We start from the raw sequence: 288,358 nt of genomic DNA, 5'->3' as shown, positions 1-288,358 counted from the left end.
GGCAGACGGTCTAGTTTCAGGCATGGTGGAATTGCCAAGCAGACGGTCCAGTGTCAGACATGGTTGAATTGCAAGGCTGACGGTCCAGTGTCAGACATGGTGGAATTACAAGGCAGACGGTCCAGTGTCTGACATGGTGGAATTGCCAGGCAGACGTCCAGTGTCAGACATGGTACAATTGTCAGGCAGACAGTCCAGTGTCAGACATGGTACAATTGTCAGGCAGACAGTCCAGTTTCAGACATGGCGTAATTACGAGGCAGACGGTCCAGTTTCAGGCATGGTGGAATTGCCAAGCAGACGGTCCAGTGCCAGACATAGTGGTATATCCAGGCAGACGGTCCAGTTTCAGACATGGTGGAATTGCCAGGCAGATGGTCCAGTGTCAGACATAGTGGAATTTCCAGGCAGACGGTCCAGTTTCAGACATGGTGGAATTGCCAGGCAGACGGTCCAATGTCAGACATGGTGGAATTACTAGGCAGACGGTCCAGTCTCAGACATGGTGGAATTGACAGGCAGACGGTCCAGTGTCAGACATGGTGGAATTGCCAGGCAGACGGTCCAATGTCAGACATGGCGGAATTACCAGGCAGACGGTCCAGTCTCAGATATGGTGGAATTGACAGGCAGACGTGCCAGTGTCAGACATGGTGGAATTGCCAGGCAGACGGTCCAGTGTCAGACATTGTGGAATTGACAGGCAGACGCTCCAGTGTCAGACATGGTGGAACTGACAGGCAGACGGTCCAGTGTCAGTAATGATGGAATTACAAGGCAGACGGTCCAGTGTCTGACATGGTGGAATTGCCAGGCAGACGTCCAGTGTCAGACATGGTACAATTGTCAGGCAGACATTCCAGTGTCAGACATGGTACAATTGTCAGGCAGACAGTCCAGTTTCAGACATGGTGTAATTACGAGGCAGACGGTCCAGTTTCAGGCATGGTGGAATTGCCAAGCAGACGGTCCAGTGCCAGACATAGTGGTATATCCAGGCAGACGGTCCAGTTTCAGACATGGTGGAATTGCCAGGCAGATGGTCCAGTGTCAGACATAGTGGAATTTCCAGGCAGACGGTCCAGTTTCAGACATGGTGGAATTGCCAGGCAGACGGTCCAATGTCAGACATGGTGGAATTACTAGGCAGACGGTCCAGTCTCAGACATGGTGGAATTGACAGGCAGACGGTCCAGTGTCAGACATGGTGGAATTGCCAGGCAGACGGTCCAATGTCAGACATGGCGGAATTACCAGGCAGACGGTCCAGTCTCAGATATGGTGGAATTGACAGGCAGACGTGCCAGTGTCAGACATGGTGGAATTGCCAGGCAGACGGTCCAGTGTCAGACATTGTGGAATTGACAGGCAGACGCTCCAGTGTCAGACATGGTGGAACTGACAGGCAGACGGTCCAGTGTCAGTAATGATGGAATTACAAGGCAGACGGTCCAGTGTCTGACATGGTGGAATTGCCAGGCAGACGTCCAGTGTCAGACATGGTACAATTGTCAGGCAGACATTCCAGTGTCAGACATGGTACAATTGTCAGGCAGACAGTCCAGTTTCAGACATGGTGTAATTACGAGGCAGACGGTCTAGTTTCAGGCATGGTGGAACTGCCAGGCAGACAGTCCAGTGTCAGACATCGTGAAATTTCAGGACAGACGGTCCAGTGTCAGACATGGTGGAATTGCCAGGCAGACGGCCCAGTGTCAGACATGGTGGAATTACCAGACAGACGGTCCAGTGTCAGACATGGTGGAATTGCCAGGCAGATGGTCCACAGTCAGTCATGATGGAATTACAAGGCAGACGGTCCAGTGTCAGTCATTGTGGACTTGCCAGGCAGACGGTCCAGTCACAGACATGGTGGAATTGTCAGGCAGACGGTCCAGTGTCTGACATGGTACAATTGTCAGGCAGACAGTCCAGTTTCAGACATGGTGTAATTACGAGGCAGACGGTCTAGTTTCAGGCATGGTGGAATTGCCAAGCAGACGGTCCAGTGTCAGACATGGTGGAATTTCCAGGCAGACGGTCCAGTGTCTGACATGGTGCAATTACAAGGCAGGCGGTCCAGTGTCAGGCATGGTGGAATTACAAGGCAGGCGGTCCAGTGTCAGACATGGTGGAATTGCCAGGCAGGCTGTCCAGTGTTAGACATGCTGGAATTGCCAGACAGACAGTCCCGTGTCAGGCATCGTGGAATTGCCAGGCGGTCTGTCCAGTGTCAGACATGGTGGAATTGCCAGGCAGTCGGTCTCGTGTTAGACATCGTGGAATTGCCAGGCGGACGGTCCAGTGTCAGACATGCTGGAATTACAAGGCTGACGGTCCAGTGTCAGACCTGGTGGAATTGCCAGACAGACGGTCCAGTGTCAGACATGGTGGAATTGCCAGGCAGACGGTCCAGTGTCAGACATGGTGGAATTGCCAGGCAGACGGTCCAGTGTCAGACATGGTGGAATTGCCAGGCACACGGTCCAGTGTCAGACATGGTGGAATTGCCAGGCAGACGGTCCAGTGTCAGACATGGTGGAATTGCCAGGCAGACGGTCCAGTGTCAGACATGGTGGAATTGCCAGGCAGACGGTCCAGTGTCAGACATGGTGGAATTGCCAGGCACACGGTCCAGTGTCAGACATGGTGGGTTTGCCAGGCAGACGGTCCAGTGTCAGACATGGTGCCATTGCCAGGCAGACAGTCCAGTTTCAGACATGGTGGAATTTCCAGGCAGACGGTCCAGTGTCAGACATGGTGGAATTCCCACGCAGACGGTCCTGTGTCAGAAATGGTGGAATTGCCAGGCAGACGGTCCAGTGTCAGGCATGGTGTAATTTCCAGGCAGACGGTCCAGTGTCAGACATGATGGACTATCCACGCAGACGGTCCAGTGTCAGAAATGGTGGAATTGACAGGCAGACGGTCCAGTGTCAGACATGGTGGAATTGCCAAGCAGGCGGTCCAGTGTCAGACATGGCGGAATTACAAGGCAGGCGGTCCAGTGTCAGACATGGTGGAATTGCCAGTGTCCAGTGTCAGACATGGTGCAATTACAATGCAGACGGTCCAGTTTCAGACATGGTGGAATTGCCAGGCAGAGAGTACAGTGTTTGACATGGTGGAATTGCCAGGCGGACTGTCCAGTGTCAGACATGGTGGAATTGCCAGGCACATGGTCCAGTGTCAGACATGGTTGGATTGCCAGGCAGACGGTCCAATGTCAGACATGGTGGAATTACAAGGCAGACGGTCCAGTGTCAGACATGGTGGCATTGCCAGGCAGACGGTCCAGTTTCAGACATGGTGGAATTCCCACGCAGACGGTCCTGTGTCAGAAATGGTGGAATTACAAGGCAGACGGTCCAGTGTCAGGCATGGTGAAATTGCCAGGCAGACGGTCCAGTGTCAGACATGGTGGAATTGCCAGGCAGACGGTCCAGTGTCAGACATGGTGGAATTGACAGGCAGACGCTCCAGTGTCAGACATGGTGGAATTGACAGGCAGACGGTCCAGTGTCAGACATGGTGGAATTACAAGGCAGACGGTCCAGTGTCTGACATGGTGGAATTGCCAGGCAGACGTCCAGTCAGACATGGTACAATTGTCAGGCAGACAGTCCAGTGTCAGACATGGTGGAATTGCCAGGCAGAGGATCCAGTGTCAGACATGGTGAAATTAACAGGCGGACGGTGCAGTGTCAGACATGGTGGAATTGCCAGGCAGACGGTCCAGTGTCAGACATGGCGGAATTACAAGGCAGCCGGTCCAGTCTCAGACATGGTGGAATTGCCAGTGTCCAGTGTCAGACATGGTGCAATTACAATGCAGACGGTCCAGTTTCAGACATGGTGGAATTGCCAGGCAGAGAGTCCAGTGTTTGACATTGTGGAATTGCCAGGCGGACTGTCCAGTGTCAGACATGGTGGAATTGCCAGGCACATGGTCCAGTGTCAGACATGGTGGAATTGCCAGGCAGACGGTCCAATGTCAGACATGGTGGAATTACAAGGCAGACGGTCCAGTGTCAGACATGGTGGCATTGCCAGGCAGACGGTCCAGTTTCAGCCATGGTGGAATTTCCAGGCAGACGGTCCAGTGTCAGACATGGTGGAATTCCCACGCAGACGGTCCTGTTGTCAGAAATGGTGGAATTACAAGGCAGACGGTCCAGTGTCAGGCATCGTGGAATTGCCAGGCAGACGGGCCAGTGTCAGACATGGTGGATTGTCCACGCAGACGGTCCAGTGTCAGAAATGGTGGAATTGACAGGCAGACTGTCCAGTGTCAGACATGGTGGAATTGCCAGGCAGACGGTCCAGTGTCAGACATGGTGGAATTGACAGGCAGACGCTCCAGTGTCAGACATGGTGGAATTGACAGGCAGACGGTCCAGTGTCAGACATGGTGGAATTACAAGGCAGACGGTCCAGTGTCTGACATGGTGGAATTGCCAGGAAGACGTCCAGTCAGACATGGTACAATTGTCAGGCAGACAGTCCAGTGTCAGACCTGGTACAATTGTCAGGCAGACAGTCCAGTTTCAGACATGGTGTAATTACGAGGCAGACGGTCCAGTTTCAGGCATGGTGGTTGCCAAACAGCCGGTCCAGTGTCAGACATGGTGGAATTGCCAGACAGACGATCCAGTGTCAGACAGGGTGGAATTTCACGGCAGACGAGTGAGGAAGTACGTTGACCATTTAAGAAGCAGGGAGGTCACACAGCCAATGTCTGAACAGTTGTAGCCAGCTAGCATCAACACTGCCACACGGCAGAACCGGAACCGAGGGACCCAGAGAGTTCCGCAGAGAATACCAAGACGTCTTACAACACCAGGGTAAAGTCCACCAAGTTTCTTTTCGAGTCACTATCTTTCGGAGCGCAGTTCCTTCCTCAGCTCAATTCGTTGGAACTCAGCGTTGACTCCAATTGATCTGGAGACGGAGAGTCCCCGAAGTGGTGTAGAATCCTCGCGGCAACATCTTGCTGCTGACAACAACACCATCCCATTGGTGACGGGGCCGGATAGGGTCCAGGGTGATCCACCATGCCTCAGATTACCCCTGTGAAGGACTGTTCTAATCTGTCCCTTTTCAATGTCTCCAGCCTTTCTTGTGCACAGTTCACTGTAAATGACTCAAGTTGTTTATATGTTACTGAGGGACGGAAGGGGAGGAATCTGATGCCGCTGCATATTTCAGGGGTGATTCCATGTGGTCCACGTTACGCGCTCGGGGCCCATCGTGTGTGAGTGTGTCAACCCCGACTAATGGGGAATAATGCCTGGGAGCAGGAAACAGGCAGTGTGACCTCGGGAGCTCCCATTTAAAAAGCTGTTTCAGAGACCTCTGTGCTGCATATAGTTAACCATTTACTGCTCAATAATCCCTGGAAGCAGGGGACAGGCAGTGAGGCTCCGTAAGCCCCCAATTAAAAAGCTGTTTCAGAGACCTCTGTGCTGCATATAGTTAACCATTTACTGCTCAATAATCCCTGGAAGCAGGGGACAGGCAGTGAGGCTCCGTAAGCCCCCACTTAAAAAGCTGTTTCAGAGACCTCTGTGCTGTATATCGTTAACCATTTACTGCTCAATAATCCCTGGGAGGAGGGGACAGGCAGTGTGGCTCCGGGAGCCCCCAGTTAATAGCTGTTTCAGAGACCTCTGTGCTGTATATAGTTAACCATTTACTGCTCAATAATCCCTGGGAGCAGGGGACAGGCAGTGTGGCTCCGGGAGCCCCAGTTAAAAAGCTGTGCCAGAGACCTCTGTGCTGTATATCGTTAACCATTTACTGCTCAATAATCCCTGGGAGCAGGGGACAGGCAGTGTGGCCTCGGGAGCCCCCAATTAAAAAGCTGTTTCAGTGACCTCTGTGCTTTTATATAGTTAACCATTTACTTCTCTTTTTTTTAACCAGAGAGGATACAGCCAGAGTGAGACACCAAAGAGTGAGTTTGGGAATTTGAATCTAGATGGGAATTTGAAGCTGGGTGGGGAGGAGGTGCATTTTTCCCCTGGTAAGTGACTGGTACGTAGTTTTCTTTTTCATTGTCCAATTAATTGATTTGTTCTTTGGTTTTTTGGAATTGTAGTTGTGTACATTTACCTAAGGTTTAAGACATGGCACGAGATCTCAGACCCGTGGCATGCTCCTCGTGTGCGCTGTGGGAGCTCAGGGACACGTCCACTGTCCCTGGCTCCTTCACGTGCAAGACGTGTGTCCAGTTGCAGCTCCTGTTAGACCGCTTGACGGCTCTGGAGCTGCGGATGGACTCACGTTGGAGCACCCGCGATGCTGAGGACGTCGTGGATTATACGTTTAGTGAGTTGAACACACCGCAGGTGAAAGGTACTGAGGGAGACAGAGAATGGTTGACCAAGAGACAGCGCAAGAGTAGGAAGGCAGTGCAGGTGTCCCCTGCGGTCATCTCCCTGCAAAACAGATATACCACTTTGGATACTGTTGAGGGAGATGGCTCACCAGGGGAAGGCAGCAGCTGCTAGGTTCATGGCACCGTGGCTGGCTCTGCTGCGCAGCTGGGCAGGAAGAAGAATGGCAGGGCTATAGTGATAGGGGACTCAATCGTAAGGAGAATATACAGGCAGTTCTGCGGACGCAATCGAGACTCCAGGATGGTATGTTGCCTCCCTGGTGCAAGGTTCAAAGATGTCTCGGAGCGGCTGCAGGACACTCTGGGGGGGGGGGGGCGGTGAACAGCCACCTGTCGTGGTGCACATAGGCATAAAAGATAGAGGTAAAATGCGGGACGAGGTCCTACAAGCTGAATTCAGGGAGTTAGGAGTTAAACTAAAACGTAGGACCTCAAAGTTAGTAATTTCAGGAATAGCTACCACGAGCTAGTCAGAGTAGGACTGTCAAGATAGATAGGATGAATGCGTGGTTCGACAGTTGGTGCAAGATGGAGGGATTCAAATTCCTGGGGCATTGGAACCGGTTCTGGGGGAGGTGGGACCAGTACAAACCGGAAGTCTGCACCTGGACAGGACTGGAAGCGATGTCCTAGGGGGCGGGGTGGGAGGTGGGGGGGGGGGGGGGTTGCTAGAGCTGGTGGGGAGAGTTTAAACTAATGTGGCAGGGGGATGGGAACCAATGCCGGAAGTTGGAAAGTATTAAGACAGGGACAGAAACAAAAGGCAGTAAGGGGGAAAATGTGAGGCAGACAAGCCATAGTCAAAAATCAAAAAGGGCGACAGTACAAGGTACAGTGACTGAGGGGAGCTCAGTGAATAGGACCAGTAATACTAAAAGGAATAAAACGGTGAGTAAAAACATTAATGGTAAGCGACGCGGCAGGTTGTTACATGAAGTTATGGGTTCAACGACAAGGAAAATTAGGAGAAAAGTTAAGAGGAAATATAACTTAGGAGAGGTTACTGATCGAGGTATGAAGATTCAGAAGAGAGGTAAACAAGCCAACATAAGTGTACTTTACCTGAATGCTCGTAGTATTCGGAATCAGGTAAATGTGTTGATGGCGCAAATCATCGTGAATAACTATGATTTAGTGGCCATTACTGAAACATGGTTAAAGGATGGTCAAGACTAGGAGTTAAATATCCAAGGGAATCAAACTATTCGTAAGGACAGAGTGGATGGTATGGGGGGCGGTGTAGCTCTGTTCTTTAAGGATGACATCCGGGCAACAGTAAGGGCTGACATCGGTGCAATGCAAGATAAGGTTGAATCCATTTGGGTGGAAATCAGGAATAGTAAGGCGAAAAAGTCACATATAGGAGTAGTCTGTAGGCCACCAAGTAGTAACATTTTGGCGGGGCAGGCTATAAACAAAGAAATAACGGATGCATGTAGAAATGGTACAGCAGTTATCATGGGGGATTTTAATCTACATGACGATTGGTTTAACCAGGTCGGTCAAGGCAGCCTTGAGGAGGAGTTTATCGAAGATATCCGCGATTGTTTCCAAAACAGTATGTAATGGAACCTACGAGGGAACAAGCGGTCCTAGATCTGGTCCTGTGTAATGAGACAGGATTGATTGATGATCTCATAGTTAGGGATCCTCTCGGAAGAAGCGATGACAATATGGTGGAATTTAAAATACAGATGGAGGATGAGAAGGTAAAATCAAATCTTTTTGATTACGTGTTTTGTGCGTAAATACAGGAGATTACAATGGGATGAGAGAAGAACTAGCTAAGGTAGACTGGGAGCAAATACGTTCTGGTGAAACAGTTGAGGAACAGTGGATAAAATTCCAAGCGATTTTTCACACTGCTGAGAAAGATAGATTATGAGAGTAAACTTGCTCAGAATATGAAAACAGATAGTAAAAGATTCTACAAATAAATAAAACAAAAAAGAGTGACTAAGGTAAATACTGGTCCTTTCGAGGATGAGAAGGGAGATTTAATAATGGGAGATGAGGAAATGGCTGAGGAACTGAACAGGTTCTTTGGGTTGGTCTTCACAGTGGAAGACACCAATAACATGCCAGTGACTGATGGAAATGAGGCTATGACAGGTGAGGACATTGAGAGGATTACCATCACTAAGGAGGTCGTGATGGGCAAGCTAATGGGGCTAAAGGTAGACAAGTCTCCTGGCCCTGATGGAATGCATCCCAGAGTGCTAAAAGAGATGGCTAGGGAAATTGACAATGCACTAGTGATAATTTACCAAAATTCACTAGACTCTGGGCTGGTCCCGGCGAATTGGAAATTAGCAAACGTGACACCACCGTTTAAAAAAGGAGGTAAGCAGAAAGCGGGTAATTATAGGCCAGTGAGCTTAACTTCGGTAGTCGGGAAGATGCTGGAATCTATTATCAAGCAAGAAATAGCGAGGCATCTGGATGGAAATTGTCCCACTGCGCAGACGCGGCATAAAGGGCAGGTCGTGCCTAACTAATTTAGTGGAATTTTTTGAGGACATTACCAGTGCGTTAGATAAAGGGGAGCCAATGGATGTGGTATATTTCGATTTCCAGAAAGCCTTTCTCAAGGTGCCACACAAAAGGTTGCTGCATAAGATAAAGATGCATGGCATTAAGGGGAAAGTAGGAGCATGAATAGAGGATTGGTTAATTAATTGAAAGCAAAGAGTGGGGATTAATGGGTGTTTCTCTGGTTGGCAATCAGTAGCTAGTGGTCTCCCTCAGGGATCAGTGTTGGGCCCACAGTTGTTCACAATTTACACAGATGATTTGGAGTTGGGGACCAAGGGCAATGTGCCCAAGTGTGCAGACGACACTAAGATGAGTGGTAAAACAAAACGTGCAGAGGATACTGCAAATCTGCAGAGGGATTTGGATAGGTTCAGTGAATGGGCTGCAGTCTGGAAGATGGAATCCGATGTTGACAAATGTGAGGTTATCCATTTTGGGAGGAATAACAGCAAAAGGGATTATTATTTAAATGATGAAATATTAAAACATGCTGCTGTGCAGAGAGACCTGGGTGTGCTAATGCATAGGGGCAGCACGGTAGCCTTGTGGATAGCACAATTGCTTCTCAGCTCCAGGGTCCCAGGTTCGATTCCGGCTTGGGTCACTGTCTGTGCGGAGTCAGTCACCCTGTAAACCACGCACCCCTCACATACGCAATGTACTGCAGCACAGTCAGTCACCCAGTAAATCACACACCCCTCACAAATGCAATGTACCATCGCTCAGTTAGCCACACAATACACCACACACCATCCAGACATGCTATGTACCATAGATAAGGTCAGTCACCCAGTAAATCACACACCCCTCACATATGCAATGTACCATCGCTCAGTTAGCCACACAATCCCACACACCCGTCACATGCGCAATGTACCATATCCCAATCCGTCAGGCATTAAACTACACACTCTTCACAGACGCAATGCGCCATACCCCAGTCAGTCACCCAGTACACCACACACCCCTCACATACGCAATGGACGATAGCCCAGTCAGTCACCCAGCAATCCACACATCCCTCACATACGCAAAGTACCATAGCCCAGTCAGCCACCCAGTAAACCGCACACTCCTCATATAGACAATGTACCAAAGCCCAGTCAGTCACCCAGTAAACCACGCACCCCTCACATACACCGTCTACCATAGCCCAGTCAGTCACCCAGAAAACCACAAACCCCTCACATACGCAATGTACCTCAGCACAGTCAGTCACCTAGTACACCACACACCCCTCACATACGCAATGTGTAGGGCAGCACAGTAGCATTGTGTATAGCACAATTGCTTCACAGCACTAGGGTCCCAGGTTCGATTCCTGCTTGGGTCACTGTCTGTGCGGAGTCTGCACATCCTCCCCGTGTGTGCGTGGGTTTCGTCCGGGTGTTCCGGTTTCCTCCCACAGTCCAAAGATGTGCAGGTTAGGTGGATTGGCCATGATAAATTGCCCTTAGTTTCCAAAATTGCCCTTAGTGTTGGGTGGGGTGACTGGGTTATGGAGATAGGGTAGCGGTGTTGACATTGGGTAGGGTGCTCTTTCCAAGAGCCGGTGCAGACTCGATGGGCCGAATGGCCTCCTTCTGCACTGTAAATTCTATGATAATCTATGAGTCGCAAAATGTTGGTTTACAGGTGCAACAGGTGATTAAGAAGGCAAATGGAATGCTGTCCTTCATTGCTAGAGGGATGGAGTTTAAGACTAAAGAGGTTATGCTGCAATTGTATAAGGTGTTAGTGAGGCAACGCCTGGAGTATTGCGTTCAGTTTTGGTCTCCTTAGTTGAGAAAGGACGTACTGGCACTGGAGGGTGTGCAGAGGAGATTCACGAGGTTAATCCCAGAGTTGAAGGGGTTGGATTAAGAGGAGAAGTTGAGTAGACTGGGACTATCCTCGTTGGAATTTAGAAGGATGAGGTGGGATCTTATAGAAACATATAAAATTATGAAAGGAATAGATAGGATAGATGCGGGCAGATTGTTTCCACTGGCGGGTGACAGCAGAACTAGGGGGCATAGCCTCAAAATAAGGGGAAGGTGATTTAGGACTGAGTTGAGGAGGAACTTCTTCACCCAAAGGGTTGTGAATCTATGGAATTCCTTGCCCAGTGAAGCAGATGAGGCTCCTTCATTAAATGTTTTTAAGATCAAGATAGATAGTTTTTTGAAGAATAAAGGGATTAAGGGTGATGGTGTTCGGGCGGGACCGTGGAGCCGTTTCCACAAAAGATCAGCCATGACCTCATTGAATGGCGGAGCAGGCTTGAGGGGCCAGATGGCCTACTCCTGCTCCTAGTTCTTATGTTCTTATGTTCTCAATAATCCATGGGAGCAGAGGACAGGCAGTGTGGCCTCGGGAGCCTCCAATTAAAAAGCTGTTTCAGAGATTTATGTGCTGGACATAGTTAACCATTATCTTCTCAATAATCCCTGGGAGCAGGGGACAGGCTGTGTGGTCCGGGAGCCCCCAGTTAAAGTGCTGTTTCAGAGACCTCTGTAACTGTATATAGTTAACCATTTACTTCTTCTCAATTAACCCCATTCTTGTTATACAATAAGCCCCTGCAGTGTTGCCACAAACGACCACAGTTCTGTAACCAGCTCCTTGTTATATCAGATTTGACAGGACCATCCACACCCTGGTGTCAGGCTCCAGGCCGTGCTGAAGGAGGTGACACCGTTCTGTAACCAGCACCTTGTTATATCAGATTTGACAGGACCATCCACATCCTGGTGTGAGGCTCCAGGCCGTGCTGAAGGAGGCGACACCATTCTGTAAACAGCACCTTGTTATATCAGATTTGACAGGACCATCCACAGCCTGGTGTCAGGCTCCAAGCCGTGCTGAAGGAGGCGACACCGTTCTGTAACCAGCTCCTTGTTATATCAGATTTGACAGGACCATCCAGAGCCTGGCGTCAGGCTCCAGGCCGTGCTGAAGGAGGCGACACCGTTCTGTAACCAGCTCCTTGTTTATCAGAATTGACAGGACCATCCACAGCCTGGTGTCAGGCTCCAGGCCGTGCTGAAGGAGGCGACACCGTTCTGTAACCAGCTCCTTGTTATATCAGATATGACAAGACCATCCACAGCCTGGTGTCAGGCTCCAGGCCGCGCTGAAGGAGGCGACACCGTTCTGTAACCAGCTCCTTGTTATCTCAGATTTGACAGGACCATCCACAGCCTGGTGTCAGGCTCCAGGCCGTGCTGAAGGAGGCGACACCGTTCTGTAACCAGCTCCTTGTTATCTCAGATTTGACAGGACCATCCACAGCCTGGTGTCAGGCTCCAGGCCGTGCTGAAGGAGGCGACACCGTTCTGTAACCAGCACCTTGTTATATCAGATTTGACAGGACCATCCACAGCCTGGTATCAGGCTCCAGGCCGTGCTGAAGGAGGCGACACCGTTCTGTAACCAGCACCTTGTTATATCAGATTTGACAGGACCATCCACAGCCTGGTGTCAGGCTCCAAGCCGTGCTGAAGGAGGCGACACCGTTCTGTAACCAGCTCCTTGTTATATCAGATTTGACAGGACCATCCAGAGCCTGGCGTCAGGCTCCAGGCCGTGCTGAAGGAGGCGACACCGTTCTGTAACCAGCTCCTTGTTTATCAGATTTGACAGGACCATCCACAGCCTGGTGTCAGGCTCCAGGCCGTGCTGAAGGAGGCGACACCGTTCTGTAACCAGCTCCTTGTTATCTCAGATTTGACAGGACCATCCACAGCCTGGTGTCAGGCTCCAGGCCGTGCTGAAGGAGGCGACACCGTTCTGTAACCAGCACCTTGTTATATCAGATTTGACAGGACCATCCACAGCCTGGTATCAGGCTCCAGGCCGTGCTGAAGGAGGCGACACCGTTCTGTAACCAGCTCCTTGTTATATCAGATTGCCTCACACTTTGCTCCTGGGTTCGGAGTAGGTTGGTAAAGTGTTCTTGTAATTCCCCAAGATGCTGGTACAAAGACCATTCTCCTCTATCTGTTCGGCTCTTCCCTCTCTGCAGCCTTTGTTCCATTTGTTGGTCATGTTCCAGACCCAGATTCACGGTAACTACAGTCCCCAGACCTCGTTCAGAGCTGGGTGACCAAATTATCTGTTCTCCCTTAATGTCTGCAACAGCTCACAACACAACCTGCAGAAAACCATCCTCGGCATCTTCACTCACCTTCCAATAACACAACCTGCAGAAACCCATCCTCCGCATCTTCACTCACCTCCCAAAAACAGAACCTGCAGAAACCCATCCTCAGCATCTTCACTCTCCTCCCAATAACACAACCTGCAGAAACCAATCCTCAGCATCTCCACTAACCTCCCAATAACACAACCTGCAGAAACCCATCCTCAGCATCTTCACTCACCTCCCAATAACACAACCTGCAGAAACCCATCCTCAGCATCTCCACTCTCCTTCCCATAACACAACCTGCAGAAACCCATCCTCAGCATCTCCACTCACCTCCCAATAACACAACCTGCAGAAACCCATCCTGAACATCTCCACTCACATTCCAACAACAGAATTGTAAAAGTAATAGATATAACTCATTTCCACGTTCATTGAAAATAGACATGGGCTTGGTCTAATTTCATTGAGTGAGACTGTGGAGAATTCCAATCACTGAATGAGAATTCAGATAGTGAGATGCTGCCAGACTGGGAACCAATCTACATCAGTGAGCACAGGGATGACAGGTGACTGGGATTGGGTGAGGGTTAGGATCCAGACTGGGAACCAATCTACAGCAGTGAGCACAGGGATAATAGGTGACTGGGATTGGGTGAGGGTTAGAATATGGCAGCAGAGTTGGAGATCAGCTGCACTTCATTAAGATTTGTATCAGAAATTGTGTGACAGAATACCATTGGATTAGTCGAGTGTGGATTTAACAAAGACACAGATGATGATTTATTCTGCAGCTGAGATGAAGCAGAGTTGGTGATGGCAAGTGAACGGGATTGGGAATGGAGAGAGCGTCTGGCAATAATAATTTTACTGTCAAAGGGAGAGCAGGGATTGTGAACAGCTTCCGATATTAACCAGAGAGCGAGTGGAGCCACTGGATAAGGAATGACCTCAGTGACTGGAATCGATGTTGATATTTATAGCTAAAGGCACAGAGCTTCAAGGTAAGGAAGTGTTATTACAACTATTCCAGATGTTGGTCAGACCGCACCTGGAGCATTGCACAGTTCTGGCCCCTGATTTGAGGAAAGATGGAGTGGCGTTAGAGGCAGTTCACAGGAGGTTGAGTAGATTGATCGCAGAGATGAGGGCTTTGTCTTATCAAGAGAGTTGTAAAGAAGGATTAGAGATCAAATTGTGGTTTATAAAATGTTTAAAGGTGTGGGTAAAGTGGAAATGGAGCGAATGCTTTCTCTTGTGGGGCATTCTAGAACGAGAGGTCATCATCTCAGGATAACAGGAAGCAAATGTGAATCAGAGCTGAGGAGAATCTACTTCTCCTAATGGGATGTGCACCTGTGGAATTCGCTACCCCAGAGTGCGGTGCATGCTGGGACAGTGAGTAAATTTAAGGAGCAGTTAGGTAGATGTTGAATTGGCAATGGGTTGAGAATATTGGATAATAGGCAGGACGACGGCGTTAATCCGAGGATGAGATCAGCTAAGACCGAATGACGGAGCAGACGCGATGGACCACATGGCCTCATTCTGCTCCTGGACCTTATGAACTTACAAACTTCTGAACTGAAGAACGTGGAGTCAGTCTTTCCAAGATGTAAATGACCAGAGCAATATTACACTTAAAGTGGTTTATACAATAAATAACTGGACAGGGAGACTTACCAGGGACGCCTACAACAGCCAGGAGGGGATAGTAACCCACTTGCGTTATCATCAGTGCGCCGCGGATCCGCTCTGGTAAAGACTGGAGAGACATATAGTAAATACCCCAGGATAAACTCCTGTCCATTGCTGTAACGTTCCTGTGGATAGTTCCCAGATTCTGCTCCATTGCTGTAACGTTCCTGTGGGTAGTTCCCAGATTCTGCTCCATTGCTGTAACGTTCCTGTGGGTAGTTCCCAGATTCTGATCGTTTGCTGCAATGTTCCTGTGGTTTGTTCCCAGATTCTGATCCATTGCTGTAACGTTCCTGTGGCTAGTTCCCAGATTCTGATCCATTGCTGTAACGTTCCTGTGGATAGTTCCCAGATTCTGCTCCATTGCTGTAACGTTCCTGTGGGTAGTTCCCAGATTCTGATCGTTTGCTGCAATGTTCCTGTGGTTTGTTCCCAGATTCTGATCCATTGCTTTAACGTTCGTGTGGGTAGTTCCCAGATTCTGCTCCCTCCTCTCGGTCTCTCTGGAGCCGCTGATCTCTGGCACTGTTGGAGTCGACGGTCCCGCTGACAGTTTGGGATAACACAATGAAAGGAATCGCTTATTAATAGCAGAGACAAACCCTCCAGTGATACGGTTAGGATCCATAGAGACAGACATTAATCACAGTTACTAAACAAACAGGCTTAGTTAACCCCTTTCAATCCAATACTCTTTCTATCACAATGAAATAGAAGATTAGCCGGGTCTGGATTGGCTGTGTGACAGTGACTGAGGGATGGAGTGTGGAAATAGTGCAAACACTGACCCTGATATTCAATCCTCATTGATATCTGAGTGGTTCCAGGGGACTGGGGCATTTTCAATGTCCATTCTGTTTATAAAAGGAGAGAGAGGGATAAACCCTGGAGTGACAGAGCAGTCACTATAATGTTAGTCACCAGGACATTTCTAGAGGTCAGAATGGACAACAGGAATATTGCTCCTTCGCGAGGAAATGGTGTTATCTGACCAGAAACACGGCGACATTCGTGGGAAATCACATCGCATGTTGTTATTGCAGTTATATTTCAAAATAACTGGGGGATTAATGGGGGAACTGATATGAATTTATGTACTGGAAGAAATTGTGATCAAATGTCATTGATTAGAGTTGTTGTCGAGTCCCAAAGCCGTGGATTAAAGGGTCTATGACAGTGAGAATGTGATATTGGCTAAGAAACAGGAAGCACAGAGAAGCGGTGAATGATAGTTATTCAGGCAGGAGGGGGGAGACATTGATGTTCACTCGGGGTCCACATGAGGAAAATTGCTCTTCAAGATACAATTCACTGATATAGGCTTCAATGGAAAGAATTTCAACATTCACAAATGACAGACACTCAGCAATGACACAGTGAGCAGGGTAAGCAGCAATCTTCAGCAGGATGTTCCCTGATCTGTGAAAGGGAGAGTCACGGGGAAAGTAAATTTAAATCACTGTCGTGTATGTGATGCATGAGGGAGGAGGGCTGAGGACAGGAAATATAAACTAAACGGGACAATTTAAAATGTGTACAGGAAGGGAGCGGGGACATGTCCACACTTTGCACTGGAAGATCATGGTGATAAGATTGGAAAAACCTCAGAAGATATGTAACTTGATCAATAGAGGCGGAGACTCCTAAAAGAAGGGTTAGGATCATAGAGTCATCGACGTCCAGAGCACAGAAAGTCCATTCGGCCAATCTGGACTGGGCTGGTCAAAAACATCCACCTGAGTATTTGAACCCCACTTTCTAATACTTTGCCAATAGCCTATAGAGTTAGAACTAGGTTTATAGATAGGGCCATAGCTGAGGAATTGCTTCTTGTTCTGCCGCTAAATATACAAAAGGAGGTGAGGATCTTGGCGAGAAAACAAAGGATTTCATAGAATTTACAGGCCATCCGTCCCATCGGGTCTACATAGACTCTTCGAACGAGCACCCCACCCAAGGTCAACACCTCCACCCTATCTCCATTATCTAGTAACCCCATCCAACCTGAGGGCAATTTAGCATGTCCAATCCACCTAACCTGCACATCTTTGGGCTGTGGGAGGACACCGGAGTACCCGGAGGAAACCCACGCACACACGGGGAGAACGTGCAGACTCCGTACAGTCAGTGACCCGAGCCGGGAATCGAACCTCGAACCCTGGAATCCTGGGGCTGTGAAGCAACAGTGCTAACCACCATGCTATCGTGCTGGATACTTAATGGAGTGTTGTCGGGGATGGAGGATTTCAGTTCAATATGTGGATTAGTGAACTGGAATTGTAATCTGTAGATCAGTTTAAAGTAAAGAGCAATTTCACAGAGGACTCCAAATGAGGAAGGAGTGTAGAGAGAGTGAGCAGAAAGTGTTCCACTGGACCCAGCACCAGGAACAAGATTTACAATAATTCATCAAAGATGGTGTGAGCATATTGATAGGACATTTAATACAGAGCTGTTAGAATCTGGAATACACTGTCTGAAGACACGATGGGAGCAGCTTCTACTGAAAGTTTCACAATGGAGCTAGATACACACTGACAGGGGATGCTTATAATCTGGAATACACTGTCGGAAGAAACGATGGGAGCCCATTCAACAGTAAATTTCACAATCGAACTGGATAAATACTGCTAGGGGATTGTTATAATCGGGAATACACTGTCTGAAGACAGGCTGGGAGCAGTTTCAACAGTAAATTTCACAATGGAACTGGATAAATACTGACAGGGGATGGTTATAATCTGGAATACACTGTCTGAAGACAGGCTGGGAGCAGTTTCATAGAACATAGAACATTACAGCGCAGTACTGTTACAACAGTAAATTTCACAATGGAACTTGATAATCATCATACCGGGCTACAAAGCGAAGCTTAACAGAATGTCCAGCAGCAGCGGCCTTGTCCCTGATGAGCTCAATGCATTCTATGCTCGGTTCGTGCAGGACACCATCAAAGCGCTGCCGACTGTCCCAGCAGCCCCGGTCACACCAAACACAACGTCACACCTTCCTAAATCAGATCGGTGAACTTCGAAGTGAACCCTCGGAAGGCGACGGGCCCGGACGGGGTCCGTGGTCGTGCACTCAGATCCTGCGCGGAGCAGCTGGCAGATTAGTTCAAGGACATCTTCAACCTCTGCATACTCTGCTCTGATATCCCCACCTGCTTCAAGAAGACCACCATCATTCCGGTGCCAAAGAAGAGCCAGGTAACGTGCCTCAAGGACAATTGTCCACTGGCCCTGACTTCGAAAGTAATAAAGCGCTTCGAGAGGTTTGTCATGAAACACATGAACACCATACTCCCAAAATGCCTACATCCACTGCATTTCGCCCATCACAGCAGCCGGTCCACAGCAGACACCATCTCCATGGCCCGACACTCATCCCTGGAGCATCTTGACAACAGGGACTCCTACATCAGACTCCTGTTCATTGACTACAGCTCCGCATTCAACACCATAATCACAGCCAAGCTCCTATCAAAGCTCCAAAACCTAGGACTTGGCTCCTCTCTCTGCAACTGGATCCTCGGCTTTCTGACCCACAGACCGCACTCAGGAAGAATAAAGAACAACACCTCCTCCACAATGTTTTTCAATACCGGGGCCCACAAGGCTGTGTACTTAGCCCACTACTATACTCCCTGCTCATACACGACTGCGAGGCAAAATTTGGCTCCAACTACATCTGAGAGTTTGCTGACGACACGACCATAGTGGGCCGGATCTCGAACAACGATGAGTCAGAAAACAGGAGAGCTATAGAGAATTTAGTGGAGTGGTGTAGCGACAACAACCTATCCCTCAACACCAGCAAAACTAAAGAGCTGATCATTGACTTCAGGAAGCAAAGTACTGTACACACCCCTGTCAGCATCAACGGGGCCGAGGTGGAGATGGTTGACAGTTTCAAATTTCTAGCTGTGAAATCAGCAACAATCTGTCCTGGTTCACCCACGTCGACGAAATGTCCAAGAAAGAACAACAGCGCCTATACTTACTCAGGGAACTAAGGAAATTCGGAATGTCCACATTAACCCTGACCAACTTTTACAGATGCACCATAGAACGCATCCTATCGGGCTGCATCACAGCCTGGTATGGCAACTGCTCGGCCCAGGACCGCAAAAACTTGGGAGAGTCGTGAACACCGCCCAGTCCATCACACGAACCTGCCTGCCATCCGTTGACTCCATCTGCACGTCCCGTTGCCTGGGGAAAGCGGGCAGCATAATCAAAGATCCCTCCCACCCTGCTTACTCATTCCTACATATTCTTCCATTGGGCAGGAGATACAAGTCTGAGAACACTCACGAACAGGTCCAGCACCAGCTCCTTCCCCGTTGTTACCTGTCTCCTAAACGGCCCTCTTATGGACTGATGGGGTTATAGACTGATCTTATTTCTTCAGACATCTTCTCTCCTGAGCTGTACTGCACTCTGTATGCTTCAGCCGAGGCCTGTGTCTCTGTATTTGCATTGCGTACCTTCTGTTTGCCCTATTGTGTATTTTATTTTTATGTGCGGAATGATCTGCCTGAGTTACACGTCGAACAATCCTTTTCACAGCTTCTCGGTACCCGTGACAATGGCACAAACCAACAGGCCGCTGCCGAACTGCTGACCTTGCAGACAACAGAGATTGAGTTCCCCCTGTCACATTAACGAGGGAGCTCGCACTCTGCAAGGGTCTTGGGAAAGACAATCATTCCCACCGCTAAGTCCAGTGGGTGTTGGGACATTATTGACAGGGGATTGTTATATCGAAACATGGGACATGGGAGCAGGAGCAGGCCATTCGGCCCTTTCAGTCTGCTTCACATGCATTGTGTACATCGCTGATCATCCGACTCACTAACATGCTCCTGCTTTCCTCCCTATCCTTGGATCCCGTTAGCCCCAAGTCCCATAACCAACTGTTCCTTGAAAATATGCAATGTTTCAGCTTCAACTATTTTCTGTGGCGGAGACTTCCACAGGCTCGCAGCTCTCTGTGTGAGGAAATGTCTCCTTCTATCAGTTTTAAATGCCTGTCCGTATCCTCAGGCTGTGCCCCTAGTTCCGGTCTCCTGTGCCATCCGGAACATCATTCCTACATTCACCTTTTTCATAGGTTTCTATGGTCCAGCCCCTCTCATTATTCTGAACTGGAGCGAATATTGTTGCGACCTCCTGGGCGAGTGTGCGGCCAGTTCCGGTCCCACAGACCCCGGAGTCCCAGCAGGAGTGAATCAACCAATCATTAGCGTGTTTTCCAAAGGGTTTTAACCATTGACTGCTCCACTGAGCTACTGACACAAGATTGATAGTTAAAATATTAATACGCTATTTATCAGCGTCTGAAGGAAATAATCTCTATATTTGGGGAAAACCCCGTCCCACCCTCCACGCAGACACGCATCAGACAGCCACACGGTGAAGAGGTTGGGGAGGAATCAGAATAATTGGAATTAAAGGGGAGGGTTCGAGATGAATCTGCGCTGTTCCGGTTATGGCATTTTTAGGCACTGGTTTTCTCTGAATGGCTCTGGGGAATGGATTCACACAGGTCAGTACAATTCTCACCTTCCAACATCAGATGGAGCCTTTACACAAGAGATTCAGGTCGGTGCAATTTAAAGACAAAATGTTTATTTTGATGTTTCAAGGAACAGTTACAGAATAGAAAAGAAAAAGAGTTTCTCACATTGAATATTAAACAACGATCAAAAAGAAAGCTACATATCTCACAACCTCCTGCCCTGAGCCCCCGCTGTCACCATGGCCGTGACTGGTCTCTGATGCCGGATATTACTGACAGTTTCACATTGCTGTTTATTTGTTTACCCTGGTTTATAGGGTTCCACTGGGGCCCCTGCCGCTTGGCGATGAAGGTTGTCCCCAGTTTCCCCCTCCTGTGTCTTGGCGCTCAGCGTTCCTCCCCTTGTTTGTCTGCAGACTTCTTTCTTTAAAAATAAAATAAATGGAGAGAACCAAATTAATTTCTCCAACCCACCTAACCTGCACATCCTCGGGTTGTGGGAGCGAAACCCACGCTAACACGGTCAGAGTGTGCAAACTCCACACAGGCAGTGACCCAGAGCCGGGATTGAACCTGGAACCTCGGCGCCCTGAGGCAGCAGTGCTAACCACTGCGCCACCCTGCTGTCTTTGTCCATTTCTTTCTGATAGTGGGGGAGGGGGTGATGAGGTTCCATTCCTCTCTTGGTTCACAGGTCTTCCAGGGAGGGTGGGTCTGCTTGTTACCCCGGTTTGTCCCCGTGTAGGGACCAGGGAGGGTGGGTCTGCTTGTTACCCGGGTTTCTCCCCGTGTAGGGCCCAGGGAGGGTGGGTCTGCTTGTTACCCCGGTTTCTCCCCGTGTAGGGGAGGCCTGCCCTCCCTCCAATAAATGGCCTTCCCCCAGCCCCGACCCCGGTTGGCTGCTGGCTCCAAACAGGTCTGGGGATCGGCTTGTGAATTTGCCGCCTGTGCTGTGGAATCCCGGCTCAGACCCTCTTATTTCTAATGTTATTTTCTCCAGCCTCAGGAATTCGGCGAGATCTGAGAGTCATTCTGAGCCTCCGGGGGGGGGGGGGGGCGCTGCCGTCTCCCCCCCCCCCCCCACTCCTCCCGCAGGAGTCTCCGCCTGACGAACAGTGAGGCGAAGGCCAGGGCGTCTCCCTCTCCCCCTGACCAGAGCTCCGGCTGCTCTGACACCCCGAATGCCAGGGCGTCCCCCTCTCTCCCTGACCAGAGCTCCGGCTGCTATGACACCCCGAAGGCCAGGGCGTCCCCCTCTTTCCCTGACCAGAGCTCCGGCTGCTCTGACACCCCGAAGGCCAGGGCGTCTCCCTCTCTCCCTGACCAGAGCTCCGGCTGCTCTGACACCCCGAAGGCCAGGGCGTCTCCCTCTCTCCCTGACCAGAGCTCTCTCTGCTCTGACACACCGAAGGCCAGGGCGCTCCCCTCTCTCCCTGACCAGAGCTCCGGCTGCTCTGACAACCCGAAGACCAGGGCGTCTCCCTCTCTCCCTGACCAGAGCTCTCTCTGCTCTGACACCCCGAAGGCCATGGCCTCTCCCTCTCTCCCTGACCAGAGCTCTCTCTGCTCTGACACACCGAAGGCCAGGGCGCTCCCCTCTCTCCCTGACCAGAGCTCCGGCTGCTCTGACAACCCGAAGACCAGGGCGTCTCCCTCTCTCCCTGACCAGAGCTCTCTCTGCTCTGACATCCCGAAGGCCAGGGCGTCTCCCTCTCTCCCTGACCAGAGCTCCGGCTGCTCTGACATCCCGAAGGCCAGGGCGCCTCCCTCTCTCCCTGACCAGAGCTCCGGCTGCTCTGACACCCCGAAGGCCAGGGCGTCCCCCTCTTTCCCTTACCAGAGCTCCGGATGCTCTGACACCCCCCAAGTCCACCAGTGTCGGGTATAACTCCATCCCGACTCCCACCACCTTGGACACAGCCTCGAAGGTGGCCGTGCAGAATTCCCTGAGTCTGGGGCAGGACCAGAACATGCGGGTGTGGTTGGCCGCCCTCCTCCCCGGGAACCTCTCGCATTGTCCATCAGCTCCGGGAAGAACCCGCTCAGACGCGGCTTTGTGAGGTCGCTCTGTGCACCACCTTGAGCTGCATCAGGCTGAGCCCGGCGGAGGAGGAGGTGGAGTTGACTCTGTGCTGCGCCTCGATCCAGAGTCCTCTCCCTCTCTCTGTCCAGTCCCCCCCCCCCCAATTTTGTCCTGTCCCCTCCAGTGGAGTCCTGACGTTTTCTACCTGTCTCCTGTATATGTGGCCGCATTTGCCGTCCCCTAACCAATCCAGTCGTCCCACCGTGTCCAGAAATGTGTGTGTTTCTGGGGGAAGGGTTTCCTTCTCCTTGTGGGGGAGGTTACACAGCTGCAGCAATCTGAGGTTGTTTCCTCGAGAGTTGGAGCTTCTCTGTGAGATTCCCAGAATCGACAGCCTGTCGTGTGCGGACATGTATTCAACCGTCAGCATTCCTCTGTCACCCCCCCCCCCCCCCCCCCCCCCCGCACATCCAAAATGTACCGTCCATCCCTGCCGGCCCGAACCTGTACTGTGCAGAGAGAAGTGCCCGCGGGCCTCTCGCCCAGTTCAATAATAATAATCACTTATTGTCACAAGTCGGCTTCAATGAAGTTACTGTGAAAAGCCCCTAGTCACCACATTCTGGCGCCCCGCACAGGAATTGTTTCACGTCATAAGGTGGCTCCTACCACTGCGCTCCTGAGTGTGTGTGTGGGCTGGCCGGTAATGGGCTGGAGTGTGTGTGTGGGCTGGCCGGGAGTGGCCTGGAGTGTGTGTGTGGGCTGGCCGGGAGTGGCCGGGAGTGTGTGTGTGGGCTGGCCGGGAGTGGTCTGGAGTGTGTGTGCGGGCTGGCGGGGAGTGACCTGGAGTGTGTGTGGGGGCTGGCCGGGAGTGGCCGGGAGTGTGTGTGTGGGCTGGCCGGGAGTGGCCTGGAGTGTGTGTGTGGGCTGGCCGGGAGTGGCCAGGAGTGTGTGTGTGGGCTGGCCGGGAGTGGTCTGGAGTGTGTGTGCGGGCTGGCGGGGAGTGACCTGGAGTGTGTGTGGGGGCTGGCCGGGCGTGGACTGGAGTCTGTGTGTGGGCTGGCGGGGAGTGGCCTGGAGTGTGTGTTTGGGCTGGCCGGGAGTGGCCTGGAGTGTGTGTGTGGGCTGGCCGGGCGTGGCCTGGAGTGTGTGTGTGTGTTGGCCGGGAGTGGCCTGGAGTGTGTGTGTAGGCTGGCCGGGAGTGGCCTGGAATGTGTGTGTGGGCTGGCCGGGTGTGGCCTGGAGCGTGTGTGTGTGGGCTGGCCGGGAATGGCCTGGATGTGTGTGTGGGCTGGCCGGGAGTGGCCTGGAGTGTGTGTGTGGGCTGGCCGGGAGTGGCCTGGAGTGTGTGTGTGGACTGGCCGGGAGTGGCCTGGAGTGTGTGTGTGGGCTGGCCGGGAGTGGCCTGGAGTGTGTGTGTGGGCTAGCCGTGAGTGGCCTGGAGTGTGTGTGTGGGCTGGCCGGGGGTGGCCTGGAGTGTGTGTTTGGGCTGGCCTGGAGTGGCCTGGAGATTGTGTGTGGGCTGGCCGGGAGTGGCCGGGAGTGTGTGTGTGGGCTGGCCGGGAGTGGCCTGGAGTGTGTGGGCGGGCTGGCGGGGCGTGGCCTGGAGTGTGTGTGCGGGATTGCCGGGAGTGGCCTGGGGTGTGTGTGTGGGCTGGCGGGGAGTGGCCTGGAGTGTGTGTGGGGGCTGGCCGGGAGAGGCCTGGAGTGTGTGTGCGGGATTGCCGGGAGTGGCCTGGGGTGTGTGTGTGTGCTGGCTGGGAGTGGCCTGGAGTGTGTGTGTTGGGTGGCCGGGACTGGCCTGGAGTGTGTGTGTGTGCTGGCCGGGAGTGGCCTGGAGTGTGTGTGTGGGCTGGCCGGGACTGGCCTGGCCTGGAGAGTGTGTGTGGGCTGTCCGGGAGTGGCCTGGCCTGGAGTGTGTGTGTGGGCTGGCCGGGAGTGGCCTGCAGTGTGTGCGGGTTAGTCGGGAGTGGCCTGGCCTGGAGTGAGTGGCTGGCCGGGAGTGGACTTGCATCCAGCGCTCAGAGTGAGTTACCCGTGCAGGTGGCCTCCTCCATTCAGACCCAGTCCACCTCCAGCTCCCTTAAACATCCCTTCACCCTCTCTGCGCTCGCTGCCCAGTGATACAACAGAATACTACTGGAACCACTGTAGAAAATGATATACCACCCAGGGACCACTATATACACCATAGAAAAATAAAGCAGAGAAGAGGCCCTTCGACCCACAATGTTGTGCCAAACGTTTGTCCCAGATTAATCATAGATTATCATTGAATTCACAGAGCAGAAGGAGGCCATTCGGCCCATTGAGTCTGCATCAGCTCTTGGAAAGAGCACCCTACCCAAGGTCAACACCTCCACCCAACACTAAGGGTAATTTTAGACACTAAGGGCAATTTATCATGGCCAATCCACCTAACCTACACATCACTGGACTGTGGGAGGAAACCGGAGCACCCAGAGGAAACCCACGCACACACGGGGAGGATGTGCAGACTCCGCACAGACAGTGGCCCAAGCCGGAGTCGAACCTGGGACCCTGGAGCTGTGAAGCAATTGTGCTATCCACAATGCTACCGTGCTGACCTTAAGAACAAAGTAATCTACACTATATCATTCTACCGTAATCCATGTATCTATCCAATAGCTGCTTGAAGGTCCCTAATGTTTCCGACTCAACTACTTCCACAGGCAGTGCACTCCATGCCCCCACTACTCTCTGGGTAAATAACCTGCTTCTGACATCCCCCTTATATCTTCCACCATTCACTTTAAATTTATGTCACCTTGTAATGCTTTGTTACACCTGGGGAAAAAGTCTCTGACTGTCTACTCTATCTATTCCCCTGATATTCATATAAATCTCTATCAAGTCGCCCCTCATCCTTCTCCGTTCTAATGAGAAAAGGCCTAGCACCCTCAACCTTTCCTCGAAAGACCTACTCTCCATCACAGGCAACATCCTGGTAAATCTCCTTTGCATCTTTTCCAAAGCTTCCACATCCTTCCTAAAATGAGGCGACCTGAACTGTACACAGTACTCCAAATGTGGCCTTACCAAAGTTTTGTACAGCTGCATCATCACCTCACGGCTCTTAAATTCAATCCCTCTGTTAATGAACGCTAGCACACCATAGGCCTTCTTCACAGCTCTATCCACTTGAGTGGCAACTTTCAAAGATGTATGGACATAGACCCCAAGATCTCTCTGCTCCTCCACATTGCCAAGATATGCTACCCTGGGACAACTGTAAAAAATGATATAATACCAAGGGACCACTGTAAAAAATGAAATACTATAAAAGAACCACTGTATTCAAGGGACAGGCCTCCAATGTGACCCCTTCGTTGTAGAATGGATTTGCGTTTTCTAGACATTCTCCCCATTTATTACAGTAGTCCCAGGGAAGAATTTCATAATTTACAGTGGTCCCTGGGTAGAAGATCATTATTACAGTGGCTTCGAGTAGTATATCATTATTTACAGTAGTCCATGGGAAGTATATCATTATTTATAGTGACCTTGGCTAGGTAACATCATTTACAGTGGTCCCTGGGCAGTATATCACCATGTAAAGTGGTCCCTGTGCAGTATATCATTACTTACACTGGTCCCTGTGCAGTATATCATTACTTACAGTGGTCCCTGTGTAGTATATCATTCCTTACAGTGGTCCCTGTGTAGTATTCCGTTATTTACCCTGGTTCCTGTGTTGCATTTCATTATTTACAATAGTCCCTGGGTAGTATATCATTATTTATAATAGTCCCTGGGCAGGATTTCATTATTTACAGTGGTTCCTGTGTAGTATTTCATTATTTACAGTGGTCCCTGGATAATATCGCATTATTTACAGTGGTTGCTGGGTAGTATATCATTATTTCCAGAGTCCCCTAGGTAGTGTATAATCATTTACTGTGGGCCCTGGATAGTCCCTCATTATTAGTGCGTCACGATTTACAACGGTCCCAGGGTGGAATTTCATTATTTACAATGATCCCTGGATAGTATATCATAATGTACAGTGGTCCTTGGGTAGTATATCATTATTTACAGTAGAGTATCATTATTTGCAGTGGTCCCTGTGTCGTATTTCATTATTTACCGTGGGCCCTGGGTAGTAGATCATTATTTACAGTGGTTCCTGTATAGTATTTCATTATTTACAGTGGTCCCTGGGAAACACATCATTAATCACAGTGGTCTCTGGGTAGCATATCATTATTTACAGTTGTCCCTGGGGAATATGTCATTATGTACAGTGTTACTTGTATAGTACATCATTGTTTACAATGGACCCAGTGTGGGATTTCATTATTTACAGTGGTCCCTGGATAGTAGATCATTATTTACAGTGGTCCCTAGATATTATATCATCACTTACGGTGGCTCCTTGATAGTATATCATTATTTACAGTGGTCTCTGGATAGTACATCATAACTTACAACGGTCCCAGGCTGGAATTTCTTTTTTACAGTGGTCCCTGTGTAATACATCATTATTTACAACAGCCGCATGTTGGAATGTTGTTATTGACAGTGGTCCCTGGATTGTTTATCATTATTTACAGTTGTCCCTGGATATAACATCTTATTTGCAGTGGTCCCTGGACAATATGTGATTATTTGCAGTGGTCACTGTGTAGTAAATCATTGTTTACAACGGTCCCATGGAGGAATGTCATTACTTACAGTGATCCCTGGATAGTGTATCATGATTTACAGTGTTCCCTGGGTATAATATCATTATTGACAATGGTCCATGGGTAGTTCATCATTATTCACAGTCGTCCCTGGGCAGTATGTCATTATTTACATTATTTCCCTGTGCAGTACATCATCATTTACAACGGTCCCGGAGTGGAATTTCATCAATTACAGTGGTCCCTGGATAGTATCTCATCATTTACAGTGCTCCCTGAGTAGTACATACATATTTACAGTGGTCCCTGGGTAGTATATCCTTATTTACAGTGGTCCCTGTGTAGTATGTCATTATTTACAGTTCAAAGTCTTACAACACCAGGTTAAAGTCCAACAGGTTTGTTTCGATGTCACTAGCTTTCGGAGCGCTGCTCCTTCCTCAGGTGAATGAAGAGGTATGTTCCAGAAACACAGATATAGACAAATTCAAAGATGCCAAACCATGCTTAGAATGCGAGCATTAGCAGGTGATTAAATCTTTACAGATCCAGAGATGGGGTAACCCCAGGTTAAAGAGGTGTGAATTGTATCAAGCCAGGACAGTTGGTAGGATTTCGCAGGCCAGATGGTGAGGGATGAATGTAATGCGACATGAATCCCAGGTCCCGGAACTTGGCTATAAGTTTCTGCTCGGAGATTCTGCGTTGTCGCGCGTCCTGAAGGCCGCCTTGGAAACCGCTTACCCAGAGGCCAGAGGCTCAACCGGGTACTGTGAATATGATGTTATTGGTATTACTGAGACTTGGGGGGGGGGGGGAGATATGTGCTGATGCTCTTCGGGAGGGTTTAAACTGGTTCAGCAGGGGCTTGGGAACCTGAATTGTAGCTCCAGTATACAGGAGGTTGAGAGTAGTGAGGTCATGAGTAAGGTTTCAAAGTTGCAGGAGTATACCGGCAGGCAGAAAGGTGGTTTAAAGTGTGTCTTCTTCAATGCCAGGAGCATCCAGAATAAGGTGGGTGAACGTGCGGCATGGGTCGGTATCTGGGACTTCGATGTTGTGGCCATTTCGGAGACATGGATAGAGCAGGGATAGGAATGGTTGTTGCAGGTGGCGGTGTTTAGATATTTCAGTAAGCGCAGGGAAGGTGGTAAAAGAGGGGGAGGGGTGGTATTGTTAGTCAAGGGCAGTTGTACGGTGGCAGGAAGCACGTTTGATGAGGACACGTCTACTGAGATACTATGGGCTGAGGTTAGAAACAAGAAAGGAGAGGTCACCCTGTTCGGGGTCTTCTATAGGCCTCCGAAAAGTTCCAGAGATGTAGAGGAAAGGATTGCAAAGATGATTGTGAATAGGAGCGCAATCAACAGGGTAGTTGGGTTTTAACTTCCCAAACATTGAGTGGAAACGCTGTAGTTCGAGTACTTTAGATGGGTCCATTTTTGTGAAATGTGTGCAAGAGGGTTTCCTGTAGATAGGCCAACGAGAGGTGAGACCATATTGGATTTGGTACTGGGTAATGAACCAGGACAGGTGTTAGATTTGGAGGTAGGTGAACACGTTGGTGATAGTGAAGGGATAGGTATATACCGCAGGGCAAGAGTTGTATCTGGGGGAAAGGCAATTATGATGCGATGAGGCAAGACGTAGGATGCACCAGATGGAGAGGAAAACTGCAGGGGATGGGCACAATGGAAATGTGCAGCTTGTTCAAGGAACAGCTACTGCGTGTCCTTGATAAGTATGTACCTGTTAGGCAGGGAGGAAGTGATCGAGCAAGGGAACCGTGGTTTACTACGGCAGTCGAAACACTTGTCAAGAGGAATTAGGAGGCTTATGTAAAGATGAGACATGAAGGTTCAGTTAGGGCGCTCGAGAGTTAGAAGTTAGCTAGGAAGGACCTAAAGAGAGGGTTAAGAAGAGCCAGGAGGGGACATGAGAAGTCTTTGGCAGGTAGGATCAAGGATAACCATAAAGCTTTCTATATATATGTCAGGAATAAACGAATAACTAGGGTAAGAGTAGGGCCAGTCAAGGAAAGTAGTGGGGAGTTGTGTTTGGACTCCGAGGAGATAGGAGAGGTGTTAAATGAATATTTTTCGTCAGTATTCACACAGGAAAAAGACAATGTTGTCGAGGACAATACTGAGATTCAGGCTACTAGACTAGAAGTGCTTGAGGTTCATAAGGAGGAGGTGTTAGCAATTCTGGAAAGTGTGAAAACAGATAAGTCCCCTGGGCCGGATGGGATTTATCCGAGGATTCTTTGTGAAGCTACGGAGGAGATTGCTGAGCCTTTGGCTTTGACCTTTAAGTCATCTTTGTCGACAGGAATAGTGCCAGAAGACTGGAGGATAGCAAATATTGTCCCCTTGTTCAAGATTGGGAGTAGAGACAATCCCAGTAACTATGGACCAGTGAGCCTTACTTCTGTTGTGGTCAAAATCTTGGAAAGGTTTATAAGAGATAGGATGTATAATCATCTGTAAAGGAATAATTTGATTAGAGGTAGTCAACACGGTTTTGTGAAGGGTAGGTCGTGCCTCACAAACCTTATTGAGTTCTTTCAGAAGGTGACATAACAGGTGGATGAGGGTAAAGCAGTTTATGTGGTGTATATGGATTTCAGTAAAGCGTGTGATAAGGTTCCCCATGGTAGGCTATTGCAGAAAATACAGAGGCATGGGATTCAGTGCGATTTAGCAGTTTGGACCAGAAATTGGCTCGCTGGAAGGAGACAAAGGGTGGTGGTTGATGGGAAATGTTCAGACTGGAGTCCAGTTACTAGTGGTGTATCACAAGGATCTGTTTTGGGGCCACTGCTGTTTGTCATTTTTATAAATGACCTGGAGGTGGGTGTAGAATGATGGGTGAGTAAATTTGCAGATGACACTAAAGTCGGTGGAGTTGTGGAAAGTGCGGAAGTATGTTACAAGTTACAGAGGGACATAGATAAGCTGCAGCGCTGGGCTGAGAGGTGGCAAATGGAGTTTAATGCAGAAAAGTGTGAGGTGATTCATTTTGGAAGGAATAACTGGAAGACAGAGTACTGGCCTAATGGTAAGATTCTTGGCAGTGTGGATGAGCAGAGAGACCTCGGTTTCCATGCACATAGATACCTGAAAGCTGCCACCCAGGTTGAGAAGGTTGTTAAGAAGGCGTACGGTGTGTTAGCTTTTATTGGTCGAGGGATTGAGTTTCGGAGCCATGAGGTCATGTTGCAGTTGTACAAAACTCTGATGCGGCCGCATTTGGAGTATTGCATGCAATTCTGGTCACCGCATTATAGGAAGGATGTGGAAGCATTGGAAAGGGTGCAGAGGAGATTTACCAGAATGTTGCCTGGTATGGAGGGAAGATCTAATGAGGAAAGGCTGAGGGACTTGAGGCTGTTTTCGTTAGAGAGAAGAAGGTTAAGAGGTGACTTAATTGAGGCACACAAGATGATCAGAGGATTGGATAGGGTGGACAGTGAGAGCCTTTTTCCTTGGATGGTGATGTCTAGCATGAGGGGACATAGCTTTAAGTTGAGGGGAGATAGATATAAGACAGATGTCAGAGGTAGCATCTTTATTCAGAGAGTAGTAAGAGCGTGTAATGCCCTGCCTGCAACAGTAGTGGACTCGCCAACACTAAGGGCGTTCAAATGGTCATGCGATAGACATATGGACGATAAGGGAATAGTGTAAATGGGCTTCAGAGTGGTTTCACAGGTCGGTGCAACATTGAGGGCCGAAGGGGCTGTACTGCGCTGTAATGTTCTATCTTTATGTTCTATGTTCTATTGGTTGAGGGAACGGCAAGACTGGCAACTAAATATCCCAGGGTACAGATGCTTCAGGAGGGATAGAGAGGGAGGTAATGCATAATTGTTATACCACGCCTGGAGACGAAGCTGTGTGCTTCAAAAATAACAAAACATTAAAAGAAGACGTTGGTTGAGCTCCATGATACATTTTGAGGTTCTGAAAACGCCGCTCCCATCACACAGGCGGGAGAGAGAGGGAGGTAAAAGGGGTTGAGGAGTTGCACGCCTGGTCAGAGATGATCTTACCGCTGTGATTAAGGAGGGCGCTATAGCGGATTCGAGCACTGAGGCAATATGGGTCGAGCTAAGAAATAGGGAGGGGGCAGTAACATTGTTGGGATTTTACGACAGGCCTCCCAAAAGCGAGCGTGAAGTAGAGGTACAAATATGTAGACAGATTATAGAAAAATGTAGGAGAAATAGGATGATCGTACTGGGAGATTTTAACTTCCCCAACATTGAATGGGACTCATGTAGTGTTGGAGGCGTAGATGGAGCAGAATTTGTAAGGAGCATCCAGGAGTGTTTTTTTTAGAGCAGAATGTAAATTGTCCAACTCTGGAAGGGGCCATACTGGACCTGGTATTGGGGAATGATCCCGGACAGGTGGTTGAAGTTTCAGTCGGTGATTACTTTGGGAATAGCGATCACAATTCCATAAGTTTTAGAATATTCAGAGACAAAGACGAGAGTGTGAGGGGAGGGGGGTGGGCGGGGGGGGAGAGAGAAAGAGAAAAAGAGAGAGAGCGAGAGGGACAGAGAGCTTTCTGCCTCTTTCTCTTTCTGTCTCTCTCTGCCTCATTCTTTCTCTCTCTTTCTGTGGCTATGTCGATGTGTGTATGTGTGTGTGTGAGAGAGAAGGGGAGGGTGGTAGAGAGAGCGAGAGAGAGGCAGTCTGTGTCTCTATGTGTGTGCCTGAAACAGTGCAAGAGTGAAGCAGGAACAGTCTATAACTGAGAGGCTGAGCGAGACATACCTGTCCAGAAAGAGTATGTGGCTGTGTCTGAGAGAGAGAGAGAACGGGAAAGAGAGAGAGAGAGAGAGAGAACGAGAGAGAGGAGGGAGAGGCAGAGAGAAATAGTGGGAGAGAGAAAGTGAGAGTGCCTGTGTTTGTATGTGCGCGTCTGAAGAGTGAGTGAGGCAGAAAGAGTCTGTATGCGTGTCTGATAGAGGGTTAGAAAATGAGACAGAGATGGTATGTTTCTGCATGCGTGTGTCTCATCCAGAGCGTGTAAGAGAATAATACAGAGAAAATCTTTGTCAGATGTGTGTGTCTGATAGAAAGAGTGAATGTGAGACAGAAAGAGACTGTCAGTCTGTGTGTCTGATAGAACCAGAGTGAGACAGAGTCTGTGTCTGTGTGTGTGTGTCTGATAGAGAGTGTGGGTGAATCCTAGTTAGTCTTGTGTGTCATAATATTTGTGTGTGCGTGGCTGTTTGAGAGGAGCGAGTCAGAGAGAGAAAGAGAGAGAGATTAAGGCAGAGAGAGAACCAGGCCAGAAAGAGTCTGTGTGTGTGTCTGTGTCAGAGGGACAGGCAGAGTCTGTGTGTGTCTGTGTCAGAGAGACAAGCAGAGTCTGTGTGTGTGTCTGTGTCATAGAGACAGGCAGAGTCTGTGTGTGTCTGTGTCAGAGAGACAGGCAGAGTCTGTGTGTGTGTCTGTGTCAGAGACGCAGGCAGAGTCAACTGACTTACGGGAGTGCTTTGGGGGGAGCAACGCAGCTAGGGGGGTCGTATAGGCCAATCTCTCTCCTCAACATGGACGCGAAGCTGCTAGCGAAAGTGTTGGCTACCTGAATTGAGGACTGTGTCCCGAGGGTGATTCACGAGGACCAGACGGGTGTTGTTAAGGGCAGGCAGCTGAATCTCAATGTGCGGAGGCTCCTTAACGTAATCATGATCCCTACAGTGGAGGGGGAGGCGGAGATTGTGTCGGCGATGGACACGGAGAAGGCCTTCGATAGGGTGAAGAGGGGGTACCTCTGCAAGTGTTGAGGAGGTTTGGCTTTGGGGAGAGGTTCATTAGTTGGGTTAGGCTACTTTACAAAGCCCCAGTGGCGAGTATGGCCACGAATCGGAGGAGGTCGGAATACTTTCGGCTGTGCCGGGGGCCGAGGTAGGGGTGCCCCCTATCCCCCTTGCTATTTGCATTGGCAATTGAGCCTTTGGCTATGGCTCTTAGGGAGTGCAGGAACTGGAGGGGCTGGTCCGGGGGGGGGGGGGGGGACCGGGTATCGTTGTATGCCGATGACCTGTTACTGTATGTGGCGGACCCAGTGGGGGGGATACCGGAGGTAATGCGGTTCCTCAGGGAGTTTGGGGACTTTTCCGGATATAAGCTCAACGTGGGGAAGAGTGAGCTCTTCGTGATACACCCAGGGGACCAGGGAAGGGGATAGATGAGCTTCCACTGAAGAGGGCGGAAAGGAGTTTTCGGTACCTGGGGATCCAGGTGAAAGGTGCTGGGGGGCCCTACACAAGCTCAACTTGACGAGGCCGGTGGAGCAGATGGAGGAGGAATTTAAAAGGTGGGATATGCTGCCACTCTCCCTGGCGGGTAGGGTGCAGTCGGTGAAGGTGACGGTGCTCCCGAGGTTCCTTTTTATATTCCAGTGCCTCCCCATCCTGAACCCTCAGGCCTTTTTTAAGCGGGTCAGTAGGAGCATCATAGGATTCGTGTGGGCGAAAACAACCCCGAGGGTGAGAAGGGTGTTTCTGGAGCGGAGTAGGGACCGAGGAGGGTTAGCATTACCTAATCTGTGTGGGTATTACTGGGCTGCCAATGTGGCGATGATACACAAGTGGGTAATCGAGGGGGAGGGGACGGCGTGGAAGAGGCTGGAGATGGCATCCAGTGTGGGCACGAGTCTGGAAGCGCTGGTGACACACCGCTGCCTCTCCCACTGACTAGGTACACCATGAGTACGGTGTTGGCGGCGACTTTGAAAATTTGGGGGCAGTAGAGGCGCCACAGGCTTGAGGTTGAGGCTTTGGTTTGGTTCCCGATCCGGGAGAACCATCGTGTTTATCCCGGGGAGAATGGATGGAGGGTTGCTGAACTGGCACAGAGCAGGAATTAGAAGGATCGGGGACCTGTTTTTAGATGGGACGTTTGCGAGCCTTGGGGCGCTGGAGGAAACATTCGGGCTTGCCCCCGGAAATGCCTTCAGGTACTTGCAGGTAAGGGCGTTTGTAAGACGGCAGGTGAGGGAGTTCCCGCTGCTTCCAGCACGCTCGATCCAGGATGGGGTGCTCTCGAGGTTGTGGGTTGGAGAAGCCAAGGTCTCGGCGATCTACCAGGAGATGCAGGAGGAGGAGGAGACCTTGGTGGAGGAGCTAAAGGGTAAATGGGTGGAGGAGCTTGGGGAGGAGATAGATGAGGTGTAGCGCACAATGACTTACGAGAGAGACGAGTGGTGATGAAGTTGATGAGGCTTTATTAAGCGAGACTTGTCCCCAGCAGTTCAGCAACAGAATGAAGCGGCGGCGAGAAGCTTCGGTTCTTATCCTCCGCCTTCAGGGCGGAGCCAGGAGTCAACAGCCAACCAGGACCCGGGATCTGTCAGCCAATTGCATCACGGCTTCACAGCCCCACATGACCCCTAATACATACCACCACATTCACCCCTTGCTAAAAATGAACCCGGCGGGGTGGTGGTTCGTCTGGTGGTAGGGGTTTACAAGGCTGGTCCTGTGAAGAAAATTTCGGGCATGTTTTTACAGTTTTAGCCCTACACTGGGCTATGTACAAGGTTTGTGGAACTATTTACAATATTCGTAAGAGAATTTTTTTTTGTTACAGTCCAACAACATTCTTGGTTTCACGCCGATGCCACAAGTCGAGCGGGCGGTCTGGTCTTCCTCGTCGATCGCCTCAGCCCCGGTGATGGTGCAGGTGCTTGTCCCGGCGTTGTCGTCTCCGGGAGCGTTTCGGTGTTTGTTCCTGTTTTACTCCTGGGCGGGCACGGGAGGAGGACCGATCCTCCCGGGAAGGGGGCGGCCGCGGGGTGCGCCGGTGGCAGGGAGGGGACGATCGGTGTCGGGGACGTGTGTGTGTTGCCGGCGGGCGCCAGGTCCCGCAGGGAGACCGTGTCCTGTCAGCCGTCGGGGTACGCCACGTAGGCGTACTGCGGGTTCGCGTGGAGAAGGTGAACCCTCTCGACCAACGGGTCCGACTTGTGCGCCCGCACATGTTTCCACAGCAAGATGGGTCCTGGGGCCGCCAGCCAGGTCGGCAGCGACGTTCCGGAGGAGGACTTCCTGGGGAAGACAAGGAGGCGCTCGTGAGGCGTTTGGTGAGTGGTGGTACACAGCAGCGACCGGATGGAGTGGAGAGCGTCCGGGAGGACCTCCTGCCACCGGGAAACTGGGAGATCCCTGGACCGTAGGGCCAGTAGGACGGTCTTCCAGACCGTGCCGTTCTCCCTCTCTACTTGCCCGCTCCCCCGGGGGTTGTAGCTGGTCGTCCTGCTCGAGGCTATGCCCTTGCTGAGCAGGAACTGGCGCAGCTCGTCACTCATGAAGGAGGACCCCCTGTCGCTATGGATATATGCGGGGCAACCGAACAGTGTGAATATGGTGCCAAGGGCTTTAATAACTGTGGCCGCTGTCATGTCGGGGCAGGCGATGGCGAAGGGGAAATGGGAGTACTCGTCCACCATGTTCAGGAAGTATGTGTTGCGGTCGGTGGAGGGGAGGGGCCCTTTGAAATCCAGACTGAGGCGTTCAAAGGGAACGTGCGGGAAGCCTTGATCAGGTGCGCTCTATCCGGCCTGAAAAAGTGCGGTTTGCACTCCGCGCAGATGTGGCAGTTCCTGGTGACTGTACGGACCTCCTCCACAGAGTAGGGGAGGTTGCGGGACTTTATGAAATGGTAGAATCGAGTGACCCCCAGGTGGCAGAGGTCCTCGTGGAGGGCTTGATGATGGTCTATTTGTGCGTTGGCACATGTGCCGCGGGATAGGGCATTGGACGGCTCGTTCAGCTTTCCGGGACGGTACAAGATCTCGTAGTTGAAGGTGGAGAGCTCGATCCTCCACCTTAAGATCTTGTCATTTTTAATTTTGCCCCGCTGTGCATTATCGAACATGAAGGCTACCGACCGTTGGTCGGTGAGGAGAGTGAATCTCCTGCCGGCCAAGTAATGCCTCCAATGTCGCACAACTTCCACTATGGCTTGGGCTTCCTTTTCCACTGAGGAGTGGCGGATTTCGGAGGCGTGGAGGGTTCGGGAGAAAAAGGCCACGGGTCTGCCCGCTTGGTTAAGGGTGGCCGCCAGAGCTACGTCGGAGGCGTCGCTCTCGACCTGGAAGGGGAGGGACTCATCGATGGCGCGCATCGTGGCCTTTACGATATCCGCTTTGATGTGTCTGAAGGCCTGGCGAGCCTCTGTCGACAGGGGGAAGGTAGTGGTCTGTATTAGCGGGCGGGCCTTGTCTGCATACTGGGGGACCCACTGGGCGTAATATGAAAAGTACCCCAGGCAACGTTTCAGTGCTTTGGAGCAGTGGGGGAGGGGAAATTCCATAACGGGGCGCATGCGTTCGGGGTCGGGGCCTATTATCCCATTGCGCACTACGTATCCCAGGATGGACAACCGGTTTGTGCTAAAAATGCACTTTTCCTCGTTGTATGTGAGGTTCAAGGCGTTAGCGGTCTGGAGGAATTTTTGGAGGTTGGCGTCGTGGTCCTGCTGATCGTGGCCACAGATGGTTACGTTGTCGAGACACGGGAACGTGGCCTGCAACCCGTGCTGGTCAACCATTCAGTCCATCTCCCGTTGAAAGACCGATACCCCGTTCGTGACACCAAATGGGACCCTTAGGAAGTGGTATACATGCCCATCTGCCTCGAAGGCTGTGTACTTGCGGTCACCTGGGCGGATGGGGAGCTGGTGGTAGGCGGACATGAGGTCCACGGTGGAGAAAACCTTATACTGGGCAATCCGATTTACCATGTCGGATATGCGGGGGAGAGGGTATGCATCTAGCTGTGTGTACCTGTTGATGGACTGGCTTCTCCCCGGTCTTTACTACTACCACCTGTGCTCTCCAGGGACTATTACTGACCTGGATTATGCCTTCCTTCAGCAACCGCTGGACTTCAGACCGAATAAATATCCGATCCTGGGCGCTGTACCGTCTGCTCTTAGTGGCAACGAGTTTGCAGTCCGGGGTGAGGTTTGCAAACAAGGGCAGCGGTTCAACCTTGAGTGTTGCTAGTCCGCAGATAGTGAGTGGGGGTATTGCGCCGCCGAATTGAAATGTTAGGCTCTGCAGGTTACACTGGAAATCTAATCCCAGTAATGTGGGCGCGCAGAGTTGGGGAAGGACGTAGAGCCTGTAGTTTTCAAACTCCCTCCCTTGCACCGTTAGGTTCGCGATGCAGAACCCTTTGATCTCTAGGGAGTGGGATCCTGCAGCTAGGGAAGTCTTTTGCGTACTTGGATGGATGGTCAGAAAACAGCGTCTTACCGTGTCTGGGTGAATGAAACTTTCGGTGCTCCCGGAGTCGATCAGGCACTATGTCTCGTGTCCGTTGATCAGCACCGTTGTTGTCGTCGCCTGGAGCGTCCGAGGCCATGATTGATCCATCGTCACCGAAGCCAGTCGTGGTCGTAGTGTCTCGGCGTCTTCTTCGGACCCCGTGGAGCCGTCGATGCTGGGGACATTTGTTGTCATCCAAGATGGCGGCGTCCATGAATCGCACGCGGCCGGGGTTGGACAAAATGGCCGCCCCCATGGATAGCACGTGGTCGGGGGTGGACAAAATGGCCGCCCCCATGAATCGCACGTGGCTGGGGGGGTCACAAGATGGCGGCGCCCATCCTCCCCTCGTGGTGCCCGGGACCCAAAATGGCGGCGCCCGCGGGTCACACATGGGGCGCTGGGGGGGAGGGGGGGGGTTGGGGAGCGTTAGGGATGGGCTGGGCTCGTTCTTCTCCGGGGATTGCGGCGACCCCCCCGGGACCGGCACACAGCTATGTAATGGCCCTTCTTGCCGCAGCTTTTGCATATAGCTGCGCGAGCCGGGCAGCGCTGCCGGGGGTGTTTCACTTGCCCAGAGAACTAGCAGCGGGCCTCCCTGGGATAGTCTGGCGAATTAACCGCGCAAGCCTGTGAGGGAGGGGAGGGGGTTGTCGCGACGGGGGTCCATGGAGACCAACGGGCTGCCGCGCAGTCGGGGCCGTAGGCGCGGGCGTTTTGCGACTCTCTTTCAAAAGTCTTTGGCGGAGTTGGGGAGAGTTCATACCTGCCACAAACGCATCGCAAATTAGCATGTCCATGTATTCGATCGCGTTCACCGGAGGGCAGCTGCAGCCCCGTCCCAAAATTAGCAGCGCAGCGTAGAATTCTTCTAACGATTCTACTGGACGTTGCTGTCTCGTTGCGAGTTGGTAGCGTGCGTAGACCTGGTTCACGGGGCGAACGTAGATGCTCTTCAATGCTGCGAGCGCCGTCGGGAAATCCTCTGCGTCTTCTATGAGAGGGTAAATTTCCGGGCTTACCCTCGAATGCAGGACCTGCATTTTCTGGACTTCTGTGATCCGGCCGGGGGCCGTTCGGAGGTAGCCTCCAAAACAAGCTTGCCAGTGTTTAAAAACTGCTGCCGAGTTCGCTGCGTGGGGGCTGATCCGCAGGCATTCCGGGGCGATCCGGAGCTACATAGTCCTTTAAGCTCGCTTAATAAATTGTAGCGCACAATGATTTACGAGAGAGACGCGTAGTGATGAAGTCGATGAGGCTTTATTAAGCGAGACTTGTCCCCAGCAGTTCAGCAACAGAATGAAGCGGCGGGGAGAAGCTCGGGATCTTATACTCCACCTTCAGGGCGAAGCCAGGAGTCAACAGCCAACCAGGAACCGGGATCTGTCAGCCAATAGCATCCCGGCTTCACAGTCCCACATGACCCCTAATACATACCACCACAGAGGGTACGTGGGCGGACGCCCTGGGTAGGGTTAATTCTTCCTCCTCTTATGCCAGGCTTAGACTGATACTATTTATGGTTCTTCACAGAGCGCATATCACAGGGGCGAGGCTGAGCAGGTTCTTTGGGGTGGAAGACAGGTGTGGGAGGTGCTCGGGGAGCACAGCAAATCACACCCACATGTTCTGGGCGTGCCCGGCGCTGGATGGGTTCTGGAGGGGTATTGCGAGGACAATGTCTAAGGTGGTGAACACCCAGTTTAAGCCGAACTGGGGGTTAGAACTATTTGGGGTATCGGATGAGCCGGGAGTGCAGGAGGCGAAAGAGGCCGGCATTCTGGCCTTTGCATCCCTGGCAGCTCGGCGGAGGATTCTGCTACAGGGGAAAGATGCGAGGCCCCCGAGCGTGTAAGCCTGGATCAGCGACATTGCAGGGTTCATTAAATTGGTGAGGGTAAGATTTGCCTTGACAGGGTCTGTGCAAGGGTTCTTCAGGCGGTGACAACGGTTCCTAGACTTGCTAGCGGAGTGTTAGGAGGTGGTCAGCAGCAGCAAACCGGGGGGGGGTGAGGGTGAGGGGGAGGGGGGTAGGGTGGGGTACGAGGGGTGTAGGAGGGGGTAGGAGGGGGTAGGGGAGGGGGTAGGAGGGGGAAGTAGGAGGGGGTGGGAGGGGTTGTACTTTGAGTTTACTACTGTGTTTATTATTACTTAATGGGGGATTTGTATATTGGGGGAATTCGTGATGTAGTGGTAAGATGTTTATTTATGTGATCTTTGTTTTTCTTTTGTCTGTAGGGGGGGGGTTGTTGAAAATATGTAATCATTTGAATCAAAATATTTTAATAAATTTTACGGATGGAAATAATTTCCAATCATTTTTATTCCTCCTTCCTCAACAACACATTATTACTTCTCCTTCTATCTGCATATGCAATATACTTTGAATATTGACTCACTTTGATCCTCAATCATTAACACGCGAAGTGAGCACCGGTATGGAGCAATGTTCTTTTCGAAGAGGTTTCTTCCCATCTTGCTTCAATGTTATGTATTGAATATTATGCCGAACGAGCTTCGTTATGGAATCCTCATCCTGTTAATTCAATCGTCGGGGCTGGTTTAGCACACTGGGCTAAATCGTTGGCTTTGAAAGCAGACCAAGGCAGGCCAGAAGCACGGTTCACTTCCCGTACCAGCCTCCCCGAATAGGCGCCGGAATGTGGCGACTAGGGGCTTTTCACAGTAACTTCATTTGAAGCCGACTTGTGACAATAAGCCATTTTCATTTCTATCCAAAGTGACTCACCGCCGCAACGAATTAATAACATGTCCCAAGTGCCCTCTGGTCTTCGTGGGCTTGGCAACTTCATTTCAGATAAAGAATTCTCAAGTATACTGCAAAGGATTTGACCGACTGGGAGCTAATGAATGTTGTACATGAGTCTTCGGAGAAATGTTCAATGTCAAACACTAATATATCAGCTGTTAAATTTGCAATTCTCCAGAACGATTTTGAAAACAAAAGGATGCAAGCCATGAAATTATTCTATATTCTTTCAACGAACTCAGTGTGAATACACACTAAAATCCAACTGGAAGTTTCATTTTGCATTAATAATCAATTTCGAAGTTAGCAGTTTGTGTTCCATTCCTATGTCTGACACCAAGCCGGTGATGAGCATTTTAATTATTGTTCAACTAACTATGTGCGATCGTTTAATTCGTTTATGTTTTTATGCTGTGTTGCAGTTTTATAGGCGGCATTATGCGCACATAATGTAATCTAAATGTATTTGTAGGAAAATAATTCTGAAGGTCCAACATCCATCAGATCGTTCTTCAAACTCATCACCTCAACAAACGTTTCGATGCTAAATGCTATGTTGGAGGGTGGGGGAGGCAGTGATTTATTTAGTCCTTTTGTCGTTTATATTGATCGTGGTTCTGGTTGAATATCATAATTTTCTGTGACAATCACAACTCTATCCCATCGTGGTGCATCAGCATTGTCGCATGTTACTGAACGTCATAATATATTTTCAACGTCTGCAAAAGCTGCACCAGTTGTCCTCATTCGAAGTAATGTTATTTCACGCAAATGGAGGATTAATATTACATGGTTTTGCAATATTCTACAGTTGTATCCCATTGTTCATTCTGGGCCTATTTTTGATATCGTTTATTCGGTGAGAAATTCCGTGGCATTTCTCAAAATAAGATCGCACAGGACTAAAGATTATCATGCCCAGTGTTGACATACAATCGTGGGCCAATTTTGAATTAGGTTTTCCGAATTTGGATTAGGTCTACTTTGGGAATGGAGCATTCAGATTTTGCATCATCAGAATTGAGAAGGTATATCGCCTTTGGAGACGACATTAATCAGATTACACGTAAATATCTAAAGTCTAATGGAGGAATCTTAGCTTTTGTTCCCCTGATTATAGACGGTTGAAGCATGATTTATCAGAGTTACTTTAATTGTTCTGATCGTGCAACGTTTGGGGATTGGAAAACTCACCTTTCAGTGGGATACAGAAGAAGAAGGGCATGTCTTCAAAAGTAGAACAGGCCACGTGGGAACATATCGAAATACGGTAGCTTCTGCCCAGCCGCAGAAGATAATGACCTAACACAGACATCAATATCTTTTTTTGGAAAGGGCTTATCGGGATTTGGCAGAGGAGTGAGGAAATGGATTCGAACTGAAAATCAGCCACAAGCAAATTCAATGAATAACATGATTTCAAAGATGTAATGTCCAAAACCATCTTCATGTGCAGCAAACATCATCGACACTTCTGAACTGAGTGTTATATTAATCTCGTGCAAATTTATAATGTGGCATAATCGCATTAATAGTTGTTATCTAAAATCAGGGAAGTTCTTTGAAATTAAGTGAAAATTAGTGAAAATACAAAACCAGACTCTGGATATTCCTGGTATCCCCCTCTTTGTGCAACCCATGGCCGTGATCTGTATTACTTCCCTTGAAGTCCTCCCCAGGTCTCGTATAATAATCTTTATTATTGTCACAAGTAGGCATACCTTAACACTGTAATGAAGTTACTTTGAAAATCCTCTTGTCGCACACGACTCAAACTAACAATATCCGATCGCCAGACTAAAGTAAAATGCATGGCACAATGCAGAGACTATTTCAAGTTAATTGTGTTGGTTAACGATCCCTGCAATTTGCAGCGTCCATGGCAGCACTGTGGCACGGGGTTAGCACCGTTGGCTCACAGGAAAAGCGAACAGATTTTAGTTCCCGCCTTGGATGACTTTCCATGTGGAGTTTGCACGTTTTCTGTGTAGGTTAGGTGGATTGTCTGTGGCAAATTTCCATTTGGTGTACAGGTATGTGCAGGTTAGGTGGGGTTATGATGATGGGGCTGCGGATTGGAATAGGTAGGGTGCTCTTTCAAAAGATCGTTGCAGACTTGATTGGCCGAAGGGCCTCAGTCTGCAATGTTGGGATTCAGTGGGCATCTCAACATGCAGTAAGACCTGGATAACATTCAGGCTTGGGCTGAGAAGTGGCAACTGATGTTGACGTGTTTTCACACAAGTGCAAACTGTGACCAACTCCAAGAAGAGTGGATGATAGATCGACGCACACATACACACACACACACGACCCCCACCCCCTGGGAATTGTAGTACAGCTTTGAGTTTGCCGAGTGTATCCATGTTAAATCAGGTATGTTTCTGGGAGACAACAAGGCAGATAATGCATTTAATTAAGAAACTACGTCTGCAACGAACATGAATGGTAGCTGACAACAGTCAGTAGCTTCATTCGGCTGAAGGTCTCTCGGACATTACAGATTATTTTCCCCAACCACCTCTTCCCACCATCACCACCCTCAACCACAGCCCTGGGGGAAAGTATTAAACCTGTGAATCTGTTTTGCATCGAAAGTGTTGGTTTGTTTCTGTGGTGAGGAATCTGGTTGGGTTAAAGACTGTCACCCCAATGGGCTGATGGAAAGCGGAACTCGTTTACTTGGCAGGGCCATATTCGAAGGAAAGACAGGTTGACGGATAAGTGGTATTGGCGTGATGCCAGTTGATGAAGTTGGTTCCTGGCACAATCCTTTGTGTGTGTCAGGGGTAAAGGACAAGGGGAGAGACCAATGCGATGGGGTTGCGACACGCTGACCCAGTGGTTAGCACTGCTGCCTCTCAGCGTCAGGGAGCTGGATTACATTCCAGCCTTGGGTGACTGTGGAGCTTGCAAGTTCTCCCCGTGACTGGGTGAGTTCCCTGTTGGGTGACCCGGCTTCCTCTAACAGTCGAACGATATGTAGGTAAGGTGGATTTGTCAAGGAAAATTTACACTTTGAGTCTAAATATGTGGATGTTACGTGGATCTACCATGGCCAACGCATGGGGATACGGAGATAGGGTTTGGCTGTGGGCCTGGGTAGACTGCAGGCATGATAGGTCGATAATTCTCCTTCTGCACTGTATAAATTCCATGTTCAGTTATTGCAGGGGATTATCGCCTTTTCAAGCAGAGGGTGTATGGAACTGGCCAAGATTGGGAGTGGTATCAGGGGACGGAAAGGGATTGGTGTTTATTCTGTACGAGGTAGGGGGATGAGGGACAATCTGCACGGACGAGAGGGAGGGGAGCGCCCATGGGATGCAGAGGTGGAAAAATAATTCGAGGCAGTTCGCCTTTATTTTGAACCGATAAGTGAGACATGGTTCGGAGGCCGCAACACGCTCAAGGACTTTGAAGGTAAAGATAGGTTGAAATTCCAGGATATGGTGACTCCAAAACGAACACAGAAAACAATAAAAACAATCTGTAATAAGAAGGAATCCACATTAAAATATTGTCATCACGGCGAGCACGTTCTTTTCAGAAGAAGTTCGTCCATAGATCTCAGAAAATGAGGATCAAACAGCTGGGGAAATAGTGTGGCAGCTGTTTGAACACCTGTCCTCGTTCTTTCTCTCCTTCCCATTTATGGGGGATGCATCGGCTTTTTGCCTCAATAGTGCCCTGCTCTTGTTATTTGCTATTTGGGAGTCTGGCATCCATGTTCCATTATGGGACTGGAAACACTGCTCGCACATGTTTGGTTTATTCACAAGTTGAATAACTTATGTAACTAGGAAGCTCAAAGCGGCCTTGATTTTTCCTCTGAACTTGGACTGAGTCGCCGCATAAATAAACGTGTTCGTGCAGCAACTTAAGTTCCGCAGCATAATCCCAACTTGCTGGAATATATATTCAGCGTCGGTGTAATCATTGGGATCTATTCCTGCAAGGTTGTAATATAAGAATTCTATAACATTTACCAGCCACAGAATTATGAAGCTGCCGGATATGGAGAAGAGTAAAATCACAGACTTCCTTCTGCTCTCCATCTCTGGGTCACGGTGATTGTCTCCCTTGCTCTGACCCTTCAGTCCCTTTCGGACCCGACTGGCCACTAAAATGTGTCTGACCGTCAGGGCGTTGATCAACACAATTAAAGCAAATGGGAGCAAAGGGGTTAGAAATCTATCAAACCAATTGTACCTCACCCATCCGGTCTCAGAATAGAAGTCTGGCTTTTTATGACAGAACCACGGCACATTGTCAGTAATGCTTCCGGCTTCATAGGTGAAGTAGATGGGGATATTGGCGAAACACAGCAAAGTGCAGCATGTTGCTAGAACCACAGCCGCTGTTTTAGCTGTGCAATATTTGGCGTTAAGCTTCTGGCAACAAATAGCCACAAATCGATCAAAGGAGAAAGCGATAGTGAACCACACCGAGCAGTCTATGGCTGCCCCTCGCAGGACAGCATTACCGCTGCATATAGGGGTGATGTCTAGGAAACAGATTGGAAAATAGTAATGATTGATCTGCATAAGTATAACCTCAGTGATAATGACGAATAGATCTGACAGTGCCATGGCCAGCAGGTAACGAGTTGTACAGCTGGAGAGACCGCACTTTCCCCGGGACAGGATTAAAATGGCCAGCAAGTCAACTGTAAGAGAGAGAAGGGAAAATGCTGATAAAACATTCTCTGTGAGTGACACAGGAACGAAAGACTGGATCTTAACATGAAACAAGGTAGGACAGCGGTGATGAGAGGCAATAATTTAAAACAAATACCAGGACACTAACCTACCCCCAATCCAGACGAGCTCCAAGTTTAGTGGGCTAAGGATTGAGAAGAAACAACAACAAAGAATAAGACAGCTCAGGAACAGGTTTTTCGCTCCTCCAAGCAAGCTCCAATCACGTGCCTTATCTAGACCAACCGCCTGTATATTTCTGTACCCCGTCTCTTCATGTGCCTATCCAGATAATTCTTATAGGTCGCTAACGTATCTGCCACAACCACCTCAATTGGCAGTGCATTCCAGGCCACCACCATACTCTGTGTAAAAGAATTCCCCCGTACATCTCCACTGAACCTTTCCCCCCTCACCTTGAACTTGTGCGCCCTTATAAATTTTAATTCCGCCCTGAGAAAAAGCCTCCAATTGTTCACCCTATCTATACCGTTAATAATTTCCAAGTCGTTCTGGTAGTGCGGTGACCAGAATTCGACACAGCATGCCAGAAATGGCCTTAGAAAGGTTCTATGTAACTGCAACATAATTTTCGACCTTTTATAGTTGATACCCCGTCCTATGAAGGCAAGCATGCCATATGCTTTCTTTACTACCATTTCCACCTGTGTTGTCAATTTTAAGGCTGTGTGGTACTGCACGCTCAGATCTACCTGTGTCTCTATGCTTCTGATGGTTCTGCTAATTATTTTATAGATCCCACCTGAATTGGACCTACCAAAATGCATCACTTCGCATTCGTCCGGGATAAATTCCATCTACCATTTCTCCTCCCAATTTTGCAGTCTACCCCTCTCCTGTTGTATTCTCTGACAAGCTTCATCACTATCCGAAATGCCTGCAATCTATGTATCATCCGCACGCTTGCTAATCATACCCGCTAAGTTTTCTTCCAATCTATTTATATATATATTGCAAAGAGCAGAGGTCGAAGTACTGACCCCTGTGGAACACCAGTAGTTACAGACCTCAACTCGTAAAAATACCGACAATTACTCTGACGAGATTTCTTGGCATTGTATACCTGTCCTCAGACTGAAGCTATCTGATTTAAGCCGTTCCACACGTTTATTACTGGTAACCCCTAATTTCCATGAGACCACACACCCATACAGAGACAGGATGGGCAAGCGAATCCGTCTGTCATAAAACACGTCATTTGCTTCTTCTTCACGATGTGATGCTTCTCAAGATCGGAACGTGCTCTGTCTCTATGCTTCTGATGGTTCTGCTAAATTCTGCAACCCACTTGTTCACCCTCCCGGACGTCAGTCCCAGCTCCTTGCACTTTTTTCAAACTCAAGCTCCATGAAAATGAAAAAACGTTCTTGTGTTCGCGCCGCCTGCTACCAGCAGCTTTAGCCAAGCTGTGCGCATGGAGGAAATGCAGCTATTTATGATTTAAATATTCCCAGTTACTCTGCACAATGAAATCAACAAAGAGTGAGCACTCCCGCTCTTTACATCGGTCCCGGTTGTATCGAATCTATTGTCAGAATTTCAGTCCATGTGCTCGACGCCGTAATGCCATACCTGCCATTGCCATGGGGGTACGCAAAGGATTTGATCACGGATGCGATGTCACAGAGAATGACGCGACCTCTCTGACATCTGACCTCCTTCCCAAAAACACTTTACAGCAGGAACACACCCCAGAGGTCCGAAATATTATAAAATCAAAATAAAATATTGGTGCAGCGTAGACGTACAGGATAGAGTTACGAATAGAGGAAAGAAAATCATACTTGAATATATGTTTTGAAGTATTTTAATAATTACGATGAATTGTAGAACAGTTTTGTAGGACAGGTACAACATCATTTTACTACACAAAAGCCTTGGTTAAGGTGCCGCTTAGCAAACTCGGCACTAACTTTGGAGCAAGTAGAAGTTATGGGGAAAAGTTGCAGAATGGAATGCAACAGAAAATCACACAGAGAGTGGTCGACCTGATCAACTCGCAGCCCCAGAAATCAGTTGAAACCAAACACTATGTTTTCAAGGAGCAGTTAGATTTAGCACTTGGGGCGAAGAGGATGAAAGGCAACATCAGGCTATTGAGTTGCATGATCAGCCGTGATCATAAGATCATAATACCGGCGTTGGACTGGGGTGAGCACAGTAAGACGCCCTACAACACCAGGTTAAAGGCCACCAGGTAAGTTTCGAATCATAGCTTTCGGAGCACTGCTCCTTCCTCAGGTGAATGAAGAGGTGGGTTCCAGAAACATACATATCGACAAAGTCAATGATGGAAGACGATACGGGTATCGTCCTGCTCATACTCTCTATGTTTCTATAACACAAGGTGGAGACGTTGAAGCGATTTCTTCAGTTTATTGGAGCGTGGGAAGTGACATTCCACAAGAATGAGCGCCGGCATTTCAGCCCTTCATCAACAATGTGGAGTTGGGAAGCAGAATCACAAAGTCCAATTTTAATGGCAAATCCAACTTGAGAACGTATTAATCACACAGGAAACAGGAACAGAACACGTGAGTATATTAATAATAATCACAGAACGTGCACAAGTGACAGTCCAATGACAATTAATTCATTTCAACGTAGCGAAACGCCAGCTGATGTATTTTTGTTGAAGCAATACCTTTCCAAAACATTCCTCGTTTCACAAAATATTTGCAGCAGCATCAATCCTGAAGAAGAGTATATATATCAAAGGTGAATGGATTTTTTTAAAAATGGAGCTGGCACTAAACAGCTCACAGTTTGGTTTCGACTAGACTAAATTAGCTCTTTCTGTGCGTTCCCCCTCTTACATGAAATGCTGCTCTGTGTAGGGTGAAAATGATTATGATCAGAATGCTGATAGAACTGAGAGTTCTGAAATAAGATTTTCATCATCCAAAGCTGAACACATCCCTCCGACTAATCCCTGTGTTCGGAAAAAAATGTGGCGTATCTTCAGTTTCAGGTCCCCCTTCTCACTGGGGCACACGTCACAGATCTTGTACAGGTGACATATTTAAACTCTTTGAAACATTGATCAGAATTGATGATAAAAATAATAATCATTCCGAATTGAACGGTGAAATGCTCCCATTTGAATGGTGATCCCGAGTAATAGTCAGAAATTGGAATTGAGTACTCAAGGCCCACAGGTTCTCAGGAACCTTTGCCTGGGGAGGAGGGTATTTGAAATGAAAACAAATGGAATGTTTACAGAAACAATAGTCAGAGTTAGAATACGTTATTATCAAATGAATGTGGTTATGGTAACAGTGCCGCCGAACTGTTTAACTGCCGGTAACTAGAATATCCTTTATTATGGCTCGGAAAACAGAAAATAATGAAAGATCAGTGCAGAACGAGGAGATAATGCCATCGAGTGGCACGGTCCCTTCCAAGAAGTATGCGATCTAGACCAACTCCTCCACCCTATCCCCGTACCCGCACCGAACCTGCACAGTTTCTGACACCAAGGGGCAATTTAGCCAATGTACTCCACCTAAACTGCACATCTTTGGACTGTGGGAGCAAGCTGAAGCACCCGGAGGAAACCCACGCTGACCAAGCGAGGGTGTGCTAACTCTAAACAGTACCCCAAGGCGAGGATTGAACTCGAGTCCCTAGCACTGTGGGGCAACATTGCCAACCACTGTGCCACCGAATCGAAATAGACCATTGTACAGAACCATTCCAAAACGCCTTCAACCATTAGCGACATATATTCTATTGCCAATCTATTGGAAGTATGCCACACAAGGGCAGATTCAAACAACGGATCTTATTTCAATTAAATTCGTGATTCAGATTATACAGGCACAGATATGTGGCCACAGGAATAACATGCAACAAGCTGATTGGTAAGCGCCGGTCCATTAATTTTACACTGAAACATATTCCCAGTAACGGTTAGTCAGATAGTTTACTCTGGTCACTCACACACGTTCAATATAATTCACGTTGGGTAATTTTTCCAGGAGCATATTCTCACTCGAGTCATCTCACGCCCGGCGTTTAGCGATTCCCACTTCATTTAATTTAAGTATGTCTCCCACTCATACCTTACTGAAAGAGTTGTCCTTCACTGTGCTGTCATACAACAGAGCGTGATATTCCCCGCAATGCAAGGACATATTAACTTCGAGAAGCTGCGAGTTACAAACAATGATCTCCATGAGTGAGGTAACAAAACATTACCACAGCAATAAATCAAAACATTTGCATGTATCAATGGACATCACTATTCTGGTGCCTGTGGAGTGGTGACAAATATCCTGCTGGTGAAATTATAATTAGCAGAGTAAAATAAGTCTGATCACAATGCCTATTGCCAGGAACATAATTGCTATAATCACGTACCTGGAATACCAATGGCAGCCAGGAATGTGTAGAAGATTTTATCTACACTGCTAAATGCGACAAGCATTTTCGGTGCTCAGCTCTCTGCCCCTTCGTTTGGCGGTTCGTCACTTTGGTGATACACTTTCAATCATTCAATATATATTTTCTGTGATCTCCATGGGGATATTGAACTTGCGACATCTTTCAAGATCTTTTCTTTTCAAACAACTGAACAACGGATTACGACATCGAGTTGCGAAATAAATGTGGTTGGAAAGTCCAATGATCTGCAGGATGTCTGGATTGGCCATGTCAAATTACCCTTCGTGTGCAAAGAAAAGGATAGGTGGGGTTACTGTGTTGCATGGAGAGGGTGAAGGTGTGGGCTTGGGTAGGGTGCTCTTTCCAAGGGCCTGGGCAGTAACGAGGGGCCGAATGACCTCCTTCTGCACTGTAAATTCTATGATCTACGATAGATGAAAGCAGTGGACATTTCTGATCACAATTATTAACCCCGAAAATCCCTCGTCGTCTTTTTTTCTCCTTTTAATTTTTCCGGAATGTCGGCTTCGCTGGCGAGTCTGACATATGTTTCCCATCCCTAATTTCCCTTCAGATGCTGGTGGTGAGCTGCCTGCTTGAACCACTTCAGTCCCTGTGGTGTCAGAAAGTCCACTATGCTTTTAGAGAGCGAGGTTCAAATTTACCACAGACACAGTGAAGAAACGACAATATATTTATAAGGCAGGATGATCGGCGAAACCTCCAGATGGTGGCGATTCCAGTTATCTACTGTCATAAGAACACAAGAGCATAAGAACTAGGAGCAGCAGTAGGCCATCTGGCCCCTCGAGCCTGCTCCACCATTCAATGAGATCATGGCTGATCTTTTGTGGACTCAGCTCCACTTTCCGGCCCGAACACCATAACCCTTAATCCCTTTATTCTTCAAAAACTTTCTATCTTTATCTTAAAAACATTTAATGAAGGAGACTCTACTGCTTCACTGGGCAAGGAATTCCATAGATTCACAACCGTTTGGGTGAAGAGGTTCCTCCTAAACTCAGTCCTAAATCTACTTCCCCTTATTTTGAGGCTATGCCCCCTAGTTCTGCTTTCACCCGCCAGTGGAAACAACCTGCCCGCATCTATCCTATCTATTCCCTTCATAATCTTATATGTTTCTATAAGAACCCCCCTCATCCTTCTAAATTCCAACGTGTACAGCCCCAGTCTGCTCAACCTCTCCTCGTAATCCAACCACTTCAGCTCTGGGATTAACCTAGTGAATCTCCTCTGCACACCCTTCAGTGCCAGTACGTCCTTTCTCAAATAAGGAGACCAAAACTGAACACAATACTCCAGGTGTGGCCTCACTAACACCTTATACAATTGCAGCAGAACCTCCCTAGTCTTAAACTCCATCCCTCTAGCAATGAAGGACAAAATTCCATTTGCCTTCTTAATCACCTGTTGCACCTGAAAACCAACGTTTTGCGACTCATGCACTAGCACACCCAGGTCTCTCTGCACAGCAGCATGTTTCAATATTTTATCATTTAAATAATAGTCCCTTTTGCTGTTATTCCTACCAAAATGGATAACCTCACATTTGTCAACATTGTATTCCATCTGCCAGACCCTAGCCCATTCACTGAGCCGATCGAAATCCCTCTGCAGACTTCCAGTATCCTCTGCAGTTTTTGTTTTACCACTCATCTTAGTGTCGTCTGCAAACTTGGACACATTGCCCTTGGTCCCCAACTCCAAATCATCTATGTAAATTGTGAACAGTTGTGGGCCCAACACTGATCCCTGAGGGACAACACTAGCTACTGATTGCCAACCAGAGAAACACCCATTAACCCAGAGAAACACCCTGTCCTTCTAGATTATACTGGTCGTGGGTTTGGGCAGTGCTGTTGAAGGGGTTTTGGTGCGTTTCTGCAGTGCGTCTTGTAGATGGTACAGACGCCGCCCCTGTGTGTCGATGGTGGCGGTGCTGCTTGTTTGCGGAAGGAGTGCCAATCAGACAACCTGCTTTGTTGTGGATGGTTTCGAGATTCTTGAGTGTTGTTGGAGCTGTTCCCATTTAGGCCAGTCAGGGCTATGTTATCACACTGCTTCACTGTGCCTTATGGACATGCTTGGGGGCCGGGGTGTGTATGTGGGGTGGGGTGGGGCAGCAGTTCAGTTACTCTCCGCAGGATTCCCAGCCTTTGACCTTCTTTTGTAGCTACATAATTTACATGGCTAGTCCACTTAAGTTTTGGGCCAAATCCGGAGTGCTAAATTGAAACATAAAAGATATCTCCCAAATTCAGGGCTGCAAGTGAGTCGTCATTCCAATCCAAACGGTACCTCCAATTAATATACAACGTTTCGGTATATTGAACCTCCGATCGATAAGGACCCTTTAACTGATACAGAACACTCAATGGATACAATCGGCGGGATTATCCGTCGCCTGACGCCAGAATCGCGAAAAGCGATTGGGCGGAGAGTAGAATGCGTCGGGCGCCGATTTGATGCCAAATCGCAATTCACTGTCACCTCGACAGCGGCACCAATGCGGTCTGGAACGCGCGTACAGTATGCACCGTTTGCATGTTATCAGTTGGCCTGACCGGACATCATCCATGGCCTTCACGATTTGTTGCCTCTGATGAGCCGAGGTCACAAAGATGATTGATGCAGGTAGGGCAGCAGATGCTGTCTACATGGACTTCAGTAAGGCCTTTAACAAGGGCCCTCATGGCAGACTGGTACAAAAGGTGAAGTCACACGGGATCAGAGGTGAGCTGCAAGATGGATACAGAACTGGTTAGATCATAGAAGGCAGAGAGTAGCAATGGAAGGGTGCTTTTCTGATTGGAGGGCTGTGACCTGTGATGTTCTACAGTGGTCAGTCCTGGGACCTTTGCTGTTTGTAGTATATATAAATGATTTGTAGGAAAATGTAACTGGTCTGATTTGTAATTTTGTGGACGAAACAAAGGTTGGTGGAACTGTGGATAGCGATGAGAACTGTCAGACGATACAGCAGGATTTAGATCGTTTCGAGGGTTGGGCGACGAGATGGCAGATGGAGTTCAATCCGGAAAAATGTAAAGGAACTGCATTTTGGAAGGTCTGATACAGGTAGGGAATATACAGTGAATGGTAGAACTCTCAAGAGTATTGGAAGTCAGAGAGATCTAGATGTACAGGTCCACAGGTCACTGAAAGGGGCAACACAGGTGGAGATATTAGTCAAAAAGGCATACGGCATGCATGCCTGCATTGGCCGGGCCATTGAGTATAAAAATTGGCAAGTCATGTTGCAGCTGTATTGAAACTTATGTTAGGCCACACTTGGAGTATAGTGTTCAATTCTGGTCGCCACATTACCAGAAGAATGTGGAGGCTTTAGAGAGGGTGCAGAAGAGATTTACCAGTATGTTGTCTGGTATGGAGGGCATTAGCTATGAGGAGAGGTTGAATAAACTTGGTTTGTTCTCACTGGAACGACGGAGGTTGAGGGGCGACCTGAGAGCGGCCTACAAAATTATGAGGGGCATAGACAGATTGGATAGCCAGAGGCTTTTCCGCAGGGCAGAGGGGTCAATTACTGGGGGGCACAGCTTTAAGGTGCGAGGGGCAAGATTTAGACAAGATGTACGAGGCAACCTTTTTACACGGAGGGTAGTGGGTGCCTGGAACTCGCTGACGGAGGAGGTGGTGGAAGCAGGGACGATAGTGACATTTAAGGAGCATCTTGACAAATACATGAATAGGATGGGAATAGAGGCATTAGGACCCAGGAAGTGTAGAATATTGTAGTTTAGTCGGGCAGCCTGGTCGACGCAGGCTTGGAGAGCCGAAGGGCCTGTTCCTGTGCTGTACTTTTCTTTGTTCTTTGTTGGTTGTTCTTTGAATAACTGAGGGAGATCAATATTGGTAGAGAAATGGGGCTGGGAGAATTGATGACATTAAGTACCCAGGGCCTGAGAATCTGCATCCCAAAGTGCTTAAGGAGGCGTCTCTGGAAATAGTGGACGCATTGGTGGTCATCGTGCGGGATTCTATAGACTCTGGAATAGTCCCTGCCGATTGGAAGGTAGCTAATGTCACTCCAATATTCAAAAATGGACGTAGAGAGAAAACAGGGGATTATAGATCGGTAAGCCTAACATCGGCAGTGGGGAAAATTATTGAACCATTGTCAAGGATTTATAGCGGAAGTTTAGAAAAAAGTGACAGGATCACTCAGATTCATAATGGATTTATGAAGGGGAAGTCATGCTTGACAAATCTGTTGGAATTCTTTGAAGATGCAACTCCTGCAGTTGACAAGGGGGGCCCGGTTGTTGTGGTATATTTGGACTTTCAGAAGGCGTTTGACAAAGTCCCCCGTAAGAGATTATTGTGCAATGATAAAGCAAATGGGATTGGGGGAAGTGCATTGAGATGGATCGAATACTGGTTGGCAGAGAGGTAACATCAGTAATTAATTGTTCCTTTTCAAATTGGCAGGCAGTTACTAGTTTGGTGCCACAGGGATCAGTGCTGGGATCTCAGCTCTTCACAGAATATGTTAATGATTTGGATGAGGGAAAATCTCAACAATTTGCAGATGATACTAATTTGTATGGGAGGGTGAACGGTGAGAAGGATGCAAAGATCCTACATCATAATATGGACAGATGGGGCGAGTGGGCAAAGGATTGCCAGATGCAGTATAATCTGGATAAGTGTGAGGCTATTCACTTTGGCAGAAAAAACGGGAAGGCAAATTACTACCTGAACGGTTATAAATTGCGAGAGGGCAGTCCTTGTGCACCAGTCGCTGAAGGTAAGCATGTAGGTGCATCAGGTGGTAAAGAAGGCTAATGGTATGTTGACCTTCATTGCGAGAGGTTTCGAGTACAGGGGCAGGGATGTGGTGTTGTAATTATACAGGGCCTTGGTGAGGCATCAAATAGAATGTTGTGTGCAGTTCTGGTCTCTTTTTCTGAGGAAGAATGTTCTCGACCTAGAGGTAGTGCAGCTAAGGTATACCAGGCTGATCCAGGGATGGTGGGACTGTCATATGAGGAGAGATTGAATAGGTTAGGATTGGTCTCGCTGGAGTTCAGAAGAATGAGAGGGGCATCTCATAGAGACTTAATACATTCTAACAGGACTAGATAGGATAGTTACAGGGAAGATTTTACCAATGATGGGTGTGTCCAGAACCCGGGGTCACAGTCTGAGGTTTCATTTCGGACAGAAAGGAGGAGACATTTTTTCAACCAAAGAGTGGTGAGCCTGTGGAGTTCATTACTTTAGAAAGTAGTTGATGTTAAAACATTGAATACATTCAAGCGTCGGCTAGAGAGAGCACTTGGGGAGAATTGGATCAAATGTTATTGGGAGAAAGCAGAATTTGGCTATTGAGGTAGATGATCAGCCATGATCTTGATGAATGGAGGGACAGTAAAAGGCCTGTTCCTGCTCCTATCTTCTATGTATCTATGTATATATGCTAACCCCTCCACAGCAGTTGAATCGATTGAGGTTCGGCGCCTGTTTTGCCGTCGTGAAAATCCACCAATTCTGATCCGCGTCAACACTTCGCCTCAGGAAAAGAGAATCCATCGCCCTTCTGTATGACTTCGTCGTCCCATTACCACGCTTCCTGTTAAATTCACAGCCCAGGTACATAAACGCCATGGTACTTGCTTTCAGAAAAAAATAAACAATTTTAAAGTCAGAGAACTTGCTCATTCAACTATAATATTAATGTGTTGAAAACTCCATTCGTGTATTTTCAAATATAGTATTAATTTTCAATTTGGACAGATGATTTCAACGAACTGCGGAATTCCACTATTGCAATGACAGGTTTAATTCTTTGTCAGCACATACGGGGAACTGAGCATCACATGTTGATCATTGAACAACCCTCAAGCTAATCACGGCGCGCCTGGTGTCTCAAGATCAACTCCATGTTTTCTGCTGTTCAATCGATCAATGTTTAATAAACACATGAGTTGGAAACAGGGGGAAAATCAGCTGAACTCCTTTTAGTTGCCCTGTTTATTAATAACTGCATAACTAATGTAACTGGATATCTAAATGCCCTGTTGAACTGTTCGCGGAACTTGGCCTGAGTCACCACATAAATAAAAGTGTTGGTGCAGCCACTTAAACTCCTCAGCATGGATCCGACTTGTGGAAAATTAGATTCAGAATTATTGTAATTGGCAGGATCTTTTTCTGCAATTACATAATACAGGGACTCGAGAACAAATGTCAACCACAGAAGTATGACACGGACAGAAATGAAGAAGGGTAATACCACGGACAACTGCCGACTTTCTGTCTCTGGGTCACTGCGATTCTCTCCATTTCTTTGATGCATCAATTCCTTACGAACTCGGTTGTCTTATATAATGTACCTGACTGTTACAGCATCGAGCAACAGAATTAAAACGATGGTGTTAAGACAGTATCAAACCAATCAAAAGCCACCCATCCTGGCCCCATTAAGTAGCTTGGCTTCCCATAACAAAACCATGCTACGTTGTTGATTATATCTCCAGGTTCAAATATAAAGAAGAAAGGGACGTTCTGTAAACAGAGAAAATTCAGTTTGTTGCTACAACCACAGTTGCAGTGTTGTCCGGGCAATATTTTATTTTCAACTTCCGGCAACAAATGGCAACACATCGATCCAAAGTGAAAGTGACGGTGAACAATACAGAACAGTCTACGGCTGAGCGACTAATGATAAAAATGCCACTATGCACAGGAGCGATGTCCAGGGACGATCCAGAGAAATCAAGGGCAGCACGGTAGCACAAGTGGATCGCATTGTGGCTTCACAGCGCCACAGTCCCAGTTTCGGTTCACTGCTCGGTCGCTGTCTGTGCGGAGCCTGCGCGTTCTCCCCGTGTCTGCGTGGCTTTCCTCCGGGAGCTCCGGTTTCCTCCCACAGACTAAAGACGTGCAGGTTAGGTGCAGTGGCCACAGTAAATTGCTTTTAGTGACCAAAAGCTTTAGGAGGATGTATTGGGTTCCGGGGAAAGTGTAGAAGTGAGGGCTTAAGTGGGTTGGTGCAGTCTCGATGGGCCGAATGGCGTCCTTCTGCACTGTATGTTCTGAATGTTCTAACAGTAATCACTGATCCGATAGAGAATGACATCAGCGATAATTACAAGTAGATCTGCAGTCGCCATGGCCACCAGGTAGCGAGTCTTGAAGGCGGAAAGGCCGCATTTTTCCGAGACAGGATCGCAATCGCCACAGAATTAACTTAAATAGAGAAAAGGGCAGGCTGATGGACTCTGAAGTTAAATCAGATCTTCTAATTGGTGCACAAGGAGTTTCACTCCTTGACTCCTTTGCAGACTTAAGTAGGTGCTATTCAGGTCAAACCAGTGTTTCAAGTTATAAGGCATAACTTATATCTTCAAATAAACTTTTATCTAGTTACCACTTAATAGCTTCGATCCCGGGCCCCGCCTTGTTCTGAAAATATCGACACAGGAGATGTATCGATATTTTGTAAGAGCCACTGTTCAGGTTACGGTAAATTTAAAACTTGGTTTATTTTACTAAAAAAAAAATAACATCACTGTCTTTACAACAAGTAAAAAGGGGGCTTTTCACAGTAACTTCATTTGAAGCCTTCTTGTGAGAACAAGCGATTTTCATTTCATTTCATTTCAAGATCTTGCTTCTGAATTCTCTTTGCCGTTTGATCAGACCTTCCGGGCCTCCTTCACAATCATTCTTCTCTATCGGTTGGTTTTCTCCTAGTTTATTCGCTGTTCTGTTCGGCGCTCGTTTTCAATCTCTCCCATATACGGAAGCAGCTCTGTGATCTGAGAGCAGAAAGTCGGCTGCTAGTGATTCAGGATTTTGTATCCCCTTCTCACAGCCATGTTGGTTACATCTTATTACCTTTAAATAATATCGTCTGCTCATTTATCCAATTTTTGTTCGTCCATTGTACACATCTAGTTTCCATCATGTCTGACCAGAGGATGTTTCAATGATAAGCAATGTTCAAAATGCTTTAATGTTTTTCAAATCTTAGAGGAGTGATACCTCCTGTTCTCGTCATGTTTTACTGACTCCTTCTTGGTGTTAATTTATGCCTCAGTGAATTTGTTATCTACAAATTCCCACATCCAACTAGTGTCAGCAGGATTTTACTCATACACTTTATTGCCATTTAGTTCAAACATAAAATCATGGCCATTCTTATTCAACTGCTTACTAAAATAAGTCACTTCTATGTAAGTGTGAACTATTCTTCCCTTCATGTAACTAAAACTTAATTTGCGAGCATTTGTTTAACTTGAAAGGACGGCATCAGATGTCTCAAGTTGGTAAAGGTTATTTGCATCTCAAACCCTCTTTTCTGAATGCTGTTAACCCTTTGTGAGATTTTTGCATGCTTTTTCTCATCTTCCTTCGGGTTCTGTCACACCTTTATGATTCAAATATCATCTTTTCTCATTTCACTTTACAACTCGTGATCAAACTTTCTCTGTATCTAACAGTCTCTGTAGGGACAGGGTGAAAACAATTTAATTGGTTGGTTAGAAATGCCTCAGAGTTCAATTCTAAAATGTTAAACTTAACACAGTAGCTTATATATTGGCTTAATAACCACTGCTGATTTTGTGATTGCGAGACATTGCAAGACAGTCAGACTTCACATCTGCGAGTAACTCATTACCTCCTTTTAATACTACCCATCTGCTTTGCCAAAAACTCTATCAGTCAGTCACACAGATTACCGAATTGCGGAACACAACCTCAATAGAAGTGAGCAATTTAGGGAGTGAGCAAAATTGACATTGTGGGTCGAAGTGCTGCATTGGTGCTTTGCAATGAAACAACTTTCAGAGAGATGGCGAGACAGACAGCGGGACCTGATAGCTCCGGTCCAGTACATTTAGTCAGGTCTACAGGCAATTTCTATTTGTGACGTTTTCTTGTTCTTCTCCCCATATATTTGGAAAGCTGGCTAGAAAAAAAAGAGCGGGGAGACTTGCAAAATTCGGGAGCTGGATTAGTTACATTTTGCGATGTTAGTAAAATTGTTGGGAGCTGTATTTCTTTAATTGAAAACATAATCATTCAAATAAGTAGAATATCTACGACAGGGGAGGAGATGTTTGCAGATAGAACATTTGGTACCTGCTGGATGCCAAAGTGATTCATCGCAATTATACCTGCATTAAATATCTACAATGTCAGGAACTTGGGTATGAATTGATGAATTGGAGTCGGAGCTTTCGGCTCTGTCATATTTCAGACAGGGGTTTGTGAACTGGAAGCACTGTTTCAGGGAACAGTCATGCGGTTGATAATTGGGGTATAGTTTCTGCATTTTAAGGAAAGGTTGAGCAATTTGACACATACTCCAAAGCTTGGACGAATGGGAGCTGATTGCACTGCAACATGTGAAATTCTCGGGGACACTTACAACGAAAATGCGGATAGGTTATTGTCCTTTGTGATGGATCTAGATGTGGACGGATGAAGTCATATTAAGGCACTGCTTTCCAAACAATTTGATCCCAGTTCAATGCTTCGTAAACAATGTGAAACTGTCAATGGAAGAAATTTGATTGCTGCCGTTCAACATATAATTGTTACATTTTTATTATATATAAACAGAGAATGCGCCGGACAATAAAAACAAAATACCAAAAGTGCAGAAAATCTGGAAAAGGAACGAAAATGTTGAAAAACTCAACAGGGGTTGATTCCTGTAACTCAACAGGCAGCTTCCGTGGAGAGAAACGAATGAAGGTAACGTCACAAGTCCGTTATAATCTTCGACTGGACATTTGTACTGATAAAGCCGTTTCCTACTCCCATGCATTATATGTCAATCGTGACATTCGGAAAGTGGAGGTCTTCCGGCCATGTTTAGAAACTAATGCGCGACAGTTCATGGCCAGTGACGTACCGGCCAAGCTCCTCAAATTCCAAAATTATAATAAATAAATTTAGAGTTCCCAATTCTTCTTTTTCTAATTAAGGGGAAATGTAACGTGGCTAATTACCCTACCCTGCACATTCTTTTGGGGTGTGGGGGTGAGACCCATGCAGACAGGGGGTGATTGTCAACACGGATCGAACGCGGGTCCTCGGAGGCGTGAGGCAGCAGTGCGAACCACTGCACCACCATGCCGACCCTCAATTGCCAAGAAAACAGAAAACTCTATGAAGCTCGCTTCCCCACAGACATGACTGACGGGCACACGCCGCACTTACGCTTCAATACAATGGAATGAGCCATTACTAGCTCTCCTCCCGAAACATTCAGTCAAACCACCACTCTCCCCACCAGGAACTGACTACAAGCATAAACTATGCTCAAACATTTGCAAGCACCTCTACACAACACATGTTGTGATCCCTCCACCCACAGCGGAGACACTTTAGCTCCTAGATTCCCTCGCCCCACACACACACATACACACTCACAAACACACTCACATATACTCACACCCAGACTAACTCGGCCCCACACACACACACAAACACACTCACAAACACACTCACATATACGCACACCCAGACTAACTCGGCCCCACACACATACATACACACTCACAAACACACTCACATATACTCACACCCAGACTAACTCGGCCCCACACACACTCACAAACACACTCACGTATACTCACACCCAGACTAACTCTGCCCCACACACACACTCACAAACACACTCACATATACTCACACCCAGACTAACTCGGCCCCACACATACACACATACACACACTCACGAACACACTCACATATACTCACACCCAGACTAACTCGGCCCCACATACACACTCACAAACACACTCACATATACTCACACCCAGACTAACTCGGCCCCCCCCCACACACACACACACACTCACATATACTCACACCCAGACTAACTCGGCCTCACACACACTCACAAACACACTCACATATACTCACACCCAGACTAACTCGCCCCCCCCACACACACACACACACTCACATATACTCACACCCAGACTAACTCGGCCTCACACACACTCACAAACACACTCACATATACTCACACCCAGACTAACTCGGCCCGACACACACATACACACTCACAAACACACTCACATATACTCACACCCAGACTAACTCGGCCCCACACACACACACACATACACACTTGCAAACACACTCACACATACTCACACCAACAAATACACACACACAAAAGTAAAGATACATTCACATGCACAGAAACACACACGTACACACTTTCACACACCCAAACACACTCAGACTCTGAACCACAGACTCATACGCACACTCGCACCCACACAAGCACAAACAAAAATACACTGACCCCCCTCACATACTCAAACTTTCATACAAACAAGCGCAGTCACACACTCAAAGACTCAGACACACACACTTACACACATTCACACCCAAAGTCCACACACACACACACACACATTGAAAAGTCCACGCTCGCACACACACGCACACACCGGCGCTCGAACCATTCCCACACATTCCCACAGTTCAATAAATACATACACCTACTCACATAAAGTGTAATCAGACTGGTCTCAACATTGCCTCTGTGAGAGTAATCCCCATTAACCGCGGACACACTCACAGCATCCGCTTTCCTGGGACATATTTCCCGAAGGACACACGGTATGAGCAACTGATACAGCAACCCCTCCCCCCGCCCCCACCCACCACCCCGCTAAAAACAATCTTCTCTCCCACAATAACAATAACAGACCCAAACGCGCGCACAGACGCACAACATTCCCATTTGCTGTTTATTGGAAAACATCAATTTCACCAAGAGCAATCCTGCCAACGCACCCGGACAGATTGGAATTTGGATCTGCGACATACTGTGTTGTGTACGGCTCTTGTGAAGTGTCTGCAATACTCTATCACATTAAATGTGCAATATGAATCGTAACTATGTTGTAATCATTGGAAATCAGAATCTTTTTATCAAAGAATTTTCCACCTTTCCGGGGATTGTTACATCATGTTTTACGATACCCTCCAGAACAATGACGTATTATTCTGTAAAACACTGGATCAGATTAATCTTGGATTCAGGCTAATCGAAAGATCTCCCACATCAGAGGCGCGCTCATTAAGGACTAATTGGAACTGGCGTTTCAAGAGCAGCTCAAAAGCTAATGCAACATTCGGGGCTGACTCCAACTGTGCCTGATCCATATTGTCAATGTTCCTGCCTGAATTATTTCCTCCGCTCGCTCATTCCGCATACGTACCACCCCCTGTGTAAAAGAGTTGCTCCTCAAGTTACCATTAATTATATTGCCCCTTAAATTAAACATATGGTCTTTTGTTCTCGATTCGCAAAATCTGGGGAAAAGACGGAGTGCATTCATCCTGTCCATGCCTCTCATCATCTTACACACATCAATAAGATCACCACTCAATCTCCTACGCTCCAAAGACAAAGTCACTCGCCTGTCCTATCTCTCTCTATTACTCAGTCCTTTGGGTCCTGACAACATCCTTGTAAATCTCTTCTGCACTCCCTCCAGTTTCATAACATATTTCCAATAGCAAGGCGACTAAAACTGAACACAATACTCCAGGTGCGGCCTCACCAAAATCCTGTACAACTGCGACATACCTTCCCAACTTCTGTACTCAACGCCCTGACTGATTAAGGCCAACATGCCAAAAACTTTCTTCACTGCCCTATCTAACTGTGACTGCATCTTTAGATAACCGTGCACCTTAACCTCCGTTCCACGATACTCCCTTCCTACCATTTATCTTGAAAGTCCTACCTTGATTTGACGTTCCAAAATGCAACACGTCACACTTATATGTATCGAACTCCAATTGCCATTTATCGGCCACTTCCCCAGCTGAACAAGACCCTGCTGCAAAATGTGATAACCTTCCATACGGTCTACAATACCACCTACTTCAGTATCATCTGCAAACTTGCCGGTCATGCCTTGTACATTCTCATAAATATCGTTGTTATAGATAACAAACAGCAATGGGCCCATGTTGAAGAAAAAAAAAGTCAGCACGTCGAGTTTTCGCCGCGAAAGGTCCTTTATTTAACACGAAGTTCGTGGAGGGAATTAGAATGTCCACAGTCTTTCCAAATGCCCTGCCTTACAAAGGTTAGGCGAGTAATTTATATAATACAGTCAGAACTATCAAGGACAAAGAGGCATTCTTTAGATTAGCCAAGATGACAGAAACGCGAGCAAAGTTTAATAACAGGCCTTGAGTTCCTCCCTTAGAAAAATAATGTTCTGTGGTCAGCAAAACAATGTGCAGCTGTACGCCTGTTTACATTGTATGACCTTCTGACTGTTTCATACAGAACTTCGAACTTTTCGACTAAAAATAAGGCTCTCTATCCATCATGCTTTGCCAAGTGCCTGTTTCCATGAAATATAGTCAAGCAGCTGTTCAAATAATACAGGGTATTTAAGGCAGCTAATCCGCCAACTAAAGTCCCTTCAACAATTCCCTCCTTGTTGATCTTATGATCAACACATGTTAGTATATTACAGTGTCCTCAGCAGCAAAGGGTGGGATATAATGTAAGGGGAATGGACGTGTGATAGGTACCTGGTTGTTAAGTGTCTGGGACCATGGAGGCACCGCTGACATACTCGCCCCCCTGCCCTGACAACATCCCGAACAACATTTAAACAGTAAGCATACGACAATCAGGATTAGAACAATGATTGTAATCCAAATCACAATCCTCTGTCTTAATGTTCCCAACCACCCAAAGCCAAAATCCCATCCCCCATCCTCATGCAATCGTGCTACCTCTCTACGAATGTGATCCACCAGGTTATCAATTTTTGGAGTTATCAGGATGAATGTGCAGCAGTCACTGCCAATAAGGGCACAAGTACCTCCCTTCTCAGCTAACAAGAAATCAAGGGCCATCCTATTCTGTCAAGCAACCGCTCTTGTAGCAACCATCTCAGTTTATATTTGGTTAACAGCTTCTGCGGTGTCATTAGCGACCTGCTCAAGGATGCCCCGCAATTGACGTAGTCGTTGCAGTTTACCGGAAGCGAACCCCGAAAACGAATCTCTAAACAGGTCTCTCTCAGCTGAAAGGGAGAGATCTATAGCGCGACCCCAGCTGAAAGGGGGGTCTGCGGCTCGGCAGCCTTAATTACTGGCCGGTGACTCATGCTCGGAGAGTTAGCTTAGTGAATAAATTAATGATAGCTGAGTGAGAAGAGAAAAGGTGCCTTAGAAAAAAAAACCTGAACAATCAGCAGGCTTCGGGATTCGCACAAGGACTATCACCGGTGAGCGCTCCTTGTAGTTTTTGTTGGTAATTTACCGCGGCCCTTTTTATTATATGTGAATGCTCTAAAGTATTTTTCAGAAGCCATGATGGGCCAAAGACTCGGACGCCCCCTGACAGGCCACCCCGAAGCCACGTTACAGATGTCAGGGGCGATAAAGAAGGCGGACTCTGCAAAGCAGACGGATAAGGGAGTGAAAATGAGTAAGATAACGGAACAGCGGATAAAAACAATCGTAAGGTAACGGAGAAAGGTAGGAGATCCCCTTGTCCCGCCGGGATCACCAGCTGACATTGTGATAAGAGGAACCGGAGAACTTCAATATGCGGTAACATTCAGTCGCGATTTGTATGGGTGGTCCCAGGGGGCTTGGCCGTACGGGGGTAGTTTTAACATGCCGCTGATTGAAACGTGGGAAGCTTTGACAAGAAATGGGAGTGGAGACACTAATTGGGATTATAAATATATGCTGTTGTGCTTTCAGACATGGAAGGAATTGGCGAGGAGGCACCAGCCCCCAAAGATCAAATGTAAGAATGAGAACCCAAAAATCAAAAGTAAGAATAGCGAGAGTAAAGATACAGTAAAGAACGAAAATGGCAATAAACAGACAGAGACGGCAGCAGCAGGGTTATATCTGAAAGTTTTAACTGAGGCATCCTGTACAACCGCGACATAACTTCCCAACTTCTGGACTCAAAGCCCTGACTGATCAAGGCCAGCATGCCAAAAACTTTCTACACTGCCCTATCTAACTGTGACTCCACCTTTAGATAACCGTGCACTTTAACTCCAAGGTCTCTCTGTCCCACGATACTCCCTAATATCCTACCATTCACCTGGAAAGTCCTATCTTGATTTGACTTTCCAAAATGCAACACGTCACACTTATATGTATCGAACTCCACTTGCCATTTCTCGGCCACTTCCCAGCTGATCAAGATCCTGCTGCAAATTGTGATAATCTTCCATACGGTCTACAATACCACTTATTTCAGTACCATCTGCAAACTTGCCGATCATGCCTTGTACATTGTCATAAATATCGTTGAGATAGATAACAAACAGAAATAGGCCCAGCATTGACCCCGGAGGCACACCATTAGTCACAGTCCTCTAGTCCAGGTATTCTTCCACCATTGCCATTTTCTTCCAACCATCAAGTCAGTTGTACATCCAGTTTGCCAGCTCTCCCTGGATTTCAGATGATCTAACCTATGAGTGCAGCTTACCTCGTGCAACGTTATCAAAGGATTTACTGAAATCCATGTAGACTACGTCTACCGCCCTACCCTCATCAATAGCCCTGCTACATACAGCCGGGAATGGTGGTGGACAATGAAACAAGATAATGTGGAAGGTTCTACAAATATCCCCATGCCCACTTACGTTGGAGGCCACCACATTCGTGCATAAAGTACGGTTATATAGTTTGCAACAATCGCCAGACCGAAATTTCGAATGAATGGTGCTGGACCACAATTGCTCCCTCCCTGAAGAACCGTCCTCACTCATTTCTCTTCTCTCAATCACTCACATTCGGTCTCTCTCTTTTTGTCTCACTCGTCTCTTTCTGTCTCCCAAACACTGTGTCGCTCATTCCTCCCTTCTCAATCTCGCTCTCATACGATGCGTTTTTCTCCTCTTTTTTCTATCCCCTGGTTGTCTGGCTCCCATCGCCCTATCTCTCTTGGTTGCTCCTATTTTTCGCTCTTCGTGCAGGAGTCATGTTTGTAGGAAGTTCCAAGCTGAACAGAAGACCAATAAAAAAACAAATCCCGCATCAACAGCAAAATATCTAGAACGTGCAATGCATTCCAAATGTTAAACAGTAAATCCAGTTAGGGGAGCAATGTTTTTCCCCAAAATCTAAATAGAAAGTACGGAAAATACCCAACCTGTCTGGAAGCATCTTTGGAGAGCAAGAGAGACAGGGCTAATGTTCCGAGTCATTAACCTCTTCATCTAAGCTGTGGAGGGATAAACATGCAATGGATTCAATAGTGGGAGAGAGGTGCTGTCGCTGGAGCAGAACAATGGAAGCGGATTCTGTGTAAACTGGGTGACCACAATGAGGAAAAGTGTCGGCCAGCGGGCAAGCATAACGCTAAATTCCCTGCCGCAGTCCAATCAATTCACTCTCTTACTCCGTTGTCTACATGTCAAACATTGGCCGACTGCAATGTTCTGGTGAAACAAAACACATTGGAGCAACTGGACCTCATCTTCCAATTAGGCACCAAACATTGAATTGAACATTTAAATTAATTTATTCTCTCTTTCATTTAGATATTATGTTTACCAAGTCCCTTCCAAAATTGATTCCAAACTTCAGACCACACGTTCACCACGAACGAATGAGTACTGAAAGATCCAAATGTGATGGGTTCAAAAAAGTGCCGTCGAAGACTCAAAGTAATGAACCAATTACAGTGGCCGGATAATTTCGCTGCAACGTTCAAGGTCGCAATCATGTGAATTGGTTGTGGCTATGGGTGCGTCCCCATCGCGGGGAGATTTATCTTTCGGGCTGATTCAGATGGACTAAACCAGCATGAAAAGAGATTCACCACAGTATAAAATGATACCCGAGGATTTTTAGGAGTTCTGGAACAGTTTGAGGTAAATATCCACCATGGATTTAAACAAAGCTAATGTACATCAAACTTTCTGTAAAACAAAGACTCAGAATGGAATTTTGCCCGATGGAAGTGCTAAAAACAGTCACATAACAAAGACATATTTTACTGGAAAGGATTATTACATTTCTGATGGATTATTAGGAATTTATTTTCTTTCGCCATTTGTCTGGAAGAAATAGATATGTCATTTTGAACGGCATTAATTCTGGTGTTTAATTTTTGATCTTTATTATGCAAGAGTAATGTTTCGTTTTCTCAGTTGATCAGCGTCTTTAATCCTTTACATTAGCACACACCGATTATTTCACGCATTAGTTGCCAATGGATGGAATGGAAAATTTACCTTTGAAACCTTCTTTTAGCATTTCCTCCATTATTCCAGCTGCATTGTTGACTGGGCCTTGGTCTTGCTCCTCTGCAAAAACCCATTCTACTCTTATCTGCCTTCACATAATCACAAAATACTACAGTTTAGAACAGAACCTTCGGCATATCGGATGTGCACCGAGGCATGAAAAGCCATGACCTTCCAACCTAATGCCATTTGCCAACACTTGGCCGATAGCATTGAATGATAGGACGTGCCAAGTACTCACCCAAGTACTTTTTAAAGGACGTCAGGCATCCAACGCTACCACCCTCCCAGTCAGTGCATGCCAAACAGTTACCCCCCCCCCCCCAACTGGGTAGAACGTTTGTTCCTCAAATCCTCCCTGAACCTCCCACCCGTCACTTTGAACTTGTGTCTCCTTCAACTAAGGGGAACAGCTGCTCCACATCCACCCTGTCCATGCCCCTCATAATCGTGTACACTTCAATCAGGTCACCCCTCAGTCCTCTCTGCTCCAGAGAAAACTACATAAGCCTATCCATCCTCGCTATCTAACTTAAATGTTCCATCCCAGGCAACATTTTGTTCAATCATTTCTGACCCCCTCCAGTGCAATTACATCATTCTTATAATCCCGGGACTAGATTTGCACAGTGTACTCCAGATCAGGTGCTGGTTTAGCACAGGGGCTGGTTTAGCACACTGGGCTAAATCGCTGGCTTTTAAAGCAGTCCAAGGCAGGCTAGCAGCACGGTTCAATTCCCGTACCAGCCTCCCCGAACAGGCGCCGGAATGTGGCGACTAGGGACTTTTCACAGTAACCTCATTGAAGCCTACTCGTGACAATAAGCGATTTCCATTTCCATTCCATTTCATGTGGCCTCACCATGTCTATAATGCTCATAAAAGTTCTACTCATCACAGAATTGAGGCAAATCATTGAGTCTTAAACTCCAGTTGGGGTTCCAATTGGCTCTGGTAGAACTGGAGCAACAATTCCTCACTTATTAGTTGTAATCTCAGCACGTTGGTGAGAAATGTCACTCTTCCTTTTTACATTTTCCAATTATCCTTTTTTGCCAGAGGAATAGATTTCACTCATCTCTTGAGATGGGTGTATTTATTCGAAGGGACCTCTTTTAAATCGTTGTCTGCCCCCTTCTTTCCTTTTTAATATCTGGACTGCTGGCTGATTAAATACTGAAAACTGTAGTTTTAACTTGACACCCCCCTGATCTAAACTGTCATTTGAACTGGCCAAAGACTCCCCTTGGAACAGTGTGCTCTGTGGCAGGGTCCCGAGATTTACTTCCGTAGGACGCGGCTAGCAGCCATCCTATCCAATTCTCAAGTTTGTTGGGCAGGGCCATCGGCAGCTTATGGAAGAAGGGAGTAGCCTCCATTTTAATTCAGTTTTGTTTAGAACTCCAGAGCTGCAACACGCGGGTAAAACACTGTCTTATATCAGATCTCTGCCTGGCGATTTCAATGCTCCCAGCCAGCCGGTGAAAGTTCCACCCCTGAGCAACGGGCTGGCAAGCAATGCCAGCCCTCTCTCATTTGATGACTTGTGACAAAACACCTTCCATTTCTGCACAACCTGGGAGCGGTTTTCAACAGTCATTTATATTCGGACCAGTAAACTGTTAAGTCAGAGCTCTGAATTCCCTGGCACTTGTTGGATTCTTTTGGAATTTCCAGAATAATCTGAGGAGAATCCAATCCAGTTCCATAACGGTATTCAATTGTTTATTTTGTCACAGCTCCAAGATTCTAGACATCAAAACAATGCTGTGTTTTGTCTATCTCAGGTCCATCATGGATACCTGACGCATATTTGACTTGAGGTTACATAATTTGTGCTGTTCACTGAATCTGTACATTTCTCAGATTTCTAATCCGATTACCAAAAAGGAATTTGCCTCCTTTTGTTAACGCCATCGGCAAATTTGAGTGTACAGAACATTAGATCTATGTACAAGACATTAATGTGCACGGTAACATGTTTCTCCATTGCTCATGAATTGGTGAATTGTCGCAATGCTTCGTGATGGGAAAGTAGATAATTGCACAAATATTATGAGAGCTGCAAAGCAAACGCTTCTAATTTAACAGTGAAATGCAAACAATGCTAACGTGTGATCTGCAAATGTCTGAATCTCCCATGCCCTGGATTGTGGTACTTCAATTAAACCAACTTGACGGACACATAACAGTGCTGATCAGAATGTAAATGTTTGGTAAATGGCCGGGAATTGATGCCCGAACTCCCCAGCCATGTGTCCCAGTGGGAATATATATGTTATATAAATAGGGGGTGGCCTCTAAAAAAAAGCAGCACATCGTGTAAAACAGACAGGAAACGCCCACACAATGATAATAGAATGGAGAAAGAAATAATTCTTCAGATCGAAGATGTTTTCTTTCATGCTCTTGCAGTATAGGGTATACCAGGTAGGATGCTAAATATGTTCAAATCATTGTTAACTCCATTGGATATATCCTCTCTCCTGACCATTGGTATAGAACCACCTTTCTATCCTTATATTAATTTTAGTTCCTTTTCATTTTTTTGGCTGTAAATTTTAACTTCTCAGAAATCTGCTGCCGTGATTTCACCAGCCTCCTTTATGTTCTCCGACCAGCATTGCTTCCCGCGGCAGGAAAGTCTCCATTCTAAAATCCTGAAGTTAAAATAATCACTCTCGTGTTGTCAGTAACCAGTTCCTCAACCGTGACCACCCGAGGTCTCGATTTCCTCCAATTACTTTTTCCAAATCATGTACTCATGTTAATTCTCTTAGGTATTATGCTTTCAACGGCTTAGCCCTGGAGCTCCGTAATTCAATGTCTACATTTCAATATTTTCTTTTACAATAGAAACAGTAAATTTTATAAACACTCGGCCTCTCTGGCAGCACCTGTGGATAGCAAATATTTCGGTGTGACTCCGGACAATAATTGCGATTTGAGGATAGTTACGTAAGTGCAATTCTACGTGAAAATGCTGGACATTTTGTTTCTATTCATTGGATACGGGTGTACCAGATTCCGTTGCCTATCCCTAATTTAGCTGTGGGCCTGGGGTTAAATGTACCAAAAACAGTACATGTCTTCCCTGAAGGACAGAAGTGAAACGGGTGTTTTATTTGCAACAACGGTTTAATGGTCAAGCTTCGACATTTATTTCCAAATTTCTGTTGTTTTCAATTGTTACCATGTACTGGAAGTGTGACTCGAACTGGAATCGCAGAGCACTACCCTGGATTTAAACATCGCAAGCTCAGTGGCGGTGACAAACTTTCTCCCCAAACCCAAGCATACGGAAGTGATCATTAACTCTGTTCTTCTCCACAGCTGCTGCCTGATCTAAAGAGATTTTTCACCAGTATTTTAAGTCTTATTTAAGATAACTAACTTGCCATGCATTTTGAATTCATTTTCCTTTAACATTCTCCGCACAATTTATATCTTTCATCAAGCTATTTATCGTCTATTTGAAAATTCAAATTCTGTGGCAGAATGTCAATTGTTGTAATTTGACAGATTTTTGGATCATAATTGTTTTACTCTGTGAAATGCAAACTCCAGCTACAAGTATTAGTTACTGAAACGAGAACGTGCCTGTGGCACTAGAAAAAGGGTTTTATTTTGTTGAGGGTTGTTGCAGCAAACGAGTGTATCAAGGCATTTGGGTTGACAAGATCAATATGGGCCCCATCGCAAAAACAGACCATCACAGTTTGCTCGTTTAATGAGTTGATCTAATTTAGTCCATCAGCTTGAGTGTAAAGTGGGGAAGCAATTCGAAATCAGTTGAATTTAAAATTTATACTGCCAATACCCTTCTGGTTCCTGGACCGTCTCGACCTTTTCGGAAAGTGGAAGGAGGAAGTGAGTATTCTGAATCCAGTGCAAAGTCACTTTCCATGAAGACCTGGGGCGAAATTCTCCCCCAACGTCGCGATGTCCGCCGACTGGCGCCAAAGACGGCGCCAATCAGACGGGCATCGCGCCGGCCCAAAGGTGCGGAATGTTCCGCACCTCTGGCGGCCTAACCCCAACATTGAGGGGCTAGGCCGACGCCGGAGGGATTTCCGCCCCGCCAGCTGGCGGAAATGGTGTTTGTTGCCCCGCCAGCTGGGGCAGTAATGCGGCGCCTGCGCGTGATCGTCAGCGGCCGCTGTCGTTTTCCCGGCGCATGCGCGGGAGTGTCAGCGGCCGCTGGCAGTTTCCCGCGCATGCGCAGTGGGGAGAGTCTCTTCCGCATCCGCCATGGTGGAGGCCGTAGCGGAGGCAAAAGGGAAAGAGTGCCCCCATGGCACAGGCCCGCCCGCGGATTGGTGGGTCCCGATCGCGGGCCAGGCCACCGTGCGGGCACCCCCCTGGGTCAGATCGCCTGGTCCCGCCGGTAAATACCAGGTTTGATTTACGCCGGCGGGACAGGCAATTTCTGGGCGGGACTTCGGCCCATCCGGGCCGGAGAATCCAGCGGGGGGGTCCCGCCAATCGGCGCGGCCCGATTGCCGTCCCCACCCAATCTCTGGCACCGGAGTCTTCGGCGGGGGCGGGATTCACGGCGGCCAACGGCCATTCTCCGACCCGGCGGGGGGGGGGGGGGGGTCGGAGAATGACGCCCCTTGTTTCAGACAGACTCACTTCCTGCTAATTTAAGATCCATGACTCAGATTTTGGGGATAATAATTGACTGAGTCTATCTGTGCTGGCTGCAAACGCAGATTTTTTGAAAAGTTCTCATTGTTTTAAAAGAAAACAAAGATTTCTCTGGTAAAATGTTCTTTGCGTTACAGTCTTAAAATCGATATACTTTGTTGACAAACTACACAGCTGTTTACCAGAGACGTTACTATTGTTCCATGAAAAATTTAGGTTCATGTAGATATATATTTTTAAGTAACATTAAATGAGCCGAGATACCCTGAACAGCAACAGTCCAGGAACGACACGGTTTTGTCTATATCAAATCTCTTTCTGGCAGCGTCCTTTTTACTGGGTCAGCAATGGCTGTAGTGACGTTAAATAGAGAAAGTTTGTGCAAGCATATTCTGTCCTTTTAGGGTTTCTGTTTCAGCAGATTGTTTACATTAGTTAGCTTCTGGGATTCGCGTGCTTCAATAAAGTGTTCCTGTCTCCACAATGTGTAGTAGTTAATGGTTAACTAGATTGCATTGCAGTAGTTAATGGCTAATTGGACATTGGTTTGGAGTCAGTTATTAAACATTAACTAGCGTTGTGTGCTGTTTACATTCGCCAATTTCGGCTGCAGTATGTTAGTTATATAAACTCCAATTATCGTGGGTATCGATCTTTTAAACTCTATTTTAGTGTTCGGTTTATGTGGAGGCTACGGCTGGCGCAGTTTGAATATTCTCTCTTGTCGCATGTTGATGTTTAACTTACAAACGACCAAAGACGTGCAGGTTCGGTGGAATAGTCATGCTAAATTGCCCCTTAGTGACCAAAAGGTTAGCAGCTCGGGTTACTGAGTTACGGGGACTGGGTCAGAGGATAGGCATTGGTAGGGTGATCTTTCCAGACTTGTCGGTGCAGACTTGATGGGCCGAATGGCCTCGTTCAGCACTGTGGGAGTCTTTGATTCTATCATCTGAAATCAGAACAGAAATAGAACGCAGCATGTACACAACGGATCTGGAACCTTCGACAGAGAGCTCTCCAACTGAACGTTTCAGCTCCAAGGCATATTCTTCAGGAAGAGTGACGTGTGATGAGCACTGTGCAAGTGAAAGTGTTGAGAGTAGAAACAGCACAACCTGTAAATGTGTAATGGGGGAAGAGGTAAAATTACAAAAGTTGCCATGCTGCAAAATGTATTTGGAGCGGTAAATGTTGCAGTAAATGAACAAAGGTTTTACCCAGTGTGAAGAATGAACACCTTTGTCCAAAATAAAAGACATGCAAGTTGGAAGATGTTCGGGAGAACGACGGCATTTGGTAGCGGTTCATGAGTCAATCTGGTTTGACGTCTTGAACTGAATGATGAGTTCTGAAGGCTGCAAAGTTTGTAACTGACAGAGAACGTGATGACCAACCATTTTGCGTTTGCTTCATTTGAACAAAGCTGTAAGCGCTGGATATGGCTTAGAACAAAATTTGGCGATTGATACCCGGAATCTCTAAGTTATGCTTGAACACCAGGGGCGTCATTCTCCGACCCCCCGCCGGGTCGGAGAATGGCCGTTGGCCGCCGTGAATCCCGCCCCCGCCCCCGCCGAAGTCTCCGAAGGGAGAAAAGTCGGCGGGGCATTAATGGCGCCGCTGCCGCGGAGAATGTCACGGGTCTGCGCAAGGCAGCCGATTTTCGGCCTGCCGATATTCTCCCTTCCGGATGGGCCGTAGTCCCGTCGACGTGATGACCGTTCACGTCGACGTCAATCAAACCTCCTTTTCATCGGCGTGACCCGGTGCTCCAGGCTCACGCCGACCAGCGAGGACGTGAGTGACGGCCTGGGGGGTTGGCTCTGGGCAGGAAATGGCGTGGCCGCAGACTGATTGCGTGAGGAGAGGTGTGTCTCGGCTTGTGTGTGTGTGTGTGCGGCGGGGGGGGAGGGGGGGGTGGTTAGAGGAGGCTGGGCTCCGAGGGAGTGCCGGGAGGGGGTCCGTGCCGGGGTGGAGGTTGGGGGGGGGGGTCCGTGCCGGGGTGGAGGTTGGGGGTTGGGGAGGGGGTCCGTGCCGGGGTGGAGGTTGGGGAGGGGGTCCGTGCCGGGGTGGAGGTTGGGGATTGGGGGGGGTCCGTGCTGGGGTGGAGGTTGGGGAGGGGGCCCGTGCCGGGGTGAAGGTTGGGGAGGGGGTCCGTGCCGGGGTGGAGGTTGGGGGGGGGGTCCGTGCCGGGGTGGAGGTTGGGGGGGGGTCCGTGCCGGGGTGGAGGTTGGGGGTTGGGGAGGGGGTCCGTGCCGGGGTGGAGGTTGGGGGGGGTCCGTGCCGGGGTGGAGGTTGGGGAGAGGGGGTCCGTGCCGGGGTGGAGGTTGGGGGGTGGTCCGTGCCGCGGTGGAGGTTGGGGGGGTGTCCGTGCCGGGGTGGAGGTTGGGGGTTGGGGAGGGGGTCCGTGCCGGGGTGGAGGTTGGGGAGGGGGTCCATGCCGGGGTGGAGGTTCGGGGTTGGGGGGGTCCGTGCTGGGGTGGAGGTTGGGGAGGGGGTCCGTGCCGGGGTCGAGGTTGGGGAGGGGGTCCGTGCCGGGGTGGAGGTTGGGGGGGGGTCCGTGCCGGGGCGAAGATTGGGGGGGGGGTCCGTGCCGGGGTGGAGGTTGGGGGGGGGGGTCCGTGCCGGGGTGGAGGTTGGGGGTTGGGGAGGGGGTCCGTGCCGGGGTGGAGGTTGGGGAGGGGGTCCGTGCCGGGTTGGAGGTTGGGGGTTGGGGGGGGGGGTCCATGCTGGGGTGGAGGTTGGGGAGGGGGTCCGCGCCGGGGTGGAGGTTGGGGGGGGGGGTTCCGTGCCGGGGTGGAGGTTGCGGGGGGGGTCCGTGCCGGGGTGGAGGTTGGGGGGGGGGTCCGTGCCGGGGTGGGTGATGGGAGGACAAATGAGTTGGTCGAACTGCCCAGGTGCCAGCCTCCAACAGTTGGACCCATGCGGTCCATGCCACCTGGCTGGGGGGAGGAGGGAATATGGGCAATGATGACATGTCGTCGTTCCCCTCCTCCCCACCAGGCCGTCATGTTTTCAGACCATCCAGCGATGTTGGCCGCCGTGGTGGCAGCCGCTCATGTCTATGTTGCCCTGGATGAGGAGGAGGAGGAGGAGGAGCGTGCCAGAGAGGCGGCGCAGGCTGCCGCAGAGGGGCAGGCGGCAGCCGCCCAGGCTGGAGGGACACCTGACCGACAGGACGAGGAGGGGGAGGAGGACGTCGCGGCCCCACGGCAACGGAGGCACCCGAGGGCGCCCCGTGTGTACCGGCCCCGGCAGTCATACCAGGACCTCACGGACCGGGAATGCAGGAGGAGACTCCGGATGAGCCTGGAAACCGTGGCACACATCTGCCACCTGCTGGCACACCTGTCACCGCGTGGCACTGGCGGGGGACACCCTCTCCCCGTGTCCGTCAAGGTTAAGGTGGCCCTGAACTTTTATGCAACGGGGTCATTCCAGGCACCGAGTGGGGACCTGTCCGGCATATCGCAGACATCGGTGCATCGGTGCATCCGGGCAGTGACAGATGCCCTTTATGCCATGGCGCACCGCTACATCCGCTTCCCCGTGGACCGGGCCAGCCAAGATGCCCGGGCCGTGGGCTTCTCTGCCGTTGCCGGGTTCCCCATGGTCCAGGGCGCGATCAATGGGATGCACGTCGCCGTGCGGCCACCTGCAGAGAACAGGGCCGTGTTCACTAATAGGAAGGGGACCTATTCAATGAACGTACAGGTGGTCTGCGACCACCGCATGATGATCCTGCACGTCTGCACCCGTCACCCAGGCAGTGTACACGACTCATTCGTGTTGTCGCGGTCATCCATCCCCGGCATGTACGAGGGACGCCATCCCCGGCTGAGGGGCTGGTTGCTGGGCGACAGGGGCTACCCATTGCGATCGTGGCTGATGACGCCTATACGGAGGCCACGCAATGAGGCGGAGAACCGCTACAATGATGCCCATGTAGCGACAAGGGGAGTGATCGAGAGGTGCTTTGGCGTGCTGAAGATGCGTTTCAGGTGCCTGGACCTCTCTGGGGGCGCCCTCCAGTATCGGTCAGATAGGGTCTGCCGCATCATTGTGGTGTGCTGCGTCCTGCACAACATAGCCCAGCAGAGGGGCGATGTGCCGCAGGCAGAGGAGGGCAGAGTGGAGGAGCAGCAGGAAGAGGCCCAGTCCTCTCCAGATGAGGGGGATGGGGGCAATGGTCAGGGCAGACGGGGTAGACACAGGCGGGTGGCTGTCCACCGTTACCGGCTGGCCCAGCGGGCACGGGACAGACTGATAGACGCCCGCTTCACTGACTAGATGGGCGTGGGAATCGGGTAGTATGGCCACAGACCGCACACCATGACAACAGCCGACCACCCACACCCCCCACCCATCCACCCACCCAGCACCCTCACCCCCCTCCCCAACCCCACACACCCCACCCGCATGCACACCAACCCCCCACCCCCAATTGCTGATCCACCGGCGGCACAACGGGCCGGGCTCACCCAGTTGCGGGTGGAGGCGTGTCTATCGCAGGCCATGGAGGATGATGACAACCCGCCTCCGATGAGCTCCTGGCTCTACATCGTTGGACTATGTCTGACCCATGGCCACAGTACCACCATCCAGCCGGACCATCCCTGCATGCGGCTGTGACACTGCAGCGCACGGTCCCGTCCTCTGCCCGGGGGATGTTGATGGCGGCCCAGGGGGAAGGGGGCAGACTCACCTGGGGCTGAGGTAAGACCACCCCTCTCACACACACTTGCGCTCAACGTACATGACACCCCCGCACACTTTGGACAGAGCACAAAGGCAGCTTCAGTAGGTGTAACATTGACTTTAATAACCAAAGGAGTTCATGCACGTGCCCTAGCCCCTAAAACTCATCTGTGCCCTGCACCCGTGCCAACCTACTCAGTGTCTAATTGTTTGGCCTTACGGGCCCTTTGACTACGTCTACGAGGTTCCCCAGACGGTACAGCAGAACTGGAGGTGGACTCCTGTGATTCCTGCCCTCTGACACTGGATCCCTTTGGCGGCCGTTTCCTGGGGCGTCCTGGCCTAGATGGGCCAGGCTGCGGCCCGGGCGACTGGGATGGCGAGCTGCCAGCCTGTCCTGCCCGTTGCCCACACGATGCACCTGGGACGGAAGGGGGGGAGTCCGAGGTGTCGCGGTGTACCGGGACCTCCCCTACAGAGGGAGCCGGGACGGACCACACCACCTCCTCCTCCCTCGGGGTGCCCGATGGCCCCCAGGCCTCTACATGGGTGGGGGATGCGAACGGACTGGCCATCCGACGCGCCCCCGACATCTGGCGCTGCCAGTCCTGGAGGCCCGTGCTGGTATCGACAGGGGTCTGCAGGTTTGCAGCCATGGAGCCCAGGGGGTTGTCGAACCCTGTCTGCGACAGTGCGACGCCAGCTCGCACATGGCCACTGGCGACGATGCCCTCAGCGATGGCCTGCTGAGACTGGGCCATGGCCTGCAGATACTGGGCCATGGCCTGCAGAGACTGGGCTATGGCCTGCTGAGACTGGGCCATGGCCTGCTGAGACTGGGCCATGGCCTGCTGAGACTGGGCTATGGCGTTGAGCGCCTCTGCCATCTGGCGCTGGCACTGGCTCATGGCCTCCTGTGAGAGGGCAGCCATTTCCTGGGCCACAGATGCCACCTGCACGGAAGGCCCCAGGCCTCGCAAACCGTTCCCCATGTCCGACACCGTCGCACCCATTGCCTCCACCGCGGACGCCACCCGTGCGGTGTCAGCCTGGGTGGCACGCATGACCGGGACCACTCCCAGCTCCTGGACGCGGGTGGACTCCTCCACCTGCGACCGCAGCCGCCGCAAGCCACCCGTCACCCTATTCGCTCGTCTCCGTGTCGGTGGTTGCATCGGATCTATGTGTGGGTGTGGTAACTGCAGGAACCCGGGATCCATCTGGGCGGCAGATGTTCGCTTAGCCTGGGCTGCCCTCCGACCGCCCGGTCCCTCTGCTGCTCCTACCTCCACCTGCTGTACCGGGACGGCTGTGTTGTGCGCACCAGTGAGTGTACCAGACGCCTCATCACTAAAGTGCCCAACCGTGGTGAGTGTTTCTGCGATGGTGGAGGGTGTTGGTGACAGCAGTGGCGTTGTGTCGTGCTCTTCGTCCAACTCTGAGTCCATGGCACTTTGGGGTGGGGGTTCGTCTCCACCCATCCACTCTGAGTCACTGTCCGGTATTTCGTCTTCCTGGGTAGGGATGTCCTGGGTAGTGCTGTCCCGGGTAGTGCTGTCCCGGGTAGTGCTGTCCCGGGTAGTGCTGTCCCGGGTAGTGGTGTCCCGGGTAGGGATGTCCTGGGTAGTGGTGTCCCGGGTAGGGGTGTCCTGGATAGTGGTGTCCTGGGTAGTGGTGTCCTGGCTCGGATGTGACAGGGGCCTGTGGCTGTCCCCCTCATCGCTGGGTGGTCGCTCCCGCACGAGACGGGGGTGTCGTCTCCCTGTTGCTCCAGGTCTCTCCGTCTCCCGTGGTGTGCGAGGGGCATCCTGCGGGCGTCGCATGCTGGAGGGTCCGATTCTCTCCGTCTCCCGTGGTCTCCGAGGGGCATCCTGCGGATGTCGCATGCTGGAGGGTTCGGGTCTCTCCGTCTCCCGTGGTCTCTGAGGGGCATCCTGCGGGCGTCGCATGCTGGAGGGTACGGGTCTCTCCGTCTCCCGTGGTCTCCGAGGGGCATTCTGCGCGCGTCGCATGCTGGTGGGTGCGGGTCTCTCCGTCTCCTGTGGTCTCCGAGGGGCATCCTGCGGGCGGTCTGCATCTGCGGGGATGGGTGCCTGGACGTTTGGTCCTGCGATACACAATGAAGCATGCATGGTTAGACATCAGGCAGTGATCAGATGATACGGGGGAGGGGGATATAGGGGAGGGGGGATATGTGGACGGGCTGTTGGTGGCTCACTTGCTCGTGGGGCCCCGACCTCTGCATCAGCAACCTCCCGGTCCTCAGGTCCGCCAGCCAGTTCCAGGGCCCTTTCCTCGTGTACGGTCAGTGGCCTCTCATCAGCGGGCCCTCCTCCAGTCCTCACATGCTCCCTATCGTTGTGTGCGCGCTTCTCCTGGGGGGGGGGGGGAGGGGGTGGTGGCAGGGGTAAAAGGCAACAGTGTTAGGCAGGTATATGAATGCATGCCATCGGATGCGCGTGCATTGCAGAGGTTAAGGTTAGGGCTGGATTCACTTGGGGATATGGAGGATATGGGGGATATGGGGAGGGGGATATGGGGGAGGGGGGATATGGGGGAGGGGGGAATATGGGGGATATTGGGGAGGGGGGATATGGGGGAGGGGGGAATATGGGGGATATGGGGGAGGGGGGATATGGGGAGGGGGGATATGGGGGATATGAGGGAGGGGGGATATGGGGGATATGGGGAGGGGTGATATGGGGGAGGGGGGAATATGGGGGATATGGGGGAGGGGGGATATGGGGGAGGGGGGAATATGGGGGATATGGGGGAGGGGGGATATGGGGGATATGGGGGAGGGGGGATATGGGGGGGGATATGGGGAGGGGGGTATATGGGGGAGGGGGGATATGGGGGATATGGGGGAGGGGGGATATGGGGGAGGGGGGGATATGGGGGAGGGGGGATATGGGGTAGGGGGGATTTGGTGGAGGGGGGATATGGGGAGGCTCACCCTGCCTGCTCTGACGAGGTCGTTCACCTTCTTGTGGCACTGGGTGCCTGTCCGTGGTGTTAGGGCCACAGCGGTGACGGCCTCTGCCACCTCCCTCCACAGACGCCGGCTGTAGCGTGGGGCAACTCTGCGGCCGTGCCCTGGATGCAGGGCGTCCCTCCTCTGCTCCACCACGTCCAGGAGCGCCTCCACATCGCGTGACTCGAACCTCGGGGCTGAGCGACGGCCAGCCATCAAGTCGGGTGTTGCGGTCGGCTGTTCCGGTCGGGTGGGGGGGAGCTGCGCGGCCTTATGAGCCGTCACGCCGTGCAGCGCGTATGACGCTGCACGGCGTGAACCACTGCGCAAGCGCGGATCCCGTTACGTCGCTGCTAGCCCATTTCGGGCCGCAGGCTATCGGCCCATTTTTATGACGTGACACAAGTGGGATTTGCGCCGTTTTTTGCGCCGATCGGCGGACTTTCCACCGATAATGGAGAATTTCGCCCCAGGGGCGTCATTCTCCGACCCCCCGCCGGGTCGGAGAATGGCCGTTGGCCGCCGTGAATCCCGCCCCCGCCCCCGCCGAAGTCTCCGAAGGGAGAAAAGTCGGCGGGGCGTTAATGGTGCCGCTGCCGCGGAGAATGTCACGGGTCTGCGCAAGGCAGCCGATTTTCGGCCTGCCGATAGTCTCCCTTCTGGATGGGCCGTAGTCCCGTCGACGTGATGACCGTTCACGTCGACGTCAATCAAACCTCCTTTTCATCGGCGTGACCCGGTGCTCCAGGCTCACGCCGACCAGCGAGGAGGTGTGACGGCCTGGGGGGTTGGCTCTGGGCAGGAAATGGCGTGGCTGCAGACTGATTGCGTGAGGAGAGGTGTGTCTCGGCATGTGTGTGTGTGTGTGTGCGGCGGGGGGGGGAAGGGGGGGTGGTTAGAGGAGGCTGGGCTCCGGGGGAGTCCCGAGAGGGGGTCCGTGCCGGGGTGGAGGTTGGGGGTTGTGGAGGGGGTCCGTGCCGGGGTGGAGGTTGGGGGGGGGGTGGTCCGTGCTGGGGTGGAGGTTGGGGGGGGGAGTCCGTGCCGGGATGGAGGTTGGGGGGGGGGGTCCGTGCTGGGGTGGAGGTTGGGGGGGTGTCCGTGCCGGGGTGGAGGTTGGGGAGGGGGTCCGTGCCGGGGTGGAGGTTGGGGGGGGTCCGTGCTGGGGTGGAGGTTGTGGAGGGGGTCCGTGCCGGGGTGGAGGTTGGGGAGGGTCCGTGCTGGGGTCGAGGTTGGGGGGGGGGGTCCATGCTGGGGTGGAGGTTGGGGAGGGGGTCCGTGCCGGGGTGGAGGTTGGAGGGGGTCCGTGCTGGGGTGGAGGTTGGGGGTTGGGGAGTGGGTCCGTGCCGGGGTGGAGGTTGAGGGTTGGGGAGGGGGTCCGTGCCGGGGTGGAGGTTGGGGAGGGGGTCCGTGTCGGGGTGGAGGTTGGGGGGGGTCCGTGCTGGGGTGGAGGTTGGGGAGGGGGTCCGTGCCGGGGTGGAGGTTGGGGGGGGTCCGTGCTGGGGTGGAGGTTGGGGAGGGGGTCCGTGCCGGGGTGGAGGTTGGGGAGGGGGTCCGTTCCGGGGTGGAGGTTGGGGAGGGGGTCCGTGCCGGTCTGGAGGTTGTGTGGGGTCCGTTCTGGGGTGGAGGTTGGGGGTTGGGGAGGGGGTCCGTGCCGGGGTGGAGGTTGGGGGGGGGGTCCGTGCTGGGGTGGAGGTAGGGGGCTGGGGAGGGGGTCCGTGCCGGGGTGGAGGTTGCGGGGGGGTCCGTGCTGGGTTGGAGGTTGGGGGTTGGGGAGGGGATCCGTGCCGGGGTGGAGGTTGGGGGGGGGGGTCCGTGCTGGGGTGGAGGTTGGGGCTTGGGGAGGGGGTCCGTGCCGGGGTGGAGGTTGGGGGGGGTCCGTGCTGGGGTGGAGGTTGGGGGGGGGGTCCGTACTGTGGTGGAGGTTGGTGAGGGGGTCCATGCCGGGGTGGAGGTTGGGGAGGGGGTCCGTGCCGGGGTGGAGGTTGGGGGGGGTCCGTGCTGGGGTGGAGGTTGAGGAGGGGGTCCGTGCCGGGGTGGGTGATGGGAGGGCAAATGAGTTGGTCCACCTGTACACGACTCATTCGTGTTGTCGCGGTCATCCATCCCCGGCATGTACGAGCGACGCCATCCCCGGCTGAGGGGCTGGTTGCTGGGCGACAGGGGCTACCCATTGCGATCGTGGCTGATGACGCCTATACGGAGGCCACGCAATGAGGCGGAGAACCGCTACAATGATGCCCATGTAGCGACAAGGGGAGTGATCGAGAGGTGCTTTGGCGTGCTGAAGATGCGTTTCAGGTGCCTGGACCTCTCTGGGGGCGGCCTCCAGTATTGGTCAGATAGGGTCGGCCGCATCATTGTGGTGTGCTGCGTCCTGCACAACATAGCCCAGCAGAGGGGCGATGTGCCGCAGGCAGAGGAGGGCGGAGTGGAGGAGCAGCAGGAAGAGGCCCAGTCCTCCCCAGATGAGGGGGATGGGGGCAATGGTCAGGGCAGACGGGGTAGACACAGGCGGGTGGCTGTCCATCGTTACCGGCTGGCCCAGCGGTCACGGGACAGACTGATAGACGCCCGCTTCACTGACTAGATGGGCGTGGGAATCGGGTAGTATGGCCACAGACTGCACACCATGACAACAGCCGACCACCCACACCCCCCACCCATCCACCCACCCAGCACCCTCACCCCCCTCCCCAACACCACACACCCCACCCGCATGCACACCACCCCCCACCCCCAATTGCCGATCCACCGGCGGCACAACGGGCCGGGCTCACCCAGTTGCGGGTGGACTCGTGTCTATCGCAGGCCATGGAGGATGATGACAACCCGCCTCCGATGAGCTCCTGGCTCGACATCGTTGGACTATGTCTGACCCATGGCCACAGTACCACCATCCAGCCGGACCATCCCTGCATGCGGCTGTGACACTGCAGCGCACGGTCCCGTCCTCTGCCCGGGGGATGTTGATGGCGGCCCAGGGGGAAGGGGGCAGACTCACCTGGGGCTGAGGTAAGACCACCCGTCACACACACACTTGCGCTCAACGTACATCACATGCCCGCACACTTTGGACAGAGCACAAAGGCAGCTTCGGTAGGTGTAACATTGACTTTAATAACCAAAGGAGTTCATGCACGTGCCCTAGCCCCTAAAACTCATCTGTGCCCTGCACCGGTGCCAACTTACTCAGTGTCTAATTGTTTGGCCTCGCGGGCCCTTTGACTACGTCTACGTGGTTCCCCAGATGGTACAGCAGAACTGGAGGTGGACTCCTGTGATTCCTGCCCTCTGACACCGGATCCCTTTGGCGGCCGTTTCCTGAGGCGTCCTGGCCTAGATGGGCCAGGCTGCGGCCCGGGCGACTGGGATGGCGAGCTGCCAGCCTGTCCTGCCCGTTGCCCACACGATGCACCTGGGACGGAAGGGGGGGAGTCCGAGGTGTCGCGGTGTACCGGTACCTCCCCTACAGAGGGAGCTGGGACGGACCACACCACCTCCTCCTCCCTCGGGGTGCCCGATGGCCCCCAGGCCTCTACATGGGTGGGGAATGCGAACGGACTGGCCATCCGACGCGCCCCCGACATCTGGTCCTGCCAGTCCTGGAGGCCCGTGCTGGTATCGACAGGGGTCTGCAGGTTTGCAGCCATGGAGCCCAGGGGGTTGTCGAACCCTGTCTGCGACAGTGCGACGCCAGCTCGCACATGGCCACTGGCGCCGATGCCCTCAGCGATGGCCTGCTGAGACTGGGCCATGGCCTGCAGAGACTGTGCCATGGCCTGCAGAGACTGGGCTATGGCCTGCTGAGACTGGGCCATGGCCTGCTGAGAGTGGGCCATGGCCTGCTGAGACTGGGCTATGGCGTTGAGCGCCTCTGCCATCTGGCGCTGGCACTGGCTCATGGCCTCCTGTGAGAGGGCAGCCATTTCCTGGGCCACAGACGCCGCCTGCACGGAAGGCCCCAGGCCTCGCAAACCGTTCCCCATGTCTGACACCGTCGCACCCATTGCCTCCACCGCGGACGCCACCCGTGCGGTGTCAGCCTGGGTGGCACGCATGACCGGGACCACTCCCAGCTCCTGGACGCGGGTGGACTCCTCCACCTGCGACCGCAGCCGCCGCAAGCCACCCGTCACCCGATTCGCTCGTCTCCGTGTCGGTGGTTGCATCGGATCTATGTGTGGGTGTGGTAACTGCAGGAACCCGGGATCCATCTGGGCGGCAGATGTTCGCTTGGCCTGGGCTGCCCTCCGACCGCCCGGTCCCTCTGCTGCTCCTACCTCCACCTGCTGTACCGGGACGGCTGTGTTGTGCGCACCAGTGAGTGTACCAGACGCCTCATCACTAAAGTGCCCAACCGTGGTGAGTGTTTCTGCGATGGTGGAGGGTGTTGGTGACAGCAGTGGCGTTGTGTCGTGCTCTTCGTCCCACTCTGAGTCCATGGCACTTTGGGGTGGGGGTTCGTCTCCACCCATCCACTCTGAGTCTCTGTCCGGTATTTCGTCTTCCCGGGTAGGGGTGTCCTGGGTAGTGCTGTCCCGGGTAGTGCTGTCCCGGGTAGTGCTGTCCCGGGTAGGGATGTCCTGGGTAGTGGTGTCCCGGGTAGGGGTGTCCTGGATAGTGGTGTCCTGGGTAGTGGTGTCCTGGCTCGGATGTGACGGGGGCCTCTGGCTGCCCCCCTCATCGCTGGGTGGTCGCTCCCGCACGTGACGAGGGTGTCGTCTCCCTGTTGCTCCAGGTCTCTCCGTCTCCCGTGGTGTGCGAGGGGCATCCTGCGGGCGTCGCATGCTGGAGGGTGCGGGTCTCTCCGTCTCCCGTGGTCTCCGAGGGGCATCCTGCGGGCGTCGCATGCTGGAGGGTGCGGGTCTCTCCGTCTCCTGTGGTCTCCGAGGGGCATCCTGCGGGCGTCGCATGCTGGAGGGTGCGGGTCTCTCCGTCTCCCGTGGTCTCCGAGGGGCATCCTGCGGGCGTCGCATGCCGGAGGGTGCGGGTCTCTCCGTCTCCTGTGGCCTCCGAGGGGCATCCTGCGGGCGGTCTGCATCTGCGGGGATGGGTGCCTGGACGTTTGGTCCTGCGATACACAATGAAGCATGCATGGTTAGACATCAGGCAGTGATCAGGTGATACGGGGGAGGGGGATATAGGGGAGGGGGGATATGGGGACGGGCTGTTGGTGGCTCACTTGCTCGTGGGGCCCCGACCTCTGCATCAGCAACCTCCCGGTCCTCAGGTCCGCCAGCCAGTTCCAGGGCCCTTTCCTCGTGTACGGTCAGTGGCCTCTCATCAGCGGGCCCTCCTCCAGTCCTCACATGCTCCCTATTGTTGTGTGCGCACTTCTCCTGTGGGGGGGGGGTGGTGGCAGGGGTAAAAGGCAACAGTGTTAGGCAGGTATATGAATGCACGCCATCGGTTGCGCGTGCATTGCAGAGGTTAAGGTTAGGGTTGGATTCACTTGGGGATATGGGCGATATGGGGGAGGGGGGATATGGGGGAGGGGGGATATGGGGGAGGGGGGATATGGGGGAGGGGGGATATGGGGAGGGGGGGTATGGGGGAGGGGGGATATGGGGGATGGGGGATATGGGGGAGGGGGGATATGGGTGATATGGGGGAGGGGGGATATGGGGGAGGGGGGATATGGGGGAGGGGGATATGGGGGAGGGGGGATATGGGGGAGGGGGATATGGGGGATATGGGGAGGGGGATATGGGGGAGGGGGGATATGGGGATATGGGGAGGGGGGGATATGGGGAGGGGGATATGTGGGATATAGGGGAGGGGGATATGGGGGAGGGGGGATATGGGGGAGGGGGGATATGGGGGATATGGGGGAGGGGGGATATGGGGAGGGGGGATATGGGAGAGGGGGGTATAGGGGAGGGGGGATATGGGGGACGGGGGATATGGGGGATATGGGGGAGGGGGATATGGGGGAGGGGGGATATGGGGGAAAGGGGATATGGGGGATATGGGGAGGGGGGAAATGGGGGATATGGGGGAGGGGGGATATGGGGGAGGGGGGATATGGGGATATGGGGGAGGGGGATATGGGGGAGGGGGGATATGGGGGATATGGGGAGGGGGATATGGGGGATATGGGGAGGGGGATATGGGGGAGGGGGTATCTGGGGGATATGGGGGAGGGGGGATATAGGGAGGGGGGATATGGGGGATATGGGGGAGGGGGGATATGGGGGATATGGGGGAGGGGGGATATGGGGGAGGGGGGATATGGGGGAGGGGGGATATGGGGGAGGGGGGATATGGGGGAGGGGGATATGGGGGATATGGGGGAGGGGGGATATGGGGGAGGGGGATATGGGGGATATGGGGGAGGGGGGATATGGGGAGGGGGGATATGGGGGATATGGGGAGGGGGATATGGGGGATATGGGGGAGGGGGGATATGGTGAGGGGGATATGGGGGAGGGGGATATGGGGGAGGGGGGATATGGGGGAGGGGGGATATGGGGGATATGGGGGAGGGGGGATATGGGGAGGGGGGATATGGGGGAGGGGGGATATGGGGGAGGGGGATATGGGGAGGGGGAATATGGGGAAGGGGGGATATGGGGGAGGGGGATATAGGGGAGGGGGGTATGGGGGAGGGGGGATATGGGGGATATGGGGGAGGGGGGATATGGGGGATATGGGGGAGGGGGGATATGTGGAGGGGGGATATGGGGAGGGGGGATATGGGGGAGGGGGATATGGGGGAGGGGGGATTATGGGCGTTATGGGGGAGGGGGGATATGGGGGAGGGGGGATATGGGGGAGGGGGGATATGGGGGAGGGGGATATGGGGGAGGGGGGATATGGGGGAGGGGGGATATGGGGGAGGGGGGATATGGGTGATATGGGGGATATGGGGAGGGGGGATATGGGGAGGCTCACCCTGCCTGCTCTGACGAGGTCGTTCACCTTCTTGTGGCACTGGGTGCCTGTCCGTGGTGTTAGGGCCACAGCGGTGACGGCCTCTGCCACCTCCCTCCACAGACGCCGGCTGTGGCGTGGGGCAACTCTGCGGCCGTGCCCGGGATACAGGGCGTCCCTCCTCTGCTCCACCGCATCCAGGAGCGCCTCCACATCGCGTGACTCGAACCTCGGGGCTGAGCGACGGCCAGCCATCAAGTCGGGTGTTGCGGTCGGGTGTTCCGGTCGGGTGGGTGGGAGCTGCGCGGCCTTATGAGCCGTCACGCCATGCAGCGCGTATGACGCTGCACGGCGTGAACCACTGCGCAAGCGCGGATCCCGTTACGTCCCTGCTAGCCCATTTCGGGCCGCAGACTTTCGGCCCATTTTTATGACGTGACGCAAGTGGGATTTGCGCCGTTTTTTGCGCCGATCGGCGGAGTTTCCGCCGATAACGGAGAATTTCGCCGCAGGTGTGGTCCGCAAAGCAAATACCCAAGCTGTGCTCGGCCACCTACATTAGGGAAGGGAAGTTTCTGGACAGCGAATACAAGGTCTTAATTTAAGCGAAGCCCACGGGGCCAATGTTGTACCTGTTGTAGTGTTCCTGATTTTTATCATGTGCCAAGAGCTTCATCGCCCTCCTCCTATCACCATAAAGACATGGGGCAAAATTCTCCCCCAACGGCGGGATGTCCGCCGACTGGCGCCAAAGACGGCGCCAATCAGACGAGCATCGCGCCGGCCCAAAGGTGCGGAAGGCTCCGCATCTTTGGCGGCCTAGCCCCAACATTGAGGGGCTAGGCCGACGCCGGAGGGATTTCCGCCCTGCCAGCTGGCGGAAATGGCGTTTGTTGCCCCGCCAGCTGGCGCGGAAATGCGGCTCATGCGCGGGAGCGTCAGCGGCCGCTGTCAGTTTCCCGGCGCATGAGCGGGAGCGTCAGCGGCCGCTGTCAGTTTCTCGCGCATGAGCGGGAGCGTCAGCGACCGCTGTCAGTTTCCCGGCGCATGCGCAGTGGGGAGAGTCTCTTCCGCCTCCGCCATGGTGGAGGCCGTAGCGGAGGCGGAAGGGAAAGAGTGCCCCCACGGCACAGGCCCGCCCGCGGATCGGTGGGCCCCGATCGCCGGCCAGGCCACCGTGCGGGCACCCCCCGGGGTCAGATCGCACCGCGCCCCCCCAGGACCCCGGAGCCCGCCCACGCCGCCTGGTCCCGCCGGTAAATACCAGGTTTGATTTACGTCGGCGGGACAGGTAATTCCTGGGCGGGACTTCGGCACATCTGGGCCGGAGAATCCAGCGGGGGGTCCCGCCAACCGGCGCGGCCCGATTCCCGCCCCCGCCCAATCTCCGGTACCGGAGAGGTCGGCGGGGACGGGGGCGGGATTCACGGCGGCCAACGGCCATTCTCCGACTCGGCGGGGGGTCGGAGAATGACGCCCAAGATTCTGAAGATTTCTCATTCTGTCATGAAATGCATCTGAAACTGATTTCTCGTTAATTTACAGCTAGTACATCATGTAGTCCAAGGCGAACACTCCACTGACATTCTTATATGCTCCCTGAAAATACACGTTGACATTTTATTATATAATCATAGAATCTACGGCACGGAGACAGGCCCTTCGACCCAAACTGCTCCACGCCAAAGAAACAGCCGAGCTAAGTTAACTCCATTTGCCTGCATTTGGCCCACATCCCTCCAAAGCTTTCCTGTCCATGTACCTGTCCAAATGCCCTTTTAATGTTGCTAATGCCCCTGCCTCAACCACTTCCTCCGACAGCTCATTCCACGTACATACCAACCTCTGTCTAAAACGTTGCTCCTCAGGTTCCCATTAATATTTTCACCTCTTAATTTAATCCTATGCCCTTCAGTTCTCGATTCATCAACCCTGGGAATAGGACTGAGTGCATTCATCCTACCCATGCCTCTCGTGATGTTTACACTTCTATAAGATCACAACTCAGTTTCCTACGCTCCAAAGAAAAAAGTATTGGCCTGCCCAATCTGACCCCATAACTCAGTCCCTTGAGTCCTGACAAAATCCTTATAAATCTCTTCTGCACTTATCCCAGTATAATAATATATTTCCAATAGCAAGGCGATCAAAACTGAACACAATACTCGAGGTGCGGCCTCACCAATATCCTGTACAACTGCAACAGAACTTCCCTACTGCTATACTCAATGTCCTGACTGATCAAGGCCAGTATGGTAAAGGCGTTCGTCACTGCCCAACCTAGCTCTGTCTCCACCTTTCGAGAACCGTGCACCTGAACTCCAAGGTCCTTTTGTTCGACGATACTCCCTAAGGTCCTAATATTCACCTTGAAAGATCTTTGATTTGGATTTCCAAACTGTAACACCTCACACTTATCTGCATTGAACTCCATTGGTCATTTCTCGGCACAATTCCCCAGCTGACCAAGATCATGCTGCAATTTTGATAACCTTCCTCACTGCCTGCAGTTCCACCTATTTTAGTGTCATCTTCCGACATGCCTCTGTCTTGCTTCTTCCTTCAGTATATCCATCAAATAATATATTGTGATCTTGTTCTTACGAGTTTTTCGCACATTATGTTCGATCTGCCATTTATTTCGAACTCACGATCTATGGGCGTCATTCTCCGACCCCCCGCCTGGTCGGAGAATGGCCGTTGGCCGCCGTGAATCCCGCCCCCGCCCCCGCCGAAGTCTCCGAAGGGAGAAAAGTCGGCGGAGCGTTAATGGCGCCGCTGCCTCGGAGAATGTCACGGGTCTGCGCAAGGCAGCCGATTTTCGGCCTGCCGATAGTCTCCCTTCCGGATGGGCCGTAGTCCCGTCGACGTGATGACCCTTCACGTCGACGTCAATCAAACCTCCTTTTCATCAGCGTGACCCGGTGCTCCAGGCTCACGCCGACCAGCGAGGAGGTGAGTGACGGCCTGGGGGGTTGGCTCTGGGCAGGAAATGGCGTGGCCGCAGACTGATTGCGTGAGGAGAGGTGTGTTTTCGGCTTGTGTGTGTGTGTGTGCGGCGGGGGGGGGGGGGGGGGGAGGGGGGGGTGGTTAGAGTAGGCTGGGCTCCGGGGGAGTGCCGGGAGGGGGTCCGTGCCGGGGTGGAGGTTGGGGGGGGGTCCGTGCCGGGGTGGAGGTTGGGGAGGGGGTCCGTGCCGGGGTGGAGGTTGGGGGGGGGTCCGTGCCGGGGTGGAGGTTGGGGGATGGGGGGGGTCCGTGCTGGGGTGGAGGTTGGGGAGGGGGTCCGGGCCGGGGTGGAGGTTGGGGGGGGGGTCCGTGCCGGGGTGGAGGTTGGGGGGGGGGCTCCGTGCCGGGGTGGAGGTTGGGGAGGGGGTCCGTGCCGGGGTGGAGGTTGGGGAGGGGGGTCCGTGCCGGGGTGGAGGTGGGGGGGTGTCCGTGCCGGGGTGGAGGTTGGGGGATGGGGGGGTCCGTGCTGGGGTGGAGGTTGGGGAGGGGGTCCGTGCCGGGGTGGAGGTTGGGGGGGGGGTCCGTGCCGGGGTGGAGGTTGGGGGGGGTGGTTCCGTGCCGGGGTGGAGGTTGGGGAGGGGGTCCGCGCCGGGGTGGAGGTTGGGGAGGTAGGTCTCTGCCGGGGTGGAGGTTGGGGGGGGGGTCCGTGCCGGGGTGGAGGTTGGGGAGGGGGGTCCGTGCCGGGGTGGAGGTTGGGGGGGATCCATGCCGGGGTGGAGATTGGGGAGGGGTGTCCGTTCCGGGGTGGAGGTTTGGGGGGGGGCTCCGTGCCGGGGTGGAGGTTGGGGGGGGTCCGTGCCGGGGTGGAGGTTGGGGGTTTGGGTCCGTGCCGGGGTGGAGGTTGGGGGTTGGGGAGGGGGTCCGTGCCGGGGTGGAGGTTGGGGAGGGGGTCCGTGCCGGGGTGGAGGTTGGGGTGGGGGGTCCGTGCCGGGGTGGAGGTTGAGGGATGGGGGGGGGGGTCCGTGCTGGGGTGGAGGTTGGGGAGGGGGTCCGTGCCGGGGTGGAGGTTGGGGAGGGGGTCCGTGCCGGGGTGGGTGATGGGAGGGCAAATGAGTTGGTCCACCTGGCCAGGTGCCAGCCTCCAACAGTTGGACCCATGCATTCCATGCCACCTGGCTGGGGGGAGGAGGGAATATGGGCAATGATGACATGTCGTCGTTCCCCTCCCCCCCACCAGGCCGTCATGTTTTCAGACCATCCAGCGATGTTGGCCGCCGTGGTGGCAGCCGCTCATGTCTATGTTGCCCTGGATGAGGAGGAGGAGGAGGAGGAGGAGGAGGAGCGTGCCAGAGAGGCGGTGCAGGCTGCCGCAGAGGGGCAGGCGGCAGCCGCCCAGGCTGGAGGGACACCTGACCGACAGGATGAGGAGGGGGAGGAGGACGTCGCGGCCCCACGGCAACGGAGGCACCCGAGGGCGCCCCGTGTGTACCGGCCCCGGCATTCATACCAGGACCTCACGGACCGGGAATGCAGGAGGAGACTCAGGATGAGCCGGGAAACCGTGGCACACATCTGCCACCTGCTGGCACACCTGTCACCGCGTGGCACTGGCGGGGGACACCCTCTCCCCGTGTCCGTCAAGGTTACGGTGGCCTTGAACTTTTATGCAACGGGGTCATTCCAGGCACCGAGTGGGGACCTGTTCGGCATATCGCAGACATCGGTGCATCGGTGCATCCGGGCAGTGACAGATGCCCTTTATGCCATGGCGCACCGCTACATCCGCTTCCCCGTGGACCGGGCCAGCCAAGATGCCCGGGCCGTGGGCTTCTCTGCCGTTGCCGGGTTCCCCATGGTCCAGGGCGCGATCGATGGGATGCACGTCGCCGTGCGGCCACCTGCAGAGAACAGGGCCGTGTTCACTAATAGGAAGGGGACCTATTCAATGAACGTGCAGGTGGTCTGCGACCACCGCATGATGATCCTGCACATCTGCGCCCTTTCACCCAGGCAGTGTACATGACTCATTCGTGTTGTCGCGGTCATCCATCCCCGGCATGTACGAGGGACGCCATCCCCGGCTGAGGGGCTGGTTGCTGGGCGACAGGGGCTACCCATTGCGATCGTGGCTGATGACGCCTATACGGAGGCCACGCAATGAGGCGGAGAACCGCTACAATGATGCCCATGTAGCGACAAGGGGAGTGATCGAGAGGTGCTTTGCCGTGCTGAAGATGCGTTTCAGGTGCCTGGACCTCTCTGGGGGCGCCCTCCAGTATCGGTCAGATAGGGTCGGCCGCATCATTGTGGTGTGCTGCGTCCTGCACAACATAGCCCAGCAGAGGGGCGATGTGCCACAGGCAGAGGAGGGCGGAGTGGAGGAGCAGCAGGAAGAGGCCCAGTCCTCCCCAGATGAGGGGGATGGGGGCAATGGTCAGGGCAGACGGGGTAGACACAGGCGGGTGGCTGCCCACCGTTACCGGCTGGCCCAGCGGGCACGGGGCAGACTGATAGACGCCCGCTTCACTGACTAGATGGGCGTGGGAATCAGGTAGTATGGCCACAGACCGCACACCATGACAACAGCCGACCACCCAAACCCCCACCCATCCACCCACCCAGCACCCTCACCCCCCTCCCCAACCCCACACACCCCACGCGCATGCCCACCACCTCCCCACCCCCAATTGCCGATCCACCGGCGGCACAACGGGCCGGGCTCACCCAGTTGCGGGTGGATGCGTGTCTATCGCAGGCCATGGAGAATGATGACAACCCGCCTCCGATGAGCTCCTGGCTCTACATCGTTGGACTATGTCTGACCCATGGCCACAGTACCACCATCCACCCGGACCATCCCTGCATGCGGCTGTGACACTGCAGTGCACGGTCCCGTCCTCTGCCCGGGGGATGTTGATGGCGGCCCAGGGGGAAGGGGGCAGACTCACCTGGGGCTGAGGTAAGACCACCACACACACACACACTTGCGCTCAACGTACATGACACCCCCGCACACTTTGGACAGAGCACAAAGGCAGCTTCGGTAGGTGTAACATTGACTTTAATAACCAAAGGAGTTCATGCACGTGCCCTAGCCCCTAAAACTCATCTGTGCCCTGCACCCGTGCCAACTTACTCAGTGTCTAATTGTTTGGCCTTACGGGCCCTTTGACTACGTCTACGTGGTTCCCCAGACGGTACAGCAGAACTGGAGTTGGACTCCTGTGATTCCTGCCCTCTGACACTGGATCCCTTTGGCGGCCGTTTCCTGGGGCGTCCTGGCCTAGATGGGCCAGGCTGCGGCCCGGGCGACTGGGATGGTGAGCTGCCAGCCTGTCCTGCCCGTTGCCCACCCGATGCACCTGGGGCGGAAGGGGGGGGGGAGTCCGAGGTGTCGCGGTGTACCGGGACCTCCCCTACAGAGGGAGCCGGGACGGACCACACCACCTCCTCCTCCCTCGGGGTGCCCGATGGCCCCCAGGCCTCTACATGGGTGGGGGATGCGAACGGACTGGCCATCCGACGCGCCCCCGACATCTGGCGCTGCCAGTCCTGGAGGTCCGTGCTGGTATCGACAGGGGTCTGCAGGTTTGCAGCCATGGAGCCCAGGTGGTTGTCGATCCCTGTCTGCGACAGTGCGACGCCAGATCGCACATGGCCACTGGCGCCGATGCCCTCAGCGATGGCCTGCTGAGACTGGGCCATGGCCTGCAGAAACTGGGCTATGGCCTGCAGAGACTGGGCTATGGCCTGCTGAGACTGGGCCATGGCCTGCTGAGACTGGGCCATGGCCTACTGAGACTGGGCTATGGCGCTGAGCGCCTCTGCCATATGGCGCTGGCACTGGCTCATGGCCTCCTGTGAGAGGGCAGCCATTTCCTGGGCCACAGACGCCGCCTGCACGGAAGGCCTCAGGCCTCGCAAACCGTTCCCCATGTCTGACACCGTCGCCCCCATTGCCTCCACAGCGGACGCCACCCGTGCGGTGTCAGCCTGGGTGGCACGCATGACCGGGACCACTCCCAGCTCCTGGACGCGGGTGGACTCCTCCACCTGCGACCGCAGCCGCCGCAAGCCACCCGTCACCCTATTCGCTCGTCTCCGTGTCGGTGGTTGCATCGGATCTATGTGTGGGTGTGGTAACTGCAGGAACCCGGGATCCATCTGGGTGGCAGATGTTCGCTTGGCCTGGGCTGCCCTCCGACCGCCCGGTCCCTCTGCTGCTCCTACCTCCACCTGCTGTACCGGGACGGCTGTGTTGTGCGCACCAGTGAGTGTACCAGACGCCTCATCACTAAAGTGCCCAACCGTGGTGAGTGTTTCTGCGATGGTGGAGGGTGTTGGTGACAGCAGTGGCGTTGTGTCGTGCTCTTCGTCCCACTCTGAGTCCATGGCACTTTGGGGTGGGGGTTCATCTCCACCCATCCACTCTGAGTCACTGTCCGGTATTTCGTCTTCCCGGGTAGGGGTGTCCTGGGTAGTGCTGTCCCGGGTAGTGCTGTCCCGGGTAGTGCTGTCCCGGGTAGTGCTGTCCCGGGTAGTGGTGTCCCGGGTAGGGGTGTCCTGGGTAGTGGTGTCCTGGGTAGTGGTGTCCTGGCTCGGATGTGACGGGGGCCTGTGGCTGCCCCCCCTCATCGCTGGGTGGTCGCTCCCGCACGTGACGGGGGTGTCGTCTCCCTGTTGCTCCAGGTCTCTCCGTCTCCCGTGGTGTGCGAGGGGCATCCTGCGGGCGTCGCATGCTGGAGGGTCCGGGTCTCTCCGTCTCCCGTGGTCACCGAGGGGCATCCTGCGGGCGTCGCATGCTGGAGGGTGCGGGTCTCTCCGTCTCCTGTGGTCTCCGAGGGGCATCCTGCGGGCGTCGCATGCTGGAGGGTGCGGGTCTCTCCGTCTCCTGTGGTCTCCGAGGGCCATCCTGCGGGCGTCGCATGCTGGAGGGTGCAGGTCTCTCCGTCTCCTGTGGTCTCCGAGGGGCATCCTGCGGGCGTCGCATGCTGGAGGGTGCGGGTCTCTCCATCTCCTGTGGTCTCCGAGGGGCATCCTGCGGGCGGTCTGCATCTGCGGGGATGGGTGCCTGGACGTTTGGTCCTGCGATACACAATGAAGCATGCATGGTTAGACATCAGGCAGTGATCAGGTGATACGGGGGAGGGGGATATAGGGGAGGGGGGATATGGGGACGGGCTGTTGGTGGCTCACTTGCTCGTGGGGCCCCGACCTCTGCATCAGCAACCTCCCGGTCCTCAGGTCCGCCAGCCAGTTCCAGGGCCCTTTCCTCGTGTACGGTCAGTGGCCTCTCATCAGCGGGCCCTCCTCCAGTCCTCACATGCTCCCTATTGTTGTGTGCGCGCTTCTCCTGGGGGGGGGGGAGTGGTGGCAGGGGTAAAAGGCAACAGTGTTAGGTAGGTATATGAATGCACGCCATCGGTTGCGCGTGCATTGCAGAGGTTAAGGTTAGGGTTGGATTCACTTGGGGATATGGGGGATATGGGGGAGGGGGGATATGGGGGAGGGGGGATATGGGGAGGGGGGATATGGGGGAGGGGGGGACATGGGGGAGGGGGGATATGGGGAGGGGGGGATATGGGGGATATGGGGGAGGGAGGAATATGGGGATATGGGGAGGGGGATATGGGGGAGGGGGGAATATGGGGGACATGGGGAGGGGGGATATGGGGAGGGGGGAATATGGGGGATATGGGGAGGGGGGATATGGGGAGGGGGGAATATGGGGGATATGTGGGAGGGGGTATATGGGGGATATGGGGGAGGGGGGATATGTGGGAGGGGGGATATGGGGGAGGGGGGAATATGGGGAATATGGGGAGGGGGGATATGGGGGATATGGGGGAGGGGGGGCTCTGGGGGAGGGGGGATATGGGGGATATGGGGGAGGGGGGATATGGGGGATATGGGGGAGGGGGGATATGGGGGAGGGGGATATGGGGGAGGGGGGATTTGGGGGAGGGGGGATATGAGGGATATGGGGGAGGGGGGATATGGGGGATATGCGGGATATGGGGGAGGGGGGATATGGGGGAGGGGGTTATGGGGGAGGGGGGGATTTGGGGGAGGGGGCATATGGGGGATATGGGGGAGGCTCACCCTGCCTGCTCTGACGAGGTCGTTCACCTTCTTGTGGCACTGGGTGCCTGTCCGTGGTGTTAGGGCCACAGCGGTGACGGCCTCTGCCACCTCCCTCCACAGACGCCGGCTGTGGCGTGGGGCAACTCTGCGGCCGTGCCCGGGATACAGGGCGTCCCTCCTCTGCTCCACCGCATCCAGGAGCGCCTTCACATCGCGTGACTCGAACCTCGGGGCTGAGCGACGGCCAGCCATCAAGCCGGGTGTTGCGGTCGGCTGTTCCGGTCGGGTGGGTGGGAGCTGCGCGGTCTTATGAGCCGTCACGCCGTGCAGCGCGTATGACGCTGCACGGCGTGAACCACTGCGCAAGCGCGGATCACGTTACTTCGATGCTAGCCCATTTCGGGCCGCAGACTATCGGCCCATTTTTATGACGTGACGCAAGTGGGATTTGCGCCGATCGGCGGACTTTCCGCCGATAATGGAGAATTTCGCCCTATGTTCCTTTTTTGGAATCATTGTATCGCCGTCACACTGTGGTACGGAAAAAATATTTTGGGCATCAATAAATTTGAAACCACATTTGAGGTGGCCCTGTGGCACACTGGTTATCACTGCTGCCTCAAAGCGCCAGGGACCCGGGTTCGATTCCGATCACGGGTGACTGTCTGTGCGGAATCTGCATATTCTTGCCATGTCAGTTTCCCCTTGGTGCTGCGGTTTCCTCCCACAGTCCAAATATGTGCAGGTTATTTGGATTGTCTATGCTGAGTTGCACCTAGGTGGGATGCGGGGATAGGGCCGGGGAGTGGTTCTGTATAGATTGATCTTTCAGTGGGTCGGTGCAGACTCGTTGGGCCTCATGGCCTTCTTCTCCACTGTAGGAATTCTATTATTCCATGATAACGCCTGACACAAGCTATAATTCTTTAATTGCTATATGATTTGTCAACACTGACACCGATGTACCAGGACTGGTTGGTAATAGGGAAGCACTAACTTTACTGGTACTGGATTAAAAGGTGCAATATGCAAGGTTGATGGACAGGATCAAGATTTAGGGTGACAACTTAGAGATAATTGACTGAAAGACATGGGACGGAATGTACGCAGTGTGGGCCATTTTAACAGGCGGAAGGCTGAGATTGGTGGTTTAGCAGGAGAGGTGCGATGGTCAGCGCTTGTAATGAACTATACTGACAAATTTGTGAATTTGCAAAGAATGCCGTGACTAAGCTTGCTGATTTCCGTTCGTCTAACAGTAATTCCTTATCTCTTTATATCCTTATTTCTTCGTGTCCTGAAGCACTGATAACGCCACTCCGTCTTCAAACCGTGTGTCAAGCAATGATTTCCTGGCTAACTTCCAATTTCCCTCCTTCCACAAACATTAGTTTTTCGAAATTCAGGTGTTCATGTCCGACCGGGCACATTGACAACCCCTGTGCTCTCTGACCAGTATGCACCCCGTTAGAGAAACACATCAAAATCTATATTGTTTCTGCAAACTATTCCATGTCATGGCCCCGCTGTCCTCATTAATTAAATACAACGCCAGCACAATCAGTGATATCTGCATTCATCCGTTGAGGATCCGAGATTTACTCAGTCCATTCTCCGTTCAGTTTTTTCAGCTAACAAGTCCTCCCACTCGGGACATCTCTCCATAGAAATATCCGTCCCTTCCTCCCTCTTTACGTATTTGAGATACCCTCAAAGAGTTTAATTCAGCAGATTTACTCTGAATGCCAGAATAGTTCCTGATTCTTTCCGGATGCAGCTTAGTTTCGTTTATAGTTGCATAACTTTGCTGCAGAATATTTTTGTCCATTGTTCTAAGTGTATGTCTTTTCTCTGTGGATTAGTGCAACTAGTTGCAATTGTTCTTAACTTTCACGGCGAATATATATCGGAAGAAGAGCTTGATACATATTCGATAGCAAGAGAGTTGAACAGGAGAGCAAAACCAAAACGGCAAGGCATTTTAACGGGCATTTCGAAGGAGAAGAGAACCGTGCTGTTTCAGAAGGGAATTCAATAAATTATCGATGAATCAGTTGAAACATGGACACGGAATAAAACTAATGGAAGGGAAAGGCTGGAGTTCGTTGTCATCTATAGAATACAGTGTTGAAGGAGGCTTTTCGGACCACCGAGTCTGCACCAACCCTCTGGAAGTACACAAAACCCGCAACCACTATACTCCAATCCAGCATGGGCCAATCCACCTGAATGACACATCCTTGAACTGTAGGGCAGGGGCTATTACAAACATAAACAGGGGAATGAGACAGATCGCTAAAGAGGTTGGGCGCGATTCTCCATTCCCTCGCTGCTTGGGAGAATTGCCTGGGCCGCCAAAATTTCCCGCGACGCCGGTCCGACGCCCTCCCGCGATTCTCCTAAGCGACGGGAACGGCACGGTCGAGTTTCGCGGGCCGCAGGCCGGAGAATCGCCCGAGACACCCAAAACGGCCATTCTCCGACACCACTGCTATTCTCAGGCCCGGATGGGCCGAAGTCCCGACGGCGTGACCCCAGTTCACGCCGTCGCCGTTCACACCTGCGGGGGGGTGCGGGAGGGTGTGCAGGTGGGAGGGGGAGTGCGGGAGAGTGTGCAGGTGGGAGGGGGAATGAGGGAGAGTGTGGAGGTGGGGGAGGGGGAGGGAGAATGTGCAGGTGGGGGGGGTGAGGGAGAGTGTGCAGGTGAGGGGGGGGTGAGGGACAGTGTGCAGGTGGGAGGGGGAGGGAGGGAGAGTGTGCAGGTGGGGGGTTGAGGGAGAGTGTGCAGTTGGGGGGGAGGGAGAGTGAGCAGGTGGGGGGGATGAGGGAGAGTGTGCTGGTGGGGGGATGAGGGAGAGTGTGCAGGTGAGGGGGAGGGAGAGTGTGCAGGTGTGGGGGATGAGGGAGAGTGTGCAGGTGGGGGGGAGAGGGAGAGTGTGCAGGTGGGGGGGTGAGGGAGAGTGTGCAGGTGGGAGGGGGAGGGAGGGAGAGTGTGCAGGTGGGAGGGGGAGGGAGGGAGAGTGTGAAGGTGGGGGGTGAGGGAGAGTGTGCAGTTGGGGGGAGGGAGAGTGTGCAGGTGGGGGGGATTGAGGGAGAGTGTGCAGGTGGGGGGATGAGGGAGAGTGTGCTGGTGGGGGGAGGGAGAGTGTGCTGGTGGGGTGAGGGAGAGTGTGCAGGTGGGGGAGGGATAGTGTGCAGGTGGGGGAGGGAGAGTGTGCAGGTGGGGGGAGGGAGAGTGTGCAGGTTGTGGGGGGAGAGTGTGCAGGTTGGGAGGGATGAGGGAGAGTGTGCAGGTTGGGGGGGATGAGGGAGAGTGTGCAGGTTGGGGGGATGAGGGAGAGTGCGCAGGTTGGGGGGAGAGTGTGCAGGTTGGGGGGGGGGAGAGTGTGAAGGTGGGGGGAGGGAGAGTGTGCAGGTTGGGGGGGGAGAGTGTGCAGGTTGTGAGGGATGAGGGAGAGTGTGCAGGTTGGGGGGATGAGGGAGAGTGTGCAGGTTGGGGGGATGAGGGAGAGTGCGCAGGTGGGGGAATGAGGGAGAGTGTGCAGTTGGTGGGGAGGGAGAGTGTGCAGGTGGGGGGATTGAGGGAGAGTGTGCAGGTGGGGGGATTGAGGGAGAGTGTGCAGGTGGGGGGATGAGGGAGAGTGTACTGGTGGGGGGAGGGAGAGTATGCAGGTGGGGGGAGGGGTAGTGTGCAGGTGGGGGGAGGGAGAGTGTGCAGGTGGGGGAGGGAGAGTGTGCAGGTTGGGGGGGGAGAGTGTGCAGGTTGGGAGGGATGAGGGAGAGTGTGCAGGTGGGGGGGGGTGAGGGAGAGTGTGCAGGTGGGGGGTGAGGGAGAGTGTGCAGTTGGGGGGGGGAGGGAGAGTGTGCAGGTGGGGGGGGGATTGAGGGAGAGTGTGCAGGTGGGGGGATGAGGGAGAGTGTGCTGGTGGTGGGAGGGAGAGTGTGCAGGTGGGGGGGGAGGGATAGTGTGCAGGTGGTGGGAGGGAGAGTGTGCAGGTGGGGGAGGGAGAGTGTGCAGGTTGGGGGAGAGAGTGTGCAGGTTGGGAGGGATGAGGGAGAGTGTGCAGGTTCGGGGGGATGAGGGAGAGTTTGCAGGATGGGGGATGAGGGAGAGTGCCCAGGTGGGGGAATGAGGGAGAGTGTGGAGGTGGGAAGGGGTGAGGGAGAGTGTGGAGGTGGGAGGGGGGTTGAGGGAGAGTGTGGAGGTGGGAGAGGGGTGAGGGAGAGTGTGGAGATGGGAGGGGGTGAGGGAGAGTGTGGAGGTGGGTTGAGGGAGAGTGTAGAGGTGGGAGGGGGGTGAGGGAGAGTGTGGAGATGGGAGGGGGTGAGGGAGAGTGTGGAGGTGGGAGGGGGTGAGGGAGAGTTTGGAGGTGGGAGGGGGTGAGGGAGAGTGTAGAGGTGGGAGGGGGTGAGGGAGAGTGTGCAGGTGGGGGGAGGAGGGAGAGTGTGCAGGTGGGGGGATCTGGGAGAGTGTGCAGGTGGGGGGAGGAGGGAGAGTGTGCAGGTGGGGGGATGAGGGAGAGTGTGCAGGTGGGGGGAGGGAGAGTGTGCAGGTGGGGGGGTGAGGGAGAGTGTGGAGGTGGGGGGATGAGGGAGAGTGTGCAGGTGGGGGGGAGGGAGAGTGTGCAGGTGGGGGGATGAGGGAGAGTGTGCAGGTGGGGGGAGGGAGAGTGTGCAGGTGGGGGGTGAGGGAGAGTGTGGAGGTGGGGGGGATGAGGGAGAGTGTGCAGGTGAGGGGGATGAGGGAGAGTATGCATGTGGGGGGGGTGAGGGAGAGTGTGCAGGTGGGGGATGGACAGTGCGCAGGTGGGGGAGGGAGAGTGTGCAGGTGGGAGGGGGGATGAGGGAGAGTGTGCAGGTGGGAGGGGGGATGAGGGAGAGTGTGCAGGTGGGGGGATGAGGGAGAGTGTGCAGGTGGGGGGAGGGAGAGTGTGCAGGTGGGGGGGGGTGAGGGAGAGTGTGGAGGTGGGGGGGATGAGGGAGAGTGTGCAGGTGAGGGGGATGAGGGAGAGTATGCAGGTGGGGGGTGAGGGAGAGTGTGCAGGTGGGGGATGGACAGTGCGCAGGTGGGGGGAGGGAGAGTGTGCAGGTGGGAGGGCGGATGAGGGAGAGTGTGCAGGTGGGAGGGGGGATGAGGGAGAGTGTGCAGGTGGGGAGGAGGGAGAGTGTGCAGACGGGAGAGGGGGGTGAGGGAGAGTGTGGATGGTGTCGTCCATCCGCGGATGCCACATGTCAGCCGCCCTGATATGGCAGGACGGTGACCAGGACACGGCCGCAGGGTGCGTGTGGCTGATGGGCACAGGAGAGTGGCACACTGGTGAGGAGTACGGTGTGAACTGACCGTTGGGCGCAGACAGTGACCAGGTGTTATGCTGGCTGCGTATCTGCAGCGCGACCAGGCCACCGGGGCACACAGGTATCCCATGCAGCCCGGCTGACGAGGTGTGGAAGAACTTGGTGTAACATGTCGTTTCTCTGCCCCCCCACCACCCTCCTGCAGGTCATCATGTATGCCAACCAGACAGCGATGTTCACTGCCGTGGTTGGAGCCGCAGTTCTGGAGTTTGCCATCTGACAGCGTAGAGTCAGACGGCCCACAGTGGCTGCACATGCAGCGGTCGCCGGTGCAGCAGAGGGGATGGCCGCGGAGTGGCCTGTCGTCGCCGCGCAGGCCGCAGGCGCTCAGGACCCGAATGTACAGGGGAATGGCGAGGGGAACATTGACCGCCAGACGGCGAGGAATGCAGAAGAAGTGCTTGGGGAGCAGGAGGAGGAGGAGGAGCAGGTGGAGCAGGAGGATCCACTGATGGTGGTGCCAGGGCGCCACAGGCGTCCAGCAAGGCCGAGGGTAACCGTGACAGAATGTCGTTCGAGGCCCTAACGGACATCACATGCAGGAGGAGACGACGGTTCAGCAGGGAGACGGTCGCACATATATGCCAGCTCGTGGCGCACATCGCACCACGTGGAATGGGAGGAGGACACACGATACCAGTCTCCGTCAAGGTGACGGTGGCCCTAAACTTTTACGCTACCGGTTCCTTCCAGGCGCCGAGCGGGGACCTATCCGCGATATCACAGGCATCGGTCCACAGGTGCATCAGGGCCGTCACCGACGCCTTGTGCGCCATCGCGGACAGGTACATTCAATTCCCCGAGGACCGAGCACAGCAGGAAGCACGGGCACGTGGATTCTCCAAGGTGGCCGGGATACCGATGGTCCAGGGTGTCATCGATGGTGTGCACGTCCCCATGCGCCCGCCTGCAGACAACAGGGGCGTGTTCATGAACAGGAAGGGCGCGTACTCCATGAACATTCAGGTGGTGTGCGACCCCCACATGAAGATCATGCACGAGTGTGCAAAGTACTCCGGCAGTGTGCATGACGCCTACATTCTGGCACAGTCGTTCATCCCCGCAATGTTCGATGGATCCCCGCCCCCCAGCCCGCCTGAGGGGCTGGTTGCTGGGCGACAGGGGCTATCCATTGAGGTCGTGGCTGCTGACGCCAATACGGAGGCCTCAGACCAACGCGGAGAGCCTATACAACGAGGCACATGCAGCAACCAGGGGTGTGGTGGAGCGGAGCTTCGGGCTGCTGAAGATGCGATTCAGATGCCTGGACCGATCAGGAGGGGCCCTGCAGTACCGGCCCGACAGGGTCGGTCGCATAGTTGTGGTCTGCTGTGCGCTGCACAACATTGCCATGCAGAGGGGAGATGCCCTGGTGGCGGAGTCGGAGGGAGGACCCGACGGCACCGGAGCTAACGCGAACGAAGGGAAGGAGGAAGAGGAGGATGCGGAGGAGGAAGACGATGGCGCGCATCGGGGTGGGCGGGAGGGGCGCAGGACACAGACACTGCCCGGGTGCTGGTCATGTCCAGGAGGCTGCGTGACGGCACCTCCGGGGACAGCGGGCACGCGACATGTTGGTGGCCGCATGGTTCCGCACTACGGGGGTGGGATTCCCTGAACACTGCCACGTGCACCGTCAGTCCTGCACACGGGCACCACAAACCAACCCCCCCCTCCCGCACCCCCGCACCGCGTACACGGCACCAATTCCACATCACCTTACCATTGCGGCACCACGGGATTGCACAACTTTGATGATTGGGTAGGCGGGTGTGATGTGCCATAGAATTTACATAGAATTTACAGTGCAGAAGGAGGCCATTCGGCCCATCGAGTCTGCACCGCCTCTTGGAAAGAGCGCCCTACCCAAGGTCAACACCTCCACCCTCTCACCATAACCCAGTAACTCCACCCAACACTATGGGCAATTTTGGACACTAAGGGCAATTTATCATGGCCAATCCATCTAACCTGCACATCTTTGGACTGTGGGAGGAAACCGGAGCACCCGGAGGAAACCCACGCAGACACGGGGAGGATGTGCAGATTCCGCACAGACAGTGACCCAAGCCGGAATCGAACCTGGGACCCTGGAGCTGTGAAGCAATTGTGCTATCCATGTTGAATGATGACAGCCCCGCTCTGCGATGAGCTGTGTGCTCAGATTCGCCAGCAGAGGTCTGACTCACGGCTTTCGTTGAACCATGCACTCCGGTGGTCACGGCCTTCCTGACGGATATTTCACCACATGCCCGTGTGGGGTGGCTGGCGTCGGTGTACCGAGGACAACGGGGTCCGATTATGGGTATGCGGGGGGGGGGGGGGGGGAGAGGGTCACCACATCCGGAACAGACCTTGAACGGCTCGTATACCACTACGCCAATCGGGCACCCTCCCGAGCCCCCTAGCACCGGACATAGCACACAGTCTTACAAGTCAAATTTAACAGTGCGTTTATTTGTGTGGTGAACATAGGTGCCCTACCCACTACAACTAGACTGTGCCCTGCACCCGTGCTAACTTCTTATGTGCCTAACGACTTTGCCTTATGCGCCCTAACACTACGTCTAGGTGTGTTCCCAGATGGTACAGCAGGAGTGGAGACGGACTGCTGTGAATCACGCCCTTCGACATGGCTCCCCATCGGCACACGTTTCCTGGGGCGGCCCGGCTTCGATGGGCCAGGCTGCTCGGCGGGCGTCCTGGATGGCGTGGTTCCACCCTGTCCTGCCCGCTGCCCACCAGATGCGCCAGGGACGGAACGGGGGGATGCCGAATGTACAGGGACATCCCGTGGTGGAGCTACCGGGACGGGCCCCAGAACCTCCTCCTCCCTCGTGGAGCCCGGTGGCCCCCGGGCCTCACTGTGAGACGGAGATGCGCTCGGAGACTTGCCCCGTCGCACCCCCGACACCTGGCACTGCCAGTCCTGGAGGCCTGGAGCCGTATCGCCCATGGTCCTAATATTGACAACATTGTTGCTGGTTCAGGAGACAGCACGCCATGGCTTCGCTCCAGGGGCGTCCCGGGGCTCATGTGGGTCGAGTAGATAGTTGGGCACCGTGACACCCCCCAAAACCCCCCAACATCGCCCCTGATGCCGCAGTCCCCCCCAACACTCCCAACGCCCCCACCCCAGCTACCCCAACCCCAACCCCACTTCCCCCCCCCCCGCCCCCGTGCCGGGGGGGGGGAGCCTGGGGGCACCCTCATGGCACTTACCCTGGCAGCCCGGGTGAGGTCGTGCAGCTTCTTGCGGCACTGCTGGCCCGTCCGGGGTGTCTGCCCCACAGCACTGACTACGGTGCCCACCCCCCGCCAGCCGCGCCTCACCGTGCTGGATGGCTGGCGATGCCCACGTCTTGGGCAGAGGGTGTCCCTTCTCCACTCCACCTCATCCACCAGGATGTCCAGGTCCGTATCCCGGAACCTCGGTGCGGCTCTTCGGGGCTCAGCCATGTTCTCCTCCGGGACCTTGGTGCAATTTATGATGCAGCGGTGCGTCAATCGGGCATCGCACCGTGACGACGCGGCCTTCGCGGAACGCCCCCCCCCCCCCCCCCCCGAGGTCCTCGCGGTCCCGATCCTAGCCCTTTTTCGGGACCTGATTCGATCCTGATCGGCGCCGGTCTGCGCCGTTGTGAACCTCGACGATGTTCCCGGCGGCGCGGACTCTTCGGCGTAGCAGTGGAGAATCGCGCCCGTTGACTTTCCCTGCGAAACTCACAAATATTTCTTGGCTGTTATGTGTAATCCACGTTTTCCTGTCTTTATTCCAGCCAACATAGTCACTCTGCTGACCCTCCGATTCAGGGACTGCGGTCTGTGCAAGAGAACAATTATCTACCTGGAAGCCATGGTCTCATCCAACCTGATGGTCCTTATAATTCTTGTTCTGATCAACTATGTACTGGCGCCTCGTTTACCACAGGTGTTTTACCTTGACAGATTTGTATCTGGGGCGACATTCTCCGACCCCCCGCCGGGTCGGAGAATCGCCGGGGGATGGCGTGAATCTCGCCCCCGCCTGTTGCCGAAGTCTCCGGCACCGGAGATTCGACAGGGGCGGGAATCGCGCCGCGCCGGTTGGCGGGCCCCGTCCCCTCGATTCTCCGGCCCGGATGGGCCGAAGTCCCGCCGATAAATTGCCTGTCCCGCCGGCGTAAATGGAACCACCTACCTTAACGCCGGGACAAGGTGGCGCGGGCGGGCTCCGGGGTCCTGGGGGGGGCGCGGGGCGATCTAGCCCCGGGGGGTGACCGACCGTGGCCTGGCCCGCGTTCGGCGCCCCGGTACCGATCCGCGGGCGGGCCTGTGCCATGGGGGCACTCTTTATCTTCCGCCACCGCCACAGTCTCCACCATGGCAGAGGCGGAAGAGACTCCCTCCACTGTGCATGCGTGGGAAACTGTCAGTGGCCGCTGACGTCCCCCCGCATGCACCGCTCGGAGATGTCATTTCCGCGCCAGCTGGCGGGGCGGAAACTCCTCCGGCGCCGGCCTAGCCCCTCAATGTTGGGGCTCGGCCCCTAAAGATGCGGAGCATTCCGCACCTTTGTGGCGACGCGATGCCCGTCTGATTGAGGACATTTTGGGTGGCAGTCGGCGGACATCGCGCCGTTTCCGGAGAATTTCGCCCATAGTTGCAAAATGCAAAATTCACCAACTATCAAGGAGATGGAAAAAAACTGGCTCTAGAACCCTGCAGTGCGATGTCCACCGACCGGCGCCCAAAACGGCGCAAATCAGTTGGGCATCGTGCCGCCCCAAAGGTGCAGAATGCTCCGCACCTTGGGGGGCCGAGCCCCAACCTTAAGGGGCTAGGTCGGCGCCGGACTAATTTCCGCCCCGCCAGGTGGCGCGGAAATGACATCTCGGGGCGGCGCATGCGCGGGAGCATCAGCGGCCGCTGACAGTTTCCCACGCATGCGCAGTGGAGGGAAACTCTTCCGCCTCCGCCATGGTGAAGACTGTAGCGGAGGCGGAAGGTAAAGAGTGCCCCCATGGCACAGGCCCGCCCGCGGATCGGTGGGCCCCGATCACGGGCCAGGCCACCGTGGGGCCACCCCCAGGGCCCCCCAGAACCCCCAGCCCGCCCGCGCCGCCTTGTCCCTCCGGTAATGTAGGTGGTTTAATCTACGCCGGCGGGGCAAGCATTTTAGCGGCGGGACTTCGGCCCAATCCGGGCCGGAGAATCGCTGGGGGTGGCGGTCAACCGGCGCGGCGCGATTCCCGCCCCTGCCAGTGGTGGAGAATTTGGCAACCGTTCTGGGCGGGATTCACGCCAGCACCTGGCGATTCGCCGTTGGTCTTTGGGACATGTTGGGCGCGATTCTCCACTCCCACGACAGTTGGGAGAATCGCCTGGGCCGCCAGAATTTCCGGGGGCGTCGGTCCGACGCCCTACCGTGATTCTCGCAAGCGGCGGGAACGGCCCGGTCGAGTTTCGCAGGCCGGAGAAACGCCGGAGACAACGAAAATGGCGATTGTCCGGCTCCCCCGATATTCTGAGGCCCGGATGGGCCGAGCGGCCCAGCCAAAACGGCGGATTCCCCCCGGCGCCGTCCACACCTGGTCGCTGCAGTCGTGGGCGGTGCGTGAACGCTGGGGGGGGGGCGGCCTGTGGGGGGGGGGGCGAGGGCGGATCCTGCACCGGGCTTCACCTGCAATGTGGGGTGGCCCGCGATCGGTGCCCACCGATCGTCGGGCCATCCTCTCTGAAGGAGGACCTCCTTCCTTCCGCGGCCCCGCAAGATCCGTCCCCCACCTTCTTGCGGGGCGGACGTAGAGAGGACGGAAACCACGCATGCACGGATGACGTCCGTTATGCGGCGCCGGCCGCGTCATCTATGCAGCGCCGCATTTACGCGGGCGACAAGGCCTGCGCGGCCCGATGACGCGGCCCGATCCTGGCCCATTGTCAGGGCTTGAATCGGTCGCGACTGCGGCCGTTCCGCGCCATCGTGAACTGCGACGGCGTTCATGACGGCGCGGCCACTTTGGCGTGGGAGTGGAGAATCCCGCCCCATGTGTTCAACTATTAATATCAGGAATCCTGAAGAATCGGGAGAGTGTCGGTATCACGGAGAGCTGTGGATCTGCTGTGTAACACTGAGAAATAAATCACCAAGGCCATGGCAGGGTTTGATTCTCCTCCAATCCGCCAGCTCCAATCTTAACCATCCCATTAGACCCCGGCATTGATTAGCCCATTAAACCTGGGAAACAGGCTCTAATTGATGAATGATGAATGGTACAATGGTTGATCACTCTCTTATTGTGGAACAGTCAGTATTTTCCAGAGGAGAAACACTAGAGGATACAGAAGGGAACCAAAAGGACAAGTCTCCCCAACAACACCAGCGGGAGTTTATGGTTATCCAGTTGTAGCATCAGGTAGGCTCAATAATTTAAAGAAATATGTAACACAATATATAATAGTTTCTCAGCACATTACTTCCAGGATTCCATCATTCAAATTACTGAGATGTCTTCAGTCGAAACTGGCAGAGAGATCACATGGAATTCCACCACATAGCAGCGATATTTCTAGTAATTAATGGAATTAAAACGTGAAAGATAATTGCTGGTACTCAAAGACATTTCCAAATGCACATTATTGTGAAAAGTATAAAGATTTCTAGATATATTCATTAAACGTTGGACTGAAAATAATCAGATTCTTGTCATGGAGATTCGATTGAAATTTGATCAGTTTAGTTAATTGTGAGCCGAAATGTGCTGTTCAATTTATTGTGTTATTATTGGAAGGTCAGGAATTACTGACTCTGTTTGAAAGAAAAATCTTGTTATGATTACTGTCTGAACAATATTTAGATTACGCCTGTGACTATGGACTAAACAATCCTTTAATAATCACATTCAAAGTTGCAATTAAATGTTCTTCGTTATTTACTGTGTTTAATGGGCTGAAAGCTAACTTGCTGCTGTCTATCAATGTTGTATGAACACGATGGTGTAATATCTGTCATCCTGACTTCAATCATTGGAATGGCTCTGTTTTCATTGTTAGAAACAGGCAGGGAGAATTCTCAAACTATTCAGTCATGGCACAACTATGATTAATGGAATTAAATCCTAAGATATAATTGCTGGTATCATAGACATGGAAAATATTTCCCAATACATATCATTGTGGGTAGTTAAAAGATTTATACAATTCGTTAGTGATCAATGGATTAATCAGTATCTTGCCATGATAATTCTCTTGGAAAATGACCATCGGTTTAATGTCCTGTGCCCGGTTCTCCGTCCCGCCAGCCGCGTTATCCGGCGCTGTGCACCCACCGCCAAAACGGGATTCTCCATTCCCGCAGCCAGGCAATGAGGTTTCCCATTGTGTCCACCCCACGCCATCGAGAAACCCACCGACATGGGTGCGCTGCCGGCGGAATTGGAGGATGCTGCAGAGGGAGAATCCCATTGATTAGGATTGTGAGCTGAACAAATGCATTTTTAATTGATGCTATTATTGTTGCGTAGTCAGGAATTACAGATTCTATTCAGAATCCAAGCAGCATAAAATGTGTTGTCCCTCAGGACAATCGCAACGAAAGGACATTTGAAAAGGGACCTGCTGCAGTGACTGATGTTGTCTCCAAATCCCGTAGCCCACTCACCCCTCTCTGGGGTGGGGTGATATCTGGGGTTGTATGATCTCTGGGATTTGGTGATCTCTGGCATTGTGTGATATCTGGGGTTGGGTGCTATCTGGGGTTCGGTGCTATCTGGGGTTGGGTGACATCTGGGGTTGGGTGATCTCTGGGGTTGGGTGATATCTGGGATTGGGTGAGATCTGGGGTTGGGTGATCTCTGGGCTTGGGTGATATCTGGATTTGGGTGGTCTCTGGGGTTGGGTGATTTCTGGGGTTGGGTGATATCTGGCGTTGCGTGATCTCTGGGGTTGGGTGATCTCTGGGGTTGGGTGATATCCGGGGATGGGTGATATCTGCAGTTGGGTGATCACTAGGGTTGGGTGATCACTGGGGTTGGGTAATATATGGGGATGGGTGATAACTGGGGTAGGGCGATGTCTGGGGTTGGGTGATGTCTGGATTTGGCTGATCTCTGGGGTTTGCTGATCTCAGGGGTTGGGTGATATCTGGGGTCGGGTGATATCCGGGGTAGGGTGAAATCTGGGGTTGGGTGATATCTGGGGTTGGGTGATATCTGGGTTTGGGTGATCTCTGGCGTTGGGTGATCTCTGGGTTGGGTGGTATCTGGGGTTGGATGATCTCTGGAGTTGGGTGATCTCTGCGATTGGGTGATATACAGGGATGGGTGATATCTGCAGTTGCGTGATGTCTGGGGTTCGGTGATCTCTGTGGTTGGGTAATATTGGGGTTGGGTGATATCTGGGGTTGGGTGATTTCTGGGGCTGGGTGATATCTGGCGTTGCGTGATCTCTGGGGTTGGGTGATCTCTGGGGTTGGGTGATATCCGGGGATGGGTGATATCTGCAGTTGGGTGATCTCTCGGGTTGGGTGATCACTGGGGTTGGGTAATATATGGGGATGGGTGATAACTGCGGTAGGACGATGTCTGGGGTTGGGTGATGTCTGGATTTGGGTGATCTCTGGGGATTGGTGATCTCAGGGGTTGGGTGATATCTGGGGTTGGGTGATATCCGGGGTAGGGTGAAATCTGGGGTTGGGTGATATCTGGGGTTGGGTGATCTCTGGGGTTGGGTGATCTCTGGCGTTGGGTGATCTCTGGGTTGGGTGGTATCTGGGGTTGGGTGATCGCTGGGGTTGGGTGATCTCTGCGATTGGGTGATATACAGGGATGGGTGATATCTGCAGTTGGGTGATGTCTGGGGTTCGGTGATCTCTGTGGTTGGGTAATATTGGGGTTGGGTGATATCTGGGGGTGTGACATCTCTGGGGTTGGGAGATCTCTGGGGTTGGGTGATCTCAGGGGTTGGGTGATCTCTGGGGTTGGATGGTATCTGGTGTTGGGTGATATCCGGGGTAGGGTGATGTCTGGGGTTGAGTGATCTCTGGGGTTGGGTGATATCTTGGATTGGGTGATACCTGGGGTTGGGTGATCTCTGGGGTTGGGTTACATCTGGGGTTGAGTGATATCTGGGTTTGGATGATATCTGGGGATGAGTGATGTCTGGGGTAGGGTGATCTCTGGGATTGGTTGATCTCTGGGGTTTATTGCTCTCTGGGGTTGGGTGATATCTGGGGTTGGTTGATATCTTGGATTGGGTGATACGTGGGGTTGTGTGATCTCTGGGATTGGGTGATCTCTGGCGTTGGGTGATATCTGGCGTTAGTTGATATCCGGGGTAGGGTGATCTCTGGGGTTGGGTGATATCTGGGGTTGGGTGATATCTGGGATTGGGTGATATCTGGGGTTGGGTGATCTCTGGGGTTGGGTGATCTCTGAGGTTGGGTGATATCTGGGGATGAGTTATATCTGCAGTTGGGTGATCTCTGGTGTTGGGTGATCTCTGGGGTTGGGTGATATCTGGTGTTGGGTGATATCTGGGGTAGGGTGATGTCTGGGGCTGGGTGATATCTGGGGTTGGGTGATATCTGGGGTTTTGTGATATCTGTTCTTGGGTGATCATTGGGGTTGGCTGATCTCCGTGGTTGGGTGATGTCTGGGGTTGGGTGATCTCTGGTGTTGGGAGATCTCTGGGGTTGGGTGATATACGGGGATCGGTGATACCTGCAGTTGGGTGATCTCTGGGGTTGGGTGATCTCTGGGATTGTGTGATCTCTGGCGTTGGGTGACATCCATGTTAGGGTGATGTCTGGTGTTGGGTGATGCCTGGGGTTGGGTGATCTCTGGAGTTGGGCGATCTGTGGCGTTGGGTGATCTCTGGGGTTGGGTGCTCTCTGGGGTTGGATGATATCCGGGGTAGTGAGATATCTGGGTTGGGTTATATCTGGGATTGAGTGATATCTGTGTTTGGATGATATCTGTGATTGGGTGATCATTGGAGTTGGGTGATAGCTGGTATTGGGTGATCTCTGGGGTTGGGTGACCTCTGTGGTTGGGTGATATCCGGGGTAGGGTGACATCTGGGGTTGGGTTATATCTGGGGTTGGGTGATATCTGTGTTTGGATGATATCTGGGGATCGGTGTTCTCTGGGGTTATGTGATATCTGCGGTTGGGTGATCTCTGGGGTTGGGTGATCTCTGGTGTTGGATGATCTCTAGGGTTGTGTGCTCTCTGGGGTTGGGTGATATCCGGGGTAGTGTGATATCTGGGGTTGGGTTATATCTGGGATTGAGTGATATCTGTGTTTGGATGATATCTGTGATTGGGTGATCTTTGGAGTTGGGTGCTAGCTGGGATTGGGTGATCTCTGGGGTTGGGTACTCTCTGGGGATGGGTAATATCCGGGGTTGGGTGATATATCTGGTTGGGTGATCTCTGGGGTTGGGTGATTTCTGGGGTTGGGTGATCTCTGGCGTTGGGTGATATCCGGTGTAGGGTGATCTCTGGTGTCGGGTGAAATCTGCGGTTGGGTGATATCTGCGGTTGCGTGACATCCAGGCTAGGGTGATATCTGGGGATGGGTGATATCCGGGGTAGTGTGATATCTGGGGTTGGGTGATCTCTGGGGTTGGGTGATCTCTGGGGTTGGATGATCTCTGTGGTTGGGTGATATCCGGGGTAGGGTGACATCTGGGGTTGGGTTATATCTGGGGTTGGGTGATATCTGTGTTTGGATGATATCTGGGGATGGGTGTTCTCTGGGGTTATGTGATATCTGCGGTTGCGTGATCTCTGGTGTTGGATGATCTCTAGGGTTGGGTGCTCTCTGGTGTTGGGTGATATCCGGGGTAGTGTGATATCTGCGGTTGGGTTATATCTGGGATTGAGTGATATCTGTGTTTGGATGATATCTGTGATTGGGTGATCTTTGGAGTTGGGTGATAGCTGGGATTGGGTGATCTCTGGGGTTGGGTACTCTCTGGGGATGGGTAATATCCGGGGTTGGGTGATATATCTGGTTGGGTGATCTCTGGGGTTGGGTGATCTCTGGGGTTGGGTGATCTCTGGCGTTGGGTGATATCCGGGGTAGAGTGATCTCTGGTGTCGGGTGAAATCTGCGGTTGGGTGATATCTGCGGTTGGGTGACATCCGGGCTAGGGTGATATCTGGGGATGGGTGATATCCGGGGTAGGGTGATATCTGGGGTTGGGTGATCTCTGCGGTTGGGTGATATCTGGGGTTGCGTAATATCAGTGGTTGGGTGATATATGGGGTTTGGTTGATCTCTGGGGTTGGGTGATCTCTGCGGTTGGGTGTTATCTGGGGTTGCGTAATATCAGTGGTTGGGTGATATCTGGGGTTTGGTTGATCTCTGGGGTTTGGTTGAAATCTGGGGTTGGGTGATCTCTGGGGTTGGGTGATCTCTGACGTTGTGTGATCTCCGGGGTAGGGTGATGAATTGAGTTGGGTGATGTCTGGGGTTGGTTGTTATCTCGGGTTCGGTGATCTCTGGGGTTGGGTGATATCTGGCGTTGGGTGATATCTGGCATTGGGTGATATCCGGGATCGGGTGATGACTGGAGTTGGGTGATGTCAGGGATGGGTGATCTCTGGAGTTGGGTGATCTCTGGGTTTGTGTTATCTCTGGGGTTGGCTGATCTCTGGGGTTGGGTGATATCCGGGGAAGGGTGATATCTGGGGTTGGGTTATATCTGGGGTTTGGTGATATCTGGGTTTGGATGATATCTGGGGTTGGGTGTTCTCTGGTGTTGGGTGATATCTGGGGTTGGGTGATCTCTGGGTTTGGGTGATCTCTGGGGTTGGGTGATATCTGTGGTTGGGCGAACGCTGGCGTTGGGTGATGTCTGGGGTTGGGCGATTCTGTGGTTGGGTGATCTCTGGGGTTGGGTGATATCTGGGGTTGGGTGATCTCTGGGGTTGGGTGATATCTGGGGTTGGATGACATCTGGCGTTGGGTGATATTCGGGGTCGGGTGATATCTGGGGTTGGGTGATATCTGGGTTTGGGTGAACTCTGGAGTTGGGTGATCTCTGGTGTTGGGTGATCTCTGGGTTTGGATGATCTCTGGGGCTGGGTGATATCCGGGGTAGGGTAATACCTGGGGTTGGGATAAATCCGGGGTCGGGTGATATCTGGGGTTGGGTGATGTCTGGGGTTTGGTCATCTCTGGAGTTGGGTTATCTCTGGGGTTGGGTGCTATCTGGCGTTGGGAGATATCCGGGATCGGGTGATGTCTGGGTTGAGTGATGTCATGGTTGGGTGATCTCTGGAGTTGGGTGATCTCTGGGTTTGTGTTATCTCTGGGGCTAGGTGATATCCGGGGTAGGGTGATATCTGGGGTTGGGTTATATCTGGGGTTTGGTGATATCTGGGTTTGGATGATATCTGGGGTTGGGTGTTCTCTGGTTTTGGGTGATATCTGGGGTTGGGTGATCTCTGGGTTTGGGTGATCTCTGGGCTTGGGTGCTCTCTGAGGTTGGTTGATCTCTGGGGTTGGGTGATCTCTGGGGTTGGGTGATATCCGGGGTAGGGTGATATCTGGGGCTGGGTGATCTCTGGGGTTGGGTGATATCTGTGGTTGGATGAACTCTGGCGTTGGGTGATGTCTGGGGTTGGGTGATTCTGTGGTTGGGTGTTCTCTGGGGTTGGGTGATATCTGGGGTTGGGTGATCTCTGGGGTTGGGTGACATCTGGGGTTGGATGATATCTGGCGTTGGGTGATAACCGGGGTCGGGTGATGTCTGGGGTTGGGTGATGTCTGAGGTTGGGTGATCTCTGGAGTTGGGTGATCTCTGGTGTTGGGTGATCTCTGGGTTTGAATGATCTCTGGGGTTGGGTGATATCCGAGGTCGGGTAATATCTGGGGTTGGGTGAAATCTGGGGTCGGGTGATGTCTGGGGTTGGGTGATCTCTGGAGTTGGGTAATCTCTGGGGTTTGGTGATATCTGGGTTCGAATGATATCTGGGGTTGGGTGTTCTCTGGTGTTGGGTGATATCTGGGGTTGGGTGATCTCTGGGGTAGGGTGATCTCTGTGGTTGGGTGATATCTGGGGTTGGGTGATCCTTCGGTTTGGTGATCTCTGGGGCTGGATGATATCTCGGGTTGGGTGATATCTCCGGTTGGGTGAAATCTGGGGTTGGGTGTTATCTGGTGTTGGGTGATCTCTGCGGTTGGGTGATCTCTGTGATTGGGTGATCTCTGGGGTTGGGTGATATCCGGTGTAGGGTGATATCTGGGGTTGGGTGATATCTGGGGTTGGGTGATCTCTGGGGTTGGGTGATCTCTGGCGTTGGGTGATCTCTGGGTTGGGTGGTATCTGGGGTTGGGTGATCGCTGGGGTTGGGTGATCTCTGCGATTGGGTGATATACAGGGATGGGTGATATCTGCAGTTGGGTGATGTCTGGGGTTCGGTGATCAATGCGGTTGGGTAATATTGGGGTTGGGTGATATCTGGGGTTGGGAGATCTCTGGGGTTGGGTGATCTCAGGGGTTGGGTGATCTCTGGGGTTGGGTGGTATCTGGTGTTGGGTGATATCCGGGGTAGGGTGATGTCTGGGGTTGAGTGATCTCTGGGGTTGGGTGATATCTTGGATTGGGTGATACCTGGGGTAGGGTGATCTCCGGGATTGGGTTACATCTGGGGTTGAGTGATATCTGGGTTTGGATGATATCTGGGGATGAGTGATGTCTGGGGTAGGGTGATCTCTGGGATTGGTTGATCTCTGGGGTTGGGTGATCTCTGGGATTGTGTGTTCTCTGGCGTTGGGTGACACCCATGTTAGGGTGATGCCTGGTGTTGGGTGATGCCTGGGGTTGGGTGATCTCTGGAGTTGGGCGATCTATGGCGTTGGGTGATCTCTGGGGTTGGGTGCTCTCTGGGATTGGATGATATCCGGGGTAGTGAGATATCTGGGTTGGGTTATATCTGGGATTGAGTGATATCTGTGTTTGGATGATATCTGTGATTGGGTGATCATTGGAGTTGGGTGATAGCTGGTATTGGGTGATCTCTGGGGTTGGGTGACCTCTGTGGTTGGGTGATATCCGGGGTAGGGTGACATCTGGGGTTGGGTTATATCTGGGGTTGGGTGATATCAGTGTTTGGATGATATCTGGGGATGGGTGTTCTCTGGGGTTATGTGATATCTGCGGTTGGGTGATCTCTGGGGTTGGGTGATCTCTGGTGTTGGATGATCTCTAGGGTTGGGTGCTCTCTGGGGTTGGTTGATATCCGGGGTAGTGTGATATCTGGGGTTGGGTTATATCTGGGATTGAGTGATATCTGTGTTTGGATGATATCTGTGATTGGGTGATCTTTGGAGTTGGGTGATAACTGGGATTGGGTGATCTCTGGGGTTGGGTACTCTCTGGGGATGGGTAATATCCGGGGTTGGGTGATATATCTGGTTGGGTGATCTCTGGGGTTGGGTGATTTCTGGGGTTGGGTGATCTCTGGCGTTGGGTGATATCCGGTGTAGGGTGATCTCTGGTGTCGGGTGAAATCTGCGGTTGGGTGATATCTGCGGTTGCGTGACATCCAGGCTAGGGTGATATCTGGGGATGGGTGATATCCGGGGTAGTGTGATATCTGGGGTTGGGTGATCTCTGGGGTTGGGTGATCTCTGGGGTTGGGTGATCTCTGTGGTTGGGTGATATCCGGGGTAGGGTGACATATGGGGTTGGGTTATATCTGGGGTTGTGTGATATCTGTGTTTGGATGATATCTGGGGATGGGTGTTCTCTGGGGTTATGTGATATCTGCGGTTGCGTGATCTCTAGGGTTGGGTGATCTCTGGTGTTGGATGATCTCTAGGGTTGGGTGCTCTCTGGGGTTGGGTGATATCCGGGGTAGTGTGATATCTGCGGTTGGGTTATATCTGAGATTGAGTGATATCTGTGTTTGGATGATATCTGTGATTGGGTGATCTTTGGAGTTGGGTGATAGCTGGGATTGGGTGATCTCTGGGGTTGGGTACTCTCTGGGGATGGGTAATATCCGGGGTTGGGTGATATATCTGGTTGGGTGATCTCTGGGGTTGGGTGATCTCTGGGGTTGGGTGATCTCTGGCGTTGGGTGATATCCGGGGTAGAGTGATCTTTGGTGTCGGGTGAAATCTGCGGTTGGGTGATATCTGCGGTTGGGTGACATCCGGGGTAGGGTGATATCTGGGGTTGGGTGATCTCTGTGGTTGGGTGATCTCTGGGGTTGGGTGATATCTGGGGTTGGGTGATCTCTGCGGTTGGGTGATATCTGGGGTTGCGTAATATCAGTGGTTGGGTGACATCTGGGGTTTGGTTGATCTCTGGGGTTGGGTGATCTCTGCGGTTGGGTGTTATCTGGGGTTGCGTAATATCAGTGGTTGGGTGATATCTGGGGTTTGGTTGATCTCTGGGGTTGGGTGAAATCTGGGGTTGGGTGATCTCTGGGTTTGGGTGATCTCTGACGTTGTGTGATCTCCGGGGTAGGGTGATGAATTGAGTTGGGTGATTTCTGGGGTTGGTTGTTATCTCGGGTTCGGTGATCTCTGGGGTTGGGTGATATCTGGCGTTGGGTGATGTCTGGCATTGGGTGATATCCGGGATCGGGTGATGTCTGGGGTTGGGTGATGTCAGGGATGGGTGATCTCTGGAGTTGGGTGATCTCTGGGTTTGTGTTATCTCTGGGGTTGGCTGATCTCTGGGGTTGGGTGATATCCGGGGAAGGGTGATATCTGGGGTTGGGTTATATCTGGGGTTTGGTGATATCTGGGTTTGGATGATATCTGGGGTTGGGTGTTCTCTGGTGTTGGGTGATATCTGGGGTTGGGTGATCTCTGGGTTTAGATGATCTCTGGGGTTGGGTGCTCTCTGGGGTTCGTTGATCTCTGGGGTTGGGTGATCTCTGGGGTTGGGTGATATCTGTGGTTGGGCGAACACTGGCGTTGGGTGATGTCTGGGGTTGGGTGATTCTGTGGTTGGGTGATCTCTGGGGTTGGGTGATATCTAGGGTTGGGTGATCTCTGGGGTTGGGTGATATCTGGGGTTGGATGACATCTGGCGTTGGGTGATATTCGGGGTCGGGTGATATCTGGGGTTGGGTGATATCTGGGTTTCGGTGAACTCTGGAGTTGGGTGATATCCGGGGTAGGGTAATATCTGGGGTTGGGTTAAATCCGGGGTCGGGTGATATCTGGGGTTGGGTGATGTCTGGGGTTTGGTCATCTCTGGAGTTGGGTTATCTCTGGGGTTGGGTGATATCTGGCGTTGGGAGATATCCGGGATCGGGTGATGTCTGGGTTGAGTGATGTCATGGTTGGGTGATTTCTGGAGTTGGGTGATCTCTGGGTTTGTGTTATCTCTGGGGTTGGCTGATCTCTGGGGCTGGGTGATATCCGGGGTAGGGTGATATCTGGGGTTGGGTTATATCTGGGGTTTGGTGATATCTGGGTTTGGATGATATCTGGGGTTGGGTGTTCTCTGGTTTTGGGTGATATCTGGGGTTGGGTGATCTCTGGGTTTGGGTGATCTCTGGGCTTGGGTGCTCTCTGAGGTTTGTTGATCTCTGGGGTTGGGTGATCTCTGGGGTTGGGTGATATCCGGGGTAGGGTGATATCTGGGGCTGGGTGATCTCTGGGGTTGGGTGATATCTGTGGTTGGATGAACTCTGGCTATGGGTGATGTCTGGGGTTGGGTGATTCTGTGGTTGGGTGTTCTCTGGGGTTGGGTGATATCTGGGGTTGGGTGATCTCTGGGGTTGGGTGACATCTGGGGTTGGATGATATCTGGCGTTGGGTGATAACCGGGGTCGGGTGATGTCTGGGGTTGGGTGATGTCTGAGGTTGGGTGATCTCTGGAGTTGGGTGATCTCTGGTGTTGGGTGATCTCTGGGTTTGAATGATCTCTGGGGTTCGGTGATATCCGAGGTAGGGTAATATCTGGGGTTCGGTGAAATCTGGGGTCGGGTGATGTCTGGGGTTGGGTGATGTCTGGGGTTGGGTGATCTTTGGAGTTGGGTAATCTCTGGGGTTTGGTGATATCTGGGTTCGAATGATATCTGGGGTTGGGTGTTCTCTGGTGTTGGGTGATATCTGGGGTTGGGTGATCTCTGGGGTAGGGTGATCTCTGAGGTTGGGTGATATCTGGGGTTGGGTGATCCTTGGGTTTGGTGATCTCTGGGGCTGGATGATATCTCGGGTTGGGTGATATCTCCGGTTGGGTGAAATCTGGGGTTGGGTGTTATCTGGGGTTGGGTGATCTCTGCGGTTGGGTGATCTCTGTGATTGGGTGATCTCTGGGGTTGGGTGATATCTGGTGTAGGGTGATATCTGGGGCTGGGTGATCTTTGGGGTTGGGTGATATCTGTGGTTGGGTGAACTCTGGCGTTGGGTGATGTCTGGGGTTGCGTGATATCTGGGGTTGGGTGATCTCTGGGGGAGGGTGATATCTGGGATTGGATGACACCTGGCGTTGGGTGATAACCGGGGTCGGGTGATGTCTGGGGTTGGGTGATGTCTGGGGTTGGGTGATCTCTGGAGTTGGGTGATCTCTGGGGTTGGGTGATCTCTGGGTTTGGATGATCTATGGGATTGGGTGAAATCCGGGATCGGGTGATGTCTTGGGTTGGGTGTTGTCAGGGTTGGGAGTTCTCTGGAGTTGGTTGATCTCAGGGTCTGTGTTATCTCTGGGGTTGGCTGATCTCTGGGGTTGGGTGATATCCGGGGTAGGGTGATATCTGGGGTTGTGTTATATCTGGTGTTTGGTGATATCTGGGTTCGGGTGATCTCTGCGGTTGGGTGATCTCTGTGATTGGGTGATCTCTGTGGTTGGATCATATCTAAGGTTGGGTGATATCTGGGGTAGGGTGATATCTGGGGTTGGCTGATATCTGGCGTTGGGTGATATCTGGCGTTAGGTGATATCCGGGATCGGGTGATGTCTGGGTTTGGGTGATGTCAGGGTTGGGTGATCTCTGGAGTTGGGTGATCTCTGGGTTTGTGTTATCTCTGGGGATGGCTGATCTCTGGGGTTGGGTGATATCCGGGGTAGGGTGATATCTGGGTTTGGGTTATATCTGGGGTTTGGTGATATCTGGGTTTGGATGATACCTGGGGTTGGGTGTTCTCTGGTGTTGGGTGATATCTGGGGTTGGGTGATCTCTGGGTTTGTGTGATCTCTGGGGTTGGGTGCTCTCTGGGGTTGGTTGATCTCTGGGGTTGGATGATCTCTGGGGTTGGGTGATATCCGGGGTAGGGTGATATCTGGGGCTGGGTGATCTCTGGGGTTGGGCGATTCTGTGGTTGGGTGATCTCTGGGGTTGGGTGATATCTGGGGTTGGGTGATATCTGGGGTTGGATGACATCTGGCGTTGGGTGATAACCGGGGTCGGGTGATGTCTGGGGTTGGGTGATGTCTGGGGTTGGGTGATCTCTGGAGTTGGGTGATCTCTGGTGTTGGGTGATCTCTGGGTTTGAATGATCTCTGGGGTTGGGTGATATCCGGGGTAGGGTAATATCTGGTGTTGGGTGAAATCCGGTGATGGTTTATGTCTGGGGTTGGGTGATGTCTGGGATTTGGTCATCTCTGGAGTTGGGTTAACTCTGGGGTTGGGTGATATCTGGCGTTGGGTGACATCTGGCGTTGGGTGATATCCGGTCGGGTGATGTCTGGGGTTGGGTGATGTCAGGGTTGGGAGTTCTCTGGAGTTGGGTGATCTCTGGGTTTGTTTTATCTCTGGGGTTGGCTGATCTCTGGGGTTGGGTGATATCTGGGGTTGGGTGTTCTCTGGTGTTGGGTGATATCTGGGGTTGGGTGATCTCTGGGTTTGGGTGATCTCTGGCGTTGGGTGCTCTCTGGGTTTGGTTGATCTCTGGGATTGGGTAATCTCAGGGGTTGGGTGCTCTTTGGGGTTGGGTGATATCTGGGGTTGGGTAATATCTTGGATTGAGTGATCCCTGGGTTTGGGTGATCTCTGGGGTTGTTTGATATCTGGGGTTGGGTGATCTCTGGTGATGGGTGATCTCTGTGATTGGGTGATCACTGGGGTTGTGTGATCTCTGGGGTTGAGTGATTTCTGGGATTGGGTGATCTCTGGAGTTGGGTTATCTCTGGGGATTGGTGATATCTGGGTTTGGATGATATTTGGGGTTGGGTGTTCTCTGGTGTTGGGTAATATCTGGGGATGGGTGATATCTGGGGTTGGTGATATCCGGGGTACGGTGACGTCTGGGATTGGGTGAGATCCCGGTTGGGTGATCTCTGCGGTTGGGTGATCTCTGGGTTTGTGTTATCTCTGGGGTTGACTGATCTCTGGGGCTGGGTGATATCCGGGGTAGGGTGATATCTGGGGTTGGGTTATATCTGGGGTTTGGTGATATCTGGGTTTGGATGATATCTGGGGTTGGGTGTTCTCTGGTTTTGGGTGATATCTGGGGTTGGGTGATCTCTGGGTTTGGGTGATCTCTGGGCTTGGGTGCTCTCTGAGGTTGGTTGATCTCTGGGGTTGGGTGATCTCTGGGGTTGGGTGATATCCGGGGTAGGGCGATATCTGGGGCTGGGTGATCTCTGGGGTTGGGTGATATCTATGGTTGGATGAACTCTGGCGTTGGGTGATGTCTGGGGTTGGGTGAGTCTGTGGTTGGGTGTTCTCTGGGGTTGGGTGATATCTGGGGTTGGGTGATCTCTGGGGTTGGGTGACATCTGGGGTTGGATGATATCTGGCGTTGGGTGATAACCGGGGTCGGGTGATGTCTGGGGTTGGGTGATGTCTGAGGTTGGGTGATCTCTGGAGTTGGGTGATCTCTGGTGTTGGGTGATCTCTGGGTTTGAATGATCTCTGGGGTTGGGTGATATCCGAGGTAGGGTAATATCTGGGGTTCGGTGAAATCTGGTGTCGGGTGATGTCTGGGGTTGGGTGAGGTCTGGGGTTGGGTGATCTCTGGAGTTGGGTAATCTCTGGGGTTTGGTGATATCTGGGTTCGAAAGATATCTGGGGTTGGGTGTTCTCTGGTGTTGGGTGATATCTGGGGTTGGGTGATCTCTGGGGTAGGGTGATCTCTGTGGTTGGGTGATATCTGGGGTTGGGTGATCCTTGGGTTTGGTGATCTCTGGGGCTGGATGATATCTCGGGTTGGGTGATATCTCCGGTTGGGTGAAATCTGGGGTTGGGTGTTATCTGGGGTTGGGTGATCTCTGCGGTTGGGTGATCTCTGTGATTGGGTGATATCTGGGGCTGGGTGATCTTTGGGGTTGGGTAATATCTGTGGTTGGGTGAACTCTGGCGTTGGGTGATGTCTGGGGTTGGGTGATATCTGGGGTTGGGTGATCTCTGGGGTAGGGTGATATCTGGGATTGGATGACACCTGGCGTTGGGTGATAACCGGGGTCGGGTGATGTCTGGGGTTGGGTCATGTCTGGGGTTGGGTGATCTCTGGAGTTGGGTGATCTCTGGGGTTGGGTGATATCTGGGGTTGGGTGATCTCTGCGGTTGGGTGATATCTGGGGTTGCGTAATATCAGTGGTTGGGTGATATCTGGGGTTTGGTTGATCTCTGGGGTTGGGTGATCTCTGCGGTTGGGTGTTATATGGGGTTGCCTAATATCAGTGGTTGGGTGATATCTGGGGTTTGGTTGATCTCTGGGGTTGGGTGAAATCTGGGGTTGGGTGATCTCTGGGGTTGGGTGATCTTGACGTTGTGTGATCTCCGGGGTAGGGTGATGAATTGAGTTGGGTGATGTCTGGGGTTGGTTGTTATCTCGGGTTCGGTGATCTCTGGGGTTGGGTGATATCTGGCGTTGGGTGATATCTGGCATTGGGTGATATCCGGGATCGGGTGATGTCTGGGGTTGGGTGATGTCAGGGATGGGTGAACTCTGGAGTTGGGTGATCTCTGGGTTTGTGTTATCTCCGGGGTTGGCTGATCTCTGGGGTTGGGTGATATCCGGGGAAGGGTGATATCTGGGGTTGGGTTATATCTGGGGTTTGGTGATATCTGGGTTTGGATGATATCTGGGGTTGGGTGTTCTCTGGTGTTGGGTGATATCTGGGGTTGGGTGATCTCTGGGTTTAGGTGATCTCTGGGGTTGGGTGCTCTCTGGGGTTCGTTGATCTCTGGGGTTGGGTGATCTCTGGGGTTGGGTGATATCTGTTGTTGGGCGAACGCTGGCGTTGGGTGATGTCTGGGGTTGTGTGATATCTGGGGTTGGATGACATCTGGCGTTGGGTGATATTCGGGGTTGGGTGATCTCTGGGGTTGGGTTATATCTGGGGTTGGGTGATCTCTGGGGTTGGGTGATATCTGGGGTTGGATGACATCTGGCGTTGGGTGATATTCGGGGTCGGGTGATATCTGGGGTTGGGTGATATCTGGCTTTTGGGTGAACTCTGGAGTTGGGTGATCTCTGGTGTTGGGTGATCTCTGGGTTTGGATGATCTCTGGGGTTGGGTGATATCCGGGGTAGGGTAATATCTGGGGTTGGGATAAATCCGGGGTCGGGTGATATCTGGGGTTGGGTGATGTCTGGGGTTTGGTCATCTCTGGAGTTGGGTTATCTCTGGGGTTGGGTGATATCTGGTGTTGGGAGATATCCGGGATCGGGTGATGTCTGGGTTGAGTGATGTCATGGTTGGGTGATCTCTGGAGTTGGGTGATCTCTGGGTTTGTGTTATCTCTGGGGTTGGCTGATCTCTGGGGCTGGGTGATATCCGGGGTAGGGTGATATCTGGGGTTGGGTAATATCTTGGATTGAGTGATCCCTGGGTTTGGGTGATCTCTGGGGTTGTTTGATATCTGGGGTTGGGTGATCTCTGGTGATGGGTGATCTCTGTGATTGGGTGATCACTGGGGTTGTGTGATCTCTGGGGTTGAGTGATTTCTGGGATTGGGTGATCTCTGGAGTTGGGTTATCTCTGGGGATTGGTGATATCTGGCTTTGGATGATATTTGGGGTTGGGTGTTCTCTGGTGTTGGGTAATATCTGGGGATGGGTGATATCTGGGGTTGGTGATATCCGGGGTACGGTGACGTCTGGGATTGGGTGAGATCCCGGTTGGGTGATCTCTGCGGTTGGGTGATCTCTGGGTTTGTGTTATCTCTGGGGTTGGCTGATCTCTGGGGCTGGGTGATATCCGGGGTAGGGTGATATCTGGGGTTGGGTTATATCTGGGGTTTGGTGATATCTGGGTTTGGATGATATCTGGGGTTGGGTGTTCTCTGGTTTTGGGTGATATCTGGGGTTGGGTGATCTCTGGGTTTGGGTGATCTCTGGGCTTGGGTGCTCTCTGAGGTTGGTTGATCTCTGGGGTTGGGTGATCTCTGGGGTTGGGTGATATCCGGGGTAGGGCGATATCTGGGGCTGGGTGATCTCTGGGGTTGGGTGATATCTATGGTTGGATGAACTCTGGCGTTGGGTGATGTCTGGGGTTGGGTGATTCTGTGGTTGGGTGTTCTCTGGGGTTTGGTGATATCTGGGGTTGGGTGATCTCTGGGGTTGGGTGACATCTGGGGTTGGATGATATCTGGCGTTGGGTGATAACGGGGGTCGGGTGATGTCTGGGGTTGGGTGATGTCTGAGGTTGGGTGATCTCTGGAGTTGGGTGATCTCTGGTGTTGGGTGATCTCTGGGTTTGAATGATCTCTGGGGTTGGGTGATATCCGAGGTAGGGTAATATCTGGGGTTCGGTGAAATCTGGGGTCGGGTGATGTCTGGGGTTGGGTGATGTCTGGGGTTGGGTGATCTCTGGAGTTGGGTAATCTCTGTGGTTTGGTGATATCTGGTTTCGAATGATATCTGGGGTTGGGTGTTCTCTGGTGTTGGGTGATATCTGGGGTTGGGTGATCTCTGGGGTAGGGTGATCTCTGTGGTTGGGTGATATCTGGGATTGGGTGATCCTTGGGTTTGGTGATCTCTGGGGCTGGATGATATCTCGGGTTGGGTGATATCTCCGGTTGGGTGAAATCTGGGGTTGGGTGTTATCTGGGGTTAGGTGACCTCTGCGGTTGGGTGATCTCTGTGATTGGGTGATCTCTGGGGTTGGGTGATATCCGGTGTAAGGTGATATCTGGGGCTGGGTGATCTTTGTGGTTGGGTAATATCTGTGGTTGGGTGAACTCTGGCGTTGGGTGATGTCTGGGGTTGGGTGATATCTGGGGTTGGGTGATCTCTGGGATAGGGTGATATCTGGGATTGGATGACACCTGGCGTTGGGTGATAACCGGGATCGGGTGATGTCTGGGGTTGGGTGATGTCTGGGGTTGGGTGATCTCTGGAGTTGGGTGATCTCTGGGGTTGGGTGATCTCTGGGTTTGGATGATCTATGGGATTGGGTGAAATCCGGGATCGGGTGGGTGATATCTCCGGTTGGTTGATCTCAGGGTATGTGTTATCTCTGGGGTTGGCTGATCTCTGGGGTTGGGTGATATCCGGGGTAGGGTGATATCTGGGGTTGTGTTATATCTGGTGTTTGGTGATATCTGGGTTCGGGTGATGTCTGCGGTTGGGTGATCTCTGTGATTGGGTGATCTCTGTGGTTGGATCATATCTAAGGTTGGGTGATATCTGGGGTAGGGTGATATCTGGGGTTGGCTGATATCTGGCGTTGGGTGATATCTGGCGTTGGGTGATATCCGGGATCGGGTGATGTCTGGGTTTGGGTGATGTCAGGGTTGGGTGATCTCTGGAGTTGGGTGATCTCTGGGTTTGTGTTTTCTCTGGGGATGGCTGATCTCTGGGGTTGGGTGATATCCGGGGTAGGGTGATATCTGGGTTTGGGTTATATCTGGGGTTTGGTGATATCTGGGTTTGGATGATACCTGGGGTTGGGTGTTCTCTGGTGTTGGGTGATATCTGGGGTTGGGTGATCTCTGGGTTTGGGTGATCTCTGGGGTTGGGTGCTCTCTGGGGTTGGTTGATCTCTGGGGTTGGATGATCTCTGGGGTTGGGTGATATCCGGGGTAGGGTGTTATCTGGGGCTGGGTGATCTCTGGGGTTGGGTGATATCTGTGGTTGGGTGATCTCTGGGGTTGGGTGATCTCTGGGTTTGGATGATCTATGGGATTGGGTGAAATCCGGGATCGGGTGGGTGATATCTCCGGTTGGTTGATCTCAGGGTATGTGTTATCTCTGGGGTTGGCTGATCTCTGGGGTTGGGTGATATCCGGGGTAGGGTGATATCTGGGGTTGTGTTATATCTGGTGTTTGGTGATATCTGGGTTCGGGTGATGTCTGCGGTTGGGTGATCTCTGTGATTGGGTGATCTCTGTGGTTGGATCATATCTAAGGTTGGGTGATATCTGGGGTAGGGTGATATCTGGGGTTGGCTGATATCTGGCGTTGGGTGATATCTGGCGTTGGGTGATATCCGGGATCGGGTGATGTCTGGGTTTGGGTGATGTCAGGGTTGGGTGATCTCTGGAGTTGGGTGATCTCTGGGTTTGTGTTTTCTCTGGGGATGGCTGATCTCTGGGGTTGGGTGATATCCGGGGTAGGGTGATATCTGGGTTTGGGTTATATCTGGGGTTTGGTGATATCTGGGTTTGGATGATACCTGGGGTTGGGTGTTCTCTGGTGTTGGGTGATATCTGGGGTTGGGTGATCTCTGGGTTTGGGTGATCTCTGGGGTTGGGTGCTCTCTGGGGTTGGTTGATCTCTGGGGTTGGATGATCTCTGGGGTTGGGTGATATCCGGGGTAGGGTGTTATCTGGGGCTGGGTGATCTCTGGGGTTGGGTGATATCTGTGGTTGGGTGAACTCTGGCGTTGGGTGATGTCTGGGGTTGGGCGATTCTGTGGTTGGGTGATCTCTGGGGTTGGGTGATATCTGGGGTTGGCTGATCTCTGGGGTTGGGTGATATCTGGGTTTGGATGACATCTGGCGTTGGGTGATAACCGGGATCGGGTGATGTCTGGGGTTGGGTGATGTCTGGGGTTGGGTGATCTCTGGAGTTGGGTGATCTCTGGTGTTGGGTGATCTCTGGGTTTGAATGATCTCTGGGGTTGGGTGATATCCGGGGTAGGGTAATATCTGGTGTTGGGTGAAATCCGGTGATGGTTTATGTCTGGGGTTGGGTGATGTCTGGGATTTGGTCATCTCTGGAGTTGGGTTATCTCTGGGGTTGGGTGATATCTGGCGTTGGGTGACATCTGGCGTTGGGTCATATCCGGTCGGGTGATGTCTGGGGTTGGGTGATGTCAGGGTTGGGAGTTCTCTGGAGTTGGTTGATCTCTGGGTTTGTGTTATCTCTGGGGTTGGCTGATCTCTGGGGTTGGGTGATATCCGGGGTAGGGTGATATATGGGGTTGTGTTATATCTGGGGTTTGGTGATATCTGGGTTTGGATGATATCTGGGGTTGGGTGTTCTCTGGTGTTGGGTGATATCTGGGGTTGGGTGATCTCTGGGTTTGGGTGATCTCTGGCGTTGGGTGCTCTCTGGGTTTGGTTGATCTCTGGGATTGGGTGATCTCTGGGGTTGGGTGATCTCTGGGATTGGGTAATCTCAGGGGTTGGGTGCTCTTTGGGGTTGGGTGATATCTGGGGTTGGGTAATATCTTGGATTGAGTGATCCCTGGGTTTGGGTGATCTCTGGGGTTGAGTGATTTCTGGGATTGGGTGATCTCTGGAGTTGGGTTATCTCTGGGGATTGGTGATATCTGGGTTTGGATGATATTTGGGGTTGGGTGTTCTCTGGTGTTGGGTAATATCTGGGGTTGGGTGATATCTGGGGTTGGTGATATCCGGGGTACGGTGACGTCTGGGATTGGGTGAGATCCCGTTTGGGTGATCTCTGCGGTTGGTTGACATCTGGGGATGGGTGATCTCTGGGATTGGGTGATGTCTGGGGTTAGGTGATCTCTGGGGTTGGGTGATCACTGACGCTGGGTGATATCCGGGGTAGGGTGATGAAAGGGGTTGGGTGATCTCTGGGGTTGGGTGATCTCTGGGATTGGGAGATATCTGAGGTTGGGTGATATCCGGGTTCGGGTGATATCTGGGGTTGGGTGATATCTGGGGTTGGGTGATATCTGGGGTTGGGTGATCCTTGGGTTTGGTGATCACTGGGGCAGGATGATATATCGGTTTGTGTGATATCTCCGGTTGGGTGATCTCTGTGATTGGGTGATCTCTGGAGTTGGGTGATATCTGGGGTTGGATCATACCTATGGTTGGGTGATATCCGGGGTAGGGTGATATCTGGGGTTGGGTGATATATGGCGTTGGGTGATATCCGGGATCGGATGATGTCTGTGGTTGGGTGATGTCTGGGGTTGGGTGATCTCTGGGGTTGGGTGATATCCGGGGTAGGGTGATATCTGGGGTTGGGTTATATCTGGGGTTTGGTGATATCTGGGTTTGGATGATATCTGGGGTTGGGTGTTCTCTGGTGCGTGGTCATATCTGGGGTTGGGTGATCTCTGGGTTTGGGTGATCTCTGGGGTTGGGTGCTATCTGGGGTTGGTTGATCTCTTGGGTTGGGTGATCTCTGTGGTTGGGTGATATCCGGGGTTGGATGATATCTGGGGCTGGATGATATCTGGGGTTGGGTGAACTCTGGCGTTGGGTGATGTCTGGGGTTGGGTGATTCTGGGGTTCGGTGATCTCTGGGGTTGGGTGATATCTGGGGTTGGGTGATCTCTGGGGTTGGGTGATATCTGGGGTTGAATGATATCTGGCGTTGGGTGATAACCGGGTTCGGGTGATGTCTGGGGTTGGGTGATATCTGGGGTTGGGTGATTCTGGGGTTGGGTGATCTCTGCGGTTGGGTGATCTCTGTGATTGGGTGATCTCTGGGGTTGGATCATATCTATGGTTGGGTGATATCTGGGGTTGGGTGAAATCCGGTGATGGTTTATGTCTGGGGTTGGGTGATGTCTGGGGTTTGGTCATCTCTGGAGTTGGGTTATCTCTGGGGTTGGGTGATATCTGGCGTTGGGTGACATCTGGCGTTGGGTGATATCCGGGATCGGGTGATGTCTGGGGTTGGGTGATGTCAGGGTTGGGAGTTCTCTGGAGTTGGTTGATCTCTGGGTTTGTGTTATCTCTGGGGTTGGCTGATCTCTGGGGTTGGGTGATATCCGGGGTAGGGTGATATATGGGGTTGTGTTATATCTGGGGTTTGGTGATATCTGGGTTTGGATGATATCTGGGGTTGGGTGTTCTCTGGTGTTGGGTGATATCTGGGGTTGGGTAATCTCAGGGGTTGGGTGCTCTTTGGGGTTGGGTGATATCTGGGGTTGGGTAATATCTTGGATTGAGTGATCCCTGGGTTTGGGTGATCTCTGGGGTTGTTTGATATCTGGGGTTTGGTGATCTCTGGTGATGGGTGATCTCTGTGATTGGGTGATCACTGGGGTTGTGTGATCTCTGGGGTTGAGTGATTTCTGGGATTGGGTGATCTCTGGAGTTGGGTTATCTCTGGGGATTGGTGATATCTGGGTTTGGATGATATTTGGGGTTGGGTGATATCTGGGGTTGGGTGATCTCTGGAGTTGGGTTATCTCTCTGGTTGAGTGATATCCGTTGTTGGGTGATATCTGGGGTTGGGTGATCCTTGGGTTTGGTGATCACTGGGGCAGGATGATATATCGGTTTGTGTGATATCTCCGGTTGGGTGATCTCTGTGATTGGGTGATCTCTGGGGTTCGGTGATATCTGGGGTTGGATCATACCTATGGTTGGGTGATATCCGGGGTAGGGTGATATCTGGGGTTGGGTGATATATGGCGTTGGGTGATATCCGGGATCGGGTGATGTCTGGGGTTGGGTGATGTCTGGGGTTGGGTGATCTCTGGAGTTGGGTGATCACTGGGTATGTGTGATCTCAGGGGTTGGGTGATCTCTGGGGTTGGGTGATATCCGGGGTAGGGTGATATCTGGGGTTGGGTTATATCTGGGGTTTGGTGATATCTGGGTTTGGATGATATCTGGGGTTGGGTGTTCTCTGGTGCGTGGTCATATCTGGGGTTGGGTGATCTCTGGGTTTGGGTGATCTCTGGGGTTGGGTGCTATCTGGGGTTGGTTGATCTCTTGGGTTGGGTGATCTCTGTGGTTGGGTGATATCCGGGGTTGGATGATATCTGGGGCTGGATGATATCTGGGGTTGGGTGAACTCTGGCGTTGGGTGATGTCTGGGGTTGGGTGATTCTGGGGTTCGGTGATCTCTGGGGTTGGGTGATATCTGGGGTTGGGTGATCTCTGGGGTTGAGTGATATCTGGGGTTGGATGATATCTGGCGTTGGGTGATAACCGGGTTCGGGTGATGTCTGGGGTTGGGTGATATCTGGGGTTGGGTGATTCTGGGGTTGGGTGATCTCTGCGGTTGGGTGATCTCTGTGATTGGGTGATCTCTGGGGTTGGATCATATCTATGGTTGGGTGATATCTGGGGTTGGGTGAAATCCGGTGATGGTTTATGTCTGGGGTTGGGTGATGTCTGGGGTTTGGTCATCTCTGGAGTTGGGTTATCTCTGGGGTTGGGTGATATCTGGCGTTGGGTGACATCTGGCGTTGGGTGATATCCGGGATCGGGTGATGTCTGGGGTTGGGTGATGTCAGGGTTGGGAGTTCTCTGGAGTTGGTTGATCTCTGGGTGTGTGTTATCTCTGGGGTTGGCTGATCTCTGGGGTTGGGTGATATCCGGGGTAGGGTGATATATGGGGTTGTGTTATATCTGGGGTTTGGTGATATCTGGGTTTGGATGATATCTGGGGTTGGGTGTTCTCTGGTGTTGGGTGATATCTGGGGTTGGGTGATCTCTGGGTTTGGGTGATCTCTGGCGTTGGGTGCTCTCTGGGTTTGGTTGATCTCTGGGATTGGGTGATCTCTGGGGTTGGGTGATCTCTGGGATTGGGTAATCTCAGGGGTTGGGTGCTCTTTGGGGTTGGGTGATATCTGGGGTTGGGTAATATCTTGGATTGAGTGATCCCTGGGTTTGGGTGATCTCTGGGGTTGTTTGATATCTGGGGTTGGGTGATCTCTGGTGATGGGTGATCTCTGTGATTGGGTGATCACTGGGGTTGTGTGATCTCTGGGGTTGAGTGATTTCTGGGATTGGGTGATCTCTGGAGTTGGGTTATCTCTGGGGATTGGTGATATCTGGGTTTGGATGATATTTGGGGTTGGGTGTTCTCTGGTGTTGGGTAATATCTGGGGTTGGGTGATATCTGGGGTTGGTGATATCCGGGGTACGGTGACGTCTGGGATTGGGTGAGATCCCGGTTGGGTGATCTCTGCGGTTGGGTGATATCTGGGGATGGGTGATCTCTGGGGTTGGGTGATGTCTGGGGTTGGGTGATCTCTGGGGTTGGGTGATCACTGACGTTGGGTGATATCCGGGGTAGGGTGATGAATGGGGTTGGGTGATGTCTGGGCTTGGGTGTTAACTGGGGTTGGGTGATTTCTGGGGGATGGTGATATCTGGGGTTGGGTGATCTCTGGGGTTGGGTTATCTCTGGGGTTGGGTGATATCTGGGGAGGGTGATATCTGCAGTTGGGTGATCGCTGGGGTGGGTGATCTAAAGGGCTTGGGTGTTAACTGGGGTTGGGTGAATTCTGGGGGATGGTGATCTCTGGGGTTGGGTGATGTCTGGGGTTGAGTGATCTCTGGGGTTGGGTGATCTCTGACGTTGGGTGATATCCGGGGTAGGGTGATGAAAGGGGTTGGGTGATGTCTGGGGTTGGGTGTTTTCTGGGGTTGGGTGATTTCAGGGGTTGGGTGATATCTGGGTTTGGGTGAGCTCTGGGGTTGGGTGATCTCTGTGGTTGGGTAATATCTGGAGTTGGGTGGTATCTGGGGAAGGGTGATATCTGGGGAAGGGTGATGTATGGAGTTGGGTGATGTCTGGTGTTGGGTGATCTCTGGGGTTGGGTGATCTGTGGGATTGGGTGATATCTGAGGTTGGGTGATATCCGGGTTAGGGTGATATCTGGGGTTGGGTGATATCTGGGGTTGGGTGATATCTGGGGTTGGGTGATCTCTGGAGTTGGGTTATCTCTCTGGTTGGGTGATATCCGTTGTTGGGTGATATCTGGGGTTGGGTGATCCTTGGGTTTGGTGATCACTGGGGCTGGATGATATATCGGTTTGTGTGATATCTCCGGTTGGGTGATGTCTGTGATTGGGTGATCTCTGGGGTTGGGTGATATCTGGGGTTGGATCATATCTATGGTTGGGTGATATCCGGGGTAGGGTGATATCTGGGGTTGGGTGATATCTGGCGTTGGGTGATATCCGGGATCGAGTGATGTCTGGTGTTGGGTGATGTCTGTGGTTGGGTGATCTCTTGAGTTGGGTGATCTCTGGGTTTGTGTGATCTCAGGGGTTGGGTGATCTCTGGGGTTTGGTGATATCCGGGGTTTGGTGATATCTGGGTTTGGATGATATCTGGGGTTGGGTGTTCTCTGGTGTTGGGTGATATCTGGCGTTGGGTAATCTCTGGGTTCGGGTGATCTCTGGGGTTGGGTGCTCTCTGGGGTTGGTTGATCTCTTGGGTTGGGTGATCTCTGTGGTTGGGTAATAACCGGGGTCGGGTGATGTCTGGGGTTGGGTGATGTCTGGGGTTGGGTGATCTCTGGAGTTGGGTGATCTCTGGGGTTGGGTGATCTCTGGGTTTGGATGATCTCTGGGATTGGGTGAAATCCGGGATCGGGTGATGTCTTGGGTTGGGTGTTGTCAGGGTTGGGAGTTCTCTGGAGTTGGTTGATCTCAGGGTATGTGTTATCTCTGGGGTTGGCTGATCCCTGGGGTTGGGTGATATCCGGGGTAGGGTGATATCTGGGGTTGTGTTATATCTGGTGTTTGGTGATATCTGGGTTTGGGTGATCTCTGCGGTTGGGTGATCTCTGTGATTGGGTGATCTCTGTGGTTGGATCATATCTAAGGTTGGGTGATATCTGGGGTAGGGTGATATCTGGGGTTGGCTGATATCTGGCGTTGGGTGATATCTGGCGTTGGGTGATATCCGGGATCGGGTGATGTCTGGGGTTGGGTGATGTCAGGGTTGGGTGAACTCTGGAGTTGGGTGATCTCTGGGTTTGTGTTATCTCTGGGGTTGGCTGATCTCTGGGGTTGGGTGATATCCGGGGTAGGGTGATATCTGGGTTTGGGTTATATCTGGGGTTTGGTGATATCTGGGTTTGGATGATACCTGGGGTTGGGTGTTCTCTGGTGTTTGGTGATATCTGGGGTTGGGTGATCTCTGGGTTTGGGTGATCTCTGGGGTTGGGTGCTCTCTGGGGTTGGTTGATCTCTGGGATTGGATGATCTCTGGGGTTGGGTGATATTCAGGGTAGGGTGATATCTGGGGCTGGGTGATCTCTGGGGTTGGGTGATATCTGTGGTTGGGTGAACTCTGGCGTTGGGTGATGTCTGAGGTTGGGCGATTCTGTGGTTGGGTGATCTCTGGGGTTGGGTAATATCTGGGGTTGGGTGATCTCTGGGGTTGGGTGATAACCGTGGTCGGGTGATGTCTGGGGTTGGGTGATGTCTGGGGTTGGGTGATCTCTGGAGTTGGGTGATCTCTGGTGTTGGGTGATCTCTGGGTTTGAATGATCTCTGGGGTTGGGTGATATCCGGGGTAGGGTAATATCTGGGGTTGGGTGAAATCCGGTGATGGTTTATGTCTGGGGTTGGGTGATGTCTGGGATTTGGTCATCTCTGGAGTTGGGTTATCTCTGGGGTTGGGTGATATCTGGCGTTGGGTGACATCTGGCGTTGGGTGATATCCGGGATCGGGTGATGTCTGGGGTTGGGTGATGTCAGGGTTGGGAGTTCTCTGGAGTTGGTTGATCTCTGGGTTTGTGTTATCTCTGGGGTTGGCTGATCTCTGGGGTTCGGTGATATCCGGGGTAGGGTGATATATGGGGTTGTGTTATATCTGGGGTTTGGTGATATCTGGGTTTGGATGATATCTGGGGTTGGGTGTTCTCTGGTGTTGGGTGATATCTGGGGTTGGGTGATCTCTGGGTTTGGGTGATCTCTGGCGTTGGGTGCTCTCTGGGTTTTGTTGATCTCTGGGATTGGGTGATCTCTGGGGTTGGGTGATCTCTGGGATTGGGTAATCTCAGGGTTTGGGTGCTCTTTGGGGTTGGATGATATCTGGGGTTGGGTAATATCTTGGATTGAGTGATCCCTGGGTTTGGGTTATCTCTGGGGTTGTTTGATATCTGGGATTGGGTGATCTCTGGGGATGGGTGATCTCTGTGATTGGGTGATCACTGGGGTTGTGTGATCTCTGGGGTTGAGTGTTTTCTGGGATTGGGTGATCTCGGGAATTGGGTTATCTCTGGGGATTGGTGATATCTGGGTTTGGATGATATTTGGGGTTCGGTGTTCTCTGGTGTTGGGTAATATCTGGGGTTGGGTGATATCTGGGGTTGGTGATATCCGGGTTACGGTGACGTCTGGGATTGGGTGAGATCCCGGTTGGGTGATCTCTGCGGTTGGGTGATATCTGGGGATGGGTGATCTCTGGGGTAGGGTGATCTCTGGGGTTGGGTGATCTCTGGGGTTGGGTGATATCTGGGGTTGGATCATACCTATGGTTGGGTGATATCCGGGGTAGGGTGATATCTGGGCTTGGGTGATATATGGCGTTGGGTGATATCCGGGATCGGGTGATGTCTGGGGTCGGGTGATGTCTGGGGTTGGGTGATCTCTGGAGTTGGGTGATCTCTGGGGTTGGGTGATATCCGGGGTAGGGTGATATCTGGGGTTGGGTTATATCTGGGGTTTGGTGATATCTGGGTTTGGATGATATCTGGGGTTGGGTGTTCTCTGGTGCGTGGTGATATCTGGGGTTGGGTGATCTCTGGTTTTGGGTGATCTCTGGGGTTGGGTGCTATCTGGGGTTGGTTGATCTCTTGGGTTGGGTGATCTCTGTGGTTGGGTGATATCCGGGGTAGGATGATATCTGGGGCTGGGTGATATCTGGGGTTGGGTGAACTCTGGCGTTGGGTGATGCCTGGGGTTGGGTGATTCTGGGGTTGGGTGATCTCTGGGGTTGGGTGATATCTGGGGTTGGGTGATCTCTGGGGTTGGGTGATATCTGGGGTTGGATGATCTCTGGCGTTGGGTGATAACCGGGTTCGGGTGATGTCTGGGGTTGGGTGATATCTGGATTTGGGTGATTCTGGGGTTGGGTGATCTCTGCGGTTGTGTGATCTCTGTGATTGGGTGATCTCTGGGGTTGGATCATATCTATGGTTGGGTGATATCCGGGGTAGGGTGATATCTGAGGTTGGTTGATATCTGGCGTTGTGTGATTTCAGGGGTTGGGTGATATCCGGGATCGGGTGATATCTGGGGTTGGGTGATATTTGGGGTTGGGTGTTATCTGGGGTTGGGTGATTTCAGGGGTTGGGTAATATCTGGGGTTGGGTGATCTCTGGGGTTGGGTGATCTCTGGAGTTGGGTTATCTCTCTGGTTGGGTGATATCCGTTGTTGGGTGATATCTGGGGTTGGGTGATCCTTGGGTTTGGTGATCACTGGGGCTGGATGATATATCGGTTTTTGTGATATCTCCGGTTGGGAGATATCTGGGGTTGGGTGTTATCTGGGGTTGGGTGATCTCTGGGGTTGGGTGATCTCTGGGGTTGGGTGATCTCTGTGATTGGGTGATCTCTGGGGTTGTGTGATATCTGTGGTTGGATCATATCTATGGTTGGGTGATATCTGGGGTCGGGTGATATCTGGGGTTGGGTGATATCTGGCGTTGGGTGATATCCGGGATCGGGCGATGTCTGGGGTTGGGTGATGTCTGGGGTTGGGTGATCTCTGGAGTTGGGTGATCTCTGCGTTTGTGTGATCTCAGGGGTTGGGTGATCTCTGGGGTTGGGTGATATCCGGGATAGGGTGATATCTGGGGTTGGGTTATATCCGGGGTCGGGTGATGTCTGGGGTTGGGTGATGTCTGGGGTTTGGTCATCTCTTGAGTTGGGTGATATCTGGGGTTGGGTGATCTCTGGGTTTGGGTGATCTCTGGGGTTGGGTGCTCTCTGGGGTTGGTTGATCTATTGGGTTGGGTGATCTCAGTGGTTGGGTGATATCCGGGGTAGGGTGATCTCTGGGGTTGGGTGATAACTGTGGTTGGGTGAACTCTGGCGTTGAGTGATGTCTGGGGTTGGGTGATTCTGGGGTTGGGTGATCTCTGGGGTTGTTTGATATCTGGGGTTGGGTGATCTCTGGGGTTGGGTGATATCTGGGGTTGGATGATATCTGGCGTTGGGTGATATCCGGGTTCGGGTGATGTCAGGGGTTGGGTGATGTCTGGGGTTGGGTGATCTCTGGAGTTGGGTAATATCTGGTGTTGGGTGATCTCTGGGGTTGGGTGATCTCTGGGGTTGGATGATATCCGGGGTAGGTTGATACCTGGGGTTGGGTGATATCCGGGGTTGGGTGATCTCTGTGGTTGGGTAATATCTGGAGTTGGGTGATATCTGGGGAAGGGTGATGTATGGAGTTGGGTGATGTCTGGTGTTGGGTGATCTCTGGGGTTGGGTGATCTCTGGGGTTGGGTGATATCTGAGGTTGGGTGATATCCGGGTTAGGGTGATATCTGGGGTTGGGTGATATCTGGGGTTGGGTGATATCTGGAGTTGGGTGATCTCTGGAGTTGGGTTATCTCTCTGGTTGGGTGATATCCGTTGTTGGGTGATATCTGGGGTTGGGTGATCCTTGGGTTTGGTGATCACTGGGGCTGGATGATATATCGGTTTGGGTGATATCTCCGGTTGGGTGATCTCTGTGATTGGGTGATCTCTGGGGTTGGGTGATATCTGGGGTTGGATCATATCTATGGTTGGGTGATATCCGGGGTAGGGTGATATCTGGGATTGGGTGATATCTGGCGTTGGGTGATGTCTGTGGTTGGGTGATCTCTGGAGTTGGGTGATCTCTGGAGTTGGGTGATCTCTGGGTTTGTGTGATCTCAGGGGTTGGGTGATCTCTGGTGTTTGGTGATATCCGGGGTTTGGTGATATCTGGGTTTGGATGATATCTGGGGTTGGGTGTTCTCTGGTGTTGGGTGATATCTGGGGTTGGGTGATCTCTGGGTTTGGGTGATCTCTGGGGTTGGGTGCTCTCTGGGGTTGGATGATCTCTTGGGTTGGGTGATCTCTGTGGTTGGGTGATATCCGGGGTAGGGTGATATTTGGGGCTGGATGATCTCTGGGGTTGGGTGATATCTGTGGTTGGGTGAACTCTGGCGTTGGGTGATCTCTGGGGTTGGGAGATTCTGGGGTTGGGTGATCTCTGGGGTTGGGTGATATCTGGGGTTGGCTGATCTCTGGGGTTGGGTGATATCTGGGGTTGGATGATATCTGGCGTTGGGTGATAACCGGGTTCGGGTGATGTCTGGGGTTCGGTGATGTCTGGGGTTGGGTGATCTCTGGAGTTGGGTGATTTCTGGTGTTGGGTGATCTCTGGGTTTGGGTGATCTCTGGGGTTTGGTGATATCCGGGGAAGGTTGATATCTGGGGTTAGGTGATATCCGGGGTCGGGTGATGTCTGGGGTTGGGTGATGTCTGGGGTTTGGTCATCTCTTGAGTTGGGTTATCTCTGGGGTTTGGTGATATCTGGGTTCGGATGATATCTGGGGTTGGGTGTTCTCTGGTGTTGGGTGATATCTGGGGTTGGGTGATCTCTGGGGTTGGGTGATATCTGGGGTTGGGTGATCTCTGGGGTTGGGTGATCTCTGTGGTTGGGTGATATCTGGGGTTGGGAGATCCTTGGGTTTGGTGATCTCTGGGGCTGGATGATATCTCGGGTTCAGTGATATCTCCGGTTGGGTGAAATCTGGTGTTGGGTGTTATCTGGGGTTGGGTGATCTCTGGGGTTGGGTGATCTCTGCGGTTGGGTGATCTCTGTGATTGGGTGATCTCTGGGGTTGGATCATATCTATGGTTGGGTGATATCCGGGGCAGGGTGATATCTGGGGTTGGGTGATATCTGGCGTTGGGTGATATCTGGCATTGGGTGATATCCGGGATCGGGTGATGTCTGGGGTTGGGTGATGTCAGGGATGGGTGATCTCTGGAGATGGGTGATCTCTGGGTTTGTGTTATCTCTGGGTAGGCTGATCTCTGGGGTTGGGTGATATCCGGGGAAGGGTGATATCTGGGGTTGGGTTATATCTGGGGTTTGGTGATATCTGGGTTTGGATGATATCTGGGGTTGGGTGTTCTCTAGTGTTGGGTGATATCTGGGTTTGGGTGATCTCTGGGTTTGGGTGATCTCTGGGGTTGGGTGCTCTCTGGGGTTTGTTGATCTCTGGGGTTGGGTGATCTCTGGGGTTGGGTGATATCTGTGGTTGGGTGAACTCTGGCGTTGGGTGATGTCTGGGGTTGGGTGATTCTGTGGTTGGGTGATCTCTGGGGTTGGGTGATATCTGGGGTTGGGTGATCTCTGGGGTTGGGTGATATCTGGGGTTGGATGACATCTGGCGTTGGGTGATATTCGGGGTCGGGTGATATCTGGGGTTGGGTGATATCTGGGGTTGGGTGAACTTTGGAGTTGGGTGATCTCTGGTGTTGGGTGATCTCTGGGTTTGGATGATCTCTGGGGTTGGGTGATATCCGGGGTAGGGTTATATCTGGGGTTGGGTTAAATCCGGAGTCGGGTGATGTCTGGGGTTGGGTGATTTCTGGGGTTTGGTCATCTCTGGAGTTGGGTTATCTCTGGGGTTGGGTGATATCTGGCGTTGGGAGATTTCCGGGATCGGGTGATGTCTGGGTTGAGTGATGTCAGGGTTGGGTGATCTCTGGAGTTGGGTGATCTCTGGGTTTGTGTTATCTCTGGGGTTGGCTGATCTCTGGGGCTGGGTGATATCCGGGGTAGGGTGATATCTGGGGTTGGGTTATATCTGGGGTTTGGTGCTATCTGGGTTTGGATGATATCTGGGGTTGGGTGTTCTCTGGTTTTGGGTGATATCTGGGGTTGGGTGATCGCTGGGTTTGGGTGATCTCTGGGCTTGGGTGCTCTCTGAGGTTGGTTGTTCTCTGGGGTTGGGTGATCTCTGGGGTTGGGTGATATCCGGGGTAGGGTGATATCTGGGGCTGGGTGATCTCTGGGGTTGGGTGATATCTGTGGTTGGATAAACTCTGGCGTTGGGTGATGTCTGGGGTTGGGTGATTCTGTGGTTGGGTGTTCTCTGGGGTTGGGTGATATCTGGGGTTGGGTGATCTCTGGGGTTGGGTGATATCTGGGGTTGGGTGATCTCTGGGGTTGGGTGATATCTGGGGTTGGATGATATCTGGCGTTGGGTGATAACCGGGTTCGGGTGATGTCTGGGGGTGGGTGATGTCTGGGGTTTGGTGATCTCTGGAGTTGGGTGATTTCTGGTGTTGGGTGATCTCTGGGTTTGGGTGATCTCTGGGGTTGGGTGATATCCGGGGAAGGTTGATATCTGGGGTTAGGTGATATCCGGGGTCGGGTGATGTCTGGGGTTGGGTGATGTCTGGGGTTTGGTCATCTCTTGAGTTGGGTTATCTCTGGGGTTTGGTGATATCTGGGTTCGGATCATATCTGGGGTTGGGTGTTCTCTGGTGTTGGGTGATATCTGGGGTTGGGTGATCTCTGGGGTTGGGTGATCTCTGTGGTTGGGTGATATCTGGGGTTGGGAGATCCTTGGGTTTGGTGATCTCTGGGGCTGGATGATATCTCGGGTTCAGTGATATCTCCGGTTGGGTGAAATCTGGGGTTGAGTGTTATCTGGGGTTGGGTGATCTCTGGGGTTGGGTGATCTCTGCGGTTGGGTGATCTCTGTGATTGGGTGATCTCTGGGTTTGGATCATATCTATGGTTGGGTGATATCCGGGGCAGGGTGATATCTGGGGTTGGGTGATATCAGGCGTTGGGTGATATCTGGCATTGGGTGATATCCGGGATCGGGTGATGTCTGGGGTTGTGTGATGTCAGGGATGGGTGATCTCTGGAGTTGGGTGATCTCTGGGTTTGTGCTTTCTCTGGGGTAGGCTGATCTCTGGGGTTGGGTGATATCCGGGGAAGGGTGATATCTGGGGTTGGGTTATATCTGGGGTTTGGTGATTTCTGGGTTTGGATGATATCTGGGGTTGGGTGTTCTCTGGTGTTGGGTGATATCTGGGGTTGGGTGATCTCTGGGTTTGGGTGATCTCTGGGGTTGGGTGCTCTCCGGGGTTCGTTGATCTCTGGGGTTGGGTGATCTCTGGGGTTGGGTGATATCCGGGGTAGGGTGATATCTGGGGCTGGGTGATCTCTGGGGTTGGCTGATATCTGTGGTTGGGTGAACTCTGGCGTTGGGTGATGTCTGGGGTTGGGTGATTCTGTGGTTGGGTGATCTCTGGGGTTGGGTGATATCTGGGGTTGGGTGATCTCTGGGGTTGGGTGATATCTGGGGTTGGATGACATCTGGCGTTGGGTGATATTCGGGGTCGGGTGATATCTGGGGTTGGGTGATATCTGGGGTTGGGTGAACTCTGGAGTTGGGTGATCTCTGGTGTTGGGTGATCTCTGGGTTTGGATGATCTCTGGGGTTGGGTGATATCCGGGGTAGGGTAATATCTGGGGTTGGGTTAAATCCGGGGTCGGGTGATGTCTGGGGTTGGGTGATGTCTGGGGTTTGGTCATCTCTGGAGTTGGGTTATCTCTGGGGTTGGGTGATATCTGGCGTTGGGAGATATCCGGGATCGGGTGATGTCTGGGTTGAGTGATGTCAGGGTTGGGTGATCTCTCGAGTTGGGTGATCTCTGGGTTTGTGTTATCTCTGGGGTTGGCTGATCTCTGGGGCTGGGTGATATCCGGGGTAGGGTGATATCTGGGGTTGGGTTATATCTGGGGTTTGGTGCTATCTGGGTTTGGATGATATCTGGGGTTGGGAGTTCTCTGGTTTTGGGTGATATCTGGGGTTAGGTGATCTCTGGGTTTGGGTGATCTCTGGGCTTGGGTGCTCTCTGAGGTTGGTTGTTCTCTGGGGTTGGGTGATCTCTGGGGTTGGGTGATATCTGGGGTAGGGTGATATCTGGGGCTGGGTGATCTCTGGGGTGGGGTGATATCTGTGGTTGGATAAACTCTGGCGTTGGGTGATGTCTGGGGTTGGGTGATTCTGTGGTTGGGTGTTCTCTGGGGTTGGGTGATATCTGGGGTTGGGTGATCTCTGGGGTTGGGTGATATCTGGGGTTGGGTGATGTCTGGGGTTGGGTGATATCTGGGTTGGATGATATCTGGCGTTGGGTGATAACCGGGTTCGGGTGATGTCTGGGGGTGGGTGATGTCTGGGGTTGGGTGATCTCTGGAGTTGGGTGATTTCTGGTGTTGGGTGATCTCTGGGTTTGGGTAATCTCTGGGGTTGGGTGATATCCGGGGAAGATTGATATCTGGGGTTAGGTGATATCCGGGGTCGGGTGATGTCTGGGGTTGGGTGATGTCTGGGGTTTGGTCATCTCTTGAGTTGGGTTATCTCTGGGGTTTGGTGATATCTGGGTTCGGATCATATCTGGGGTTGGGTGTTCTCTGGTGTTGGGTGATATCTGGGGTTGGGTGATCTCTGGGGTTGGGTGATCTCTGTGGTTGGGTGATATCTGGGGTTGGGAGATCCATGGGTTTGGTGATCTCTGGGGCTGGATGATATCTCGGGTTCAGTGATATCACCGGTTGGGTGAAATCTGGGGTTGGGTGTTATCTGGGGTTGGGTGATCACTGGGGTTGGGTGATCTCTGCGGTTGGGTGATATCCGGGGAAGGGTGATATCTGGGGTTGGGTTATATCTGGGGTTTGGTGATTTCTGGGTTTGAATGATATCTGGGGTTGGGTGTTCTCTGGTGTTGGGTGATATCTGGGGTTGGGTGATCTCTGGGTTTGGGTGATCTCTGGGTTTGGGTGCTCTCTGGGGTTCGTTGATCTCTGGGGTTGGGTGATCTCTGGGGTTGGGTGATATCCGGGGTAGGGTGATATCTGGGGCTGGGTGATCTCTGGGGTTGGCTGATATCTGTGGTTGGGTGAACTCTGGCGTTGGGTGATGTCTGGGGTTGGGTGATTCTGTGGTTGGGTGATCTCTGGGGTTGGGTGATATCTGGGGTTGGGTGATCTCTGGGGTTGGGTGATATCTGGGGTTGGATGACATCTGGCGTTGGGTGATATTCGGGGTCGGGTGATATCTGGGGTTGGGTGATATCTGGGGTTGGGTGAACTCTGGAGTTGGGTGATCTCTGGTGTTGGGTGATCTCTGGGTTTGGATGATCTCTGGGGTTGGGTGATATCCGGGGTAGGGTAATATCTGGGGTTGGGTTAAATCCGGGGTCGGGTGATGTCTGGGGTTGGGTGATGTCTGGGGTTTGGTCATCTCTGGAGTTGGGTTATCTCTGGGGTTGGGTGATATCTGGCGTTGGGAGATATCCGGGATCGGGTGATGTCTGGGTTGAGTGATGTCAGGGTTGGGTGATCTCTCGAGTTGGGTGATCTCTGGGTTTGTGTTATCTCTGGGGTTGGCTGATCTCTGGGGCTGGGTGATATCCGGGGTAGGGTGATATCTGGGGTTGGGTTATATCTGGGGTTTGGTGCTATCTGGGTTTGGATGATATCTGGGGTTGGGAGTTCTCTGGTTTTGGGTGATATCTGGGGTTAGGTGATCTCTGGTTTTGGGTGATCTCTGGGCTTGGGTGCTCTCTGAGGTTGGTTGTTCTCTGGGGTTGGGTGATCTCTGGGCTTGGGTGATATCTGGGGTAGGGTGATATCTGGGGCTGGGTGATCTCTGGGGTTGGGTGATATCTGTGGTTGGATAAACTCTGGCGTTGGGTGATGTCTGGGGTTGGGTGATTCTGTGGTTGGGTGTTCTCTGGGGTTGGGTGATATCTGGGGTTGGGTGATCTCTGGGGTTGGGTGATATCTGGGGTTGGGTGATCTCTGGGGTTGGGTGATATCTGGGGTTGGATGATATCTGGCGTTGGGTGATAACCGGGTTCGGGTGATGTCTGGGGGTGGGTGATGTCTTGGGTTGGGTGATCTCTGGAGTTGGGTGATTTCTGGTGTTGGGTGATCTCTGGGTTTGGGTAATCTCTGGGGTTGGGTGATATCCGGGGAAGATTGATATCTGGGGTTAGGTGATATCCGGGGTCGGGTGATGTCTGGGGTTGGGTGATGTCTGGGGTTTGGTCATCTCTTGAGTTGGGTTATCTCTGGGGTTTGGTGATATCTGGGTTCGGATCATATCTGGGGTTGGGTGTTCTCTGGTGTTGGGTGATATCTGGGGTTGGGTGATCTCTGGGGTTGGGTGATCTCTGTGGTTGGGTGATATCTGGGGTTGGGAGATCCATGGGTTTGGTGATCTCTGGGGCTGGATGATATCTCGGGTTCAGTGATATCTCCGGTTGGGTGAAATCTGGGGTTGGGTGTTATCTGGGGTTGGGTGATCTCTGGGGTTGGGTGATCTCTGCGGTTGGGTGATCTCTGTGATTGGGTGATCTCTGGGGTTGGATCATATCTATGGTTGGGTGATATCCGGGGCAGGGTGATAACTGGGGTTGGGTGATATCTGGCGTTGGGTGATATCTGGCATTGGGTGATATCCGGGATCGGGTGATGTCTGGGGTTGGGTGATGTCAGGGATGGGTGATCTCTGGAGTTGGGTGATCTCTGGGTTTGTGTTATCTCTGGGGTAGGCTGATCTCTGGGGTTGGGTGATATCCGGGGAAGGGTGATATCTGGGGTTGGGTTATATCTGGGGTTTGGTGATTTCTGGGTTTGGATGATATCTGGGGTTGGGTGTTCTCTGGTGTTGGGTGATATCTGGGGTTGGGTGATCTCTGGGTTTGGGTGATCTCTGGGGTTGGGTGCTCTCTGGGGTTCGTTGATCTCTGGGGTTGGGTGATCTCTGGTGTTGGGTGATATCCGGGGTAGGGTGATATCTGGGGCTGGGTGATCTCTGGGGTTGGGTGATATCTGTGGTTGGGTGAACTCTGGCGTTGGGTGATGTCTGGGGTTGGGTGATTCTGTGGTTGGGTGACCTCTGGGGTTGGGTGATATCTGGTGTTGGGTGATCTCTGGGGTTGGGTGATATCTGGGGTTGGATGACATCTGGCGTTGGGTGATATTCGGGGTCGGGTGATATCTGGGGTTGGGTGATATCTGGGGTTGGGTGAACTCTGGAGTTGGGTGATCTCTTGTGTTGGGTGATCTCTGGGTTTGGATGTTCTCTGGGGTTGGGTGATATCCGGGGTAGGGTAATATCTGGGGTTGGGTTAAATCCGGGGTCGGGTGATGTCTGGGGTTGAGTGATGTCTGGGCTTTGGTCATCTCTGGAGTTGGGTTATCTCTGGGGTTGGGTGATATCTGGCGTTGGGAGATATCCGGGATCGGGTGATGTCTGGGTTGAGTGATGTCAGGGTTGGGTGATCTCTGGAGTTGGGTGATCTCTGGGTTTGTGTTATCTCTGGGGTTGGCTGATCTCTGGGGCTGGGTGATATCCGGGGTAGGGTGATATCTGGGGTTGGGTTATATCTGGGGTTTGGTGCTATCTGGGTTTGGATGATATCTGGGGTTGGGTGTTCTCTGGTTTTGGGTGATATCTGGGGTTGGGTGCTCTCTGGGTTTGGATGATCTCTGGGCTTGGGTGCTCTCTGAGGTTGGTTGTTCTCTGGGGTTGGGTGATCTCTGGGGTTGGGTGATATCCGGGGTAGGGTGCTATCTGGGGCTGGGTGATCTCTGGGGTTGGGTGATATCTGTGGTTGGATGAACTCAGGCGTTGGGTGATGTCTGGGGTTGGGTGATTCTGTGGTTGGGTGTTCTCTGGGGTTGGGTGATATCTGTGGTTGGATGAACTCTGGCGTTGGGTGATGTCTGGGGTTGGGTGATTCTGTGGTTGGGTGTTCTCTGGGGTTGGGTGATATCTGGGGTTGGGTGATCTCTGGGGTTGGGTGACATCTGGGGTTGGATGATATCTGGCGTTTGGTGATAACCGGGGTCGGGTGATGTCTGGGGTTGTGTGATGTCTGGGGTTGGGTGATCTCTGGTGTTGGGTGATCTCTGGGTTTGAATGATCTCTGGGGTTGGGTGATATCCGAGGTAGGGTAATATCTGGGGTTGGGTGAAATCTGGGGACGGGTGATGTCTGGGGTTGGGTGATGTCTGGGGTTTGGTGATATCTGGGTTCGAATGATATCTGGGGTTGGGTGTTCTCTGGTGTTGGGTGATATCTGGTGTTGGGTGATCTCTGGGGTAGGGTGATCTCTGTGGTTGGGTGATATATGGGGTTGGGTGATCCTTGGGTTTGGTGATCTCTGGGGCTGGATGATATCTCGGGTTGGGTGATATCTCCGGTTGGGTGAAAACTGGGGTTTTGTGTTATCTGGGGTTGGGTGATCTCTGCGGTTGGGTGATCTCTGTGATTGGGTGATCTCTGGGGTTGGGTGATATCCGGGGTAGGGTGATATCTGGGGCTGGGTGATCTTTGGGGTTGGGTGATATCTGTGGTTGGGTGAACTCTGGCGTTGGGTGATGTCTGGGGTTGGGTGATATCTGGGGTTGGGTGATCTCTGGGGTAGGGTGATATCTGGGGTTGGATGACATCTCGCGTTGGGTGATAACCGGGGTCGGGTGATGTCTGGGGTTGGGTGATGTCTGGGGTTGGGTGATCTCTGGAGTTGGGTGATCTCTGGGGTTGGTTGATCTCTGGGTTTGGATGATCTCTGGGATTGGGTGAAATCCGGGATCGGGTGATGTCTTGGGTTGGGTGTTGTCAGGGTTGGGAGTTCTCTGGAGTTGGTTGATCTCAGGGTATGTGTTATCTCTGGGGTTGGCTGATCTCTGGGGTTGGGTGATATCCGGGGTAGAGTGATATCTGGGGTTGTGTTATATCTGGTGTTTGGTGATATCTGGGTTTGGGTGATCTCTGCGGTTGGGTGATCTCTGTGATTGGGTGATCTCTGGGGTTGGATCATATCTAAGGTTGGGTGATATCTGGGGTAGGGTGATATCTGGGGTTGGCTGATATCTGGCGTTGGGTGATATCTGGCGTTGGGTGATATCCGGGATCGGGTGATGTCTGGGGTTGTGTGATGTCAGGGTTGGGTGATCTCTGGAGTTGGGTGATCTCTTGGTTTGTGTTATCTCTGGGGTTGGCTGATCTCTGGGGTTGGGTGATATCCGGGATAGGGTGATATCTGGGTTTGGGTTATATCTGGGGTTTGGTGATATCAGTGTTTGGATGATACCTGGGATTGGGTGTTCTCTGGTGTTGGGTGATATCTGGGGTTGGGTGAACTCTGGGTTTGGGTGATCTCTGGGGTTGGGTGCTCTCTGGGGTTGGTTGATCTCTGGGGGATGGTGATATCTGGGGTTGGGTGATCTCTGGGGTTGGGTTATCTCTGGGGTTGGGTGATATCTGGGGAGGGCGACATCTGCAGTTGGGTGATCGCTGGGGTGGGTGATCTAAAGGGCTTGGGTGTTAACTGGGGTTGGGTGAATTCTGGGGGATGGTGATCTCTGGGGTTGGGTGATGTCTGGGGTTGAGTGATCTCTGGGGTTGGGTGATCTCTGACGTTGGGTGATATCCGGGGTAGGGTGATGAAAGGGGTTGGGTGATGTCTGGGGTTGGGTGTTTTCTGGGGTTGGGTGATTTCAGGGGTTGGGTGATATCTGGGTTTGGGTGAGCTCTGGGGTTGGGTGATATCTGGGGAAGGGTGATGTATGGAGTTGGGTGATGTCTGGTGTTGGGTGATCTCTGGGGTTGGGTGATCTGTGGGATTGGGTGATATCTGAGGTTGGGTGATATCCGGGTTAGGGTGATATCTGGGGTTGGGTGATATCTGGGGTTGGGTGATATCTGGGGTTGGGTGATCTCTGGAGTTGGGTTATCTCTCTGGTTGGGTGATATCCGTTGTTGGGTGATATCTGGGGTTGGGTGATCCTTGGGTTTGGTGATCACTGGGGCTGGATGATATATCGGTTTGTGTGATATCTCCGGTTGGGTGATGTCTGTGATTGGGTGATCTCTGGGGTTGGGTGATATCTGGGGTTGGATCATATCTATGGTTGGGTGATATCCGGGGTAGGGTGATATCTGGGGTTGGGTGATATCTGGCGTTGGGTGATATCCGGGATCGAGTGATGTCTGGTGTTGGGTGATGTCTGTGGTTGGGTGATCTCTTGAGTTGGGTGATCTCTGGGTTTGTGTGATCTCAGGGGTTGGGTGATCTCTGGGGTTTGGTGATATCCGGGGTTTGGTGATATCTGGGTTTGGATGATATCTGGGGTTGGGTGTTCTCTGGTGTTGGGTGATATCTGGGGTTGGGTAATCTCTGGGTTCGGGTGATCTCTGGGGTTGGGTGCTCTCTGGGGTTGGTTGATCTCTTGGGTTGGGTGATCTCTGTGGTTGGGTAATAACCGGGGTCGGGTGATGTCTGGGGTTGGGTGATGTCTGGGGTTGGGTGATCTCTGGAGTTGGGTGATCTCTGGGGTTGGGTGATCTCTGGGTTTGGATGATCTCTGGGATTGGGTGAAATCCGGGATCGGGTGATGTCTTGGGTTGGGTGTTGTCAGGGTTGGGAGTTCTCTGGAGTTGGTTGATCTCAGGGTATGTGTTATCTCTGGGGTTGGCTGATCCCTGGGGTTGGGTGATATCCGGGGTAGGGTGATATCTGGGGTTGTGTTATATCTGGTGTTTGGTGATATCTGGGTTTGGGTGATCTCTGCGGTTGGGTGATCTCTGTGATTGGGTGATCTCTGTGGTTGGATCATATCTAAGGTTGGGTGATATCTGGGGTAGGGTGATATCTGGGGTTGGCTGATATCTGGCGTTGGGTGATATCTGGCGTTGGGTGATATCCGGGATCGGGTGATGTCTGGGGTTGGGTGATGTCAGGGTTGGGTGAACTCTGGAGTTGGGTGATCTCTGGGTTTGTGTTATCTCTGGGGTTGGCTGATCTCTGGGGTTGGGTGATATCCGGGGTAGGGTGATATCTGGGTTTGGGTTATATCTGGGGTTTGGTGATATCTGGGTTTGGATGATACCTGGGGTTGGGTGTTCTCTGGTGTTTGGTGATATCTGGGGTTGGGTGATCTCTGGGTTTGGGTGATCTCTGGGGTTGGGTGCTCTCTGGGGTTGGTTGATCTCTGGGATTGGATGATCTCTGGGGTTGGGTGATATCCGGGGTAGGGTGATATCTGGGGCTGGGTGATCTCTGGGGTTGGGTGATATCTGTGGTTGGGTGAACTCTGGCGTTGGGTGATGTCTGAGGTTGGGCGATTCTGTGGTTGGGTGATCTCTGGGGTTGGGTAATATCTGGGGTTGGGTGATCTCTGGGGTTGGGTGATAACCGTGGTCGGGTGATGTCTGGGGTTGGGTGATGTCTGGGATTGGGTGATCTCTGGAGTTGGGTGATCTCTGGTGTTGGGTGATCTCTGGGTTTGAATGATCTCTGGGGTTGGGTGATATCCGGGGTAGGGTAATATCTGGGGTTGGGTGAAATCCGGTGATGGTTTATGTCTGGGGTTGGGTGATGTCTGGGATTTGGTCATCTCTGGAGTTGGGTTATCTCTGGGGTTGGGTGATATCTGGCGTTGGGTGACATCTGGCGTTGGGTGATATCCGGGATCGGGTGATGTCTGGGGTTGGGTGATGTCAGGGTTGGGAGTTCTCTGGAGTTGGTTGATCTCTGGGTTTGTGTTATCTCTGGGGTTGGCTGATCTCTGGGGTTCGGTGATATCCGGGGTAGGGTGATATATGGGGTTGTGTTATATCTGGGGTTTGGTGATATCTGGGTTTGGATGATATCTGGGGTTGGGTGTTCTCTGGTGTTGGGTGATATCTGGGGTTGGGTGATCTCTGGGTTTGGGTGATCTCTGGCGTTGGGTGCTCTCTGGGTTTGGTTGATCTCTGGGATTGGGTGATCTCTGGGGTTGGGTGATCTCTGGGATTGGGTAATCTCAGGGTTTGGGTGCTCTTTGGGGTTGGATGATATCTGGGGTTGGGTAATATCTTGGATTGAGTGATCCCTGGGTTTGGGTGATCTCTGGGGTTGTTTCATATCTGGGGTTGGGTGATCTCTGGGGATGGGTGATCTCTGTGATTGGGTGATCACTGGGGTTGTGTGATCTCTGGGGTTGAGTGTTTTCTGGGATTGGGTGATCTCGGGAATTGGGTTATCTCTGGGGATTGGTGATATCTGGGTTTGGATGATATTTGGGGTTCGGTGTTCTCTGGTGTTGGGTAATATCTGGGGTTGGGTGATATCTGGGGTTGGTGATATCCGGGTTACGGTGACGTCTGGGATTGGGTGAGATCCCGGTTGGGTGATCTCTGCGGTTGGGTGATATCTGGGGATGGGTGATCTCTGGGGTAGGGTGATCTCTGGGGTTGGGTGATCTCTGGGGTTGGGTGATATCTGGGGTTGGATCATACCTATGGTTGGGTGATATCCGGGGTAGGGTGATATCTGGGGTTGGGTGATATATGGCGTTGGGTGATATCCGGGATCGGGTGATGTCTGGGGTTGGGTGATGTCTGGGGTTGGGTGATCTCTGGAGTTGGGTGATCTCTGGGGTTGGGTGATATCCGGGGTAGGGTGATATCTGGGGTTGGGTTATATCTGGGGTTTGGTGATATCTGGGTTTGGATGATATCTGGGGTTGGGTGTTCTCTGGTGCGTGGTGATATCTGGGGTTGGGTGATCTCTGGTTTTGGGTGATCTCTGGGGTTGGGTGCTATCTGGGGTTGGTTGATCTCTTGGGTTGGGTGATCTCTGTGGTTGGGTGATATCCGGGGTAGGATGATATCTGGGGCTGGGTGATATCTGGGGTTGGGTGAACTCTGGCGTTGGGTGATGCCTGGGGTTGGGTGATTCTGGGGTTGGGTGATCTCTGGGGTTGGGTGATATCTGGGGTTGGGTGATCTCTGGGGTTGGGTGATATCTGGGGTTGGATGATCTCTGGCGTTGGGTGATAACCGGGTTCGGGTGATGTCTGGGGTTGGGTGATATCTGGATTTGGGTGATTCTGGGGTTGGGTGATCTCTGCGGTTGTGTGATCTCTGTGATTGGGTGATCTCTGGGGTTGGATCATATCTATGGTTGGGTGATATCCGGGGTAGGGTGATATCTGAGGTTGGTTGATATCTGGCGTTGTGTGATTTCAGGGGTTGGGTGATATCCGGGATCGGGTGATATCTGGGGTTGGGTGATATTTGGGGTTGGGTGTTATCTGGGGTTGGGTGATTTCAGGGGTTGGGTAATATCTGGGGTTGGGTGATCTCTGGGGTTGGGTGATCTCTGGAGTTGGGTTATCTCTCTGGTTGGGTGATATCCGTTGTTGGGTGATATCTGGGGTTGGGTGATCCTTGGGTTTGGTGATCACTGGGGCTGGATGATATATCGGTTTTTGTGATATCTCCGGTTGGGTGATATCTGGGGTTGGGTGTTATCTGGGGTTGGGTGATCTCTGGGGTTGGGTGATCTCTGGGGTTGGGTGATCTCTGTGATTGGGTGATCTCTGGGGTTGTGTGATATCTGTGGTTGGATCATATCTATGGTTGGGTGATATCTGGGGTCGGGTGATATCTGGGGTTGGGTGATATCTGGCGTTGGGTGATATCCGGGATCGGGCGATGTCTGGGGTTGGGTGATGTCTGGGGTTGGGTGATCTCTGGAGTTGGGTGATCTCTGGGTTTGTGTGATCTCAGGGGTTGGGTGATCTCTGGGGTTGGGTGATATCCGGGGTAGGGTGATATCTGGGGTTGGGTTATATCCGGGGTCGGGTGATGTCTGGGGTTGGGTGCTCTCTGGGGTTGGTTGATCTATTGGGTTGGGTGATCTCAGTGGTTGGGTGATATCCGGGGTAGGGTGATCTCTGGGGTTGGGTGATAACTGTGGTTGGGTGAACTCTGGCGTTGAGTGATGTCTGGGGTTGGGTGATTCTGGGGTTGGGTGATCTCTGGGGTTGTTTGATATCTGGGGTTGGGTGATCTCTGGGGTTGGGTGATATCTGGGGTTGGATGATATCTGGCGTTGGGTGATATCCGGGTTCGGGTGATGTCAGGGGTTGGGTGATGTCTGGGGTTGGGTGATCTCTGGAGTTGGGTAATATCTGGTGTTGGGTGATCTCTGGGGTTGGGTGATCTCTGGGGTTGGATGATATCCGGGGTAGGTTGATACCTGGGGTTGGGTGATATCCGGGGTTGGGTGATCTCTGTGGTTGGGTAATATCTGGAGTTGGGTGATATCTGGGGAAGGGTGATGTATGGAGTTGGGTGATGTCTGGTGTTGGGTGATCTCTGGGGTTGGGTGATCTCTGGGGTTGGGTGATATCTGAGGTTGGGTGATATCCGGGTTAGGGTGATATCTGGGGTTGGGTGATATCTGGGGTTGGGTGATATCTGGAGTTGGGTGATCTCTGGAGTTGGGTTATCTCTCTGGTTGGGTGATATCCGTTGTTGGGTGATATCTGGGGTTGGGTGATCCTTGGGTTTGGTGATCACTGGGGCTGGATGATATATCGGTTTGGGTGATATCTCCGGTTGGGTGATCTCTGTGATTGGGTGATCTCTGGGGTTGGGTGATATCTGGGGTTGGATCATATCTATGGTTGGGTGATATCCGGGGTAGGGTGATATCTGGGATTGGGTGATATCTGGCGTTGGGTGATGTCTGTGGTTGGGTGATCTCTGGAGTTGGGTGATCTCTGGAGTTGGGTGATCTCTGGGTTTGTGTGATCTCAGGGGTTGGGTGATCTCTGGTGTTTGGTGATATCCGGGGTTTGGTGATATCTGGGTTTGGATGACATCTGGGGTTGGGTGTTCTCTGGTGTTGGGTGATATCTGGGGTTGGGTGATCTCTGGGTTTGGGTGATCTCTGGGGTTGGGTGCTCTCTGGGGTTGGTTGATCTCTTGGGTTGGGTGATCTCTGTGGTTGGGTGATATCCGGGGTAGGGTGATATTTGGGGCTGGATGATCTCTGGGGTTGGGTGATATCTGGGTTTGGATGATACCTGGGGTTGGGTGTTCTCTGGTGTTTGGTGATATCTGGGGTTGGGTGATCTCTGGGTTTGGGTGATCTCTGGGGTTGGGTGCTCTCTGGGGTTGGTTGATCTCTGGGATTGGATGATCTCTGGGGTTGGGTGATATCCGGGGTAGGGTGATATCTGGGGCTGGGTGATCTCTGGGGTTGGGTGATATCTGTGGTTGGGTGAACTCTGGCGTTGGGTGATGTCTGAGGTTGGGCGATTCTGTGGTTGGGTGATCTCTGGGGTTGGGTAATATCTGGGGTTGGGTGATCTCTGGGGTTGGGTGATAACCGTGGTCGGGTGATGTCTGGGGTTGGGTGATGTCTGGGATTGGGTGATCTCTGGAGTTGGGTGATCTCTGGTGTTGGGTGATCTCTGGGTTTGAATGATCTCTGGGGTTGGGTGATATCCGGGGTAGGGTAATATCTGGGGTTGGGTGAAATCCGGTGATGGTTTATGTCTGGGGTTGGGTGATGTCTGGGATTTGGTCATCTCTGGAGTTGGGTTATCTCTGGGGTTGGGTGATATCTGGCGTTGGGTGACATCTGGCGTTGGGTGATATCCGGGATCGGGTGATGTCTGGGGTTGGGTGATGTCAGGGTTGGGAGTTCTCTGGAGTTGGTTGATCTCTGGGTTTGTGTTATCTCTGGGGTTGGCTGATCTCTGGGGTTCGGTGATATCCGGGGTAGGGTGATATATGGGGTTGTGTTATATCTGGGGTTTGGTGATATCTGGGTTTGGATGATATCTGGGGTTGGGTGTTCTCTGGTGTTGGGTGATATCTGGGGTTGGGTGATCTCTGGGTTTGGGTGATCTCTGGCGTTGGGTGCTCTCTGGGTTTGGTTGATCTCTGGGATTGGGTGATCTCTGGGGTTGGGTGATCTCTGGGATTGGGTAATCTCAGGGTTTGGGTGCTCTTTGGGGTTGGATGATATCTGGGGTTGGGTAATATCTTGGATTGAGTGATCCCTGGGTTTGGGTGATCTCTGGGGTTGTTTGATATCTGGGGTTGGGTGATCTCTGGGGATGGGTGATCTCTGTGATTGGGTGATCACTGGGGTTGTGTGATCTCTGGGGTTGAGTGTTTTCTGGGATTGGGTGATCTCGGGAATTGGGTTATCTCTGGGGATTGGTGATATCTGGGTTTGGATGATATTTGGGGTTCGGTGTTCTCTGGTGTTGGGTAATATCTGGGGTTGGGTGATATCTGGGGTTGGTGATATCCGAGTTACGGTGACGTCTGGGATTGGGTGAGATCCCGGTTGGGTGATCTCTGCGGTTGGGTGATATCTGGGGATGGGTGATCTCTGGGGTAGGGTGATCTCTGGGGTTGGGTGATCTCTGGGGTTGGGTGATATCTGGGGTTGGATCATACCTATGGTTGGGTGATATCCGGGGTAGGGTGATATCTGGGGTTGGGTGATATATGGCGTTGGGTGATATCCGGGATCGGGTGATGTCTGGGGTTGGGTGATGTCTGGGGTTGGGTGATCTCTGGAGTTGGGTGATCTCTGGGGTTGGGTGATATCCGGGGTAGGGTGATATCTGGGGTTGGGTTATATCTGGGGTTTGGTGATATCTGGGTTTGGATGATATCTGGGGTTGGGTGTTCTCTGGTGCGTGGTGATATCTGGGGTTGGGTGATCTCTGGTTTTGGGTGATCTCTGGGGTTGGGTGCTATCTGGGGTTGGTTGATCTCTTGGGTTGGGTGATCTCTGTGGTTGGGTGATATCCGGGGTAGGATGATATCTGGGGCTGGGTGATATCTGGGGTTGGGTGAACTCTGGCGTTGGGTGATGCCTGGGGTTGGGTGATTCTGGGGTTGGGTGATCTCTGGGGTTGGGTGATATCTGGGGTTGGGTGATCTCTGGGGTTGGGTGATATCTGGGGTTGGATGATCTCTGGCGTTGGGTGATAACCGGGTTCGGGTGATGTCTGGGGTTGGGTGATATCTGGATTTGGGTGATTCTGGGGTTGGGTGATCTCTGCGGTTGTGTGATCTCTGTGATTGGGTGATCTCTGGGGTTGGATCATATCTATGGTTGGGTGATATCCGGGGTAGGGTGATATCTGAGGTTGGTTGATATCTGGCGTTGTGTGATTTCAGGGGTTGGGTGATATCCGGGATCGGGTGATATCTGGGGTTGGGTGATATTTGGGGTTGGGTGTTATCTGGGGTTGGGTGATTTCAGGGGTTGGGTAATATCTGGGGTTGGGTGATCTCTGGGGTTGGGTGATCTCTGGAGTTGGGTTATCTCTCTGGTTGGGTGATATCCGTTGTTGGGTGATATCTGGGGTTGGGTGATCCTTGGGTTTGGTGATCACTGGGGCTGGATGATATATCGGTTTTTGTGATATCTCCGGTTGGGTGATATCTGGGGTTGGGTGTTATCTGGGGTTGGGTGATCTCTGGGGTTGGGTGATCTCTGGGGTTGGGTGATCTCTGTGATTGGGTGATCTCTGGGGTTGTGTGATATCTGTGGTTGGATCATATCTATGGTTGGGTGATATCTGGGGTCGGGTGATATCTGGGGTTGGGTGATATCTGGCGTTGGGTGATATCCGGGATCGGGCGATGTCTGGGGTTGGGTGATGTCTGGGGTTGGGTGATCTCTGGAGTTGGGTGATCTCTGGGTTTGTGTGATCTCAGGGGTTGGGTGATCTCTGGGGTTGGGTGATATCCGGGGTAGGGTGATATCTGGGGTTGGGTTATATCCGGGGTCGGGTGATGTCTGGGGTTGGGTGCTCTCTGGGGTTGGTTGATCTATTGGGTTGGGTGATCTCAGTGGTTGGGTGATATCCGGGGTAGGGTGATCTCTGGGGTTGGGTGATAACTGTGGTTGGGTGAACTCTGGCGTTGAGTGATGTCTGGGGTTGGGTGATTCTGGGGTTGGGTGATCTCTGGGGTTGTTTGATATCTGGGGTTGGGTGATCTCTGGGGTTGGGTGATATCTGGGGTTGGATGATATCTGGCGTTGGGTGATATCCGGGTTCGGGTGATGTCAGGGGTTGGGTGATGTCTGGGGTTGGGTGATCTCTGGAGTTGGGTAATATCTGGTGTTGGGTGATCTCTGGGGTTGGGTGATCTCTGGGGTTGGATGATATCCGGGGTAGGTTGATACCTGGGGTTGGGTGATATCCGGGGTTGGGTGATCTCTGTGGTTGGGTAATATCTGGAGTTGGGTGATATCTGGGGAAGGGTGATGTATGGAGTTGGGTGATGTCTGGTGTTGGGTGATCTCTGGGGTTGGGTGATCTCTGGGGTTGGGTGATATCTGAGGTTGGGTGATATCCGGGTTAGGGTGATATCTGGGGTTGGGTGATATCTGGGGTTGGGTGATATCTGGAGTTGGGTGATCTCTGGAGTTGGGTTATCTCTCTGGTTGGGTGATATCCGTTGTTGGGTGATATCTGGGGTTGGGTGATCCTTGGGTTTGGTGATCACTGGGGCTGGATGATATATCGGTTTGGGTGATATCTCCGGTTGGGTGATCTCTGTGATTGGGTGATCTCTGGGGTTGGGTGATATCTGGGGTTGGATCATATCTATGGTTGGGTGATATCCGGGGTAGGGTGATATCTGGGATTGGGTGATATCTGGCGTTGGGTGATGTCTGTGGTTGGGTGATCTCTGGAGTTGGGTGATCTCTGGAGTTGGGTGATCTCTGGGTTTGTGTGATCTCAGGGGTTGGGTGATCTCTGGTGTTTGGTGATATCCGGGGTTTGGTGATATCTGGGTTTGGATGACATCTGGGGTTGGGTGTTCTCTGGTGTTGGGTGATATCTGGGGTTGGGTGATCTCTGGGTTTGGGTGATCTCTGGGGTTGGGTGCTCTCTGGGGTTGGTTGATCTCTTGGGTTGGGTGATCTCTGTGGTTGGGTGATATCCGGGGTAGGGTGATATTTGGGGCTGGATGATCTCTGGGGTTGGGTGATATCTGTGGTTGGGTGAACTCTGGCGTTGGGTGATCTCTGGGGTTGGGAGATTCTGGGGTTGGGTGATCTCTGGGGTTGGGTGATATCTGGGGTTGGGTGATCTCTGGGGTTGGGTGATATCTGGGGTTGGATGATATCTGGCGTTGGGTGATAACCGGGTTCGGGTGATGTCTGGGGTTCGGTGATGTCTGGGGTTGGGTGATCTCTGGAGTTGGGTGATTTCTGGTGTTGGGTGATCTCTGGGTTTGGGTGATCTCTGGGGTTTGGTGATATCCGGGGAAGGTTGATATCTGGGGTTAGGTGATATCCGGGGTCGGGTGATGTCTGGGGTTGGGTGATGTCTGGGGTTTGGTCATCTCTTGAGTTGGGTTATCTCTGGGGTTTGGTGATATCTGGGTTCGGATGATATCTGGGGTTGGGTGTTCTCTGGTGTTGGGTGATATCTGGGGTTGGGTGATCTCTGGGGTTGGGTGATCTCTGTGGTTGGTTAATATCTGGGGTTGGGAGATCCTTGGGTTTGGTGATCTCTGGGGCTGGATGATATCTCGGGTTCAGTGATATCTCCGGTTGGGTGAAATCTGGTGTTGGGTGTTATCTGGGGTTGGGTGATCTCTGGGGTTGGGTGATCTCTGCGGTTGGGTGATCTCTGTGATTGGGTGATCTCTGGGGTTGGATCATATCTATGGTTGGGTGATATCCGGGGCAGGGTGATATCTGGGGTTGGGTGATATCTGGCGTTGGGTGATATCTGGCATTGGGTGATATCCGGGATCGGGTGATGTCTGGGGTTGGGTGATGTCAGGGATGGGTGATCTCTGGAGTTGGGTGATCTCTGGGTTTGTGTTATCTCTGGGTAGGCTGATCTCTGGGGTTGGGTGATATCCGGGGAAGGGTGATATCTGGGGTTGGGTTATATCTGGGGTTTGGTGATATCTGGGTTTGGATGATATCTGGGGTTGGGTGTTCTCTAGTGTTGGGTGATATCTGGGTTTGGGTGATCTCTGGGTTTGGGTGATCTCTGGGGTTGGGTGCTCTCTGGGGTTTGTTGATCTCTGGGGTTGGGTGATCTCTGGGGTTGGGTGATATCTGTGGTTGGGTGAACTCTGGCGTTGGGTGATGTCTGGGGTTGGGTGATTCTGTGGTTGGGTGATCTCTGGGGTTGGGTGATATCTGGGGTTGGGTGATCTCTGGGGTTGGGTGATATCTGGGGTTGGATGACATCTGGCGTTGGGTGATATTCGGGGTCGGGTGATATCTGGGGTTGGGTGATATCTGGGGTTGGGTGAACTTTGGAGTTGGGTGATCTCTGGTGTTGGGTGATCTCTGGGTTTGGATGATCTCTGGGGTTGGGTGATATCCGGGGTAGGGTTATATCTGGGGTTGGGTTAAATCCGGAGTCGGGTGATGTCTGGGGTTGGGTGATTTCTGGGGTTTGGTCATCTCTGGAGTTGGGTTATCTCTGGGGTTGGGTGATATCTGGGGTTGGGAGATTTCCGGGATCGGGTGATGTCTGGGTTGAGTGATGTCAGGGTTGGGTGATCTCTGGAGTTGGGTGATCTCTGGGTTTGTGTTATCTCTGGGGTTGGCTGATCTCTGGGGCTGGGTGCTCTCTGAGGTTGGTTGTTCTCTGGGGTTGGGTGATCTCTGGGGTTGGGTGATATCCGGGGTAGGGTGATATCTGGGGCTGGGTGATCTCTGGGGTTGGGTGATATCTGTGGTTGGATAAACTCTGGCGTTGGGTGATGTCTGGGGTTGGGTGATTCTGTGGTTGGGTGTTCTCTGGGGTTGGGTGATATCTGGGGTTGGGTGATCTCTGGGGTTGGGTGATATCTGGGGTTGGGTGATCTCTGGGGTTGGGTGATATCTGGGGTTGGATGATATCTGGCGTTGGGTGATAACCGGGTTCGGGTGATGTCTGGGGGTGGGTGATGTCTGGGGTTTGGTGATCTCTGGAGTTGGGTGATTTCTGGTGTTGGGTGATCTCTGGGTTTGGGTGATCTCTGGGGTTGGGTGATATCCGGGGAAGGTTGATATCTGGGGTTAGGTGATATCCGGGGTCGGGTGATGTCTGGGGTTGGGTGATGTCTGGGGTTTGGTCATCTCTTGAGTTGGGTTATCTCTGGGGTTTGGTGATATCTGGGTTCGGATCATATCTGGGGTTGGGTGTTCTCTGGTGTTGGGTGATATCTGGGGTTGGGTGATCTCTGGGGTTGGGTGATCTCTGTGGTTGGGTGATATCTGGGGTTGGGAGATCCTTGGGTTTGGTGATCTCTGGGGCTGGATGATATCTCGGGTTCAGTGATATCTCCGGTTGGGTGAAATCTGGGGTTGAGTGTTATCTGGGGTTGGGTGATCTCTGGGGTTGGGTGATCTCTGCGGTTGGGTGATCTCTGTGATTGGGTGATCTCTGGGTTTGGATCATATCTATGGTTGGGTGATATCCGGGGCAGGGTGATATCTGGGGTTGGGTGATATCAGGCGTTGGGTGATATCTGGCATTGGGTGATATCCGGGATCGGGTGATGTCTGGGGTTGTGTGATGTCAGGGATGGGTGATCTCTGGAGTTGGGTGATCTCTGGGTTTGTGCTTTCTCTGGGGTAGGCTGATCTCTGGGGTTGGGTGATATCCGGGGAAGGGTGATATCTGGGGTTGGGTTATATCTGGGGTTTGGTGATTTCTGGGTTTGGATGATATCTGGGGTTGGGTGTTCTCTGGTGTTGGGTGATATCTGGGGTTGGGTGATCTCTGGGTTTGTGTGATCTCTGGGGTTGGGTGCTCTCTGGGGTTCGTTGATCTCTGGGGTTGGGTGATCTCTGGGGTTGGGTGATATCCGGGGTAGGGTGATATCTGGGGCTGGGTGATCTCTGGGGTTGGCTGATATCTGTGGTTGGGTGAACTCTGGCGTTGGGTGATGTCTGGGGTTGGGTGATTCTGTGGTTGGGTGATCTCTGGGGTTGGGTGATATCTGGGGTTGGGTGATCTCTGGGGTTGGGTGATATCTGGGGTTGGATGACATCTGGCGTTGGGTGATATTCGGGGTCGGGTGATATCTGGGGTTGGGTGATATCTGGGGTTGGGTGAACTCTGGAGTTGGGTGATCTCTGGTGTTGGGTGATCTCTGGGTTTGGATGATCTCTGGGGTTGGGTGATATCCGGGGTAGGGTAATATCTGGGGTTGGGTTAAATCCGGGGTCGGGTGATGTCTGGGGTTGGGTGATGTCTGGGGTTTGGTCATCTCTGGAGTTGGGTTATCTCTGGGGTTGGGTGATATCTGGCGTTGGGAGATATCCGGGATCGGGTGATGTCTGGGTTGAGTGATGTCAGGGTTGGGTGATCTCTCGAGTTGGGTGATCTCTGGGTTTGTGTTATCTCTGGGGTTGGCTGATCTCTGGGGCTGGGTGATATCCGGGGTAGGGTGATATCTGGGGTTGGGTTATATCTGGGGTTTGGTGCTATCTGGGTTTGGATGATATCTGGGGTTGGGAGTTCTCTGGTTTTGGGTGATATCTGGGGTTAGGTGATCTCTGGTTTTGGGTGATCTCTGGGCTTGGGTGCTCTCTGAGGTTGGTTGTTCTCTGGGGTTGGGTGATCTCTGGGGTTGGGTGATATCTGGGGTAGGGTGATATCTGGGGCTGGGTGATCTCTGGGGTGGGGTGATATCTGTGGTTGGATAAACTCTGGCGTTGGGTGATGTCTGGGGTTGGGTGATTCTGTGGTTGGGTGTTCTCTGGGGTTGGGTGATATCTGGGGTTGGGTGATCTCTGGGGTTGGGTGATATCTGGGGTTGGGTGATCTCTGGGGTTGGGTGATATCTGGGGTTGGATGATATCTGGCGTTGGGTGATAACCGGGTTCGGGTGATGTCTGGGGGTGGGTGATGTCTGGGGTTGGGTGATCTCTGGAGTTGGGTGATTTCTGGTGTTGGGTGATCTCTGGGTTTGGGTAATCTCTGGGGTTGGGTGATATCCGGGGAAGATTGATATCTGGGGTTAGGTGATATCCGGGGTCGGGTGATGTCTGGGGTTGGGTGATGTCTGGGGTTTGGTCATCTCTTGAGTTGGGTTATCTCTGGGGTTTGGTGATATCTGGGTTCGGATCATATCTGGGGTTGGGTGTTCTCTGGTGTTGGGTGATATCTGGGGTTGGGTGATCTCTGGGGTTGGGTGATCTCTGTGGTTGGGTGATATCTGGGGTTGGGAGATCCATGGGTTTGGTGATCTCTGGGGCTGGATGATATCTCGGGTTCAGTGATATCACCGGTTGGGTGAAATCTGGGGTTGGGTGTTATCTGGGGTTGGGTGATCACTGGGGTTGGGTGATCTCTGCGGTTGGGTGATATCCGGGGAAGGGTGATATCTGGGGTTGGGTTATATCTGGGGTTTGGTGATTTCTGGGTTTGAATGATATCTGGGGTTGGGTGTTCTCTGGTGTTGGGTGATATCTGGGGTTGGGTGATCTCTGGGTTTGGGTGATCTCTGGGGTTGGGTGCTCTCTGTGGTTCGTTGATCTCTGGGGTTGGGTGATCTCTGGGGTTTGATGATATCCGGGGTAGGGTGATATCTGGGGCTGGGTGATCTCTGGGGTTGGCTGATATCTGTGGTTGGGTGAACTCTGGCGTTGGGTGATGTCTGGGGTTGGGTGATTCTGTGGTTGGGTGATCTCTGGGGTTGGGTGATATCTGGGGTTGGGTGATCTCTGGGGTTGGGTGATATCTGGGGTTGGATGACATCTGGCGTTGGGTGATATTCGGGGTCGGGTGATATCTGGGGTTGGGTGATATCTGGGGTTGGGTGAACTCTGGAGTTGGGTGATCTCTGGTGTTGGGTGATCTCTGGGTTTGGATGATCTCTGGGGTTGGGTGATATCCGGGGTAGGGTAATATCTGGGCTTGGGTTAAATCCGGGGTCGGGTGATGTCTGGGGTTGGGTGATGTCTGGGGTTTGGTCATCTCTGGAGTTGGGTTATCTCTGGGGTTGGGTGATATCTGGCGTTGGGAGATATCCGGGATCGGGTGATGTCTGGGTTGAGTGATGTCAGGGTTGGGTGATCTCTCGAGTTGGGTGATCTCTGGGTTTGTGTTATCTCTGGGGTTGGCTGATCTCTGGGGCTGGGTGATATCCGGGGTAGGGTGATATCTGGGGTTGGGTTATATCTGGGGTTTGGTGCTATCTGGGTTTGGATGATATCTGGGGTTGGGAGTTCTCTGGTTTTGGGTGATATCTGGGGTTAGGTGATCTCTGGGTTTGGGTGATCTCTGGGCTTGGGTGCTCTCTGAGGTTGGTTGTTCTCTGGGGTTGGGTGATCTCTGGGGTTGGGTGATATCTGGGGTAGGGTGATATCTGGGGCTGGGTGATCTCTGGGGTTGGGTGATATCTGTGGTTGGATAAACTCTGGCGTTGGGTGATGTCTGGGGTTGGGTGATTCTGTGGTTGGGTGTTCTCTGGGGTTGGGTGATATCTGGGGTTGGGTGATCTCTGGGGTTGGGTGATATCTGGGGTTGGGTGATCTCTGGGGTTGGGTGATATCTGGGGTTGGATGATATCTGGCGTTGGGTGATAACCGGGTTCGGGTGATGTCTGGGGGTGGGTGATGTCTGGGGTTGGGTGATCTCTGGAGTTGGGTGATTTCTGGTGTTGGGTGATCTCTGGGTTTGGGTAATCTCTGGGGTTGGGTGATATCCGGGGAAGATTGATATCTGGGGTTAGGTGATATCCGGGGTCGGGTGATGTCTGGGGTTGGGTGATGTCTGGGGTTTGGTCATCTCTTGAGTTGGGTTATCTCTGGGGTTTGGTGATATCTGGGTTCGGATCATATCTGGGGTTGGGTGTTCTCTGGTGTTGGGTGATATCTGGGGTTGGGTGATCTCTGGGGTTGGGTGATCTCTGTGGTTGGGTGATATCTGGGGTTGGGAGATCCATGGGTTTGGTGATCTCTGGGGCTGGATGATATCTCGGGTTCAGTGATATCTCCGGTTGGGTGAAATCTGGGGTTGGGTGTTATCTGGGGTTGGGTGATCTCTGGGGTTGGGTGATCTCTGCGGTTGGGTGATCTCTGTGATTGGGTGATCTCTGGGGTTGGATCATATCTATGGTTGGGTGATATCCGGGGCAGGGTGATATCTGGGGTTGGGTGATATCTGGCGTTGGGTGATATCTGGCATTGGGTGATATCCGGGATCGGGTGATGTCTGGGGTTGGGTGATGTCAGGGATGGGTGATCTCTGGAGTTGGGTGATCTCTGGGTTTGTGTTATCTCTGGGGTAGGCTGATCTCTGGGGTTGGGTGATATCCGGGGAAGGGTGATATCTGGGGTTGGGTTATATCTGGGGTTTGGTGATTTCTGGGTTTGGATGATATCTGGGGTTGGGTGTTCTCTGGTGTTGGGTGATATCTGGGGTTGGGTGATCTCTGGGTTTGGGTGATCTCTGGGGTTGGGTGCTCTCTGGGGTTCGTTGATCTCTGGGGTTGGGTGATCTCTGGTGTTGGGTGATATCCGGGGTAGGGTGATATCTGGGGCTGGGTGATCTCTGGGGTTGGGTGATATCTGTGGTTGGGTGAACTCTGGCGTTGGGTGATGTCTGGGGTTGGGTGATTCTGTGGTTGGGTGACCTCTGGGGTTGGGTGATATCTGGTGTTGGGTGATCTCTGGGGTTGGGTGATATCTGGGGTTGGATGACATCTGGCGTTGGGTGATATTCGGGGTCGGGTGATATCTGGGGTTGGGTGATATCTGGGGTTGGGTGAACTCTGGAGTTGGGTGATCTCTTGTGTTGGGTGATCTCTGGGTTTGGATGTTCTCTGGGGTTGGGTGATATCCGGGGTAGGGTAATATCTGGGGTTGGGTTAAATCCGGGGTCGGTTGATGTCTGGGGTTGAGTGATGTCTGGGCTTTGGTCATCTCTGGAGTTGGGTTATCTCTGGGGTTGGGTGATATCTGGCGTTGGGAGATATCCGGGATCGGGTGATGTCTGGGTTGAGTGATGTCAGGGTTGGGTGATCTCTGGAGTTGGGTGATCTCTGGGTTTGTGTTATCTCTGGGGTTGGCTGATCTCTGGGGCTGGGTGATATCCGGGGTAGGGTGATATCTGGGGCTGGGTTATATCTGGGGTTTGGTGCTATCTGGGTTTGGATGATATCTGGGGTTGGGTGTTCTCTGGTTTTGGGTGATATCTGGGGTTGGGTGATCTCTGGGTTTGGATGATCTCTGGGCTTGGGTGCTCTCTGAGGTTGGTTGTTCTCTGGGGTTGGGTGATCTCTGGGGTTGGGTGATATCCGGGGTAGGGTGATATCTGGGGCTGGGTGATCTCTGGGGTTGGGTGATATCTGTGGTTGGATGAACTCTGGCGTTGGGTGATGTCTGGGGTTGGGTGATTCTGTGGTTGGGTGTTCTCTGGGGTTTGGTGATATCTGTGGTTGGATGAACTCTGGCGTTGGGTGATGTCTGGGGTTGGGTGATTCTGTGGTTGGGTGTTCTCTGGGGTTGGGTGATATCTGGGGTTGGGTGATCTCTGGGGTTGGGTGACATCTGGGGTTGGATGATATCTGGCGTTTGGTGATAACCGGGGTCGGGTGATGTCTGGGGTTGTGTGATGTCTCGGGTTGGGTGATCTCTGGTGTTGGGTGATCTCTGGGTTTGAATGATCTCTGGGGTTGGGTGATATCCGAGGTAGGGTAATATCTGGGGTTGGGTGAAATCTGGGGTCGGGTGATGTCTGGGGTTTGGTGATATCTGGGTTCGGATGATATCTGGGGTTGGGTGTTCTCTGGTGTTGGGTGATATCTGGTGTTGGGTGATCTCTGGGGTAGGGTGATCTCTGTGGTTGGGTGATATATGGGGTTGGGTGATCCTTGGGTTTGGTGATCTCTGGGGCTGGATGATATCTCGGGTTGGGTGATATCTCCGGTTGGGTGAAAACTGGGGTTTTGTGTTATCTGGGGTTGGGTGATCTCTGCGGTTGGGTGATCTCTGTGATTGGGTGATCTCTGGGGTTGGGTGATATCCGGGGTAGGGTGATATCTGGGGCTGGGTGATCTTTGGGGTTGGGTGATATCTGTGGTTGGGTGAACTCTGGCGTTGGGTGATGTCTGGGGTTGGGTGATATCTGGGGTTGGGTGATCTCTGGGGTAGGGTGATATCTGGGGTTGGATGACATCTCGCGTTGGGTGATAACCGGGGTCGGGTGATGTCTGGGGTTGGGTGATGTCTGGGGTTGGGTGATCTCTGGAGTTGGGTGATCTCTGGGGTTGGTTGATCTCTGGGTTTGGATGATCTCTGGGATTGGGTGAAATCCGGGATCGGGTGATGTCTTGGGTTGGGTGTTGTCAGGGTTGGGAGTTCTCTGGAGTTGGTTGATCTCAGGGTATGTGTTATCTCTGGGGTTGGCTGATCTCTGGGGTTGGGTGATATCCGGGGTAGAGTGATATCTGGGGTTGTGTTATATCTGGTGTTTGGTGATATCTGGGTTTGGGTGATCTCTGCGGTTGGGTGATCTCTGTGATTGGGTGATCTCTGGGGTTGGATCATATCTAAGGTTGGGTGATATCTGGGGTAGGGTGATATCTGGGGTTGGCTGATATCTGGCGTTGGGTGATATCTGGCGTTGGGTGATATCCGGGATCGGGTGATGTCTGGGGTTGTGTGATGTCAGGGTTGGGTGATCTCTGGAGTTGGGTGATCTCTTGGTTTGTGTTATCTCTGGGGTTGGCTGATCTCTGGGGTTGGGTGATATCCGGGATAGGGTGATATCTGGGTTTGGGTTATATCTGGGGTTTGGTGATATCTGTGTTTGGATGATACCTGGGATTGGGTGTTCTCTGGTGTTGGGTGATATCTGGGGTTGGGTGAACTCTGGGTTTGGGTGATCTCTGGGGTTGGGTGCTCTCTGGGGTTGGTTGATCTCTGGGGTTGGATGATCTCCTGGGTTGGGTTATATCCGGGGTAGGGTGATATCTGGGGCTGGGTGATCTCTGGGGTTGAATGATATCTGTGGTTGGGTGAACTCTGGCGTTGGGTGATGTCTGGGGTTGGGAGATTCTGTGGTTGGGTGATGTCTGGGGTTGGGTGATCTCTGGAGTTGGGTGATCTCTGGTGTTGGGTGATCTCTGGGTTTGAATGATCTCTGGGGTTGGGTGATATCCGGGGTAGGGTAATATCTGGGGTTGGGTGAAATCCGGTGATGGTTTATGTCTGGGGTTGGGTGATGTCTGGGATTTGGTCATCTCTGGAGTTGGGTTATCTCTGGGGTTGGGTGATATCTGGCGTTGGGTGACATCTGGCGTTGGGTGATATCCGGGATCGGGTGATGTCTGGGGTTGGGTGATGTCAGGGTTGGGAGTTCTCTGGAGTTGGTTGATCTCTGGGTTTGTGTTATCTCTGGGGTTGGCTGATCTCTGGGGTTGGGTGATATCCGGGGTAGGGTGATATCTGGGGTTGTGTTATATCTGGTGTTTGGTGATATCTGGGTTTGGATGATATCTGGGGTTGGGTGTTCTCTGGTGTTGGGTCATATCTGGGGTTGGGTGATTCTGTGGTTGGGTGTTCTCTGGGGTTGGGTGATATCTGGGGTTGGGTGATCTCTGGGGTTGGGTGATATCTGAGGTTGGGTGATCTCTGGGGTTGGGTGATTCTGGGGTTGGGTGATCTCTGGAGTTGGGTGATTTCTGGTGTTGGGTGATCTCTGGGTTTGGGTGATCTCTGGGGTTGGGTGATATCCGGGGAAGGTTGATATCTGGGGTTTGGTGATATCTGGGTTCGGATCATATCTGGGGTTGGGTGTTCTCTGTTGTTGGGTGATATCTGGGGTTGGGTGATCTCTGGGGTTGGGTGATCTCTGTGGTTGGGTGATATCTGGGGTTGGGAGATCCTTGGGTTTGGTGATCTCTGGTGCTGGATGATATCTCGGGTTCAGTGATATCTCCGGTTGGGTGAAATCTGGGGTTGGGTGTTATCTGGGGTTGGGTGATCTCTGGGGTTGGGTGATCTTTGCGGTTGGGTGATCTCTGTGATTGGGTGATCTCTGGGGTTGGATCATATCTATGGTTGGGTGATATCCGGGGCAGGGTGATATCTGGGGTTGGGTGATATCTGGCGTTGGGTGATATCTGGCATTGGGTGATATCCGGGATCGGGTGATGTCTGGGGTTGGGTGATGTCAGGGATGGGTGATCTCTGGAGTTGGGTGATCTCTGGGTTTATGTTATCTCTGGGGTAGGCTGATCTCTGGGGTTGGGTGATATCCGGGGAAGGGTGATATCTGGGGTTGGGTTATATCTGGTGTTTGGTGATATCTGGGTTTGGATGATATCTGGGGTTGGGCGTTCTCTGGTGTTGGGTGATATCTGGGGTTGGGTGATCTCTGGGTTTGGGTGATCTCTGGGGTTGGGTGCTCTCTGGGGTTCGTTGATCTCTGGGGTTGGGTGATCTCTGGGGTTGGTTGATATCCGGGGTAGGGTGATATCTGGGGCTGGGTGATCTCTGGGGTTGGGTGATATCTGTGGTTGGGTGAACTCTGGCGTTGGGTGATGTCTGGGGTTGGGTGATTCTGTGGTTGGGTGATCTCTGGGGTTGGGTGATATCTGGGGTTGGGTGATCTCTGGGGTTGGGTGATATCTGGGGTTGGATGACATCTGGCGTTGGGTGATATTCGGGGTCGGGTGATATCTGGGGTTGGGTGATATCTGGGGTTGGGTGAACTCTGGAGTTGGGTGATCTCTGGTGTTGGGTGATCTCCGGGTTTGGATGATCTCTGGGGTTGGGTGATATCCGGGGTAGGGTAATATCTGGGGTTGGGTGAAATCCGGGGTCGGGTGATGTCTGGGGTTGGGTGATGTCTGGGGTTTGGTCATCTCTGGAGTTGGGTTATCTCTGGGGTTTGGTGATATCTGAGTTTGGATATTATTTTGGCTTGGGTGTTCTCTGGTGTTGGGTGATATCTGGGGTTGTGTGATCTCTGGGGTTGGGTGATCTCTGGGGTTGGGTGATATCTGGGGATGGGTGATACCTGCAGTTGGCTGATCTCTGGGGTGGGTGATCTCTGGGCTTGGGTAATATCTGGGGTTGGGTGATCACTGGGTTTGGGTGATCTCAGGGGTTGGGTGAACTCTGGGCTTGGGTGATCTCTGGCGTTGGGTGATAACCGGGGTCGGGTGTTGTCTGGGGTTGGGTGATGTCTGGAGTTGGATGATCTCTGGAGTTGGGTGATCTCTGGGGTTGGGTGATATCCGGGGTAAGGTGATATCTGGGGTTGGGTGATATCCGGGGTGGGGTGATGTCTGTGGTTGGGCGATGTCTGGGGTTGGGTCATCTCTGGAGTTGGGTTATCTCTGGGGTTGGTGATATCTGGGTGTGGATGATATCTGTGGTTGGGTGTTCTCTGGGTTGGGTGATATCTGGGGTTGGGTGATCTCTGGGGTTGGGTGATCTCTGGGGTTGGGTGATATCTGGTGTTGGGTGATCTCTGGGGTTGGATGATGTCTGGGGTTGGGTGATCTCTGGGGTTGGGTGATATCTGACGTTGGGTGATATCCGGGGTAGGGTGATGAATGGGGTTGGGTGGTGTGTGGGGTTGGGTGTTATCTGGGGTTGGGTGATTTCAGGGGTCGGGGGATATCTGCGGTTGCGTGATCTCTGGGGATGTGTCATATCTGCAGTTGGGTGATCTCTGGGGTTGGGTGATCTCTGGGGTTGGGTGTTCTCTGTGATTGGGTGATCTCTGGGGTTGTGTGATCTCTGGGGTTGAGTGATTTCTGGGGTTGGGTGATATCTGGTGTTGGTTGATACCTGGCGTTGGGTGATATCCGGGGTCGGGTGATGTCTGGCGTTGGGTGAATTATGTGGTTGGGTGATCTCTGGAGTTGGGTTTTCTCTGGGGTTTGGTGATATCTGGGCTTGGATGATATCTGGGGTTGGGTGTTCTCTGGTGTTGGGTAACATCTGGTGTTGGTTGATATCTGGTGCTGGTGATATCCGGGGTAGTGTGATCTCTGGGGTTGGGTTATATCTGGGGTTTGTTGATCTCTGGGGTTGGGTGATGTCTGGGGTTGGGTGATCACTGGGGTTGGGTGATCTCTAGGGTTGTGTGATCTCTGGGGTTGAGTGATTTCTGGGGTTGGGTGATATCTGGTGTTGGGTGATACCTGGCGTTGGGTGATATCCGGGGTCGGGTGATGTCTGGCGTTGGGTGAATTATGTGGTTGGGTGATCTCTGTAGTTGGGTTTTCTCTGGGATTGGGTGATCTCTGGGGTTGGGTGATAACTGCAGTTGGCTGATCTCTGGGGTGGGTGATCTCTGGGCTTGGGTAATATCTGGGGTTGGGTGATCTCTGGCGTTGGGTGATCACCGGGATCGGGTGCTGTCTGGGGTTGGGTGATGTCTGGAGTTGGATGATCTCTGGAGTTGGGTGATCTCTGGGGTTGGGTGATATCCGGGGTAAGGTGATATCTGGGGTTGGGATATATCCTGGGTCGGGTGATGTCTGGGGTTGGGCGATGTCTGGGGTTGGGTCATCTCTGGAGTTGGGTTATCTCTGGGGTTTGGTGATATCTGGGTGTGGATGATATCTGTGGTTGGGTGTTCTCTGGGTTGGGTGATATCTGGGGTTGGGTGATCTCTGGGGTTGGGTGATCTCTGGGGTTGAGTGATATCTGGTGTTGGGTGATCTCTTGGGTTGGGTGATGTGTGGGGTTGGGTGTTATCTGGAGTTGGGTGATTTCAGGGGTCGGGTGATATCTGGGGTTGCGTGATCTCTGGGGATGTGTCATATCTGCAGTTGGGTGATCTCTGGGGTAGGGTGATCTCTGGGGTTGGGTGTTCTCTGTGATTGGGTGATCTCTGGGGTTGTGTGATCTCTGGGGTTGAGTGATTTATGGGGTTGGGTGATATCTGGTGTTGGTTGATACCTGGCGTTGGGTGATATCCGGGGTCGGGTGATGTCTGGCGTTGGGTGAATTATGTGGTTGGGTGATCTCTGGAGTTGGGTTTTCTCTCGGGTTTGGTGATATCTGGGGTTGGGTGATTTCTAGGGTTGGGTGATATCTGGTGTTGGTGACATCCGGGGTAGGGTGATCTCTGGGGTTGGGTTATATCTGGGGTTTGTTGATCTCTGGGTTTGGGTGATGTCTGGGGTTGGGATATCTCTGGGGTTGGGTGATCTCTGACGTTGGGTGATATCTGGGGTTGGGTGATCTCTGGGGTTGGGTGATTTCTGGGGTTGGGTGATATCTGGGGTTGGGTGATCTCTGGGGTTGGGTGGTCTCTGGGGTTGGGTGATATCTGGGGTTGGGTGATTTCTATGGTTGGGTGATATCTGGGGTTGGGTGATCTCTGGGGTTGGGTGGTCTCTGGGGTTGGGTGATATCTGGGGATGGGTGATACCTGCAGTTGGCTGATCTCTGGGGTGGGTGATCTCTGGGCTTGGGTAATATCTGGGGTAGGGTGATATCTGGGGTTGGGTGATATCCGGGGTCGGGTGATGTCAGGGGTTGGGTGATGTCTGGGGTTGGGTCATCTCTGGAGTTGGGTTATCTCTGGGGTTGGTTGATATCCGGGGTAGGGTGATATCTGGGGTTGGTGGATCTCTGGGGTTGGGTGATCTCTGCGATTGGGTAATTTCAGGGGTTGGGTGCTCTCTGGGGTTGGGTGATATCTGGTGTTGGGTAATATCTTGGATTGGGTGATTCCTGGGGTTGGCTGATGTGTGGGTTTGGGTGATCTCTGGCGTTGGGTGATCTCTGGGTATGGGTGATCACTGGGGTTGGGTGATCTTTGGCGTTGGGTGATATCCGGGGTAAGGTGATCTCTGGAGTTGGGTAATATCTGGGGTTGGGTGATACTGGGGTTGGTGATATCCTGGGTAGGGTGATGTCAGGGGTTTCGGTGATCTCTGACGTTGGGTGATATCCGGGATAGGGTGATGAATGGGGTTGGGTGATTTCTGGGGTTGGGTGTTAGCTGGGTTTGGGTGATTTCTGGGGTTGGGTGATATCTGGGGTTGGGTGATCTCTGGGGGTGAGTGATCTCTGGGGTTGGGTAATATCTGGTGTTGGGTGATCACTTGGTTTGGTTGATCTCAGGGGTTGGGTGATGTCTGGGGTTGGGTGATCTCTGGAGTTGGGTGATATCCGGGGTAGGGTAATATCTGGGGTTGGGTGAAATCCGGGGCCGGGTGATGCCTGGGGTTGGGTGATGTGTCGGGTTTGGTCATCTCTGGAGTTGGGTTATCTCTGTGGTTTGGTGATATCTGTGTTTGGATATTATTTGGGGTTGGGCCTTCTCTGGTGTTGGGTGATATCTGGGGTTGGGTGATCTCTGGGGTTGTGTGATCTCTGGGGTTGGGTGATATCTGTGGTTGGATGATTTCTGGCGTTGGGTGATGTCTGGAGTTTTGGTGATATATTGGTTTGGGTGATCTCTGGGGTTGGGTGATGTCTGGGTTTGGGTGTTCTCTGGGGTTGGGTGATCTTTGGCGTTGGGTGATATCCGGGGTGAGGTGATCTCTGAGTTTGGGTAATATCTGGGGTTGGATGATATCTGGGGTTGGTGATATCCTGGGTAGGGTGATGTCAGGGGTTGGGTGATATCCCGGGTAGGGTGATCTCTGGGGTTGGGTGATATCTGGGGTTGGGTGATCTCTGGGGATGGGTGATCTCTGGTGTTGGGTGATATCTGGGGTTGGGTGATCACTGGGGTTGGGTGATCTCAGGGGTTGGGTGAACTCTGGGCTTGGGTGTTCTCTACGACTGGGAAATCTCAGGCGTTTGGTGCTCTCTGGGGTTGGGTGATATCTGGGGTTGGGTAATATCTTCGATTGGGTGATCCCTGGGGTTGGGTGATCTCTGGGTTTGTTTCATATCTGGGGTGGGTAATATCTGTGGTTGGGTGATATTTGGGGTTGGGTGATCTCTGGGGTTGGGTGATTTCTGTGATCCAGTGATCTCTGGTGTTGGGTGATATCTGGGGTTGGGAGATATCTGGGATTGGGTGATATCCGGGGCAGGGTGATATCTTGCGTTGGGTGAATTCTGGGGTTGGGTGATCTCTGGAGTTGGGTTATCTCTGGGGTTTGGTGATATCTGGGTTTGGATGATATCTGTGGGTTAGGTGTTCTCTGGTGTTGGGTAATATCTGGGGTTGGGTGATATCTGGGGTTGGGTATATCCGGGGTAGGGTAATGTCTGGGATTGGTTGAGATCCCGGGTAGAGTGATCTCTGGGGTTGGGTTATATCTGAGGTTGGGTGATCTCTGGGGTTCGGTCATCTCTGACGTTGGGTGACATCCGGGATAGGGTGATGAATGGGGTTGGGTGTTAGCTGGGGTTGGGTGTTAGCTGGGTTTGGGTGATTTCTGGGGTTGGGTGATATCTGGGGTTGGGTGGTCTCTGGGGTTGGGTGATCTCTGGGGTTGGGTAATATCTAGTGTTGGGTGATCACTTGGTTTGGGTGATCTCAGGGGTTGGGTGAACTCTGGGCTTGGCTGATCTCTGGCGTTGGGTGATAACCGGTGTCGGGTGATGTCTGGGGTTGAGTGATGTTTGGGGTTGGGTGATCTCTGGAGTTGGGTGATCTCTGTGGTTGGGTTATATCCGGGGTAGGGTGATATCTGGGGTTGGGTGATATCCGGGGTCGCGTGATGTCTGGGGTTGGCTGATGTCTGGGGTTGGGTCATCTCTGGAGTTGGGTTATCTCTGGGGTTTGGTGATATCTGGGTTTGGATGATATCTGGGGTTCGGTGATCTCTGGGGTTGGGTGTTCTCTGGGGTTGGGTGATATCTGTGGTTGGGCGATCTCTGGCGTTGGGTGATGTCTGGGGTTGGGTGTCTCTGGGATTGGGTAATTTCTGGGATTGGGTGCTCTCTGGGGTTGGGTAATATCTGGTGTTGGGTAATATCTTGGATTGGGTGATTCCTGGGGTTGGGTGATCCCTGGGGTTGGTTGATAACTGGGGTGGGTAATATCTGGGGTTGAGTGATATATGGGTTTTGGTGATTTCTGGGGTTGGGTGATTTTTGGCGTTGGGTGATATCCAGGGTAAGGTGATCTCTGGGGTTGGGTAATATCTGGGGTTGGGTGATATCTGGGGTTGGTGATATCCTGGATAGGGTGATGTCAGGGGTTGGGTGATATCCCGGGTAGGGTGATCTCTGGGATTGGGTGATATCTGGGGCTGGGTGATCTCTGGGGTTGGGTGATGTCTGGGGTTGTGTGATCTCTGGGGTTGGGTGATATCTGACGTTGGGTGATATCCGGGGTAGGGTGTTGAACGGGGTTGTGTGATGTGTGGGGTTGGGTGTTATCTGGGGTTGGGTGATTTCAGGGGTCGGGTGATATCTGGGGTTGCGTGATCTCTGGGGTTGGGTGATCTCTGGGGTTGGGTGATATCTGGGGATGTGTCATATCTGCAGTTGGGTGATCTCTGGGGTTGGGTGATCTCTGGAGTTGGGTGATCTCTGTGATTTGGTGATCTCTGGGGTTGTGTGATCTCTGGGGTTGAGTGATTTCTGGGGTTGGGTGATATCTGGTGTTGGGTGATATCTGGCGTTGGGAGATATCCGGGGGTCGGGTGATGTCTGGCGTTGCGTGAATTATGTGGTTGGGTGATCTCTGGAGTTGGGTTTTCTCTGGGGTTTTGTGATATCTGGGTTTGGATAATATCTGGGGTTGGGTGATGCCTGGAGTTTACTAATGTCTGGGGTTGGGTGATCTCAGGGGGTGGGTGATCTCTGGGCTTGGGTGATCTCTGGCGTTGAGTGATAACCGGGGTCGGGTGATGTCTGGGGTTGGGTGATGTCTGGGGTTGGGTGATCTCTGGAGTGGGGTGACCTCTGGGGTTGGGTGATATCCGGGGTAGGGTGATATCTGGGGTTGGGTGATATCCGGGGTCGGGTGATGTCTGGGGGTGGGTGATGTATGGGGTTGGGTCATCTCTGGAATTTGGTTATCTCTGGGGTTTGGTGATATCTGGGTGTGGATGATATCTGGGGTTGGGTGTTCTCTGGGTTGGGTGATATCTGGGGTTGGGTGATCTCTGGGGTTGGGTGATCACTGGGGTTGGGTGATATCTGTGGTTGGGCGATCTCTGGCGTTGGGTGATGTCTGGGGTTGGGTGATACTTGGGTTGGGTGATCTCTGGGGTTGGTTGATCTCTGGGGTTGGTTGATATCGGGGGTTCGGTGATATCTGGGTTTGGATGATATCTGGGGTTGGGTAATATCTTGGATTGGGTGATTCCTGGGGTTGGCTGATGTGTGGGTTTGGTTGATCTCTGGCGTTGGGTGATCTCTGGGTATGGGTGATCTCTGGGGTTGGGTGATCTTTGGCGTTGGCTGATATCCGGGGAATCGTGATCTCTGGGGTTGGTTATATCTGGGGTTGGGTGATAACTGGGGTTGGTGTTATCCTGGGTAGGGTGATGTCAGGGGTTGGGTGATATCCCGGGTAGGGTGATCTCTGGGGTTGGGCGATATCTGGGGTTGGGTGATCTCTGGGGTTGGATGATGTCTGGGGTTGGGTGATCTCTAAGTTTGGGTGATATCTGACGTTAGGTGATATCCGGGGTAGGGTGATGAATGGGGTTGGGTGATGTGTGGGGTTGGGTGTTATCTGGGGTTGGGTGATTTCAGGGGACGGGTGATATCTGGGGTTGCGTGATCTCTGGGGATGTGTCATATCTGCAGTTTGGTGATCTCTGGGGTTGTGTGATCTCTGGGGTTGAGTGATTTCTGGGGTTGGGTGATATCTGGTGTTGGGTGATACCTGGCGTTGGGTGATATCCGGGGTCGGGTGATGTCTGGCGTTGGGTGAATTATGTGGTTGGGTGATCTCTGGAGTTGGGTTTTCTCTGGGGTTTGGTGATATCTGGGCTTGGATGATATCTGGGGTTGGGTGTTCTCTGGTGTTGGGTAATATCTGGTGTTGGTTGATATCTGGTGTTGGTGATATCCGGGGTAGGGTGATCTCTGGGGTTGGGTTATATCTGGGGTTTGTTGATCTCTGGGGTTGGGTGATGTCTGGGGTTGGGTGATCTCTGGGGTTGGGTGATCTCTGACGTTGGGTGATATCTGGGGTTGGGTGATCTCTGGGGTTGGGTGATTTCTGGGGTTGGGTGATATCTGGGGTTGGGTGATCTCTGGGGTTGGGTGGTCTCTGGGGTTGGGTGATATCTGGGGTTGGGTGATTTCTGGGGTTGGGTGATATCTGGGGTTGGGTGATCCCTGGGGTTGGTTGATAACTGGGGTGGGTAATATCTGGGGTTGAGTGATATATGGGTTTTGGTGATTTCTGGGGTTGGGTGATTTTTGGCGTTGGGTGATATCCGGGGTAAGGTGATCTCTGGGGTTGGGTAATATCTGGGGTTGGGTGATATCTGGGGTTGGTGATATCCTGGATAGGGTGATGTCAGGGGTTGGGTGATATCACGGGGAGGGTGATCTCTGGGGTTGGGTGATATCTGGGGTTGGGTGATCTCTGGGTTTGGGTGATGTCTGGGGTTGTGTGATCTCTGGGGTTGGGTGATATCTGACGTTGGGTGATATCCGCGGTAGGGTGTTGAACGGGGTTGGGTGATGTGTGGGGTTGGGTGTTATCTGGGGTTGGGTGATTTCAGGGGTCGGGTGATATCTGGGGTTGCGTGATCTCTGGGGTTGGGTGATCTCTGGGGTTGGGTGATATCTGGGGATGTGTCATATCTGCAGTTGGGTGATCTCTGGGGTTGGGTGATCTCTGGAGTTGGGTGATCTCTGTGATTGGGTGATCTCTGGGGTTGTGTGATCTCTGGGGTTGAGTGATTTCTGGGGTTGGGTGATATCTGGTGTTGGGTGATATCTGGCGTTGGGTGATATCCGGGGGTCGGGTGATGTCTGGCGTTGGGTGAATTATGTGGTTGGGTGATCTCTGGAGTTGGGTTTTCTCTGGGGTTTTGTGATATCTGGGTTTGGATAATATCTGGGGTTGGGTGATGCCTGGAGTTTACTAATGTCTGGGGTTGGGTGATCTCTGGGGTTGGGTGATCTCTGGGGTTGGGTAATATCTGGTGTTTGGTGATCACTGAGTTTGGGTGATCTCAGGGGTTGGGTGATCTCTGGGCTTGGGTGATCTCTGGCGTTGAGTGATAACCGGGGTAGGGTGATGTCTGGGGTTGGGTGATGTCTGGGGTTGGGTGATCTCTGGAGTGGGGTGACCTCTGGGGTTGGGTGATATCCGGGGTCGGTTGATGTCTGGGGGTGGGTGATGTATGGGGTTGGGTCATCTCTGGAGTTTGGTTATCTCTGGGGTTTGGTGATATCTGGGTGTGGATGATATCTGGGGTTGGGTGTTCTCTGGGTTGGGTGATATCTGGGGTTGGGTGATCTCTGGGGTTGAGTGATCGCTGGGGTTGGGTGATATCTGTGGTTGGGCGATCTCTGGCGTTGGGTGATGTCTGGGGTTGGGTGATACTTGGGTTGGGTGATCTCTGGGGTTGGTTGATCTCTGGGGTTGGTTGATATCGGGGGTTCGGTGATATCTGGGTTTGGATGATATCTGGGGTTGGGTGATATCTGGTGTTGGGTAATATCTTGGATTGGGTGATTCCTGGGGTTGGCTGATGTGTGGGTTTGGTTGATCTCTGGCGTTGGGTGATCTCTGGGTATGGGTGATCTCTGGGGTTGGGTGATCTTTGGCGTTGGCTGATATCCGGGGAATCGTGATCTCTGGGGTTGGTTATATCTGGGGTTGGGTGATAACTGGGGTTGGTGATATCCTGGGTAGGGTGATGTCAGGGGTTGGGTGATATCCCGGGTAGGGTGATCTCTGGGGTTGGGTGATATCTGGGGTTGGGTGATCTCTGGGGTTGGATGATGTCTGGGGTTGGGTGATCTCTAAGTTTGGGTGATATCTGACGTTGGGTGATATCCGGGGTAGGGTGATGAATGGGGTTGGGTGATGTGTGGGGTTGGGTGTTATCTGGGGTTGGGTGATTTCAGGGGACGGGTGATATCTGGGGTTGCGTGATCTCTGGGGATGTGTCATATCTGCAGTTTGGTGATCTCTGGGGTTGTGTGATCTCTGGGGTTGAGTGATTTCTGGGGTTGGGTGATATCTGGTGTTGGGTGATACCTGGCGTTGGGTGATATCCGGGGTCGGGTGATGTCTGGCGTTGGGTGAATTATGTGGTTGGGTGATCTCTGGAGTTGGGTTTTCTCTGGGGTTTGGTGATATCTGGGCTTGGATGATATCTGGGGTTGGGTGTTCTCTGGTGTTGGGTAATATCTGGTGTTGGTTGATATCTGGTGTTGGTGATATCCGGGGTAGGGTGATCTCTGGGGTTGGGTTATATCTGGGGTTTGTTGATCTCTGGGGTTGGGTGATGTCTGGGGTTGGGTGATCTCTGGGGTTGGGTGATCTCTGACGTTGGGTGATATCTGGGGTTGGGTGATCTCTGGGGTTGGGTGATTTCTGGGGTTGGGTGATATCTGGGGTTGGGTGATCTCTGGGGTTGGGTGGTCTCTGGGGTTGGGTGATATCTGGGGTTGGGTGATTTCTGGGGTTGGGTGATATCTGGGGTTGGGTGATCTCTGGGGTTGGGTCGTCTATGGGGTTGGGTGATATCTGGGGATGGGTGATACCTGCAGTTGGCTGATCTCTGGGGTGGGTGATCTCTGGGCTTGGGTAATATCTGGGGTTGGGTGATCTCTGGGGTTGGGTGATCTCTAGGGTTGGGTACTATCTGGTGTTGGGTGATCACTGGGTTTGGGTGATCTCAGGGGTTTGGTGAACTCTGGGCTTGGGTGATCTCTGGCGTAGTGTGATAACCGGGGTCGGGTGTTGTCTGGGGTTGGGTGTTATCTGGGGTTGGGTGATTTCTGGGGTTGGGTGATATCTGGGATTGGGTGATCTCTGGGGTTGGGTGATATCTGGGGATGGGTGATACCTGCAGTTGGCTGATCTCTGGGGTGGGTGATCTCTGGGCTTGGGTAATATCTGGGGTTGGGTGATCACTGGGTTTTGGTGATCTCAGGGGTTGGGTGAACTCTGGGCTTGGGTGATCTCTGGCGTTGGGTGCTAACCGGGGTCGGGTGTTGTCTGGGGTTGGGTGATGTCTGGAGTTGGATTATCTCTGGAGTTGGGTGATCTCTGGGGTTGGGTGATATCCGGGGTAAGGTAATATCTGGGGTTGGGTGAAATCCGGGGCCGGGTGATGCCTGGGGTTGGGTGATGTGTCGGGTTTGGTCATCTCTGGAGTTGGGTTATCTCTGTGGTTTGGTGATATCTGTGTTTGGATATTATTTGGGGTTGGGCCTTCTCTGGTGTTGGGTGATATCTGGGGTTGGGTGATCTCTGGGGTTGTGTGATCTCTGGGGTTGGGTGATATCTGTGGTTGGATGATTTCTGGCGTTGGGTGATGTCTGGAGTTTTGGTGATATATTGGTTTGGGTGATCTCTGGGGTTGGGTGATGTCTGGGTTTGGGTGATCTCTGGGGTTGGGTGATCTTTGGCGTTGGGTGATATCCGGGGTGAGGTGATCTCTGAGTTTGGGTAATATCTGGGGTTGGATGATATCTGGGGTTGGTGATATCCTGGGTAGGGTGATGTCAGGGGTTGGGTGATATCCCGGGTAGGGTGATCTCTGGGGTTGGGTGATATCTGGGGTTGGGTGATCTCTGGGGATGGGTGATCTCTGGTGTTGGGTGATATCTGGGGTTGGGTGATCACTGGGGTTGGGTGATCTCAGGGGTTGGGTGAACTCTGGGCTTGGGTGTTCTCTACGACTGGGAAATCTCAGGCGTTTGGTGCTCTCTGGGGTTGGGTGATATCTGGGGTTGGGTAATATCTTCGATTGGGTGATCCCTGGGGTTGGGTGATCTCTGGGTTTGTTTCATATCTGGGGTGGGTAATATCTGTGGTTGGGTGATATTTGGGGTTGGGTGATCTCTGGGGTTGGGTGATTTCTGTGATCCAGTGATCTCTGGTGTTGGGTGATATCTGGGGTTGGGAGATATCTGGGATTGGGTGATATCCGGGGCAGGGTGATATCTTGCGTTGGGTGAATTCTGGGGTTGGGTGATCTCTGGAGTTGGGTTATCTCTGGGGTTTGGTGATATCTGGGTTTGGATGATATCTGTGGGTTAGGTATATCCGGGGTAGGGTAATGTCTGGGATTGGTTGAGATCCCGGGTAGAGTGATCTCTGGGGTTGGGTTATATCTGTGGTTGGGTGATCTCTGGGGTTCGGTCATCTCTGACGTTGGGTGACATCCGGGATAGGGTGATGAATGGGGTTGGGTGTTAGCTGGGGTTGGGTGTTAGCTGGGTTTGGGTGATTTCTGGGGTTGGGTGATATCTGGGGTTGGGTGGTCTCTGGGGTTGGGTGATCTCTGGGGTTGGGTAATATCTAGTGTTGGGTGATCACTTGGTTTGGGTGATCTCAGGGGTTGGGTGAACTCTGGGCTTGGCTGATCTCTGGCGTTGGGTGATAACCGGTGTCGGGTGATGTCTGGGGTTGAGTGATGTTTGGGGTTGGGTGATCTCTGGAGTTGGGTGATCTCTGTGGTTGGGTTATATCCGGGGTAGGGTGATATCTGGGGTTGGGTGATATCCGGGGTCGCGTGATGTCTGGGGTTGGCTGATGTCTGGGGTTGGGTCATCTCTGGAGTTGGGTTATCTCTGGGGTTTGGTGATATCTGGGTTTGGATGATATCTGGGGTTCGGTGATCTCTGGGGTTGGGTGTTCTCTGGGGTTGGGTGATATCTGTGGTTGGGCGATCTCTGGCGTTGGGTGATGTCTGGGGTTGGGTGTCTCTGGGATTGGGTAATTTCTGGGATTGGGTGCTCTCTGGGGTTGGGTAATATCTGGTGTTGGGTAATATCTTGGATTGGGTGATTCCTGGGGTTGGGTGATCCCTGGGGTTGGTTGATAACTGGGGTGGGTAATATCTGGGGTTGAGTGATATATGGGTTTTGGTGATTTCTGGGGTTGGGTGATTTTTGGCGTTGGGTGATATCCAGGGTAAGGTGATCTCTGGGGTTGGGTAATATCTGGGGTTGGGTGATATCTGGGGTTGGTGATATCCTGGATAGGGTGATGTCAGGGGTTGGGTGATATCCCGGGTAGGGTGATCTCTGGGATTGGGTGATATCTGGGGCTGGGTGATCTCTGGGGTTGGGTGATGTCTGGGGTTGTGTGATCTCTGGGGTTGGGTGATATCTGACGTTGGGTGATATCCGGGGTAGGGTGTTGAAGGGGTTGTGTGATGTGTGGGGTTGGGTGTTATCTGGGGTTGGGTGATTTCAGGGGTCGGGTGATATCTGGGGTTGCGTGATCTCTGGGGTTGGGTGATCTCTGGGGTTGGGTGATATCTGGGGATGTGTCATATCTGCAGTTGGGTGATCTCTGGGGTTGGGTGATCTCTGGAGTTGGGTGATCTCTGTGATTTGGTGATCTCTGGGGTTGTGTGATCTCTGGGGTTGAGTGATTTCTGGGGTTGGGTGATATCTGGTGTTGGGTGATATCTGGCGTTGGGAGATATCCGGGGGTCGGGTGATGTCTGGCGTTGCGTGAATTATGTGGTTGGGTGATCTCTGGAGTTGGGTTTTCTCTGGGGTTTTGTGATATCTGGGTTTGGATAATATCTGGGGTTGGGTGATGCCTGGAGTTTACTAATGTCTGGGGTTGGGTGATCTCAGGGGGTGGGTGATCTCTGGGCTTGGGTGATCTCTGGCGTTGAGTGATAACCGGGGTCGGGTGATGTCTGGGGTTGGGTGATGTCTGGGGTTGGGTGATCTCTGGAGTGGGGTGACCTCTGGGGTTGGGTGATATCCGGGGTAGGGTGATATCTGGGGTTGGGTGATATCCGGGGTCGGGTGATGTCTGGGGGTGGGTGATGTATGGGGTTGGGTCATCTCTGGAATTTGGTTATCTCTGGGGTTTGGTGATATCTGGGTGTGGATGATATCTGGGGTTGGGTGTTCTCTGGGTTGGGTGATATCTGGGGTTGGGTGATCTCTGGGGTTGGGTGATCACTGGGGTTGGGTGATATCTGTGGTTGGGCGATCTCTGGCGTTGGGTGATGTCTGGGGTTGGGTGATACTTGGGTTGGGTGATCTCTGGGGTTGGTTGATCTCTGGGGTTGGTTGATATCGGGGGTTCGGTGATATCTGGGTTTGGATGATATCTGGGGTTGGGTAATATCTTGGATTGGGTGATTCCTGGGGTTGGCTGATGTGTGGGTTTGGTTGATCTCTGGCGTTGGGTGATCTCTGGGTATGGGTGATCTCTGGGGTTGGGTGATCTTTGGCGTTGGCTGATATCCGGGGAATCGTGATCTCTGGGGTTGGTTATATCTGGGGTTGGGTGATAACTGGGGTTGGTGATATCCTGGGTAGGGTGATGTCAGGGGTTGGGTGATATCCCGGGTAGGGTGATCTCTGGGGTTGGGCGATATCTGGGGTTGGGTGATCTCTGGGGTTGGATGATGTCTGGGGTTGGGTGATCTCTAAGTTTGGGTGATATCTGACGTTAGGTGATATCCGGGGTAGGGTGATGAATGGGGTTGGGTGATGTGTGGGGTTGGGTGTTATCTGGGGTTGGGTGATTTCAGGGGACGGGTGATATCTGGGGTTGCGTGATCTCTGGGGATGTGTCATATCTGCAGTTTGGTGATCTCTGGGGTTGTGTGATCTCTGGGGTTGAGTGATTTCTGGGGTTGGGTGATATCTGGTGTTGGGTGATACCTGGCGTTGGGTGATATCCGGGGTCGGGTGATGTCTGGCGTTGGGTGAATTATGTGGTTGGGTGATCTCTGGAGTTGGGTTTTCTCTGGGGTTTGGTGATATCTGGGCTTGGATGATATCTGGGGTTGGGTGTTCTCTGGTGTTGGGTAATATCTGGTGTTGGTTGATATCTGGTGTTGGTGATATCCGGGGTAGGGTGATCTCTGGGGTTGGGTTATATCTGGGGTTTGTTGATCTCTGGGGTTGGGTGATGTCTGGGGTTGGGTGATCTCTGGGGTTGGGTGATCTCTGACGTTGGGTGATATCTGGGGTTGGGTGATCTCTGGGGTTGGGTGATTTCTGGGGTTGGGTGATATCTGGGGTTGGGTGATCTCTGGGGTTGGGTGGTCTCTGGGGTTGGGTGATATCTGGGGTTGGGTGATTTCTGGGGTTGGGTGATATCTGGGGTTGGGTGATCCCTGGGGTTGGTTGATAACTGGGGTGGGTAATATCTGGGGTTGAGTGATATATGGGTTTTGGTGATTTCTGGGGTTGGGTGATTTTTGACGTTGGGTGATATCCGGGGTAAGGTGATCTCTGGGGTTGGGTAATATCTGGGGTTGGGTGATATCTGGGGTTGGTGATATCCTGGATAGGGTGATGTCAGGGGTTGGGTGATATCACGGGGAGGGTGATCTCTGGGGTTGGGTGATATCTGGGGTTGGGTGATCTCTGGGTTTGGGTGATGTCTGGGGTTGTGTGATCTCTGGGGTTGGGTGATATCTGACGTTGGGTGATATCCGCGGTAGGGTGTTGAACGGGGTTGGGTGATGTGTGGGGTTGGGTGTTATCTGGGGTTGGGTGATTTCAGGGGTCGGGTGATATCTGGGGTTGCGTGATCTCTGGGGTTGGGTGATCTCTGGGGTTGGGTGATATCTGGGGATGTGTCATATCTGCAGTTGGGTGATCTCTGGGGTTGGGTGATCTCTGGAGTTGGGTGATCTCTGTGATTGGGTGATCTCTGGGGTTGTGTGATCTCTGGGGTTGAGTGATTTCTGGGGTTGGGTGATATCTGGTGTTGGGTGATATCTGGCGTTGGGTGATATCCGGGGGTCGGGTGATGTCTGGCGTTGGGTGAATTATGTGGTTGGGTGATCTCTGGAGTTGGGTTTTCTCTGGGGTTTTGTGATATCTGGGTTTGGATAATATCTGGGGTTGGGTGATGCCTGGAGTTTACTAATGTCTGGGGTTGGGTGATCTCTGGGGTTGGGTGATCTCTGGGGTTGGGTAATATCTGGTGTTTGGTGATCACTGAGTTTGGGTGATCTCAGGGGTTGGGTGATCTCTGGGCTTGGGTGATCTCTGGCGTTGAGTGATAACCGGGGTAGGGTGATGTCTGGGGTTGGGTGATGTCTGGGGTTGGGTGATCTCTGGAGTGGGGTGACCTCTGGGGTTGGGTGATATCCGGGGTCGGTTGATGTCTGGGGGTGGGTGATGTATGGGGTTGGGTCATCTCTGGAGTTTGGTTATCTCTGGGGTTTGGTGATATCTGGGTGTGGATGATATCTGGGGTTGGGTGTTCTCTGGGTTGGGTGATATCTGGGGTTGGGTGATCTCTGGGGTTGAGTGATCGCTGGGGTTGGGTGATATCTGTGGTTGGGCGATCTCTGGCGTTGGGTGATGTCTGGGGTTGGGTGATACTTGGGTTGGGTGATCTCTGGGGTTGGTTGATCTCTGGGGTTGGTTGATATCGGGGGTTCGGTGATATCTGGGTTTGGATGATATCTGGGGTTGGGTGATATCTGGTGTTGGGTAATATCTTGGATTGGGTGATTCCTGGGGTTGGCTGATGTGTGGGTTTGGTTGATCTCTGGCGTTGGGTGATCTCTGGGTATGGGTGATCTCTGGGGTTGGGTGATCTTTGGCGTTGGCTGATATCCGGGGAATCGTGATCTCTGGGGTTGGTTATATCTGGGGTTGGGTGATAACTGGGGTTGGTGATATCCTGGGTAGGGTGATGTCAGGGGTTGGGTGATATCCCGGGTAGGGTGATCTCTGGGGTTGGGTGATATCTGGGGTTGGGTGATCTCTGGGGTTGGATGATGTCTGGGGTTGGGTGATCTCTAAGTTTGGGTGATATCTGACGTTGGGTGATATCCGGGGTAGGGTGATGAATGGGGTTGGGTGATGTGTGGGGTTGGGTGTTATCTGGGGTTGGGTGATTTCAGGGGACGGGTGATATCTGGGGTTGCGTGATCTCTGGGGATGTGTCATATCTGCAGTTTGGTGATCTCTGGGGTTGTGTGATCTCTGGGGTTGAGTGATTTCTGGGGTTGGGTGATATCTGGTGTTGGGTGATACCTGGCGTTGGGTGATATCCGGGGTCGGGTGATGTCTGGCGTTGGGTGAATTATGTGGTTGGGTGATCTCTGGAGTTGGGTTTTCTCTGGGGTTTGGTGATATCTGGGCTTGGATGATATCTGGGGTTGGGTGTTCTCTGGTGTTGGGTAATATCTGGTGTTGGTTGATATCTGGTGTTGGTGATATCCGGGGTAGGGTGATCTCTGGGGTTGGGTTATATCTGGGGTTTGTTGATCTCTGGGGTTGGGTGATGTCTGGGGTTGGGTGATCTCTGGGGTTGGGTGATCTCTGACGTTGGGTGATATCTGGGGTTGGGTGATCTCTGGGGTTGGGTGATTTCTGGGGTTGGGTGATATCTGGGGTTGGGTGATCTCTGGGGTTGGGTGGTCTCTGGGGTTGGGTGATATCTGGGGTTGGGTGATTTCTGGGGTTGGGTGATATCTGGGGTTGGGTGATCTCTGGGGTTGGGTCGTCTATGGGGTTGGGTGATATCTGGGGATGGGTGATACCTGCAGTTGGCTGATCTCTGGGGTGGGTGATCTCTGGGCTTGGGTAATATCTGGGGTTGGGTGATCTCTGGGGTTGGGTGATCTCTAGGGTTGGGTACTATCTGGTGTTGGGTGATCACTGGGTTTGGGTGATCTCAGGGGTTTGGTGAACTCTGGGCTTGGGTGATCTCTGGCGTAGTGTGATAACCGGGGTCGGGTGTTGTCTGGGGTTGGGTGTTATCTGGGGTTGGGTGATTTCTGGGGTTGGGTGATATCTGGGATTGGGTGATCTCTGGGGTTGGGTGATATCTGGGGATGGGTGATACCTGCAGTTGGCTGATCTCTGGGGTGGGTGATCTCTGGGCTTGGGTAATATCTGGGGTTGGGTGATCACTGGGTTTTGGTGATCTCAGGGGTTGGGTGAACTCTGGGCTTGGGTGATCTCTGGCGTTGGGTGCTAACCGGGGTCGGGTGTTGTCTGGGGTTGGGTGATGTCTGGAGTTGGATTATCTCTGGAGTTGGGTGATCTCTGGGGTTGGGTGATATCCGGGGTAAGGTGATATCTGGGGTTGGGTGATATCCGGGGTCGGGTGATGTCTGGGGTTGGGCGATGTCTGGGGTTGGGTCATCTCTGGAGTTGGGTTATCTCTGGGGTTGGTGATATCTGGGTGTGGATGATATCTGTGGTTGGGTGTTCTCTGGGTTGGGTGATATCTGGGGTTGGGTGATCTCTGGGGTTGGGTGATCTCTGGGGTTGGGTGATATCTGGTGTTGGGTGATCTCTGGGGTTGGATGATGTCTGGGGTTGGGTGATCTCTGGGGTTGGGTGATATCTGACGTTGGGTGATATCCGGGGTAGGGTGATGAATGGGGTTGGGTGATGTGTGCGGTTGGGTGTTATCTGGGGTTGGGTGATTTCAGGGGTCGGGTGATATCTGGGGTTGCGTGATCTCTGGGGATGTGTCATATCTGCAGTTGGGTGATCTCTGGGGTTGGGTGATCTCTGGGGTTGGGTGTTCTCTGTGATTGGGTGATCTCTGGGGTTGTGTGATCTCTGGAGTTGAGTGATTTCTGGGGTTGGGTGATATCTGGTGTTGGTTGATACCTGGCGTTGGGTGATATCCGGGGTCGGGTGATGTCTGGCGTTGGGTGAATTATGTGGTTGGGTGATCTCTGGAGTTGGGTTTTCTCTGGGGTTTGGTGATATCTGGGTTTGGATGATATCTGGGGTTGGGTATTCTCTGGTGTTGGGTAACATCTGGTGTTGGTTGATATCTGGTGTTGGTGATATCCGGGGTAGTGTGATCTCTGGGGTTGGGTTATATCTGGGGTTTGTTGATCTCTGGGGTTGGGTGATGTCTGGGGTTGGGTGATCACTGGGGTTGGGTGATCTCTGGGGTTGTGTGATCTCTGGGGTTGAGTGATTTCTGGGGTTGGGTGATATCTGGTGTTGGGTGATACCTGGCGTTGGGTGATATCCGGGGTCGGGTGATGTCTGGCGTTGGGTGAATTATGTGGTTGGGTGATCTCTGGAGTTGGGTTTTCTCTGGGGTTGGGTGATCTCTGGGGTTGGGTGGTCTCTGGGGTTGGGTGATATCTGGGGATGGGTGATAACTGCAGTTGGCTGATCTCTGGGGTGGGTGATCTCTGGGCTTGGGTAATATCTGGGGTTGGGTGATCTCTGGCGTTGGGTGATCACCGGGGTCGTGTGTTGTCTGGGGTTGGGTGATGTCTGGAGTTGGATAATCTCTGGAGTTGGGTGATCTCTGGGGTTGGGTGATATCCGGGGTAAGGTAATATCTGGGGTTGGGTAATATCCGGGGTCGGGTGATGTCTGGGGTTGGGCGATGTCTGGGGTTGGGTCATCTCTGGAGTTGGGTTATCTCTGGGGTTTGGTGATATCTGGGTGTGGATGATATCTGTGGTTGGGTGTTCTCTGGGTTGGGTGATATCTGGGGTTGGGTGATCTCTGGGGTTGGGTGATCTCTGGGGTTGAGTGATATCTGGTGTTGGGTGATCTCTGGGGTTGGGTGATGTGTGGGGTTGGGTGTTATCTGGGGTTGGGTGATTTCAGGGGTCGGGTGATATCTGGGGTTGCGTGATCTCTGGGGATGTGTCATATCTGCAGTTGGGTGATCTCTGGGGTTGGGTGATCTCTGGGGTTGGGTGTTCTCTGTGATTGGGTGATCTCTGGGGTTGTGTGATCTCTAGGGTTGAGTGATTTATGGGGTTGGGTGATATCTGGTGTTGGTTGATACCTGGCGTTGGGTGATATCCGGGGTCGGGTGATGTCTGGCGTTGGGTGAATTATGTGGTTGGGTGATCTCTGGAGTTGGGTTTTCTCTGGGGTTTGGTGATATCTGGGCTTGGATGATATCTGGGGTTGGGTGTTCTCTGGTGTTGGGTAACATCTGGTGTTGGTTGATATCTGGTGTTGGTGATATCCGGGGTAGGGTGATCTCTGGGGTTGGGTTATATCTGGGCTTTGTTGATCTCTGGGTTTGGGTGATGTCTGGGGTTGGGTGATCTCTGGGGTTGGGTGATCTCTGACGTTGGGTGATATCTGGGGTTGGGTGATCTCTGGGGTTGGGTGATTTCTGGGGTTGGGTGATATCTGGCGTTGGGTGATCTCTGGGGTTGGGTGGTCTCTGGGGTTGGGTGATATCTGGGGTTGGGTTATTTCTAGGGTTGGGTGATATCTGGGGTTGGGTGATCTCTGGGGTTGGGTGGTCTCTGGGGTTGGGTGATATCTGGGGATGGGTGATACCTGCAGTTGGCTGATCTCTGGGGTGGGTGATCTCTGGGCTTGGGTAATATCTGGGGTTGGGTGATCTCTGGGGTTGGGTGACCTCTGGGGTTGGGTAATATCTGGTGTTGGGTGATCACTGGGTTTGGGTGATCGCAGGGGTTGGGTGAACTCTGGGCTTGGGTGATCTCTGGCGTTGTGTTATAACCGGGGTCGGGTGTTGTCTGGGGTTGGGTGTTATCTGGGGTTGGGTGATTTCTGGGGTTGGGTGATATCTGGGATTGGGTGATCTCTGGGGTTGGGTGATATCTGGTGATGGGTGATACCTGCAGTAGGCTGATCTCTGGGGTTGGTGATCTCTGGGCTTGGGTAATATCTGGGGTTGGGTGATCACTGGGTTTGGGTGATCTCAGGGGTTGGGTGAACTCTGGGCTTGGGTGATCTCTGGCGTTGGGTGCTAACCGGGGTCGGGTGTTGTCTGTGGTTGGGTGATGTCTGGAGTTGGATGATCTCTGGAGTTGGGTGATCTCTGGGGTTGGGTGATATCCGGGGAAAGGTGATATCTGGGGTTGGGTGATATCCGGGGTCGGGTGATGTCTGGGGTTGGGCAATGTCTGGGGTTGGGTCATCTCTGGAGTTGGGTTATCTCTGGGGTTTGGTGATATCTGGGTCTGGATGATATCTGTGGTTGGGTGTTCTCTGGGTTTGGTGATATCTGGGGTTGGGTGATCTCTGGGGTTGGGTGATCTCTGGGGTTGGGTGATATCTGGGGTTGGGTGATCTCTGGGGTTGGATGATGTCTGGGGTTGGGTGATCTCTGGAGTTGGGTGATATCTGACGTTGGGTGATATCCGGGGTAGGGTGATGAATGGGGTTGGGCGATGTGTGGGGTTGGGTGTTATCTGGGGTTGGGTGATTTCAGGGGTCGGGTGATATCTGGGGTTGCGTGATCTCTGGGGATGTGTCATATCTGCAGTTGGATGATCTCTGGGGTTGGGTGATCTCTGGGGTTGGGTGTTCTCTGTTATTGGGTGATCTCTGGTTTTGTGTGATCTCTGGGGTTGAGTGATTTCTGGGGTTGGGTGATATCTGGTGTTGGGTGATATCTGGCGTTGGGTGATATCCGGGGTCGGGTCATGTCTGGCGTTGGGTGAATTATGTGGTTGGGTGATCTCTGGAGTTGGGTTTTCTCTGGGGTTTGGTAATACCTGGGCTTGGATGATATCTGGGGTTGGTTGTTCTCTGGTGTTGGGTAATATCTGGTGTTGGTTGATATCTGGTGTTGTTGATATCCGGGGTAGGGTGATCTCTGACGTTGGGTGATATCTGGGGTTGGGTGATCTCTGGGGTTGGGTGATTTCTGGGGTTGGGTGATATCTGGGGTTGGGTGATCTCTGGGGTTGGGTGGTCTCTGGGGTTGGGTGATATCTGGGGTTGGGTGATTTCTGGGGTTGGGTGATATCTGGGGTTGGGTGATCTCTGGGGTTGGGTGGTCTCTGGGGCTGGGTGATATCTGGGGATGGGTGATCACTGGGTTTGGGTGATCTCAGGGGTTGGGTGAACTCTGGGCTTGGGTGATCTCTGGCGTTGTGTGATAACCGGGGTCGAATGTTGTCTGGGGTTGGGTGTTATCTGGGGTTGGGTGATTTCTGGGGTTGGGTGATATCTGGGATTGGGTGATCTCTGTGTTTGTGTGTTATCTGGGGATGGGTGATACCTGCAGTTGGCTGATCTCTGGGGTGGGTGATATCTGGGGTTGGGTGATCTCTGGGGTTGGGTGATCTCTGGGGTTGGATGATATCTGTGGTTGGGCGATCTCTGACGTTGGGTGATGTCTGGGGTTGGGTGATACTTGGGTTGGGTGATCTCTGGTGTTGGGTGAACTCTGGGGTTCGGTGATATCTGGTTTTGGATGACATCTGGGGTTGGGTGATCACTGGGGTTGGGTGATCTCTTGGATTGGGTAATTTCAGGGGTTGGGTGCTCTCTGGGGTTGGGTGAAATCTGGTGTTGGGTAATATCTTGGATTGGGTGATTCCTGGGGTTGGGTGATGTGTGGGTTTGGGTGATCTCAGGGGTTGGGTGATCTCTGGGTATGGGTGATGTCTGGGGTTGGGTGATCTTTGGCGTTGGGTGATATCCGGGGTAAGGTGATCTCTGGGGTTGGGTAATATCTGGGGTTGGGTGATAACTGGGGTTGGTGATATCCTGGGTAGGGTGATGTCAGGGGTTGGGTGATATCCCTTGTAGGGTGATCTCTGGGGTTGGGTGATATCTGTGGTTGTGTGCTCTCTGGGGTTTGGTGATGTCTGGGGTTGGGTGACCTCTGGGGTTGGGTGATATCTGACGTTGGGTGATATCCGGGGTAGGGTGATGAATGGGGTTGGGTGATGTGTGGGGTTGCGTGTTATCTGGGGTTTGGTGATTTCAGGGGTCGGATGATATCTGGGGTTGCGTGATCTCTGGGGGAGGGTGATCTCTGGGGTTGGGTGATATCTGGGGATGGGTGATATCTGCAGTTGGGTGATCTCTCGGGTTGGGTGATCTCTGGGGTTGGGTGATATCTGTGATTGGGTGATCTCTGGGGTTGTGTGATCTCTGGGGATGAGTGATTTCTGGGGTTGGGTGATATCTGGCGTTGGGTGATATCTGGCGTTGGGCGATGTCTGGGTTCGGGTTATCTCTGGGGTTTGGTGATACCTGGGTTTGGATGATATCTGGGGTTGGGTGTTCTCTGGTGTTGGGTAATATCTGGGGTTTGGTGATCTCTGGGGTTGGATGGTGTCTGGGGTTGGGTGATCTCTGGGGTTGGGTGATCTCTGACGTTGGGTGATATACGGGGTAGGGTGATGAATGGGGCTGGGTGATGTCTGGGTTTGGGTGTTATCTGGGGTTGGGTGATTTCTGGGGTTGGGTGATATCTGGGGTTGGGTGATCTCTGGGGTTGGGTGATCTCTGCGGTTGGGTGATATGTGGGGATGGGTGATATCTGCAGTTGGCTGATCTCTGGGGTGGGTGATGTCTGGGGTTGGGTGATCTCTGACGTTGAGTGATATCCGGGGTAGAGTAATGAATGGGGTTGGGTGATGTCTGCAGTTGGCTGATCTCTGGGGTAGGTGATCTCTGGGCTTGGGTAATATCTGGGGTTGGGTGATATCTGAGGTAGGGTGATGCCTGGAGTTTAGTAATGTCTGGGGTTGGGTGATCTCTGGGCTTGGGTGATCTCTGGCGTTGGGTGATAACCGGGGTCGGGTGATGTCTGGGGTTGGGTGATTTCTGGGGTTGGGTGATCTCTGGAGTTGGGTGATCTCTGAGGTTGGGTGATATCCGGGGCTGGGTGATATCTGGGGTTGGGTGATATTCGGGGTCGGGTGATGTCTGGGGTTGGGCGATGTCTGGGGTTGGGTCATCTCTGGAGTTGGGTTATCTCTGGGGTTTGGTGATATCTGGGTGTGGATGATATCTGCGGTTGGGTGTTCTCTGGGTTGGATGATATCTGGGGTTGGGTGAAGTCTGGCGTTGGGTGATCTCTGGGGTTGGGTGATCTCTGACGTTGGGTGATATCTGGGGTTGGGTGATCTCTGGGGTTGGGTGATTTCTGGGGTTGGGTGATATCTGGGGTTGGGTGATCTCTGGGGTTGGGTGGTCTCTGGGGTTGGGTGATATCTGGGGTTGGGTGATTTCTGGGGTTGGGTGATATCTGGGGTTGGGTGATCTCTGGGGTTGGGTGGTCACTGGGGTTGGGTGATATCTGGGGATGGGTGATACCTGCAGTTGGCTGATCTCTGGGGTGGGTGATCTCTGGGCTTGGGTAATATCTGGGGTTTGGTGATCTCTGGGGTTGGGTGATCTCTGCGGTTGGGTAATATCTGGTGTTGGGTGATCACTGGGTTTGGGTGATCTCAGGGGTTGGGTGAACTCTGGGCTCGGGTGATCTCTGGCGTTGTGTGATAACCGGGGTCGGGTGTTGTCTGGGGTTGGGTGTTATCTGGGGTTGGGTGATTTCTGGGGTTGGGTGATATCTGGGATTGGGTGATCTCTGGGGTTGGGTGATATCTGGGGATGGGTGATACCTGCAGTTGGCTGATCTCTGGGGTGGGTGATATCTGGGGTTGGGTGATCTCTGGGGTTGGGTGATCTCTGGGGTTGGGTGATATCTGTGGTTGGGCGATCTCTGGCGTTGGGTGATGTCTGGGGTTGGCTGATACTTGGGTTGGGTGATCTCTGGTGTTGGGTGAACTCTGGGGTTGGTTGATATCCGGGGTTAGGTGATATCTGGGGTTGGGTGATCCCTGGGGTTGGGTGATATCTGGGGTTCGGTGATATCTGGTTTTGGATGACATCTGGGGTTGGGTGATCACTGGGGTTGGGTGATCTCTGGGATTGGGTAATTTCAGGGGTTGGGTGCTCTCTGGGGTTGGGTGAAAACTGGTGTTGGGTAATATCTTGGATTGGGTGATTCCTGGGGTTGGGTGATGTGTGGGTTTGGGTGATCTCAGGGGTTGGGTGATCTCTGGGTATGGGTGATGTCTGGGGTTGGGTGATCTTTGGCGTTGGGTGATATCCGGGTTAAGGTGATCTCTGGGGTTGGGTAATATCTGGGGTTGGGTGATAACTGGGGTTGGTGATATCCTGGGTAGGGTGATGTCAGGGGTTGGGTGATATCCCGGTTAGGGTGATCTCTGGGGTTGGGTGATATCTGGGGTTGTGTGATCTCTGGGGTTTGGTGATGTCTGGGGTTGGGTGACCTCTGGGGTTGGGTGATATCTGACGTTGGGTGATATCCGGGGTAGGGTGATGAATGGGGTTGGGTGATGTGTGGGGTTGGGTGTTATCTGGGGTTTGGTGATTTCAGGGGTCGGATGATATCTGGGGTTGCGTGATCTCTGGGGGAGGGTGATCTCTGGGGTTGGGTGATATCTGGGGATGGGTGATATCTGCAGTTGGGTGATCTCTCGGGTTGGGTGATCTCTGGGGTTGGGTGATCTCTGTGATTGGGTGATCTCTGGGGTTGAGTGATCTCTGTGGTTGAGTGATTTCTGGGGTTGGGTGATATCTGGCGTTGGGTGATATCTGGCGTTGGGCGATTTCCGGGTTCGGGTTATCCCTGGGATTTGGTGATATCTGGGTTTGGATGATATCTGGGGTTGGGTGTTCTCTGGTGTTGGGTAATATCTGGGGTTGGGTGATATCTGGGGTTGGTGATATCCGGGGTAGGGCGATCTCTGGGTTTGGGTTATATCTGGGGTTTGGTGATCACTTGGGTTGGGTGGTGCCTGGGGTTGGGTAATCTCTGGGGTTGGGTGATCTCTGACGTTGGGTGATATCCGGGGTAGGGTGATGAATGGGGCTGGGTGATGTCTGGGTTTGGGTAATATCTGGGGTTGGGTGATTTCTGGGGTTGGGTGATATCTGGGGTTGGGTGATCTCTGGGGTTGGGTGATCTCTGCGGTTGGGTGATATGTGGGGATGGGTGATATCTGCAGTTGGCTGATCTCTGGGGTGGGTGATCTCTGGGGTTGGGTGATCTCTGACGTTGAGTGATATCCGGGGTAGAGTAATGAATGGGGTTGGGTGATGTCTGGTGTTGGGTGATCTCTGTGGTTGGGTGATGTCTGGGGTTGGGTGATCTCTGGGGTTGGGTTGATCTCTGAGGTTGGGTGATCTCTGGGGTTGGGTGATATCTGGGGATGGGTGATCACTGGGTTTGGGTGATCTCAGGAGTTGGGTGATCTCTGGGCTTGGGTGATCTCTGGCGTTGGGTGATAACCGGGGTCGTGTGATGTCTGGGGTTCGGTGATGTCTGGGGTTGGGTGATCTCTGGGGTTGGGTGATCTCTGGGGTTGGGTAATATCTGATGTTGGGTGATCACTGGGTTTGGGTGATCTCAGGGGTTGGGTGATCTCTGGGCTTGGGTGATCTCTGGCGTTGGGTGATAACCGGGGTAGTGTGATGTCTGGGGTTCGGTGATGTCTGGGGTTGGGTGATCTCTGGAGTTGGGTGATCTCTGAGGTTGGGTGATATCCGGGGCAGGGTGATATCTGGGGTTGGGTGATATTCGGGGTCGGGTGATGTCTGGGGTTGGACGATGTCTGGGGTTGGGTCATCTCTGGAGTTGGGTTATCTCTGGGGTTTGGTGATATCTGGGTGTGGATGATATATGGGGTTGGGTGTTCTCTGGGTTGGGTGATATCTGGGGTTGGGTGATCTCTGGGGTTGGGTGATCTCTGGGGTTTGGTGATATCTGTGGTTGGGCGATCTCTGGCGTTGGGTGGTGTCTGGGGTTGGGTGATACTTGGGTTGGGTGATCTCTGGGGTTGGGTGATCTCTGGGGTTGGTTGATATCCGGGGTAGGGTGAAATCTGGGGTTGGGTGATCTCTGGGGTTGGGTGATATCTGGGGTTCGGTGATATCTGGTTTTGGATGATATCTGGGGTTGGGTGATCACTGGGGTTGTGTGATCTCTGGGATTGGGTAATTTCAGTGGTTGGGTGCTCTCTTGGGTTGGGTGATATCTGGTGTTGGGTAATATATTGGATTGGGTGAGTCCTGGGGTTGGGTGATGTGTGGGTTTGGGTGATCTCTGGGGTTGGGTGATCTCTGGGTATGGGTGATCTCTGGGGTTGGGTGATCTTTGGCATTGGGTGATATCCGGGATAAGGTGATCTCTGGGGTTGGGTAATATCTGGGGTTGGGTGATAACTGGGGTTGGTAATATCCTGGGTAGGGTTATCTCTGGGATTGGGTGATATCTGGGGTTGTGTGATCTCTGGGTTTGGGTGATGTCTGGGTTTGGGTGACCTCTGGGGTTGGGTGATATCTGACGTTGGGTGATATCCGGGGTAGGGTGATGAGTGGGGTTGGGTGTTATCTGGGGTAGGTTGATTTCAGGGGTCGGGTGATATCTGGGGTTGCGTAATATCTGGGGTTCGGTGATCTCTGGGGTTGGGTGATCTCTGGGGTTGTGTGATCTCTGTGATTGGGTGATCTCTGGGGTTGTGTGATCTCTGGGGTTGAGTGATTTCTGGGGTTGGGTGATATCTGGGGTTGGGTGGTATCTGGCGTTGGGCGATATCCGGGGTCGGGTTATCTCTGGGGTTTGGTGATATCTGGGTTTGGATGATATCTGGGGTTGGGTCGTCTCTGGTGTTGGGTAATATGTGGGGTTGGGTGATATCTGGGATTTGTGGTATCCGGGGTAGGGTGATCTCTGGGTTTGGGTTATATCTGGGGTTTTGTGATCTCTGGGGTTGGGTGATGTCTGGGGTTGGGTGATCTCTAGGGTTGGGTGATCTCTGACGTTGGGTGATATACGGGGTAGTGTGATGAATGGGGTTTGGTGATGTCTGGGGTTGGGTGTTATCTGGGGTTGGGTGATTTCTGGGTTTGGGTGATATCTGGTGTTGGGTGATCTCTGGGGTTGGGTGATCTCTGGGTTTGGGTGATATCTGGGGATGGGTGATATCTGCAGTTGGCTGATCTCTGGTGTGGGTGATCTCTGGGTTTGGGTAATATCTGGGTTTGGGTGATATCTGGGGTAGGGTGATATCTGGAGTTTAGTAATGTCTGGGGTTGGGTGATCTCTGGGGTTGGGTGATCTCTGGTGTTGGGTAATATATGTTGTTGGGTGATCACTGGGGTTGGATGATCTCTCGTATTGGGTTATATCTGTGGTTGGTTGATATCCGGGGTCGGGTGATATCCAGGGTTGGGTGGTTTCTGTGGTTGGGTGATATCTGGGGTTGGGTGATCTCTGGGGTTGGGTGATCTCTGGGATTGGGTAATCTCAGGGGTTGGGTGCTCTCTGGGGTTGGGAGATATCTGGGGTTGCGTAATGTCTTGGATTGGCTGATTCCTGGGGTTGGGTGATCTCTGGGGTTGGGTAATATCTGGGGTTGGGTAATATCTGGGGTTGGTGTTATCCTGGGTAGGGAGATGACAGCGGTTGGGTGATATCCAGGGTAGGGTGATCTCTGGGGTTGGGTGATATCTGGGGTTGGGTGATGTCTGGGGTTGGGTGATGTCTGGGGTTGTGTGAACTCTGGTGTTGGGTGATCTCTGACGTTGGGTGATATCCGGGGCAGGGTGATGAATGGGTTTGGGTGATGTCTGGGGTTGTGTGTTATCTGGGGTTGGGTGATTTCAGGGGTTGGGTGATGTCTGGCGTTGGGTGATATCCGGGGTAGTGTGATATCTGGGGTTGGTTGATCTCTGGGGTTGGGTGATATCTGGGGTTCGGTGATATCTGGGTTTGGATGATATCTGGGGTTGGGTGATCACTGGGGTTGGGTGATCTCTGGGATTGGGTAATTTCAGGGGTTTCGTGCTCTCTGGGGTTGGGTGATATCAGGTGTTGGGTAATATCTTGGCTTGGGTGATTCCTGGGGTTGGGTGATCTCAGGGGTTGGGTGATATCTGGAGTGGGTAATATCTGATTTGGGTGATATATGGGTTTGGGTGATCTCTGGGGTTGGGTGATCTCTGGGTTTGGGTGATCTCTGGTGTTGGGTTATATCTGGGATTGGTGATATACTGGGTCGGGTGATGTCAGGGGTTGGGTGATATCCCGGGTAGGGTGATGTCTGGAGTTTAGTAATGTCTGGGGTTGGGTGATCTCTGGGGTTGGGTGATCTCTGGGGTTGGTAATATCTGTTGTTGGGTGGTCACTGGGGTTGGCTGATCTCGGGGGTTGGGTGATCTCTGGCGTTGGTTGATAACCGGGGTCGGGTGATGTCTGGGGCTGGGTGATGTCTCGGGTTGGGTGATCTCTGTAGTTGGGTGATCTCTGGGGTTGGGTGTTATCCGGGGTCGGGTGATGTCTGGGGTTGGGTGATGTCTGGGGTTGGGTCATCTTTGGAGTTGGGTTATCTCTGGGGTTTGGTGATATCTGGATTTGGATCATATCTGGGGTTGGGTGTTCTCTGTTGGTGGGTGATATCTGGGGTTGTGTGATTTCTAGGGTTGGGTGATCTCTGGGGTTGTGTGATATCTGTGGTTAGGTGATCTCTGGCGTTGGGTGATGTCTGGGGTTGGATGAATCTGGGGTTTGGTGATCTCTGGGGTTGGATGATCTCTGGGGTTGTTTGATATCCAGGGTAGGGTGATATCTGGGGTTGGGTGATCTCTGGGGTTGGGTGATAGCTGGGGTTCGGTGTTATCTGGGTTTGGATGATATCTGGGATTGGTGATATACTGGGTCGGGTGATGTCAGGGGTTGGGTGATATCCCGGGTAGGGTGATCTCTGGGGTTGGGAGATCTCTGCGGTTGGGTGATGTCTGGGGTTGGCTGATCTCTGGGGTTTGGTTGATCTCTGACATTGGGTGATTTCGGAGGTAGGGTGATGAATGGGGTTGGGTGATGTGTGGTGTTGCGTGTAATCTGGGGTTCGGTGGTTTCAGGGGTCGGGTGATATCTGGGGTTGCATGATATCTGGGGTTGGGTGATCTCTGGGGTTGGGTAATATCTGGGGTAGGGCGATGCCTGGAGTTGGGTGATGTCTGGGGTTGGTTGATCTCTGGGGTTGGGTGATCTCTCGTATTGGGTTATATCTGTGGTTGGTTGATATCCGGGGTCGGGTGATATCTAGGGTTGGGTGGTTTCTGGGATTGGGTGATATCTGGGGTTGGGTGATCTCTGGGGTTGGGTGATCTCTGGGATTGGGTAAACTCAGGGTTTGGGTGCTCTTTGGGGTTGGTTGATATCTGGGGTTGCGTAATATCTTGGATTGGCTGATTCCTGGGGTTGGGTGACCTCTGGGGTTGGGTGTTCTCTGGTGTTGTGTAATATCTGTGGTTGGGTGATATCTGGGGTTGTTGATATCCGCGGTAGGGTGATCTCTGGGGTTGGGTTATAGCTGGGGTTGGGTGATCTCTGGGGTTGTGTGATGTCTGGGGTTGTGTGATCTCTGGGGTTGGGTGATCTCTGACGTTGGGTGATATCCGGTGTAGGGTAATGAATGGGGTTTGGTGATGTCTGGGGTTGGGTGTTATCTGGGGTTGGGTGATTTCTGGGTTTGGGTGAAATCTGGAGTTGGGTGATCTCTGGTGTTGGGTGATCTCTGGGTTCGGGTGATATCTGGGGATGGGTGATATCTGGGGTAGAGTGATGTCTGGAGTTTAGTAATGTCTGGGGTTGGGTGATCTCTGGGGTTGGGCAATCTCAGGGGTTGGGTGATCTCTGGGCTTGGGTGATCTCTGGCGTTGGGTGATAACCGGGGTCGGGTGATATCTGGGGTTGGGTGATGTCTGGCGTTGGGTGATCTCTGGAGTTGGGTGATCTCTGGGGTTGGGTGTTATCCGGGGTAGTGTGATATCTGGGGTTGGGTGATATCCGGAGTCGGGTGATGTCTGGGGTTGGGTGATGTCTGGGGTTGGGTGATCTCTGGGATTGGGTAATCTCAGGGGTTGGGTGCTCTCTGGGGTTGGTTGATATCTGGGGTTGCGTAATATCTTGGATTGGCTGATTCCTGGGGTTGGGTGACCTCTGGGGTTGGGTGATGTCTGGGGTTGGGTGATCTCTGGGGTTGGGTGATATCTGACGTTGGGTGATATCCGGGGTAGGGTGGTGAATGGGGTTGGGTGATGTGTGGGTTGGGTGTTCTCTGGTGTTGTGCAATATCTGGGGTTGGGTGATATTTGGGGTTGTTGATATCCGCGGTAGGGTGATCTCTGGGGTTGGGTTATATCTGGGGTTGGGTGATCTCTTGGGTTGGGTGATGTCTGGGGTTGGGTGATCTCTGGTGTTGGGTGATCTCTGACGTTGGGTGATATACGGGGTAGTGTGATGAATGGGGTTTGGTGATGTCTGGGGTTGGGTGTTATCTGGGGTTGGGTGATTTCTGGGTTTGGGTGATATCTGGGGTTGGGTGATCTCTGGGGTTGGGTGATCTCTGGGTTTGGGTGATATCTGGGGATGGGTGATATCTGCAGTTGGCTGATCTCTGGTGTGGGTGATCTCTGGGTTTGGGTAATATCTGGGGTTGGGTGATATCTGGGGTAGGGTGATGTCTGGTGTTTAGTAATGACTGGGGTTGGGTGATCTCTGGGGTTGGGTGATCTCTGGTGTTGGGTAATATATGTTGTTGGTTGATCACTGGGGTTGGATGATCTCTCGTATTGGGTTATATCTGTGGTTGGTTGATGTCCGGGGTCGGGTGATATCCATGGTTGGGTAGTTTCTGGGGTTGGGTGATATCTGGGGTTGGGTGATCTCTGGGGTTGGGTGATCTCTGGGATTGGGTAATCTCAGGGGTTGGGTGCTCTCTGGGGTTGGTTGATATCTGGGGTTGCGTAATATCTTGGATTGGCTGATTCCTGGGGTTGGGTGATATCTGCAGTTGGCTGATCTCTGGTGTGGGTGATCTCTGGGTTTGGGTAATATCTGGGGTTGGGTGATATCTGGGGTAGGGTGATGTCTGGAGTTAAGTAATGTCTGGTGTTGGGTGATCTCTGGGGTTGGGTGATCTCTGGGGCTGAATGATATATCGAGTTGGGTGATATCTCCGGTTGTGTGTTATTCGGGGTTGGGTGATCTCTGGGGCTGGGTGATCTCTGGGGCTGGGTGATCTCTGGGGCTGGGTGATCTGTGCGCTTGGGTGATCTCTGGGGTTGTGTGATCTCTGGGCTTGAGTGATTTCTGGGGTTGAGCGATATCTGGGGTTGGATGATATCTATGGTTGGGTGATATCCGCGGAATGGTGATATCTGGGGTTGGGTGATATCTGGCGTTGGGTGATATCCGGGACCGGTGATGCCTTGTGTTGGGTTATGTCTGGGGTTGGGTGATCTCTGGGGTTGGGTGATATCTCGGGTTCGGTGATATCTGGGTTTGGATGATATCTGGGGTTGGGTGATCACTGTGCTTGGGTGATCCCTGGGATTGGGTAATTTCAGGGGTTGCGTGCTCTCTGGGGTTGGGTGATACCTGGTGTTGGGTAATATCTTGGCTTGAGTGATTCCTGGGGTTGGGTGATCTCTGGGGTTGGGTGATATCTGGGGTTGGTAATATCTGGGGTTGGGTGATATATGGGATTGTGTGATCTCTGGGGTTGGGTGATCTCTGGGTTTGGGTCATCTCTGGGGTTGGGTGATATCTGGGGTTGGTGATATCCAGGGTAGGGTGATGTCAGGGGTTGGGTGATATCCCGGGTAGGTTGATCTCTGGGTTTGGGTGATATCTGGGGTTGGGTGATCTCTGGGGTTGGGTGATGTCTGGGGTTGGGTGATATCTGGGGTTGGGTGATCTCTGACGTTGGGTGATATCCGGGGTAGGGTGATGAATGGGGTTGGGTGATGTGTGGGGTTGGGTATTATCTGGGGTTGCGTGATTTCAGGAGTCGGGTGATATCTGGGGTTGCGTGATCTCCGGGGTTCGGTGATCTCTGGGGTTAGGTGATATCTGAGGCTGGGTGATATCTGCATTTGGGTGATATCTGGGGTTGGGTGATCTCTGGGGTTGGGTAATTTCTGGGGTTGGGTGATATCTGGGGTTGGGTGATATCTGGGGTTGGTAATATCTGGGGTTGGGTGATATATGGGATTGTGTGATCTCTGGGGTTGGGTGATCTCTGGGTTTGGGTGATCTCTGGGGTTGGGTGATATCAGGGGTTGGTGATATCCTGGGTAGGGTGATGTCAGGGGTTGGGTGGTATCCCGGGTAGGTTGATCTCTGGGTTTGGGTGATATCTGGGGTTGGGTGATCTCTGGGGTTGGGTGATGTCTGTGGTTGGGTGATATCTGGGGTTGGGTGATCTCTGACGTTGGGTGATATCCGGGGTAGGGTGATGAATGGGGTTGGGTGATGTGTGGGGTTGGGTATTATCTGGGGTTGCGTGATTTCAGGGGTCGGGTGATATCTGGGGTTGCGTGATCTCCGGGGTTCGGTGATCTCTGGGGTTAGGTGATATCTGAGGATGGGTGATATCTGCAGTTGGGTGATATCTGGGGTTGGGTGATCTCTGGGGTCGGGTAATTTCTGGGGTTGGGTGATATCTGGGGTTGGGTGATGTCTGGAGTTGGGTGATGTCTGGGTTTGGGTGATCTCTGGGGTTGGGTAATCTCTGTATTTGGATGATATCTGGTGTTGGGTGATCTCTGGGTTGGGTGATCTCTGGGATTGGGTAATCTCAGGGGTTGGGTGCTCTCTGGGGTTGGGTAATATCTGGGGTTGGGTAATATCTGGGGTTGGTCTTATCCTGGGTAGGGAGATGACAGCGGTTGGGTGATATCCAGGGTAGGGTGATCTCTGGGGTTGGGTGATATCTGGGGTTGGGTGATGTCTGGGGTTGGGTGATGTCTGGGGTTGCGTGAACTCTGGTGTTGGGTGATCTCTGACGTTGGGTGATATCCGGGGCAGGGTGATGAATGGGTTTGGGTGATGTCTGGGGTTGTGTGTTATCTGGGGTTGGGGGATTTCAGGGGTTGGGTGATGTCTGGCGTTGGGTGATCTCTGGGGTTGGGTGATCTCTGGGGTTGGGTGATATCTCGGGATTGGTGATATCTGCAGTTCGGTGATCTCTGTGCTTGGGTTATCTCTCGGGTTGGGTGATTTCCGTTGTTGGGTGATATCTGCGGTTGGGTGATCTCTGGGTTTGGGTGATCTCTGGGGCTGAATGATATATCGTATTGGGTGATATCTCCGGTTGGCTGATAGCAGGGGTTGGGTGTTATCCGGGGTTGGGTGATCTCTGGGGTTGGGTGATATCTGTGGTTGGGTGATCTCTGGCGTTGGGTGATGTCTGGGGTTGGGTGAATCTGGGGTTGGGTGATCTCTGGGGTTGGATGATCTCTGGGGTTGGTTGATATCCGGGGTAGGCTGATATCTGGGGTTGGTTGATCTCTGGGGTTGGGTGATATCTGGGGTTCGGTAATATCTGGGTTTGGATGATATCTGGGGTTGGGTGATCACTGGTGTTGGGTGATCTCTGGGATTGGGTAATTTCAGGGGTTTCGTGCTCTCTGGGGTTGGGTGATATCAGGTGTTGGGTAATATCTTGGCTTGGGTGATTCCTGGGGTCGGGTGATCTCTGGGGTTGGGTGATATCTGGAGTGGGTAATATCTGATTTGGGTGATATATGGGTTTGGGTGATCTCTTGGGTTGGGTGATCTCTGGGTTTGGGTGATCTCTGGTGTTGGGTTATATCTGGGATTGGTGATATACTGGGTCGGGTGATGTCAGGGGTTGGGTGATATCCCGGTTAGGGTGATCTCTGGGGTTGGGTGATATCTGGTGTTGGGTGATCTCTGGGGTTGGGTGATGTCTGGGGTTGGGTGATCTCTGGGGTTGGGTTGATCTCTGACGTTGGGTGATTTCGGAGGTAGGGTGATGAATGGGGTTGGGTGATGTGTGGTGTTGTGTGTAATCTGGGGTGGGGTGATTTCAGGGGTCGGGTGATATCTGGAGTAGGGTGATGTCTGGAGTTGGGGGATGTCTGGGGTTGGTTGATCTCAGGGGTTGGGTGATCACTCGTATTGGGTTATATCTGTGGTTGGTTGATATCCGGGGTCGGGTGATATCTAGGGTTGGGTGGTTTCTGGAGTTGGGTGATAACTGGGGTTGGGTGATCTCTGGGGTTGGGTGATCTCTGGGATTGGGTAATCTCAGGGGTTGGGTGCTCTCTGGGGTTGGTTGATATCTGGGGTTGCGTAATATCTTGGATTGGCTGATTCCTGGGGTTGGGTGACCTCTGGGGTTGGGTGATGTCTGGGGTTGGGTGATCTCTGGGGTTGGGTGATATCTGACGTTGGGTGATATCCGGGGTAGGTTGATGAATGTGGTTGGGTGATTTGTGGGTTGGGTGTTCTCTGGTGTTGTGTAATATCTGGGGTTGGGTGATCTCTGGGTTTGGGTGATCTCTGGGGCTGAATGATATATCGTATTGGGTGATATCTCCGGTTGGCTGATAGCAGGGGTTGGGTGTTATCCGGGGTTGGGTGATCTCTGGGGTTGGGTGATATCTGTGGTTGGGTGATCTCTGGCGTTGGGTGATGTCTGGGGTTGGGTGAATCTGGGGTTGGGTGATCTCTGGGGTTGGATGATCTCTGGGGTTGGTTGATATCCGGGGTAGGGTGATATCTGGGGTTGGTTGATCTCTGGGGTTGGGTGATATCTGGGGTTCGGTAATATCTGGGTTTGGATGATATCTGGGGTTGGGTGATCACTGGGGTTGGGTGATCTCTGGGATTGGGTAATTTCAGGGGTTTCGTGCTCTCTGGGGTTGGGTGATATCAGGTGTTGGGTAATATCTTGGCTTGGGTGATTCCTGGGGTCGGGTGATCTCTGGGGTTGGGTGATATCTGGAGTGGGTAATATCTGATTTGGGTGATATATGGGTTTGGGTGATCTCTGGGGTTGGGTGATCTCTGGGTTTGGGTGATCTCTGGTGTTGGGTTATATCTGGGATTGGTGATATACTGGGTCGGGTGATGTCAGGGGTTGGGTGATATCCCGGTTAGGGTGATCTCTGGGGTTGGGTGATATCTGGTGTTGGGTGATCTCTGGGGTTGGGTGATGTCTGGGGTTGGGTGATCTCTGGGGTTGGGTTGATCTCTGACGTTGGGTGATTTCGGAGGTAGGGTGATGAATGGGGTTGGGTGATGTGTGGTGTTGTGTGTAATCTGGGGTGGGGTGATTTCAGGGGTCGGGTGATATCTGGAGTATGGTGATGTCTGGAGTTGGGGGATGTCTGGGGTTGGTTGATCTCAGGGGTTGGGTGATCACTCGTATTGGGTTATATCTGTGGTTGGTTGATATCCGGGGTCGGGTGATATCTAGGGTTGGGTGGTTTCTGGAGTTGGGTGATAACTGGGGTTGGGTGATCTCTGGGGTTGGGTGATCTCTGGGATTGGGTAATCTCAGGGGTTGGGTGCTCTCTGGGGTTGGTTGATATCTGGGGTTGCGTAATATCTTGGATTGGCTGATTCCTGGGGTTGGGTGACCTCTGGGGTTGGGTGATGTCTGGGGTTGGGTGATCTCTGGGGTTGGGTGATATCTGACGTTGGGTGATATCCGGGGTAGGGTGATGAATGTGGTTGGGTGATTTGTGGGTTGGGTGTTCTCTGGTGTTGTGTAATATCTGGGGTTGGGTGATATTTGGGGTTGTTGATATCCGCGGTAGGATGATCTCTGGGGTTGGGTTATATCTGGGGTTGGGTGATCTCTGGGGTTGGGTGATGTCTGGGGTTGGGTGATCTCTGGTGTTGGGTGATCTCTGACCTTGGGTGATATACGGGGTAGTGTGATGACTGGGGTTTGGTGATGTCTGGGGTTGGGTGTTATCTGGGGTTGGGTGATTTCTGGGTTTGGGTGATATCTGGGGTTGGGTGATCTCTGGGGTTGGGTGATCTCTGGGGTTGGTGATCTCTGGGTTTGGGTGATATCTGGGGATGGGTGATATCTACAGTTGGCTGATCTCTGGTGTGGGTGATCTCTGGGTTTGGGTAATATCTGGGGTTGGGTGATATCTGGGGTAGGGTGATGTCTGGTGTTTAGTAATGTCTGGGGTTGGGTGACCTCTGGGGTTGGGTGATCTCTGGTGTTGGGTAATATATGTTGTTGGGTGATCACTGGGGTTGGATGATCTCTCGTATTGGGTTATATCTGTGGTTGGTTGATATCCGGGGTCGGGTGATATCTAGGGTTGGGTAGTTTCTGGGGTTGTGTGATATCTGGGGTTGGGTGATCTCTGGGGTTGGGTGATCTCTGGGATTGGGTAATCTCAGGGGTTGGGTGCTCTCTGGGGTTGGTTGATATCTGGGGTTGCGTAATATCTTGGATTGGCTGATTCCTGGGGTTGGGTGACCTCTGGGGTTGGGTGATGTCTGGGGTGGGATGATCTCTGGCGTTGGGTGATATCTGACGTTGGGTGATATCCGGGTTAGGGTGATGAATGGGGTTGGGTGATGTGTGGGTTGGGTGCTCTCTGGTGTAGGGTAATATCTGGGGTTGGGTGATATCTAGGGTTGGGTGATGTCTGGGGTTGGGTGATCTCTGGGGTTGGGTGATCTCTGACGATGGGTGATATCCGGGGTAGGGTGATGAATGGGGTTTGGTGATGTCTGGGGTTGGGTGTTATCTGGGGTTGGGTGATTTCTGGGTTTGGGTGATATCTGGGGTTGGGTGATCTCTGGGGTTGGGTGATCTCTGGGGTTGGGTGATATCTGGGGACGGGTGATGTCTGGAGTTAAGTAATGTCTGGGGTTGGGTGATCTCTGGGGCTGGGTGATCTCTGGGGCTGGGTGATCTGTGCGCTTGGGTGATCTCTGGGGTTGTGTGATCTCTGGGCTTGAGTGATTTCTGGGGTTGAGCGATTTCTGGGGTTGGATGATATCTATGGTTGGGTGATATCCGCGGAATGGTGATATCTGGGGTTGGGTGATATCTGGCGTTGGGTGATATCCGGGACCGGTGATGCCTTGTGTTGGGTTATGTCTGGGGTTGGGTGATCTCTGGGGTTGGGTGATATCTCGGGTTCGGTGATATCTGGGTTTGGATGATATCTGGGGTTGGGTGATCACTGTGCTTGGGTGATCCCTGGGATTGGATAATTTCAGGGGTTGCGTGCTCTCTGGGGTTGGGTGATACCTGGTGTTGGGTAATATCTTGGCTTGAGTGATTCCTGGGGTTGGGTGATCTCTGGGGTTGGGTGCTATCTGGGGTTGGTAATATCTGGGGTTGGGTGATATATGGGATTGTGTGATCTCTGGGGTTGGGTGATCTCTGGGTTTGGGTGATCTCTGGGGTTGGGTGATATCAGGGGTTGGTGATATCCTGGGTAGGGTGATGTCAGGGGTTGTGTGATATCTGGTGTTGGGTGATCTCTGGGGTTGGGTTTTCTCTGTTGTTGGGTGATATCTGGGGTTGGGTGATCTCTGGCGTTGGGTGATGTCTGGGGTTGGGTGATCCTGAGATTGGGTGATCTCTGGGGTTGGATGATCTCTGGGGTTGGTTGATATCCGGGGTAGGGTGATAGCTGGGGTTGAGTGATCTCTGGGGTTGGGTGATATCTCGGGTTCGGTGATATCTGGGTTTGGATGATATCTGGGGTTGGGTGATCACTGTGCTTGGGTGATCCCTGGGATTGGGTAATTTCAGGGGTTGCGTGCTCTCTGGGGTTGGGTGATACCTGGTGTTGGGTAATATCTTGGCTTGAGTGATTCCTGGGGTTGGGTGATCTCTGGGGTTGGGTGATATCTGGGGTTGGTAATATCTGGGGTTGGGTGATATATGGGATTGTGTGATCTCTGGGGTTGGGTGATCTCTGGGTTTGGGTCATCTCTGGGGTTGGGTGATATCAGGGGTTGGTGATATCCTGGGTAGGGTGATGTCAGGGGTTGGGCGATATCCCGGGTAGGTTGATCTCTGGGTTTGGGTGATATCTGGGGTTGGGTGATCTCTGGGGTTGGGTGATGTCTGGGGTTGGGTGATATCTGGGGTTGGGTGATCTCTGACGTTGGGTGATATCCGGGGTAGGGTGATGAATGGGGTTGGGTGATGTGTGGGGTTGGGTATTATCTGGGGTTGCGTGATTTCAGGAGTCGGGTGATATCTGGGGTTGCGTGATCTCCGGGGTTCGGTGATCTCTAGGGTTAGGTGATATCTGAGGATGGGTGATATCTGCAGTTGGGTGATATCTGGGGTTGGGTGATCTCTGGGGTTGGGTAATTTCTGGGGTTGGGTGATATCTGGGGTTGGGTGATATCTGGGGTTGGTAATATCTGGGGTTGGGTGATATATGGGATTGTGTGATCTCTGGGGTTGGGTGATCTCTGGGTTTGGGTGATCTCTGGGGTTGGGTGATATCAGGGGTTGGTGATATCCTGGGCAGGGTGATATCCTGGGCAGGGTGGTGTCAGGGGTTGGGTGATATCCCGGGTAGGTTGATCTCTGGGTTTGGGTGATATCTGGGGTTGGGTGATCTCTGGGGTTGGGTGATGTCTGGGGTTGGGTGATATCTGGGGTTGGGTGATCTCTGACGTTGGGTGATATCAGGGTTAGGGTGATGAATGGGGTTGGGTGATGTGTGGGGTTGGGTATTATCTGGGGTTGCGTGATTTCAGGGGTCGGGTGATATCTGGGGTTGCGTGATCTCCGGGGTTCGGTGATCTCTGGGGTTAGGTGATATCTGAGGATGGGTGATATCTGCAGTTGGGTGATATCTGGGGTTGGGTGATCTCTGGGGTTGGGTAATTTCTGGGGTTGGGTGATATCTGGGGTTGGGTGATGTCTGGAGTTGGGTGATGTCTGGGTTTGGGTGATCTCTGGGGTTGGGTAATCTCTGGGTTTGGATGATATCTGGTGTTGGGTGATCTCTGATTAGTAAGTTTGCAGACGACACAAAGGTTGGTGGAATTGCGGATAGCGATGAGGACTGTCTGAGGATACAGCAGGATTTAGATTGTCTGGAGACTTGGGCGGAGAGATGGCAGATGGAGTTTAATCCGGACAAATGTGAGGTAATGCATTTTGGAAGGGCTAATGCAGGTAGGGAATATACAGTGAATGGTAGAACCCTCAAGAGTATTGAAAGTCAAAGAGATCTAGGAGTACAGGTCCACAGGTCATTGAAAGGGGCAACACAGGTGGAGAAGGTAGTCAAGAAGGCATACGGCATGCTTGCCTTCATTGGCCGGGGCATTGAGTATAAGAATTGGCAAGTCATGTTGCAGCTGTATAGAACCTTAGTTAGGCCACACTTGGAGTATTGTGTTCAATTCTGGTCGCCACACTACCAGAAGGATGTGGAGGCTTTAGAGAGGGTGCAGAAGAGATTTACCAGAATGTTGCCTGGTATGGAGGGCATAAGCTATGAGGAGCGATTGAATAAACTTGGTTTGTTCTCACTGGAACGAAGGAGGTTGAGGGGAGACCTGATAGAGGTATACAAAATTATGAGGGGCATAGACAGAGTGGATAGTCAGAGGCTTTTCCCCAGGGTAGAGGGGTCAATTACTAGGGGGCATAGGTTTAAGGTGAGAGGGGCAAGGTTTAGAGTAGATGTACGAGGCAAATTTTTTACGCAGAGGGTAGTGGGTGCCTGGAACTCACTACCGGAGGAGGTAGTGGAAGCAGGGACGATAGAGACATTTAAGGGGCATCTTGACAAATATATGAATAGGATGGGAATAGAAGGATACGGACCCAGGAAGTGTAGAAGATTGTAGTTTAGTCGGGCAGTATGGTCGGCACGGGCTTGGAGGGCCGAAGGGCCTGTTCCTGTGCTGTACATTTATTTGTTTGTTCTTTGTTCTCTGGGGTTGGGTGATCTCTGGGATTGGGTAATCTCAGGGGTTGGGTGCTCTCTTGGGTTGGGTAATATCTGGGGTTGGGTAATATCTGGGGTTGGTGTTATCCTGGGTAGGGAGATGACAGCGGTTGGGTGATATCCAGGGTAGGGTGATCTCTGGGGTTGGGTGATATCTGGGGTTGGGTGATGTCTGGGGTTGGGTGATGTCTGGGGTTGGGTGAACTCTGGTGTTGGGTGATCTCTGACGTTGGGTGATATCCGTGGCAGGGTGATGAATGGGTTTTGGTGATGTCTGGGGTTGTTTGTTATCTGGGGTTGGGGGATTTCAGGGGTTGGGTGATGTCTGGCGTTAGGTGATCTCTGGGGTTGGGTGATCTCTGGGGTTGGGTGATATCTCGGGATTGGTGATATCTGCAGTTCGGTGATCTCTGTGCTTGGGTTATCTCTCGGGTTGGGTGATTTCCGTTGTTGGGTGATATCTGCAGTTGGGTGATCTCTGGGTTTGGGTGATCTCTGGGGCTGAATGATATATCGGATTGGGTGATATCTCCGGTTGGCTGATAGCAGGGGTTGGGTGTTATCCGGGGTTGGGTGATCTCTGGTGTTGGGTGATATCTGTGGTGTTGGTTGATATCCGGGGTAGGGTGATATCTGGGGTTGGTTGATCTCTGGGGTTGGGTTATATCTGGGGTTCGGTGATATCTGGGTTTGGATGATATCTGGGGTTGGGTGATCACTGGGGTTGGGTGATCTCTGGGATTGGGTAATTTCAGGGGTTTCGTGCTCTCTGGGATTAGGTGATATCAGGTGTTGGGTAATATCTTGGCTTGGGAGATTCCTGGGGTTGGGTGATCTCTGGGGTTGGGTGATATCTGGAGTGGGTAATATCTGATTTGGGTGATATATGGGTTTGGGTGATCTCTGGGGTTGGGTGATCTCTGGGTTTGGGTGATCTCTGGTGTTGGGTGATCTCTGGGGTTGGGTTGATCTCTGACGTTGGGTGATTTCGGATGTAGGGTGATGAATGTGGTTGGGTGATGTGTGGTGTTGTGTGTAATCTGGGGTTGGGTGATTTCAGGGGTCGGGTGATATCTGGTGTAGGGTGATGTCTGGAGTTGGGGGATGTCTGGGGTTGGTTGATCTCTGGGGTTGGGTGATCTCTCGTATTGGGTTATATCTGTGGTTGGTTGATATCCGGGGTCGGGTGATATCTAGGGTTGGGTGGTTTCTGGAGTTGGGTGATAACTGGGGTTGGGTGATCTCTGGGGTTGGGTGATCTCTGTGATTGGGTAATCTCAGGGCTTGGGTGCTCTCTGGGGTTGGTTGATATCTGGGGTTGCGTAATATCTTGGATTGGCTGATTCCTGGGGTTAGGTGACCTCTGGGGTTGGGTGATGTCTGGGGTTGGGTGATCTCTGGGGTTGGGTGATATCTGACGTTGGGTGATATCCGGGGTAGGGTGATGAATGGTGTTGGGTGATGTGTGGGTTGGGTGTTCTCTGGCGTTGTGTAATATCTGGGGTTGGGTGACATTTGGGGTTGTTGATATCCGCGGTAGGGTGATCTCTGGGGTTGGGTTATATCTGGGGTTGGGTGATCTCTGGGGTTGGGTGACGTCTGGGGTTGGGTGATCTCTGGTGTTGGGTGATCTCTGACGTTGGGTGATATACGGGGTAGTGTGATGAATGGGGTTTGGTGATGTCTGGGGCTGGGTGTTATCTGGGGTTTGGTGATTTCTGGTTTTGGGTGATATCTGGGGTTGGGTGATCTCTGGGGTTGGGTGATCTCTGGGTTTGGGTGATATCTGGGGATGGGTGATATCTGCAGTTGGCTGATCTCTGGTGTGGGTGATCTCTGGGTTTGGGTAATATCTGGGGTTGGGTGATATCTGGGGTAGGGTGATGTCTGGTGTTTAGTAATGTCTGGGGTTGGGTGATCTCTGGGGTTGGGTGATCTCTGGTGTTGGGTAATATATGTTGTTGGGTGATCACTGGGGTTGGATGATCTCTCGTATTGGGTTATATCTGTGGTTGGTTGATATCCGGGGTCGGGTGATATCTAGGGTTGGGTAGTTTCTGGGGTTGGGTGATTTCTGGGTTTGGGTGATCTCTGGGGTTGGGTGATCTCTGGGATTGGGTAATCTCCGGGGTTGGGTGCTCTCTGGGGTTGGTTGATATCTGGGGTTGCGTAATATCTTGGATTGGCTGATTCCTGGGGTTGGGTGACCTCTGGGGTTGGGTGATGTCTGAGGTTGGGTGATCTCTGGCGTTGGGTGATATCTGACGTTGGGTGATATCCGGGGTAGGGTGATGAATGGGGTTGGGTGATGTGTGGGTTGGTTGTTCTCTGGTGTTGGGTAATATCTGGGGTTGGGTGATATTTGGGGATGTTGATATCCGTGGTAGGGTGATCTCTGGGGTTGGGTTATTTCTGGGGCTGGGTGATCTCTAGGGTTGGGTGATGTCTGGGGTTGGGTGATCTCTGGGGTTGGGTGATCTCTGACGATGGGTGATATCCGGGGTAGGGTGATGAATGGGGTTTGGTGATGTCTGGGGTTGGGTGTTATCTGGGGTTGGGCGATTTCTGGGTTTGGGTGATATCTGGGGTTGGCTGATCTCTGGGGTTGGGTGATCTCTGGGTTTGGGTGATATCTGGGGATGGGTGATATCTGCAGTTGGCTGATCTCTGGTGTGGGTGATCTCTGGGTTTGGGTAATATCTGGGGTTGGGTGATATCTGGGGTAGGGTGGTGTCTGGAGTTAAGTAATGTCTGGGGTTGGGTGATCTCTGGGGTTGGGTGATCTCTGGGGCTGATTGATACATCGAGTTGGGTGATATCTCCGGTTGGGTGTTATCCGGGGTTGGGTGATCTCTGGGGTTGGGTGATCTCTGGGGCTGGGTGATATCTGGGGCTGGGTGATCTGTGCGCTTGGGTGATCTCTGGGGTTGTGTGATCTCTGGGCTTGTGATTTCTGGGGTTGAGCGATATCTGGGGTTGGATGATATCTATGGTTGGATGATATCCGCGGAATGGTGATATCTGGGGTTGGGTGATATCTGGCGTTGGGTGATATCCGGGACCGGTGATGCCTTGTGTTGGGTTATGTCTGGGGTTGGGTGATCTTTGGAGTTGGGTGATCTCTGGGTTTGTCTGATTTCTGGGTTTGGGTGATCTCTGGGGTTGGGTATTATCTGGGGTTCGGTGATATCTGGGGTTGGATGATATCTGGGGTTGGGTGATCACTGGGGTTGGGTGATCTCTGGGATTGGGTAATTTCAGGGGTTGGTTGCTCTCTGGGGTTGGGTGATATCTGGTGTTGGGTAATATCTTGGATTGGATGATTCCTGGGGTTGAGTGATCTCTGGGGTTGGGTGATATCTGGGGTTGGTAATATCTGGGGTTGGGTGTTATATGGGTTTGTGTGATCTCTGGGGTTGGGTGATCTCTGGGTTTGGGTGATCTCTGGGGTTGGGTGATATCTGGGGTTGGTGATATCCTGGGAAGGGTGATGTCAGGGGTTGGGTGATATCCCGGGTAGGTTGATCTCTGGGGTTGGGTGATATCTGGGGTTGGGTGATCTCTGGGGTTGGGTGATGTCTGGGGTTGGGTGATATCTGGGGTTGGGTGATCTCTGACGTTGGGTGATATCCTGGGTAGGGTGATGAATGGGGTTGGGTGATGTGTGGGGTTGGGTATTATCTGGGGTTGCGTGATTTCAGGGGTCGGGTGATCTCTGGGGTTGCGTGATCTCTGGGGTTCGGTGATCTCTGGGGTTAGGTGATATCTGAGGATGGGTGATATCTGCAGTTGGGTGATGTCTGGGGTTGGGTGATCTCTGGGGTTGGGTAATTTCTGGGGTTGGGTGATATCTGGGGTAGGGTGATGTCTGGAGTTGGATGATGTCTGGGGTTGGGTGATCTCTGGGGTTGGGTAATCTCTTGGTTTGGATGATAACTGGGGTTGGGTGATCTCTGCGGTTGGGTGATCTCTGGGATTGGGTAATCTCAGGGTTTGGGTGCTCTCCGGGGTCGGGTGATACCTGGGGTTGGGTTATATCTCGGGTTTGGTGATATCAGGGTTTGGATGATATCTGGGGTTGGGTGTTTTCTGGTGGTGGGTGATATCTGGGGTTGGGTGATCTCTGGGGTTGGGTGATATCTGGGTTTGGGTGCTCTCTGGGGTTGGGTGATCTCTGGGGTTGGGTGATCTCTGGGGTTGGGTGATATCCGGGGTAGGGTGATATCTGGGGCTGGGTGATCTCTGAGGTTGGGTGATATCTGTGGTTGGGTGAACTCTGGCGTTGGGTGATGTCTGGGGTTGGGTGATATTGGGGTTGGGTGATCTCTGGGGTTGGGTGATATCTGGGGTTGGGTGATCTCTGGGGTTGGGTGATCTCTGGGGTTGAGTGAATTCTGGGTTTGGATGATATCTGGGATTGGATGTTCTCTGGTGTTAGGTAATATCTGGGGTTGGGTGATATCTGGGGTTGGTGATATCCGGGGTAGGGTGATGTCTGGGATTGGTTGAGAGCCCAGGTAGGGTGATTTCTGGGGTTGGGTGATATCTGGGGTTGGGTGATCTCTGGGGTTGGGTGATGTCTGGGGTTGGGTGATATCTGGGGTTGGGTGATCTCTGACGTTGGGTGATATCCGGGGTAGGGTGATGAATGGGGTTGGCTGATGTGTCGGGTTGCGTGTTATCTGGTGTTGGGTGATTTCAGGGGTCGGGTGATATCTGGGGTTGCGTGATCTCTGGGGTTCTGCGATCTCTGGGGTTAGGTGATATCTGAGGATGGGTGATATCTGCAGTTGGGTGATGTCTGGGGTTGGGTGATCTCTGGGGTTGGGTAATTTCTGGGGTTGGGTGATATCTGGGGTAGGGTGATGTCTGGAATTGGATGATGTCTGGGGTTGGGTGATCTCTGGGGTTGGGTAATCTCTGGGTTTGGATGATAACTGGGGTTGGGTGATCTCTGCGGTTGGGTGATCTCTGGGATTGGGTAATCTCAGGGGTTGGGTGCTCTCCGGGGTCGGGTGATATCTGGGGTTGGGTTATATCTCGGGTTTGGTGATATCTGGGTTTGGATGATATCTGGGGTTGGGTGTTTTCTGGTGGTGGGTGATATCTGGGGTTGGGTGATCTCTGGGGTTGGGTGATATATGGGGTTGGGTGCTCTCTGGGGTTGGGTGATCTCTGGGGTTGGGTGATCTCTGGGGTTGGGTGATATCCGGGGTAGGGTGATATCTGGGGCTGGGTGATCTCTGAGGTTGGGTGATATCTGTGGTTGGGTGAACTCTGGCGTTGGGTGATGTCTGGGGTTGGGTGATATTGGGGTTGGGTGATCTCTGGGGTTGGGTGATATCTGGGGTTGGGTGATCTCTGGGGTTGGGTGATCTCTGGGGTTGAGTGAATTCTGGGGTTGGTTGATGTCTGGGGTTGGGTGATCTCTGGAGTTGGGTTATCTCTGGGGTTTGGTGATATCTGGGTTTGGATGATATCTGGGGTTGGATGTTCTCTGGTGCTAGGTAATATCTGGGGTTGGGTGATATCTGGGGTTGGTGATATCCGGGGTAGGGTGATGTCTGGGATTGGTTGAGAGCCCAGGTAGGGTGATCTCTGGGGTTGGGTGATCTCTGGGCTTGGGTGATGTCTTGGGTTGGGTGATCTCTGGGTTGGGTGATCTCTGACGTTGGGTGATAACCGGGGTAAGGTGATGAATGGGGTTGGGTGATGTCTGGGGTTGGGAGATATCTGGGGTTGCGTAATATCTTGGATTGGCTGATTCCTGGGGTTGGGGGATCTCTGGGGTTGGGTGATCTCTGGAGTTGGGTGATATCTGGGGATTGGTGATCTCTGGGGTTGGGTGATGGCTGGGGTTGGGTGATCTCGGGGTTGGGTGATCTCTGACGTTGGGTGATATCCGGGGTAGGGTAATGAATGGGGTTGGGTGATGTCTGGGTTTGGGTGTTATCTGGGGTTGGGTGATTTCCGGAGTTGGGTGATATCGGTGTTTGGGTGATCTCTGGGGTTGGGTTATCTCTGGGGTTGGGTGATATCTGGGGATGGGTGATATCTGCAGTTGGGTGATCTCTGTGGTTGGTTGATCTCTGGGTTTGGGTAATATCTGGGGTTGGGTGATATCTGGGGGAGGGTAATGTATGGAGTTGGGTGATCTCTGGGATTGGGTAATCTCAGGGGTTGGGTGCTCTCTGGGGATGGGAGATATCTGGGGTTGCGTATTATCTTGGATTGGCTGATTCCTGGGGTTGAGTGATCTCTGGGGTTCGGTGATATTTGGCGTTGGGTGATATCCGGGGTAAGGTGATCTCTGGGGTTGGGTGATATCTGGGGTTGGGTGATGTCTGGGGTTGGGTGAACTCTGGGGTTGGGTGATCTCTGACGTTGGGTGATATCCGGGGTAGGGTGATGAATGGGGTTGGGTGACGTCTGGGGTTGTGTGTTATCTGGGGTTGGGTGATTTCAGGGGTTGGGTGATGTCTGGCGTTGGGTGATCTCTGGGGTTGGGTGATCTCTGGGGTTGGGTGATATCTGGGGATGGGTGATATCTGCAGTTGGGTGATCTCTGTGCTTGGGTTATCTCTCGGGTTGGGTGATTTCCGTTGTTGGGTGATATCTGCGGTTGGGTGATCTCTCGGTTTGGGTGATCTCTGGGGCCGAATGATATATCGGATTGGGTGATATCTCCGGTTGGCTGATATCAGGGGTTGGGTGTTATCTGGGGTTGGGTTATCTCTGGGGTTGGGTGATCTCTGGGGTTTTGTGATCTGTGCGATTGGGTGATCTCTGGGGTTGTGTGATCTCTGGGGTTGAGTGATTTCTGGGGTTGGGCGATATCTGGGGATGGATGATAACTATGGTTGGGTGATATCCGGTATAGGGTGATATCTGGGGTTGGGTGATATCTGGCGATGGGTGATATCCGGTATCAGGTTATGTCTGGGGTTGGGTAATCTCTGGAGTTGGGTGATCTCTGGGTTTGTGTGATTTCTGGGTTTGGGTGATCTCTGGGGTTGGGTGATATCCGTGTTCGGGTGATATCTGGGGTTGGGTTATATCTGGGGTTTTGTGATATCTGGGTTTGGATGATATCTGGGGTTGGGTGTTTTCTGGTTGTGGGTGATATCTGGGGTTTGGTGATCTCTGGGGTTGGGTGATATCTGGGGTTTGTGATATCCTGGGTAGGGTGATGTCAGGGGTTGGGTGATATCCCGGGTAGGTTGATCTCTTGGTTTGGGTGATATCTGGGGTTGGGTGATCTCTGGGGTTGGGTGATGTTTGGGGTTGGGTGATATCTGGGGTTGGGTGATCTCTGACGTTGGGTGATATCCGGGGTAGGGTGATAAATGGGGTTGGGTGATGTGTTGGATTGGGTACTCTCTGGGGTTGGGTTATTTCAGGGGTTGGGTGATATCTGGGGTTGGGGGATCTCTGGGGTTGGGTGATCTCTGGAGTTGGGTGATATCTGGGGATTGGTGATCTCTGGGGTTTGGTGATGGCTGGGGTTGGGTGATCTCGGGGTTGGGTGATCTCTGATGTTGGGTGATATCCGAGGTAGGGTAATGAATGAGGTTGGGTGATGTCTGGGGTTGGGTGTTATCTGGGGTTGGGTGATTTCCGGAGTTGGGTGATATCGGTGTCTGGGTGATCTCTGGGGTTGGGTTATCTCTGGGGTTGGGTGATATCTGGGGATGGGTGATATCTGCAGTTGGGTGATCTCTGTGGTTGGGTGATCTCTGGGGTTGGGTAATATCTGGGGTTGGGTGATATCTGGGGGAGGGTAATATATGGAGTTGGGTGATGTCTGTGGTTGGGTGATCTCTGTGGTTGGGTGATCTGTGGGATTGGGTGATATCTGGGTTTGGGTGATATCCTGGTTAGGGTGATATCTGGGGTGGGTGATATCTGGGGTTGGGTGATATCTGGGGTTGGGTGATCTCTGGAGTTGCGTTGTCTCTCGGGTTGGGTGATATCCGTTGTTGGATGATATCTGGGGTTGGGTGTTATCTGTGTTTGGGTGCTCTCTGGGGTTGTGTGATCTCTGGGGTTGGGTGATCTGTGCGATTGGGTGATCTCTGGGGTTGTGTGATCTCTGGGGTTGAGTGATTTCTGGGGTTAGGCGATATCTGGGGATGGATGATAACTATGGTTGGGTGATATCCGGTGTAGGGTGATATCTGGGGTTGGGTGATATTTGGCGTTGGGTGATATCCGGGATCGGGTGATGTCTTGGGTTGGGTGATGTCTGGGGTTGGGTGATCTCTGGAGTTGGGTGATCTCTGGGTTTGTCTGATTTCTGGGGTTGGGTGATCTCTGGGGTTGGGTGATCTCTGGGGTTCGGTGATATCTGGGTTTGGATGATATCTGGGGTTGGGTGATATCTGGGGTTGGGTGATCACTGGGGTTGGTTGATCTCTGGGGTTGTGTGATATCTGGGGATGTGTGATATCTGCAGTTGGGTGAATTCTAGGGTTGGGTGATCTCTGGGGTTGGGTGATATCCGGTTTCGAGTGATATCTGGGGTTGGGTGATTTCTGGAGTTGGGTGATCTCTGGAGTTGGGTGATCTCTGGGGTTGGGTGATATGGGGATAGTTGATCTCTGGAGTTGGGTGATCTCTTGGTTTGGGTGATCTCTGGAGTTGGATGATCTCTGGGGTTGGGTGATATCCGGGATGGGGTGATATCTGTGGTTGGGTGATATCTGGGGTTGGGTGATATCTGGGGTTGGGTGATATCTTGGATTGGGTGATACCTGGGATTGGGTGATCTCTGGTGTTGGGTGATCTCTGGGGCTGGGTGAGCTCTGGGGTTGGGTGACATCTGTGGTTGGGTGGTCTCTGGCGTTGTGTGATGTCTTGGGTTGGGCGTTATCTGGGGTTGTGTGATCTCTGGGTTTGGGTGATCTCTGGAGTTGGGTGATCTCTGGGTTTGGGTGATCTCTGGGGTTGGTTGGTATCCGGGGGAGGGTGATATCTGGGATGGGTTATCTCTGGGGTTGGGTGATATCTGGGTTTGGATGACCTCTGACGTTGGGTGATCTCTGGGCATGTGTGATATCTAGGGTTAGGTTATATCTGTTGTTGCTTGATCTCTGGGGTTTGGTGATATCAGGGGTATGGTGATATCCGGGTTTGGGTGATATCTGGGGTTGGATGATATCTGGAGTTGGGTGATACCTGGGTTTGGGTGATCTCTGGGGCTGGGTGATGTCTAGGGTTGGCTGATATATCCGGTTGGGTGTTATCTGGGGTTGGTGATCTCTGGTTTTGGGTGATCTCTGGGGCTGGGTGATATCTAGGGTTGGGTGATATATCCGGTTGGGTGATATCTGGGGCTGGGTGATCACTGGGGTTGGGTGATCTATGGGGTTGGGTGATCTATGGGGTTGGGTGATATCTGGGGTTGGGTAATATCTTGAATTGGGTGGTACCTGGTGTTGGGTGATCTCTGGGGTTGGGTGATATCTGGGGTGGGTAATATCTGGGGTTGGGTGATATATGTGGTTGGGTGAACTCTGGGGTTGGGTGATCTCTGGGGTTGGGAGATCTCTGGCGTTGGGTGATACCTGGGGTAGGGTGATCTCTGGTGTTGGGTGATATACTGGGATGGGTGAAATCTGCAGTTGGGTGATCTCTGGGGTTGGGTGATCTCTGGGGTTGGGTAATATTAGGGATTGGGTGATGTCTGGGGTTGGGTGATGTCTGGGGTTGTGTGATCTCTGGGTTTGGGTGATCTCTGGGATTGGCTTATATCTGAGTTTGGGTGATATCCGGGTTAGGGTGATATCAGGGGTTGGGTTATATTGGGGGTTGGGTGATATCTGGTGTTGGGTGATATCTGTGTTTGGGTGATCTCTGTGGTTGGGTGATATCTAGGGTTGGGTGATCTCTGGGGTTGGGTGATATCTGGGGTTGGGTGATATCTGTGTTTGGGTGATCTCTGTGGTTGGGTGATATCTAGGGTTGGGTGATCTCTGGGGTTGAGTAATATCTGGGGTTGGGTGATATCTGGGGTTGGGTGATCACTGGGGTTGGGTGATCGCAGGGGGTTGGGTGATCTCTGGGGTTGGGTGATCTCTGGCGTTGGGTGATATCCGGTTTCGAGTAATGTCTGGGGTTGGGTGATCTCTGGAGTTGGGTGATCTCTGGCGTTGGGTGATATCCGGTTTCGAGTAATGTCTGGGGTTGGGTGATCTCTGGAGTTGGGTGATCTCTGGTGTTGGGTGATCTCTGGGGTTGGGTGATATCGGGGATTGTTGATCTCTGGAGTTGGGCGATCTCTGGGGTTGGGTGATCTCTGGGGTTGGATGATATAAGGGGATGGGTGAAATCTGCAGTTGGGTGATGTCTGGGGTTGGGTGATCTCTGGGGTTGGGTGATCTCTGGGGTTAGAATCATAGAATCATAGAATCATAAAAGTTTACAGCATGGAAACAGGCCCTTCGGCCCATCCAGTCCATGCCGCCCAGTTTTTACCATTAAGCTAGTCCCAGTTGCCCGCACTTGGCCCATAACCCTCTATACCCATCTTACCCATGTAACTATCTCAATGCTTTTTGAAAGACACAATTGTACCCGCCTCTACTACTACCTCTGGCAGCCCATTCCAGACACTCACTACCCTCTGAGTGAAGAAATTGCCCCTCTGGGCCCTTCTGAATCTCTCCCCTCTCACCTTAAACCTATGCCCTCTAGTTTTAGACTCCCCTACCTTTGGGAAAAGATGTTGACTATCTACCTTATCTATGCCCCTCATTATTTTATAGACCTCTATAAGATCACCCCTAAGCCTCCTACGCTCCAGGGAAATAAGTCCCAGTCTATCCAGCCTCTCCTTTTAACTCAAACCATCAAGTCCCGGCAACATCCTCGTAAATCTTTTCTGCACTCTTTCTAGTTTAATAATATCCTTTCTATAATAGGGTGACCAGAACTGCACACAGTATTCCAAGTGTGGCCGTACCAATGTCTTGTACAACTTCAACAAGACGTCCCAACTCCTATATTCAATGTTCTGACCAATGAAACCAAGCATGCCGAATGCCTTCTTCACCACCCTGTCCACCTGCGACTCCACCTTCAAGGAGCTATGAACCTGTACTCCTAGATCTCTTTGTTCAAAAACTCTCCCCAACGCCATACCATTAACTGAGTAGGTCCTGGCCTGATTCGATCTGCCAAAATGCATCACCTCACATGTATCTAAATTAAACTCCATCTGCCATTCGTCGGCCCACTGGCCTAATTGATCAAGATCCCGTTGCAATCCTAGATAACCTTCTTCATTATCCACTGTGCCACCAATCTTGGTGTCATCTGCAAACTTACTAACCATGCCTCCTAAATTCTCATCCAAATCATTAATATAAATCACAAATAACAGTGGACCCAGCACCAATCCCTGAGGCACACCACTGGTCACAGGCCTCCAGTTTGAAAAACAACCCTCTACAACCACCCTCTGCCTTCTGTCGTCCAGCCAATTTTGAATCCAATTGGCAACCTCACCCTGGATCCCATGAGCTTTAACCTTCTGCAACACCCTACCATGCGGTACCTTGTCAAAGGCTTTGCTAAAGTCCATGTAGACAACGTCTACTGCACTGCCCTCATCTACCTTCTTGGTCACTCCCTCAAAAAACTCAATCAAATTTGTGAGACATGATTTTCCACGCACAAAGCCATGCTGACTGCCCCGAATCAGTCCTTGCCTCTCTAAATGCTTGTAGATCCTGTCTCTCAGAATACCTTCTAGCAACTTACCTACTACAGACGTTAGGCTCACCGGTCTGTAGTTCCCAGGCCTTTCCCTGCTGCCCTTCTTAAACAAGGGCACAACATTCGCCACGCTCCAATCTTCAGGCACCTCACCTGTGGCTGCCGATGATTCAAATATCTCGGTTAGGGGACCCGCAATTTCCTCCCTAGCCTCCCACAACATCCTGGGATACATTTCATCAGGTCTCGGGGATTTATCTACCTTGATGCGCTTTAAGACTTCCAGCACCTCCTCCTCTGTAATATGCACACTTCTCAAGACATCACTATTTATTTCCCTTAGTTTCCTAACATCCATGCCTTTCTCCACCGTGAATACCGATGAGAAATATTCATTCAGGATCTCACCCAACTCTTGTGGCTCTGCACATAGATGTCCTTGTTGATCCTTAAGAGGCCCGACTCTGTCCCAAGTTACTCTTTTCCCCTTTATGTATCTGTAGAATCTCTTTGGATTCTCCCTTGCATTATTTGCCAAAGCAATTTCATGTCCCCTTTTTGCCCTCCTGACTTCCCTCTTAACTCTATTTCCACAATCTCTATACTCTTCAAGGGATCTATTTGATCCCAGTTGCTTATGTACGTCATATGCCTCCTTCTTCTTTTTGACCAGAGTCTCAATATCTCGAGTCATCCAGGGTTCCATACTTCTACCAGCCTTGCCCTTCACTCTAAAGGGAATGTGCTTACCCTGCACCCTGGTTAACACATTTTTAAAAGCCTCCCATTTACCAGCCGTCCCTTTGTCTGCCAATAGTCTCCCCCAATCTACCTCTGCAAGTTCCTGTCTGATACCATCAAAATTGGCCTTGCCCCAATTAAGAATTTTAACTCTTGGGCCAGACCTATCATTCTCCATAGCTATCTTAAAACTAATGGAATTATGGTCACTTGTCCCAAAGTGATCCCTCACTAGCACTTCTGTCACTTGCCCTTCCTTATTTCCCAAGACGAGGTCAAGTTTTGCCCCCTCTCTAGTCGGTCCATCCACATACTGAATGAGAAATTCCTCCTGAATACACTCAACAAATTTCCCTCCATCCAAGCCCCTAATGCTATGGCTGTCCCAGTCAATGTTGGGAAAGTTAAAGTCCCCTACTACTACCACCCTATTATTCTTGCAGCTATCTGTAATCTCCTTACATATTTGCTCCTCAATTTCCCGCTGACTATTTGGGGGCCTGTAGTACATTCCTACCAAGGTGATCTCTCCCTTCTTATTTTTCAGTTCCACCCATATAGACTCAGTGGGCGAACCCTCGGATATATCCCCTCTAAGCACTGCCGTGATGTTCTCCCTAATCAAAAACGCCACTCCCCCTCCTCTCTTACCTCCTGTTCTATCCTTTCTATAGCATCTGTACCCCGGAACATTGAGCTGCCAGTCCTGCCCCTCCCTTCGCCATGTTTCAGTCATAGCTATAACATCCCAGTCCCATGTGCCCGTCCATGCCCTGAGTTCATCCGCTTTGCCCGTCAGGCCCCTTGCATTGAAATAAATGCAGTTTAATGTAGACCTTCCTTGCTCTCTGCCCTCCTTTCTCTGGTCATGCTTTACACACTCTCCCTTCCTGCCTTTTGTTTCTGTCCCCACTGACTTCGTACATCGGTTCCCATCACCCTGGCACATTAGTTTAAAACCTCCCCAACTGCACTAGCAAACACCCCCCCGAGAACATTGTTCCGGTCCCACCCAGTTGCAGACCGTCCGATTTGTACAGGTCCCACCTCCCCCAGAATCTGTCCCAATGTCCCAGGAATTTGAAACCCTCCCTCTTGCACCATCTCTCAAGCCACGTATTCATTCCAGCTATCCTGTCATTCCTACTCTGACTATCACGTGGCACTGGTAGCAATCCTGAGATTACAAACTTTGAGGTCCTACTTTTTAGTTTAACTCCTAACTCCCTAAATTCAGCTTGTAGGACCTCATCCCGTTTTTTACCTATATCGTTGGTGCCTATATGCACCACGACAGCTGGCTGTTCACCCTCCCCCTCCAGAATTCCCTGCAGCCGCTCCGAGACATCCTTGACCCTTGCACCAGGGAGGCAAAATACCAACCTGGATTCTCGTTTGCGTCCGCAGAAACGCCTGTCTATTCCCCTTACAATTGAATCCCCGATCACTATAGGTGATAGGGTTGGATAATATCTGGGGTTGGGTGATGTCTGGGGTTTGGTGATCTCTGGGGTTGGGTGATCTCTGGGGTTGGGTGATCTCTGGGGTTGGGTGATCTATGGGGTTGGGTGATATCCGTGGTAGGGTGATATCTGTGGTTGGGTGTTCTCTGGGGTTTGGTGATATCTTGGGTTGGGTTATATCTGGGGTTGGGTGATCTCTGGTGTTGGGTGACATCTGTGGTTGGGTGATCTCTGGCGTTGGGTGATGTCTGGGGTTGGTTGATATCCGGGGTAGGGTGAGATCTGGGTTGGGTGATCTCTGGGCTTGGGTGATATAAGGGGATGGGTGAAATCTGCAGTTGGGTGATATCTGGGGTTGGGTGATCTCTGGGGTTGGGTAATATCTGGGGATGGGTGATGTCTGGGGTTGGGTGATATCTGGGGTAGGGTGATGTCTGGGGTTGGGTGATGTCTGGGGTTGGGTGATCTCTGGGGTTGGGTGATCACTGAGATTGGGTTATATCTGAGGTTGGGTGATATCCGGGTTAGGGTGATATAAGGGGTTGGGTTATATTTGGGTTTGGGTGATATCTGGGGTTGGGCGATATCTGTGGTTGGGTGATCTCTGTGGTTGGGTGATATCTGGGGTTGGGTGATCTCTGGGGATGGATGATCTCTGGTGTTGGGTGATATACTGGGATGGGTGAAATCTGCAGTTGGGTGATCTCTGGGGTTGGGTGATCTCTGGTGTTGAGTAATATCTTGGGTTGGGTGATATCTGGGGTTGGGTGATCACTGGTGTTGGGTGATCTCAGGGGGTTGGGTGATCTCTGTGGTATGGGTGACCTCTGGCGTTGGGTGATATCCGGTTTCTAGTGATGTCTGGGGTTGGGTGATCTCTGGAGTTGGGTGATCTCTGGGGTTGGGTGATATCGGGGATTGGTGATCTCTGGAGTTGGGTGATCTCTGGGGTTGGGTGATCTCTGGTGTTGAATGATCTCTGGGGTTGGGTGATATCCGGGGTGGGGTGATATCTGTGGTTGGGTGATATCTGGGGTTGGGTGATATCTTGGATTGGGTGATACCTGGGATTGGGTGATCTCTGTTGTTGGGTGAGCTCTGGGGTTGGGTGACATCTGTGGTTGGGTGGTCTCTGGCGTTGGGTGATGTCTTGGGTTGGGCGTTATATGGGGTTGGGTGATCTCTGGGGTTGGGTGACATCTGTGGTTGGGTGACCTCTGGCTTTGGGTGATGTCTGGGGTTGGGTGATACTGGGGTTGGGTGATCTCTGGGTTTGGGTGATCTCTGGGGTTGGTTGATATCCGGGGGATGGTGATATCTGGGTTGGGTTATCTCTGGGGTTGGGTGATATCTGGGGTTGGAAGACCTCTGGCGTTGGGTGATCTCTGGGCATGTGTGATATCTAGGGTTAGGTTATATCTGTTGTTGCTTGATCTCTGGAGTTTGGTGATATCAGGGGTAGGGTGAAATCCGTGGTTGGGTGATATCTGGGGTTGGATGATATCTGGGGTTGGGTGATATCTGGGTTTGGGTGATATCCGTTGTTGCGTGTTATCTCTGGTTAGGTGATCTCTGGGTTTGGGTGATCTCTGGGGCTGGGTGATATCTAGGGTTGGGTGATATATCCGACTGGGTGATATCTGAGGCTGGGTGATCTCTGGTGTTGGGTGATCTCTGGTGTTGGGTGATCTCTGGGGATGTGTGATATCTGGGGTTGGGTAATATCTGAGGTTGGGTGATATATGGGGTTGTGAGATCTCTGGGGTTGGCCGATCTCTGGGGTTGGGTGATATCTGGCGATGTGTGATATCTGCAGTTTGGTGGTCTCTGGTGTTGGGTGATCTCTGGGGTTGGGTAATATCTGGGGTTGGGTGATATCTGGGGTAGGGTGATGTCTGGGGTTGGGTGATGTCTGGGGTTGGGTGATCTCAGGTGTTGGATGATCTCTGGGATTGGGATTTATCTGAGGTTGGCTGATATCCGGGTTAGGGTGATATCAGGGATTGGGTTATATATGGGGTTCGCTGATATCTGGGTTTGGGTGATCTCTGTGGTTGGGTGATCTCTGTGGTTGGGTGATATCTGGGGTTGGGTGATCTCTGGGTTTGGGTGATCTCTGGTGTTGGGTGATATAAGGGGATGGGTGAAATCTGCAGTTGGGTGATGTCTGGGTATTGGTGATCTCTGGGGTTGGGTGATCTCTGGGGTTGGGTGATGTCTGGGGTTGGGTGATCTATGGGGTTGGGTGATATCCGTGGTAGGGTGATATCTGTGGTTGGGTGTTATCTGGGGTTTGGTGATATCTTGGGTTGGGTGATATCTGGGGTTGGGTGATCTCTGGTGTTGGGTGACATCTGTGGTTGGGTGATCTCTGGCGTTGGTTGATGTCTGGTGTTGGGTGATACTGGGGTTGGGTGATCTCTGGGTTTGGGTGATCTCTGGGGTTGGGTGATATCTGGGGTTGGATGATCTCTGGCGTTGGGTGATCTCTGGCGTTGGGTGATCTCTGGGCTTGTGTGATATCTAGGGTTAGGTTATGTCTGGTGTTGCTTGATCTCTGGGGTTTGGTGATATCCGGGGTAGTGTGATATCCGGCGTTGGGTGATATCTGGGATTGGATGATATCTGGGTTTGGGTGATATCTGGGTCGGGTGATATCCGTTGTTGCGTGCTACCTCGGGTTGGGTGATCTCTGGGTTTGGGTGATCTCTGGGGCTGGGTGATATCTAGGGTTGGGTGATATCTCTGTTTGGGTGATATCTGGGGTTGGTTGATATCTGGGGTTGGGTGATTTCTGGGGTTGGGTGATACTGGGGTTGGGTGATCTCTGGGTTTGGGTGATCTCTGGGGTTGGGTGATATCTGGGGTTGGATGATCTCTGGCGTTGGGTGATCTCTGGCGTTGGGTGATCTCTGGGCTTGTGTGATATCTAGGGTTAGGTTATGTCTGGTGTTGCTTGATCTCTGGGGTTTGGTGATATCCGGGGTAGTGTGATATCCGGCGTTGGGTGATATCTGGGATTGGATGATATCTGGGTTTGGGTGATATCTGGGTCGGGTGATATCCGTTGTTGCGTGCTACCTCGGGTTGGGTGATCTCTGGGTTTGGGTGATCTCTGGGGCTGGGTGATATCTCTGTTTGGGTGATATCTGGGGTTGGTTGATATCTGGGGTTGGGTGATTTCTGGGGTTGGGTGATATCTGCGGTTGGGTGATCTCAGGGGTTGGGTGATCTCTGGAATTGGGTGATCTCTGGGTTGTGTGATTTCTGGGGTTGCGTGATTTCTGGGGTAGGGTGATATCTGGGTTTGGGCGACATCTATGGTTGGGTGATATCCGGGCTAAGGTGATATCTGGGGTTGGGCGATACCTGGGGTAGTGCGATATCTGGGGTTGGGTGATCTCTGGGTTGATGATCTCTGGGGTTGTTTGATATCTGGGGGTTGGGTGATCTCTGGGGTTGGATGATCTCTTGGGTTGGGTGATGTGTGGGGTTGTGTGCTCTGGGCTTGGGTGATCTCTCGGGTTGGGTGATATATGGGATAGGGTAATTTCTGGGGTTGGGTGATAACTGGGGTTGGGTGATATCTGGGGTTGAGTGATATCTTGGATTGAGTGATACATGGGGTTGGGTGATCTCTGGTGTTTGGTGATCTCAGGGGCTGGATGATCTCTGGGGTTGGGTGACATCTGTGGTTGGATGATCTCTGGCGTTGGGTGATGTCTGGGGTTGGTTTCACTCTGGGGTTGGGTGATCTCTGACGTTGGGTGATATCCGTGGTAGGGTGATGAATGGGGTTTTGTGATGTCTGGAGTTGGGTGATATCTGGGGTTGGATGATATCTGGGGTTGGATGATATTTGTTTGGGTGATATCCGTTGTTGCGTGATATCTGGGGTTGGGTGATCTCTGGGGTTGAGTGATCTCTGGGATTGGGTGATCTATCGGGTTGTGTGATCTCTGGGTTTGAGTGATTTCTGTGGTAGTGTGACATCTTGGGTTGGGTGATATCTATGGTTGGGTGATATCCGGGGTAGGGTGATATCTGGGGTTGGGTGATAACTGGGGTTGGTGATATCCGGGGTAGGGTGATCTCTGGGGTTGGGTGATATCACGGGTAGAGTGATCTCTGGGGTTTGGTGATATCTGGGGTTGGGTGATCTCTGGGGTTGGGTGATGTCTGGGGTTGGTTGCACTCTGGGGTTAGGTGATCTCTGACGTTGGGTGATATCCGTGGTAGGGTGTGAATGGGGTTGGGTGATGTCTGGGGTTGTGTGTTATCTGTGGATGGGTGATTAATGAGGTTTGGTGATATCTGGGGTTGTGCTATCTCTGGGGTTGGATGATCTCTGGGGTTGGGTAATATCTTGGGTTGGGTGATATCTGGGGTAGGGTGATGTCTGGGGTTGTGCGATGTCTTGGGTTGGGTGATATCTTGGGTTGGGTGATATCTGAGGTTGGGTAATATCATGGAATGGGTGATACCTGGGGTTGGGTGATCTCTGGGTTGGGTGATATCTGGGGTGGGTAATATCTAGGGTTGGGTGATGTATGGGGTTGGGTGATCTCTGGGGTTGGGTGATCTCTGGTGTTGGGTGATCTCTGGGGTTGGGTGATCTCTGGCGTTGGGTGATATCCGGGGTAGGGTGATCTCTGAGGTTGGATAATATTAGGGATTGGGTGATATCTGGGGTTGGTGATATCCGGGTAAGGGTGATGTCTGGGGTTGGGCGATATCCCGGGAAGGGTGATCTCTGGGGTTGGGTGATATCTGGGGATGGGTGATCTCTGGGGTTGGGTGATCTCTGACGTTGAGTGATATCCTGGGTAGGGTGATGAATGGGGTTGGGAGATGTCAGGGTTTGGGTGTTATCTGGGGTTGGGTGATTTCTGTGGTTGGGTGATATTGGGGTTTGGTGATCTCTGGGGTTGATTGATCTCTGGGGTTGGGTGTTATCTGGGGCTGTGTGATATCTGCAGTTGGGTAAATTCAAGGGTTGGGTGATCTCTGGGGTCGGGTAATATCTAGGCTTGGGCGATATCTGGGGTAGGGTGATCTGTGGGGTTGGGTGATGTCTGGGGTTGGGTGACATCTTTGGTTGGGTGATCTCTGTGGTTGGATGATATCTGGGGTTGGGTGATCTCTGGGGTTGGGTGATCTCTGGTGTTGGGTGATATACTGGGATGGGTAAAATCTGCAGTTTGGTGACCTCTGGGGTTGGGGAATCTCTGGGGTTGATTAATATATTGGGTTGGGTGATCACTGGGGTTGGGTGATCACTGGGGTTGGGTGATCTCCGGGGGTTGGGTGATCTCTGGTGTTGGGTGATCTCTGGAGTTGGGTGATGACTGGGGTTGGGTGATATCGGGGATTGGTGATCTCTGGAGTTGGGTGACCTCTGGGGTTGGGTGATCTCTGGGGTTGGATGATCTCTGGGGTTGGGTGATATCCGGGGTGGGGTGATATCTGTGGTTGGGTGATCTCTGGGGTTGGGTGATATCTGGGTAGGGTAATATCTGGGGTTGGGTGATGTATGGGGTTGGGTGCTCTCTGGGGTTGGGTGATCTCTGGGGCTGGCTGATCTCTGGCGTTGGGTGATATCGGAGGTAGGGTGATCTCTGGGGTTGGATAATATTAGGGATTGGGTGATATCTGGGGTTGGTGATATCTGGGGTAGGGTGATGCCTGGGGTTGGGCATATACAGGGTAGCGAGATATCTGGGGTTGGGTGATATCTGGGGTTGGGTGATATTTGTGGTTGGGTGATCTCTGACGTTGAGTGATATCCGAAGTAGGGTGATGAATGTGGTTGGGAGATGTCTAGGGTTGGGTGTTATCTGGGGTTGGGTGATTTCTGAGGTTGGGTGATATTGGTGTTGGGAGATCTCTGGGGTTGTGTGATATCTGGGGATGTGTGATATCTGCATTTGGGTGAATTCTAGGGTTGGGTGATCTCTGGGGTTGGGTAATATCTAGGCTTGGGTGATATCTGGGGTTGGGTGATGTCTGGGGTTGGGTGATCTCTGGGGTTGGGTGATCTCTGGGGTTGGGTGATCTCTGGGTTGCGTGATCTCGGGTTGGTTGATATCTGGGTTTGGGTGATCTCTGGGGTTGGGTTATATCTGGGGTTGGGTGATATCTGGATTAGGGTGATGTCTGGGGTTGGGTGATGTCTGGGGTTGGGTGATCTCAGTTGTTGGGTGATCTCTGGGATTGCGTTATATCTATGGTTGGGTGATATCCGGGCTAGGGTGATATCTGGGGTTGGGAGATATCTGGGGTAGGGTGATATCTGGGGTTGGGTGATCTCTGGGGTTGATGATCTCTGGGGTTGCGTGATATCTGGGGTTGGGTGTTCTCTGGGGTTGGGTGATCTCTGGGGTCGGGTGATCTCTTGGGTTGGGTGATGTGTGGGGTTGGGTGATCTCTGGCATTGGGTGATGTCTGGGGTTGGGTGATACTGGGGTTGGGTTATCTCTGCGTTTGGGTGATCTCTGGGGTTGGTTGATATCCGGGGGAGGTTGATATCTGGGTTGGGTAATGTGTGGGGTTGCGTGATCTCTGGGGTTGGGTGATATCTGGGGTTGGATGATCTCTGGGGTTTGGTGATATCCGGGGAAGGGTGATATCCGGGGTTGGGTGAAATCTGGGGTTGGATGATATCTGGGGTTGGATGATATCTGTTTGGGTGATAGCCGTTGTTGCGTGATATCTGGGGTTGGGTGATCTCTGGGTTTGGGTTATCTCTGGGGCTGGGTGACATCTAGGGTTGGGTGATATCTCCAGTTGGGTGATATCTGGGGTTGGGCGATATCTGGGGTTGGGTGAACTCTGGGGTTGGGTGATCTCTGTGGTTGGGTGATCTCTGGGATTGGGTGATCTATCAGGTTGTGTGATCTCTGGGTTTGAGTGATTTCTGGGGTCGGGTGACATCTGGGGTTGGGTGATATCTATGGTTGGGTGATATCCGGGGTAGGGTGATATCTGGGGTTGGGTGATATCTGGGATTGGGTGATCTCTGGGGTTCGGTGATCTCTGGGTTTGGATTCTCTCTGGTGTTGGATGTTATCTGGGGTTGGGTAATATATTGGAAAGGGTGATACCTGGGGTTGGGTGATCTCTGGGGTTGTGTGATATCTGGGGTGGATAATATCTGGGGTTGGGTGATCTCTGGGGTTGGGTGATCTCTGGGATTGGGTTATCTCTGGCGGTGGGTGATATCCGGGGTAGGGTGATCGCTGGGGTTGGGTAATATCTGGATTTGAGTGATATCTGGGGTTGGTGATATCCGGGGTAGAGTGATCTCTGGGGTTGGGTGATATCCCGGGTTGAGTGATCTCTGGGGTTGGGTGATATCTGGGGTTGGGTGATGTCTGGGGTTGGGTGCACTTTGGGGTTGGGTGATCTCTGACGTTGGGTGTTATCTTTGGTAGGGTGATGAATGGGGTTGGGTGATGTCTGGGGTTGGGTGTTATCTGCGGATGGGTGATTAATGAAGTTTGGTGATATCTGGGGTTGTGTTAACTCTGGGGTTGGGTGATTTCTGGGACTGGGTGATTTCTGGGACTGGGTGATTTCTGGGAATGGGTGATATCTGCAGTTGGGTGATCTCTGGGGTTGGGTGATCTCTGGGGTTGGGTAATATCTTGGGTTGGTGATATCTGGGGTAGGGTGATGTCTGGGGTTGTGTGATGTCTTGGGTTGGATGATCTCTGGGGCCGTGTGATCTATGGGGTTGTGTGATATCTGGGTTAGGGTGATATCTTGGATTGGGTGATATCTGGGGTTGGGTAATATCTTGGACTGGGTGATGCCTGGGGTTGGGTGATCTCTGGGGTTGGGTAATATTAGGGGTTGTGTGATATCTAGGGTTGGTGATATCCGGGGTATGGTAATGTCTGGGGTTGTGTGATATCCCGGGTAGGGTGATCTCTGAGGTTGGGTGATATCTGGGGTTGGGTAATCTTTGTGGTTGGGTGATCTCTGACGTTGAGTGATATCCGGGGTAGGGTGATGAATGGGGCTGGGAGACGTCTGGGGTTGGGTGTAATCTGGGGTTGGGTGATTTCTGGGGTTGGGTGATATAGGAGTTGGGTAATCTCTGGGTTTGGTTGATCTCTGGGGTTGGGTGATATCTGGGTTTGGGTGATCTCTGGGTTTGGGTGATCTCTGACGTTGGGTGTTAGAACATAGAACATAGAACAATACAGCGCAGTACAGGCCCTTCGGCCCTCGATGTTGCACCGAAACAAAAGCCATCTAACCAACACGATACCATTATCATCCATATGTTTATCCAATAAACTTTTAAATGCCCTCAATGTTGGCGAGTTCACTACTGTAGCAGGTAGGGCATTCCACGGCCTCACTACTCTTTGCGTAAAGAACCTACCCCTGACCTCTGTCCTATATCAATTACCTCTCAGTTTAAGGCAATGTCCACTCGTGCTAGCCATTTCCATCCGCGAGAGAAGGCTCTCACTGTCCACCCTATCTTACCCTCTGATCATTTTGTATGCCTAAATTCAAATTTCAACATCTGCCGTCGTGGGATTCGAACCCGGGACCCCAGAGCATTACTCTGGTTTTCTGATTACTAATACAGCGACAGTACTACTATCCCATTGCCTCCCCAGAATATCCGTGATATCCGTGGTAGGGTGGTGAATGGGGTTGGGTGATGTCTGGGGTTGGGTGTTATCTGTGGATGGGCGATTAATGAGGTTTGATGATATCTGGGGTTGTGTTATCTCTGGGGTTGGGTGATCTCTGGGGCTGGGTGATATCTGGGAATGGGTGATATCTGCAGTTGGGTGATCTCTGGGATTGGGTTATCTCTGGGGTTGGATAATATCTTGGGTTGGGTGATGTCTGGGGTCGATTGATGTCTGGGGTTGTGTGATGTCTTGGGTTGGGTGATCTCTGGGTTCGTGTGATCTATGGGGTTGTGTGATATCCGGGATAGGGTGATATCTTGGGTTGGATGATATCTGGGGTTGGGTAATATCTTGGAATGGGTGATGCCTGGGGTTGGGTGATCTCTGGTTTGGGTGATATCTGGGGTGGGTAATATCTGGGGTTGGGTGATGTATGAGGTTGGGTGATCTCTGGCAATTGGTGATATCCGGGGTAGGGTGATCTCTGGGGTTGGGTAATATTAGGGGTTGTGTGATATCTAGGGTTGGTGATATCCGGGGTAGGGTGATGTCTGGGGTTGTGTGATATCCCGGGTAGGGTGGTCTCTGAGGTTGGGTGATATCTGGAGATGGGTAATCTTTGTGGTTGGGTGATCTCTGACGTTGAGTGATATCCGGGGTAGGGTGATGAATGGGGCTGGGAGACGTCTGGGGTTGGGTGTAATCTGGGGTTGGGTGATTTCTGGGGTTGGGTGAGATAGCAGTTGGGTAATCTCTGGGTTTGGTTGATCTCTGGGGTTGGGTGATATCTGGGGATGTGTCATATCTGCAGTAGGGTGAACACTAGCGTTGGGTGATCACTGGGGTTGGGTAATATCTGGAGTTGGGTGATATCTGGGGTAGGGTGATGTCTGGGGTTGTGTGATGTCTGGGGTTGGATGATCTCTGGCCTTGGGTGATCTCTGAGATTAGGTTATATCTGAGATTGGGTGATATCCGGATTAGGGTGATATCAGGGGTTGGGTTATATCTGGGGTTGGGTGATAGCTGGGGATGGGTGATCTCTGTAGTTGGGTGATCTCTGTGGTTGGGTGATATCTGGGGTTGGGTGATATCTGGGGTTGGGTGATCTCTGGGGTTGGGTGATCTCTGGGGTTGGGTGATCTCTGGGGTTGGGTGATCTCTGGTGTTGGGTGATATACGGGGATGGGTGAAATCTGCAGTTGGGTGATCTCTGGGGTTGGGTGATCTCTGGGGTTGGGTAATATCTGAGTTTGGGTGATATCTGGGGTTGGGTGATCACTGGGGTTGGGTGATCTCAGGGGGTTGGTGATGTCTGGGGTTGGTTGACCTCTGGCGTTGGGTGATATCCGGGTTCGGGTGATGTCTGGGGTTGGGTGATGTCTGGGTTTGGGTGATAGCTGGGGATGGGTGATCTCTGTAGTTGGGTGATCTCTGTGGTTGGGTGATATCTGGGGTTGGATGATATCTGGGGTTGGGTGATCTCTGGGGTTGGGTGATCTCTGGGGTTGGGTGATCTCTGGGGTTGGGTGATCTCTGGTGTTGGGTGATATCCGGGGATGGGTGAAATCTGCAGTTGGGTGATCTCTGGGGTTGGGTGATCTCTGGGGTTGGGTAATATCTGAGTTTGGGTGATATCTGGGGTTGGGTGATCACTGGGGTTGGGTGATCTCAGGGGGTTGGTGATGTCTGGGGTTGGTTGACCTCTGGCGTTGGGTGATATCCGGGTTCGGGTGATGTCTGGGGTTGGGTGATGTCTGGGTTTGGGTGATCTCTGGGTTTGGGTGATCTCTGGGGTTGGATGATCTCTGGGGTTGGGTGATATACGGGGATGGGTGAAATCTGCAGTTGGGTGATATCTGGGGTTGGGTGATCTCTGGGGCTGGGTGATATCGGGGATTGGGTGATCTCTGGAGTTGGGTGATCTCTGGGGTTGGGTGATCTTTGTGTTGGATGATCTCTGGTGTTGGGTGATATCTGGGGTGGGTAACATCCGGGGTTGGGTGATGTATGAGGTTGGGTGATCTCTGGCAATTGGTGATATCCGGGGTAGGGTGATCTCTGGGGTTGGGTAATATTAGGGGTTGTGTGATATCTAGGGTTGGTGATATCCGGGGTAGGGTGATCTCTGAGGTTGGGTGATATCTGGGGTTGGGTAATCTTTGTGGTTGGGTGATCTCTGACGTTCAGTGATATCCGGGGTAGGGTGATGAATGGGGCTGGGAGACGTCTGGGGTTGGGTGTAATCTGGGGTTGGGTGATTTCTGGGGTTGGGTAATATAGGAGTTGGGTAATCTCTGGGTTTGGTTGATCTCTGGGGTTGGGTGATATCTGGGGATGTGTCATATCTGCAGTTGGGTGAACACTAGGGTTGGGTGATCACTGGGGTTGTGTAATATCTGGAGTTGGGTGAAATCTGGGGTAGTGTGATGTCTGGGGTTGTGTGATGTCTGGGGTTGGATGATCTCTGGCCTTGGGTGATCTCTGAGATTAGGTTAAATCTGAGATTGGGTGATATCCGGATTAGGGTGATATCAGGGGTTGGGTTATATCTGGGGTTGGGTGATAGCTGGGGATGGGTGATCTCTGTAGTTGGGTGATCTCTGTGGTTGGGTGATATCTGGGGTTGGGTGATATCTGGGGTTGGGTGATCTCTGGGGTTGGGTGATCTCTGGGGTTGGGTAATATCTGAGTTTGGGTGATATCTGGGGTTGGGTGATCACTGGGGTTGGGTGATCTCAGGGGGTTGGTGATGTCTGGGGTTGGTTGACCTCTGGCGTTGTGTGATATCCGGGTTCGGGTGATGTCTGGGGTTGGGTGATGTCTGGGTTTGGGTGATCTCTGGGTTTGGGTGATCTCTTGGGTTGGGTGATATCGGGGATTGGGTGATCTCTGGGGTTAGGTAATATCTGAGTTTGGGTGATATCTGGGGTTGGGTGATCACTGGGGTTGGGTGATCTCAGTGGGTTGGTGATGTGTGGGGTTGGGTAATCTATGGCGTTGGGTGATATCCGGGTTCGGGTGATGTCTGGGGTTGGGTGATGTCTGGGGATGGGTGATCTCTGGAGTTGGGTGATCTCTTGGGTTGGGTGATATCGGGGATTGGGTGATCTCTGGAGTTGGGTGATCTCTGGGGTTGGATTATCTCTGGGGTTGGGTGATACCCGGGGTGGGGTGATATCTGTGGTTGGGTGATATCTCGGGTTGGGTGATATCTTGGATTGGGTGATACCTGGGGTTGGGTGATCTCTGGTGTTGGTTGATCTCTGGGGATGGGTGAGCTCTGGGGTTGGGTGACATCTGTGGTTGGGAGATCTCTGGCGTTGGGTGATGTCTGGGTTTGGGTGATACTGGGGTTGGGCTATCTCTGTGTTTGGGTGATCTCTGGGGTTGGTTGATATCCGGGGGAGGGTGATATCTGGGTTGGGTGATCTCTGGTGTTGAGTAATATCTTGGGTTGGGTGATATCTGGGGTTGGGTGATCACTGGTGTTGGGTGATCTCAGGGGGTTGGGTGATCTCTGTGGTATGGGTGACCTCTGGCGTTGGGTGATATCCGGTTTCTAGTGATGTCTGGGGTTGGGTGATCTCTGGAGTTGGGTGATCTCTGGGGTTGGGTGATATCGGGGATTGGTGATCTCTGGAGTTGGGTGATCTCTGGGGTTGGGTGATCTCTGGTGTTGAATGATCTCTGGGGTTGGGTGATATCCGGGGTGGGGTGATATCTGTGGTTGGGTGATATCTGGGGTTGGGTGATATCTTGGATTGGGTGATACCTGGGATTGGGTGATCTCTGTTGTTGGGTGAGCTCTGGGGTTGGGTGACATCTGTGGTTGGGTGGTCTCTGGCGTTGGGTGATGTCTTGGGTTGGGCGTTATATGGGGTTGGGTGATCTCTGGGGTTGGGTGACATCTGTGGTTGGGTGACCTCTGGCTTTGGGTGATGTCTGGGGTTGGGTGATACTGGGGTTGGGTGATCTCTGGGTTTGGGTGATCTCTGGGGTTGGTTGATATCCGGGGGATGGTGATATCTGGGTTGGGTTATCTCTGGGGTTGGGTGATATCTGGGGTTGGAAGACCTCTGGCGTTGGGTGATCTCTGGGCATGTGTGATATCTAGGGTTAGGTTATATCTGTTGTTGCTTGATCTCTGGAGTTTGGTGATATCAGGGGTAGGGTGAAATCCGTGGTTGGGTGATATCTGGGGTTGGATGATATCTGGGGTTGGGTGATATCTGGGTTTGGGTGATATCCGTTGTTGCGTGTTATCTCTGGTTAGGTGATCTCTGGGTTTGGGTGATCTCTGGGGCTGGGTGATATCTAGGGTTGGGTGATATATCCGACTGGGTGATATCTGAGGCTGGGTGATCTCTGGTGTTGGGTGATCTCTGGTGTTGGGTGATCTCTGGGGATGTGTGATATCTGGGGTTGGGTAATATCTGAGGTTGGGTGATATATGGGGTTGTGAGATCTCTGGGGTTGGCCGATCTCTGGGGTTGGGTGATATCTGGCGATGTGTGATATCTGCAGTTTGGTGGTCTCTGGTGTTGGGTGATCTCTGGGGTTGGGTAATATCTGGGGTTGGGTGATATCTGGGGTAGGGTGATGTCTGGGGTTGGGTGATGTCTGGGGTTGGGTGATCTCAGGTGTTGGATGATCTCTGGGATTGGGATTTATCTGAGGTTGGCTGATATCCGGGTTAGGGTGATATCAGGGATTGGGTTATATATGGGGTTCGCTGATATCTGGGTTTGGGTGATCTCTGTGGTTGGGTGATCTCTGTGGTTGGGTGATATCTGGGGTTGGGTGATCTCTGGGTTTGGGTGATCTCTGGTGTTGGGTGATATAAGGGGATGGGTGAAATCTGCAGTTGGGTGATGTCTGGGTATTGGTGATCTCTGGGGTTGGGTGATCTCTGGGGTTGGGTGATGTCTGGGGTTGGGTGATCTATGGGGTTGGGTGATATCCGTGGTAGGGTGATATCTGTGGTTGGGTGTTATCTGGGGTTTGGTGATATCTTGGGTTGGGTGATATCTGGGGTTGGGTGATCTCTGGTGTTGGGTGACATCTGTGGTTGGGTGATCTCTGGCGTTGGTTGATGTCTGGTGTTGGGTGATACTGGGGTTGGGTGATCTCTGGGTTTGGGTGATCTCTGGGGTTGGGTGATATCTGGGGTTGGATGATCTCTGGCGTTGGGTGATCTCTGGCGTTGGGTGATCTCTGGGCTTGTGTGATATCTAGGGTTAGGTTATGTCTGGTGTTGCTTGATCTCTGGGGTTTGGTGATATCCGGGGTAGTGTGATATCCGGCGTTGGGTGATATCTGGGATTGGATGATATCTGGGTTTGGGTGATATCTGGGTCGGGTGATATCCGTTGTTGCGTGCTACCTCGGGTTGGGTGATCTCTGGGTTTGGGTGATCTCTGGGGCTGGGTGATATCTAGGGTTGGGTGATATCTCTGTTTGGGTGATATCTGGGGTTGGTTGATATCTGGGGTTGGGTGATTTCTGGGGTTGGGTGATACTGGGGTTGGGTGATCTCTGGGTTTGGGTGATCTCTGGGGTTGGGTGATATCTGGGGTTGGATGATCTCTGGCGTTGGGTGATCTCTGGCGTTGGGTGATCTCTGGGCTTGTGTGATATCTAGGGTTAGGTTATGTCTGGTGTTGCTTGATCTCTGGGGTTTGGTGATATCCGGGGTAGTGTGATATCCGGCGTTGGGTGATATCTGGGATTGGATGATATCTGGGTTTGGGTGATATCTGGGTCGGGTGATATCCGTTGTTGCGTGCTACCTCGGGTTGGGTGATCTCTGGGTTTGGGTGATCTCTGGGGCTGGGTGATATCTCTGTTTGGGTGATATCTGGGGTTGGTTGATATCTGGGGTTGGGTGATTTCTGGGGTTGGGTGATATCTGCGGTTGGGTGATCTCAGGGGTTGGGTGATCTCTGGAATTGGGTGATCTCTGGGTTGTGTGATTTCTGGGGTTGCGTGATTTCTGGGGTAGGGTGATATCTGGGTTTGGGCGACATCTATGGTTGGGTGATATCCGGGCTAGGGTGATATCTGGGGTTGGGCGATACCTGGGGTAGTGCGATATCTGGGTTTGGGTGATCTCTGGGTTGATGATCTCTGGGGTTGTTTGATATCTGGGGGTTGGGTGATCTCTGGGGTTGGATGATCTCTTGGGTTGGGTGATGTGTGGGGTTGTGTGCTCTGGGCTTGGGTGATCTCTCGGCTTGGGTGATATATGGGATAGGGTAATTTCTGGGGTTGGGTGATAACTGGGGTTGGGTGATATCTGGGGTTGAGTGATATCTTGGATTGAGTGATACATGGGGTTGGGTGATCTCTGGTGTTTGGTGATCTCAGGGGCTGGATGATCTCTGGGGTTGGGTGACATCTGTGGTTGGATGATCTCTGGCGTTGGGTGATGTCTGGGGTTGGTTTCACTCTGGGGTTGGGTGATCTCTGACGTTGGGTGATATCCGTGGTAGGGTGATGAATGGGGTTTTGTGATGTCTGGAGTTGGGTGATATCTGGGGTTGGATGATATCTGGGGTTGGATGATATTTGTTTGGGTGATATCCGTTGTTGCGTGATATCTGGGGTTGGGTGATCTCTGGGGTTGAGTGATCTCTGGGATTGGGTGATCTATCGGGTTGTGTGATCTCTGGGTTTGAGTGATTTCTGTGGTAGTGTGACATCTTGGGTTGGGTGATATCTATGGTTGGGTGATATCCGGGGTAGGGTGATATCTGGGGTTGGGTGATAACTGGGGTTGGTGATATCCGGGGTAGGGTGATCTCTGGGGTTGGGTGATATCCCGGGTAGAGTGATCTCTGGGGTTTGGTGATATCTGGGGTTGGGTGATCTCTGGGGTTGGGTGATGTCTGGGGTTGGTTGCACTCTGGGGTTAGGTGATCTCTGACGTTGGGTGATATCCGTGGTAGGGTGTGAATGGGGTTGGGTGATGTCTGGGGTTGTGTGTTATCTGTGGATGGGTGATTAATGAGGTTTGGTGATATCTGGGGTTGTGCTATCTCTGGGGTTGGATGATCTCTGGGGTTGGGTAATATCTTGGGTTGGGTGATATATGGGGTAGGGTGATGTCTGGGGTTGTGCGATGTCTTGGGTTGGGTGATATCTTGGGTTGGGTGATATCTGAGGTTGGGTAATATCATGGAATGGGTGATACCTGGGGTTGGGTGATCTCTGGGTTGGGTGATATCTGGGGTGGGTAATATCTAGGGTTGGGTGATGTATGGGGTTGGGTGATCTCTGGGGTTGGGTGATCTCTGGTGTTGGGTGATCTCTGGGGTTGGGTGATCTCTGGCGTTGGGTGATATCCGGGGTAGGGTGATCTCTGAGGTTGGATAATATTAGGGATTGGGTGATATCTGGGGTTGGTGATATCCGGGTAAGGGTGATGTCTGGGGTTGGGCGATATCCCGGGAAGGGTGATCTCTGGGGTTGGGTGATATCTGGGGATGGGTGATCTCTGGGGTTGGGTGATCTCTGACGTTGAGTGATATCCTGGGTAGGGTGATGAATGGGGTTGGGAGATGTCAGGGTTTGGGTGTTATCTGGGGTTGGGTGATTTCTGTGGTTGGGTGATATTGGGGTTTGGTGATCTCTGGGGTTGATTGATCTCTGGGGTTGGGTGTTATCTGGGGCTGTGTGATATCTGCAGTTGGGTAAATTCAAGGGTTGGGTGATCTCTGGGGTCGGGTAATATCTAGGCTTGGGCGATATCTGGGGTAGGGTGATCTGTGGGGTTGGGTGATGTCTGGGGTTGGGTGACATCTTTGGTTGGGTGATCTCTGTGGTTGGATGATATCTGGGGTTGGGTGATCTCTGGGGTTGGGTGATCTCTGGTGTTGGGTGATATACTGGGATGGGTAAAATCTGCAGTTTGGTGACCTCTGGGGTTGGGGAATCTCTGGGGTTGATTAATATATTGGGTTGGGTGATCACTGGGGTTGGGTGATCACTGGGGTTGGGTGATCTCCGGGGGTTGGGTGATCTCTGGTGTTGGGTGATCTCTGGAGTTGGGTGATGACTGGGGTTGGGTGATATCGGGGATTGGTGATCTCTGGAGTTGGGTGACCTCTGGGGTTGGGTGATCTCTGGGGTTGGATGATCTCTGGGGTTGGGTGATATCCGGGGTGGGGTGATATCTGTGGTTGGGTGATCTCTGGGGTTGGGTGATATCTGGGTAGGGTAATATCTGGGGTTGGGTGATGTATGGGGTTGGGTGCTCTCTGGGGTTGGGTGATCTCTGGGGCTGGCTGATCTCTGGCGTTGGGTGATATCGGAGGTAGGGTGATCTCTGGGGTTGGATAATATTAGGGATTGGGTGATATCTGGGGTTGGTGATATCTGGGGTAGGGTGATGCCTGGGGTTGGGCATATACAGGGTAGCGAGATATCTGGGGTTGGGTGATATCTGGGGTTGGGTGATATTTGTGGTTGGGTGATCTCTGACGTTGAGTGATATCCGAAGTAGGGTGATGAATGTGGTTGGGAGATGTCTAGGGTTGGGTGTTATCTGGGGTTGGGTGATTTCTGAGGTTGGGTGATATTGGTGTTGGGAGATCTCTGGGGTTGTGTGATATCTGGGGATGTGTGATATCTGCATTTGGGTGAATTCTAGGGTTGGGTGATCTCTGGGGTTGGGTAATATCTAGGCTTGGGTGATATCTGGGGTTGGGTGATGTCTGGGGTTGGGTGATCTCTGGGGTTGGGTGATCTCTGGGGTTGGGTGATCTCTGGGTTGCGTGATCTCGGGTTGGTTGATATCTGGGTTTGGGTGATCTCTGGGGTTGGGTTATATCTGGGGTTGGGTGATATCTGGATTAGGGTGATGTCTGGGGTTGGGTGATGTCTGGGGTTGGGTGATCTCAGTTGTTGGGTGATCTCTGGGATTGCGTTATATCTATGGTTGGGTGATATCCGGGCTAGGGTGATATCTGGGGTTGGGAGATATCTGGGGTAGGGTGATATCTGGGGTTGGGTGATCTCTGGGGTTGATGATCTCTGGGGTTGCGTGATATCTGGGGTTGGGTGTTCTCTGGGGTTGGGTGATCTCTGGGGTCGGGTGATCTCTTGGGTTGGGTGATGTGTGGGGTTGGGTGATCTCTGGCATTGGGTGATGTCTGGGGTTGGGTGATACTGGGGTTGGGTTATCTCTGCGTTTGGGTGATCTCTGGGGTTGGTTGATATCCGGGGGAGGTTGATATCTGGGTTGGGTAATGTGTGGGGTTGCGTGATCTCTGGGGTTGGGTGATATCTGGGGTTGGATGATCTCTGGGGTTTGGTGATATCCGGGGAAGGGTGATATCCGGGGTTGGGTGAAATCTGGGGTTGGATGATATCTGGGGTTGGATGATATCTGTTTGGGTGATAGCCGTTGTTGCGTGATATCTGGGGTTGGGTGATCTCTGGGTTTGGGTTATCTCTGGGGCTGGGTGACATCTAGGGTTGGGTGATATCTCCAGTTGGGTGATATCTGGGGTTGGGCGATATCTGGGGTTGGGTGAACTCTGGGGTTGGGTGATCTCTGTGGTTGGGTGATCTCTGGGATTGGGTGATCTATCAGGTTGTGTGATCTCTGGGTTTGAGTGATTTCTGGGGTCGGGTGACATCTGGGGTTGGGTGATATCTATGGTTGGGTGATATCCGGGGTAGGGTGATATCTGGGGTTGGGTGATATCTGGGATTGGGTGATCTCTGGGGTTCGGTGATCTCTGGGTTTGGATTCTCTCTGGTGTTGGATGTTATCTGGGGTTGGGTAATATATTGGAAAGGGTGATACCTGGGGTTGGGTGATCTCTGGGGTTGTGTGATATCTGGGGTGGATAATATCTGGGGTTGGGTGATCTCTGGGGTTGGGTGATCTCTGGGATTGGGTTATCTCTGGCGGTGGGTGATATCCGGGGTAGGGTGATCGCTGGGGTTGGGTAATATCTGGATTTGAGTGATATCTGGGGTTGGTGATATCCGGGGTAGAGTGATCTCTGGGGTTGGGTGATATCCCGGGTTGAGTGATCTCTGGGGTTGGGTGATATCTGGGGTTGGGTGATGTCTGGGGTTGGGTGCACTTTGGGGTTGGGTGATCTCTGACGTTGGGTGTTATCTTTGGTAGGGTGATGAATGGGGTTGGGTGATGTCTGGGGTTGGGTGTTATCTGCGGATGGGTGATTAATGAAGTTTGGTGATATCTGGGGTTGTGTTAACTCTGGGGTTGGGTGATTTCTGGGACTGGGTGATTTCTGGGACTGGGTGATTTCTGGGAATGGGTGATATCTGCAGTTGGGTGATCTCTGGGGTTGGGTGATCTCTGGGGTTGGGTAATATCTTGGGTTGGTGATATCTGGGGTAGGGTGATGTCTGGGGTTGTGTGATGTCTTGGGTTGGATGATCTCTGGGGCCGTGTGATCTATGGGGTTGTGTGATATCTGGGTTAGGGTGATATCTTGGATTGGGTGATATCTGGGGTTGGGTAATATCTTGGACTGGGTGATGCCTGGGGTTGGGTGATCTCTGGGGTTGGGTAATATTAGGGGTTGTGTGATATCTAGGGTTGGTGATATCCGGGGTATGGTAATGTCTGGGGTTGTGTGATATCCCGGGTAGGGTGATCTCTGAGGTTGGGTGATATCTGGGGTTGGGTAATCTTTGTGGTTGGGTGATCTCTGACGTTGAGTGATATCCGGGGTAGGGTGATGAATGGGGCTGGGAGACGTCTGGGGTTGGGTGTAATCTGGGGTTGGGTGATTTCTGGGGTTGGGTGATATAGGAGTTGGGTAATCTCTGGGTTTGGTTGATCTCTGGGGTTGGGTGATATCTGGGTTTGGGTGATCTCTGGGTTTGGGTGATCTCTGACGTTGGGTGTTAGAACATAGAACATAGAACAATACAGCGCAGTACAGGCCCTTCGGCCCTCGATGTTGCACCGAAACAAAAGCCATCTAACCAACACGATACCATTATCATCCATATGTTTATCCAATAAACTTTTAAATGCCCTCAATGTTGGCGAGTTCACTACTGTAGCAGGTAGGGCATTCCACGGCCTCACTACTCTTTGCGTAAAGAACCTACCCCTGACCTCTGTCCTATATCAATTACCTCTCAGTTTAAGGCAATGTCCACTCGTGCTAGCCATTTCCATCCGCGAGAGAAGGCTCTCACTGTCCACCCTATCTTACCCTCTGATCATTTTGTATGCCTAAATTCAAATTTCAACATCTGCCGTCGTGGGATTCGAACCCGGGACCCCAGAGCATTACTCTGGTTTTCTGATTACTAATACAGCGACAGTACTACTATCCCATTGCCTCCCCAGAATATCCGTGATATCCGTGGTAGGGTGGTGAATGGGGTTGGGTGATGTCTGGGGTTGGGTGTTATCTGTGGATGGGCGATTAATGAGGTTTGATGATATCTGGGGTTGTGTTATCTCTGGGGTTGGGTGATCTCTGGGGCTGGGTGATATCTGGGAATGGGTGATATCTGCAGTTGGGTGATCTCTGGGATTGGGTTATCTCTGGGGTTGGATAATATCTTGGGTTGGGTGATGTCTGGGGTCGATTGATGTCTGGGGTTGTGTGATGTCTTGGGTTGGGTGATCTCTGGGTTCGTGTGATCTATGGGGTTGTGTGATATCCGGGATAGGGTGATATCTTGGGTTGGATGATTTCTGGGGTTGGGTAATATCTTGGAATGGGTGATGCCTGGGGTTGGGTGATCTCTGGTTTGGGTGATATCTGGGGTGGGTAATATCTGGGGTTGGGTGATGTATGAGGTTGGGTGATCTCTGGCAATTGGTGATATCCGGGGTAGGGTGATCTCTGGGGTTGGGTAATATTAGGGGTTGTGTGATATCTAGGGTTGGTGATATCCGGGGTAGGGTGATGTCTGGGGTTGTGTGATATCCCGGGTAGGGTGGTCTCTGAGGTTGGGTGATATCTGGAGATGGGTAATCTTTGTGGTTGGGTGATCTCTGACGTTGAGTGATATCCGGGGTAGGGTGATGAATGGGGCTGGGAGACGTCTGGGGTTGGGTGTAATCTGGGGTTGGGTGATTTCTGGGGTTGGGTGAGATAGCAGTTGGGTAATCTCTGGGTTTGGTTGATCTCTGGGGTTGGGTGATATCTGGGGATGTGTCATATCTGCAGTAGGGTGAACACTAGGGTTGGGTGATCACTGGGGTTGGGTAATATCTGGAGTTGGGTGATATCTGGGGTAGGGTGATGTCTGGGGTTGTGTGATGTCTGGGGTTGGATGATCTCTGGCCTTGGGTGATCTCTGAGATTAGGTTATATCTGAGATTGGGTGATATCCGGATTAGGGTGATATCAGGGGTTGGGTTATATCTGGGGTTGGGTGATAGCTGGGGATGGGTGATCTCTGTAGTTGGGTGATCTCTGTGGTTGGGTGATATCTGGGGTTGGGTGATATCTGGGGTTGGGTGATCTCTGGGGTTGGGTGATCTCTGGGGTTGGGTGATCTCTGGGGTTGGGTGATCTCTGGTGTTGGGTGATATACGGGGATGGGTGAAATCTGCAGTTGGGTGATCTCTGGGGTTGGGTGATCTCTGGGGTTGGGTAATATCTGAGTTTGGGTGATATCTGGGGTTGGGTGATCACTGGGGTTGGGTGATCTCAGGGGGTTGGTGATGTCTGGGGTTGGTTGACCTCTGGCGTTGGGTGATATCCGGGTTCGGGTGATGTCTGGGGTTGGGTGATGTCTGGGTTTGGGTGATAGCTGGGGATGGGTGATCTCTGTAGTTGGGTGATCTCTGTGGTTGGGTGATATCTGGGGTTGGATGATATCTGGGGTTGGGTGATCTCTGGGGTTGGGTGATCTCTGGGGTTGGGTGATCTCTGGGGTTGGGTGATCTCTGGTGTTGGGTGATATCCGGGGATGGGTGAAATCTGCAGTTGGGTGATCTCTGGGGTTGGGTGATCTCTGGGGTTGGGTAATATCTGAGTTTGGGTGATATCTGGGGTTGGGTGATCACTGGGGTTGGGTGATCTCAGGGGGTTGGTGATGTCTGGGGTTGGTTGACCTCTGGCGTTGGGTGATATCCGGGTTCGGGTGATGTCTGGGGTTGGGTGATGTCTGGGTTTGGGTGATCTCTGGGTTTGGGTGATCTCTGGGGTTGGATGATCTCTGGGGTTGGGTGATATACGGGGATGGGTGAAATCTGCAGTTGGGTGATATCTGGGGTTGGGTGATCTCTGGGGCTGGGTGATATCGGGGATTGGGTGATCTCTGGAGTTGGGTGATCTCTGGGGTTGGGTGATCTTTGTGTTGGATGATCTCTGGTGTTGGGTGATATCTGGGGTGGGTAACATCCGGGGTTGGGTGATGTATGAGGTTGGGTGATCTCTGGCAATTGGTGATATCCGGGGTAGGGTGATCTCTGGGGTTGGGTAATATTAGGGGTTGTGTGATATCTAGGGTTGGTGATATCCGGGGTAGGGTGATCTCTGAGGTTGGGTGATATCTGGGGTTGGGTAATCTTTGTGGTTGGGTGATCTCTGACGTTCAGTGATATCCGGGGTAGGGTGATGAATGGGGCTGGGAGACGTCTGGGGTTGGGTGTAATCTGGGGTTGGGTGATTTCTGGGGTTGGGTAATATAGGAGTTGGGTAATCTCTGGGTTTGGTTGATCTCTGGGGTTGGGTGATATCTGGGGATGTGTCATATCTGCAGTTGGGTGAACACTAGGGTTGGGTGATCACTGGGGTTGTGTAATATCTGGAGTTGGGTGAAATCTGGGGTAGTGTGATGTCTGGGGTTGTGTGATGTCTGGGGTTGGATGATCTCTGGCCTTGGGTGATCTCTGAGATTAGGTTAAATCTGAGATTGGGTGATATCCGGATTAGGGTGATATCAGGGGTTGGGTTATATCTGGGGTTGGGTGATAGCTGGGGATGGGTGATCTCTGTAGTTGGGTGATCTCTGTGGTTGGGTGATATCTGGGGTTGGGTGATATCTGGGGTTGGGTGATCTCTGGGGTTGGGTGATCTCTGGGGTTGGGTAATATCTGAGTTTGGGTGATATCTGGGGTTGGGTGATCACTGGGGTTGGGTGATCTCAGGGGGTTGGTGATGTCTGGGGTTGGTTGACCTCTGGCGTTGTGTGATATCCGGGTTCGGGTGATGTCTGGGGTTGGGTGATGTCTGGGTTTGGGTGATCTCTGGGTTTGGGTGATCTCTTGGGTTGGGTGATATCGGGGATTGGGTGATCTCTGGGGTTAGGTAATATCTGAGTTTGGGTGATATCTGGGGTTGGGTGATCACTGGGGTTGGGTGATCTCAGTGGGTTGGTGATGTGTGGGGTTGGGTAATCTATGGCGTTGGGTGATATCCGGGTTCGGGTGATGTCTGGGGTTGGGTGATGTCTGGGGATGGGTGATCTCTGGAGTTGGGTGATCTCTTGGGTTGGGTGATATCGGGGATTGGGTGATCTCTGGAGTTGGGTGATCTCTGGGGTTGGATTATCTCTGGGGTTGGGTGATACCCGGGGTGGGGTGATATCTGTGGTTGGGTGATATCTCGGGTTGGGTGATATCTTGGATTGGGTGATACCTGGGGTTGGGTGATCTCTGGTGTTGGTTGATCTCTGGGGATGGGTGAGCTCTGGGGTTGGGTGACATCTGTGGTTGGGAGATCTCTGGCGTTGGGTGATGTCTGGGTTTGGGTGATACTGGGGTTGGGCTATCTCTGTGTTTGGGTGATCTCTGGGGTTGGTTGATATCCGGGGGAGGGTGATATCTGGGTTGGGTGATCTCTGGGGTTGGGTGATATCTGGGGTTGGATGATCTCTGGGTTTGGGTGATCTCTGGGGCTGGGTGATATCTAGGTTTGGGTGATATCTCCGGTTCGGTGCTATCTGGGGTTGGGTGATATCTGGAGTTGGGTGATCTCTGGGGTTGGGTGATGTCTGGGGTTGGGTAATCTCTGGGATTGGGGGATCTCTCGGGTTGGGTGATCTGTGGGGTTGAGTACTTTCTGGGGTAGGGAGATATCTGGGTTTGGGTGATATCTATGGATGGGTGATATCCGGGGTAGGGTGATATCTGGGGATGGGTGATATCTGGTGTTGGGTGATATCTGGGGTTTGGTGATCTCTGTGGTTGGGTGATCTCTGGGGTTGGGTGATATATGGGGTTGAGTGTTCTCTGGGGATGGGTGATCTCTGGGGTTGGATGATATCCGGGGTGGGTGATATCTGCATTTGAGTGATCTCTGGGGTTGGGTGATCTCTTGGGTTGGGTAATATGTGGGGTTGGGTGATATCTGTGGTTGGGTGATCTCTTGGGTTGAGTGATGTGTGGGGTTGTGTGAACTCTGGGCTTGGGTGATCGCTCGGGTTTGGTGATATATGGGAAAGGGTAATGTCTGTGGTTGGGTGATCTCTGGGGTTGGGTGATCTCTGGGGTTGGGTAATCTCTGGGATTGGGTGATCTCTCGGGTTGTGTGCTCTCTGGGGTTGAGTTATTTCTGGGGTAGGGTGATATCTGTGTGTGGGTGATATCTATGGTTGGGTGATATCCGGGGTAGGGTGATATCTGGGGATGGGTGATATCTGGGGTTGGGTGATATCTGAGGTTTGGTGATCTCTGGGTTTGGGTGATCTCTGGGGTTGGGTGATATCTGGGGTTGTGTGATATCTGGGGTTGGATGATCTCTGGGGTTGGGTGATCTCTGGGGTTGGGTGATATCTGGGGTTGGGTGTTCTCTGGGGATGGGTGATCTCTGGGGTTGGATGATATCCGGGGATGGGTGATATCTGCATTTGAGTGATCTCTGGTGTTGGGTGATCTCTGGGCTTGGGTAATATCTGGGTTTGGTGATATATGGGATAGAGTAATCTCTGTGGTTGGGTGATATCAGGGGTTGGCTGATCTCTGGGGTTGGGTGATCTCTGGCGTTGGGTGATATCCGGTGTAGGGTGATGTCTGGAGTTGGGTGATGTCTGGGGTTGGGTAATCTCTGGGGTTGGCTGATCTCTGGTGTTGGGTGATCTCTGGCGTTGGGTGATATCCGGGGTAGGGTGATGTCTGGGGTTCGGTGATGTCTGGGTTTGTGTGATCTCTGGAGTTGGGTGATCTCTGGGGTTGTGTGATCTCTGGGGTTGGGTGATCTCTGGGGTTGGATGATGTCCGGTGTTGGGTGATCTCTGGCGTTTGGTGATGTCTGCGGTTGGTGATACTGGGGTTGGGTGATCTCTGGGGTTGGGTGATCTCTGGGGTTGGTTGATATCCGGGGTAGAGTGATGTCTGGGGTTGAGTGATCTCTGGGGTTGGGTGATATCTGGGGTTGGATGATCTCTGCTGTTGGGTGATCTCTGGGCTTGCGTGACATCTGGGGTTGGGTGATATCTGATGTTGGTTGATCTCTGGGGTTGGCTGACATTTAGGGTAGGGTGATATCCGGGGTAGGGTGATTTCTGGTGTTGAATGATGTCTGGAGTTGGGTGATCTCTGGGGTTGGATGATATCTGGGGCTGGGTTATATCTGGGGTTGGGCGATATCCGGGGTAGGTTGATATCTGGGATTGGCTGATATCTGATTTGGGTGATATCTTGGGTTGGGTGATATCTGGGGCTGGGCGATATCGGGGGGGATGATATATGGGGTTGGTTGATATAGGGGGTGGGGTTGATATCCGGTGGGTGCTGATATCTGTTCTGCGGTTATGGTTGGTGGGCGGATATGAATTCCAGGCTGGTTCCATATTCGAGTGGGGGCTGGGATGATATATTAATAATAATAATCGCACATTGTCACAAGTATATTTCTCTGAAGTCACTGTGAAAAGCCCCTAGTCTCCATAGTCCGGCGGCTGTTTATGGATGCCCCCACGGGTATTGTTCCCGCGCTGCTCGTATTGTTCTGCATCGCAAGCCAGCTGTTTAGCCCACTGAGCTAAACCTGCTCAAGTTTGGCTGGTTTAGGGGGGTGAGTGTGTCATTGGGCGGGATGATACCTGGCTGGGGGCATCCGGGTGTTGTGGGTGTTAATCAGGGTGATAATATCTTATTTCTGGGGACTGATATCCGAGGGGGGGATGATATGTAGGGGGGTGATGTCCGGTTGGGAGGGGTGACATTTCGCGGGCGGGTGTGATCTCCGGGGGAGGGGCGGAGTTGATATCCAAGAAGCGTCCAAAATTGCCCTTAGTGTTGGGTGGGGTTACTGGGTTATGGGGATAGGGTGGCGGTGTTGACATTGGGTCGGGTGCTCTTTCCAAGAGCCGAATGGCCGAATGGCCTCCTTCTGCACTGTAAATTCTATGATAATCTATGAGTAGTGGGTAATATTGGGGTGTGGGTGATATCGGGGAGAGGGTGATTTCGGGGTGGGGGTGCTATCGTAGTGGGGATGATATCGGGGAGGGGGTGATATCGGGGTGGGGGCAATATCGGGAGGGGGTGATATCGGGGAGGGGGTGATATCGGGGAGGGGTGATATCAAGGAGGGTGTGATATCGGGGAGTGGTGATATCTGGGCGGGATTGATATCGGGGCGGGGGTGCTATCGGGGAGGGGTGATATCGGGGAGGGGGTGATATCGGGGAGTGGTGATATCGGGGCGGGATTGATATCGGGGCGGGGTGCTATCGGGGAGGGGTGATATCGGGGAGGGGGTGATATCGGGGAGTGGTGATATCGGGGCGGGATTGATATCGGGGCGGGGTGCTCTCAAGGAGGGGGTGATATCGGGGAGGGGGTGCTATCAGGGAGGGGGTAATATCGGGGAGTGGTTGATATCGGGGCGGGGGTGATATCGGGGAGGGAGTGATATCAGGGTGGGGGTGAATCGGGGAGAGGGTGATATCGGGGAGGGGGTGATATCAGGGAGGCGGTGATATCAGCGTGGGCGTGATATCGGGAGGGCGTGATGGCGGGGAGGGGGCGATGTCGAGGAGGGGTGATATTGGGGTGGGGGTGATATCGGGGGTCGGTTCATCTCTGGGGATGGGTGATATCTGTGGTTGCGTGAACTCCGGGGTTGGGTGATATCTGGGGTTGGGTGATATCTGGGGATGGGTGATCTCTGGGGTGGGGGTGATATCGGGGAGGGGGTGATGTCTGGGAGGTGGTGATATCGGGGTGGGATGATGTCGGGGTGGGGGTGGTGTCGGTGAGGGGTTGATGTCGGGGAGGGAGTGATGTCGGGGAGGGAGTGATGTCGGGGAGGGGGTGATGTTGGGGAGGGTGTGATATCGGGGTGGGATGATGTCGGGGAGGGGGTGATGACGGGCAGGGGGTGATATCGGTGAGGGGGTACTATCGGGAATGCAGTGGTGTTGGGGAGGGGGCGATATCCGGGAGGGTGTGATATCGTGGAGGGGGGTGATATCTTGGAGAAGGTGATTTCGGGGAGGGGGTACTATTGGGGACGGAGTGGTGTTGGGGAGTGGGCAGTATCGGGGAGGGGGTGATTTCGGGGAGGGGGTGATATCGGGGAGGGGGTGACGTCAGCGAGGGGGTGATATCGGGGAGTGGGTGATATCGGGGAGGGGGTTATATCGAGGAGGAGGTGTTATCGGGGAGGGGGTGATATCGAGGTAGGGGTGATTTTGGGGTTGGTGTGATATCTGGGAGGGGGTGATATCGGGGCCGGGTGATAGCGGGTTGGCTTTTATATCGTGGAGGGGGTGATATCGGGGCGGAGGTGATATCGGCTTGGGGGTGATATCGGGGTGGGGCTGATATCGGGGCGGGGTGATAGCGGGGTGGGGGTGATAGCGGGGAGTGGGTGATTTCGGGGGAGGTGATGATATCGGGGAGGGGGTGATATCGGGGGAGGGGGTGATATCAGGGTGGGGGTGATATCGGGGGAGGTGGTGATATCGGGGAGGGGGTGATATCGGGAGGGGGTGATAAAGGGGTGGGGGTGATATCGGTGAGGGGGTGATTTCGGGGAGGGATGATATCGGGGTGTGGGTGATATCGGGGAGGTGGTGATATCGGGGAGGGGTGATATCGGGAGGGGGTGCTATCGGGGTGGGTGTGATATCGTGGAGGGGGTGATATCGTGGTGGCGGTGATATCAGGCAGGGGTGATTTTGGCGGGGGAGTGATTTCTGGGAGGGGGTGATATCGGGGAAGGGGTGATATTGGGGAGGGGTTGATATCGAGCTGGGGCTGATATCGGGGAGGGGGTCATATCTGGTGGAGCGGATGATATTGGGGAGGGAGTGATATCTGGGAAGGGGTGATGTCGGGGAGGGGGTGATATCGGGGCGGGGGTGATATCGGGGAGGGGGCGATATCGAGGAGGGGTGATAATGGGGAGGGGTTGATATCGGGAAGGAGTGATATCGTGGAGAGGGTGATATTGGGAGGGAGTGATATCATGAAGGGGATGATATCAGGGTGGGGGTGATATCGGGGAGGGGTTGATATCGGGGAGGGGGTGATATAGGGGCAGGGGGTGATATCGGCGTGGAGGTGATATCGGGGAGGGGGTGATATCGGGGCGGGAGTGATATCGGGGAGGGGGTAATATCGGGGAGGGGGTGATATCCGGGGTGGGGGTGATATCCGGGTGGAGGTGATATAGGGGAGAGGGTGGTATCGGGATGGGGGTGATATCAGCGTGGAAGTGATATCGGGGAGGGGGTTATATCGGGGAAAGGGGTGATAGCGGGGAGGGGATGATATCGGGGTGGAGGTGATATCGGGGAGGGGGTGATATCGGGGAGGGAGTGATATCGGGGCGTGGGTGATATCGAGGAGGCGGTGATATCAAGGAGGGGTTGATATCGGGATGGGGGTGGTCTCGGTGAAGGGGTGATATCGGGGTGGTGGTGATATCGGGGAGGGGGTGATATCGGGGAGTGAGTGATATCGGGGAGTGGGTGATATCGGGGAGGGGGTGATATCGGGGGGGTCATTTCGGGGTGGAGGTGATATCGGGGAGGGGGTGATATCGGGATGGGAATGATATCGGGGTGGGGGTGATATCGTGGAGGGGGTGATATCGGGGAGGGGGTGATATCGGGGATGGGGTGATATCGGGGTGGGGGTGATATCGGGGTGGTGGTGATATCGGGGCGGGGGTGATATCGGGGAGGGGGTGATATCGGGGTGTGGGTGATTTCGGGGTGGTGGTCATATCGGGGAAGGGGTGATATCGGGGAGGGGATTTCCGGGGTGGGGGAGGGGTAGTGCTGCGGTGTCTATTGAGACACAACAATCCTGAAGACCCCAAATGGGGCCAATGTGCAGCAGAAGCCGCCATTACGCCTGTGTCACACCCATCCCAGCATCCACTGCGTGCTGGCGGCAGCCATCTTGTGTTGCCATGGGCGACACCCCGCGACCATCGTGTGTTGCCAGCGGCGGGTGGCAGCGGCCTCTGGCTGCAGGAAAGGTGGACAGCAGCTGGTGAGTAGTGAGTGCGGGTGGGGCTGAGTCTGTCTCTATCTGTGTCTCTGTGTCTGCCTGTGTCTCTGCCTATGTCTGTGTCTATGTCTGTGTCTCAGTCTGTGTCTGTGCCTCTGCCTATGTCTGTGTCTATGTCTGTGTCTATGCCTGTGTCTCTGTCGGTGTCTCTGTCTGTGCTGTGACCCTGTCTATGTCTCTGTGTCTGTGTCTCTGTCTGTATCTGTCTGTGTCTCATGCTGTTTCTCTGTCTGTGTCTCAGGCTGTGTCTGTGTCTGTCTCTGTCTCTGTCACTGTGTCTGTCTCTGTCTCTGCCTGTGTCTCTGTCTGTGTCTCTGTGTCTGGCGGTCTCTCTGTCTGTGTCTCTCTGTCTGTCTGTGTCTGTGTCCCTGTCTGTATCTCTGTGTCTGTCTGTATCCCTGCCTCTATCTGTGTCTCTGTCTGTGTCCCTGTCTGTATCTCTGTGTCTGCCTGTGTCCCTGTGTCTGTCTGTGTCTCTGTCTGTGTCTCTGTGTCTCTGTCTGTGTCTGTGTCCCTGTCTGTATCTTTGTGTCTGTCTGTATCCCTGTTTCTGTCTGTGTCTCTGTCTGTGTATCTGTCTGTGTCTCTGTGTCTGTCGCTGTCTGTGTCTCTGTCTGTGTCCCTGTCTATCTCTGTGTCTGTCTGTGTCCCTGTCTCTGTCTGTGTCTCTGTCTGTGTCTCTGTGTCTGTCGCTGTCTGTGTCTCTGTCTGTGTCTCTATTTGTGTCTCTGTGTCTGTCTCTGCCTGTGTCTGTGTCTGTGTCTCTGTCTGTGTCTGTGTCCCTGTCTGTATCTCTGTGTCTGTCGGTATCCCTATTTCTCTGTCTGTGTCTCTGTCTGTGTCTCTCTGTACCTCCGTCTGTGTCTCTGTGTCTGTCTGTGGCCCTGTCTGTGTCTCTGTGTCTCTGTCTGTGTCCCTGTATCTGTCTGTGTCTCTGTTTGTGTCTCTCTGTACCTCTGTCTGTGTCTCTGTGTCTGCCTGTGTCCCTGTCTCTGTCTGTATCTCTGTCTCTGTCTCTCTGTACCTCTGTCTGTATCTCTGTGTCTGTCTGTGTCCCTGTCTCGGTCTCTGTCTCAGTCTCTGTCTCTGTCTCTGTCTGTGTATGTGTCCCTGTCTGTATCTCTGTGTCTGTCGGTATCCCTATTTCTCTGTCTGTGTCTCTGTCTGTGTCTCTCTGTACCTCCGTCTGTGTCTCTGTGTCTGTCTGTGGCCCTGTCTGTGTCTCTGTGTCTCTGTCTGTGTCCCTGTATCTGTCTGTGTCTCTGTTTGTGTCTCTCTGTACCTCTGTCTGTGTCTCTGTGTCTGCCTGTGTCCCTGTCTCTGTCTGTATCTCTGTCTGTGTCTCTCTGTACCTCTGTCTGTATCTCCGTGTCTGTCTGTGTCCCTGTCTCGGTCTCTGTCTCAGTCTCTGTCTCTGTCTCTGTCTGTGTCCCTGTCTGTATCTCTGTGTCTGTCTGTGTCCCTGTCGCTGTCTGTGTCTCTGTCTGTGTCCCTGTCGCTGTCTGTGCCTCTGTCTGTGTCTCTCTGTACCTCTGTCTGTGTCTCTGTGTCTGTCTGTGTCTCAGTCTCTGTCTCTGTATCTGTCCGTGTCTGTGTCTGTGTCCCTGTCCCTGTCTGTGTCTCTCTCTACCTCTGTCTTTTTCTCTGTGTCTTTCTGTGTCTCAGTCTCTGTCTCTGTCTGGGGCACATTCTGCTGCACAGACTGTGTTTAAGTGTGAGGCACACACCCAGCTTATCGGCAATGGGGAGAGGCACACATCCAGCTGATCGGCATTGGGGGAGTCACACACATCCAGCTGATCGTCAATGGGGGGAAGCACGCACGCTGCTGATCGTTAATTGGGGGAAGCACACTCCCAGCTGATCGGCAAAGCGGGGAAGAACACACCCAGCTGATCGGCAAAGCGGGGAAGCACACACCCAGCTGTACGGCAATGGGGGGAAGGACACACCCAGCTTATCGGCAATGGGGGGAACGACAGACCCAGCTGATCGGCAATTGCGGAAGCACACACTCAGCTGATCGGCATTTCGGAGAGGCACACATCCAGCTGATCGCAATGGGGAGAGGCACACATCCAGCTGATCGGCATTGGGGGAGTCACACACAGCCAGCTGATCGGCAATGAGGGGAAGCACACAGCCAGCTGATCGGCAATGAGGGGAAGCACACTCCCAGCTGATCGGCAATGGGGGGAAGGACAGGCACAGCTGATTGGTAATGCGGGGAAGCACACACCCAGCTGTTCGGCAATGGGGGAAGGGCACACCCAGCTGTTCGGCAATGCGGGGAAGCACACATCCAGCTGTTCGGCAATGGGGGGAAGGACACACCCAGCTGATCGGCAATGCGGGGAAGGGCAGACCCAGCTGATCGGCAATGCGCGGAAGCACGCACACTTTTGATCGGCAATGGGGGGGAAGCACACTCCCTGCTGATCGGCAATGGGGGGGAAGAACACTCCCAGCTGATCGGCAATGCGGGGAGGCACACACCTAGGTGATCGGTAAAGGTGGGAAGCCGCACACCCAGTTGATCGGCCATTGGGGGGAGTCAAACCCACCCACCGATAGTCCTGGTAATGCAGAGTGGTAAATCAGGGTGAGGCTGGCTGGGGCTGGTCAGTTTTACCGGCAGTGCGAGGAGGGAGATGCCGTGTGGGTGGGGTTTCCTCTCAGGATTTAATGAATTGAAGAATTGATCTAAAGGGAACTTCCAGCACATTCTTCAACTGCTGCCTGAACTGAGTCTGTGTCACGGCGTAAATCGCAGTGTTTGTGCAGCAACTCAGGAGCTGCAGCATGAAGCCCAATTCCTGAACATAATCATCTAACCATACAGACCCGTACCCCAGCCACCACATCCGGCTCCATATAGAATAAATCATTAACGTTGACCATAACAGGATGAAATTGGCGGAGATAATGAAGACTAAAATGATGGATTTGCTCCGACTCTCCATCTCTGGGTCTCTGGGACTCTCCCCACTGCTGTGAGCCCGGAGTCTCCTGCGGGCCCTGCTGCTCAGGACAATGTGTCTGACGGTGAGAACATTGAGCAGCAGAATCAGGGCGAATGGAACACACGGGGTTAGAATGTGGTGGAGGAACTCGATTGGTCCCCAGACCGGAGAGGACCGAACAGCCTCTGTGACATCACAAAACCAGGGGAAGTTCCACAGATAATACCCACTGGACAACATAAACCCCCAGGAAATGTCCTTCAAACAGCTCAGCACAGCCACTGTTCCCAGAACCACAGCCGCCGTTTTCTCGCTGCAATATTTACTTTTCAGCTTCGGGCAACAAATGGCCACAAATCTATCAAAGGTGAAAGTGACGGTGAACCAGACAGAACAGTCAGTGGCTGCAAAAATCAGGGCGGCGTGGATATTACAGACGGGGATGGAGTACAGGAAATAAAACTGTTCCCGAAAAACAATGGGAATGTGTCTCAATATCAGGTCGAGAATAACGACCAGTAGATCCCCCACTGACATGGCCACCAGGTAACAAGTCACACATTTGGACAGCCCACAGTCTCTTCTCTTCAGGATCACAATTGTGATGAGGTTCACTGTGAGGAAGGGAAATAAACAACGAAATTATACATCAGCCTGGGAAAGACATCGCAAGACTGGTCGACGTGTGTTGAGGAAGTCAAATAAATATACACAAATATACACACACAGACAGTAACACACACACACACACACGCAGACAGTAACACACTCACACATACAGACACTGACACATCAACACACACATACAGAGACAGTAACACACTCACACAGACACTAACACACTCACGCATACAGAGACAGTAATACACGAACACAGACACTGACACACACTCACACACCCACATACAGTAATACACTTACACACACTCAGACATTAATACACTCACACACACACGCAGACATTAAAACACTCTCTCTCACACACACACATACAGTAATACACTCACACACACGCACACAGACACGAACACACTCACACATACAGATACTGACACACAAAAACACACATACAGAGACAGCAACACACTCACACACACGCACACAGACACGAACACACTCACACATACAGATACTGACACACAAAAACACACATACAGAGACAGCAACACACTCACACACACGCACACAGACAATAACACACTCACACATACAGACACTGACACACACATACAGAGACAGTAACACACTCACACAGACACTAACACACTCACACACACATACAGCGACAGTAATACACTCACACACAAAGATACTGACACACACTGACACACACACATACAGTAATACACTTACACACACAAAGACAGAGACAGTAATGCACTCACTCACACATACACTAACACACACACAGTAATACACTCACATACACACATACAGAGACAGTAACACACTCACACACACACGCAGACAGTAATACACTCACACACACGCACACAGACACTAACACACTCACACATACAGACACTGACACATAAACACACACATACAGAGACAGTAACACACTCACACAGACACTAACACACTCACGCATACAGAGACAGTAATACACTAACACAGACACTGACACACACACACACACGTACAGTAATACACTTACACACACACAGACAGGCAGTAATACACTCACACAGACACTAACACTCACACACACACACAGACAGTAATATACTCACACAGACAGACACTGACACACAAAAGCACACAGACAGAGACAGCAACACACTCACACACACGCACACAGACACTAACACACTCACACATACAGGCACTGACACACACAGACAGAGACAATAAACCACTCACACAGACACTAACACACTCACATACAGAGACAATAACACACTCACACAGACAGAGACAGTAGTTCACTAACGCACACACACACTGACACACACATACAGTAATACACTTACACACACAGACAGACATTAATACACTCACACACACACACACAGAGACACGAACACACTCACACACACGCACACCCCAGGAGCTCCTGGTCAACAGTCCCATCTCTGTGTGGCCAGGGTGTGCTCTGTATAAACCCAGCTGCTCCTCGTCACATTCCCATCTCTGTGTGTTGCCAGGGTGTGCTCTGTATAACCCCTGCACCTGGTCAACATTCAAATCTCTGTGTCGGCAGGGAGTGCTGTGTAACTCCAATAGCTCCTGGTCAACATTCCGATCTCTGTGTGGCCAGGGTCCGCTCTGTAAAACCCCTACAGCTCCAGGTCAACAGTCCCATCTCTGTGTGTGGCCAGGGTGTGCTCTGTATAACCCCACAAGCCCCTGGTCAACATTCCCATCTGTGTGTGGCCAGGGTGTGCTCTGTATAACTACTGGAGATCCTGGTCAACATTCCCATCTCTGTGTGGACAAGGTGTGCATTGTGTAACCCCTGCTGCTCCTGGTCAACATTCCCATCTGTGTATGGCCAGGGTGTGCTCTGTATAACCCCTGCAGCTCCTGGTCAACATTCCCATCTCTGTGTGGCCAGGGTGTGCTTTGTATAACCCCTGCAGCGCCAGGTCAACATTCTCATCTATGTGTGGCCAGATGTGCTCTGTATAACCGCAGCAGCTCCTGGTGAACATTCCCATCTCTGTGTGGCCACGGTGTGCACTGAGTAACCCCTGCAGCTCCTGGTCAACATTCCCATCTCTGTGCGGCAAGGGTGTGCTCCGAAATACCTCTGCAGCTCCTGGTCAACATTCCCATCTCTGTGTGGCAAGGATGTACTCTTATAGCCCTGCAGCTCCTGGTCAACATTCCCACCTCTGTGTGGCAAGGGTGTGCACTGTATAACCCCGGCAACTCCTGGTCAACACACAGAGCACACCTTGACCACACACAGAGATGGGAATGTTGACCAGTAGCTGCAGGAGTTATACAGAGCACGCCCTGGCACCTTCACCTGAGGAAGGAGCAGCTCTCCGAAAGCTAGTGCAATCGAAACAAGCCTGTTCGCCTTAAACCTGGTGTTGAAAGACTTCGTACTGTGCTCACCCCAGTCCAACGCCGGTATCTCCACATTATGGGTAATACAGAGCACACCCTGGCCACACAGACATGGGAATGGTGACCAGGAGCTCCTGGGGTTATACAGTGCACAGCCTGGACACACAAAAATGGGAATTGTTAACCATGAGTTGCTGGGGTTATACAGAGCACACCCTGACCACGCAGAGATGGGAATGTTGAACAGGAGCTGCAAGGGTTATACAGAGCACACCCTGGCCACACAGAGATGGGAATGTTGACCAGGAGCTGCATGGGTTATACAGAGCACACTCTGGCCACACAGAGATGGGAATGTTGAACAGGAGCTGCAATGGTTATACAGAGCACACTCTGGCCACAAAGAGATGGGAATGCAGACCAGGAGCTGCAGTGGTTATACAGAACACATCCTGGACACGCAGAGATGGGAATGTTGTCCAAGAGTTGCTGGGGTTATACAGAGCACACCCTTGCCACGCAGAGATGGGAATGTAGTCCAGGAGTTGCTGGGGTTATACAGAGCAAACGTTTGCCACGCAGAGATGGGAATGTTGACCAGGAGCTGCAGGGGCTACACAGTGCACACCCTGGCCACAGAGAGGGGAATGTTGCACAGGAGCTACTGGGGTTATACAGCGCACAGCCTGGCCACGCAGAGATGGGAATGTTGACCAGGAGCTGCAGGGGCTACACAGTGCACACCCAGGCCACACAGAGAGGGAAATGTTGACCAAGAGCTGCTGGGGTTATACAGAGCAAACCCTGGCCACACACAGGGATGGAAATGTTGTCCAGGAGCTACAGGGGTTATACAGAGCACACCCTGGCCACACAGAGATGGGAATGTTGCACAGGAGCTACTGGGGTTATACAGTGCACACCCTGGCCACACAGAGAGGGGAATGTTGCCCAGGAGCTGCTGGGGTTATACAGCGCACAGCCTGGCCACGCAGCGATGGGAATGTTGACCAGGAGCTGCAGGGGCTATACATTGCACACCCTGGCCACACAGAGATGGGAATGTTGTCCAGGAGCTCCTGGGGTTATACAGAGCACACCCTGGCCACACAGACATGGAAATGGTGATCAGGACCTCCTGGGGTTATACAGAGCTTACCCTGGCCAGGCAGGGATGTGAATGTTGTCCAGTAGCTGCAGGGGTTATACAGAGCACACCCTGGCCACACGGAGATGGGAATGCTGACCAGGAGCTGCTCGGGTTATACAGAGCACACCCAGGCTACACAGAGATGGGAATGTTGACCAGGAGCTGCAGGCGTCATTCAGAGCATACCGTGGCCACTCAGAGATGGGAATATTGACCAGGAGCTACAGAGGCTATACAGAGCACACCCTGGCCACACAGAGATGGGAATGTTGACTAGGAGCTGCAGGGGATATACAGTTCACAGGCTGGCCACACAGAGATGGGAATGTTGACCAGGAGCTACCGGGATTATACAGAACACACCCTGGCCAAACAGAGATGGCAATGCAGACCAGGAGCTGCAGGGGTTATACAGAGCACACCCTGGCCACACACAGAGAAGGGACTGTTGACCAGGAGATGCTGAGGTTATACAGAGCACACCATTGCCAGGCAGAGATGGGAATGTTGTCCAGGAGCTGCTGGGGTTATACAGAGCACACCCTGGCCCAACAGAGATGGGAATATTGACCAGGAGCTTCAGGGGTTATACAGAGCACACCCTGGACACGCAGAGATGGGAATATTGACGAGGAAATTCTGGGGTTATAGAGAGCACACCCTGGCCACACAGAGATGAGAATGTTGACCAGGATCTCCAGCAGTTATACAGAGCGCACTCTGGCCACACAGAGATGGGAATGGTGACCAGGAGCTGCAGGGGTTATACAGAGCACACCCTGGCCACACAGAGAGATGGGAATGTTGATCTGGAGCTGCCGTGGTTATACAGAGCACTCCCTGGCCACACAGAGATGGGAATGTTGACCAGGAGCTGCCGGGGTTATGCAGAGCACTCCCTGGCCACACAGAGATGGGAATGTTAACCAGGAGCTGCAGTGTTTATACAGAGCACACCCGGGCCACACACAGCTCGGAATGTTGACCAGGAGCTGCCTGGTCTATACAGTGCACACCCTGGCCACACAGAGATGGGAATGTTGACTAGGAGCTGCAGGGGTTATACACAGAACACCCTGGTCACACAGAGATGGGAATGTTGACCAGGAATTTCAGGACTTATACAGAGCACACTCTGGCCACACAGAAATGGGAATGTTGACCAGGAGCTGCCGGGGTTATACAGAGCACACACTGGCCACACAGAGATGGGTATGTTGTCCAGGAGCTGCAGGGATTATACACAGAACACTCTGGTCACACAGAGATGGGAATGTTGACCAGGAGCTGCAGGGGTTTTACAGAGCACACCCTATCCACACAGAGAGATGGGAATGTTGACCACTAGCTGCAGGGGTTATACAGTGTACACCCTGACCACACAGAGATGGGAATGTTGACCAGGAGCTGCAGGGGTTTTACAGAGCACACCCTATCCACACAGAGAGATGGGAATGTTGACCACTAGCTGCAGGGGTTATACAGTGTACACCCTGACCACACAGAGATAGAAATGTTGACCAGAAGCTGCAGGGGTTATACAGAGCACACAGTGGCCATACAGAGATGGGAATGTTGACCAGGAGCTGCAGGGGTTATACAGAGCACACCCTGGCCACACAGAGATGGGAATGTTGACCAGGAGCAGCAGGGGTTATACAAAGCACACCCTGGCCACACACAGAGATGGGATTGTTGACTAGGAGATGCTGAGGTTATACAGAGCACACCCTTGCCAGGCAGAGATGGGAATGTTGTCCAGGAGCTGCTGGTGTTATACAGAGCACACCCTGGCCACACAGAGTTGGAAATGCTGATCAGGAGCTTCCGGGTTTATACGGAGCACACCCTGGACACGCAGAGATGGGAATATTGACGAGGAAATTCTGGGGTTATACAGAGCACACCCTGGCCACACAGAGATGAGAATGTTGACCAGGATCTCCAGCAGTTATACAGAGCGCACTCTGGGCACACAGAGATGGGAATGTTAACCAGATGCTGCAGTGGTTATACAGAGCACACCCTGGCCACACAGTGAGATAGGAATGTTGACCAAGAGCTGCAGGGGTTATACAGTGCACACACTGACCACACAGAGATGGGAATGTTGACCAGGAGCTGCAGGGGTTTTACAGAGCACACCCTATCCACACAGAGAGATGGGAATGTTGACCAGGAGCTGCAGGGGTTATACATTGCACACCCTGACCACACAGAGATAGAAATGTTGACCAGGAGCTGCAGGGGATATACAGAGCACACCCTGGCCACACAGAGATGGGAATGTTGACCAGGAGCTGCAGGGGTTATACACATCACACCCTGGCCACGCAGAGATGGGAATGCAGACCAGGAGCTGCAGGGGTTATACAGGGCACACCCTGGACACACAGAGATGGGAATGTTGTCCAGGAGCTACAGGAGTTCTACAGAGCATACCCTGGCCACACAGAGATGGGAATGTTGACCAGGAGCTGCCGGGGTTTTACAGAGCACACCCTGGCCACACAGAGAGATGGAAATGTTGACCAAGAGCTGCCGTGGTTATACAGTGCACACCCTGACCACACAGAGATGGGAATTTTGACCAGGAGCTGCAGGGGTTCTACAGAGCACAACCTGGCCACACAGAGATGGGAATGTTGACCAGGAGCAGCAGGGGTTATACACAGCACACCCTGGCCACACACAGAGATGGGACTGTTGACTAGGAGATGCTGAGGTTATACAGAGCACACCCTTGCCAGACAGAGATGGGAATGTTGTCCAGGGGCTGCTGGGGTTATACAGAGCACACCCTGGCCACACAGAGATGGGAATGTTGACCAGGAGCTTCCGGGGTTATACAGAGCACACCCTGGACACGCAGAGATGGGAATATTGACGAGGAAATTCTGTGGTTATACAGAGCACACCCTGGCCACACAGAGATGAGAATGTTGACCAGGATCTCCAGCAGTTATACAGAGCGCACTCTGGACACACAGAGATGGGAATGTTAACCAGATGCTGCAGTGGTTATACAGAGCACACACTGGCCACACAGAGATGGGATGTTGACCAGGAGCAGCAGGGGTTATACAAAGCACACCCTGGCCACACACAGAGATGGGACTGTTGACTAGGAGATGCTGAGGTTATACAGAGCACGCCCTTGCCAGGCAGAGATGGGAATGTTGTCCAGGGGCTGCTGGGGTTATACAGAGCACACCCTGGCCACACAGAGATGGGAATGTTGACCAGGAGCTTCCGGGGTTATACAGAGGACACCCTGGACACGCAGAGATGGGAATGTTGACGAGGAAATTCTAGGGTTATACAGAGCACACCCTGGCCACACAGAGATGAGAATGTTGACAAGGATCTCCAGCAGTTATACAGAGCGTACTCTGGACACACAGAGATGGGAATGTTAACCAGATGCTGCAGTGGTTATACAGAGCACACACTGGCCACACAGAGATGGGAATGCAGACCAGGAGCTGCAGAGGTTATACAGAGCACTCCCTGGCCACACAGAGATTGAAATGTTGACCAGGAACTGCAGGGGTCATACAGAGCACACCCTGGCCACACAGAGATGGTAATGTTGACCAGGAGATGCTGGGGATATACAGTTCACAGGCTGGCCACACAGAGATGGGAATGTTGTCCAGGAACTGCATGAGTAATACAGAGCACACACTGGCCACACAGTGATGGGAATGTTGACCAGGATCTGCTGGGGATATACAGTTCACAGGCTGGCCACACAGAGATGGGAATGTTGACCAGGAGCTACAGGGATTATACAGAGCACACCCTGGCCAAACAGAGATGGGACTGCATACCAGGAGCTGCAGGGGTTATACAGAGCACACCCTGGCCACACAGAGATGGGAATGTTGACCAGGAGCTGCAGGAGTTATACAGAGCTCACCCTGGCCACACAGAGATGGGAATGTTGACCAGGAGCTGCCGGGGTTTTACAGAGCACACCCTGGCCACACACAGGGATGGAAATGTTGTATAGGAGCTACAGGGGTTATACAGAGCACACCCTGGCCACACAGAGATGGGAATGTTGCACAGGAGCTACTGGGGTTATACAGTGCACACCCTGGCCACACAGAGAGGGGAATGTTGCCCAGGAGCTGCTGGGGTTATACAGCGCACAGCCTGGCCACGCAGCGATGGGAATGTTGACCAGGAGCTGCAGGGGCTATACATTGCACACCCTGGCCACACAGAGATGGGAATGTTGTCCAGGAGCTCCTGGGGTTATACAGAGCACACCCTGGCCACACAGACATGGAAATGGTGATCAGGACCTCCTGGGGTTATACAGAGCTTACCCTGGCCAGGCAGGGATGTGAATGTTGTCCAGTAGCTGCAGGGGTTATACAGAGCACACCCTGGCCACACGGAGATGGGAATGCTGACCAGGAGCTGCTCGGGTTATACAGAGCACACCCAGGCTACACAGAGATGGGAATGTTGACCAGGAGCTGCAGGCGTCATTCAGAGCATACCGTGGCCACTCAGAGATGGGAATATTGACCAGGAGCTGCAGAGGCTATACAGAGCACACCCTGGCCACACAGAGATGGGAATGTTGACTAGGAGCTGCAGGGGATATACAGTTCACAGGCTGGCCACACAGAGATGGGAATGTTGACCAGGAGCTACCGGGATTATACAGAACACACCCTGGCCAAACAGAGATGGCAATGCAGACCAGGAGCTGCAGGGGTTATACAGAGCACACCCTGGCCACACACAGAGAAGGGACTGTTGACCAGGAGATGCTGAGGTTATACAGAGCACACCATTGCCAGGCAGAGATGGGAATGTTGTCCAGGAGCTGCTGGGGTTATACAGAGCACACCCTGGCCCAACAGAGATGGGAATATTGACCAGGAGCTTCAGGGGTTATACAGAGCACACCCTGGACACGCAGAGATGGGAATATTGACGAGGAAATTCTGGGGTTATAGAGAGCACACCCTGGCCACACAGAGATGAGAATGTTGACCAGGATCTCCAGCAGTTATACAGAGCGCACTCTGGCCACACAGAGATGGGAATGGTGACCAGGAGCTGCAGGGGTTATACAGAGCACACCCTGGCCACACAGAGAGATGGGAATGTTGATCTGGAGCTGCCGTGGTTATACAGAGCACTCCCTGGCCACACAGAGATGGGAATGTTGACCAGGAGCTGCCGGGGTTATGCAGAGCACTCCCTGGCCACACAGAGATGGGAATGTTAACCAGGAGCTGCAGTGTTTATACAGAGCACACCCGGGCCACACACAGCTCGGAATGTTGACCAGGAGCTGCCTGGTCTATACAGTGCACACCCTGGCCACACAGAGATGGGAATGTTGACTAGGAGCTGCAGGGGTTATACACAGAACACCCTGGTCACACAGAGATGGGAATGTTGACCAGGAATTTCAGGACTTATACAGAGCACACTCTGGCCACACAGAAATGGGAATGTTGACCAGGAGCTGCCGGGGTTATACAGAGCACACACTGGCCACACAGAGATGGGTATGTTGTCCAGGAGCTGCAGGGATTATACACAGAACACTCTGGTCACACAGAGATGGGAATGTTGACCAGGAGCTGCAGGGGTTTTACAGAGCACACCCTATCCACACAGAGAGATGGGAATGTTGACCACTAGCTGCAGGGGTTATACAGTGTACACCCTGACCACACAGAGATGGGAATGTTGACCAGGAGCTGCAGGGGTTTTACAGAGCACACCCTATGCACACAGAGAGATGGGAATGTTGACCACTAGCTGCAGGGGTTATACAGTGTACACCCTGACCACACAGAGATAGAAATGTTGACCAGAAGCTGCAGGGGTTATACAGAGCACACAGTGGCCATACAGAGATGGGAATGTTGACCAGGAGCTGCAGGGGTTATACAGAGCACACCCTGGCCACACAGAGATGGGAATGTTGACCAGGAGCAGCAGGGGTTATACAAAGCACACCCTGGCCACACACAGAGATGGGATTGTTGACTAGGAGATGCTGAGGTTATACAGAGCACACCCTTGCCAGGCAGAGATGGGAATGTTGTCCAGGAGCTGCTGGTGTTATACAGAGCACACCCTGGCCACACAGAGTTGGAAATGCTGATCAGGAGCTTCCGGGTTTATACAGAGCACACCCTGGACACGCAGAGATGGGAATATTGACGAGGAAATTCTGGGGTTATACAGAGCACACCCTGGCCACACAGAGATGAGAATGTTGACCAGGATCTCCAGCAGTTATACAGAGCGCACTCTGGGCACACAGAGATGGGAATGTTAACCAGATGCTGCAGTGGTTATACAGAGCACACCCTGGCCACACAGTGAGATAGGAATGTTGACCAAGAGCTGCAGGGGTTATACAGTGCACACACTGACCACACAGAGATGGGAATGTTGACCAGGAGCTGCAGGGGTTTTACAGAGCACACCCTATCCACACAGAGAGATGGGAATGTTGACCAGGAGCTGCAGGGGTTATACATTGCACACCCTGACCACACAGAGATAGAAATGTTGACCAGGAGCTGCAGGGGATATACAGAGCACACCCTGGCCACACAGAGATGGGAATGTTGACCAGGAGCTGCAGGGGTTATACACATCACACCCTGGCCACGCAGAGATGGGAATGCAGACCAGGAGCTGCAGGGGTTATACAGGGCACACCCTGGACACACAGAGATGGGAATGTTGTCCAGGAGCTACAGGAGTTCTACAGAGCATACCCTGGCCACACAGAGATGGGAATGTTGACCAGGAGCTGCCGGGGTTTTACAGAGCACACCCTGGCCACACAGAGAGATGGAAATGTTGACCAAGAGCTGCCGTGGTTATACAGTGCACACCCTGACCACACAGAGATGGGAATTTTGACCAGGAGCTGCAGGGGTTCTACAGAGCACAACCTGGCCACACAGAGATGGGAATGTTGACCAGGAGCAGCAGGGGTTATACACAGCACACCCTGGCCACACACAGAGATGGGACTGTTGACTAGGAGATGCTGAGGTTATACAGAGCACACCCTTGCCAGACAGAGATGGGAATGTTGTCCAGGGGCTGCTGGGGTTATACAGAGCACACCCTGGCCACACAGAGATGGGAATGTTGACCAGGAGCTTCCGGGGTTATACAGAGCACACCCTGGACACGCAGAGATGGGAATATTGACGAGGAAATTCTGTGGTTATACAGAGCACACCCTGGCCACACAGAGATGAGAATGTTGACCAGGATCTCCAGCAGTTATACAGAGCGCACTCTGGACACACAGAGATGGGAATGTTAACCAGATGCTGCAGTGGTTATACAGAGCACACACTGGCCACACAGAGATGGGATGTTGACCAGGAGCAGCAGGGGTTATACAAAGCACACCCTGGCCACACACAGAGATGGGACTGTTGACTAGGAGATGCTGAGGTTATACAGAGCACGCCCTTGCCAGGCAGAGATGGGAATGTTGTCCAGGGGCTGCTGGGGTTATACAGAGCACACCCTGGCCACACAGAGATGGGAATGTTGACCAGGAGCTTCCGGGGTTATACAGAGGACACCCTGGACACGCAGAGATGGGAATGTTGACGAGGAAATTCTAGGGTTATACAGAGCACACCCTGGCCACACAGAGATGAGAATGTTGACAAGGATCTCCAGCAGTTATACAGAGCGTACTCTGGACACACAGAGATGGGAATGTTAACCAGATGCTGCAGTGGTTATACAGAGCACACACTGGCCACACAGAGATGGGAATGCAGACCAGGAGCTGCAGAGGTTATACAGAGCACTCCCTGGCCACACAGAGATTGAAATGTTGACCAGGAACTGCAGGGGTCATACAGAGCACACCCTGGCCACACAGAGATGGTAATGTTGACCAGGAGATGCTGGGGATATACAGTTCACAGGCTGGCCACACAGAGATGGGAATGTTGTCCAGGAACTGCATGAGTAATACAGAGCACACACTGGCCACACAGTGATGGGAATGTTGACCAGGATCTGCTGGGGATATACAGTTCACAGGCTGGCCACACAGAGATGGGAATGTTGACCAGGAGCTACAGGGATTATACAGAGCACACCCTGGCCAAACAGAGATGGGACTGCATACCAGGAGCTGCAGGGGTTATACAGAGCACACCCTGGCCACACAGAGATGGGAATGTTGACCAGGAGCTGCAGGAGTTATACAGAGCGCACCCTGGCCACACAGAGATGGGAATGTTGACCAGGAGCTGCCGGGGTTTTACAGAGCACACCCTGGCCATACTGAGAGATGGGAATGTTGACCAGGAGCCCTGACCACACAGAGATGGGAATGTTGACCAGGAGCTGCAGGGGTTATACAGAGCACACAGTGGCCACACAGAGATGGGAATGTTGACCAGTAGCTGCAGGGCTTATACAGAGCACACCCTGGCCACGCAGAGATGGGAATGTTGACCAGGAGCTGCAGGGGTTACACAGAGCACACCCTGACCACACAGAGCAGGGAATGTTGACCAGGAGCAGCAGGGCTTATACAAAGCACACCCTGGCCATGTTGATTCCCAAATTTCTTTCTCTGTCAGTCTGGCCTCAATAAAAGTTGAGATGGATTCGCACGTAAAAAGAAGTTATTTATTTAGCTTGCAAGCTTGATTCATTTCATAGAAACATTGGAGACATCCAGTTTCCTATATCCCAGAAAGCGAATGAACAAAGAAACAAAGGGATCTCTGCAAATCAATTCAAATGGTATCAAGTATCACATACTCGACGCCCATATGTCAGCCTATATCCCTCCTGGCCTGTTTGATCTATTCTGATTGGCTCACTTCCAATCCCTTTCTCTGGCCCCTATCAATGCAGCATCACTCTCATAGACACACCTCTTCCTGCTTTTTCCATGCGGTCTCAAATCCCTTTGTCTCTAACTGCCAGAATCAAAGTGGCTTATTTCTACATTACATTAACTAGTATCTCTAAAGTAACTATTTTATATCACATTCGTCATTCCCTCCTTTTATCATTCCATTATAACCGAACTATCCAATCCATAGCTACGGTTCTTCATCTAAAAGATCCGTCGCTGCATTTCCAATTCCTGTCTTAGCTCCCCTTCATCTGCCTCACCCTCATGGATTTTAACAGTTAATTTTTTTTTCGGTGATTGGGGCGGTGATCTGATCCAGTCAGTGTACCCCCATTCTACCCATCACACATTTAAGGATGGCCAGGCCCACAAAGATGCAGCCGATAGCTACCACTAGATACATGGCCATATATATCAACCAGTCCTTCCATCCTCCAATTCCCCAGTTACCCCAAGAGCCAGTATCCTGCATCCCGTCCAAGTGATCCCGTATGCGATCCATAAATTTAGTGATGTTAGTGGTCAAGTCCTGAACTCCCATGATACACTTGCCCTGTACTATGGCGCATACCCCACCCTCACGGGCCAGAAGATAGTCAAGAGCATACCGGTTCTGCATTGCAAACAACCGTAGCTGAGACAACTCCTTGGTTATTGCCCCGAGGGCTCCCAAGGTTTCATTTCCCAAGATGGTAAGGCCGCAAATAAAATAATTCCGATCACTGACAGCCAAGGAACCCCCCACACCTCCCAGTTTATCCAACTTTGAAATGCCATTCGGGCCGCCCAGCAATGCGGAAAGCCCTAGTCCCAACAGTGATGTGAGAGACATTCGCCCAGCCACAGAGGAGCTGGAGGCCGGCGTTCAATTGAACGCATGTGGTGTTGTAACAAACGCATTGGCCAGACGCCTGGGTGATATGGCACCTCCTGTCCGTACAGGTGGGAAACAGACATGTTATATTTGTGTCCACCTCTACCAGCAAACAGCCGTATCCTTCACTGCTGAAACAATTCTCGTACGACCGGGAATCCCTATTGGGAGTGAAGTGGCTAGGTATGTGCGCCCTCCACCGTTGCAGCCTATCGTACTGTGAATGGGAATTATCCCGAGGAAGGGGAAGGCAAATAGCCGGTGGTGCTGAACCCGGATCGTAAGAAAGAGTGACGTGCTCGGGCGGTGGCTCGGAATGCTGACAATGAACCACCATTTGGGGAGTGCCCCAAAGCGGTGAAACAGAAAATAACCTAGACAACCCGTCCCTGGCCATACAAGCGGTGGTAAATGTGGTAGAAGAGATTCATACTACCCGGGTTTTCCTCAGTTTGGCCTTTAATTAACTTAAGTGTATCTCCCGGTAACCTACGTTCTAGCTGTACTTCCCTTCTCATACGCCCCGTCCTCTCTCTCGTCCCTTTCTCTTTCTCATAGCCTCTTCCTACACTCTTCTGACAGCCTGATTTTACCTTTATTGTACCACTCTTAACACATCCAAAATCAAATTTACAAGCATTCCAAAAACAAGGCAATGTCCATATAATGTTCCCTTCCCATCGCCGGGACCGGTGCAACTGCTTCATGACTCCTGCATTCTCCTTAACTTTGATGACCTTCCATGAGTCGATACCATGTCCTCGTATATGGGGGCAGCGAAGAACATCACATTTGCATAGGTGATGTATCCTTGTAGATTGGTTGGGGCTACACAGATACATAATATTCCCCTTTTCCATGTCCATCGCCAATAACACGCCAAGCGAAGTGAGGCCAAATATCAGACAGACGATGCGTAGCCACTCCATCATGCTCCACACCTGTAAAATAGCACTGGAGAAGGGAGGCAGGTTAGTATCCGACCTTTTACAGTAGTGGAGATGGACTCAATTTACAGAGATGGAGGTGGACCCAAGCACTTCGCCCCTCCACTTTAACTGCTGTGGGGGTGGTAAGGAGAACTTGGAAGGGCCCGTCCCATCGCGGCTCCGACCCCTTCCTAGTCCAATTTTTGACCATGACATAACTACCGGGCTGGACTGAAAGTGAGCTAGGCACTGGGGGCAATGGCTGGTGAGCCGCGCGGACCTGGCCATGGAGTTCCTTGAGCACTTGCGTGAGGGCTAGAACATAGGCGGTCATTTCTTCAGTCATCTGATGAAACTGAACCAGTCTGGGAACCTGCAGGCTCCAGGGAGTTCTAAGAGGCCTGCCATAAAGAATCTCGGCGGGAGAGAGCCGGGCCGGTCCCGCAGGTGTAACCCGCAGCTGGAAGAGGGCAACGGGGAGCAACTTAAGCCATGTCAGTCCCGTGTCTGCTCTTAATTTAGCCAATTTAGTTTTGAGTGTCTGATTGTGTCTCTCAACCAGCCCGGCCGCCTGCGGTCTGTAAGCACAGTGTAACTGCTGGCGTATGCCCAACTGGGAGCAGAACTCCTTGTTAATTTGTCCAATAAAATGAGGCCCATTATCAGAACATAACTGAGCTGGTATACCGTACCGGGGAATGATTTCCCTCATCAAGACTTTAACCACAGTAGCAGCTTTATTATCGATAGTCGGATACGCCTCGACCCATCTGCTGAACACATCCACAATGACCAAAACATATTTGTAACATTGACACCTTTCCAACTCAATGTAATCCATTTGGAGCGTCTCAAAGGGACCACTGGGCAACGGGGTTTGCCCCTTCCCACAAGGGATACCTTTTCCGGTGTTATATTGCTGACAAATCAAACACCGATTACTGATACTCTGGGCCAACCCCTGCACTTTAGGGTGACACCAAGTGTCCAGCAACAAATCACTAGTCCCTCGAGCCCCACAATGAGCTGCAAAGTGTACACATTCAATGACCCATAACGCCAGCACATCAGACATACAAGTCTGATGTGCAGGCGTGGTCCATAAAGAGGAAACAGAATCATATGTACAACCTAACCGTTTCCACATTTGTTTATCACTCTCAGGAGCGTCCTCCTGTAACCTTATGACGTCTTGGATGGTTGGCATTGACTTGTCAGAAGCAGACATATTTATAGTAGATCGTTTAGTCTGACTTAACATCTTAGGCACCATCACTTGCTGAATTTGCGCGGCTGTTCGCGCTGCACGATCTGCTCGTTCATTACCAACGTCAACTGGGGTTGTACCATTCGTGTGGGCAGCGCATTTAATAACGGAAATCTGCGCTGGCATAAGGAGGGCCTGCAGTAGGTCATTAACTAAACCCCGGTGGGATATTTGACCACACATAATCATGTCAGGTTGTTCTGACGAAATGTCACTCAAATCGCTCCTTATTGTGGTAGTTTCCTGAATCAAGGCTAAACATTCTTGACCAGGCGCGTCCTCATGGACGGGGGACCGCTAAGAAAACAAGCTGGATTGATAGTGGTACAGTATTTAAATGTCAGACGTGGATTGTTCAAAAGGTATATCTCATACCTATTCTGACGAGCTGCGGTAAGATGCTGACCATTCGCCCCATATCCCTGGCATGGTACTGGTCATGGACCTGACGTGAATTTTATGAGGGCTTACCGAAGCTGACTGTGGCCATAAATGTGGTGATATTGTAACAAAATCGGCTGTACCTTCTTTTCCCGTGACTGTGGCTGTAACCTTGACTGGCCATTCGGTCTCAAGTAATGGCCGGTATTTGTCCTCCAACTCCCTGTTTCGTCCAGTTCTGTCATAGGCCAGGGTAACGTGATGCAGTGACTGTTCAACGTCTAATGTCCACCACTGGGGGATGATAGAAATATAGCACTGTTGTCTCATCCTCCTCTTCGCTGATCCACCCACCCAAAGTCACTATATTGGGGCTCCTGCTGGTAAACTACCATTTCTGCCGCTTGTTGGGGTCGCAGATCATCCTTTTTCATTACATACTCAGTCTTAACCTTTGTAACTGAGCCTCCTTCTTGGCCTACACCCTCCTTCCAGTAAAATCTGACTGCCCTTGCCATCTGGGAAGTGTCGTTCTCTGTCCAATTCATGTTATTACATTTCACAGCAGTAACCACAGAAGGTGGTAGGCAATGCATTAACATAGCACAGTATTGAGGGGAATTCTGACCATTTTGATACAGCAAATTGCCTGACTGCCCCCGGTAGATTTCATTAAAACGCTCCAGAATTTCCTCTGGCTCTTCAGTCTTCCTAGGTTTTAGGTCTAAGATAACAGAAAGATGTATGGGCCTTTGAAATGTGCTATTCAACGCATTCAAGATCTGTGTCCTTCTTTTCTCTATTTGCTCTTTTTTTTTAAACTTAAAATTGTTTGAAAATTCAAATTGAATTACTGCAACTTGCAAGCTTAGCTCTGATCTCAACTCAGAACTAAATTTACAATTTGCTTAACACAAACGTGTATAACATTTACAACTTAATTATTTCTTTATATTAACAATTTTTCTTTTCACAAGTTTTTTTTTCTTTTACATACACATAAGTATTAGCAAAATCAACTATCATCTCCAGATTGACACTTTTTAAAATGGTGTCCATGATCTTCTTTAAGTTTCTATTAATCTCCAGGTAAAATGAGATAAACCTTATTTCAAGTAAGTAAAACTTAAGATTCTGGCAATTTCAATCAATTGCTTTCGAAAATAATAACTTTTATCAAAGAGGTGGAGAAACCCACTGGTTTCCTTTAATTAATTCAAAACGTAACTTTGCTGGTGTTCACTGACTCAAAGGAAAGGTATCCGATTACACTACAGGCTGCTGCTGTTATCTTAAAGCCTGAGTGAGAAGCACTGTCTGTTTTCAACTTCGCCTGCTGCTGTTAACCCTTTGAGAGACTTCTGCTTCAACCAATATGCAGCATTCCCCACAATCTCAACTCGACCTCGGAACTGCGTTTTTCGCCAATACACTCCAAGGAGACAATTTTAGCTCAATCAACTATATATTTAAAAGACTCACACATAGAGTTGAACCATCTTCAGATTTAAAAACAGTTATACTGGACTGAACCTTCATCTACTGAAGTCCCATCAGCCCCTGAACCCATATAATAGACTGAACCTTCATTACTGAAGTCACATCAGCCTCTGAACCCTTATACTTGGAATTGAACATCATTTGAGATGTCCCATCAACCCAAAACCCTAACCCAAGCCGAAACAACAATATGAAATCCCATCAATTAAATTGCTAATCCCCAGACTGACCTGTGATTTTGTCGAGGCGGTCTTTCTGTGCCAACCGCAAGTGACCAGACTAATCAGACGATAAGAAGAGGGGAACAATCAACGCACGGTCGTTTTCCAGTTCTACATTGAGGGCCCTCGTTCTCCATCCTCCTGTTCATAATCAGTCTAATTCTGATTTCGCAGTTGAATTAGGACCGCCCTGAGAAATCCCGGTTTCGGCACCAAATGTTGATTCCCAAATTTCTTTCTCTGTCAGTCTGGCCTCAATAAAAGTTGAGATGGATTCGCACGTAAAAAGAAGTTATTTATTTAGCTTTCAAGCTTGATTCATTTCATAGAAACATAAGAGACATCCAGTTTCCTATATCCCAGAAAGCGAATGAACAAAGAAACAAAGGGATCTCTGCAAATCAATTCAAATGTTATCAAGTTTCACATACTCGACGCCCATAGGTCAGCCTATATCCCTCCTGACCCGTTTGATCTATTCTGATTGGCTCACTTCCAATCCCTTTCTCTGGCCCCTATCAATGCAGCATCACTCTCATAGACACACCTCCTCCTGCTTTTTCCATGCGGTCTCAAATCCCTTTGTCCCTAACTGCCAGAATCAAAGTGGCTTATTTCTACATTACATTAACTAGTATCTCTAAAGTAACTATTTTATATCACATTCGTCAGCCACACACAGAGATGGGACTGTTGACCAGGAGATGCTGAGGTTATACATAGCACACCCTTGCCAGGCAGAGAAGGGAATGTTGTCCAGGACCTGCTGGGGTTATACAGAGCACACAATGGCCACGCAGAGATGGGAATATTAACCAGGAGCTTCCGGGGTTATACAGAGCACACCCTGGACACGCAGAGATGGGAATATTGACGAGGAAGTTCTTGGGTGAGAGAGAGCACACCCTGGCCACACAGAGCTGAGAATGTTGACCAGGATCTCCAGCAGTTAAACAGAGCGCACTCTGCACACACAGAGATGGGAATGTTAATCAGACGCTGCAGTGGTTATACAGAGCACACCTTGGCCACACAGAGAGATGGGAATGTTGACCTGGAGCTGCCGGGGTTATACAGAGCACTCCCTGGCCACACAGAGATGGGAATGTTGACCAGGAGCTGCAGTGTTTATACAGAGCACACCCTGGCCACACACAGCTGGGAATGTTGACCAGGGGTTGCCTGGTCAATACAGTGCACACCCTGGCCACACAGAGACGGGAATGATGACCAGGAGCTGCAGGGGTTATACACAGAACACCCTGGACACACACAGGTGGGAATGTTGACCAGGAGCTTCAGGAGTTATACATAGCACACTCTGGCCACACAGAGATGGGAATGTTGACCAGGAGCTGCCGGGGTTATACAGAGCACACCCTGGTCACACAGAGATGGGAATGTTGACCAGGAGCTACAGGAGTTATACAGAGCATACCCTGGCCACACAGAGATGGGAATGTTGACCAGGAGCTTGCGGGACTATACAGAGCACGCCCTGGACACGCAGAGATGGGAAATTTGACGAGGAAATTCTGGGGTTATACAGAGCACACCCTGGCCACACAGAGATGAGAATGTTGACCAGGATCTCCAGCAGCTATAAGAGCGCACTCTGGACACACAGAGATGGGAATGCAGACCAGGAGCTGTAGAGGTAATACAGAGAACTCACTGGCCACACAGAGATTGAAATGTTGACCAGGAACTACAGGGGTCATGCAGAGCACACCCTGGCCACACAGAGATGGTAATGTTGACCAGGAGCTGCTGGGGATATACAGTTCACAGGCTGGCCACACAGAGATGGGAGTGTTGACCCGGAGCTACAGGGATTATACAGAGCACACCCTGGCCAAACAGAGATGGGACTGCAGACCAGGAGCTGCAGGGGTTATACAGAGCACACCCTGGCCAAACAGAGATGGGACTGCAGACCAGGAGCTGCAGGGGTTATACAGAGCACACCCTGACCACACAGAGATGGGAATGTTGACCAGGAGTTGCAGGGGTTATTCAGAGCACACAGTGGCCACACAGAGATGGGAATGTTGACCAGGAGCTGCAGGGCTTATACCGAGCACACCCTGGCCACGCAGAGATGGGAATGCAGAACAGTAGCTGCAGGGGTTATACAGAGCACACCCTGGCCACACAGAAAAGGGAATGTTGACCAGGAGCAGCAGGGGTTATACAAAGCACACCCTGGCCACACACAGAGATGGGACTGTTGACCAGGAGATGCTGAGGTTATACAGAGCACACCCTTGCCAGGCAGAGTAGGGAATGTTGTCCAGGACCTGCTGGGGTTATATAGAGCACACCCTGGCCACACAGAGATGGGAATATTGACCAGGAGCATCCAGGGTTATACAGAGCACACCCTGGACACGCAGAGATGGGAATATTGACGAGGAAGTTCTGGGGTTATAGAGAGCACACCCTGGCCACACAGAGATGAGAATGTTGACCAGGATCTCCAGCAGTTATACAGAGCGCACTCTGCACACACAGAGATGGGAATGTTAATCAGATGCTGCAGTGGTTATACAGAGCACACTCTGGCCACACAGAGAGATGGGAATGTTGACCTGGTGCTGCCGGGGTTATACAGAGCGCTCCCTGGCCACACAGAGATGTGAATGTTGTCCAGGAGCTGCCGGGGTTATACAGAGCACTCCCTGGACACACAGAGATTGGAATGTTGACCAGGAGCTGACGGGGTTATACAGAGCACTCCCTGGTCACAGAGAGATGGGTATGTTGACCAGGAGCTGCAGTGTTTATACTGAGCACACCCTGGCCACACACAGCTGGGAATGTTTACCAGGGTCTGCCTGGTCTATACAGTGCGCACCCTGGTCACACAGAGATGGGAATGTTGACCAGGAGCTTCAGGAGGTTTACAGAGCACAATCTGGCCACACAGAGATGGGAATGTTGACCAGAAGCTGCCGGGGTTATACAGAGCACACCCTGGTCACACAGAGATGGGAATCTTGACCAGGAGCTACAGGAGTTATACAGAGCATACCCTGGCCACACAGAGATGGGAATGTTGACCAGGAACTGCCGGAGTTTTACAGAACACACCCTGGCCACACAGAGAGATAGGAATGTTGACCAGCAGCTGCAGGGGTTATACTGTGCACACCCTGACCACACAGAGATGGGAATATTGACCAGGAGCTACAGGGGTATTACAGAGCACACCCTGGCCACACAGAGAGATGGGAATGTTCACCAGGAGCTGCAGGGGTTATACAGAGCACACCCTGACCACACAGAGATGGGAATGTTGAACAGGAGCTGCAGGGGTTATGCAGAGCACACATTGGCCACACAGAGATGGGAATGGTGACCAGGAGCTGCAGGGGTTATACAGAGCACACCCTGGCCACGCAGAGATGGGAATGCAGACAAGGAGCTGCAGGGGTTATACAGAGCACACCCTGGCCACACAGAGATGGGAATGTTGACCAGGAGCAGCAGGGGTTATACAAAGAACACCCTGGCCACACACAGAGATGGGACTGTTGACCAGGAGATGCTGAGGTTATACAGAGCACATCCGTGCTAGGCAGAGATGGGAATGTTGTCCAGGAGCTGCTGGCGTTATACAGAGCACATCCTGGCCACACAGAGATGGGAATGTTGACCTGGAGCTTCCGGGATTATACAGAACACACCCTGGACACGTAGAGATGGGAATATTGACGAAGAAATACTGGGGTTATACAGAGCACACCCTGGCCACACAGAGATGAGAATGTTGACCAGGATCTCCAGCAGTTATACAGAGCGCACTCTGGACACACAGAGATGGGAATGTTAACCAGATGCTGCAGTGGTTATACTGAGCACACCCTGGCCACACAGCGAGATGGGAATGTTGACCTGGAGCTGCCGGGGTTATACAGTGCACACCCTGACCACACAGAAATACAAATGTCGACCAGGAGCTGCAGCGGTTATACGGAGCACACCCTGGCCACACAGAGATGGGAATGTTGACCAGGAGCTGCAGGGGTTATACAGAGCACACAGTGGCCACACAGAGATGGGAATGTTGACCAGGAGCTGCAGGGGTTATACAGAGCACACCCTGGCCACGCAGAGATGGGAATGCAGACCAGGAGCTGCAGGGGTTATACAGAGCACACCCTGGCCACACAGAGATGGGAATGTTGACCAGCAGCAGCAGGAGTTATACAAAGCACACCCTGGCCACACACAGAGATGGGAATTTTGACATGGAGCTTCCGGGGTTATACAGAGCACACCCTGGACACGCAGAGAAAAGAATATTGACGAGCAAATTCTGGGGTTATGCAGAGCACACCCTGGCCACACAGAGATGAGAATGTTGACCAGTATCTCCAGCAGTTATACAGAGCGCACTCTGGACACACAGAGATGGGAATGTTAACCAGATGCTGCAGTGGTTATACAGAGCACACCCTGGCCACACAGTGAGATGGGAATGTTGACCTGGAGCTGCCGGGGTTATACAGAGCACTCCCTGGCCACACAGATATGGGAATGTTCACCAGGAACTGCCGGGGTTATACAGAGCATTCCCTGGCAACACAGAGATGGGAATGTTGACCAGGAGCTGCAGTGTTTTTACAGAGCACACCCTGGCCACACACAGCTGGGAATGTTGACCAGGAGCTGCCGGGTCTGTACAGTGCACACCCTGGCCACACAGAGATGGGAATGTTGACCAGGAGCTGCAGGGGTTATACACAGAACACCCTGGTCACTCAGAGATGGGAATGTTGACCAGGTGCTTCAGGGGTTATACAGAGCACACTCTGGCCACACAGAGATGGGAATGTTGACTAGGAGCTGCAGGGGTATACAGAGCACACCCTGGCCACACAGAGATGGGAATGTTGTCCAGGAGCTGCAGGGGTTATACACAGAACACCCTGGCCACACAGAGAAGGGAATGTTGACCAGGAGCTGCCGGGGTTTTACAGAGCACACCCTGGCCACACTGAGAGATGGGAATGTTGACCAGGAGCTGCAGGGGTTATACACAGAACACCCTGGCCACACACAGAGATGGGACTGTTGACCAGGAGATGCTCAGGTTATACAGAGCACACCCTTGCTAGGCAGAGATGGGAATGTTGTCCAGGAGCTGCTGGCGTTATACAGAGCACATCCTGGCCACACAGAGATGGGAATGTTGACCAGGAGCTGCACGGGTTACACAGAGCACACAGTGGCCACACAGAGATGTGAATGTTGACCAGGAGCTGCAGGGGTTATACAGAGCACACCCTGGCCACGCAGAGATGGGAATGCAGACCAGGAGCTGCAGGGGTTATACAGAGCACACCCTGGCCACACAGAGATGGGAATGTTGACCAGGAGCTGCAGGGGTTATACAGAGCACACAGTGGCCACACAGAGATGGGAATGTTGACCAGGAGCTGCAGGGGTTATACAGAGCACACCCTGGCCACGCAGAGATGGGAATGCAGACCAGGAGCTGCAGGGGTTATACAGAGCACACCCTGGCCACACAGAGATGGGAATGTTGACCAGGAGCAGCAGGAGTTATACAAAGCACACCCTGGCCACACACAGAGATGGGACTGTTGATCAGGAGTTGCTGGGGTTATACAGAGCACACCCTGGCCACACTGAGATGGGAATTTTGACAAGGAGCTTCCGGGGTTATACAGAGTACACCCTGGACACGCAGAGATGAGAATGTTGACCAGTATCTCCAGCAGTTATACAGAGCGCACTCTGGACACACAGAGATGGGAATGTTAACCAGATGCTGCAGTGGTTATACAGAGCACACCCTGGCCACACAGAGAGATGGGAATGTTGACCTGGAGCTGCCGGGGTTATACAGAGCACTCCCTGGCCACACAGAGATGGGAATGTTGACCAGGAGCTACCGGGGTTATACAGAGCACTCCCTGGCCACATAGAGATGGGAATGTTGACCAGGAGCTGCAGTGTTTTTACAGAGCACACCATCGCCGCACACAGCTGGGAATGTTGACCAGGAGCTGCCGGGTCTATACAGTGCACACCCTGGCCACACAGAGATGGGAATGTTGACCAGGAGCTGCAGGGGTTATACACAGAACACCCTGGTCACACAGAGATGGGAATGTTGACCAGGAGCTTCAGGGGTTATACAGAGCACACTCTGGCCACACAGAGATGGGAATGTTGACCAGGAGGTGCCGGGGTTGTACCGAGCACACCCTGGCCACACAGAGATGGGAATGTTGTCCAGGAGCTGCAGGGGTTATACAGTACACACCCTGACGACACAGAGATGGGAATGTTGACCAGGAGTTGCAGGGGTTATACCGAGCACACCCTGCCCACACAGAGATGGGAATGTTGCCCAGGAGCTGCAGGGGTTATACAGTACACACCCTGACCACACAGAGATGGGAATGTTGACCAGGAGTTGCAGGAGTTATACAGAGCACACCCTGCCCACACAGAGATGGGAATGTTGACCAGGAGCTGCCGGGGTTTTACAGAGCACACCCTGGCCACACTGAGAGATGGGAATGTTGACCAGGAGCTGCAGGGGTTATACACAGAACACCCTGGCCACACACAGAGATGGGACTGTTGACCAGGAGATGCTCAGGTTATACAGAGCACACCCTTGCTAGGCAGAGATGGGAATGTTGTCCAGGAGCTGCTGGCGTTATACAGAGCACATCCTGGCCACACAGAGATGGGAATGTTGACCAGGAGCTGCACGGGTTACACAGAGCACACAGTGGCCACACAGAGATGTGAATGTTGACCAGGAGCTGCAGGGGTTATACAGAGCACACCCTGGCCACGCAGAGATGGGAATGCAGACCAGGAGCTGCAGGGGTTATACAGAGCACACCCTGGCCACACAGAGATGGGAATGTTGACCAGGAGCTGCAAGGGTTATACAGAGCACACAGTGGCCACACAGAGATGGGAATGTTGAACAGGAGCTGCAGGGGTTATACAGAGCACACCCTGGCCACGCAGAGATGGGAATGCAGACCAGGAGCTGCAGGGGTTATACAGAGCACACCCTGGCCACACAGAGATGGGAATGTTGACCAGGAGCAGCAGGAGTTATACAAAGAACACCCTGGCCACACACAGAGATGGGACTGTTGATCAGGAGTTGCTGGGGTTATACAGAGCACACCCTGGCCACACAGAGATGGGAATTTTGACAAGGAGCTTCCGGGGTTATACAGAGTACACCCTGGACACGCAGAGATGAGAATGTTGACCAGTATCTCCAGCAGTTATACAGAGCGCACTCTGGACACACAGAGATGGGAATGTTAACCAGATGCTGCAGTGGTTATACAGAGCACACCCTGGCCACACAGAGAGATGAGAATGTTGACCTGGAGCTGCCGGGGTTATACAGAGCACTCCCTGGCCACACAGAGATGGGAATGTTGACCAGGAGCTACCGGGGTTATACAGAGCACTCCCTGGCCACATAGAGATGGGAATGTTGACCAGGAGCTGCAGTGTTTTTACAGAGCACACCCTGGCCGCACACAGCTGGGAATGTTGACCAGGAGCTGCCGGGTCTATACAGTGCACACCCTGGCCACACAGAGATGGGAATGTTGACCAGGAGCTGCAGGGGTTATACACAGAACACCCTGGTCACACAGAGATGGGAATGTTGACCAGGAGCTTCAGGGGTTATACAGAGCACACTCTGGCCACACAGAGATGGGAATGTTGACCAGGAGGTGCCGGGGTTGTACCGAGCACACCCTGGCCACACAGAGATGGGAATGTTGTCCAGGAGCTGCAGGGGTTATACAGTACACACCCTGACCACACAGAGATGGGAATGTTGACCAGGAGTTGCAGGGGTTATACCGAGCACACCCTGCCCACACAGAGATGGGAATGTTGCCCAGGAGCTGCAGGGGTTATACAGTACACACCCTGACCACACAGAGAGGGGAATGTTGACCAGGAGTTGCAGGAGTTATACAGAGCACACCCTGCCCACACAGAGATGGGAATGTTGACCAGGAGCTGCAGAGGTTATACAGAGCACACAGTGGCCACACAGAGATGGGAATGTTGACCAGGAGCTGCAGGGCTTATACAGAGCACACCCTGGCCACGCAGAGATGGGAATGCAGACCAGGAGCTGCAGGGGTTATACAGAGCACTCCCTGGCCACACAGAGATGGGAATGTTGACCAGGAGCTGCAGTGTTTTTACAGAGCACACCCTGGCCACACACAGCTGGGAATGTTGACCAGGAGCTGCCGTGTCTATACAGTGCACACCCTGGCCACACAGAGATGGGAATGTTGACCATGAGCTGCAGGGGTTATACACAGAACACCCTGGTCACACAGAGATGGGAATGTTGACCAGGAGCTTCAGGGGATATACAGAGCACACTCTGGCCACACAGAGATGGGAATGTTGACCAGGAGCTGCAAGGGTTGGACAGAGCACACCCTGGCCACACAGAGATGGGAATGTTGCCCAGGAGCTGCAGGGGTTATACACAGAACACCCTGGCCACACAGAGAAGGCAATGTTGACCAGGAGCTGCCGGGGTTTTACAGAGCACACCCTGGCCACACTGAGAGATTGGAATGTTAACCAGGATCTGCAGGGGTTATACAGTACACACCCTGACCACACAGAGATGGGAATGTTGACCAGGAGTTGCAGGGGTTATACACAGAACACCCTGGTCACACAGAGATGGGAATGTTGACCAGGAGCTTCAGGGGTTATACAGAGCACACTCTGGCCACACAGAGATGGGAATGTTGACCAGGAGGTGCCGGGGTTGTACCGAGCACACCCTGGCCACACAGAGATGGGAATGTTGTCCAGGAGCTGCAGGGGTTATACAGTACACACCCTGACCACACAGAGATGGGAATGTTGACCAGGAGTTGCAGGGGTTATACCGAGCACACCCTGCCCACACAGAGATGGGAATGTTGCCCAGGAGCTGCAGGGGTTATACAGTACACACCCTGACCACACAGAGATGGGAATGTTGACCAGGATTTGCAGGAGTTATACAGAGCACACCCTGCCCACACAGAGATGGGAATGTTGACCAGGAGCTGCAGAGGTTATACAGAGCACACAGTGGCCACACAGAGATGGGAATGTTGACCAGGAGCTGCAGGGCTTATACAGAGCACACCCTGGCCACGCAGAGATGGGAATGCAGACCAGGAGCTGCAGGGGTTATACAGAGCACTCCCTGGCCACACAGAGATGGGAATGTTGACCAAGAGCTGCAGTGTTTTTACAGAGCACACCCTGGCCACACACAGCTGGGAATGTTGACCAGGAGCTGCCGTGTCTATACAGTGCACACCCTGGCCACACAGAGATGGGAATGTTGACCATGAGCTGCAGGGGTTATACACAGAACACCCTGGTCACACAGAGATGGGAATGTTGACCAGGAGCTTCAGGGGATATACAGAGCACACTCTGGCCACACAGAGATGGGAATGTTGACCAGGAGCTGCAGGGGTTGGACAGAGCACACCCTGGCCACACAGAGATGGGAATGTTGTCCAGGAGCTGCAGGGGTTATACACAGAACACCCTGGCCACACAGAGAAGGCAATGTTGACCAGGAGCTGCCGGGGTTTTACAGAGCGCACCCTGGCCACACTGAGAGATTGGAATGTTAACCAGGATCTGCAGGGGTTATACAGTACACACCCTGACCACACAGAGATGGGAATGTTGACCAGGAGTTGCAGGGGTTATACCGAGCACACCCTGGCCACACAGAGATGGGAATGTTGACCAGGAGCTGCAGGGGTTATACAGAGCACACAGTGGCCACACAGAGATGGGAATGTTGACCAGGAGCTGCAGGGCTTATACAGAGCACACCCTGGCCACGCAGAGATGGGAATGCAGACCAGGAGCTGCAGGGGTTATACAGAGCACACCCTGGCCACACAGAGAAGGGAATGTTGACCAGGAGCAGCAGGGGTTATACAAAGCACACCCTTGCCACACACAGAGATGGGACTGTTGACCAGGAGATGCTGAGGTTATACAGAGCACACCCTTGCCATGCAGAGTAGGGAATGTTGTCCAGGACCTGCTGGGGTTATATAGAGCACACCCTGGCCACACAGAGATGGGAATATTGACCTGGAGCTTCCGGGGTTATACAGAGCACACCCTGGACACGCAGAGATGGGAATATTGTCGAGGAAGTTCTGGGGTCATAGAGAGCACACCCTGGCCACACAGAGATGAGTATGTTGACCAGGATCTCCAGCAGTTATACAGAGCGCACTATGCACACACAGAGATGGGAATGTTAATCAGATGCTGCAGTGGTTATACAGAGCACACTCTGGCCACACAGAGAGATGGGAATGTTGACCTGGTGCTGCCGGGGTTATACAGAGCACTCCCTGGCCACACAGAGATTGGAATGTTGACCAGGAGCTGACGGGGTTATACATAGCACTCCCTGGCCACACAGAGATGGGTATGTTGACCAGGAGCTGCAGTGTTTATACTGAGCACACCCTGGCCACACACAGCTGGGAATGTTGACCAGGGGCTGTCTGGTCTATACAGTGCACACCCTGGCCACACAGAGATGGGAATGTTGACCAGGAGCTGCAGGGGTTATACACAGAACACCCTGGTCACACAGAGATGGGAATGTTGACCAGGAGCTTCAGAGGTTATACAGAGCACACTCTGGCCATACAGAGATGGGAATGTTGACCAGGAGCTGCCGGGGTTATACAGAGCTCACCCTGGTCACACAGAGATGGGAATGTTGACCAGGAGCTACAGGAGTTATACAGAGCATACCCTGGCCACACAGAGATGGGAATGTTGACCAGGAGCTGCCGGTGTTTTACAGAGCACACCCTGGCCACACAGAGAGATAGGAATGTTGACCAGGAGATGCAGGGGTTATACAGTGCACACCCTGACCACACTGAGATGGGAATGTTGACAAGGAGCTGCAGGGGTATTACAGAGCACACCCTGGCCACTCAGAGAGATGGGAATGTTCACCAGGAGCTGCAGGGGTTATACAGAGCTCACCCTGACCACACAGAGATGGGAATGTTGACCAGGAGCTGCAGGGGTTATACAGAGCACACAGTGGCCACACAGAGATGGGAATGGTGACCAGGAGCTGCAGTGGTTATACAGAGCACACCCTGGCCACGCAGAGATGGGCATGCAGACCAGGAGCTGCAAGGGTTATATAGAGCACACCCTGGCCACACAGAGATTGGAATGTTGACCAGGAGCAGTAGGCGTTATACAAAGCACACCCTGGCCACGCACAGAGATGGGACTGTTGACCAGGAGATGCTGAGGTTATACAGAGCACACCCTTGCTACGCAGAGATGGGAATGTTGTCCAGGAGCTGCTGGCGTTATACAGAGCACATCCTGGCCACACAGAGATGGGAATGTTGACCTGGAGCTTCCGGGGTTATACAGAAAACACCCTGGACACGCAGAGATGGGAATATTGACGAAGAAATACTGGGGTTATACAGAGCACACCCTGGCCACACAGAGATGAGAATGTGGACCAGGATCTCCAGCAGTTATACAGAGCGCACTCTGGACACACAGAGATGGGAATGTTAACCAGATGCTGCAGTGGTTATACTGAGCACACCCTGACCACACAGCGAGATGGGAATGTTGACCTGGAGCTGCCGGGGTTATACAGTGCACACCTGACCACACAGAGATAAAAATGTTGACCAGGAGCTGCAGGGGTTATACAGAGCACACTCTGGCCACACAGAGATGGGAATGTTGACCAGGAGCTGCCGGGGTTGTACAGAGCACACCCTGGCCACACAGAGATGGGAATGTTGTCCAGGAGCTGCAGGGGTTATACACAGAACACCCTGGCCACACAGAGAAGGCAATGTTGACCAGGAGCTGCCGGGGTTTTACAGAGCACACCCTGGCCACACTGAGAGATTGGAATGTTAACCAGGATCTGCAGGGGTTATACAGTACACACCCTGACCACACAGAGATGGGAATGTTGACCAGGAGTTGCAGGGGTTATACCGAGCACACCCTGGCCACACAGAGATGGGAATGTTGACCAGGAGCTGCAGGGGTTATACAGAGCACACAGTGGCCACACAGAGATGGGAATGTTGACCAGGAGCTGCAGGGCTTATACAGAGCACACCCTGGCGACGCAGAGATGGGAATGCAGACCAGGAGCTGCAGGGGTTATACAGAGCACACCCTGGCCACACAGAGAAGGGAATGTTGACCAGGAGCAGCAGGGGTTATACAAAGCACACCCTGGCCACACACAGAGATGGGACTGTTGACCAGGAGATGCTGAGGTTATACAGAGCACACCCTTGCCATGCAGAGTAGGGAATGTTGTCCAGGACCTGCTGGGGTTATATAGAGCACACCCTGGCCACACAGAGATGGGAATATTGACCTGGAGCTTCCGGGGTTATACAGAGCACACCCTGGACACGCAGAGATGGGAATATTGTCGAGGAAGTTCTGGGGTCATAGAGAGCACACCCTGGCCACACAGAGATGAGTATGTTGACCAGGATCTCCAGCAGTTATACAGAGCGCACTATGCACACACAGAGATGGGAATGTTAATCAGATGCTGCAGTGGTTATACAGAGCACACTCTGGCCACACAGAGAGATGGGAATGTTGACCTGGTGCTGCCGGGGTTATACAGAGCACTCCCTGGCCACACAGAGATTGGAATGTTGACCAGGAGCTGACGGGGTTATACATAGCACTCCCTGGCCACACAGAGATGGGTATGTTGACCAGGAGCTGCAGTGTTTATACTGAGCACACCCTGGCCACACACAGCTGGGAATGTTGACCAGGGGCTGCCTGGTCTATACAGTGCACACCCTGGCCACACAGAGATGGGAATGTTGACCAGGAGCTGCAGGGGTTATACACAGAACACCCTGGTCACACAGAGATGGGAATGTTGACCAGGAGCTTCAGAAGTTATACAGAGCACACTCTGGCCATACAGAGATGGGAATGTTGACCAGGAGCTGCCGGGGTTATACAGAGCACACCCTGGTCACACAGAGATGGGAATGTTGACCAGGAGCTACAGGAGTTATACAGAGCATACCCTGGCCACACAGAGATGGGAATGTTGACCAGGAGCTGCCGGGGTTTTACAGAGCACACCCTGGCCACACAGAGAGATAGGAATGTTGACCAGGAGATGCAGGGGTTATACAGTGCACACCCTGACCACACTGAGATGGGAATGTTGACCAGGAGCTGAAGGGGTATTACAGAGCACACCCTGGCCACACAGAGAGATGGGAATGTTCACCAGGAGCTGCAGGGGTTATACAGAGCTCACCCTGACCACACAGAGATGGGAATGTTGACCAGGAGCTGCAGGGGTTATACAGAGCACACAGTGGCCACACAGAGATGGGAATGGTGACCAGGAGCTGCAGTGGTTATACAGAGCACACCCTGGCCACGCAGAGATGGGCATGCAGACCAGGAGCTGCAGGGGTTATATAGAGCACACCCTGGCCACACAGAGATTGGAATGTTGACCAGGAGCAGTAGGCGTTATACAAAGCACACCCTGGCCACGCACAGAGATGGGACTGTTGACCAGGAGATGCTGAGGTTATACAGAGCACACCCTTGCTACGCAGAGATGGGAATGTTGTCCAGGAGCTGCTGGCGTTATACAGAGCACATCCTGGCCACACAGAGATGGGAATGTTGACCTGGAGCTTCCGGGGTTATACAGAACACACCCTGGACACGCAGAGATGGGAATATTGACGAAGAAATACTGGGGTTATACAGAGCACACCCTGGCCACACAGAGATGAGAATGTGGACCAGGATCTCCAGCAGTTATACAGAGCGCACTCTGGACACACAGAGATGGGAATGTTAACCAGATGCTGCAGTGGTTATACTGAGCACACCCTGGCCACACAGCGAGATGGGAATGTTGACCTGGAGCTGCCGGGGTTATACAGTGCACACCTGACCACACAGAGATAAAAATGTTGACCAGGAGCTGCAGGGGTTATACAGAGCACACTCTGGCCACACAGAGATGGGAATGTTGACCAGGAGCTGCCGGGGTTGTACAGAGCACACCCTGGCCACACAGAGATGGGAATGTTGTCCAGGAGCTGCAGGGGTTATACACAGAACACCCTGGCCACACAGAGAAGGCAATGTTGACCAGGAGCTGCCGGGGTTTTACAGAGCACACCCTGGCCACACTGAGAGATTGGAATGTTAACCAGGATCTGCAGGGGTTATACAGTACACACCCTGACCACACAGAGATGGGAATGTTGACCAGGAGTTGCAGGGGTTATACCGAGCACACCCTGGCCACACAGAGATGGGAATGTTGACCAGGAGCTGCAGGGGTTATACAGAGCACACAGTGGCCACACAGAGATGGGAATGTTGACCAGGAGCTGCATGGCTTATACAGAGCACACCCTGGCGACGCAGAGATGGGAATGCAGACCAGGAGCTGCAGGGGTTATACAGAGCACACCCTGGCCACACAGAGAAGGGAATGTTGACCAGGAGCAGCAGGGGTTATACAAAGCACACCCTGGCCACACACAGAGATGGGACTGTTGACCAGGAGATGCTGAGGTTATACAGAGCACACCCTTGCCATGCAGAGTAGGGAATGTCGTCCAGGACCTGCTGGGGTTATATAGAGCACACCCTGGCCACACAGAGATGGGAATATTGACCTGGAGCTTCCGGGGTTATACAGAGCACACCCTGGACACGCAGAGATGGGAATATTGACGAGGAAGTTCTGGGGTCATAGAGAGCACACCCTGGCCACACAGAGATGAGTATGTTGACCAGGATCTCCAGCAGTTATACAGAGCGCACTATGCACACACAGAGATGGGAATGTTAATCAGATGCTGCAGTGGTTATACAGAGCACACTCTGGCCACACAGAGAGATGGGAATGTTGACCTGGTGCTGCCGGGGTTATACAGAGCACTCCCTGGCCACACAGAGTTTGGAATGTTGACCAGGAGCTGACGGGGTTATACATAGCACTCCCTGGCCACACAGAGATGGGTATGTTGACCAGGAGCTGCAGTGTTTATACTGAGCACACCCTGGCCACACAGAGATGAGAATGTGGACCAGGATCTCCAGCAGTTATACAGAGCGCACTCTGGACACACAGAGATGGGAATGTTAACCAGATGCTGCAGTGGTTATACTGAGCACACCCTGGCCACACAGCGAGATGGGAATGTTGACCTGGAGCTGCCGGGGTTATACAGTGCACACCTGACCACACAGAGATAAAAATGTTGACCAGGAGCTGCAGGGGTTATACAGAGCACACTCTGGCCACACAGAGATGGGAATGTTGACCAGGAGCTGCCGGGGTTGTACAGAGCACACCCTGGCCACACAGAGATGGGAATGTTGTCCAGGAGCTGCAGGGGTTATACACAGAACACCCTGGCCACACAGAGAAGGCAATGTTGACCAGGAGCTGCCGGGGTTTTACAGAGCACACCCTGGCCACACTGAGAGATTGGAATGTTAACCAGGATCTGCAGGGGTTATACAGTACACACCCTGACCACACAGAGATGGGAATGTTGACCAGGAGTTGCAGGGGTTATACCGAGCACACCCTGGCCACACAGAGATGGGAATGTTGACCAGGAGCTGCAGGGGTTATACAGAGCACACAGTGGCCACACAGAGATGGGAATGTTGACCAGGAGCTGCATGGCTTATACAGAGCACACCCTGGCGACGCAGAGATGGGAATGCAGACCAGGAGCTGCAGGGGTTATACAGAGCACACCCTGGCCACACAGAGAAGGGAATGTTGACCAGGAGCAGCAGGGGTTATACAAAGCACACCCTGGCCACACACAGAGATGGGACTGTTGACCAGGAGATGCTGAGGTTATACAGAGCACACCCTTGCCATGCAGAGTAGGGAATGTCGTCCAGGACCTGCTGGGGTTATATAGAGCACACCCTGGCCACACAGAGATGGGAATATTGACCTGGAGCTTCCGGGGTTATACAGAGCACACCCTGGACACGCAGAGATGGGAATATTGACGAGGAAGTTCTGGGGTCATAGAGAGCACACCCTGGCCACACAGAGATGAGTATGTTGACCAGGATCTCCAGCAGTTATACAGAGCGCACTATGCACACACAGAGATGGGAATGTTAATCAGATGCTGCAGTGGTTATACAGAGCACACTCTGGCCACACAGAGAGATGGGAATGTTGACCTGGTGCTGCCGGGGTTATACAGAGCACTCCCTGGCCACACAGAGTTTGGAATGTTGACCAGGAGCTGACGGGGTTATACATAGCACTCCCTGGCCACACAGAGATGGGTATGTTGACCAGGAGCTGCAGTGTTTATACTGAGCACACCCTGGCCACACACAGCTGGGAATGTTGACCAGGGGCTGCCTGGTCTATACAGTGCACACCCTGGCCACACAGAGATGGGAATGTTGACCAGGAGCTGCAGGGGTTATACACAGAACACCCTGGTCACACAGAGATGGGAATGTTGACCAGGAGCTTCAGAAGTTATACAGAGCACACTCTGGCCATACAGAGATGGGAATGTTGGCCAGGAGCTGCCGGGGTTATACAGAGCACACCCTGGTCACACAGAGATGGGAATGTTGACCAGGATCTCCAGCAGTTATACAGAGCGCACTCTGGACACACAGAGATGGGAATGTTAACCAGATGCTGCAGTGGTTATACTGAGCACACCCTGGCCACACAGCGAGATGGGAATGTTGACCTGGAGCTGCCGGGGTTATACAGTGCACACCTGACCACACAGAGATAAAAATGTTGACCAGGAGCTGCAGGGGTTATACAGAGCACACCCTGGCCACACAGAGATGGGAATGTGGACCAGGAGCTGCAGGGGCTATACAGAGCACACAGTGGCCACACAGAGATGGGAATGTTGACCAGGAGCTGCAGGGGTTATACAGAGCACACCCTGGCCACGCAGAGCCTGGAATGCAGACCAGGAGTTGCAGGGGTTATACAGAGCACATCCTGGCCACACAGAGAGATGGGAATGTTGACCTGGAGCTGCCGGTGTTATACAGAGCACTCCCTGGCCACACAGAGATGGGAACGTTGACCAGGAGCTGCCGGGGTTATACAGAGCACTCCCTGGCCACACACAGATGGGAATGTTGACCAGGAGCTGCAGTGTTTTTACAGAGCACACCCTGGCCTCACACAGCTGGGAATGTTGACCAGGAGCTGCCGGGTCTATACAGTGCACACCCTGGCCACACAGAGATGGGAATGTTGACCAGGAGCTGCAGGGGTTATACACAGAACACCCTGGTCACACAGAGATGGGAATGTTGACCAGGAGCTTCAGGAGTTATACAGAGCACACTCTGGCCTCACAGAGATGGGAATGTTGACCAGGAGCTGCCGGGGTTGAACAGAGCACACCCTGGCAACACAGAGATGGGAATGTTGTCCGGGAGCTGCAGGGGTTATACACAGAACACCCTGGCCACACAGAGAAGGGAATGTTGACCAGGAGATGCTGAGGTTATACAGAGCACACCCTTGCCAGGCAGAGATGGAAATGTTGTCCAGGAGCTTCTGGGGTTATACAGAGCACACCCTAGCCACACAGAGACGGGAATGTTGACCAGGGGCTTCCGGAATTATACAGAGCACACCCTGGTCACACAGAGATGAGAATGTTGATCAGGATCTCCAGCAATTCTACAGAGCGTACTCTGGACACACAGAGATGGGAATGTTAACCAGATGCTGCAGTGGTTATTCAGAGCACACCCTGGCCACACAGAGAGATGGGAATGTTAACCTGGAGCTGCCGGGGTTATACAGAGCACTCCCTGGCCACACAGAGATGGGAATGTTGACCTGGAGCTGCAGTGTTTTTACAGAGCACACTCTGGTCACACACAGCTGGGAATATTGACCAGGAGCTGCAGGGGTTATACACAGAACACCCTGGTCACACAGAGATGGGAATGCTGACCAGGATCTTCAAGGGTTATAGAGAGCACACTCTGGCCACACAGAGATGGGAATGTAGACCAGGAGCTGCCAGGGTTACACAGAGCACACCCTGGCCACACAGAATGGGAATGTTGTCCAGCAGCTGCAGTGGTTATACACAGAACACCCTGGTCACACAGAGATATGAATGTTGACCAGGAGCTGCAGGAGTTATACAGAGCACACTCTGGCCACACAGAGATGGGAATGTTGACCAGGAGCTGCAGCGGTTTTACAGAGCATACCCTGGCCGCACAGAGAGATGGGAATGTTGACCAGATGCTGCAGGGGTTATACAGAGCACACCCTGGCCATTCAGAGATGGGACTGTTTACCAGGAGCTGCAGGGGTTATACAGGGCACACCCTGGCCACACAGAGATGGGAATGTTGACCAGGAGCTGCAGGGGTTATACAGAGCACACAGTGGCCACACAGAAATGGGAATGTTGACCAGGAGCTGCAGGGGTTATACAGAGCACTCCCTGGCCACGCAGAGATGGGAATGCAGACCAGGAGCTGCAGGGGTTATAAAGAGCACACCCTGGCCACACACAGAGAAGGGACTGTTGACCAGGAGATGCTGAGGTTATACAGAGCAAACCTTGCTAGGCAGAGATGGGACTGTTGACCATGAGCTGCAGGGGTTATACACAGAACACCCTGGTCACACAGAGATGGGAATGTTGACCAGGAGCTTCAGGGGTTATACAGAGCACACTCTGGCCACACAGAGATGGGAATGTTGTCCAGGGGCTGCCGGGGTTGTACAGAGCACACCCTGGCCACACAGAGATGGGAATGTTGTCCAGATGCTGCAGGGGTTATACACAGAACACCCTGGCCACACAGAGAAGGCAATGTTGACCAGGAGCTGCCGGGGTTTTACAGAGCACACCCTGGCCACACTGAGAGATTGGAATGTTAACCAGGAGCTGCAGGGGTTATACAGTACACACCCTGACCACACAGAGATGGGAATGTTGACCAGGAGTTGCAGGGGTTATACCGAGCACACCCTGGCCACACAGTGATGGGAATGTTGACCAGGAGCTGCAGGGGTTATACAGAGCACACAGTGGCCACACAGAGATGGGAATGTTGACCAGGAGCTGCAAGGACTTATACAGAGCACACCCTGGCCACGCAGAGATGGGAATGCAGACCAGGATCTGCAGGGGTTATACAGAGCACACCCTGGCCACACACAGAAGGGAATATTGACCAGGAGCAGAAGGGGTTATACAAAGCACACCCTGGCCACACACAGAGATGGGACTGTTGACCAGGAGATGCTGAGGTTATACAGAGCACACCCTTGCCAGGCAGAGTAGGGAATGTTGTCCAGGACCTGCTGGGGTTATATAGAACACACACTGGCCACACAGAGATGGGAATATTGACCAGGAGCTTCCGGGGTTATACAGAGCACACCCTGGACACGCAGAGATGGGAATATTGACGAGGAAGTTCTGGGGTTATAGAGAGCACACCCTGGCCACACAGAGATGAGAATGTTGACCAGGATCTGCAGCAGTTATACAGAGCGCACTATGCACACACAGAGATGGAAATGTTAATCAGATGCTGCAGTGGTTATACAGAGCAC

Source organism: Scyliorhinus torazame, chromosome 20, assembly GCF_047496885.1.
Source record: "Scyliorhinus torazame isolate Kashiwa2021f chromosome 20, sScyTor2.1, whole genome shotgun sequence".
Lineage (NCBI taxonomy): Eukaryota > Metazoa > Chordata > Chondrichthyes > Carcharhiniformes > Scyliorhinidae > Scyliorhinus > Scyliorhinus torazame.
This window is presented reverse-complemented; position numbering follows the sequence as displayed.